General features: G+C 42.3%; 2 protein-coding genes across 7 annotated transcripts; one reads left to right on the top strand and one right to left on the bottom strand.

Annotated features, from left to right (window-relative positions):
• Positions 1-13639: 13639 nt before the first annotated feature.
• On the bottom strand, positions 13640-72900 carry LOC115635535 (ATP-binding cassette sub-family A member 5-like). Of its 2 annotated transcripts, none has more exons than XM_030534442.1 (40): positions 72840-72900; positions 72328-72376; positions 68192-68309; positions 66541-66745; positions 65158-65319; positions 63646-63743; positions 60432-60661; positions 58154-58295; positions 54465-54653; positions 49258-49405; positions 47540-47708; positions 45776-45834; positions 44888-44998; positions 44432-44607; positions 42402-42521; positions 41346-41484; positions 41057-41147; positions 40682-40821; positions 38430-38549; positions 37260-37461; positions 35597-35766; positions 34403-34530; positions 31004-31141; positions 29417-29530; positions 28509-28679; positions 27199-27312; positions 25873-26010; positions 25179-25253; positions 24201-24292; positions 23533-23656; positions 22554-22671; positions 22331-22422; positions 21993-22168; positions 21455-21530; positions 21265-21359; positions 19888-20007; positions 19507-19656; positions 18396-18475; positions 16640-16695; positions 13640-16287 (listed from the first exon to the last, which is right to left on the bottom strand). In XM_030534442.1, exons 3-40 carry the CDS (start codon positions 68294-68296, stop codon positions 16180-16182), a joined length of 4941 nt encoding a protein of 1646 aa, XP_030390302.1. In that variant the 5' UTR covers positions 68297-68309; positions 72328-72376; positions 72840-72900; the 3' UTR covers positions 13640-16179. The 2 variants fall into 2 exon arrangements, with proteins under 2 accessions (XP_030390302.1, XP_030390301.1); XM_030534441.1 differs by having other exon boundaries at positions 72324-72376.
• Positions 72901-96330: 23430 nt separating this feature from the next.
• MAP2K6 (mitogen-activated protein kinase kinase 6) lies at positions 96331-168672 on the top strand. Of its 5 annotated transcripts, none has more exons than XM_030534389.1 (13): positions 96331-96817; positions 136690-136756; positions 140141-140189; positions 145410-145523; positions 146628-146747; positions 147822-147938; positions 148747-148798; positions 151566-151693; positions 153163-153240; positions 157254-157393; positions 158109-158217; positions 161781-161826; positions 168168-168672. In XM_030534389.1, the coding sequence occupies exons 1-13, from the start codon at positions 96802-96804 to the stop codon at positions 168335-168337; spliced, it is 1206 nt and encodes a 401-aa protein (XP_030390249.1). In that variant the 5' UTR covers positions 96331-96801; the 3' UTR covers positions 168338-168672. The 5 variants fall into 5 exon arrangements, with proteins under 5 accessions (XP_030390249.1, XP_030390251.1, XP_030390248.1 ...); XM_030534388.1 differs by lacking the exon at positions 96331-96817 and adding an exon at positions 104040-104177; XM_030534391.1 differs by lacking the exons at positions 96331-96817; positions 168168-168672 and adding an exon at positions 104039-104177 and having other exon boundaries at positions 153163-153245.
• The last annotated feature ends 119686 nt before the right edge of the window (positions 168673-288358 follow it).

Genomic DNA, 288358 nt, shown 5'->3' on the forward strand with positions numbered 1-288358 from the left:
CTTCTAAAAATGTTAAAATGAATTACTGGCACTCGAACCTTTAAATTAGTGAATAAATGAAGACTTGGCACACCACTTCTGAAAGGTTGCCGACCCCTGATGTAGGTAAAAGGGCAGAACTCAGCAGATCAACAATTTTGTTGGCAAAATACTGTATATACCAGAGTTCTGTAAAGTAACTCCAACTGGCTGGAAATCCCTTTCCCCCTTTATCATGTGGAAACGAGGCACATCAAATAACATTAATTTCCCTAACACTATATTTTAAAAGTGAATTCGAATTTCATCTATATAGAATAGAGGTTAAGCTAAAAAGCTGCACTATATCCGATCTCTATATCTTTTTTACAGCCAGAGGCAGATTTCTATGGCACATATTCAATAGTGAAAACTAGGGATGTGTACATCGGTTTCTCACTAAGTTCCCAAGGCCGATGGTAGAAACTCCACAGTCAGAAGTATTCAGAATGACCTGGGATAAAACAAAAGAAAATGTTCTGAAGCTAAGGCTGTATTGGAGGACGGACTAGAGGAGATCAGCAGCACTCAGCCTGCAGGACACTGCCCAGAAGGGGTTTGCTGCAGCCACATCCAGGGTGATTTGTGTACTGTGTAGTTCATGAAAACTCAGGCAAACGTGAGCGATGCACCAAGCATCAGTAGTGAGACTTGGCTCTTAGGCATGGTAAAAAAGAGGCCAAAAATGCTATGGTCGTAGATTAAAAAAGTGTATTATTATTCACTTAACATTAGTGCTTGACAGCCAAGCAAAAGTGGGGCCTGTGACAGGGTATATAAACCAATCTTAGTAGTTAATTTTCCTCCAAGGAGCCTGTCCCAGGGTGCACCTGCATTGCCTTTTAGGCCAGGTGCAGGACTTGAAAAGGGGGAAGGGGAGAAGAGCTGACAGGCTCCTCCCAGGGGCAAGTGGCATGTCTGACCGGAGACATGGGCTCTGAGGAGCTGCAGCCTGCCTGAACCTCTGAGTAACGAATGTGCTAGCCCCAGAGCTGTGAGGTTGATCGAGGCGCATCAGCCTGTGGTTAGGCAGGAGGAAAGACTAGAGTGCCTCAGGTGCATCTGGTGAGGAAGAGGTAGAGTTGTGATGCCACTTTACAGCATCACAACTCTACCTCTTCCTCACCAGATGCACCTGAGGCACTCTAGTCTTCCTTTGGCCTACTACTCTTACGACTGAAGTAGGCCAAAGATGACACTGGGGAAACTGAGGCAGCACTCCATCTGGACATAAGGGAATTTTCTGGAGTTACAGCTTTGCTGCAGGACCCCATTATGTGAGGCACTGTACATAGTACTAAAGAGGTCCTGGCCCAAGTGAAGGACCCGCTCCAGGGGCCCTGAAAAACTCTGAGGGCCCCTGCGGGGCCTGGGGCAAATTGCCCCACTTGCCCCCTCAGCCCCCTTTGGGCAGCCCTGAATCTAGTCCAAACAGTTCCCTGAATGTCCAGGGCTCCAGGGGTTCCTACTTTGGCAGCTTCTGCCCTTATTGTTTGGAGTCTCTGGCTGGCTTCCCTCTGCACCCAGATGGTAGTGGAAGGAATTCATCATAATATCCCAGAATGTGGAGAGGAATGTCATGTCTCAACGCTGCATTAAATTTATGGGGTTGGGGAGGAAGTTTCATGGAACGCAATATTTTTCTTAAAAGAACAACCCTTTAATTTACAAAATTGAAAGATTTGCTGCCATTACATTCCTTTTATTTATTTTTGGAAAAAATGAAGCTCAACAGATGCTAGACAATGGGGTGTCAGGAAGCCTGTTACGGCTCCCGGTTGCACAGGGTAGACCTGCACTGGCTATAGTCATTCTTTAGATCTGACCAGGGGGCAGATTAATTCTATGCCAGCAGGCAACAATCCTCATGGGGCAATGTGTCAGCTGGGGATAATTGGAGTGCAGTGAATTTTGGCCAGGCCCCAGGACGAGGCCAGGTAAGGGGTGGTGCAGAAGCTTAATAGACTGACTCTGAATCAGCTGGAAGTTGTCCTATGATGAGGGAACTGATACTGGGCTAGATCAGCTGTTTTGCATGGTTCTAGTGGTGGCAAGGGGCCCGAGTACATAGAAAAATCTGGCCTTAGATCTTCATTCTTTCCTGGAGCTGTGGAAACAGACCAGTTCTGGAGCCAGCAGTGCAGGCTAAGCTCTGCTCACTGAAGCGTCAGAAAAATCTGAAACCCTTTCCCAGGCAGTCTTCTCAGTCTCACTAACTCAGGGCACAGAATATTTGTTCCAGGAATAAATCACCCACTTATATGGGCAGTAGGATCTACCTGTTCTCCTGTAATCAAAGTGGAGAGAAGGGTGCAGCTGTGCCTGGCGGTTTTCTTTCTCCAGCCTTTGGACATGTGGCCACTAAAGAAAGGCAGGTTGTTTCTGGCTCACAGAGGCTCTCTCTGGGATCTGAAAGGGCTTGTCCAACTCACTTCACACACCACTGCCAGGGGGCTGCTCTAAATAGGCTGTTATCCCATCACTCAGCTGGTAAAGAAGCCAGCATTAGCAAGCTGCTTCCCAGGGTGGTAGCAAATGAGGAAAACATGATGCAGAGCCAGCCACCACCAAGCAAACCTGGGACTGTGGTACTTCCTGGCCTGTAGCCAACATAGAGGCCCATGGTCAGTTACCAGAAGGAACAAATTCCCAAGTATTGGGACCAGTGGTAAGGGTACCAGGGTGGTAGCAAATGAGGAAAACATGATGCAGAGCCAGCCACCACCAAGCAAACCTGGGACTGTGATACTTCCTGGCCTGTAGCCAACATAGAGGCCCATGGTCAGTTACCAGAAAGAACAAATTCCCAAGTAAATAATATTGTAGAGCAACCAATGAACCTGGTGTCACAGGTTCTGCATCCTCAACTTCTTTGGCTAACACTGCACCCCCACTCGATATTCAAGAAATCAGTTTGCAGGACAAATGTCAGCTCAAAATCCAGACTGCATAGCCTATGTTATGTACATACCATCTCCACCAGTGCTGAAATCCCTAATTATCCTATTACACCAGGGAATAAACATAGAAAGGCAATTCTCTGTCTACCTGAAACTTGCTCAGATGTATTAACTAGCAGTGATAACTAACTGCGACAGTGATATGGTAGGTAAAATCCAGGGTAGTTTCTTGAAAAAGCTAAAAAGATTCTAATTGCTCACCTGGCTAGGTTGTTGGTTGTGTTTGAGTTCATCCTCTTGGAACTGAAGGCTAGCTGCATAAAAACACACCAGTAAGGAGACAAACGGTGTATTAATGGCCACATCATAATGTAGACAATTGCTTTTATTAATGTTATACACAATATAGATGAACTTTAAAGGCTGAATTCTACCTGTTTAGCATAGACTAATGCATGTCAATTATTCACTTCATTCTGGAGAAGTGAGACAAACAGGAAGTCAAGAAATTCTGATTTCCATTCCCAGCTGTCCCAATGTGACAGTTGACTCGCAGAGTGAGACTTGGGCAAGTTATTAAACCTTCACAGGCCTCATTTGTAAAATGAGGCTAATGCCAACTTTACAAGGGTATCAGAGAGGTAGCCGTATTAGTCTAGATCTGTAAAAGCAGCAAAAAGTCCTATGGCACCTTATAGACTAACAGACGTTTTGGAGCATGAGTTCCATGCATCTGACGAAGTGGGTATTCACCCACGAAAGCTCATGCTCCAATAAGTCTGTTAGTCTATAAGGTGCCACAGGTCTCTTTGCAACTGTACAAGGGTGCTGTGAGGAAGAGACAAACAAATTTTCCTGTTGTATTTTCCCAACAAACACCAAAGGAAACATTAAATTAAGCAAAAATAACCACAGATGGATGGGTACATGAAGGACTTTAAAGAAACTAAGAACACTTCCATCTATGACTAGAATCCATTCTATAGATTGTTCTGAAATAAAATTTGCTACAGCCAGAATTCATTAGATCAGGCAGTTTTTAATAGCTTTCTTTGTACCTAAGGTAGCTTAAATGACTGTAATTTTGGCATGTCAGAATCAGAATAGTTTCATTTCAGGTAACATGGTTGGAACCACTTAGGAAAGAGAGTTAGTCAGTTCAGAAAAAAAAATAAGAACGGTCTAAAATTTTGCTTGTCCTGGGCAAAATCAGAGCCCTAAGGTCTTTTGCAGGTTCTGCCTCATTTACATATGAGCATTCCTCAGAATTTTCAATGAAGCTAAAATTCAACAGCGCTAATTCTAAGGGCTAAATAGTAACTGTCCTCGCATGGGTGAGTGAAGAGCTTAGGGAGTAGACACAGAGAGCCTTTCTTCCTACCCAACCATCTGGCAGGAGGCAAGATATTGATGTACTGCTCCTTCAAGGGCGAGGCCGTTTGGCTGTCCAATAATTACTGCACTAAAGTGAACGTGGCCAGCTCTGTCAATGGCCTAAAGCTCTAATCTTCTTTGATATTGAATTGACTTGGGCCTTCAGTTAAACAGGCCGCATAGTTAGTTCAGGCATTACTCACCATATATGGCATCGGTCTTTTAGCATCCATCCCCAGCTGATGGTTCATCCAGAAGCAGAACTGTCAGATTACCCAGCATGCTCAGTACAAAACACAATTAAAATGGAGGAAAGTCATTGGGAGCCAAATTCTGCCTTTTGTTCTGCTTAGGCTACTTCACTGGAGCCAGAGGTCTCATCAAAGGGTAAGCGAGGGAAGGATCTGGCCCACTTTTAAAAACACAATCTCTTAATTCAGATCTAAATAATACATGAGCAAGAGACACTCAGAGAAAGTATCCTGTGTGCAACAAAATAAAATACATTGGCTAAAAATAATCCAAAATAGATTTGCAAATAACACCTTCCAGTGCCAACAAATAAATCTCATGCATGCACACACCGATGCTCAGGTTCTGGGATAACTGGCGTCAAGCGACTTAAAGAAATTGATTTAAATACATGAGAAGCATCCTGTGCAATTTTCTGCTCTATATGATCCAGAAGAAATTCCCTTCAAAAATTATAGGAACCAAAATGCACTCCCAGGTCTGTTGGGTCACGGGAAGCAATGAGAATCTTGTCTACATAACTGGGGGCAGGTCCAGACCCATAAAACTTACTAACTTAATTTTTCACAGACTCTGTGAAGCTTGCCATAATATTTTCCTAAATATAATTCACAAGACACAACTTGAGTTTTTGCTCCAAAATAGAGATTTCACCATATTTGTTACAAAAAAATCATGTTAGTGCACAAAAGGCCGTATTCTGCTCTCCTATTTGTTACAAAAAATCATGTTAGTGCACAAAAGGCCGTATTCTGCTCTCCTTTCACACCAGTACAAATGCATGGCTTGAGTGGAGTTATTTCAGATGCAGCACTGGTGTGAATGAGAGCAGAATCTGGCCCAACATTCTATATAAGAACACCTTTCTAGTTATCCTAGCAGATAATTGTCTGGCTGTTTTTTAAAAATACTCCTGAAGCTTCAGATCCTTCATCATTCTGTGGGAAGGAGGAAAGAAAATTCATAAAAGGAACATTTCATGGTCTGATGATGTGTACATCTTGCTTATCTGTGAATAAATACTGTCCCATGAGACAGCACAATCGAAGAAGTAGGTTCTATTTATTCCCCTGTGCTCGTGGGGGAAGCTGGCCCCTACTGAGGGATTCAGAAGCATTCAGGAGAGCTCAATTAAGATGTACCATCTGGTTTTCAGTGAAGTTCTCCTTTGTCACTCCCCCTCTTTTCTGAGATACAAAACCGTAACTGGCATTATTTTGTCTTTGTGCCGACAGCTTCCTCTTTCCTCATCCTTTTCACTGCAGGATAAATCTCCAGATGTTCTTTCACAATAAGGTTTGGCCAGTGAGAGGGTTCGCCTGAGGCCAGTGGCTCAGGAAGTCAGTTGTATCCTCCTCTGGTTAAGAGGCAGCTGCATCTTTCCCCTTCATCAGCACCTGCACAAACAGTTTGTTGCTTGGATTTCCTGGGATCTTGCGATAAACAAAAGTGTCCCTAGAAACGTTTTACTCTTTTCTCTTTTATCTTAAGAAGAAATATTATGGGCCACACAGCCAGAAGAATAATGATTATTCCATCATAATTAGACTGGGGTGGTAATCTGCATCGTTCATAAAATTTCACTCAATAGAATCTCTGGGCACTATCTGGGATTTACACAACTTTACAAACAATTGTGGATACAAGACATCCCCAGGGGATAACATCACCGACACCTGATTGATTATTATTTTGACACTCTCTGCTTCAAACCACTTAGTACCAAATCAATAAGAGCAATAATATTTTTCTCCAAAATTTTTCAGTAGTTATCATGTGTGTAATTAAATGTCAGACTGTAAATGACTCAAAGGAATACGTGAAACAAACCTCATTCACATTTATTTTCAATGTCTTGGCCTTGAAAGATTTTGTGCAAAATGGGGATCCTCTTCTAGGATCAACATTTTAAACCAAAATATGTGAAAATATCAAGCTCTGTTATAATTCCATATTGAAAAACTGGCATGGTTCAAAGAAATCGTAAGGCTTTCTATTAAAAACCCACTTGATTCTGCTTCTACTGAAGTCAATAGGAGCTTTCACTTTGAGTTCAGTGGCAACAGGATTGCACTCGTATCAACATTTATTATTAAAGGGTATTGTGACATAATTCAGTTGGTCAATATGCGAGGCATCTCATTACAAGGGTTTCATATTAAATATGTATGAGAAACACACTCCACCCCGAGATAGACTCTGACCACATGAAGTGGCCTCTTAAGTTTTGGGGGCAGATAATGGAAACTTTTTTTGACCAGAGACAGGTAAATCTATGCACAGGGAATCTTTCTCCCCCATGGATCTATTGAAGAAAGATCTGATACTTAATGTTAATGTAAAATGCCCCTGTGTTAATTACATTGCTCTTGGTTTCACTCAATTTTTTGTCTATCATAAACTCTCGGTTTTTCACTCCTAGCTACATCACTCAGAGGTATGAAAGATTTTGCACCCTGAACACTGTAGTTAGTTGACCTAACCCACAGTGTAGACATAGGTAGGCTGATGGAAGGATTTTTCTGTCAATCCACAGACTGCCTCTCGGAGAGGTGGGTTACCTACACCGAAACCCTTTCCGCTGATACAGGAAGTGTCTACATTAGGGCATGATATGCTCAGGAAGGGTGAGTCTTTCTAAAAATTGATGCATATTTATTCTAGGAGAGCTATTAGGATTACTAGGACCCAATGAAGCTGGTAAAAGCACAATTATCAATGAACTATCCTTAGTCTGTAGCAGTACATAGGATTCTTCTGTCCAAAGTGCAGGATTCTGCACTTGTCCTTGTTGAACCTCATCAGATTTCTTTTGGCCCATCCTCTAATTTATCTAGGTCCCTCTTTATCCTATCCTTACCCTCCAACGTATCTACCACTCCTCCCAGTTTAGTGTCATCTGCAAACTTGCTGAGGGTGCAATCCACGCCATCTTCCAGATCATTAATGAAGATATTGAACAAAACCAGACCTAGGACCGACCCTTGGAGCACTCCCCTTGATACTGGCTGCCAACTAGACATGGAACCATTGATCACTACCCATTGAGCCTGATGATCTAGCCAGCTTTCTATGCATCTTACAGGCCATTCATCCAGGCCACTTTAACTTTCTGGCAGGAATACTGGGGAGACCGTATCAGAAGTTTTGCTAAAGTCAAGGAATAACACTTCCACTGCTCTCCCCTCATCCACAGAGCCAGTTATCTCATCATAGAAGGCAATTAGGTTAGTCAGGCACAACTTGCCCTTGGTGAATCTATGCTGATTGTTCCTGATCACTTTCCTCTCCTCTAAGTGGTTCAGAATTGATTCCTTGATGACCTGCTTCATGATTTTTCCAGGGACTGAGGTGAGGCTGACTGGCCTGTAGTTTCCCTCGAGGCATCAAAGCTTGGTTATCTTCTAGTCTCGAGTCTACGACTCAGGGTCCCTCACAACATTTTGTGAAAGGATACCAAAATGGTGTCCAAAAAGGTTCTGAAGCTTCACTCCTCAGATGACACAAGGCTGAAGCAGTTAGAACCATTAAGCAAGAGATCCTGAGCGAAATTTAGTCAAAAAAGTAATGGCAGTAGCTCTCCAGAGCTCTTGAAGGACCTGTTGTTGGAGAATGCTCAATACAGCAGAGCCCTCAAACTGGCTTACAGCTAACTCGTAGATCCAAAAAGCTAGGGGAGTTTCCCCACACAATTTGCTCTGGAGACATGAGGCCCAAGGCTGAGAAGTCTACCTAGATGACAGTTTCATAAAAATGCTCATCTGTTCCACTTCTAGGTTATTAGTGGCTGAATGCTGACAAGGTGAACTTCATGCATAATTCTTTCATCATCTGGGACCATGTGTGTGGTAAATTGTCAACTCTAATCAGTAGGCATACACATGTACCAGGCAGACGTGAGTGCAATACACCATGAGAGCAAGTAAGGCTATCACGCTCGAGAGGCACTGAGAAAGAATTGCTGTTGCCTCTTCACAGCCTTCCCTGCAAATGCAACTTCTCTGTTTGAAACAGCCAGGAGGAGACTGGGAGAGTGGGGAGCAGCCAGAATGGGAGACAGTTTGGAACTGCCATTATCCACCAGGGAGAAAGAATGGAGCCTTTCCCTACTTGTAGGACCTTAAATGATGGGAAAAAACTAAAACCAGCCAGTGGATCCCCCTGCTCCCTCCATGCATAGCAGTGAGATAAAGGGAAGCTCTCTTTCCAATCCAGGTCAGAAGTAAAGCACTCAGCGGTGCCTGAAATACTTGGGTGCTGGTTTCTTATTTCTGGAAGTTGACAAAAAAACTGGAATGAGAAGGTACTAGATACAACATGGGAATCATGGGTAAAATGTATCCGACTGGTAGGTTACGGGAAGAAAATATTTAAGATCCATGGGACTGGCAGGCCCAATACATGTTTTCCATCTGGAATACCTAGGATTGTCAGTGGGGAGCCCCGTATGGCTGACTCCATGAGCCTCCAGTAGTCTCCTGACTCTCCTATTTCCCTTTGAAAAGTCAATCCCAGAAACAACTACTTTTTTCTCTCCTGATCCTGCTGTCCCCCTTGCCTAAACCTTTCAATACCACCTTGATTCTCCACTGACCAGCCTCACCCTGTAATCTCCCTGCTGGCGCGGTAAGGGCCACGTCATTTAAAAGTTTGGATGTTCTAAAATTAAATGTGGAGCCCAACAGGATTTTCAAAGGCAGAAGAGCCTGATGACTATTGGAGGGTGAGTAGGGTAGGAACTGGGAGAGGCTGGAGAGTCATGCAGAAGGACAGAAAAAGACTACCTACCAGAGCAGAAAGCCAGTTTTGGAGTAATGGAGACTTTTTATACTAAAACCTAAAGGACTAAGTCTATAAGGTGCCACAGGACTCTTTGCTGCTTTTACAGATCCAGACTAACACGGCTACCCCTCTGATACTAACGGACTAAATCATTCAGACTTTGAAGAAAAACACTGAATGAAATATAAACTTTTGCATTTTTTTTGAGAATGGATTTGTATCCTTTCTAATCTGATTTTAAAATAAACTAGTCCACGATCCCTCACTCCTGTCCACGAAAGCTTATGCTCCAAAACATCTTCTAGGTCTATAAGGTGCAACAGGGCTCTTTGTTGCTTTTTACAGATCCAGACTAACATGGCTACCCCTCTGATACTTCACTCCTATCATTATCATTTCACTGTTGCTTTTGCAAATAAAGGTCTCTTTAAAACACACTACAAGCATTTCTCATTTCTTGAAGGGTACTGCCATCCTGTGGCCATTTACATTTCATTTGTTTAAAATAACACCTTTTTAAAATTCACCATTTCCCCCTTTGCAGTTAAATGTAGTTTGATAAGTGGATTATTTACGACGTTTAGTTTTCCTTCTCACATTCAGGGGAGAAAAAAGCTCTCTAATGGTTGGCTTTGTTTTCCTTAAGTCTGAAGTAAAGCTCAGGACATATACCATTTATAGTTACATATTAATGAACAGGTTACTAATAATTTTAGTTGAATTTATTTAGCTTTGTGTTTTTAAGCCCCCTACAGAACCCTCAACTCATCCCCTTCTTATGTGAAAAAACATGACAGGACAAAGGCCCAATTCTTTCATCTTTTCAGCCAGTTTTACACTGATATAACTCCACTGATTTACAGGCAGTATGAAACATCCACCTGAAAAGGTGCAATAACTACAAAAAGTGCAAGGCAGTGGAGATTCAGGCCTTATATCACCACACACCTTTGGGCAACAACCTATCATAGTTATTTAGTAACAACTTGTTTCCCTAATGGTACAGATCCATTCAAATAAAGCCCAAGTTGGCACTGACAGAAGGTTATCATACAAAGGCTGTTTAATGAACTACGTGCTGGTCATAGTCCAGTTCCTAGAGGTCCACATCACAAATCACATCACCATGATTGGAAAGCTTTTTGCAAGTCTCAATAAACTGAACAAGGATTAAATGGACCAGGGCAAATTATCTCCCTTCTCTCAAGGGATGTCTACACAGCACACCCCTTACGGTGGCATGTAGGGTACATACACTGCATGCCCCCTAGCACACATGTAATAGTAGTGTAGACAGAAAGGTGCTGCTTAGGCAAGTCAAAACACATTCGAACCCTGTGGGTATGTACCCTATAGCTGCTCTACAAGCAGTGCATTCCCTCCTCTATAGCTGGTGATCCTTCTAGAATAAAATGTAGGGACACTGGCCAGGAAATATGGAGAAACTTGAAATGCTTCTGCCTTTGTTGTACATGTTCTGTGGCTTGAGGACCTCAGCCTTTAGGCGTGGCTGTCCAGCACTTTTCATAGTTACTAAATAAACAGCAAAAAATGAAAAGTAAGTAAAAGTTGAAAATTCACTTTAGGACATGAAGGCATGAATTTTCCAGCTACTAGAAATAATGGCTGACTGCACCACAGGCAGACACCTGTCATCTATACAACCTCATTGCCATGGCCCTAAGTGACTTAGGAGACTAAGTTCAATTGAAGATGAACAAGATTGATGCTCCTAAGTCATTTTGGCGCTTTTGAATATTCTACCCATTATTCCTTACATTTAGCACAGCAGAAAAACAGATACGTTGTAAAGATGTGAGCATTAGCAATCCAATCCATCTTTATTTCAACAGCACTTTCTATTGGGAAAAACAAAAAGAATTGGTAATTGTTTTACAAATACAGCAAAATGATAAAAGAAAAATAAACATATGTACAAAATTAAACATAAAAGCCCAAGAAAGCATATGATTAATATCAGGATGTGCATTAAAAGAATGCTAACAATGTTTAAATAAAAATTATTCCTACTATAAAATATAGCACATATCATCTAGATAAACTATATGCAACTCGACAATATGTTTTAAATAAGGATTTCTCATGATGTGAGCAAAATCTGAGTTATTAGAACTCCAGTACAAAAATACATCCTTTTAATACTACTAAAGCAATTTTATCTTCAAAGTTTTGTATTCACTTTTACTAACTGATCCTCACAACATCCCTGTGAGATAGGTAAGTATTATACTCATTTTACAGACGGGGAACTAAGTTAATTGCCCAAGGTCACCCAGCATTATCAAGGTCAGTCCTGGAACAAGAATCCACAACTACCTGGCTTCCTGTTATACTGTCATCTGAGGTTGTGTATTATTTCTCTATTATGTACAGTTTGGGTTGAGTTTATTATTTATAGTAAAGTACCAACATAACCCACAGAGCGCAAATGTAACATTTTAGTCCTAAAGTTTTAAGCTGATATCAATTGTCTTTCCTTGTATTTCAATATATTTGATCTTCCATAGAATTTTCTCTGTTTTTGAACTTTATTAGGCACCAGATATGTTGTGGATTTAATTGGGCAAATTCTGCTCTCACTTATATCTGTGTAAATTCAGAGTAATCATCAATGGGGTTACTGCAGTGTAGATGAGAACAATTCTGGGCACATTTCTCCTAGATTTTAATAAAGCCTTTGATAGAAAAGTCAGTGACAAACCTATCAGAAAATCAAACCCTATTAGAAAAGTCAGAACAATGTTACTTGGCTATTCTGATAGAATACAAAACTGTTTGAACGGTTATAGCTCAACAGAGGAATTATTCATGAAAGAGAATCAAACTGGAAAGAGACATCAAGTCTAATAAAGAGCCCTAACCTGGCACAAACAGTATTTTCATACATCAGAAGAAAGAGCAAACTGTACATTAACAATATAGATGACACCATGTGGGAGTAATTGTGAACACAGTGAAAGGCAGAAGTGACCTAAATGACACGAGTTTAGAGACTAGGCAAAATGAGACCAGATGGAGTACTCTACAATTTGGGGCACTTCGTCCCGAAGAATAATATTGTTAAACTCTAGGGAGCATGAAAGTCACGATTAGCATGTATAAGTTTGTAGATAAGGATAAGGGAATTTAACCTGTACCGTCTGGAGAAAATTTGGTTCTGGGAATAAGACAAACGTATTACTTGCCCAAAAGGCAGGAGGATGGAGGATCTCCTGAAGCCTATTATCTATGATCTTTTGGAGAAAGAAAAGATTCATTATTATTTTTAAGTTTTTCAATCCTTTTGGCCAATTGTGTTTTTCTGAAGCTATTATATCTGCTCCTGGCAGTGGATATGTATTGAATTTGCCGGTGTGTGAGAGTTAACTAGATTTATTATTTCAAAATGTATTTGAATGTGAAAAAAGTGAAACGCTACATCAGATTTCTCATATTAACCAAATAAGACTGCAAACACTACCCAATGCTTATACATAAGTAAAGTTAGTCTATATAATAGGTTTACTTTAAGATGATAAAAAGCAACAAAATAATACTATGTTGGCAAGATATAAGGCATAAGCATTACATTTTATTCACATAATGAATGTGTAGTGCAGATTATTACTCATTTACTGAGGATCTAAAGCAAACTGAAGTCAATGGAAAGGCTCCTACTATGTACATTGATTCAATGGGTTTGGGATCAGACCCTAAGAGTTTAAGAATGGGATATGATATCAGTAGATATGAAGTCAGAGGTAATGCGGTATCATGTAGTGATAAAGAAAGTACCAGAGTAAAACAGATATGTAGAACAAATGGGACAAAGACAGCGCATCAACACAAGCTCTCGGTAATGATTATTCTCAGCCTCATCTTTGTTATAGATACAGAGAAACTTTCTTACTAAATTGAACAAATGTCTGCTCTGTCACTGCAATTTAATCGACTGATTTAAGTCAGCAGTAAGCTCATTTACTATACAGTTGTACAGCACCCAGCATAATTGGGCATCAGTCTCTAGATCAGGGGTAGGCAACCTACGGCACGGGTGCTGAAGGCGGCACGTGAGCTGATTTTTAGTGGCACTCACACTGCCTGGGTCCTGGCCACCAGTCTGGAGTGGCTCTGCATTTTAATTTATTTTTAAATGAAGCTTCTTAAACATTTTAAAAAACCGTTATTTACTTTACATACAACAATAGTTTGGTTATATATTATAAACTTATAGAGAGAGACTTTCTAAAAACATTAAAATGTATTACTGACACACGAAACCTTAAATTAGAGTGAATAAATGAAGACTCGGCACACCACTTCTGAAAGGTTGCCGACCCCTGCTCTAGATGCTACTGCAATATAAATGTTAAATAAATACATTACAACAATAGCAATAGGATTCCATCAGTGTAACAGAATTTGGCCCAGTTAGTGCCTTAAAACAATTCAGCAGATAATCATTCTATTTCAATATACATTACGCCACATTTCAGTGCAAGATGGTTCCACTATATGTGGCTTATTAAAGTGGACAGACTGACTGTATACCAGCTCCTGAAAGGCAATGCACCCTCTCCCTTCCCACTCAGCATAGCGGCACCATGCAGGGTATCAAGGTCTAAGTGGGATTCACAGGCTCACGTGCAATATGTAAGAAAACAAGATCCACATAATTCCATGCAATCCTAGATGGACAGAGAAAGAAGCAAAACCTATACACATATTGGGCTCACTCCTGCCCCCTCTGTCAATTATAAGACTTACGTTGAAATAAATGGGAGCCTACACAGACAGAATTAATCAATCAATCAATTTTATATTAATTATTGCCCAATGGGACACAATGTTTGGGAGCATAAAACTTTGATTTACAGCATAGTTTTCCGAGTTTTGAACATTTCAGAAAGGAAGATATAGGAATTTTCTAATCTTAAAGTAAACATATATAACTGATATGTCTTATGTGTCGTGTGTCTTCAGATATACAGAGTATTTGCACAATGCATTTCAATTAATACATTCTACAATGCAATCAATTGTTCAAATACCTTAATTTTGATTCTAAAAAGTTCAGATTAAATAGCCAATTAGATTAATCAATTCTTTCAATTTTAAATCAAAAATATTTTTCTTTGAAACCACAAACAGGATAAATATTTGCTCTCAGATCTGAGGATGTAGAACCACGCATGGGCTCTCTTATTATTTCTTCTCAAAGAACAATTTTGCCAGAAAGCAAACAAAAGTATTGTTAGAGACAAGACAATATCTGCATTTGGAGCTTACTCTTTTTGATTTATAGTGAGAGAAAATGAACATGATAGAAATAAGAAAGCACTGTCAGTGAACTGGACATGTATTGTATTGCCTCATTACTATCACAAAAAAGATATATTAGAGAGTATTGGTGCATAAGCCTGTAAATTCGCTGTCACAAAAAATGAACACATCTAAACAAATGCCTTTTATACATGTGTTAGAACATGTGATCAATGAAACAGGTTGTTTTATCAAAGAATACAATTAAAAATGCTCACATTAAAGCAAATTCCATAAAGATATATTCATTTGGTGTTCATGCTTTTACAAATAGAGACTGAAAGGAACCTATCCATCTTTGCAAACCACATTTAAACGTACAAGTGCATGCATGATACATTTTTATGCAACCTGCAAAGGAAACTTGATTAGAGTTACACCTGCCAATTTACACTAAAAAGGTACATAACGATTAACCACGTGCCATATTATACTAACGTGTAAATACTTTTATGTTGAGTGGATCCCAAGCTAAGTTTATTATATAAGTTAGGAACCTATTTAGTGATGAATGGTGATGGGCCCTATTTAGGGATGAATGGTGATGGAGCAGGATCCATAATAGAGGCACTGTTGTAATATATTGATTATTTTGGATAAGGAGAGTTGACCTGAAATGTACATACCAAACAGGAGTATCAGGATTTTGATCAGCAGGATCCAATGGGAATTTAAAGACAGCCTACAGGTTAACAGAATTTTAGGTATTGGTATTTGGTATCATAAAAACAATTTAGGCTCAACTAACCAGCATCATATTCCATGATGAATCCTGGAATCAGGCAGTTAAGTCTGTAGAGCAACGTATGCTACATGGAATTTTATGCAGAGGATGTGATAATAAAGCTTAGCAGAACACTATCAGACAGTTCAAACTCAAAATTGACCTTCTTTGAACATCTACCTTATAGCTACATGTTTACTCCAATTCAGACAAGTCATTGACTTCTAGCATTGCTATATCCTCATTGCTGACTTCTGCTTTTGTGACTCTTTTCCAGTGCTGTTGTCCTGGTTTTGTGGACCTCTGCCTTTGGTGGAAGCTGCCTCTTGAAAGATAAGCAAGGCAGAAGTTGGATCCTGGAGTTGATCAATTATATACTGACATTACATACTGAATAGCTGAACAAGCTCAAGATTGGAATTTCTAGAAGCACAGAGCACAGACTGACCAAAACAAACAGGAAATTATAAAGAACTAAATTGTTATTTACCATTTCGCTTCCAAACAGGACAGAGTAAGGCGAGTGGATCAGAAATTTTAAAAAACAGACAAATTATATGCTAGCAATGAGAGTCCTCACAAATAAAGGCACTCCCACACTTGCACAATATCGACGGATAAGGCCAGGAAGGAGAAATATGCTCAAAGTTTCGAAATATTATTTTTGTTTTTCCAAGTCAGATATTTTTCTCAATCTCAACTGCTTTCTTAGTACTCAGCACACATTACAAGAAACAAACAAACAAACGAGTCAGACAAACGTGAACTGCAGTGTACATCTATTGACTCCTACAGTATTTAAAGAGCTCAGAAAATGACTCTATCTTCCTGTCTTCTTTCCCACCAAAGCGTGCTGTTTAAGGTTCCAAAACTGTTATCTTCCTCTTCTTGTTCTTTAGCAAGTTCCATAAAAACCTAAAACGGATGAAAATGGCATCAACAGTGTATTCCGTGTAAGAGTATTCAGACTGCAAGGATCGGAGTGCCTACCAATTCAAGAAAATTCATAGAAACGAATCTCAAAAGTGGTACCTATTGCACCAGTATCTGAATAGGTATACTGACCCTTCAGAATGGTGACTTAAGAACATAAATCCCATTGACTTTCAAAGTAGGAGTGTAAGTAAGAGTTCTTAAGTGCTTATGTCAATTTTGGAAATGGCACATCAGGTCTTACTTAGGCACTTTTGAAAATTTTACCCTATAAAGCTATAATCCACAGACTTTTTTTTGTTTATAATTATGAAACAAAATTTGCTTCCTATACCTGTTCCAGGGTTGCTTGAGAAAAGTTGTACTCTTCGATATTAAAGGCATGTTTTGCTGTTAAAAGGATTAGAAAGAATTCACATTTAAAAACAATTAATCATCAATTGCCTCAAAATGACTTTATTTAAATCTATATTTTCAAATATCTACTGTTAAATTCACTAAAAATACAGAGGAGTTTTACAATTAGATGGCCCAGCTGAATGCAATGCCACGTGAGAGCAACTAGTGCAGGTCTTTGGTTGCAGTCTCCCTCTCTCCAGAGTGGCAGGGAATGGGAATAAAGACTGGAAGGTGGCATCCACACAGTCATAGGAATTAGAGGTGCAAAAGAATCACTGGCAGTGCCATCCATCCAGCAGCACCAAAACAACCTCTTAAGACTATGTCTCATGTAAAGGCCTCTAGCTGCATCTTTACGGAACTGTTTTAACATTAAACCTTGGAATATATTTATCAACACTCAACTCGATGGTCCTCAGTCCTTATGGCTTATTTTCTTGGCAAGCCTTAAAGGCATATGGGTATCCCCGTGCCCAGTGACGATCCTCTCCCAAGAACTTCCTCTCCTGTATAGAGTCAGGCTCACCCTTTGAAGGTGTCTTGGGGCTGCATGAGGTGCAGCAAGGTTCTATTCCACAAGTAAAAACTGTTATGGGTTTAGCCTAAACTCCCAAGCCCTACCTTTGTGATGGCTACAACCACCATAAACTTTCTCCATTTCCACTGTGAAACCCAGTGACCCCTCCAAGCAATATTCTGATAGCCTTGTAAAAAAAAAAAAAATAAGAAAAAGAAAAAAAAAAAGGGATACGTTTACCCCCTCAGGTCCGGGCATTTTGAACTGATATGCTAATACAAGGTAGTTCCCAGATTCCTAGGGATGATGTTTAAATTATCTGTACAGTGCCAGGGCTGTGAAAGTGGCTATTCAGACAAATGCAAAAAAGGCTTCTTTCAAAAGGAATATACAATCTGAGTTCAATATTGCAATGATTCACAAAAGTGTGTGCATTTGGTGGTGGGCATATGGGAAAGACAAGGTTACAGTGATACAAAACACGCTTTTGGGGTCTGATCAACACCACTGACTTCACATATTCAGAGACGTTAAGGCGAGAAGGGACCATTATGTTAATCTATTCTGAACTGCATAACACAGGCTATAAAACGCCATCTGGCCATTGATTTACCACAGCGTCTCTTTATGAAATGCATCCAATTTTGACTTCAAAGATTAAACAATGAAAAATCTACCACCTCTCTTGGCAATCTGTTCCAGTGGATAATTACCCTTATGGTTCAACGTTTGCACCTTATATCCAGTTTGATTTTTTCTAGTGTCAATGTCCAGTCATTGAAGCTTGTTGTGTCCTTTGTCTGCTAGATTAAAGAACTCTCTAGAATTAAATATATTCATCCACTGTAGGTATTTATAGACTGAGATGGGAACTGAACCAGTCCTTGCTGAATTCACATCTGTTTAGTTCTTTTTACCTTGAACTGTGTACATAGCTTAAGAGTACAGCAGGGTTATATAAGTTAACGTGTTATGAGGAAAGAAAGTTAAAAGGGCACGAGTCATGGCCTGGAGGTTGGCATTAAAAAACTAACCAAACCAAGTGAATTTTGAGGAAAGATTTGAATAAGAGTAACGCTACATGGTACACAGGATCAGGGGAAATATTTCCAGTGGCATGGTAGGCAAAATGATTACTATTTACCTTGCTTGCTTGGCAAATACTTGGTCTTACCTTCTTCCAGTTTCAAAAAAGACTGAGAGAGCGACTGTACATCTTCCTTAGGAATTTTATATGCCAAAATAGAGGCAAAACTGGAGGAAAAAACAAACAAACAAAATACAGTGTGATATTTTCCCAGGCCAAAATTGCTGAAAACAAAAGGAAAGAAAAAAGTTTCACATGACTGAGCATAAATTTATTTTCTAAAAGAGTAGGCAAAAGCACTGCAAGCTAATCATATAGTAACACAGGGACATAGGAATTACCATTTTGGATCAGATTATTTGGTCCACTAACCTGACAGAGGCCAGAACGAGCCAGGACTCCTTTGAAGACACTATCAAAAGTCTGTGTCACCCGTCTTTGGCACCTGAGACAGAATCATCTGCACTGTCCTCACTAATCAGGTATTCTCTTTGGTGGACAGTTCAAAAATCTCCCAACTACCTGGTTTAGTCCATTTAAAAAGGGAAACTCCGAGGTTTGTTACATCCCAAATTTCTTGGACCAGGGCAGGGGTAAAGATCCAGAATAGAAAATCTGTCACCATATGATCTCCTTTCTGAGACTGACCTCTCCACCAAAACTGCCCCACCTGAAAAAATTCTTTGGGTATTTCTATGATGGCCTTTTCCTGGGTCCTTGTGAACAGTAAACAAAGTAGAATAAGATATTATTGTTAAGAGTTTGCATTTATCCACTGACAGAAATTCAAGTAATTTAGTGTTTCAGAAGATTTATGGAAGAACTCTTGATGACGGGACAAAAAGGATGTGGGCCAAATGCTGAGGCCTCCTAGAAGAGTCTGAACTACCTTCAGCATTTGCAGGACTATGGGGACTATCCAAATTCCTTGGAGTGGGAAAGAGGTCACTCTCAGCAAGGAAATTACCAGTCACAACTGTTACACAAGCATAATTTTGTTCTTGCTATCAATAAAGGTATTTTTCTTTGCTTGCTTTCACATGTTCTCTTTCTTAGACTTATTTATATATTATTTAAAATGTGGCTAACATATCATCACTAATTACTTACTCATAACACACTGACAAAAATGAAGCATGCATTAATGCAAATATATTTTTTCCTTGTAAGGACCGGTCTTCTATTTAATAACTTTTACCTTTCCTGATGAGATGCATTTGGGAAGATGTGCAAAATTTGCCTGCGAAGGAACTCCACCTGTTGTACGTCTGCTGTTTCTTTTAATTTCATTTCCAAGAAATAGCCTCTGCCAAATTTACTTTTTAGATGCTGAACTGAACCAATACACCTACAGATTGTTGAGACAAATATCGTTTGTCATGTAACAAAAAACAAAAAAAAGGCAGAGCTGTTTTCAATAGTTTCCTTTTATGAATTAGATTATTTTATGAGAGGTTTGAGATGAAAACAAATGTGACTGTACTTTTTTAATGCTATAAATGTGTTCAAGCCGAGACATACCATGTTTTCTTTTAAGCAAAAGTTCCAAATATTCATGGACTACTAAAGTCTACAATACCTTAACTGTCCAGACACCATGATTGCAACTCGATCACACACAGCTTCAGCCTCTTCCATATAATGAGTGGTCAAAATAGCTGCTCTCTCTTTGCTTTTAAATGCTGCTCGAATTGCCATCCTGAAAATTAATGAAAAATAATAACTACAGCTACAAATTACCTTTAACATGACATGCCATGTTGGGAAAATAGTTTAGTTATAATTAACCAATCCTTAGCCACATCATCAGCTTTTTTCATTCTAGGGCAAAGAAAAGCAAATGTATCTATTTCTTTTCAGTTATTCTCAATACAAACATATTAATGTAAGTATTTTGCAGGGATTTGGATGCCCACTAGTTTCTTAATCCCAACAGCCTTATTATGAAAAGAAAACGCTAATTTTAAAATGAAAAGTGAATACTGTGTAGGCACAAAGAAGCAGTTACTGATCCTGTATTGATCTTGCCTATGCTGGGCCCTGGAAGGAAATGTCACAATGCGGGGGAAAAGAAGGAAACATTTCTTTGGTAGGTTATTCTTCTTTAAAATGATGAAAGAAACTGCTCAGAAGTTTGGATCGTTAGAGTGGTTGCAATGATCAAATGTGCACGATAAATTCTTTTATCATGTAGTTCTGCAATTTGTCAGCTGGCTCTGGAATTCATCCCATGGATATTACTACGACAAGCATGGTATATCGTGTACCAAACACACAAAATGGTTTGCTACCTGGCTTCCAGAGGCACTGCCTCTTTCTCCATCTTTTGTTACCACAGTGGTGACAAGCAGAGGAATTCAAACTGGAGCTCCTTTGGTTTAACCTCACAGCTGCGCATTACCCAAGAGAGTCCCACAACTCTGAAATGAACTCTCCTTCCCATCACATTACAAAGCCTACCCAGTGTCTTAGGCATTTGGGGAGGGACAGCTGCAGGAAGAGGATGAATTTGAGGAGCTTGGTTTCTTATTCCTCAATGGGGTGATATTATGAAGGATTCTATTATTTTTGTCCATTGTATTCTAATTATGATGAAATTTAAGTTGCTGTGACAGCACGCAGTTATTAATGTATGCTTTTGATTGTTATAAATCAAATGAAAGATTTATCTTCAAAGGGAAATAAGCAATTAATCTGCAAATGATGTGAAGACAACATGCAGATGAAAGCAGCCTGCATAAAGCTAGATTCTCGGCAATGCACAGAGGTAGCCGTCCTTAATGCTAACAACAGTTATGCACATGACTGGAAAGAAGAAAAAATACTTTGCTTATATTAATCTATGACATATTACCACTGTGAGCTTTGGAGTAAGAGTATTACTACCATATTATCCTACAATGTAGTCTCTTTTAAAAAAAAGTCTCTTGTAAGTGTGGCATAATGTTACACTCACCAAATGTGCTGTTTCGCTTTAGGATCCATACCAGTAGATGGTTCGTCTAGCAATGTAATCTGGGGATTACCCAGCATACTTAGCGCAAAACATAACTGACATGAAAGAAAGAAGGTTAAATATGATTATACAATAGGCTTCATGTTATGAAAATACTGAATTCAACTTTTTTTTAAAAAAGTCTTCATACCTTGCGCTTAATTCCGACTGCTAATTTCTTTGTCATTTTCTGTAGATGGGTTTTCAATTCAAGGGCCCTTGCAATGCTGCAAAACACCCAATGCACAATATCTGTCTCATCAATCACTGAGAACATTGTTTAAGAAAGCAGATTATTAACCCTCAAAATATGCTGTGTCATTCCTCTTAGTACAATTGTTAAATAACTGATTACTCTGCTAATTACAAAAATTATTCTAATAATGTTTTTAAAAAAAATCCTTATAACAGTTTTTACTTTACTAGATCTTATGCCTCTCACTTAGAAATTACTGAGTATGCTCTATGTTTTCAAGGTGAAATAAAATATATATAAAAATCAAAGGCAATACATATTGTTGTTTTTTTCCGTTCCAAAACATGATCATCTTGCTCAAACTGCTAAAAGCAGCCTACAATAGTCAGATAAAAACAGAGCACAAGAAACCTATGACATCTATTGTTAGACTATTAAACAGAACCCAGCTATAAAAGGAGTGCAAGCAAAAAATGCTGCAATTAGTTTTTACCGTTTTATGATTTCTTCCACATCAGTTTTACTCATTCCTTTGATAGATCCATATATTTCAAAATGCTCCTGCAATGTAATATCTGGCCATAGTGGATTTATCTGAGGACAATATCCCACAAATTTAGCAGAATTATCCTCACTATTCAATCCTAAAGAATAGTCTCCTATCAGCACCTGTGGAAAAGACAGTCCTTACTCAACAGTATTTTTATGGGGTTTGCATGTCTTTATAAAGACCAAAAAATTATTTATAGATGCTGGTGACCAAAATGGTAAGAAAACAAACAAACAAAATAGATAGAAAATGAATTAGGCTATTAGTTTTCAGTCACATACCTGGCCAGCAGTTGGTTCTACGTCTCCCACCAGCATATTAATCAGGGTGCTTTTCCCAGCTCCATTTGGTCCTAGCAATCCAAGTATTTCTCCTGAATATAAATAAATAAATAAATACAAATGACATACGAAGTGTTACCCATGCGTCCCAAGAACAAAAAGGAACTGGTTTTTTTCCCCTGGAAAAATATAGTAGTTCAATGGTAACTCATTTAATACCAACCTTTTTTTACGCAAAAAGAGACGTGTTTAGTTGCCACTTTCTTTATTTTTCTCCCAAGAAGAAAATCTTTCCTTTCATCATATTCTTTATGCAGACTGTTGACCAGAATTGCTGGTTTCTAAAAAACAGAAGAGAATATATTAATTATTTTTTAAAACATAATGACAAAAACACTCTCGCAAATGGACAAACTGAAAGTTTATCAGCATAAAATAAGGTTCTTTGACATTTACCGAGGTTAGACAGATAGACTTAGATAATCCTGTCTTCTTAGTAAATCATTGCATTTCTGCTTCACCATGATTACACTTCTTTCTTAGGGACAAGTAGGGGTTATCACCATTATCTCCATTCAAGAGGCCCTGTTTTTCACTTCTAAGTCCTCACTGTCTCTATACACTGCAAAACCACGTTAAGGGTCCGATTCTGCACCTGACCCCATGCAGACAACAACTACTGGGAAGCAGCAGCAGAATTATGCTCAAGGCTGCTGTCAGAGCTGCTCATGTACATTACACAGCACATCTCCTCCTCCTCCTCCAGACTTGATCTCAGTGGCATGAGGCACCCAATCCCTACTAGCCTGAAGTGTGAGTACCCATTAGCTTGGAATCTAAAAGTACCAACCCAGGCAGACACAGGCAATAATTCTAGGGCAATAATTCTAGGTTTTACCATGGGTAAGAGGTGGTAAGTGGAATAAATTGACACACACAAGGAAGGCAATGGAAACAAGAGAAAACACGCACTGACATCACGTGAAAATAACAGAACCCTATTCGCTCATCTGAATCTTTTTAATACAAAATAGTTCAAATATAACTAATTCAGAAGACAAAACCAATACCTAGTTTTAATATTTACAATTAAGCATTAGTTTTATTATTTCAGAGCTGGCACATGTTGGTTTATTGACAGCAATTTTATCTGATCTCACCCCGTCCCCTGTGATTCAATCATAATTACACAACACAATTACCTCATCACAGCTCTGGCAGGTTGCCATTTCTTTGACCCACAATCTCTCTGCCTTTACATCTTCATCCTCATTCTCATTATGTGGATCATCTCGAAATTTCCATGTTTTGATCTTTATAGAAGTTCTAAAGAAAGGAACAAATATTAATTGATGTTCAGTCATCTTTAAACAGACAAAGCTCCCTGGGATTTCACTGGAGAGCTGCCCATTTATGGACAGAAAGATCAAAGTCCTTTGTGTTTGTTAGGCAATAAACTCATGCAACTAGCCATATGTGAAGGAGAGAAAAAAAAAATCAGTGGAAAATAAGTCTTTAAAAAAATAAAATTCAGTTGTCACTTAAAAAGAACTGCTATCAAAGAGAATAAGCAAAAAACTGCACTAAAATAGGGCTACTGCAAGTTCACACCATAGAAAATCAGCTCATTTAAATGTAAACAAAGCCATTTCCTGTTGACTCTTAGCTACAGAAACCAGTGAATATTAAAATTTTAAAACAGCAGTATAATGCAATAGGACATATTACTCTGGTGAGAAAGGGATTTTTGTTCGATCTTTGGTGTGCCTTCTGCTGCACATTAGCTACTCCCAGTTAGTGCTACCAATACTGTCTTAAGATGTTTTTTTCCAATATGGAATAACAGGTGACACTATTAACCAACACAGACCTGAAAAATGGGTCTTCTCTTATCGATTTACCTCCATTTTTCACTTCAAGATATCGCAGGAGGAACAGCCACACTACACATTGCAAATAAGGCTAGGACAGAAAAACAATGACAGTTAATCAAAACATTTCTAGCCCCTTGAGGCCAAATGGTTTTCTATGGGATGAATGCTATGAAATGTTGATTTCCTCCCACCATGAAGGTGTTCATGACAGACTCCATGACAGTGAAATCATGTCACTAATAAATTCCATCGGAAGTCAGAGGGGTATATTTCCAAAAACTGTTTCATATGGCATGAGGTATGTGTTGTTATAATTAGAATATACTTCCAGGTATGTATAAGATATAAATGAGTCATTTAAGAGTGAAATATGATTTAAATCAGTACTTCATAATTAATATTTCAGAAATGGTTTTCTGAAGTTTGGCCCAAAAAACAGAATGGAGGGGAGAGGAAAATGTTATTTTAAGTAAACTGGATATGGTAACTTTCTCTTTTAAAGGATCCACTCAAATCTGTCACAGTCCAGACCCTTTATTACTACGCGAAGCCTGTAACTTGGCCTCAGTTAAATGAGCCAGTATGTCTCAGTCCAGTTCCCAGCAGACAAGAGTCTGTGTCTCAAAAACATCATCTCAGCTGGGCACTCGCTGACAGACTCAATAGGGAGGCTAATGACTGAACACAAAAAGATTGAACTCTTCCACGATCCCAACCAGCAGTCTTATCTTCCAAGGGCAGGGCTAAGCCACACTAGGGGAGCAGTAGGTGTTGAGCTGAGGGAGTGGGACAGCCTACGCTGCTGTTGTCTATTCTGTAATCATTTTTTGGCTGCAGGGCAGTAGTTAATCTACTATCTCTTATAAGCATTAAATAAAAATCTTAAACACCTTACAACAGGAATGTCTTTAGGAAGTGGCTTTCCATTCAAAGTTAACATTTCCTAACATTTCTGACAAATAACTGGTACTTACCGCGATAACTGCTACCAAGAGTTTGTCCCAGGGCTCATGGTATTTTTCATTCTTTTGTAGGTGTTTCCGTGATACCTGACAATGTGATGAATATTTACACAAAGAACTTTTCATCAAATGCTACGTTTTACATCTAAATTTAATTGCAGATTATAATGAACTATTTAAGACATTTTTATTTATATACTTTATGAGCCTGATTCAGGTTTGCACTGGCTTTACATCAGTGCAATTCCATTGACTTTTGAGGAGTCGTTCCTTGTTTACATGGAAGAAGAGAGAGATGAAAATCAGTACCAATGTATTTTGTCAATTGCAGACTCCTAGTAATCAAAACAGCTCAACTCTACAGACAGAGGGACATGGAATTTGCCTTTATGTATTTAACAAATGCTCTGTTTCTTCCAGCTTCTGAAACTACAACAACATTTAGCTTACAAGGGGGTAATACAAGCAACTTTTTCAGCAGTTGGTGCTATTTACAATCCATTAAAAGGACATCAGGCATATTACAGATCAATGCAGAAGGCAAACTCCCCATTCACTTACATGTAGATCAACCACATTACCTTGCAATATATATATGTATTCTGCTAGCCCATGTACTAGGGCCCCTGAAGGGAGTTTCAAAGTTCTAAAGTTAAATTCCTCATAAAAAGGAATCAACCAACATCCCAATACCCCAAAAGCTTACCTTTATAAAACTAATCAGGCATCCAATAAGAGGATAGATTGGTATGAAGGCACAGAACACATAATGAAAAATGGTGGTTACCATGAAATATTTCATAAAGAATGCCACTTCAGTGACAACAGTAGAGATCAAAGCAGCCTAAAAACAAAAGAAAAGAAAAAAAAACACGTATTTTTATCCCAGCTTATCTCACAAACTAACATGGTGATAAATTTAATACAAGTTGTGATAAGTTAGAAAACTGTCTGTATTATTTCTTAGGAATGTTATGTATGACTCTGTTTCCTTGTTCAATTTTATATTGCCGTCTGACTCAATGCAGTTAAAGCAGGCTCTAATGGGGGGTTGGTTAAGGTACCTAGGATGAGTAAAACAATGACACAGAAGAGACAGCTTCTCAGGTACCTACTTAGCCTTCAACTGGGGGAAAGAACTTACCTGGCTGGCACCAACCAAATTAGCATGTTTTCCTATTTCAAAGCTAGGGCGGATATGAAAAGACGCTGAGAGATTAAAAAATTGCCCTGGCAGAAAGGGAAGGAAGGAGTGGTCAGTTCAGCTGGAAGCTAACAGGGACACAGTCAGCACGCAGCAAAGCTGACATACAGACACAATAACTTGAGTCCCAGGGTCTGGGAGCAAGTTATGTGTAACTTGGCGCCCAGAGAGAATGGGGGACAGCAACATTGTCGTGCCTACCTAGGGGAATGCCACATGTGAGCAAGACACCATGCATATAGGTCTTTGTTATTTTTAAATCCACTTCTCTCAGCTGTGTGTACCATCTGAGCATCTTTGTTTTGAAGAAACTGCTTCTGCACACTATTACTGACCACTGGCTGCCAAAATAGAACTCTGGCTCAGCTGCACCTACTAGGTAACATGGTTGGCACCCAGAGAAGTGTAACCCAGAGACCTGGTTGGAGAGTGGTTGGACTGCAGTATCCTACACCAAAGAGACGTGGAGGGCCAGGCCTGCTACCAGAAAGGGATGCACTCGAGGGGACTGGAAGATGGTCTCTGAAAGAACAGCCAGCCCAGAGACTGTAACACAAGTAATCCCTCGTCTTACTCCACTCTGAGTATAATTATTCAAAAGCGTCTGTTGCTCTGGCAAGGAAGAAAAGAAACATGTATATTGCCTCATATTTAAACCATTTGTCATTTGCTTAATTTATTTCCTTTTCAGTTGCAAGTTAGAGAAATGTCAAATGGTTTAAATAGGAGGGGATTATTTTCCAAAAATGATAACTGAAAAAAATGTTGATTTGGCTTTACAGGAGAAAATGTTTAAAGTTAAGTAAATACAACAAGAGACTGACTTACCATTGAAAAAATAAACGACCAAAATTCTTTGGCATTTTGCACTTTTTTAAAGGTGAAAGAGAGCACGTAAGTGAACAGCACTACTGATGGTACATAGCCAATAAGGCAGAAGATCTGCAAGGGGGAAAAAAAAAAAGACATTTCTTAGAACAAGGTTTCTCAATCAGGGGTCGCCGCTTGTGCAGGGAAAGCCCCTGGCGGGCCGGGCCAGTTTGTTTACCTGCCCCATCTGCAGGAGCCGCGATCGGACGGACCTGCGGACGGGGCAGGTAAACAAACCGGCCCGGCACACCAGGGGCTTTCCCTGCACAAGCGGTGACCCGTTTGAGAAATCCTGTCTTAGAAAGATTCATCATATACTGTGCTGTCACAATATTCAGCATACCCAGGGGTACAAACCTGTTATTGACATTTATTTTGTAAATGCCTAAATACTTTGAGAGTACATTTTCATCTGCAGTTGACCCTCTGTAAATTAAAAGCTAATTTAATTCTTTTGAGATGCTGTACTCAGCATCATATGTGCTATTAAAACTTTCTGATAAAAAATGCAAGCAGGGCAGCAAGTCCCATCTCTCAGTTAAATTTAAATCTTTTCTTTAAATCATTTCTCAAGTGGCTCTATTGGGACTCACATAAACACTAATGACATGCATATTTTGGTAAGTGTTGCAAGTCTCATCCTCAATTAATTTCACTGACTTTTGCAGAAATTAAAACAAGAGCAGGCAAGTTGGGGGAAGGGATGGAACCACAGTCAAATGATAGCATTCCAAATATTAAAAGCTCAAAAGGAAAACTCAAAGTTTCATAGTTCTCACCTAAGAGAAGAGCTCTGGCTCCAGGGTCCTGAAGCATGGGCCCTGGAAGGCCTGGGATCCTCAGCCCCAGGGCAGGGGACCCTGGCAAGCTTCCCCAGAACAGGGGACTCTGTCAGCCTCAGATGTCAAGGAGTCCCAAGTGTGGGAGCTGGGGCTATTAGCACCCTGTCAATCTGCCAGGCAGGATGCTGTGAAGGTGGCAGCTTGGAAGTTTGTAATCCCCAGTAACCTAGCAGGTGGGTGTGCTGGTAGGAAGCTAGTCAAGTTTCTAACAGAAATCTGCCTGGCAGGCCAGGTTCTATCAGAACTTTGTCAAAACTAAACGGCCTCCATGAAACATTTAGATTTCAGCGATCCAGCAAAGTCCAGTGAAATAACGTTTGGGTGAAATTTTTCCGACCAGCAAACAAAAACGAACAAGTCATATTTCATATACACTTTGATAAAGCACTTTAATGAGAACAGAGAAGTAAATAAAACTAGACTTACAATAGCAAGGAACTTCCAAGTATCAAAATAAACACCACGATGAAATGCAAATAAGCTTCCTATCATCAGAACAACACTAATGAAAAATAAAGGAAAGTCAATGACTGCTTGTCCACTCCAGTAAGCAGATGGATAAAGACCTGAGATCTTAAGTTGAGTGTAAGCTTTGATCTGTTAGAGGAAAAAAAAATTACAACAGGTGTCAAAAATGCAACAAATGGCAGTTATGTTAATGCTTATCAATGCTTAAACAACTTGGGCCTAATTCTGCTCTCAAATATACAGGCTTTACACTAGCATCATTCCAGTGTCTTCACTGGAGTTATTCCCAATTTGCAATTTTTAGGTGCCAGGGGAGGAGGTCTGTGTATCCACATTTTTCCACAAAAGGACCTGTTGGTTTTGAGAAGAAGGGTAGAAGCAAAACACCCAGTAGGAATACGCACTGAGTGCCCTCTATGATCCTACTTTCTTTAGTTTCAGTTGTGCATCCAGCTGGTGGTAGCTTATGAAAAGACTAGAGTGCCCAATTCCATCTCCAAGCTACAACCAGTTCTTCTCTATGCCAAAACCCCTTGTTTCCGCCCACATTCATATTTGATTCATATAATTTGTCTCCGCAACTACTTGTTAGTCTTATATAAAATTTAACTTATGTACATTTATTCTTGGGGTAGGTGCATCCAGTAAACAGTCTGACACATTTAAATTTATTTGAAAATTGAGGATTCCTGACAGACCACTTGGTTCTGAAGTTGTTGTATATTCTACAAATCATCCCACCACTGAGTCCCAGACAACAGCCATTACCAAGTCATCCAGTAATGACCTTAGATGAAGGTTTTACATTTGTTTACATACTGAAGATTTAAAACAACCCAAACGGCATAGTTCAAACTGAAGATTACCTTATGGTTTTCTGCATTTTCCATGGCAAAATATGGTGGTACCCCCGTTACAATGATTCCTAGTAACATCACTTGAAAAAAATCCTCCAGTCTGAAAACTGTGTCATCAATTTGCTGAAAAAGAATTAGACCTCAACACTGGGAAATTAGAATATACTAGAGACAAAAAACAACTCCTCAAACTTTCTTTTTAAAGTTTCTAAACATGATTTCCTGTGCTCTTGTACCTAGACTCCTAACAATGCCACTTTAGTTACAGCTTATTATAAAAGCATACAAAACTTTAAAATATCATTTTTGTATATGCAGCATGTATGGCAATACAGAAGCCTATCCTATCTGATAAGTGACGTTTATGATAGGGACGGGACTGATTACCATTTAGTTCCATTTAGTTTCATAGGTGTTAAGACCTTTTGTATAGCAGCTGAGATAAAAACACTGCAATAAAATTTTGTGTAGATTTCTGTGCAGTTTATAAAATTAATATAGTCAGAAAAGAAAGAAAATGGATAGTTGACTAACTGCAACCTTGCTCCTCTCAAGTCTATTGAGAATTCTGCTGTCAAGATCATCTTGTTGCGCTAATCACATTATCACATATTTTGAGTCTCTCTTCTGGCTCTTTGTTCATCTCCCCATCATATACAAGCTTCTTGAGTGAAATCCTGGTCCAAATTACGGTAAGTCAATGGCATAACTCCCATTAAATTCAACAGGACTAGGATATCACCCTTTGTCCTTATCTTTAAAGCCCTTCAAAACTGAGATCCACCCTACCCAGATGAACTAGTAACCCATCAAAACATTGACCTCCACCTTTGTTCTGCCAACATTCCCAGCCTTTACTGCCCACCAGTTCAACCCTATACAAATGTGTGCTTTCTCCCACACTGTGCCTTATACGCGGGAAAAACACTGATAAAATTCTACCTTATCCTGTTCCAAATCCCTCCTTCCGACTCCCCTCTATCACAGTCTAATCAAAGCTAGGTGGGTGACAAGCTCTGATCACTCCTCTTGCCCGCTCCCTTTCCCACTCCATTTCTTGCTACCCCCAACAACCAATTAAAAAGTCCCAGCCCTACAGTACATAATTAACAAAGTTGTACTAGTTCATCACCATACTAATTTGCTTTTGTGTCATATTTCAACCCCCTACTCATGCTCTATTTGTGTCCTTAGGTTTGGGAACATCTCTTGTCTATGTCTGTAGAGTGCCCTGGATTGGGGCCCTCAGGCATCACCATAATATAAATTATATGTAGTAAATTGTTATATTAAAAAAATCTGAATATGATTTTTGTAATTCAAAGTTGTACTGTGTTATGTGCAATATTTCATTACGTTAGAGGCTTCAAATGGTGAAAAAGATAGCAATAAAATCGGCTTGAATTAAATGGCCACACTTGGAACTTTATTGAATCTTTTTGATTTACAGCTACATTTTTTCACATGCTCCAATATAGGAAGTGCCCAAATATTCAAAGCCACAAAACTGCATACACACCTGCAATTTTGCTATTGTTTCCTTTGTAATTATGCAATTTTAAGCCTATGATACCTCCTGATTTGAAATCCACCTACTTGAATGAATGGATTACTCCAGATTTGAATATTCTCAGTCACATTTAAATTGTGGAGAAACAGGTTGCTAATGATGTTCATCAAAACAGGCAGAGCGTGCACCATAGTACTATTGAATACAGCTGTAAAGATGTAGCTCTACAAAGAAAAATATTTTAAGTGTTAAATTTGCAGCATGAAGGTTAGTACTGAGATATCGTTGGAAGATTAAAAACCCTTTGTAAAATATAGAACTCCCTAAAAGCATAGTGTTACTAACACTTATCCTAATGCAGTAAAAATATTCACAATCTAAAGGACAGAAATTTAACCAAATTAATTCCAATGAAAATAACTTTATGAAAATGTGCCCTTTAGCTACAAGGTTGGTTGTTAGCTAACTTTAATACTTGTTTGGAGTGCTGTTACAGCAGGGTTGGGTCCCATGGTCTTCGAGAGACAAGTGTGTGGAGGGGGAGTAATATCTTTTATTGGACCAGCTTCTGTTGGTGAGAGAGACAAGCTTTCGAGCTACACAGCAATCTTCCTCAGATAACACTTGTGACATATGGGGGCAGATAGTCAGCTGTTATAAACTGTTATAGTCCCACTAAAGTCAGAGATATAACAATTTACACTAGCTGAGGATCCGCCCCTTGTTCTGTAACAATCTGATGTTAACTTTACCAAGAAATGGGAACAAATGGCAGGACTTTAGTGTTCCAAATTGTTTCCTCTTAGTAACATGAGGTACAATCCATGTTTCTTCAAACTTTACCATGTTCTTCCAGTTCAGATCACACGTTGGTCTTGAAAGACAGTGCTCTGATTTACATATTAATACATGCACTCCAATACACACACTTCTCTTTCCATACTAGAGCGTTGTTGCAAGAGCAGTTTGGGTGAGTTGCGAAGGTGAACTGAGAATGAGCTGACAGTCTAATATGAAGAGAGATCATGTTGGGTGCACAGATTTAATGTATTAAACTCTGAGATGTTTTTGATGTTTAATTAAAAAGACCATTTAAGTAAAATATATTTAAAGAAATTCCCTCATTTACAGTATTAATCCATCGTTAGCATATGCTAAAGTCTCTTTTATTTTACTTTTTTTTTTTTTTTTTTTTTTTAAATGAGAGGTGTTTAGAAGGACTGTAAATGTGAGGGTTTGTTTTTTATTTAAATAAAGTCAATGTCAATTACACCAGAGAATGAGCCTTCTATTCAACTAGAAATTTAATCACTTGTGGTACCATTCATGTTTTCACATCCCAGTTACATAGAACCTTAACCCCAGCATTCTGGATAATTTACAAATGAAATAACTGATTTATATGCCATGCGCTTACATACTGGCAGGCAGGTAAAAACAAATTAAATAAGTTCTCGCTTGACTTTTGATTAAAATATGGAAAATGTGCAATGGAAATTTTACTAAGCTAATGTTACTAGTATACTGAAGCTATGTTTACCTTGCTAAAATTTCCAGTCTATTAATAGACAAACTATCTTCTGCCAGGCAAAAAGCAATATTTTCTTCATTGTGTTATTACCCCACATTTGAAAAGCTCTAGAATTAACTTATTCTCAAAAAACCCTAAGTGTCTGGAGAGGCTAGTGGAGGTTCAGGTGCATAGCACAGACTATATTTAACTGTTACTATCACTCTAATTTAAATTAGGGCTGTTGATTAATCGCAGTTAACTCATGCAAACGAACAAAAATTAATCGCGATTACTTGTAGTTTTAATTGTACTGTTGAACAAGAGAGTCCCAATTGAAATGTATTAAATATTTTGGATGTTTTTATACATTTGCAAATATATTTACTTCAATTACAACACAGAATACAAAGTGTACAGTGCTCACTTTAAATTATTATTTTTGATTAAAAATATTTGCACTGTAAAAATTATTCAAAAATAGTGTTTTTTTAATTCACCTCATACAAGTACCATAGTGCAATTTTTTATTGTGAAAGTGCAACTTATAAAAATATCCATATTTGTTACATAACTGCACTCAAAAACAAAACAATGTAAAACTTTAGCAAATGTAAAACAAGCCCACGCAGTCCTACTTCTCGTTCAGCCAACCATTAAGACAAACAAGTCCGTTTACATTTATGGGGAATAATGCTTCCCCCTTCTTGTTTACAATGTCACCTGAAAGTGAGAAAAGGCATTCACAGGCACTTTTGTAGCCAGCATTGCGACGTATTTACATGCCAGATATGCTAAACATTTGTAGGCCCTTTCATGCTTCAGTCACCGTTCCAGAGGGCATGCTTCCATGTTGATGACGGTTGTTAAAAAAAATGATGTGTTAATTACATTTGTGACTGAACTTCTGGGGGAGAACTGTATGCCTCCTGCTCTATTTTACCTGAATTCTGCCATATATTTCATGTTATAGCAGTCTTGGCTGATGACCCAACAAGTTTATTTTTAACAACACTTTCCCTGAAGGTTTGACAAAACGCAAAGAAAGTACCAATGTGAGAGTTTTAAGGATTGCTACAGCACCTGACCCAAGGTTTAAAAAATCTGAGTGGGATGAGGTTTGAAGCATGATTTCAGAAGTCTTAAAAAAGCAACACTCCAATGTGGAAACTACAGAACCCGAACCACCAAAAAGGAAAATCAACCTTCTGCTGGTGGCATCAGACTCAGGTGATGAAAATGAACATGCGTCGGTCTGCACTGCTTTGGATTGTTATCGAGCAGAACCCATCATCAGCGTGGACGCATGTGCCCTGGAATGGTGGCTGAAGCATGAAGGGACATATGAATCTTTAGCACATCTGGCATGTAAATATCTCGTGATGCCAGCTATAACAGTGCCATTAGAATGCCTGTTCTCACATTCAGGTGACATTGTAAACAAGAAGCAGGCAGCATTATCTCCTGCAAATATAAACAAACTTGTTTGTCTGAGCGATTGGCTGAACAAGAGGTAGGACTGAGTGGAGTTGTAGGCTCTAAAGTTTTACTTTTTTTTTAAATGCAGTTGTTTTGGTACATAATTCTACATTTATATGTTCAACTTTCATAATAAAGAGATTGCACTAAGTACTTGTATTAGGTGAATTGAAAAATACAATTTCTTTGTTTTTTACAGAGCAAATATTTGTAATCAGAAATAAATATCAAGTGAGCACTGTATGTTTTGTATTCTGTGTTGTAACTGAAATCAATATATTTGCAAATGTAGAAAAATCCAAAAATATTTAAATAAACAGTATTCTATTATTGTTTAACAGTGCGATTAATTTTTAATCGCTTGACAGCCCTACTTTAAATATGAGCAATAGTATCATCTCCTGAAAACAACTTTCAGACAACAAAGCACCAAAAACTACTTCTGAAGTATGGAGAAAAGGCCAGCAGCACCGCAACACATGCCCATCTTACTTACCTTTTCTGAAAGCGACACATTTAAAGCTGCACTGTGGGGTGCAGCTGACATGTAATCACTTTCATTGAACATCTCAGTCAATATCTGCTGGCTTCTGATAGCACTGATGAGATCATCAATATCTGATCCTAATATAAGGCAATAAAAAAGCACACATGACTATTCATCACAGAAGTATTTAGTTGCATGCAGACTTTACACTGAAATTATGAACGCATTTATATCAAGATAATGAGAGAGTAGTTTCCCCATATAATCTTCCTTATGAGAAGTTACTGTTGTTTCTCTACATGTATAGAGACTCTTCAAATATTTTAATAGTTCTTATGTTTTGAGTTCAGCTCCCTCCACACAAAAAGCTTAGAAAAAAAGTAGTTTTGTTTCCTGTACATCAAATTAAAGTAAATTATAGTTCAGAAATGGTTTCTCAAAATATCATAAGTTTGGATAATCAAAGTTTCAGTGAGAGGGACTCGTTTTAACTGGAGTTATCTATCATGGATAGGATATTACTCTCTTTTGGAAAACAGGATTCAAACAATGGAAGTTGTAAGGTAAACAGATGGCGTGTGTCTAAGATATTGGACCAATGTGTTTCTCTTATTGTCATGACTAGAGGTACACGGACTTTACCCAGCAAAACCTTAAAAAAATAAGGGTGGATGGATATGGAATTGAACTACACTACATTGGCCTAACTCTCCTCCCTCTGACATCCGTGCTGGGAACTTCTGAAAGTCCCACCCTTAAATTGCATGTGTGGGTCATTGAAGAAAGCCATTTTCATTCCCACAGCAGCATATAGAGTCAGAATGCCACCCAATGGAAAGACTGAAAAATTTCTGGATCTTAATCAAACAGCTCCTGACAGCAGTTTTTAATCAAGTTTGGATAGAGGTTCACTCAGGTTTAGTCATCACCCATGAGTGATTAACACTGGAATGTTCCCATTTTAAAGAATATTAGATGCTTTCATGTTCTCTACATTGCAAATTAAAAAAATTCAACCACCAGCCATTCATTATAGTGATCTTTCTTGAAGATCCAGGGTCCATTCCACCTCCCTTCACGTTCTGTATGGTTTATTGTCTCTCACGAATGGGATGTTACATTTAAAAAGACATTATTAAAGCTGGAGTATTAAATACACAATAGTAATCCAGTATAACTGTATTTGCTTTTTTTAATTCTCACCTGTGGAGTTCTGAAGGAGGAGACTTGTTTTGTACTTGTAGTATTTTTCTCCAGGCTTCAGCAAGTACAAATCTGGGGAAAGCTTGATGGGAACCATAGGATTTTTAAAGTAGTGATGTATAAGAAACATTAAAATCTGAATGACAAGGAACACTAAAAAAAGCAACAACCTGAAAGAAATGAAGTGATTTAAGTAAAGTTCAGTGGAAACTGATACTAATTATTTGCACATTATTTAAAACAAGTCGTCCCTCAGGTGTCAGTCTCAGACTCACAATAGATATTTATCATTTTGGTTAATGGAAGTCTAATCACCCACATCCTGATTCTGTTCACAGACTACAATTAACAAAAACTAAACACGTAAAAGGCAAAGCTCATTATTGACTTCTTACCATAATTCAAAATTGCTCTGGAAAAAAGCAAGTGATGTTGGAGGCTACAGCAGGCAACAACGTAACCAAAACAGTACATACATCGTATCATCAGTATTATCTACAAAAGAGGCTCATACCCAGGGAAGCAAATATTTATCATACATACACACACACGTTCATGGCTTGTTCCTCCAATAAACCCAGCCTGATCATGCGCCAGCATATGATGTCACACCATCTAGACAGTGGTCAGCCTCTAGTCAGATTGACTTTGGTTGTGTTTGCATTATTTTCTTTGGCATCCTATTAGCTGTTTGCCTTCTATGGCAGCGGTTCTCAACAGTGGGTCCATGAACCGTTTCATGGGGATGCGGGGCCGCATGGCTAAAATCCACAGCCCAAATCCCTGCCCACCCAAAACAGAAGTCAAACTATACCGATGCCCAAGTCCCTTCTGACCCCACCGGGTCCTGGAGTTTTTATTGTATGTTGTAGGGGGTCTCAGAAAGGAAAAGGCTGAGAACCCCTATTCTACAGCGTCCTCACCATTGCAATCTTTTTTATTGTAATCACTCCCATGCCCTAATTTCACATCCCCCCCCCCGGCCATTTAATATCATGTCTTAAAATCATTCCACATTACACTTGCCATCTTTCAAAAAACTCTCACCACTACTGCCTGCAGCTTTCTGAGGTCTGTTTCATTTAATGCCACTGCTCCCAGATCCCAGAGTAATACTGTTAGTACACTGGTGTGATAAATATTCACCTTGGTACCAAATATAATATTTTGATCAGTCCGTATTTTCATCTGTTTCTGTGCAGCACTCATGGCTAAGCCATATCTTTTAGCCTAATCCTTGATGGAATCGTCAGCACTGATCAAGCTTCGGCAGCACATATAAGATTCCACTTGTTCTATGTCTTCTGCATTTCAACACTTCTTCTACTGTTCCTTTTCCAAGATGCAACCACTATGTCTTCATTGTAAGTTCAAGCCTACTACACTGATTTTCCATGGTAGCAAAGAGACCCATGATTAATTCAAACATGTCTGCCAGTTATAGGACATCATCTCCATAAACTAAAGAGCTAAACTCCAATGTCACACCCTCCAACTCATCATCCAACTCAAAGTTCTTAATGTCCAGTTTAAAAACCATGATGAAAAGCTACATTAAACACCACAGACATAAAACAAACTACTAAAACATATCTAAGCATGTGAACTTCTGACACTCAAATGGATTTTGGTAAATGAAACGGGAAGCCATCTTAATACTTACATAAGTCCCAATGACTTATTTTCACGCCTTAAGTTAAGGAAGTGAACCTTTGCTATAGTAGAGACCTGCTCTTTCCAGAGAGCTGTATCGCTTACTGCAGATGATTTTGTCTCAGAGAGTATCAGTAGGCTTTGTTCCATCTCATCAAGCCGTTTTGTATCCATTTCCTCGCCTGCTGACTGGGAATTAAATATGCTATAATCTGCAGGGAAAGAGAAGGGGATATAAACGAAACATAGGATTTACCTTTCCTGATCAAGTCACAGGACCACATGATGTAGTATCCTGCCTTCAGGAGTAGCCAAACGGTGTTGAAAGTCTATACAATGCATCTAAACCAACTGTGCCATGTTGTACAGAAGCAAAAAACTCCTTTCTGATCCCCTATCCAACCAGCATACACCCAAAAGATGGAGATTTTAATTAGCCTAATTATTTTAGCCTATGCAACTACCAATATTGCTAGATATCATGGAGTATTCAGCTGTTAAACTCTTCCTAAACAACTTTCCGAGTATAGGATAGTTCAATACCCTGTAGTTAATAACAAAGCCTAGAAAGGTGAGGATACTTTAATCTATTAAACATATAACCTAGAAGGGTATTGCTTACTTTTGGAGTAATCTCCTAAAGGACAGTAAGAAACATTTCAAACAGGCCTCTGACTTTACACCAACAATCATATGGCGTGCAACTAACTGTAGGTATAAATGGTTAGATATTTAAATTCTATTTAGAGGTACAAATACATTTTTCAAATCAAGTGGCTGGAAATCTAATTGTATTTCCTGTGTCCACAATTGAGTGCAAGTGCAAAATCCCACAGGGAAATGTATATTTTTGATTCAGCCTTATTAAAAAAAAGAAAAGGACATTCCCTGTATCCCTGTACAGAGGTTCAGCACAAGACCTGTACAGCTCTGGACCTCAGACAGGGATAATTTTCCAACCTCTTTGCCCCCTGTTTGCTGTTCTGGTCAGGTATTTCAAGGAGCCCCACAACAGCATGTGTTCTTAAGTGTCACATACTGTTTGATGTAATATTCTATGATAGCACATTTGTGTTATTATTTCTGCTTTTCATAGTGAAAAGTGCTCAATACTATTTTACAAAAATTAACCACGACTAATCAAGACACAAAGAAAAAGGTTAATATAGTTATTTCTCACCTGCTTGATCAATTTCTGCTTCAATTTCCAGCTTCAGGAACACATCCTCCAATGTTGTCATGGAAACTCCGTAAGTAATAACACCCAAATGTGAATGAGTGTCTAGATCAGAAAACAATCCTGTAGAGGTGAAATAATGTGATTGCTTGGCAACAAAATTACATTTGCCCACCAGAATTGCCTCTCATTTAATAAAAACTCATAGCGTGCCCCACAAGGTGAGACTCTTTAATGAATACACACAACATATGTACAATATGTTAATTATAGAGACCCAGGTCAAGGTGCTATAGTTAATGCTGAGATGAGTTTTGCGTTTAAAGCAGATCTTCAATCAGTATGTTAGGTATGAGAAACACAGCACATTCTCCCCAAAACAACAGCATTTACTCTCCAAGTCCAAAGTCAATCTTTTGAGAACTTACAAGTAAGTCCATTAAATAGTTTATGAGTTAAAATTAATTTAAAAATGAGCCGTTAAAGAAATGCAGCACCTGTCAGACCTATGCTTTGTCCCAAGTGATCTTAGTAATAGAGCTCCGTGAAATTTTCTGAATGGTTTATTCACAAAAAGATGCATACAGTCCCTACCCCCTCCTCACACACCCCTGAAACTGCATGTGTCTGTGTAATTTTTAGCCCAGTGGTTGCTTGGGTTGTAGGAGACCCAAGTTTGAATCCCCACTCTTGAGCAGAGACATGAATTCAGATCTCCCCCTTCTCAGATAAAGGGTCCTAATCACCAGGCTATAGGCATTCCACTACCAATCTCTTCTGTTGAAGCTGCTCTACTTTTTATGACTTAATAAATATTCATTGGGCCATAGAGAGAGACAGAATGACTCTCTAGATTGGAGTTTAAGGGACTCACTGCTTAGGTAGGACTTGTCGATTCAAGTTTTCTTTCCATCCGATTCAGAGGAGGATTGACTCTATATGTCCTACCTACATGCAGAGTATTATGGTATGGAAGTGCAAAGTCAGAGCACCCAAACAACCTTGCAAGATCCCTGCAATGTATTTTACATCTATACTCTCAACCTTAACTCCATTTTAAAGCAGTTTTTGTCTGGGATTTCATTCAATCTATTATATTTGTTCCACAATCCCTCTCTCATAGCAGCAAATTTCCCTGTGATGACACAATGTCCTTTCCAGCTCACAACAGGCTCGGACTCTGTATGGCTAGTATCTCTTTTGCCATCCGTACATTAAAATGGCCCAAGTTATTTTTTATTTCAATTTGATAAAAGCAAAAAGGGCATGCGTAGTATAAGAGCTTTATCCTGGACCAAGAGGAGGGTCCTCTGCATTTCCATTGTTAAAACCCATCCTCCTCTGCTTTACGTATTTCCTGCCAAAGCCTCATCTCGCAGTTAATGTATCAGGCTTCCTGTCGAGGACGGTTAGGCTGCCTTGAGCAGCTACTAGGAGAAAGAAAGAGTTGATGGACCCCCTCTTCTCCAGATGCTGAACACAGTCTGTAAAGCAGTCGTAGGGATTGTCTACACTTGAAACGTTACAGCAGTTGCACCACTGCAGACACTACCTACTCCAATGGTAAAGCGTCTCCCGTTGGCGTAGATAATCCACCTCCCCGAGAGATGGTATCTAAGTTGATGGAAAAATTCTTCAAATCAAACTATTACTGTCTATACCAGGGGTTAGGTTGGTTTATCTATACCATTAAGGGGGTGTGGATTTTTCACACCGCTAAGCAATTTAACTGGATCAACCTAACATTTTAGGGTAGACCAGGGCGAACACTATGTCTACACTACAAGTGCTCCAGCAGCACTGCTATGATGCTGTAGTGTAGACACTTACTATAGTGATGAAAGGGGTTTTTCTGTCATTTTAATATAGCCACCCTCAGGAGATGGTAGCTAGGTTAATCCATCAACCTAGAAGAGTCTATACCGGAGCTTAGGTCAGCTTAACTTTCTCACAAGGGTGTGAATTTTTCACACCCCCTTAGCAAAGTAGCTAGGTTATTTCAGTTTCAGGTGTAGAGTAGGCCTTAGTCCCCACGTGCCCAAGAAATGAATGAGTGACTGGGAATTAAGGCAAAGAACATACTTACAAATTTTCAACATTACTGTCAGTTTTCACTGTCTAATTATAAACATCAGAAAAAGTACATATATAAAGAAAAATGACAACATACTTCTCTGAAGGTGCCATTATGATCAACTGATTTCCCCCTACACACACACACAAAAGCTTAGCACTGAATTACAATATCATCATACCTGAAAACTTGTCCACGTCTTTAAAAGGTAAGGTATACACAAGCTGCTGTTCATTCTGTTGTACCAAGCTGGCTCCAGGGATATGCTGTATGATCAAGGCTGTTGTAGCTTCTGTATTGCAATACCCATCTATATGCATGCTAAAAATACAGAGTATTTTAAAACCTCTTTGTTTCTTCATTGCCATTTTTTGCAAGTGTAGCCAACAGAACAACAAAACAGAGTGAAAGTGATTTCTGACTTTCCCAAATGTAAGAAAAATAAAATCTTTAAAAATTTAGTAGGATATTTTAAAATTATCCTACATCTTAATGGGAAGACAAAGCAAATATAACGTAACACAATGAAGGTGGCTTATAAACTACAAAATAATACCTCAGGCGGTAGCCAATTCCCCATTTGGTTTTGAGGAAGAGAGACGAGCCGACACATTTCAGCGTTCCTTGAGAAATCACAGCTTTTCGATCTAGAAACAAAAACAGGTGTTTTTATTCTGAGGACCCTCAATCTACTCATAAAACAATGGCATGACGAAAGAGAGAAAACTCTGCTGACGACTGACAGTGGAAGGGGCACCTGTTCACCTTATATGCTAAATACAATTCAAATTTACACTCTGCAAGCCCCCAGTAAATATATCCCAAAGGGCCACAGCAAAACTCACCAGCAAGAATATCTGCCTCATCCATGAAATGAGTACTGAATACTGTTACCCGATTGGCTTGTCTGTTTTTCAGGAGATTCCAAACAATGTGCCGAGAACATGGGTCCATACCAGCAGTTGGTTCATCCAAGAGTAAAACCTAAATAATGATTAGGAAAAAGGGCATAAAAAAATCCAAACCCTCCATAGTCACATCTGAGATACCCACATCTACAGAAACCAGGAAGACTATTAATTCAAGGGCAGTTATGCTCTATTGTTTAAAAGGTAGGGTGGGAAAAATTTCTTACTTTACCCAACTAAAAGCTATGCAAACCAGCCATCACCACTACTTTCTTTTAAAAAAAAGTACATCACCTGTTTGTGATAAACAGAAAAATCACACGCTACGTCACAGAAATGCATCTTCACAACTGGATACGTTCAGTTCCCACTATAAATAAATTTAAACTACAATGGTAAAAAGACACATTGGTTCCTTTTACCAATAGTGGGTGAAATTAAATATGTACGTTTTTAAAAAAAGGCAGGAAATCATGAAGGGGATTGTCATATCTGTACACTGCAGCCTTTAAACATGTACCCAGTCTAAACGAGCATCACACCTTACGGGTCACAAATAGCAACCACTGAACTCTGTAATCAGATAGCGCCATATACTCTCTGTCATGTCCCAGGTGCTTGCATGGCTTTTTCAGGCCATGAGCCTGCTCTCTCTGACAACTTGTACTGTACTGTTTTTAGAGGGTGGAATGCGCTACCCTCCATTCCAGATGCAGTGTAACTTTTTATGCTAATTTACCACAGAAAAGCATGATATAATCCAGTTACTACATTCACTAACACAGTTAACTCTTTGCAGCGTAAAGGTTGCATGCTTCAACTTGGCAATTTTAACTGTTTAAGCCAGAGCTGGTATGAAACACAGGAACAGTTGACATATTTTTGCACCTTATTTGCGTTGCTTTAATTGCCAAGTAATATGAGCATAGGTACACTATGCATGCATAGATACGGAACAAGCAGTAACTTAGTACTGTGCTTATGCCTCCTTACCTTTGGGCTCCCAAGAACAGCGATTCCTATCGACAGCTTTCTCTTCTGCCCTCCACTTAATTTTTTAGCTTGGTTATCTCGAATGGGCTGCATATCCAAATCATTCATCACTTTCTGCACCTTTAAAAATATACCAACAAAAGTGTTTCATGTCAATAGAAATGAGATATAGTGATTAAAACATGACTGGCATAATTATCAGCAATCTTATGCTATAGTTTGACAAATTACTGATCATTTTAAATTTTTCTAATTAACATGCATAGATTCTAGGACTGGAAGGGACCTCGAGAGGTCATTGAGTCCAGTCCCCTACCCTCATGGCAGGACCAAATACTGTCTAGACCAGTGTTTCCCAAACTCGGGATGCCACTTGTGTAGGAAAAGCCCCTGGCGGGCCGGGCTGGTGGGAGCCGCAATTGGCCAGACCTGTGGACATGGCAGGTAAACAAACTGGCCCGGCCCGCCAGAGGCTTTCCCTACACAAGCGGCGTCCCAAGTTTGGGAAACACTGATGTAGACCATCCCTGATAGACATTTATCTAACCTACTTTTAAATATCTCCACAGATGGCGATTCCACAACTTTCAGCCTTCCTTCATAGGTCATGTTCTCTAGATCTTTAATCATTTTTGTTGCTCTTCTCTGGACCCTCTCCAATTTCTCCACATCTTTCTTGAAATGCGCTACCCAGAACTGGACACACTATTCCAGTCGAGGCCTAACAAGCGTAGAGTAGAGTGGAAGAATGACTTCTCGTATCTTGCTCTCAACACACCCGTTAATGCATCCCAGAATCAAGTTTGCTTTTTTTTGCAATAGTGTAACACTGTTGACTCATATTTCGCTTGCAGTCCACTATGACCCCTAGATCCCTTTTTCCCGTACTCCTTCCTAGACAGTCTCATCCTATTCTGTGTGTGTGAAACTGATTGTTTCTTCATAAGTGGAGCACTTTGCATTTATCTTTGTTAAACTTCATCCTGTTTACCTCAGACCATTTCTCCAAATTGTCCAGATCATTTTGAATTATGACCCTATCCTCCAAAGCAGCTGCAATCCCTTCCAGTTTGGTATCATCTGCAAACTTAATAAGCATACTTTCTATGCCAATATCTAAGTCGTTGACGAAGATATTGAACAGAGCTGGTCCCAAAACAGACTCGTGCTGAAATAAATTTGTTAGTCTCTAAGGTGTCACAAGTACTCCTGTTGTTTTTGCGGATACAGACTAACAAGGCTGCTACTCTGAAACACCTTCCAAGTGTCTGCAGATGATTTCCTTAATTACTTGCTCCCTTATCTTCCCTGGCACGGAAGTTAAACTAACTGGTCTGTAGTTTCCTAGGTTGTTTTTATTTCCCTTTTTATAGATGAGCACTATATTTGCCCTTTTCCAGTCTTCTGGAATCTCTCCCGTCTCCCATAATTTTCCAAAGCTAATAGCTAGAGGCTCAGATACCTCCTCTATTAGCTCCTTGAGTATTCTAGCAAGCATTTTATCAGGCCTTGGTGACTTGCAGGCATCTAACTTTTCTAAGTGATTTTTAACTTGTTCTTTTTTTATTTTATCTAAACCTACCCCCTTCCCATTAGCATTCACTGTTAGGCATTCCTTCAGACTTCTCGGTGAAGACTGAAACAGAGAAGTCATTAACATTTTTAAGACTCTTTCCTGGAATGAGCTTCTTGGAGGCAAACCCCGGTACCAACTGTCAACACAGTGTCTATTCCAGGATCAAGGCCTTGAAGTTTAACCTATCAAGAATGGATAAATTACAGGAGACCAATGTCTGTAAACACGCATTAGTATTTAGATGTTCCATTAACATTTTATTCTTCTAGAACAAATTCAATAATCTTTATTTAAAGAAAGTATCTTGCTATATTCTCTCTCTTAAATAAAACAGTGTATTTAGGTCTCTTATTGTAAACAAAACTTGCAAAGCGACTTCCATTATGCAATCAATAAAACTATTTTAATAAACAGCGAATACACACTGTATAGAATTTTTACCTGAATGACTTACCTCTTGTATCAGAGCATTGGGAGGTATCCCTTTAATATGAGCAAATATTGATAAATTCTCTTCCACAGTTAATACATCAAAATGTATATCTAATTGTGGACAAAACCCCGTTATCTTTCGTACATTGAGCATTTCATCAATTTCAGAGATTCTGTGTCCATAGACAGATGCAAACCCTAAAGAACAAAAAGTTAAAAAAAAAATAAAAAATTTGAAGTGTTTTTTAAACCCAACCACTACTTTGATTATCAGCATAGACGGGCTAACTCCACCAATTAAAATGTATGTATAATTTAAAATTAACCTATTTCAAAATAGCCTGAGAAAAGGAGTGTAACTTGAAATATCCTCAAACGTCAGTGGCCTCGGGTTTTGAAAGAAGGAAAAAAGGACATTAAAATTAGTAGATTACAGCCACACATTTCCTAATTTTTCCTAAAGCCAGAGAATTCTCACCATCAGAAGGTGGGCAGAGTCCACAAAGAATGTTCATCAGTGTTGTCTTGCCTGTTCCACTATGCCCAAGTAAAGCTGTAATCTGACCCTCATATATGTCAAAGGATAAACCTAACCCAGAAAGACGAAAGGAACAAGTGAAATAAGAGGTTAATGACACCTGTTGTGTTATTCTGCACAGGCTTATAGTCACTGCAGTAAATTAAAATACTGACATATAGGCTATGCATTTACTCTGTATTCCAAGGAACATCTTACCTCAACTTTTTAACACAGCCTGATAAAACTGCAACAACAGCAATAAACAGAAGTGGGGATTAGATTCCCTGCGAGCACTGCCCATGAGGAGACCTGAGCTTAGAAGCAGTTAGTGCAGTGGTTCTCAGCCTATTTACCATTGTGGGCCACATATGCAGCTCTCTTTGTGTTACGTGGGCCACATTCCCCCCGATATATATACACTTCCTGTATGGCCCTGAGGATGTGACACGGGCCACAACTGTGTGCTGACTGGGCCGCAAGCAGCCCGCGGTTTGAGAACCACCAAGTTAGAGGCTCCCATACCACCAGCTCACAGGAGTCAATAAGAGGTTCCTCTGTGCATACTCACTGGAGTTAGGAGACAGAGAAGGGGACTAAGAGAATGAAGGGAAAGACGACCCCCCACAAGGAAAAGGGCTGAAGAGGAGAGAAATCCTATAGAGTCTGTTCCGAGCCCCTTTGTCATACCGTTACAGGCAGACTGGCTAAAGACATGAGGGAGAACACATAACCATATTTAAACACTTCATGCTCCCACCCAAAGAAAAAGCACAAAAGACATTAAGTTCATGGGTTATTTCTCCTTCCATTTTTGATACGAAGCTTAGAAGGTAGAAATTTTCTTACTTCTGAGAGCCTCCACAGTTTCACCCTTTTTTCTAAATGTTTTCTGAACACAGCTGATTCTGAAAGAAGACATGTCATTTTATTAAAGAAGAGCTTAAAAATATCATTTTCTTTTGCAAAAAAAGATCAAGATGAACCACCCTGCAATGCTGATATAGGAAGGTTTTGACACATTTTTCAGCTATGCTGAAATCACACAAAATGTGTTGGAGAAACATGTAAGCAAACCAAGAGAGTGGACATCTTTATGCAATCTTTTGCTTGAATTATTGTATTATTGCCTCTCTGTGCTGGCAATACAGGGCAGGGGGGTGTTTTCTCATTGACTTCAGTATTTTCTATCATGGCAACTGAATAATTCTTTAAATAACCCATATTGTTATTTATTTCTAATAGCACCAACAATGTACTAGGCACTTTCTAAACAGAAAAGAAGGCCCAGTTTATGCCCCAGTCATCTCACAGGAGACAGGCAGATGGCAGACAGAAGAGGTGAAATGTATTATGAGAGTGGACAAAGTGGTGGTAAGTAAGACCAACTTAACTCTGATATGTTTTTCTCTCCTAAGAAGGATATATGAAATCCCTGTCCTCCCCCACAATTACGCCTCAAATGTATTAAGATAAAGGTAGTTCAGCTAGTTTCTCCAAAGGCACCATGACAGAGGAAGATCTTTGAGAACTATCTGAACTCTGAAAGTGTAGTGGACATACAGATGAAGTCAGGAGGTATGATCTATGTGTAGAGAGCAAGGTGGGGGAAAAGGGTATGAAATCTTTGTGTGAGAAGATGACAAATATGGGAGGATGATGCTGACACCAGTGACTCAGGGGAAAGCGTTGGCTGATGTGAAATGAGACAACAAGTAAGAATGATCCATCTTAGAAAGATCTGGGGAAAAAAACTGACCTTCACACTGAAGTGATTTATTCAAAACAATTTTTTGAGACATTAACAAAAAAAAATTAGTCTGATTCTGGCCATTGAACACAAATATTTTTGTTTGAGACTAACGGAACCATGTAAGAAAAATGGAGATTTAGATTATTTCTCAATGTCTATCATGCCACCATAACAGCAAATAACAAGAGCAGTGATTTAATAGCTCAGACTGAGAATAAACGCTGATATTAAAATATTGGGAATATATGAAGGTACAGATGGAAGAGAATTAATGTCATTTTCCACACGGACTGCAAAAGGTGCTGGAAATGGATCACTTTTACTGCTTTCTTTTATGGTGCTGTTGTAGATCATGTCCTGGGAAAGCTAGTCTAGTGGCTCCCCTCTGTGGCTTTGGTGGAATGTGCAATTCTTCATATGAATATCAAAAGGATTTACAAAACCTATCTGAATCCAGTTTGCAAGATTTAACAGAGAAGTATTTTTCTTTTGAACTGTAAACCCACCTGACTTCGGCATCTGAAACCACTTATGGCATCACTGAAACCAAAGAACCTGGATTTCATTTTGCTTCATCCTGCTAGACTAAAACTATTTTCAGGAGGTTTGATTTGATTGACACACAGTAGGTAAACATTTCCTTTTCCAAAACCAACTCTGTCGTCTTTGGAAAACATCCATATAACGGAAAACGTGGCTATATAGAAAATGGACCAGGCTACTTAAATGTGTAAAGAACTAGATGTAATGCATACCATATGCTAATTGGATCAACAGATTGAAAATTACTGTTAATTCCCAGGCACACACGAAACAGGGGAAGTGTGACAATGAATCTGTGCCATAGCAGGAAGTTATACCTGATAGCTTCTTTTCCCTGAAATTCTGAAGATACAGGTTCAACCATCTCACTGAAACTTAAGAGTCCATTAACACTACTCTCATATAACTCCTTGTAATTTCGTCTACGTTTTGACCAAAATGAGGGCTTCATAAAGAAAAATGATGTCCGTCGTAATCCAAACTCACCTAAGCAATAAGGAAGAAAGAAAGGAAGCCTTTTGAATGTTAAACACAAATATGATTCAGTGTTTGAATTTTGGCTACAAAAACTGGGCCTAATCATGCCACAGTCCTTATCTTGGCATTAAACCCACCACTAAGGTTCTGATTAAGGAAAGCATCCCTATTCAGCGAAGTTTATCCTTAAGTGTTTTGCTGAGAAGTGATAGATTTATGCAAGTACTTAAACACTTTCCAGAATCAGGATCTCGAGAAGAGTGATTTAAATACACAGGTCATAAAGAGAAAGATCAGAGGCAATGGAGTTTCTGTTGAAAGATCTCAGGCATGCAGTAGAGAGGAATATGTTCACAGGTATTAATAAATTTGTTCCTAGATGTATCATACTTATTAACACATCAATAACATAACATAACATCTTGGACAGACAATTCCCAAGAACAACAATGGCAAAGACTGTGATAACAACTTGGTCAGTTAGGACAGAAAATTATTCTGGAACAATAATAAGAACATAACATAAGAACGGCCATACTGGGTCAGACCAAATGCCCATCTAGCCCAGTATCCTGTCTTCTCACAGTGGCCAATGCCATGTTCCCCAGAACGAACGAACGAACGAACGAACGAACGAACAGGTAATCATCAAATGATCAATCCCTTGTCGCCCATTCCCATCTTCTGACAAACAGAGGCTAGGGATACCTTCCCTGCCCATCCTGGCTAATAGCCATTGATGGATCTATCCTCCATTAATTTATCTAGTTCTTTTTTGAACAAGGTTATAGTCTTGCCCTTCACAACATCCTCTGGCAAGAAGTTCCACAGCTTGACTGTGTGCTGAGTGAAAAAATACTTCCTTTTGTTTGTTTTACACCTGCTGCTTATTAATTTCATTTGGTGACCCCTAGTTCTTGTGTTATGAGAAGGATTAAGTAACATTTCCTTATTTATTTTCTTTACCTCATTCATGATTTTACAGACCTCTATCGTATCCCCCCTTAATCGTCTTTTTTCCAACCTGAAAATTCCCAGTCTTATTAATCTCTCCTCATGTGGCAGATGCTCCATACCCCTAATCATTTTTGTTGCCCTTTTCTGAACCTTTTCCAATTCAAATATATCTTTTTTGAGATGGGACGACCACAAAATAGATACAACAAGACACAACCAAGCAGAATCAAACCCTAATCTGTGTTTTTTTTCCCACTTCATTAGTACATTTCAGAAAAGTAAAATTTATTTGAATGAAAAACCATATATTTTAAAGTAACATTTAAAACATTTCTAAATATTTAACAGCCACACTTCTCATCTTTTTGCTTGACATGAGTGTTGCTTTACATGAAGTTAAAGAAAAAGAAGAACACAGAAGTGGCATTACTATATACCAAAGTGTCTTGGACATTTTATTTAATTCCCGTATGTTAGCGCCATCAATTAAAGGTCTGGTTTTCAGAAGTTTTTAACACCCAAAGCTGCCAGATTTCAAGTTATGAAATTCAGGATCTATGTGGTTCTCTTCAATATTTATCTCGAATTCTAAACAACATACCTGGAATGACCTGATCAAGATAGACAGCTAGAAGTAGGTAAAACATGCTATCCAGAACCAGTAAAATAAGAGAAATAACTAGTGGACAAGGGCCATGATTTATATTTGAAAATATTGCACCATCTTCATAATCTTCCAGATACATGACCTGCAAACCAACATGAAAAAGTTTAGATGCTACAAACTGCATTTTCACCAACCTGAAATTAAAACATGACAACACAGTACAAAAATAAAATTACAAAGTAATGTTATATAAGAACTAAGGGTGGGCGATTGTCATGGTAACACATGCAAAAAAGATGTAATGCTAGTTTCAAAAGAAAAAAACAACAGCACACAGTATTTTAGTTCATATTAAGATGTTTGTTGCAGGGAATTATAAAAAGTCATGCTTTAGGCCATGAATAAAAAATAAAAAAATTACAAATTTATAGAAAACTATTAAACTACTTAAAATATTTAAAATTGAGGTAAGACAAATATTTGCAGTGTATTAGTAACTTGACCAGTAAAAGCAGCAAAGAATCCTGTGGCAGCTTATAGACTAACAGACGTTTTGGAGCATGAGCTTTCGTGGGTGAATACTCACTTCGTCAGATGCATGTAGTGGAAATTTCCAGGGGCAGGTATATATATGCTAGCAAGCAAGCTAGAGATAATGAGGTTAGTTCAATCAGGGAGGATGAGGCCCTGTTCTAGCAGCTGAGGTGTGAAAACCAAGGGAGGAGAAACTGGTTTTGTAGTTGGCTAGCCATTCACAGTCTTTGTTTAATCCTGAGCTGATGGTGTCAAATTTGCAGATGAACTGAAGCTCAGCAGTTTCTCTTTGAAGTCTGGTCCTGAAGTTTTTTTGCTGCAGGATGGCCACTTTAAGGTTTGCTATAGTGTGGTCAGGGAGGTTGAAGTGTTCTCCTACAGGTTTTTTGTATATTGCCATTCCTAATATCTGACTTGTGTCCATTTATCCTTTTCCATAGAGACTGTCCAGTTTGGCCAATGTACATAGCAGAGGGGCATTGCTGGCATATGATGGCGTATATTACATTGGTGGACGTGCAGGTGAATGAACCGGTGATGGTGTGGCTGATCTGGTTAGGTCCTGTGATGGTGTCGCTGGTGTAGATATGTGGGCAGAGTTGGCATCGAGGTTTGTTGCATGGATTGGTTCCTGAGCTAGAGGTTCCTATGGTGCGGTGTGCAATTACTGGTGAGAATATGTTTCAGGTTAGCAGGTTGTCTGTGGGCGAGGACTGGCTTGCCACCCAAGGCCTGTGAAAGTGTGGGATCATTGTCCAGAATGGGTTGTAGATCCCTGATAATGCGTTGGAGGGGTTTTAGCTGGAGACTATATGTGATGGCCAGTGGAGTCCTGTTGGTTTCTTTCTTGGGTTTGTCTTGCAGTAGGAGACTTCTGGGTACATGTCTGGTTCTGTTGATCTGTTTCCTTATTTCCTCGTGCGGGTATTGTAGTTTTGAGAATGCTTGGTGGAGATTTTGTAGGTGTTGGTCTCTGTCTGAGGGGTTAGAGCAGATGCAGTTGTACCTCAGTGCTTGGCTGTAGACAATGGATCGTGTGATGTGCCCAGGATGGAAGCTGGAGGCATGAAAGTAGGCATAGCAGTCGGTAGGTTTTCGGTATAGAGTGGTGTTAATGTGACCATCACTTATTTGCACCATGGTGTCTAGGAAGTGGACCTCCTGTGTAGATTGGTCCAGGCTGAGGTTGATGGTGGGGTGGAAGCTCTTGAAATCGTTGTGGAATTTTTCCAGAGTCTCCTTCCCATGGGTCCAGATGATTAAGATGTCATCAATGTAGTGTAGGTAGAGAAGGGGCGTGAGTGGACGAGAGCTGAGAAAGCGTTGTTCCAGGTCGGCCATAAAAATATTGGCATATTGTGGGGCCATGCGGGTGCCCATAGCGGTGCCACTGATCTGGAGATACATATTGTCATCAAATTTGAAATAGTTGTGTGTGAGGATAAAGGCAGAGAGCTCAGCAGCCAGTTGTGCTGTGGCATCATCAGGGATACTGTTCCTGACAGCTTGTATTCCATCTGTGTGTGGGATGTTTGTGTAGAGAGCCTCTATATCCATGGTGGCTAGGATGGTGTTTTCTGGAAAGTCACCAATGCATTGTAGTTTCCTCAGGAAATCAGAGGTGTCACGGAGATAGCTGGGAGTGCTGGTGGCATAGGGTCTGAGTAGAGAGTCCACATATCCAGACAGTTCTTCAGTGAGAATGCCAATGTCCAAGATGAAGGGGTGTCCAGGATTTCCAGGTTTGTGGATCATGGGTAGTAGATAGAATAACCCTGGTCAGGGCTCTAAGGGTATGTTGATTTGTTCCAGTGTTAGTGCAGGGAGTGTCCTGAGTAGATGGTGTAGTTTCTTAGTGTATTCCTCAGTGGAATTTGAGGGAAGGCCTGCAGAATTTGGTACTGGAGAGTTGTCTGGCAGCCTCCTTTTGGTAGTCAGACCTGTTCATGATGACAACAGCACCTTCTTTATCAGCCTCTTTGATGATAATGTCAGGGTGGTTTCTGACAGGCCTTGGGTGGCAGGCCAGTCCTCGTCCACAGACAACCTGCTAACCTGAAACATATTCTCACCAGTAATTGCACACCGCACCATAGGAACTCCAGCTCAGGAACCAATCCATGCAACAAACCTCGATGCCAACTCTGCCCACATATCTACACCAGCGACACCATCACAGGACCTAACCAGATCAGCCACACCATCACCGGTTCATTCACCTGCACGTCCACCAATGTAATATACGTCATCATATGCCAGCAATGCCCCTCTGCTATGTACATTGGCCAAACTGGACAGTCTCTATGGAAAAGGATAAATGGACACAAGTCAGATATTAGGAATGGCAATATACAAAAAACCTGTAGGAGAACACTTCAACCTCCCTGACCACACTATAGCAAACCTTAAAGTGGCCATCCTGCAGCAAAAAAAACTTCAGGACCAGACTTCAAAGAGAAACTGCTGAGCTTCAGTTCATCTGCAAATTTGACACCATCAGCTCAGGATTAAACAAAGACTGTGAATGGCTTGCCAACTACAGAACCACTTTCTCCTCTCTTGGTTTTCACATCTCGACTGCTAGAACAGGGCCTCATCCTCCCTGATTGAACTAAACTCATTATCTCTAGCTTGCTTGCATATATATACCTGCCCCTGGAAATTTCCACTACATGCATCTGATGAAGTGGGTATTCACTCACGAAAGCTAATGCTCCAAAACATCTGTTAGTCTATAAGGTGCCACAGGATTCTTTGCTGCTTTTACAGATCCAGACTAACACGGCTACCCCTCTGATACTTGACAAGTAAAGGTTATATCTTAAATAACAGCAGCAACACTGGGTCAGACCAATGGTCCATTTAGCTTAGTATCCTGTCTCTGACAGTGGCCAGTACCTGATGCTTTAACTAGTCAGAGGTTCAGGAACACCCAGAGCACAGGGTTGTGCCCCTGAACATCTTGGCTAATAGCCTTTGATGGACCTATCCTCCATGAATTTATCTAATTCTTTTTTAAACCCAGCTGCACTTCTGGCCTTCACAACATCCCATGGCAACAAATTCCACTGGTTGACTGTGCATTGTGTGACGAAGTCTTCCCTTTTGTTTTAAACCTGTTGCCTGTTAATCTCAGTAGGTAACCCCTAGTTTGTGTGATATGTGAAAGTGCAAACAGCATTTCCCTATTCATTTTCTCCATACCTATCATAATTTAATAGACCTCTACCATATCCTGCCTTAATCATATTTTTTTTTAAGATGAACAGTCCCATTTTTTTAAATCTCTCCATACCCTAATCATTTTCGTTGCCCTTCTCCATACCTTTTCCAATTCCAACATATCTTTTTGAGATGGGGCAACCACAACTGCATGCAGTATTCAAGTTGTGGGTGCACCATGGATTTATATAGCAGCATTATGATACTTCTGTTTTATTATCTATCCCTTTCTTAATAGTTCTTTACATTCTCATAGCTTTTTTGACTGCCATTACACACTGAGCTGAAGTTTTCAGAGAACTATCCACAATGACTCCAAGACCTGTGGCAACAGCTAATTTAAACCCTATCCTTTTGTATGTATAATTGGGATTATTTTTTCCGAAGTGCATTACTTTGCACTTCCCAACACTGAATTTCATTTGCCATTTTGTTGCCCAGTCAAGTTTTGTCAGATCCCTATGTAACTCTTCACAATCTGCTTTGAACTTAACTATCTTGAATAATTTAATATCGCCAGCAAATTCTGCCACTTTACTATTCAAGCCCTTTTCCAGATCATTTGTGAAGATGTTGAATACCACAAGTTCCAGTACTGACCACCAGAGATCACCATTTACTTCTCTCCATTGTGAAAACTTATCCCTACTCTTCGTTTCCTATCTTCTAACCAGTTACAAATCCATGGGAGGACCTTCCCTTTTATCTCATGACAGCTTACTTTGTTGAAGATCCTTTGGTGAGGGACCTTGTCAAAGTCCTTCTGAAAATCCAAGTAAACTATATAGATCAGATCATTCTTGTTCACATGCTTATTGACTCCTTCAAAGAATTCTGATAGATTGGTGAGGCATGATCTCCTTTTACAAAAGCCATGTTGACTCTTCCCCAACACTCTGTGTTTATCTATTTGTCGCTAATTCTGTTGTTGACTATAGTTTCAGCCAACCAATTTGTCTAGTATTAAAGTTAGGTTTACAGGTCTGTAATTGCCAGGATCACCTCTAGATCCTTATTAAAAATAGGCATTACATTGGCTCCCTCCAGTCATCTGTTACAGAAGTTGATTTCAGTGAAATGTTACGTACATTACATACCACCGTTAGTCATTCTTAAATAGGAAAGAAAAGTTACATCTTAAAGAGGAAGTAATTATGGTGCTAGACAGGCACCTGGAAATCCCAAGCTCAATTCCTTACTCTGCAACAGACTTCTTGAGTGACCTTGGCATGTCACTTACCCTCTCTGTGTATCAACTACTCCTCTGTAAAATGGAGAAAAAAACAGTGCTTCCCTATCTCACAGGGGTTGTGAAGCCAAATACATTAAGGCTATGGTGATAGTGATGGAGGTCATATAAGTATCTTAGCTAGATCTTATATCAAGTTACTCTTCATTTGTTTGTGCATGCAAAGGTAGTAAAGAACAACATACAGTTTACCTACCTGTGCAATCCCAATCAAGAACGTACACTGACACGAGGGGCTTAGAATCCATACAAAAGACTTCGGAAAATCATCCAACAGGACAACAGTGAGACCCACAAAACCAAAAGCCAGTGTTGCCAAAAATTCAACTATACCCACATGCTTTGATTTTTTAAATAGAGGAGTCAGCATGAAAGCAAAGAAAACCTAGAATACAAATCGGAACATCATTACAGAGCACAAGAGATCTGGCACAGAAATGCTGCAATTAACATTTTATCTTCAATGAACAAGTTACTTTCCTTCTACAATAATTGTAATGCTTTGCCAATACTTTATCCCTGTTAACATCAATACCTCTTTTGGTAAAAATAGGCCTTTAACAATACAACTGATTTCATAATATTGTTCATGTCATAGAGTGAAGACCTGAAGTATTAAACAATAAATTAAGGGAGACATACTTCAATGTTCTTCACATTATTCAAACTTCTTCAATCATAAATTAAGAACCCATAATAAATAATATTGCAATTGTTTAAAATTCACTAAGTGACTTGTATAGATTCATATAGTAATAAAGTGGAATTTCCAAGCTTCAGTTAGGGTCACAAGGTTATTCAACTGATCCACAATTGTACAGTAAAAGGAACGTAGTACAATATTTTGTAAAGCTTAGAAGAGACAAGATATGGGAAGCTGAGAGTCAGCACAAAACTAACGTAAGGCCCCAGGGGTCTAGAACTGAGTATTGCTGCTGACATCTCCATGCTGCCACTGTAACCAGCTTGCACTCCACAGCCCAGGATCCACTGTGGATACAGATGATGAGAAGTTCCGCCTCAACAGATCTGACAGACAGCAATCCCATGACTCCTGATTGGCTCCCAGCCCTATATAAATCTAAGGACCATGCCAGGAAGTGTCCAGGCAACAATGCAGATTCCCTGGAGCTGCCCCGACCATTCCTTGCTCCTGAACTGGTGGCTTCTATCTCAGCTTCCTTTGAACTTCACCATCTGACTCAGACCCTGAAACCTGACTCGGATTCTGGCCCATTGTATCAACCCTGACTATGTGTTCCTTCACTACTCCCTGCCTCCGATTTGCCCCTGATCTGACCCTTGGTCTTGACTGCCTGTGTTGGGATGCTGCCAACTGGAACTCTTCCTTCATTAGAGGCTCAATCACGCAAGATGCTGAATATTCTGGCCCTGATTCTAGCAAAGCACTCAATCCTGTGCTTAACTTTAAACACATTACTAGTCCCACTAACGTCAATATAACTGCTCACGTACTTGAAGTTAAGAATGTGCTTAACCAGTTCTCTGGATTGAAACCAGAGTACTAGGGAGAGACAAGGTTGGTGGAAGTAATATCTTTTATTGGACCAACTTCTGTTGGTTGAATGGACAAGCTTTAGGGCTTTATATAGTTGTTCTTCAGGTGTGGAGAAGGTAGCCAGTGTCCAGCTAAATACAAGGTGGGACATACTGTTAAGCAGAAGGGGTTCATGCATGTTGTAGTCAATTAACATGAGGTGGGCAATTCGCAACTCTGTAATAGTAGGACCCTGGAGGGTTAGTAGGAAGGAAGGAGTGTGACAAATTGATGTAATGAGCCATAAAACCAGTGTCTCTATTAAGGCCATGATTTTTAGTGCGCTGCAGAGTAATGAATTTAAGTTCCCAGGCTTGTCTTTTGAAGGTATTGTGCAGGTTTCCGTTGAGAACAAGGACTGAGAGGTCAGATACAGAGTGATCATTTTGTGAAAGGTGTTTGCCCATAGGTGAGAGAAAAATGATAAAAGACAAAAACATCCTGTGTGAGTTCATTAGAGAGTATAGTGATTGTCTCATTTCACCCACATAGTAGTTGTTGAGGTATTTGATGCACTGGATGAAGCACACCATATGTTGTGATAGGCATGTGTAGGACGCATGGATCTCGAATGATGAGATGTGAGGACGTTGATCATTGCAGCAGTGGAGATATGGCTGCACATTTTGCATTCGTTGTTCTGGCAGTTTGGCGCCACTTCGAGTTGGTGGGTCCTGGTCTGTTGGGAGCTTACGTCTAATGATGAGTTTAGTGAAGTTGGAGGGTTGTTTGAAGGCCAAAAGAGGGGGTTCAGAAAATAGTTCTTTCAGGATAGGGTTCCCACTGAGAATGGGTTGTACCCGTTCGATGAAGCCAGTAAAGGTTATGATGTAGGGTGGCAGGTGACAAGCAGGGCTGTGCAGCTGGTGTTTGGTTTCTTTTCTGCTGTACTGTAACATGTTCTCCCGGGGGGTATCTGGGTGGCTCATTGTATGATGTGATCTACTTCTCTGGTGGAGTGTCCTTGATTAGTAAAGGTAGTTTAAATATGCTGAGGTGTGTATCCTGTCTCTTTTGGAGCATATTATTTGGGATGTGAGTTCCTGGCTGTAGATAACAGATTTCTTGGCATGTCCCAGAAGCTGATGCTGACATAGGACTGTTCTACAGAGAGAGTGACAGACATGTAATAGCTGTGGAAATTGTGGTGGAAATCCCAGGGAGTCCAGGTCATCTGTCCAGAGGATGAAAATATCATTAATGTATTTCAGGTACACATTTTTGTGGTGCATTTTCCCAGAAATTCTTCTTCAAGGTGGCTCACAAAGAGGTTGGCCTATTGGGGAGTTGTCCTAGTATCCACGGCTGTACTCATGGTATGAACAAAACATTTGTTGTTAAATGTAAACTTCTTATGGGTAAGGATGAAATGGATGAGATTGGTAATGTTGGGGGTGTTGGGGGTGGATTGCTCAGTGTTGTCCATTGTCTTGTAGATATTTGAAGCAGACAGAAGTGGCATAATAGCGAGGGATGTTGGTGTACAGTGATAGTTTCTGTGGTATAGGTTCTGGAGGAAGTCGGTTGTGTCCTGGAGGAAGCTGGCCCTTTGTATGGTCAGTGGTTTGAGGATGGTTTCTATAAATCTTGATATTTGCTCAGTAACAGGGTTGTGGCAAGATATGATGGGTCTGCTTGGGTTCCCTTGTTTGTGTATTTTGCACAGCATGCAGAAGGTCCCTGGGGTGGATTTGTGGAGTATGAAGTTATAGAGCTTCTCCTGAAGTTGTTCGGAGAAAGATTTGATGATATCCTTCAATTCTTGTGTGAAGAAGAGCTCTGTGAAATTTGAGAGTTTTTCCCTTCCACTAACAGAAGTAGGTCTGAAAGATTTTACCACACCTATCTTGTGTCTCTCAAATGTTGGGACCAAGACAGCTACACCACCACCACAAACCAGAGTACTTGGCATTTTGGGAGACTGAGCCATACATGAAGTAGTGGGGTAAAATAAGCAGGAATAATAAACCTTTAAAAAATCCCATGGTATTTGATTTTAATACATTTCTCCATCTGTGGTATTTCCTATTTAAAGCATAGGAGATTTAGTAAATAATTTCTGTACATTCGAATATTGTGGTAAGGTAATGGTTGGAGTTCAAGTAACCAGCTCAGTACATGTGACACGAGAAGCTACATAAAATCTCTCAAAATAATTGTGAGAAGAAAGAGAATGGTGCGATAAAGGCAGCTGTTTACCATTTGAGGTAGGGAAAACTGCATTGGAAACATGTCTAGAATGGGGGAAAAACAGCAGATGGGAAGAAGCACATTGGAGAGAGCGACCTCAATGAACCACAAACAAATTGAATTCACAAAACACTTACTGAGGATATTCCATACAGGAAAAAAAGAAGAAATATCACAAAGGAGCTACTTTGGGGAAATAGTGATGAGGCTGTTGCAATGACTGCCATGAGAATGGACATGACAAAAATCAGAGTTGTGTAGAGCAGAACCCAAGACAGCCTGGAAGAAAAGGAAAAACAAGGAAAATTCCTAGATTAACTAAAGTACTGTACTGGAATAATTCAAAGTTACAATTCTTTAATATTCCAGAATGCTGCAAAAAAGGGAAGCAAAACAACGTGCCAGAATCTCAGAGGAAAGGAGGTTTCTATGTGCAAATATTATTCTAAGCATCATTCCATGTACTTACATGCTAATTGCATCAAAATAAAGCAAAACAGTGTTCTGAAGCTACAATTTTGTAATTTCTATAATCAATTCCCTTGTTTAATTGAAACAGGGTTAGTGAGGAGCAGCTTTCAATAATTAAAGAAAATGCTACTTAAATTTTAATACCCTAGTCAGTCCGGTAATACAATATTCTTCTACACAAAATAAACCTTGTTGAAAAGTCAGAGAAAAATTTCCTTCTTAGGGAACAGATGAAGCCTGTGCAAGGGTAAGAAATGTGACATATTTTACTTAGCTAACAACTCACTAGATTAGCCCTTTTATAGTGCTTCCAATTTTCAAAATGCTGCATTAAGTAACATGTCTGCAGGGATGCATTTTATAGAGGGGCTCCCTAAAGCAGAGAAGGGAAGTGACTTGGCCACGTGTATCAAGAAATAGTGACTGGAGGTAGAGGGGAAGTAGTTTGCTAATATTCTAAATTAAGGGCTTGATCATGCAAACAGCATTTATTATTGAGAACAATACAACTGAATCAATTGAACTATTCACGGTAAAAAAGGATTATATTTTGTGGTAGTTTCTTGCAGGATACAGCTCTAGTATATCAGTGGCCACCATTACTGGGCATGCAAAGATAAACTAAGATCATTTGTTCCCCTACAACCATACTGTATTAAAATGAGCACACCCACGACATGGAAGAATAGACATTACATGGTATAGTTCCAATCATTAAAGAAGATGCACTTTAAAATGTAAATGTCTTCTGCACATATTTCTCTCTCAGATAGGTTACAATACTACAGCAGTATTCATCCAATTTACATACTGAAACTGATGTGAGCGGAAGGGAGACTGTCACTTGTCCAACTCAACATCAGGAAAAAGGAGTTACTGAGCTAAAAGGAGGAAAAAAATATAGCTTATGCACTCAGCATCTTATTTATTCACATCAGGCATTTGGTGTATTTTTAGGGATTTCTTTATATCCACTTAGTCAGGAATGTTCAACCGCACAAATACAGAATGATTGCCAAGAAAGGAGTACTGCGGAAAAGGATCTGGGGTTATAGTGGATCATAAACTAAACACGAGTTAACAATGTAACACTGTTGCAAAAAAAGCAAACATAATTCTGGGATGTATTAGCAGGAATGTTGTAAGCAAGACATGAGAAGCAATTCTTCCACTCTGCTCAGCACTGGTGAGTCCTCAACCGGAGTCTTGTGTCCAGTTCTGGGCACCACCATTCAGGAATTATGTGGAATCTCCAGGTACGTACAGACTACCCGCCGTATCGGTGGGTAGTGATCAATTTTTCAGGGATCAATATATCGCATCTCATCTAGACACGATATATCAATCCCCAAACGTGCTTCCGTCGACTCCAGAACTCCACCGGAGCGAGCGGCAGCAGTGGCATTGACACAGGGAGCCGCGGACGATCCCACATCGTGAGGACTCGAGATAAATCGATCTAAGATACTTTGACTTCAGCTACGCTATTCACGTAGCTGAAGTTGCATATCATAGATCGGTACCCCCCCCCCCCCGAGTGTAGACCAGCCCTCCATCATTGGAGGTTTCTAAGAACAGGTTAGAAAAACATCTCTCAGGGATGGTCTAGATAATACTTAGCCCTGCCTCAGTGCAGGGGACTGGATTAGCTAACCTGTCAAGGTCTCTTCCAGTCCTACATTTCTGCGGTATAAAGCAGAAGAATAATGGAAATAGGTTTTAGATGAAGCATCATCGTGACATTTGCTTTTCAAACAGGCACCAACTACTATGCTATTATAACTGTGTTTAAGCAAGACTTGCCCAACATTCCGATCAATATTACAATAGCCTAAAAAGAAGATTCATCAAATTGGTTACTGTTAATTTTAAAAATTTATTATAAAATAACATGACATTTACTATATTTATCTAGAACGAGAGTTTTGTTGTACATTAACTTACCAAAAGGCGGTGTCATGAAGCCCCATTATCTTTAAAAAGTCCTTCAACTTCTTCTCCTTTTCTGCCACAATATGAATTGCCAAATAGTACCCAAAGGGTGAGAAAGCTATTACCAGGTAAATTAAAATAACTGCTCGAGGAAAATAACTGATTTTCTTAGCAGCAGCCTCTCCCATAATAACAGCTTTAGTCGATTCCAGTTCTTCCCAAACTGAATGATTAGTCTTCAGCTAAGAACAAAGTGAAAGAATATTTTAATCAGTTTGGATTTTACAGCTCCACCAACCAAAAACACAAAAACTCCAAAATACATTAACAGGTAAATTCTTTTTGGGTGTAAGACCCAATCCTGGAGGCATTTACACACATGCCATATTTTACTGACATAAGTAGGCTCACACAATTCCCTGAGACTTTAAATAGGTGCTTGTGTATGTGTAAGTCTTGGGCCTAAATTGTACCAAGTCCCAGAATATCACAGTAGGGAAAACATGACCTTCTATGTGAAGGTGGAGACAGCAAGTGAACAAAACCTTGGGATGTCCATCTCCTAATAAGGAGACTGACCTGTGCACGAATTTGTTAAACAGCGACTAGAACTAGAAAGAAGTAGTTGAAAAGAATTCAAAAACAAACACTGACCAGGAACAAATCAAACCAACCCTCACCACCCTATTATCAGCTGGACAGAGGTTAGGTAGTAAAACAATTAAGAACTTCAGCTCAGCAAGGTAGAAGCTTCACCCACTGCAAGACTGGCATACGCAACTGGATTAACCCCCTTTAGAGAAAGTTGGCATTTGCTAGTAGGACACCACGGTACCCACTGTCCAGATTGGCATGTCTGATTATTACAGAACGGCTCAAAACCTCAACTTGTGACAACTGTGACACACTCCCCAATAAGAATTTTTAGAAAATGCCATTATGTTCAAGCTATTAACCATTGCAATCACCAAAAGTGAAGTTAACAGGGATATAGCAAAGCACTAACTGCATTCAATGCTATTAACATTTGCCCACGGATATTAGCAATGCAATGCGAGTATTTACGGTACATAGTGTAAAGAATCAAAAAGTAAAGCAATGGGATGAGTAACACTGTTTTTCAAAACGTCCATATCTGTCACTTTTGTTCTGTAAAAGCTGTATGCAAGTTAGATACATAGTCCAAAGTTTTCAGATCCTTAGGGTCTGCCATGGGAGCGACCCACTAACTTCAGATTTTTCTAGGAATCTTTTTATTTATATAAGGTGTAAGCTTACTGTATCACCAACACACAGCTCTAAAAGCAGTTCCATTCTGTATAACATAACTACAACTCCTGTTAATAGTTAGGTCTTAAGTCAGACACTGGATACAGTTCATACAATAACAATATCTTTGGAGTAAAAATGTGTTTTGTGAAATGAGAAATATTATCCCCAATTTCTTGGCTACCAAAAATATGTTTCATTTATGCCTTCTCTCCCAAGCCCTTTACAAATCCATCAGTAGGGGGACACATGCCTTCCTATCAATCACCACTCAGACTGGTATTAAGCATGCATCCATTAAAACAATCCATCTGGTTACAGACCAGAGTTGCAGCATTAACAATGTACAAACAGTAGTGCCATTCGTTTAGATGTGAATACTTGTTGGTGCAAAAATATTACAAAAATGCAAGAAAATTGAAGGGGAACACATCTTGAAAGAAATCTTTCCTGAACCCCCTCTTTCAGCCTTCAAACAACATCCCAACCTTTACATGCATCCGACGAAGTGGTTATTCACCCACGAAAGCTCATGCCCCAAAATGTCTGTTAGTCTATAAGGTGCCACGGGACTCTTTGCTGCTTTTACAGATCCAGACTAACACGGCCACCCATCTCATACTTGACACCAACCTTGTCAATCTTATCATCAGAAGCAAGCTCCTCACAGACCAGGAAAACATCAACCTGAAGCGACACCAGACCCTACCATAAGAACAGATGCAAATCCTGCAGCCATATTTCCAGTGCTATAATGATCAATACCTCCACAACACCCCTTTCAAGATCCATGGGTCCTAAACATGGCTATCATATGTGATGTACGTCACTAAATTCCCCAACAACAACAATTACGCTGGTTAAAACAGACAATCACTGCACTCCTGAATGAACTCTTGCAGAAAAATAGAAGATCCATCCTGTGTGCGAACGCTTCTCACAAAACAATTACATCATAGCTGCCCTCTTAGTCCTCATCCTTATAGGACACTGAGCAACACCTTCAAAAGATAAGCCACAGAGCTTACATTCATAACTCTGTTAGACACCAAAAATCACGGATTCAACAGACACTGATTTTATGTCTCATTACAACAATCTGTAACCCATTACCTCTACACTGTCCTGACTGCAGGTGTTAATTGCTCATTTCATTTTGAATGGTTTCTTACAACAGGTGTTACTTCTTATGTTTAACGATCTGTTCAACCTTTTATCTAGCAGTGACACTTTAATTACCTTCTCAGACCTGAAGAAGAGATTGAAAGCTTGTCTCTTTCACCTACGGAAGCTGGTCCAATAAAAGATATTACTCCACCCACCTTATCTCTCAGAAACATTTTGTTAATCAGCTGTAAACCAATTTTAGTACCCTACTTCGTATTAAGACACTAACGTCATGTCTCTACATACAATGTACAGATACATCCTGCCTCTGCAGCGCATCTGGTGAAGATACTCTATGCTGATGGGAGAGCGCTCTCCTGTCGGCATTAAAAAAACCCATCTCAGCAAGTGGCAGAAGCCGTCGGTGGGAGAAGATCTCCAGCTGACATAGCACTATGCACACAAGCGCTTATACTGGTTTAACTCAGGGCTTATCTACACTGAAAAGTTGTTGACAAACTTTTGTCTTTCATGGGTATTTAAAAAGGCCCCCCTGCAAAAGACAAAAGTTTTGCCGACGCAACTGGCAGTGTGAACGCAGCTTTGTCTGCAGGAGCACTAAAAGCTGCGTGGTGTAGACAAGCCCTTATATTGCTTTGGGGTGGGGGTGGGGGGGTGGAATATTCACACTATTGAGCGACATAAGTTTTGCCAACATAGGCTGTAGCATAGACACAGCCTAACAAGACAAAATAAAACCTCATTACAATAGAGATAAGTAATATCTTACTCTCCAAAGCAAAGGCTATTTAAGCAATTTTGCCTATTCATTTTACTTATCTATATTTACCTGTATTATTGCTGCATCAATACAAGCTTGTAGAGCTGCAAATCCTGAGCGCCAGTAGGTAACAGATTCACATCCCTTTGATAAACTGGAACAACTGGCTATGGAAAAATAAAGACATTTTAAAGCAAAAACCTGGAGTTATTTGTTTCTTGTTCATGATGTAAAATACTATATCTAAAGGGAACCCTTTATTAATGGTGGAAATTGGGGGAAAACCAACTTCTTTGGAGTTAAAAATGTAACCAACAAAATCTCATTTAAAGCATTATAATTAGGGGGACCACATGTCCCATTTTTATAGGGACAGTCCCATTTTTGGGGACTTTTTCTTATATAGGCGCCAATTGTCCCCACCCCGTCCTGTTTTTTCACATTTGCTATCTGGTCACCCTAACTATAATAAAAAGACATTTTTCTCTAAGGCAGACATAAAACTTGATAGATATACCATAAAGCCAACGGCAACTTCACAAACTGATGGCTACTATTACAAGGATAATAGGATATGACCAATCATAGGATAATTTTTCAGCCACTTTGTGGGGTGAAGATTGAGAACCACTACTCTATATTATGGACAGGAACTTGCAAAGTTACTTTAATGAAAACCAAACTGTTTTGCAGTTATGACAGTCCAAAAAGGATTCCAAAAAAGAAATTCATACATCGACTGAAAAAGCCAAGGAAACGAATTGGTGAGAATGAAACCGAACTGTGAATTCTACCGTAACACTTTCATGGAAAATTATTAACTTCACAGGTAATCATTCCTAGAATTAAAATGCAACTTTAAGACAATCTTCTAATAGTGAAAAGCTGTGTGTGAAATAGAGATTTTTAAGTTTGGACTGTCTACACTTTACCCTTTGAAGAACATTTTTTCAGATGTTCTTTAAGAAAGGTAAGAGGAAGACAAGCTTATCTGCAAGAACACACCCTCCTGTAGTGGAGGAGTTGGTGAAGATGCTGGGGCTATCACTAGAGCGTCTCATGTTTTAAGCTGTTTTGTACTTTTCAGAGTTTCCCAAAGCAGGGACCTAGGCTGAAATCTTGGTGCTAAAGAACTCCCATCGCCTTACGTTTTCACTGCTTGTTTTTTTCACATGCTTGTTAAGAACCATGTAACATTAAGTCACTCTATAAACACCACCAAATTATTACTGATACATAAAGATGATCACCTAACGCAGATACTCATTTGTGCCTTAACTATCCCTGCAACCATTCCCGGTACAGGAAGGTGACTACTAGTTTTTTTGCAGGAGTTTCCCTATCAATAACGCAGTAAAGCACACCTCCTGTGCCTCAGAATACCCCAAAGAGTGAAAAACCAGCTCCCGCCCCACCCCCTTCCATATTGTACTGATGATAATGCCACCACTTGTCATAGTCTTTCGCTTTCTTGCGATAACACATGAGGTAGCAAAGTTTGCATTTAGCATCATGTGATGACATAATAAAGGTAAGTCAAATTTTCAAGTTCAATGCCTTAAATGTAGCAAGTATATTTACCTCTTGATTCTACATTGATAGAAGACACCGTGACAGCAACAGGAAAGAATCTAAGCTGGTAGGACATCGAATCTTTGAAAACTACACCAACAAAGTTTGAGGGGTTCACAGTACTAGCCTCTTGCAATTCTTTTTCACTGAAAAATTCTTCTGTAATTACAGCTGCAAAATATTAAAAATTAGAATTATAACAGAATGCTTGTGTGAGAAGATCAATCAAAAGTAGACTATGTATTTTAAGCAAAGATTGTGTCATTTCTAAATAGGGCTACTTGTTTTCAGTATTTAGTGCCAAATTCTGGTCCCATTGAAATTTATGAGAATTTTTTCCATTTATTTCAATGGAGCACAGATTTAAGTCTCAGCACTTGACAAGTTTGGTACACCTCTATCTCGATATAATGCTGTCCTCGGGAGCCAAAAAAATCTTACCGCTTTATAGGTGAAACTGCATTATATTGAACTTGCTTTGATCGCAGCCCTGCCCCGTGGAGCACTGCTTTATCGCGTTGCATCCAAATTTGTGTTATATTGGATTGCGTTATATCGAGGTGGAGGTGTATGAGTTTTTAAAGGAAAATACATTTCAAAAATGAAAAGTGAAATTTTGCAGGTACTCAAAAACATTTATTGTTGTGATCAGAAGACACGCATCACTCCCAAATGTGAAACTCATCAGAAAGAACTTGAAACCAGCAGATCAGGATACCCAAAAAAAGAAATAAAAGTTTCAGGTCGTGGTACGTGATTCTTTTCCTCTTGGCAGTCATGTACCATCTAAGCTACAAGGTCATATGAGGTTTTGGGGGTAGAATCAGTTTCAGCTACACAGCTGTGCCAGTTCTATAGAGGAGGCACAACTTAACCGTGTTTTTTAAATCAGTTTCAAAACCAGATATTGACATGGTGCTAAATGAAACATTCATTAAAAACAACTTGTTTTGCAGTACTCACAGGCTCTAAACCTGAAAGCCTTAGTTAAAATAAACTGATATCTTCCTTAATTTACCATACAACCGCTCTCAGTAAATCTCTTGGTGTGAGGTAGAACCTCTTTAGTCTGATGATCCTAAGCCCAATCCTGAAACCCTCATGCAGATGAGTCATCCTGGACTTCAGTAGGATCACTGGTGGTGAGGAAAGGGTACTACTGTGGGTAAGGTTGCAAGATTGAGCACATGACTGGCATCACACAATGCTCATCAGCTGAAGCAGACAATGATGACATCACAGCCCCTTCAAGATCTCAGCAGTAGAGGAGAGAAATACTGTCTAATCTACCTGAAGAGGACAAGTTTGATCAGCCATTCAAAATAATATCGTATTTTCCATCTAAACATAAAAAAGAACATGAGATGTAGAAGAATAAAATTAATACAATACCATCTTCAAAGTATTCAAAAGACACTTTCTGCATGATTTTTCTTGTCATGTTTGTCACTGGTGTGTATCCAAGAATGAAGTCCAAGAGCATGGAGCGATCTAAAGTACCAAGATCAGTGTTGGGCACCTCGTCAAACTTCCTGTTTGGATGCATCATGCTCATTAATATAAGCCAAAATAGAAACAATAGTGGAAAAAGGATTTCCTGTTGAAAAAAAGCCCAAAAAACAAGACAGCAATTAAAATCTCTCCTTTACTTAAATTATAAACGCTTCAAGAAGTGACTGTGTCCTTTTCAAATTATTTGATTGTAAAGCTTCCTGCACATTTATCGAACTACATAAATAAATAATTTCAATCTTGGCTGTTGCTGCGATGCAGCCACAGGATTTTGCTAATCTGCAGTGATAATTTGAGAAGCCATTTTAGGATGCAAGTGCACTATTCCAACTCCTAAGAAGTTATAAACCAAAGAGCAATCTCTGCGCTCAGCTACATTGAAATTGGCGAAGTTACATGGACAAAGCTGATGGCAGAATTTGGCTTAATTTGTTTTGGTGTCTGGTCTCTTATATAGAACATGATTTGGCTTTTGGTATAAACTTAACATTTGCATTATCTGAACATGAAAAAGAACTTGTATATATTTCCAGTCATGGAACAGTTAAGCAAGTCAAGCCAAGCATTGTCTTGCAAAAAAAAATAAGTTAAATGTTCTCTTGTTGACCCTTGTGGATCCCCCTAAAAACCCAGGTATGTCACACAATAGAGGTGTTAAGCAAAATTTTATAATATGTAAATTTTAGAAACGACATCATCACAAATACTTCCAGTACAATATTTTAATCATTGTATTTATTGATTTATTGTTCTGTGGTGAAGTTTGGGGCTCGTGTTATGATTACACAATGGTACCTTTCAGTCCTGACTTCCAGAGTTATGTGTATTTATATAGTTCATATGCTGAAATGGAGGGTTATAGCTGTGAATGCTCTTTCTAGTTCTGCCACTCTCCTGTACCCTGACACTGGGTGAACCACTTAGTCAGCCTACAACTATTTCTCCATTAGCAAAATGGGTATTATAAGGCTTCATTAATGTTTTATAATATGTTTTGACATTCAGGGATGAATGATGAGATAGCACTCTGAAGTTATTATTATGATGTTATTCTCAACATTATATTCTTAATTATCATTTAAACAATTTGTAAACATTTGTTTGGACGGTTCTTACCAGGAATCCCAACAGGCAGTTCTATTACCTAATTGCTCTTATCAGTAACAAGCCATTCTAAACTTAATCTTTTACTTTATCAGTACTATTTTTACTACATGTAATTCTGCCCTAAAATACGTAATGTTATTTTACCCCAATTGGTCAGTTATACACTCTAGAAAGTTAATACAGAAACTTAAATTACCACATTCATACACAGACACACACAGCAAGACTATTTCTATAAACCACTTCTAGCCAAAGGATCACAAGGATGCTTGAAGGAGCCAATATATTTCAGACCTGAGCTCAAACTAATCAGTTACTCCTTCAATATTCAGAGACAATTTAACAAAGCTTAGTTTTGTTTCTAAGTCAATTAATTTTTCAAACCATAATCAGACAGAGGCCAGTAAATGATCACGTAACCTACCTGCACACTACTCTTCTTAGTCCTGCATTTAACAAGGTAGTTCTTGAATAAAAGAGCTTTGGTTTGTCTCCACACCCCTGCCTCCCTTGCAGTTTCTGCGGCCATTTTTCAAGAGTAGCCTTTTTAAAAAACAAACCAAAAAAAAAGAAAAGGCATTTGAAGTGACAACTTTTAGTCGTACCTATTCAGGTTTTTTTAAAGTAAAAAAGAGAGTATTTTTGTGCCAGCTAATTATATTGTTCTATACTGCTGATACACAATGGAAAACAGTCAAAGCCCGATCCCACATTACGTTAAGAAGTTTGCACAGATATACACCCTAGACACATTTTTCAATTACAAGACAGATGTTGCACTGGGCTGCTTTATGGAAGCTTGGCATTCTGATATGTCTTTTTGAGAACACAATCTTCTATTCCAGCAAGTAAGTTTTCATATTAAAGCAATAAATAAACTTCTAGCCTTAATGAAAAAAAACTTCAAACTCAAGGATAAAATAATGCAATGAGCTGTGTGCCTGTGTTTGCCGACAGTCTGAAGCAATACTTCTGGGTGGTGTCAACTACTCCCATTCATCCTAACAGTGCAGTAACTCTGAAACCTAATGATAATATAAAAAGCAGCTTTGTTAACCACTTCACTATGATCACGGCATGCAAGGAAGAAGAGAAAAGCATCAAATTATACAATCTCATATGTGAATTTCTGGAAGACTACCAATTCTTATTTCCTTAATTTGACCCCTGGTTAGGCTGGCTCCATGGGGCATAAAAGAGTGCTCTTCACTGTCCTTTGGAGAAACAGATCTGAACACATTCTTCAAACAAACAGCTTCAGAGAGGTATCTGATCTAGTAGACTACACACAAGACTGGAGATCATTCTTGGATTTTTACTCCCAGTTCTGCCACTGACTTGCTGTCAGGCTTTGAACAATTCACTTAATCTCTGTGTGTCTCCATTTCCTCAGTTGTAAAACAGGAACAACAGTAGTTACCTCTACAACAGAGATGTTATGAGAATTGGTTTATGTTTGCATATCACTTTAAAGACATAAGCCACTCTAGATGATCAGCATTACCATCTTCACTACCTATCTCCTTGAGCTAACTGGTGGCTGACAGCGTAAAGAGATGATACAGCATCCTTAAAAGGAGGGTGAAACATGTATCATGGTTTAACATCCTCCTAGCTACTAACTTGTAAAAATATGTCTATCCTCTAGGAGGAAAAGGGGAGAGGGATACGACAACGTAAGAATGTGGCAACTCAAAAAGACAGATGGATGAAAAATGTACAGTTTCCAATAAACTCTGCACTCTGTTTCCAAAGGAAAGAGAACACTGGTCAAGTACCTTATTTAAAAGTAATAGAGCCCACAGCACTGGGATGCTCTGCCACTAAAAGGGTTGTAAACAGTTATCGACATTGCTCAAATTTGGCACCAGAACATGAATGTTGATAGAGTTATAATAAAACTAAATTATTTAGGTTTATAGTCCATGCTCTATAGTTATGATTGGTATATATACACATATATTTGCCGTACATTCAAAGTGCAAGTAACGAAGTCCATTGACTCTATCCTTTTAGACACCAGGTAGTTTAAGGTTACAGTACTCACTAAACTAAGCTGCTAAACTATGGAAACTTGCTTTTGCGAGCACAGAAATCATCTGACCAAGAGAACAGGCTCAATTAAGCTGAAGCTGACATGATTTATTTTAGCCTGTGGCACCAAAAACATAAAGTAAAACAACCTGTTTGTAGCCAGATGCATATATCAAGTTTGCATGGAGGTTAGAGTGGGGGAACAAGACTACTCCCGGCTTATACAGGCCCTGATGCTGAATTCAAATCCATCTAGGCCGACTCTTGCATTTGTGCAGTATCCCACTGACTTCAACATGAGGCTGTAACAGTCCATCCATGCAGATTTAGTTGCAGCATTTGGGTCATTTTTGCAGGTTCACAGAAAAGCTAATCTCCTGAACGGATTCTATTTAGAATATGTTGCATCACATTTAAAAACAAAATCCACCTTACATTTTAAACTCCACTATTTTTTCCCTTTGTTAACAGAAAAAACAAAAGTTCTCTAAAGGCCAACCTATGTTAATAATTAGATCTGATGGGGAAACGTGTAGAGATTTTCAAATCAACTACTTTAAACTGAATGAAAAACTGTTGCATTCATTTCAAAATACAACTGTTGCTAGTTGTATTTATTTTCACTGTTGTTTTACATTCTGCTCTTGAATTTCAAACATTACAGAAGTCATCAGATTCTGCAAACACTTTTGCTGCCAAGCAACTCTGCTGACTTACTCGTGTGGATTTGCAGACCTGGGGACTAAATCTGCATGCCCTCTTTCATCAGAGACTTTACTCTCTTTTAAGATCAATAAAATGTAGCCTATAAATTTGGCAGTTCCCATTTCACCAGATAGTCATTTAAGACCAATTATAGTAAAAATACTTCCATGCATTCAGTGGGTAATTACTCAAATTACCCAGTTCTAGTTAAAGGACAAAAATAACGTCAAAAGCATTAAATTAATCCTTAACTCTACCTCTTATAAAGTCCTCATGGAGCACTACAAAAGTGCACAAAATAAAACTGCATTTCAGAGAGCTGAGAATATATTAGACTTCCCTGCAACCACTGATAAAGAAAGTGGTTTGAAGTTACTCTACCTGGCCCTGGAGTGTTTCAGTCAAAGCAGTGCCCAGAAAATTACTGTCTTCCTAAGTTATTTTCACATGTGGGATGCGGATGCTTATATCAGTGCAGCACAAGGAGAGTACTAAAAATAGACGATGAGGGGACTGAGAGAGATTATTTTTCTTCACCAAATGGCCTTTCAACATCAACTGCACTGACTTTACTTGAAAAAACAAAAAAATGCTAGACTGTAGAATAGTCATTCACAACTTAGCTTTTGTTTGTTTGTTTAGGCTGCAAGTAATGCACCAATCTAGCCTCACTTGGAAATGTGGTTGAAAAGCAACAACCAAGCCAGCGCCAAATGAAAAATAAAATAAAATCCTGGCACAAGAAGATGACACTATACGTTTGGTTGAAGAGATAAACAGTTCATTGTTCCTGCGGGTCATCCAGTTGTAGGAAGGCACCAGACACTACGACCACAAAGAAGGGAAATGCTCTCATCCTGTCTGCCAGCTTCTAAACATTTTAAGCTAAGTGTTAGATTTAAGCATTTTACAAAAGGAACTAAATTCTTCCTCAGAACTGCATCTCTCTCTCTCATGAATGTCAGCCAGACCTCAGGGCTGGTCGAACACAATACATTTATCTCCAAGATAGAAATGACAATTTAATTGCAGGATAATATCAGTTGAAAATACAATCCACCAAATTGCATTAAGAGAATGGTTTACACAATGGCTTTTTTTTTTCCTCAGGACTCTGAGACTTTCCTATTCCTCTCTGATCTGGCCAAAGGCTCTCACGGCCCAGAGACTTCTAGCATATTCCTAACTGTAAGTTCTCTCTCGGACAGTCTTTGTTTCTTTGCCTGTGAACTTGTGGAAAATGTCCTATCTTGATCCTCTCCATTTTTCATTTCCGTCCCTTGATTCCCTTTTTCTCCACATTCTCTCTTCTACGCAAGCCTATCAGAACTAAAATGCAGGCTTAAACTCCATTTCATAGTGCTCACTGTACAATTATGGGAGACTGTAACAACATATATAGTCGCTAATGCTCTGATGAAATGAAAAGTTTCACTTGCTTGCATCCAGTTAGGATTCTCACCCTTCTTTTCCTATAGCATCAGTCAATACAGTACAGCATGGATGCACTACAATAGATAGTCGACTTGGGTGGGGGGAGTTTAAGAGTCAATAAATATAAAACAAAAACATCCCTGATTTTCCAACATCCAGCATATTAGCCTGCCACTGGCTTTGCAGATCTGGGATTCACTCTTTGGACAATAAAATGTTAAACCAACAGGTATACAGAAAAGGCAACCCCCAATGGGTATGTGGCATCCTACCTGCTAGCTCTGTTTTATAAGTGACGAAAGGCCCATAATTTGAATGACAGCCCATTCCAGACTCTGTGCCTCCATTTCCCCACCTATAAAATGAGGGGTAATGATACTCACCTACCTCATGGGGTGCGTTTGCAGAGCACAGGGAGGTCCTCAGAGGACAGGGTCTACAAAAAAGCATGGAAGTATTACAGACAAGTAACACACACCAATGGCGCCTTGCTGACAGTCAGGATAGCCAGCTGAGAGGATGGGGTGATTTCCACCTCTCTGCTTCTAGACATTACAGATACACACAGCTATCCACCGGCCATGCCTACAGCAGACAGTATGCACCAATGTATGACAGGAGAGAGGTGAGCCAAAGGGATCAATGTATTGTCAATGATCTGTAATCTGCATCACATACACACATCCCCCCCTACACCCTCTAGACCCCCCCCCCCTGCGTTTAAACGCACGGAGGCTCCGCCCGAGGCCACCTGCCGTGGGGTCCCACGGGCCCGCCCGGGGAGGTCGCTGGCTCCGGCCCCCCGGCGCCGCGGGCTTTGCACCCAGCCGGGAAAGGGGGGGGGGGTCCCCGTGTGACCCCGGCGCGGTCCCGCCTTCGCCCCCCGCGGCCCCACTCACCGCCCCGCCGGCTCGCGAGTGCCCGGCCGCAGCGCCCAGCCACCGCCCGGCGCCAGCGGAGGGGCTGGGCCCCGCTCGCCGCTCACCGCCCCCGGGGCGGGGCCGCGCGGCCGCGGCAAGGCCTGAGCGCCTGGCCGGGTGGGGTTCTGCCCACACAACCCGGGGCTGACAGCCCCCATCAGGCTACCGTGTCTCCTGGCTGCTTGGGGGCGGATCCTGCCCCTTCAGCCCCCTCCTCCAGGCTGGGGGGGCGGATCCTGACCAGGCAACCCCCCCCCCCAAACCCCCAGTAGGCTATTATCTGGGCAGGATGCCCCCCACCCCTGTAACTTCCCTGCCTCAGGCACCCCCACTCCAAGCTACTGGGGGACCCCCTGCCTAGGTAACCCCCCCTCCACCTCCCCTCAGGCTAATGCGGGGGCACATTTTGCCCCAACACCTCTTCCTCACCCCCAAGTCATGGCCAGACACATGGGAGAGGTGGGGTGTCCTGCCTACCAGTGCCCCTAAAGCAGGGCCTGGCTGCCTTAAACACCATCACAACATCCCCCCTGCCCAACTTGTATCATTTTAGATAGCTCAACAAACATCTGCATTTGTATGTGCAAAGAAACCTGGATTTCTACCCAGAGAGCTGGGTCTCTACCCAGAGCTCATTAACTGCAGAATCTTTTCCATGACACTGAGCTAATAAACCACTCTGGACTTTGTTACCTCTTTCTAAGCCCACTGAGAGTCTGATACAAGAGTTTCTCATCTAAGCCCCGCTCTACACTACAAACTTACATCAGTATAACTATGTTGCTGCGCAGTTACACCGACCTAAGCCCTGGTGTAGACAGTGCTATGTTAATGGGAGGGCTTCTTCTGTCAACATACCTACCACCTTTCAGGGAGGTGTATTACCTAAGCTCTCCCCTTGGTAAACGTAGACAAGCCCTCAGGAACAAGAAATGCCATTATTACCATCAACATATTGTAAAAATGGTGATCAAATACTAACAGCTTGACCAGAAATTCACCAAAGAAAGAAAGATACCAAAAGACCATGGGTTTTTACTAATTTGCATAATTTTACCTGGGTCAGGGTTGGTTTTAAAAATCATACTGAAGTCAGGGAGAGAGAGAGAAATGCTCAAGCACCCCTGAAATTCATGCAACTTATTTAGGTATCCAAATATAAATTTAGGTGCCTAACTTTAGGCATCCAAGGTCCCAATTCTGCAAACATTATCCACGTGCTTAATTTTAAGCATGTGCATCAGTCCTCTGAAGCATACATGTTTCCAGGACCAAGACCCAAATCTATAAATGTTAGCCTGGACTTTGGTAAGTTTAGGAAAATGGAAGTCAAATCTAACATTTACACACTTGTTCCTTGATCTTTACTGCTGGGGGAATTCTGTGCCAAAAGATTAAAAATTCTGCAATAGAAAATTAAAAATTCTGCTCACAATATTTTCAAATGCTGCAAAATTCTGCATATTTTGTTTGTTAAAGTGACACAATATAATCGTACTAGCTTCAATTATTTTTGGTCATTTATTTCAAAATACCTGTCAGCAAGTATGACTGTAACAATACAGACAACAAAAACAGATTCAGAATATGTTTTTTGACAAATAGATTCCTTACTGGGCATATTAATACAGAACTCAGTAATAATTCAATTAAACTACAATACAGAACCATATTTCCCCCACACCCCTGGAAGTAGTGCAAAGGCTTGGGGGAGTCAGAGGTAATGGAGTAGCAGAGGGAGAGGGAAAGAATTGTTTGGAAGGAGCCTGGGTGTGAACTTGGAGGGTTGTTGAATATGGGTGGGAAAAGCATGGAACAGGGGTTGGGGGGGGTAGGGAGAGAGGAGAGACACAGCCCATGCAGACCCTGGCTGACCCCTAGCCTTTTCCAGTCAGTCAGTCTGTCACATGTGTCCCTCCACCCCCACTCCCCTCATCCCTATGTAGCCATCCGCCCTCCGCCTGTTCCCATGTGTCTCTGTGCCTTCACACCGCCACTTCCTCGTCCCTATGTGGCCCTGCAACCCCTCCCCCTCTGCCCATGTGGTCCTGCACCTCCCTCCACCCATGGCCCTGTGCCTTCACTCCCATTCAGCTCCTGCCCCAGTCTGTCCTCCCCCACTAGCCCTTATGAGCCCCTGTCTGTGATTCCTCTCCCCCCTCGCAGCCCCATACTGTCTATCTCCCGACCTGGCCCTACAGGTGCTGTGAAGTAGGCTCTGCAGGCTCTCTCTCTTCCCCACCTGGCAGGCAGCTGCTGCTTTGGTCCATCGCCACAGTGCCCGTTGGTGGACATAAGGCAGAACTGCAACAACTTTCCAGCAGAAACTCTTTTCTGCACAAAAAATTAGATGTACATAAGAATGGCCATACTGGCAGACCAAATGTTCATCCAGCCCAGTATCTGTCTACCAACAGTGACCAATGCCAGGGGTCCCAGAGGTAGTGAACCTAATAGGTAATGATCAAGTGATCTCTCTGCTGCTACCCATCTCCACCTCTGACAAACAGAGACTAGGGACACCATTCCTTACCCATACTGACTAAGAGCCTTTAATGGACTTAACCTCCATGAATTTATCTAGTTCTCTTTTAAACCCTGTTAGAGTCCCAGCCTTCACAACCTCCTCGGGCAAGGAGTTCCACAAGTTGACTGTGCGCTGTGTGAAGAACTTCCTTCTATTTGTTTTAAACCTGCTGCCCATTAATTTCCCTTGGTGGACCCTAGTTCTTATATTATGGGAACAAGTAAATAACTTTTCCTTATTCACTTTCTCCACCACCCAGGATTTTATATACCTTCTGTCTTCATCTGATGCAGGGTGTCAGAAAACCAAAGAGATTTATGTGGGTGATAGGGAAGAAGGGGCTGTCTGAGAGTCAGCGAGCTAATGATCAGGACTAGCATACATTCATAGTGATTCACCAGAGCTGCAACCCCTCCTGTTGGTGAGCTGCTGCTGCCATTTGGCATAACTTCTGTAATTAACTAGCCATAGCTCAGATTTCAAATATATGATTCAAAATGCACACATGAGCATTTGAGCTCTATTCAATATATGTTGATTTGCTATTAGGAGCAAAATACGTACCACAGACCACACTACATTTGCAGGCTAAGGCCATGTCTACATTACCGGGGAATCGACGCTGCTGCAATCAATTTAGCAGGTGTAGTTAAGACCTGCTAACATAGAATATCAGAGTTGGAAGGAATCTCAGGAGGTCATCTAGTCCAACCCCCTGCTCAAAGCAAAATCTCCAGACAGATTTTTAGCCCAGTTCCCTAAATGGTCCCCTCAGGGACTAAACTCGCAGCCCTGGGTCTAGTAGGCCAATGCTCAAACCACTGAATATCCCTAAATTGACTGCATAAGAATGAGAAGATTAAAGTAAGCATCTCCCATCAACCCAGCACAGCGTAGACACCGCAATAAGTTGACCTAAGCTACGTCGACTCCAGCTTTGTTATTCACATAGCTGGAGTAGCATAACTTAGGTTGACTTATCCCGGTAGTGTAGACAAAGCCTAAGTATTTCTGTGCTGTCCTGGGAATTTTGAAATACAGTGGCACATATGGAATATTCCTTTCCCAGACAAGCTGTTCATGGACATTTCTTTCATTTTCCCATTGTATCAACTCTTGTGTATAACTCTTCATGGAATACTGGGAATTGCTGAAAGTTGCATGCAGCCCTTAAATTATCCCCTGGTTAACTCAATGATGGATATATGGAAATAGTTGTTTTCCAGCTAAAACTAATATGAGGTGTTTTAAAAAGGAAATGTAAAGTAATTGAATTCCCCTTCTTTGGCTCAGCCGTAACATTTTTTATTAGCATATTAAAATAGCAGTGAACCATACTGTGAACTCTTTAATCCCATTGGTGAGCTGTTACACACACACACTAGTCCCATGATTTAAAGTAAATAGGACTGCAATACTGATTGCATTGGGAATACAGGGTTCACAATCTGGCCCAATAGGATTAGGCAATACATACAGAAAATAAGTCCTGCACTTAGAATATCAGTTGATATTACTAAGCAGAAAAACAGAAAATGCTAACAAGACAAAAATGAACATATCAGAACAGACGTTGCTTTCCAAGGCCAAAGAAAGGCATCTCAACATATGGCAGCGTAGTACAACAGAGGATAATCAAGAGCAAATTATGGATCCGTGTTTACTCATACAGAAAGGAAGTATGGCCCAGTGGTTGTGTCACTACCCGAGGACGTCAGAGTCTTCACTTCAAGTCCCCAGTCTGCTACTGGTTTTCAGTGACCTTACACAAATCACTTAGCCTCTCTGTGCCTCATTTTCCCATCTATAAAATGGGGATAATAGCATTGCCCTGCCTCACAGGGGGGCTGTGCAGTACTAAGATACTACAGTGATAGGGCAGTACAATCACTTTGGATAGATACACTCTGAAACTTAAGATAATAAATTAATGAATATAGGCACATGCTATTAGGCTCAGTACAGAAGTCAGACAAGATTATCTGATAGTTTTTTTAAGGCAAAAAGGGACTATAAATATACCATAGGATCATCAAGCAAATCTGATTAATGACCAGGAAAACAGAGGGACATTAAAAATAAATCCATCAAGGGAAAAAATAGGGAATAGATATTTTATAATGCATTCACCAAACAATTCCCAAACTTTACCATTTCTGCAGTGCTGATAGTGGTTTGCAGAATAGTGGATCTAGTATGTTATCCCATATTGGCTGTGAGCCATCCCTTCATACACAGAACTGGAAAGAGGGCCAACTTGTGATATAAATGGAGGGAAACCATTATTTAAAGGGGAGGGGGAACCTACTAATTATTATAGGACTAAAAAAGTAAGCTAAGTCATAATTTGTAAAAGGAAAACTCAAAAAACAAACTAACCCCCCCAAACCAAAGCAAAGGCGACCACTGGAAGCTCCAATTATAGGTGGATAATGCAAAGTCCTATTTCATCATCATGTCCTCCATTCAGCATCTGGAGTTGAGGCCAACAGGATTTCTCAGAAGTGGCTAGGATCAAGCTTGTCATCAAATTTAATAACTGATTCTATCTCTATGCAAGGAAGGCTACAGTTCCTCCTCCCGCACTCCTTCCAAACAAGGTGTGCAACTGTGACATAATGGGCATCTCCCCATCTTTGGCTACTATGATCCTTTGCCCCACTAGGCCATTCTGTTGTTTAATCCTCAATCAGCCTTTGAGTTACAGTCTATGAAGGCTCCTGTCTGACATTCTTACTAAACAAAAGGCTTCATTGGTAGTATCATTGATGGGTATAAGTGTTCCAAAGTTATACAAACTGATGCCATGATTAAGAAATCATTATCTAATTAATTTACCTCTGTGTATTTTTAACTTTGCTGGGAGAGAGCAGGTGCCAGGTTTTCCTGCACTGTGCTAATAGCCCAGATTTTTCACTTTGTGCTGTGTCACTGAAGCATTACCATGAAGTGCCACTTTTTGGTTTCTTTCTATGAAGGATCGTTATGAGAGACTGTGCCAGCCAGGAACAACATTCTTTATGAAAACTGACTTTCCCATTGTGTCCCAATTCCATTTGGAGACAACAATCACTATGCGACCCATCATTTAACAGACCACGGACTTGGCTGAATGAAACTACAGTCATATGCTTTTGCATGTGTGGTGGTGTTCTTAGATTTTGGTCTGCTGAAAATCAATATGGGGTACAGTACAAATTAATAAAAACAGGACTGTTGGGTCCAATGGAAAAAACACATCAAAAAACTGCTGCTGCTTTCCAACTAAATTCCTCCTAATGGAAAAAGCACGAGTGCTTAAAAGTAGATAATTGGGAATGTTTCATGTTGCTACTAAGGTATCCAGTGGTGAACTGGATGCATCCGACAATGAAGATGAAGCTAGAGAACAGTTTCCCCTTGGGTCTCCTCTTCTCCCCCTCCTTACATGGAAAAAAGAATACCAAGCAAACATATTGCATTTTTCAAGCACATTTGATTCATCTCTGCAAACAATTAAACTTAAGAACAAGATCGTAAAACTGCTGGTGCCTTTGAAGAAAAAGACAGCTTTAACCGAGGCATTGAATGCAAACTGAAACCACACTGTACATAGCATGGGGACCAACACTTCTAAAGCATTCGTTATTATTTTAATTGTATAATACCGCAAATACTGCAAAGCTGTCAGCCCTTGGAGCAAACCCAATTTCAAAACTTCATTCAAATAATAAAATACATACACTTCATCCAAAGTACAATTATGACTACAGCTACTCAACAAGGAATTTCCTATCAACACGGACTTCAGCTATAATTCAGAATAGGCTCTGTTCTCTATTGTTTGTTGAGGTGGGAGAATAGCTTAGGGCTTGTCTACATGGGAAAGTTTACACCTTAGTATGTACCAGTGTAATTTAAAATGTGTTTAGTTATTGAGGCTGGTCAATAAGTTTTTCATTCAAAACGGTTTTTTCTAGTAAATTATATTTTGGGAGGCGAGGCATGGGAAGGGGAGTAAAATACCAAAGAACCAAAACACCTGGAAACTGAAAAATGTTCAGCCCCCAAACCAAAAATTTCAATCCAGAAATGCCACTGTGAATTACAACTCCCATGAGGCAACAGTTGCCTCATGTCTCCCATTCTCCTCCGTGGACTAGGCTCTATCTTCTACTTTGAAGTACAGCCTCCCACTCACCAAGAGTGTATCAAGGGAGATACAGCCAGTTAGGGAGCCACACTATAAAGAAGAATGAGAGTGTGAGGCATGTGAACTACACGTCCCAGGAGGCAACACTGTAACATTTCAGTTTTTGACTGAAATATTTTGGTTTTTGATTTATTTATTTATTTTTGCTGAAAAGTTACTTTTCTGTGGAAAATTCTCCATTATGCAGTCAGTTCTACTATTATACAGGTATAATCCCCTCATTCTTCTGTTCTGCAGACTAAATAATCCAAGTTCCCTCAGTCTCTCCTCATAAGTCATGTGCTCCAGTCCCCTAATCATTTTTGTTGTCCTCTGCTGGACTCTTTCCAATTTTTCCACATCCTCCTTGTAGTGTGGGGCCCAAAACTGGACACAGTATTCCAGATGAGGCCTCACTAATGCCGAATAGATATAATACTTCCTATAACTTGAAATTCTCAAACCAACTCCCATGTTATAAACAGAAAGTTCAATCCTAGTGTGACCCCTTGTATAGCAAGTTTCAACCTAAAATAAAAAACTTTTATGGGAAAGTTAAAAATCTCTGAAAAACAAGTTTTAGATATGGAACATCAATGGATCCTAACAACAGGGGCGCCAGAGGCTACCACTATAATATATACATTGCATACAATGCCCATAGTATACTGTAATTATATCCTCATCTACAGACAAACATGCATTCCTACCATGCCCAATACCTTACATTCACAGAGGGAGGGGAGGGGAGAGACTCTATGCGTTTTTTTAAAACCTGCATTGCAGCATAAGCAGAACTCTATTGTATTCTCAACAAGAGAACTCTATAGTCCAAATTGCCTTTCTGTGAGGTGAACAAAGCAAGCAGAAAGTTGATCTCTCTTTGCACAGAGGTGAAGAATGACTGGTGGATCTATGTAGTTGCAGAAACACAGCCCTGACTCTTTGCTGTGTGATCTCTTCCCTCTTTGCTAGGAAGCCTGCCCCTTATGCCCTGCAGCAGGACTCTACCAGATCTGTTGCATCTACAGCCCGTGGGGTCTTGAAGGAGAGAAGGGGATTATCCCCTTCATACAGAATTAATTCACACACATTTGTTTTCAGATAAAACCTTGTTGAGAGGTAGAATTTTTAAAAAGCTTATACAAGCGGGTCCCCAGTATATATTGGGGTTGTGTTCTTGAAAGGGTGACAGATACTGAAACTACGTATACCAGGGACCTGCTGGTACACCAGTGGTGTAGGCAGGAGAGGACACTTGGGTGGGCCCCATGTGGGGGGCATTGCTGGGGGTACAGAATGGTAGGAGCGATCTGGCCGCCTCTCCCTACCTCCATCCAGCCCTGTAAATAGATGTTATGGCCAGGGGCTCCTGGAAAACGGGTGACCTCCACTCGCTTCATTCTCCTGCCTGGTGCTCGGGGCTTGCCCGCTCTGCCCGCCTGGCGCTCCTGCCGGGGAACGGGGTCAGGGTGCAAGGTTTGCCCCACTCTGCCAAGCACTCTTGCCGGGGATTGGAGTCGGGGGCTTTCCCCACTCCACCCACCCAATGCTCCAGCCATGTTCCGATTCACGTCAGTCTGCATATCCGTTGTTTGCAACTTACAGTACAGTACTGCAAACAACGGATATGTGGATCAGAACCGACGTGAATCAGAACACGTTCCCCTACTGATGAGCGACAGATATGCAAAACAGATAGGTGGGAGACTATAACGGGGACCTCCTGTAGAAGTCAAAAAGTGAAGCAGAGAAGGAGTCCCGTACATTTAAAAGGTAGCTTGGCACATTTACAGAAAACAAAGGGCTTTTTTTGTTTGTTTGATTTTTAAAGTGCTGCATGTGGTTTCTTCTAGATTTGTTAAAAATCTAAATTCAGTCATTGTTAGCCCAGTGGTTCTCAAACTTTTGTGCTAGTGATCCCTTTCACATAGCAAGCCTCTGAGTGTGACCTCCCTTATAAATTAAAAATATTTTTTTGGTATATTTAACACCATTATAAACGCTGGAGGCAAAGCAGGGTTTAGGATGGAGGCTGACAGCTCGCGACCCTCCATGTAATAACCTTGCAACCTGAGGGGTTCTGAGCCCCAGTTTGAGAACCCCTTAGCCACTTTACAAACACTTGTATTTTTCGGATAAGAGCAGCTAGATTACTTTTCTTTCCCAATGTGTCTTGCTGTACAGATGATTTTCTTTTTTTAGAAAAGCAAGTGTGAATTTGCTGCTTTTGTATTACACCACATTATTATATACACTCATATTAAAAAAAATGCTACTTCCTGCTGCCAAACAAATAAATGTTCTTGCAGAAAATAGATAGACATCAGTCTCTACTTTATTTAGCACTATTCGTCTGGGAATTTTAGAGTGTTTTCAAATGTTAGGCCTGATTCTTCAATGCCTTGCACCTTATATGGCAGATTACACTTGTGCAAAGCAGATGTAAAATACCACATCAGAATTCCACACTCAGCAGTGGTAGTGAGTTACATGCATTACGTACAAGTATAAATGGTTCCACAAGAGACAAGGGTGTGGCGAATCAGGCCTAGGACACTCATGTGAGAATGGAAAAGTGTGTAACTATTTTAAAGATGGGAAAACTGGAGCTGAAGACCTGAGACAGCAGAGTGCTTAATCATACATTAAGCACGTTCTTAAGTCCAGCCCTGTTCACCCAGGCATTTAATCACATGCTTAACTTTAAGTACATGCTTAAGTGTCATTCAAGTTAATCTTTTATTTATTCATGAACATTAGTATTTTATTATGTAAGAACGTATATTATTCCAGGCTCTTGACAAACTCTTAAAATACATTCATAAAGAAAGGAGGCTCCAGTAATTACCTCCAGATCCCATTACAGTGCCAGCAACATAAACAAGGGTTTCATACACCACCACAGCAAAAGCACCCAAGATGTGCTTGGTGTGGTACACACACAGCAATGGAGACCATCCTTATCCTGAAGAACTTACAGGCTGATATGCCGATGCCACAAAGAGCTGTGAAATGGGAGCATCTACATGGTGCTCGTAAGGGGCTCATTGCAGGATTGGGAGTTTAAGGATCCAACCCTGCTGACTTTTACTACCAAGTACAGCACTTGGTGCAAGTGTCCTTTTGACTTCGTTAGGACCACTGATGAGTAAAGTGTTTGAAAGGTTCTGGAAGACAGGCACAGAAGACCACATACAATGGAAAAGGATTTTTGTTTTTTACATTTTTTTTTGTAAATTGGCACTCATTTTGAGAGTAGCGGGTTGTGATGTGTGTCTGTTGGCCCACTGAAGGGAGGTGGGGAACTACTGCCTCACTGGCTGGCCTGGCTCATGCCTCTGTCACTGGGGAATTGGCGGAGGGAGGAGTGCCAGCAAGGATCGGCAGCACGCCCCTCGGGTAGGGGGGCGCCAGCAAGGGTCGGCAGTGTTGTCGGGGTAGAGGAACGCAGGCCCACCCAACTCTACTGCGTTCCAGCCCAGGACCCTGACAGTGGCGGGGCAAGGGTCCCACCACTGGGTCAGGGGGGTCCTTCCGCGACACGCTGACCAAACAGACTCACCGCACTGTGCAGTTCTGTCCCTTGGCTACTTCCTACCCAGCTGCTTGAGTGTGTCCCTCCAGCTCGTCCGGGTACTCAGCTGCTGGCAGCTCCGGCTCCCTCTCCGTGTCAGGCTCCTCCAGTTCCTCCGGGTACTCAGTGGCGGGCAGTCCTGGTAGCCCCAGTCCTTCCTCCAGGCCAGGTTCCTCCTGGCCCAGGGCTCCCCTGGCGTGGCAGCAGGGTCTGGAGGGAACAGCTGGCGGTCTGCGTCCGCCTCCTTCCCTGGTGCTGCCCTGACTGCGCTAAGGACCTCGCCCTTTGTACTTCTTGTTCCACCCCTCCCCTTCTGGGGGGCGGAGTAAGCTTAGTCTGGCCCCACCCACTCTGGCTGAAAGAGGGGCTCTTTACCCTCATGTCTGGAGGGAAGCCACCCTGGCTCCCTACAGGGGTGTCACAGAAGGAGGTGGAGGGGGGTTGAGTAACAAGGCTTTGCAAATTAGTACCAGGTCTTCATTTTATGTCTGGGATCAGCCTGGGAAAAAAGGCACAGAAGACTCAGTGGTAGAGCAGAGGAGTCAGGGAGACAGAATCAGAAACAAAAGTCCAAGGCGCAGGCCACAACTATGCTTGCTGAAAACAAAGCATAAGCCTGGCAGAATGCTGCTGCTCAGAAGCGATATATGAAGCGGGTGACACTCCACAGCTCCAACATCCCTCAAGCAAGAGGTTACAACTACATCTATCATGTCATACAATAGCATTCAAATCATTGTTACAGAACAGTCTCACAGGATTGAGGTCTCCTGCTATGGAAATAGAAATTTCTGTCTTGTTTCCGCTGCCACCTGGCAGTAGGAGACAGTTACGCTGAAATGAAATGCTATCCAATTTACATGGTCTCTTAATTAAACCAAAAAACACCCTTATCTTAAAGTAACCTTAAGGGATTCATTTAAAACTCTCTCTCCTGGCTCTTAGTTTTGCAAAAGTCCAAACACTATCCAGTGCTTTCCTAATGTGAAGGCAAGGGTGTGATCTTTTTACTCGAAGTAACTATATTACTTGTGTTACAGAACCTCAGTGCAACAGGATGAATTTAAATTAAGGATTGAATTAGTCTGCAGTCTCAACTTTTATCCTAAGGAGGGCTAGGTTTTCCCATAATGGCTAACAAATTACTGTGGATCTAAATATCAAAGTGATAGATGCCCTAAGATTTGCCATATTGGATCAGACTAATGCGCCATCTGGTCCAGCATCCTGTTTGACCCGTATCCAATGCTTCAGATGAACTGGCAAGAAACCCAGTAATGCACAACTATGGAAAGGGAAATTACTTCTTGAATTCACCATCCCCATCAGTCAGTGGCTAGTTAAGGATGTGAAACCATATTTTTAAAAATTGAAGCCTATCCTTATAGGAGTTTATTTGATCCTTGAACCTTATACAAAAGGTTTGCCTCCAATATATCAGGGTAATGAGCATCAGATTAATTATGCACAGTGTAAAACTATTTATCTATTTAAAATGCTGCCTTTCCATTTATTGAATATCCCTTTGTTTTTATTAAGAGAAAGGGTAAAATAGCATCCATTTTACTTTTTCTATTCTATTCACTATTTTACATGCCTCCACCATGTCCCCCTATCTTCTCTACACAGAAGTCCAATCTTTTCAAAAACTCTTCTCGTACAGGAATTTTTTTCATGAATATAAGAAGAAATAAGAGGTGTTATGAGACAGGTGACAAAAAATTTGATCTCCTTTTTGAGAGAAGGTGACGAGAACTGAATAAAGTATGTCAGATGAAAAAGTACAATTGATTTATACAATGACATTGTAAGATTTTATTGTTTTCTGTCCCATTTTTTTAGATGTTTGCTTTTGGTGACCGTTGCTGCACACTGAAAAGTTCACTTAGCATCTAGAGCAATACCTGGGTTTTTAATCTGAGTGGCCACAATGAATTTAGAACCCAGCAATAGGTATTAGCAGCTCAAACTTCCTTCAAACATGCATTACCTTGAATTTGTCCACACTGAATTTCACCTACCATTATGCTGTCCATTTGGCAAACTCTGTTAGGTCCATCTGTAGTCTCTCACAGTCTTCTAATTTTGACTAACTTAAACAAATTTTGCTTTATCTACAAATTATGTCACCCCTTTTCCAGTTCATCCTCCTTTCACACTAGTTTTATATTAGGGCAACTTGTTTGAAATCAGTGGAGTTACTCCTGATTTACACCAACAGAAGTGAGAGGAGAATCAGGATATCTTACAGCCCTTGTACGTTTCACAGTGGTTAGGCCCCAACCTTGCAATTAGACCTACGCAGGTTTACCCCACCATCACCACATCAACATCAATGATATCCCATGAGGGTGTGAAGGTCCTCGCTCATGGATGCAGCTGCAGGATTACAAAACACCTCTTCTTTCATGATCATAGATTTGACCAGACAGACTATTAAATTAGACTATTATTTGGACAAATAGCTATTAGACTATTATTTGGACAAATCTGTTTAGTTAAATTGTCACAGCAAACAAAGAAGTCACTGAACCTTCCAAAGAGCTTGAATGGTTTTGTGAAATCTGTGATAACCATGAAAACAGTGCAGACTGTGCAGAGCAAAAGGCTGTGAAGACTGTGAATGAAGGCTGAGCTCAGTTCCCGAGATGATATATATAGATGTTTTTGTATTATTTAACCAAGTAAAAGGAGAGAAGCCTATTTACTTATACATATGATATACTAAGAGGGAAACCGTCACTGAAAATGAACAGTGAGGGATTAGTGGCTGAACTATAAGCACACCAAAATCCATGTAAACATTCAGAGTAGAAAAATCAAAGATGCAATGCTACCTTTGAACTTGGGAATCTCCCACATTACATCATCATCACACGGTCAGGAACATGCCCTCTCGACAGCACACAAGAAGGAAGCGTGGTTGTGATGAAAGCCGTGCGCTTAACATGCATTCATCCGAATACAGACTTGGGGCTTCTCGCGCATTTACATTTTGTCAATCCATTTTTACGCAGCCTAGAGAATTTCAAGTTTTGTTTTGTTTAACAAACAGAATGTCAGTCATGTTCGTTCTGTCTATCTTGCCAGATTAATAGTCACAGAAAAGGTACCGTGCAATATAGAATATGTCAAAAATAAATACAAGATTTCTAATTTCATAAACCCGCCGTGGTTTGTCTGTTTGGGTGAAATTGGCCATTCATTCTAATAAATCCTTCATTGCTCTTATACCCTGAGTTGGCATAGCTCTGTGTTGTTTGGCAAATCAAGATACATACAGTAGTATATTCTTGCTTACAGCACACTCTTTAGCCTACATGTTTGAGTTATGTTGAAGGAAACAAATATCATCCTCTCTCATTACCAAGCACTCAGTTCTTTATTCTTACCTGCCAATTTTTTCCAGTTCTAAAATTGTATTATTGCTTAGACTACTTAAGTTGTGAATGGGGTTCATTTATTGGGCGCCTGTCACTTTTATGACCTGATCTACTTTAAGACTTTATAGGTGGTTTTATCCCCTACAAGAATTCCTCAGCCATCTGGTTAAAAACCAAATCTCCAGGCTTAACTTCACAGTTTTAGCTTTAGTTTGTCTGGGTGAGGGTGGCAGGTATTAAACTAACAAAGACACCAGGGAAAACGTGCATTAACCGCTAATGGGTGCAAGAGAAAATGTGTAAGACTACGAAAGACAAATAAAGGAAGCTAAAATCAAACGAAAGATATAGCAGCTTATCTCTCAGGAGCTTCATTTATTTGACTTGCAAAGGGCAAAAGCACCAGTAAAAAGCAGATGGCTTCTCCTCCCATAAGCCACCAGTACTCATGATTGTTCGTTGTTTGTCACCGTCTCTGCTGTGTCGTAAGTGTGTTCTTGTTTGCTACTTCGCCCATGTATCCCTTTGGCTTTCCTGAGCAGGCTCTCTTGTGGCATCCTTTCCTCCAGATGGCCAGTTTCTTCTCGACAAACATTCAATAGCTTCTTGAACATCTAAAGCAATGAAGATTTCTTTGTCCACCCCGCCCCACTACAGTTATTCTTAAATTCATTTACTGGTCTTTCAGAGTCCATAGCAGTCATCTTTTGTTGCAACATTTGCTCAACGTTTGAAAGCTAAGCACCCCTCCGCCCCCCCCGTTACCCTTTTCACACATGCTTGTTGTAAAGGACTGTTGTAATGTGAACGGTCACTCAGAGTAGACTATGTAGATCATGAGAATATGACATTTCCACTCATTCCTTCTGGCTGTGAAATATTTAACAATTCTGACATTTAAATAATCCTTGCTGAGTTCACAACCACTGCGATGAATGGGACAGTTCACACATCAGAGCTGTTGTTTCAGGCTCTCTGCAAATTCAGACATCATTGCATCAGTTACACTTAAGTCGGGCCGTATTTTAAGGTTCTTCACAACTAGAACAGCTACAGACTTTCATATAAAAAGAAAAAAAGCTTGAGGCTTAACAATTAAGCAGCCTGCTCATGTCTGCCTGTAGCTGGTGCTTCAGACCCCTTCTAGCTTGGTGGCTCCTCCACTCCCATTTTGGGAAATATTTCTTTGGTGAAAATCTCATTTAGAAAACTCTCCATCTGGTTTTTTTTGGTGGTGGTTGTTGTTTTTAAAGTCCAAATTTACACTCATGCACAGTGATGGGCTAAAGTCGCTCTCCTAAAAACCTACCTTTTTATGCTTGTCCCAAACTATTTTTTCCCTTCCACCCAGTTCTCATTCCCATGAAAGATGATGACAACTGGAAGTGGCATATTCCAATAAAAATGCAAGGAAATGAAGGAAATACAAATAATCATTGACTGCTTTGAGATATTGTTGGAGCACGTCCCATCTGTCTGCTCCACCAAAGCTAGCTGACAGTGCTCCTCCACTTGCTTGACTTCATTTACAATCTGCATTGTTTTTGGACTCTCTCACTTCCCAGGCATCATGACCTTTGTCCTCCCTGCATGTATCAGTCATCCAAAATCCACATTGCCTTTGGACAGTTGCTTTATCGTACTAACTGTAAAGGCAATTCTTCATACTATGTGACAGGGAGGCACATTCACTAAACTGTTTTACTTTGTCATCAAATATCTGACCTCTTATACAGAAGCTCAGGCTGCCTTTCAGATATCAGTTCTGCTTCCATTCTGTGTTTGCCTTCACTGTTGCACTTTACATGTGTATTCCACCTTCCAAACAAAGGATCTCAAAAGTGTTTTACAAACGTTCCTGAATTAAGTTGCAACTCCTGTGTGAGGTAGATAGAGGGAAATATTATCTTTCCTATCTAGATGCAGAAACTGAGCCACACAGACATGAAGAGACTTGTCCAAGTCAAGGATGAAAAAAGCAAGGAGAATATTCAACAAATTGTATTTTTCTCTGTTTTTTCAACTGATCATAGAAGATTTTTTGCAAATAATTATTGGCCTACATTTGTTCACAAGCAGTTGTTAGCAAATTTTCAATACTGAAGATTCTCAGCTGTATTTTGATTGGACAAATACATCACATTGTTTATTTCTATGGCTCTACAAGCTTCCCCGCCTCCCAAAAGAAACCAAGTTTCCAGTGTGACTATTCTAGCTTATAAAGTTGAAGATTTGCTTTCTGCAGTGTTTGCCTTAAAATATTGCCATTTCAGCAAACACTCCTGCCAACAAATTCATTTTTTAGAATATCTGTGGAAAGAGAACTCAGAACAGGTACAAATGGTCAAAAAGTGTAAAAAACTGGAATGACTCTTCGCAGAATATTTCTGAACTATTTGCCCAGCTCTGCTCTCAAAAAATCTCAGAAAAAAAAACAGAAATAGAATCCAGATCTCATGACTCGGTCCTCTGCATTAACCACAAGACCAGTCCTCCTCTCTTATTTCCGAGGGCCTTTTCTCCTTCCATGACCCCTTCCTGCAGTATCTCACTCACTCGCTGGGTTTGTTTATTTGCACTTTCTGCTGTTCAGCTCAAAGATTAGAGACTGAAATAACTAACTGTTCCATGTACTGAGTGAACTTTGCAAGTAACAAATCTTGATCAGAATCAATACTGATACCTGGTTAACTAGAGTATATAGCTAAGAATACATCAAAGGAGCTACCACCATGGGGAATATACAATGAAAGATGTTCTCCAGTGATTTAGGAACAAGGCTGAGAATCAGGAAGTCCTGAGCTCTGGCAGTGATTCCCCTTTAAGACTCTGGCAAATACTCAAATAAGTAAGGCCCTACTAGAATGGCAGGATGACTGTCAAAAATTGTGACTGAGTTGTGGACAGGCCACGAAATATCGTGGAAAAGTAAAAATGGACCTAGTTATTTGTGGTAATAAGGTCCATTAATACTTTTCTGTGATTTTCCACTGTCGGCCGCTGGGGCTCAGAGCTAGGGCTGCCGTTGTCAAACTCAATATTGAGGGATCAGCAATATTACAAATTAAGTAGGGCCTTATAAATAAGACGTTTCTGTTTTGCATCCACATTTATGACTTACTCATTTATACAAAACTTAGAAGTAAAATAACCACTCTTCAGCTGTGTTTGAAAGTTACCCAAGCACCCTGAGGGATGACATAGAATTCAATTGAGCAAGGACTCTGAGGGCAAGGCTGCTGTAACCCTTCAGTGCAAACACTTACTACAGTGACAGGAGGGGCTCCTTTGAGTGAAGACCTGGCCTTAGACAGCCTGCGGAAAAAGATTTAGGATGATGTGGTGGTGAGATGAAACAAATGTTGACCAAAATAAAACAAAGACAGGGTAACACTTGCAAAGGGAATTCTGCTCTTGGCTTTACTGGGAACAGGACCAAATCCTGGAAAATGATAATGATACAACAGCATTATAAATCTGGAATAGTGCCTATATAGAAGTTAGAGTGGAAGTTAAAGATGGGAGGATTTTCAAGTGTCTTCTGCTGCTTTATCCTTGGGAAACTGAATGCAAAGATGTTCAGACAGAGTGGGCATAAAAGCTGGATAATACTTTTGCAAGAGCAATCTTGTTGCCGGTGTCCCTTTATTTTAAAATATAAAGACTGCTAGGTCTTCTGTTTGCTGACGTGTCCAATATTACTACTGAACAGTACCAATTAGCTGGAAAGTTGGCATATTAAACTCATTACGGTAGCATCGGCTTGATCCAACTCCTGTTAAAGTGAATGGGAGTCTATTGACATTAACTGTTGATGCATCAGGTCCTATTTACACATCAACAATTAGGTCCTGCTATTGCAGAGACCTACTCCACAATAGTAAGAGACGGTCTTCTCTTGCAATCTAAGGCCTGGCTTATACTTAAAAACCAGCTCGATCTAGCTATGTCACTCAGGGTGATTAAAAATATTGCACCCTGTGCGACAGTTAGTTTGACTCAACCCTATGTGTAGGTGTAGCTAGACTGATGGACAAATTCTTACACTGACTTAGCTACTGCCTCTTGGGAGGTGGATTAAGTACACAGATGGAAGAAACGCTTCCATTGATGCAGGAAGCAGACATGCCAAACCTGTGAAAAAAAACACAGAAATTGGGCTTGTTTTTGGCTTAATTGGCTTGTGAGTTGCTTGTTGGCTAGTTTTTGGCTTGAAGCTTGTTGGGCTTGTAGTTTCTTTTGTTCTGATCAGCTCCCGGCAAGAAGGGGCAAGCATGGGGCAAGCAGGGCAAGGGGAGGAGAGAGTCAGGGGTGCACAGAGGGCCCACCACAGTCCTAGACTGCACGCTGGGGTGGGGGGAAAAGATCTAGTCACATAGGGTGTTGGTGTTCTTAGAGATCGGCTTGTTTTGGCCTTGTTTTGAAATGGGATTAGCTTGATTTTTGGCTTATTATGAAAGTCGAGGTGCTTATTTACCACATGAAAGTTGGCAATTGTGGCAGGTTGTATGCCACAGCTGTGTGGCTGTAGTGCGGACCTACCCTAGGGCTCTGATCCTGCAAAGACTCGTATATGTACTTAAGTTTATGCATTGCAAGTATTCAAGTGAGTAAACTATGCACAATGAATTCATCACAGCAATAAAATAAATGCAGTCATCATTACCACTCAAAAGTTACACATCATGGGGGAATAAAAGACATTAACCAGCAAAAAGCCCCTCTCTATTTCATTATTCATTGTGTTACAGCAGCGTAAGTTTTGCTCCTCTATTCAGTTTGTGCCTTCCCATCCAAGGTATATAACAGAATGCTGTTGGGATGCATCAACTTTTATGTGCAAGCCTGTGATGAAGGGAGCATGTAGAAAGTGTTGCTAAAACCGTAATGAAAGATAACTCCACCTTCTATAGGAAAAATGCATTACAACAGATCGTCTGGCATGGTCTCACGGTGGATGTTCTTTGAACGGCAGTCCAAAAGCTAAGAATTGAAAAATCAAAAGGAATATCACTTAGTATGCCTCCAAATCTGACCACCTACTTTTAATCCAAGGATTTAAAACAAACTAGAAGAAAAAAAACCCAACTCAATACAGATCTTCAAACTGGCTAGGATTTTAGAATGCTGCCAAGTTGCTACAGCAATGCTTGAAGGCCACACATGCCAATGTTAATTTAGCTACTGTCTTGTAGCACTGCCATTCAGGATGTGTTAGTTAAAGGTCTGTCAGCATTTCCACAATAAACCTCTAATTTCAGGGATTTATTGCTTGGTTGTAAAGATTTTCTCTAATATGAAACTTGGCATGTAAGATCTCCAAGAGGGGCATATTTTAAGCCATTTCCCTGCCCTCCCACACAATCACCCTGGACATTAGAAAGTTATACAAGCATACAGCTAATTGAACGTTGCCATATCCTTTTTATTTTTGCACTCATAACTAAAAATGGCAAAAATACCATTTGCCAAGGGGCTACTGCATAATATGGTTTAAGTCACTAGAGGCATGCTGGAAGGAAAAAGGGGAGAGAGACGAAGTTGTGGTATAGAAATCTGCTACAATACACATTTTCCAATGTATGGAAAAAGCAAATTATAGTAATGACTAGTAGCACTGCTTATAAATTACAGTTATGTTCCTTCTGAACCCTTTATGCGGGACTTTATACCTCCGGTATCACTATATTTTGTGTACAAAAGTTACAGCACACTCTTTTAAGCGTGTACAGCTCTTAGAGCCCCCACAACAAAACTTTAGATTGTTGAAGTAAATTTTTACACTCCTATAATGAAAGGCAGCTTTATTATTTAAAATGGCATGCAGGTAATGGATTTGGGAGGTGGGAACCACTTTAAAAAAGCCCTACTTTTGTTTAAAGCAGACTTTTTTTTATGTGGTCCCCACCTTTCAGTTAGGAAGAGACCATCTGCTGTCCACCACCCCCATTTTCCAGTATGGTGGGGCAAACTGTTCACCACTGTTAAGATTTGCTATGCAGCACAAACAGAAATGGCCTCTGCCTCCTCACTGCATTGGCCTCTGTGTGAATTCTCCATGGGATCATTGGGACAGAGTTGCCTCAGCATGGTGCAAACACTGCCTTGAACTGCCTCTTCCATTTCAAACTCAGAATAAAGCTTGAGCATCTTACCCACCCAAGAGAGAAAATAAGAGCTCATGCCATCTCTGATCTACTTGCACCATGCATTTCCACCTGTGTGCTTCACACTTTGATTGTACTGTGTCCCAATTGAGTGTGTAAGCTCTCCAAACATGGAACTGTATTGATTATAGGCCAAATCCATCCCTGGTATAATTCCAGTAAGTTACACCAGGGATGAATGTGCTCCTATGTGGTTTGCAAAGTTCTATGAAGAATCTGTGGTGCTTTATAAATAATTTCTGGAATGGATTGGTTAGCTAGAAAAGGCAAGATTTACACAGGGATAGATCAAAGTTACATCCTCTAGGATCTCCCATTAATATGCATCCCTAAGACTGATATCTGCATCCAGAATAAGTGCTCCTAGATTGGCTGAAGATGGGTCACTCAACAATATTTATTTTTGAGGACCTGAGTGATAGCAGTGGGCTTATACACTGAGGGGGTGCAATTGCCCCTATGCGTAGGCGCAGCGTAGACATCCCCTTGCTAAAAACAGCAATGTAGCAGTGTCAGCTCTGCGGGTGGCTCAGGCTAGCTAGCTGAGCACAATCTTGCCCAGGCCCCTGGCTACATACTCTGGTGGCTACTCCATGCCAACGTGGCTACACTGCTATGCGTAATAAGTTGGCTCAATTAAAGCTACCTTTGGTACATCTATATGTTCCTCCTGATTGCAGTGTAGACATAGGTCAGTTGTGATTCAGGCTCTCTCTGCTCATCCCAGGTGGACCACGGCTGACCCTCATTGTGGAGAATGATCACTCCAAAGAGAGGCATTTTGCTATCCGTAGCAGCATGCTGTCCACACTACAAGGACACCTTTCATGCAGGCTAACCCAGCTGCCACTGATATAGCATATCGACATACAATATGCAGTTTAAAAAAACCTGTCCAATATGAAGGCTTTGCCTAATAGCCTGGAAGAGAACTATAAGCAGCTGTTTGGGTTTGTCAGTTTTATACTTAGTACAAGATTTTTAAAAAGTCCTACATTTTGATCTGGAAGTTTGGAATTTTGAAATTTTCAAAACAAACCCAAAAGTGAATAATCTGCCAAGAGACAGGAAACTAAAAGCTAAAGTTGACACTTATTCTCTTCCTCGTTATATTGTGCCTTCTGTTCTGCATAACTAAGGGCTCATCTTCACTACAGGGTTAATTTGAGGTATAACTCGAGTGTTGCCCATAGCCCAACTCCTGTCCAGGCACAAAAGTCTCTAGCTTGTGTTAAGTGCGGTTTTAAATTCAAGTTAAGTGGTTCTGCACACCGCACAAAATCGTTCTGTGCTGTTTGAGTGTTTTGCAGTGTGACTGTTCTCACGCAAGCTAGGCTAATTTAAGCCAAAGTATGTTTGGGCTGTAAGTGGCTTGGAGGAGACACGTAGGTCCTGATGCAGCTCTCACAGGTTTTATTCCTGATTTGTGCCCAATCCTACACACACGTGCATGCGCGCACACACACAATTTAAGCACATGAACAGTTCCACTGACCTCAAATTAAGCATGAAGGTAACTCTTTGCAGGATCAGGGCCCTGGTAGAAGCAAGATCACATTCAAAACAGTGTTAAACGTCCATATTCACTTACAGCCCCCTTTAACCTAGAATGTATTAGATTCTTCTTCATTACTATCAAACCTTAACTTTTATACTGGTGTAGTTTTAAAAAGTATTCTAATGTAGCTAATGCTACTGTCTCATTATTACAAACTATTCTATATAAATATACTACTCAGCATATCAGTTATTGAAAACTGCTGGGTTTTTTTGGGGAAAAACAAAACCAAAGCACATGTGATCACTCTGAATAAAACTGCAGCAGAAAAGCAGGTTTGCTGCTCTTCAACAAAATACCGTAACATTGTTTGGCTTTTTTCAGAGTCAGATAAAGACATTAAGAAGAGCACCCCGGCTGCTTAAAGACTGTCTGAGTTCAGAGTCTCTCTCCATAAAATAGTTACTCAAATATAAGAACTTCGTAACTGAAAAATTGTATGTCAGACCTTGACACACCACCTGAAAAAATGAATGGAATAGGACTTTAAACAGAGCCATTCATTCCCATGATATGAAGAGGACTTCACAATAAAATTTGACAACCTGGATACCACATTTTGTATGAAGAAAGAGGTCAAGGAAATGTAAGGAAACAAGGATGATTAGTTTTTATACATCAATAATGCAATAACAGTGACGGGCACTCCTGAATACAGGCCTGAAGAAAGGGAAAACGTTTTTGTACCCTGCCTTTTGCTTCTTTATGATGCATAAAGGGAAGATCTGGACAGTTTTCATTTCTCCTTTTAGAATTATTTTTCTCCATGGTTGATTTTTTTTCAGTAGTCTTATAGATTTCAGTAAATGGCAAGTCTGATCTCCTCTGTATTTGAAGGAGGAATGATTGGAAAACTGGAGTGGGAAATTTTATAGATCTAACTTAGGGGTCGGCAACCTTTCAGAAGTGGTGTGCTGAGTCTTCATTTATTGACTCTAATTTATGGTTTCGCGTGCCAGTAATACATTTTAACCTTTTTAGAAGGTCTCTTTCTATAAGTCTATAATATATAACTAAACTATTGTTGTGTGTAAAGTAAATAAGGTTTCAAAATGTTTAAGAAGATTCATTTAAAATTAAATTAAAATGCAGAGCCCCTGGACTGCTGTCCAGGACCCTGGCAGTGTTAGTGACACTGAAAAATCAGTTCGTGTGCCGCATTCGGCACATATGACATAGGTTGCCTATCCCAAACCTAACTGAAAGAGGAATCGTTGAATCTTTAAACAAAGAGGATTTTTCCCAATTATGTATTAGTTAAATAGGTGGGTTTTTTTTTTAAATGAAGTATTTCTACAGCACTGTCTCCCTGAACTGCCTCCAAATGGCTTTATTGAAAACCTGCAGCGTATACTCTTTCTCTCTCTCTATGCACCAGTGTCTCCCTACCTCTTACATATTTAAAAATTGGAGTAATCCTCTCTTTTTTCCTTCCCATACACAGGAGAAACAGCGTTAACTAGATTGTAATGTGTTTATTTTTGTGGGTGGGAGCAAATCAATGTGCTGTCTGCATGTCAAACACTAACAGAGGGAAGGCCAAACCAAAGAAATTAGTCCGGCACTTAGTTTTGAAAGCAGTAAATTCCATGGACATTTTTATTTCCTGGGGGAGTTAATTCCATAATCAGGCTCCAGCTCAGCAAGCTGCCCCCTACTGACAGTTTCATTGATCCAGTGGGACATGGCTGTCCTTGGAGGCTGCTGGAGGAAGGAGACATGGTTTGTCATTGTCAGGGAGGTAGGACCAAAGCCATGTATAGGGCTTAATATCACTGGACTCTGCTCCTCTGGGAGCCAGTGCCTCACCATTGGTGAACTGTGTACTAGTCAACCTGTGTTGCTAAGCAGAAAGGCTGCTGGATTTTGCAGCAACATGCATAACAAGGAAGGACTATTATTAACTACCATAAACAGAAAAATTCACACAATCGCCAAAGGAATATTGTAACTAGGGAGATAGTGGTTTGCATCTCCGCCAGCTGATCAAAGCCACACTGACTAAAAGGCTGCTGCTGCTGCCGTGACACTCCCTGTAAGCATGAGGACGTGCAATCGTCTGTGGCGAAGCCGATTTCTGCGGTGTGAACGAGACGATTATTCTTGCAGTGCATCCAGATCGACTGCGCTGTGCCGTGCAATTTTTGCAACGCACCACGGCAACGGTCTCCGCCTTAAAGAAGCGTTCCATGGACTTCTCCGGGAAACTACATTACCCAGTGATCACTGCGGTGCTCGTAGGAAGGACGTCTGCGCACTAAGATACTCAGATCCAAGTTTGGAGCTTTTAGCTGCCAGCCCTGGCCCATCATGTAGGTGCAGCAGAGCCTTCCCTTCCATTGCAATTGGGAAAAAAAAATTACTTTGTAATCTGTTTTGCAAGGTGTGCAATTGCACCGCCCCTCTCTGCAAAGAGATCTGCTGCAGCAAGTCAGAAAAACTCCAGTTGCATGAAGATTGAGCGTTTGCAGTTTGCATCTTTGTTGCAAAACTAGCTACAGAAAAGAGGCAAGGCAAAGTCTTTTGTGCTCCCCTCCCCCATCAAAGCAAAGGGGAAAATGTCTCAGCCGAGAGGTAAGGATCCGACTTCTGTTCCTTGCAAAATATGCAAAAAGGCATGCATGCATTTTCAAGTGCATGAATGCAATTTTCGGGATGCAATTGCATATTGAAGTTTGAGGCTTTCCATAGCTTTCAGTTGCATTTCCTGTTTAGTATGTGCTTTTTTTGCAGACACACACACGGGCACACTCATACACAGTTCCTGTAAGGCAGGGCTTGCAGTTCAGCTGTGCATTGACGTTATTTGCATTCTTCTGCTGGGATTACCGAGCTCTTTTTGCCTTTTGCATAGTCAGGACAGATAAAGAATGCTGAGGAGCAGATGCATGCATTACTGTATATATTTGCAAAATAGGCAAACTGCATCCAAACAGCGGATAATTTCAACTGCAGCATTAAACCAAACTTTTTAATATTTTTTTAAAAAAGGTCTCTGCAGGGATGGAAGGTTAAACTTGAGTGGAGTCACTAGGAATTAAATATATACCCATGTTTCCATGAGAAAGTATTGTTCTGGTGCTACTATTGAGATCCTTTTCCACCAACCCCTCCCACCCCCATTTAATATTTGGCAAGTTTTGGTCAAAGGCAGTGAATGTGATATCAGATCGCTGGGAAGCTGCAATGGAAGGATTTTGTTTTATTTCGCCTTTAAAATAGGCTGTGTGGGACTGGGGCAGTACTGATTTTTAGAAGCACTGGGGACTTGGAGAGGGGGCTCTCTCTTGTTAAATCTTTGGTTGTTCAGGACTCATACTGCTTTGTATCTCAAAGGAGGGGAAAGTTGTGGGCGATTTTTTTAAAAATGTAAAAATGCTGGGGGGATGCAATAAACCTCTCAGACAGGTCTGGAATGGAATAAGTAGGCGTCGCTGTGCACGTAGATGCACCTATTTCTCGGCGACGAGGTTCCTGGGTACACAAGATGCAGCTTTGAGCCGGCTGGTTCGGATTTCGTATGGGAGCTGCTTATTCTTGGATTTTGCAGCCATCAGATAGATTCTGGGGGTGGATAAAGAGACATTGCCAGCAGCAGCCACTTGGGATGGTGTTCCTAGAACTTTAGGGCAGTCTGTCCTGCAGCTTTAGTGTCAATCAATACACTTTGACTAAGTGCAGTGGGAAAAGACATGGTGAGAAGGTAAGTTTTTATTCTTTAATTCAAGGGGTTGCTCTCGTATCCCCCCCCCCAGTTTTGCTTTTGTAACAGAGATTCAGGGGTGTTATATAATTTATTCCTAATTTGGATTGGCTGCAGCCATCTTTTCCAGCCATGTGAAGAAATGTAAAAAAAAGTTTCCAACAGAAGGAGCCAAAGAAGTTTGATAATATAAAATAGAACAGGATGATGCTCACAGGACTTGTTGCTAATGAGACCTCAACCTGCTGATCTGTATCTCATAGGGGGGAATCCTGCCTCCTATGCAGTAGGGAATGGAGGGATGGAAGGTGGGTGGGGTAGTGTGTGTGTGTGTTGTTTTTTTTTTTAGTGAGATCTCCCCCAGCCACAGAGTTGGAAAAACTGATCAAGCAGGCCCAGATGCCTAGTAGAAAAAAAAACTTCTAAGCAGGTTTGCCTAGTAAAGGGAAAGAAGCCCATTTCTGGTTTTAACCTAACTTTTTGCATTTTCCAGCCATAGCCCTGTCAGTTCCCTTCAGTACCAATAAAATGGGAGGGGACAAGTAGCCAACCCACAAAACATTATTTCAGTGAATAGGCTCATTCTTGAATCCCTTTTCCATCCATCCCACTCTCAGCTCCATCATACAAGTGCCTTTAAGTTTACATTACTTTTGAACTGAGTCATCAACAGCCTTCCCCTACCTCAAGAAACTTTATTGAAATAGTCATATTCGTTAGCATGAAATAAAGGCATAACATAAGTGAGATCATTTAATATTGGATATGAAGTTACCTTTCCAGGCTTGTCAAAATAAAAAAATTATTGAATAGCTCCTGTCATTCAACTCTGTAATCCCCACTCCTTAAGTCATTTGCAACAACTTATTCAGAAAAATTGACAAAAATTATATTTAATTTGGTTTTGGTGTCTTTCTTCACACCGGAGACAATGCAGTGAAAAGAGGTTGGTCCCTAAGTTGATATATTTGTATACAAGAGCAAGTCTCATCATTGGTTTAAATGAAAGATCAATTTTTTTAGATCCCACGTTTGTACGTAATTGGAAATAAAATATTCCTATTCCATCAAAAATGTGTAGGCAATAGATTTGAGGGTAGAGACCATCCTCGGTAAAGTTGCTTTGTTAATTGAGAAAACAGTCTTATACAGGTTTCTTTTCATTAATGTGTTTATAAACACATTGAGGCTCAGAATTCCAGTGCTAGAATATAAGTTAAGAAGGCTGCTCATGAGAAGATACAGAATTCTAGCAACTCAAACATTAAGCAGATCACTAGGAAGACATGATTTGCTTAGTTTTGTCATTCAAGAACTTAAAACTACATTCCTTTGCATGGAATTATTTCCCATCCTAAAGAAAGTGCAGTAAAAAAAGGGAACAGAAAGTAGTATCATTTCTGTATCCCAGAAGTTAATACCGCCTTGATGTATGCAAAATAGTATAGAAGATTATCTGTTTCAGGAAATTACAGTACAGAAGATTTAGAATCGGTGCCAGATACGGAATATATGGCTGTCACAACTAATAGGATACTACAGAAAAAGAAAGTGAGGAAATCCCTTATTACATAGATTCCTCGCTAAACACACGAAAGTCGGAAGCTACAAGTCTGAATTAATGTGTTATACTTATTGTAACATTATCAATTGCCATTTACTTTTTAAATCCATATTTAAAAAAATCTTGTAGACAGAGTTTTTTTATGTTAGAAGTTCTGATCACAATACTATACTGAGATCAGAGTGTGAGATAGTAAATATACTTACATCCCAGTTCTTCATTTCGGTGATTTAGGATTTAAAAAAAAAAAAACCTAGACAAGTTAAAATGCAATGCTGTGAGAAGCTAGTCACATGTGACTCACTGACATATGTACTTATGGACTTTGACCAAAGGAAGTGCACATGTTGAATGTTACATTTTAATTATATTCCATTGTTCATTTAATTTTTTCTTGCTCTAAATCATAACTGAACAAATAAAACAAAATAGTAGCTCATGTTTTTCATTTTTGTGTATAGCACCCCTACGGGTTGCTGCTGGTATAAAATTAACCTCTTCGAAGCCTTGTAAAGATTCAGGTTGGTTATGTAATCTCCATTTTTCCTTCACAGTGCTGTTTCAGAACTTATTGTATTAACATATTGTCCTTACATAATCACTTGGCCAGGAGAGAATTTGCAAAAGCAGCATAAAGTAATGCTTGGTGTAGTCCAGGACATTTTGAAACTAGCGAGTTTGTCTAGGTGGGCAAGTGTAGGGTTTTTTTTTCCCCCCATTTTTCAAAAGAGGGTTAATTATGGTTCCTTTATTCTCTGTGTTGTATGGAACAGTATAGTACAGGGATCGGCAGCCTTTCAAGTGTGGTGTGCCGAATCTTCATTTATTCACTCTAATTTAAGGTTTTGCGTGCCAGTAATGCATTTTAACATTTTTAGAAGGTCTCTTTCTATAAGTCTGTAATATATAACTAAACTATTGTTGTATGTAAAGTAAATAAGGCTTTAAAAATGTTTAAGAAGGTTCATTTAAAATTACATTAAAATGCTGAGCCCCCTGGACCGGTGGCCAGGACCTGGGCAGCGTGAGTGCCACTGAAAATCAGCTCGCGTGCTGCCTTCGGCACCCATGCCATAGGTTGCCTACCCCTGGTATAGTATATTTTAGTGGTTCTCAAACTTTTGTACTGGTGGCTCCTTTCACATAGCAAGCCTCCGAGTGCGACCCCCCCTTATAAATTAAAAAACACTTTAAATATATTTAAACACCATTATAAATGCAGGAGACAAAGCAGGGTTTGGTGTGGAGGCTGACAGATCGCAACCCCCCATGTAATAACCTTGTGACCTGAGGGGTTCCAGCCCCCAGTTTGAGAACCCCTGATTGGTCCCTCTAGCAGAGCCGTGTTAAAAAAATAAAAAATTAAAAATAAATGTGTTCTCAATCCTTAAATGCAAAGAGTGAATCTCTCACACAACTATCAGAGGAACTTTCCCAGGGCTGAGAAAACAGAATGTGAAACTGAAGATTAAAAGGTGAAGATTGCTGCTAAGCTATTCATCACTTAAACACAGAACTGACCAGTATTTTGAACAGCTGATTAAGTGGGAGTGGTTATAGCTTAGGGTTCCCCCTCTTTTTTGCGAACTTAAGCAGATGCCATTGGTGGTACTATACCCACGCTTTTAATAAAGCGGCTTCCAGCATCACTCTCTGTATTACCTATTGGTAGCCTTGACAGTATTAGATTTTTAATTGGTAAGTGTCGGTAAAAGTTGATTTCACTGCACACGGAAACTGATGAAATTTTTCCTCCTCATGGATGATAATCAAAATGTACAGATAGGCAAAGAAAGAAAAAGCTGCTTGAGAACTTTTTAGAGTTAGATTTAAGGATATTTATTTGGTATGTTTTGACATGTAATGTTTACAATTTCTGCTTTAACTTCTTGAATCAGAAGGTCCCAAAATTGTTGTTTGGTCACCCCCAACTGGAAAATATAAATAGATAAAAAAAAGAAGAAAATGCTTAAAAATAGGGCAGTCAAGAGATTAAAAAAATAATTGCGATTAATTGCACAGTTAAACAATAGAATACCATTTAATTTTTTTTCCAATGTTTTCTACATTTATAGATTTCAGTTACAACAGGATACAAATTGTACAGTGCTCACTTATTTATTTCTGATTAAATATTTGCGCTGTAAAAAACAGTATTTTTTAGTTCACCTAAGTACTGTACTGCAATCCTATCATGAAAGTTGAACTTTCAAATGTAGATTTATGTACAGAAAATAACTGCGTTCAAAAAACAAAACAATGTAAAACTTTAGAGCCTACAAGTCCAGTCAGTCCTATTTCTTATTCAGCCAAATCGTTCAGACAAACAAGTTTGTTTATATTTGCAGGTAGGATGACCAGACAGCAATGTGAAAAATCGGGACAGGGGGTGGGGGGGTAATAGGAGCCTATATAAGAAAAAGACCCAAAAATCGGGACTGTCTCTATAAAATCAGGACATCTGGTCACCCTATTTGCAGGGGATAATACTGCCTGCTTCTTGTTCACAATGTCACCCGAAAGTGAGAACAGGCGTTCTCATGGCACTGTTGTAGCTGGCGTCGCAAGATAGTTAGTTACATGCCAGATGCACTAAAGATACATACGTCTCTTCATACTTCAACCACTGTTCCAGAGGACGTGCGTCCATGCTGATGATAGGTTCTGCTTCATAAAAATCCAAAGCAGTGCGGATGACGCATGTTCATTTTCAGCCTCTGTGTTAGATGCCACTAGCAGAAGGTTGATTTTGTTTTATGGTGGTTCAGATTCTGTAGTTTGCACATCAAGAGTGTTGCTTTCAGAAGTCTTAAAAGAGCATGCTCTGCACCTCGTCCCTCTTAAATTTTGGAAGACACTTTGGATTCTTAAACCTTGGGTGCAGGGCTGTAGCTATTTTTAGAAATCTCACATTGGTACTATCTTTGCATTTTGTCAAAGCTACCGTGAAAGTGTTTTTAAAATGAGCGACGTGTGCAGAATCATCATCCCAGATTACTATAACATGAAATATATGGCAGAATGTGGGTAAAATAGAGCTGGAGACATATAGTTCTCCCCCAAGGAGTTCAGTCACCAATTTAATGAACCCTTTATTTTTTTAAAAAAGCATCATCAGCATGGAAACATGTCCTCCAGAATGGTGGCCGAAGCATGAAGGGGCATATGAATGTTTAGCATATCTGGCACGTAAATAGCTTGCAAAGTCAGCTACAAAAGTCCCATGCAGACACCTGTTCTCACTTTCTGGTGACAATATAAATAAGAAGTGGGCAGTATTATCTCTTGTTTGTCTTTGCATCTGAAGTGGTTTACCCACGAAAGCTTATGCCCAAATAAATCTGTTAGTCTTAAGGTGCCACCAGACTCCTTGTTGTTTTTGTGGATACAGACTAACATGGTTACCCCCGATGCTTGTTTGTCTTAGCAATGGGCTGAATAAGAAGTAGGACTGAGTGGACTTGTAGGCTCTAAAGTTTTGCATTGTTTTGTTTTTGAGTGCAGTAGTTTTTGAGTGCAGTACAAAAATCCACATTTGTAAATTGCACTTTCATGATAAAGAGATTGTCCTACAGTACTTGTATGAGGTGAATTGAAAAATACTCTTATTTTTAGTGGAAATATTTGTAATAAATATAAAGTTAGCAGTGTACACTTTGTATTCTGTCTTGTAATAGAAATCAGTATATTTGAAAATGTAGAAAAAACATCCAAAATATTTAATACATTTCAATTGGTATCCTATTGTTTAACAGTTTAATCACATGAATTAACTGCAATTAATGGACAGCCCTACTTAAAATTTATCAATATTCATATTTTATACATATTTACATAGAACTATAGTGTGTTCTGCCAAGCCTGTCTATCAGGAAAAAGGTGCATACTCTGTGCTCAACCTTTATTACCAGGTCATTTCTGCAGATGTTGCCTCTGGAAGAGGTGCCAGGAGTGTTTGTCCCACATTATGGAGCTGAAAGTGGTTCTGTGAGCACATCTTGTACCGGTGATAAGTGGCGGCTCTGGCAGAAGGTCTCTTGAGGGTGCCCTTGCACTTCTTGTCTGTTTGATGGGAAGTTTTGTTGCCAGCTGGCTCTGGTTTTAGGAATGCAAGAGTGAACAGGGTTTGCAAAATGCTAGCTGGATGCTAAAGCGTATAAGGTATCCTGTCCTTCGATCTGTGAGCCACTTGTCACCCACTACGCTGTAATAGCATGGGTAGAATGGCTGTCGTACTTTCCAGGACACCAGCTTTGCATAGTGCCTTGCAGACCGCTTGCTGGTTTTGAGTATTTGACAAAATGGAAATGTTAAAATAATCTGAGCAATAAAAGTGATAAAGTAGGAAAAAGGGAGAGTAGAGAAGAGACTAGTGCTCTTTTTGGGTCTGAAATGACTTTAAACCTCACAACAACCCTGTGATATAGGGGAGGTATATTTTAAGAAGCATATCACGCACCACTGAAATGCAGCCACCTCTGGGGTGAAACAAGACGACTATTTAGCAGCCTCTTGAAATATCTTAAGCTATTTAGGAGAAGGGAGTGAAGATCATATTCAATTAAGCCTGCTGGAGGGATTTAGAGAAGTAAATATTAATTCTGCCCGAAGACATTGGAATTAAAGGGACCCAGTCAACATGAAAGTTATACTTCTATCAACATTTGGTATGTACTATAGTTACAAGTAACATCTATGATGATTGGGGGGAGGAGGGGAACATTTCTCCCCAGTATTTTCTTTAATCATTCAGTTTCTTCCTTGCTGAAAAGGTCCTTAAGAACTATTTTTTAAAAATTTGTATTAGAAGTATTCTTCTTATAAGAGCCATTTTAAAAAAGGATTTCAAAAACAAACTTCAAAACCATACTATCCGAGAGTGGTTTGTCAGAAACAGAAGTTGTTTTAAAGTAGTTTTTTAAAAGTCGAGTTATAGAGGAACACTTGTAGAAAGTAACATGGGACCTTGAATGATCACAAGGGAGACACAGCTGAGGTCCTGATCACATGTCATTGAAGGCACATAAATATGGTAATTGCACATCACTGTGTCTAACTTTTGTTACCCCTGTTTTCTCATCGCTCTCCTGTCCCTCCTTCCAAATGCCTTACCTGACTGCGTACTGTAGATTTGTTGTAGTAGCCATGTTGGTCCCAAGTTATGAGAGAGAGGCACAATCACCCACCTTGTCTCTCTACTGTAGATTTAGCATTTCCAGCCCCTTACTTCACTGGATTGCGGAAATACAAGAAGAGAGATGTCAAAACTTGTTTATTTTAACTCTCACGCAGAATGAATTGTACTAATTCTGTGCTACAATTTTGCAGAGAAATACACATAAGCATGCATCAGAGTCCGAAAGCATGGAACAGTTCTTACAGGCAGCTAGTCAAAGTGACTCTAGCATTTCTGTTGTCAGCAGGGAGAAAAGTAATTCAGACCACCTGGAAGGGAAAGGATGCGTAATAATGGGTATTGCAGCCTTATTGTTTTCCACGAGCCTTGTCACTGGATGCTGGGGTTAATATCACACATTCTTCTGTGTGTCATTTTAAAGACTAGCCATCTACCCTTATAATACCTAGTAGGCTTACAGGAGCATAAAAGTTATGCAATATGTTGAATCCGTCTAGTGGCTGGGAAATAGAGGGTCTATTCCTTTAATTCCTAAGTATGGCCAGAGCTATAATTAACCAAAAAAAAAAGTTTCATTACCTGTAAAAGTGCTTAGAGGCCTGTCTGGAAATGTTTTGAGATTAGAGTTATTGGCTGCAGTGATGCTAGAAGCAAGTTTAGGACCCAAGACTTATGTAGCTTTAAATACTGTGCTGTACAATAACAGAGCTTATGAAGGTGATTAAGTCTAATTTTCATATTTTCTTAGATATTGCATTCACGGATGTTTTCTTCTGGCCTTTCATCCCTTCCAAATCTACCTTAGTTTGGACATAAAAAAAGTGAGGAGAGGGGGAAATTTGTGATTAGTCATCCTTATTCAATGAGAAGGAGAATTTAAATAGTGACTGTTGGGGGGGGTGGGGGAAGGAATAGTCACTCCTTTTGTAGTTTACCAATGCTTTTTTTTTTTAAAGCCAAATTAAAAGCATAATTATTTTTAAAACTGTAAATCCTGAGCACTTGGCTGGAATTTCATACATTTCATCACACCTGTCCTATTCGCATGTGTTTATTTTAATATGTCCAACCTGCTAAAAACTTTCTCCTCTTTGCCCAGCTACTTCTGCTCTGGATGACTACGCTAACTGATGCTGGAATTTTGATCAAGGATGTCCAGCAAGTTACACTCATGCTTTTGCATATCATTCTTGTTCAGTTAATGACCTACTTACTGGAAATGGAGGCTCCTTGCTGTGCCAATTTCATCAGTTTGGAATCTACATACAGCAGGGGATTGAGCTTGCATAAATGTAAGGCAAAAAGCCATGCAGCTAGAGGCAGGGGGAAAAGCAGCATTTTAGGGGTCTAGTCAGGTTTCATGTGTAAACGTACATAAAGTTAATGTTAGAGTTCCTTTTTTCAAGAGGCTTCAGTGGGAAGAAAGGGCACCACCACTCCTTAGGGCTGCTACCTGGCTTAGAGGGGAAGTGAAGGTAACTATAAAATAAAAAAAAGTAGTAACAAGTAGAATAAAGGAGAAGTTGATAGTAATGAATATAGAGCAGATGCTAGGAATTGTAGAAAATTGATAAGGGAGGAAAAGGGACAAAAGGAGAACTCTATGGCCAGCAAAGTTAAGGACAATAAAAAGATGTTTAAGTACATTAGGAACAAAGAATCCTAATAAGGCCTGTGGTCCATTACTACATGGAAGTGGTAGAACTATTGATAATACAGAAATGTTTGTTTTGTGTTTGAGGAATATAGATGATGTAATCATCTCATATAAAGCTTTCCATTCCACTAGTATCTCAGGAGGATATTAAACAGCAGCTGCTAAGTTAGAGATTAAGGTAGTGAGGCCAGATAACTTGCATCCAAGAGTTCAAAAAAGAAGCACTAGTAGAGGTGTTGGACTATTAATGTTGATTTTCAATATTGGAACATGAGGGAAATTCCAAAAGATTGGAAGAAAACTAATGTTGTGCCAATATTTAAAAAAGGTAGATAGGACAACCCAGTTAATTATAGGCCTCACAGTTGGTCATTGATCCTGGGTAAGATAATGGTGTGCTTAATGGGGACTCAGATAGTAAAGAATTAAAGGAGGTGTGGTGGGGCAATGACTCACCAGTGTGGCACATCCTGCTGGTGGTCCTGGGAATTAGCTCTTCACCTGCCCCAGAGTGCCCTCTGTAGGCTGGTGTCTCACCTGCCGCTGGGCCCTCATGTCCTTCCTAGACCCTGCTGCCCTTTTACATCAGGGTTCTGCCCCCTGCAGTAACCCACAGTCTGGGTTTCCCCTCCCAGGGGAACTCCAAATCCCCTATCCTCCCCTTGCCTCAGTGGCTACTGCCGGTCATCATCTAGCCCCCGCTCGCTGGGGCAAACTACAGTCTATAAACCACTCATCATCGGCAGCTGCCTCTGCCTATCTCTAGGCTGGCCCTCTGCAGCACCTTTTTTAGGCTCTTAACAAGGCCTGCAGCCTGGGGTTTTTCTAGGCTGGTATTTCCCAGCATTGCCCCACCTCAGGTACCCTACCCAGCTCCTAGGCAGCCAGGAGCTTCTCTCATATAAGCTAGAGAGAGTATGTCTGAGCACCTGGCTCACGACTCTTTTATAGGGCCAGCTGTGGTCTGATAGGGGCATGGCCCCAGCTGTGGCTGTTTCCCCAATCAACCTAGCTTTTTTCCTCAGCCCCGGCCCTCTCCCAGGGCTGGCTTTTAACCCCTTCTTAGCCAGAGTGGCGTGACTGCCCTGCTACAGGAGGGAGCATAACTAATGGCAATTAACATGAGTTTATGAAAAACAGATCTTATCAAACTAACTTGATTATTTTTGAGGGGATGGGGGAGGAGTTTGATTGATAAAGGTAATAGTGTTAGACTTCTGTAAGGCATTTGACTTGGTACCAGATGAGATTTTGATTTAAAAAATTAGAAAGATAAAACTAAGTATTATCTGGCTTTTTTGTGGCACACATTAAATGGATTAAAAACTGACTTACTGATAGATCCCAAAATGTAATTGTAAAACAGGCAGTTGTCATTGACTGGATTTGTTTCTTGTGGGTTCCCACAGGGATCAGTTCTTGCCCTATACTATTTATGTAGGAAGTGGAGGGCAAAAAACCAAACCACCAACAACAAAAAAGCCAGATAATGCTTACAGGTGAGAAGTTGGGAGAGTGGGAAATAATTAAGAGGATAGGTCACTGATACAGAGCCATCCGGATACAAGCAAACAACATGTGTTTTGCTATGGCAAACTGTAAACAAACATCTAGGAGCAAATCCTGAAGGCCACACTTACAGGATGGGGGACACTATCCTGGGAAGCAGTGAAAAAGATTTGGGGATCAAGCTGAACATGAGCTCCCCGTGTGACCCTTTGGCCACAGGGCTGATGCAATCCTTGGATGCATAAACAGCGGAGTCTCACGTAGCAGTCGTCAAGGTATTTTACCTCGGCCTTTGGCACTAGTGTGTGCCAGCTACTGCAATCCTGGTGTCCACAGTTCAAGAGGGATGCTGATGAATTGGGGAGGAGTCAAGTAAAGCGCCACAAGAACAATTAAAGGATTAGAAAACCTTCCTTACAGTGAGAGCTCCTAGAATCTGTTTAGTTGAACAAAGAGAAGGTTAAGGGGTGACTTGATCACAGTCTATCTGCCTGTGGAACAAAGATTTAATAGTGGGCTCTTCTGGTATAACACAATCCAATGGCTGGAAGTTGAAGCTAGACAAGTTCGGCCTGGAAATAAGGTGTAAATTTAAACAGCAAGAGTAATTAACCATTGAGATAACTCAGCACTGGTTATGGTGGGTTCTCCATCACGGATTTTTAAAAACAAAAATCCCATCTTGATTTAACATCTGCTCTAGGAATTACTTTTGAGGACGTTCGCTGGCCTGTGCTGCACAGGAGGTCAGGCTAGTTGATCACAGTGGTCCCTTCTGGCTGCGAGAATAGGCTGTCTGAAAATAGAGCTTGAGAAGTGGCACGTGGACAACTAGAGGGAATTGCAAGCTTTTAAAATCAGATAGAGTTTTGTAGCTGTAGGCAAGATTTCACGGAGGGAAAAACATTTTCTTCACTTGAGGAGGAGAAGCTCATCTGACCAGAGCTAATAGACACAGTTTATTGCTTAGCCACACTTCCCTTCCATGCAGTCACTGTTTTGTTGGTCTGTTTAGTTTACATATTTACACTCAAAACGGGCATTTATCAGAACATAATGAGAAATGTAGAAATTTGTTTCTTCCATTAAAACCCCAGGGTGCCATCAGCTCTTAACTTGTTTGTATGGGGCAAGCAAAGAAAAAAAAAAAAAGAAAAAAATCAAAAAAATCAAGAGATGCAGAGAAGGAGCCAAAAATAAAACAAAACTATAGCAAACACTGGCTGCAGGAATCCATACTTTGTACAGTTACTGAAAGTAGGTGCAGTTTATGAAGACAGCATACATTTAGATTTTATAACTCAGTTTGCAGGCAGCGTCTCAGTATAAAAATGTAACTACAGCAAAAGAAACAAGCAGAACATTCATTAGTTGTGTGTGACCTCAGAGTATCGTGAGCATCACAATTGGCTTCGCTCCTCTGTGTTAATTACAAACAATATTTACAGGTGGAAGATGCACTTAAAAGTCAAAGGTGCAGAATCAAATTAATTGTGTCTTGGAGAGGAAAGACCCAACCCTGCAAGTAGTTCTTTCCATGCACACATTCACTCTCTCATATAGTCTCAGTCGGAGTACATGCAGGAGTTACTGTTTGCCTGATCAGATGCTAAAGGAATGATTTCTTTATCAGACTATAAATTAAATCTGTGATTAGTTACCTCTGTCTGAATCGCCCCTCTTAATTGCTTCTCTAGAGAACAATAGATTTAGAAGATCAAGACCAGTTATTGTAGGAGGGGGCTTTGATCCTTTATTGACAAATCTAAAGTTTGATTAAAATAAATGAATTAAAAAAAAAAGTTACCCTGCAGAAAAGAGCAGTTCCCCAGCCCATAAGGGATTTGTGAAAGGGGGAAGTTTTATATATGAATTGTCACATCCTTACAAAAGGAAGAGAGTTTATTTTTTAGCAGGTCAAAATAGTCACATTTCCCTAAACGGTCCACTCATTTATTTTCTCTCTAGAGGCTCTTGATTATTTGATCACATGTGACTTAACACTAGCAAGCATCTCATAATTCCCAATGCACAAGGCAGATGACAGCATAATAGAGTTACTAAATGTTCCACAAATTCCAAGAAAATCAGAATCAACAAGTATCTGTGGCACAAGCACCGAAGAGAGCTGGCCATACCATCCTATGGATGCTCTCCAGCCCTCCAAACGAGAGCAACTTCTCTTTTGTCCCCCCGAGGGAATAACAAATCTAAACCTCACCCAGAGTTCAGGAACTGGACTCAAATTATTAAGAAAATCTTAACAAGGGAGGGGGACAGACAGGGAGGGAAGTGGGTTAAGAGAGAAAGTCAGTGGTATCCTCAAGCATCAGAGGGGTAGCTGTGTTAGTCTGTAGCCACAACAACGAGGAGTGAAAGCTTATGCCCAAATAAATCTGTTAATCTTTAAGGTGTCACCCAACTCCTCACTGTTTTAATTGTATCCTCAGGAAGACAAATGACTGAGGCTGTTGCTTAATGTCTGTTCAAGCTGAGATCCTTAGCGAAGCTTTTAGCAAAAGGGTGTGTGCAAATTACCATTTCCCTAAGGGATTGGATAGCCATCTCTGGTGGCCTTCATCTATGTTCCCCATGCCTTATAATACAGCCCTGCATGCCCAAATAAGAATGCTTGGACATTTTACTAGGCATCTTTTCCTGCAAACGCACACCTTTTGCATCTTCATGTAATCCTTATTGTGAGTTAATACGCGATCCTCCTTGATGCCTCGTGCCCTGCTGGCTACTGTCATTGGGCAGCCAGTTCCCATTGTCCAACATTGTCTGCATCATCTGCCAACACCTATATAGTCACTAGTCCATTGTCTCAAGCCTCTCTTAAGTCCGCTAGCAGATGCCGTACTGTTTATTTAGGGCTTCCGTTAGTCAAGGCTAGGACAAATAGGGGGGCAAGTAACTCAAGCCTTTTTATTTACCATGTGTATTGAAACAGGGTAGCAATGCTGTGCCCCATGAATACATTGTTTGTGGAAGCTGCCGTAGGATTAATAGAGGCCTAAAAACCACCCTGACAGAAATTGTCTCCTCTGTAGTCCACACAGTGGTCAGCTGCATTCCAAATGGCCACCATAGGGTGGCTGTGCAGTTGACTGCTCTAATGTTTAGCAGGCCAGTTGCTGATAGGACCAATACTGATACGTGCAACACGTCCTGTACAAAAGGAACAGTCTGGAATTCACAGCCAAATAGGATCAGCCTTTAGATAATGTTAGAACAGCAACAGAATGAGCTTGCAGGCACCTGACAGAGTGTGGGCTCACTTCCTTGTATGCCTTCAACGCAGCCCTAGCTACCTTGAAAGGAGGCATGTTAAGCAGAGAAGTCAAGCCTTAGACGTGTAAGAGCCATCCCAGATCGAGGGGTTAGTGAGATCTCAGAACCAGGCAACGAGAATATCTGAGAAAAACATCAAAGTCTATGTAGGGTGAAGTGTCCCCTTTCAGATCAGTTTTCTGTGGCTTTTTTTAAGCCTGTAAGCTGTGAGTCAGGGTTTCTGTTTTGTGTTTGTACAACACCTACCATAGTGGGGTCTTGGTCCATTATTGGGGGCTCTTAGCTATTATTTTTATTTATTAATTGCTGCTGCTGCTAACTGGAGAGGAGTAAAGGACCGGTTTTCTCTTTTGAGCAAGGCAAAGTTCTTCCATTTGAATGCAACCTCTGTTCTTGGTGGTTCTTTTTATTGGCTGACAGCTGTGGGATCTCCCATCCTGAAAAAGAATATCTATGAGAAATAAGCAGAGAGTTTGAGCTTTGGAAGGACTGAGACTGATTTTATAACCAGGTGATGTTACAGGCTTCTTCCTTTCTAAAAGGGGAGGGGTTTAGTGTAATCCATCTCCCTTGAAACTGGTGCAGAGGTGGGTGGGGGGAAGAAAGGACTTTACAAACCCTGCTGAGTAAAGATTAAAACCTCCAAATACACCATGTAAGAAAGCAAACAATGTTTTAAATTGTAGGGTTATGCAGGAAGCTGGAATGAAGCCATTAAAGTTCCCAGATCTGGAAATCTCCTGCAAGTGTATCATAAGAGAATGTATATTCTGAGAGGAGCAGCCACAATCACACCTTCATGAGTAAAGATAGCCACTGGCAATAGCTATATCTTAGAATATAGATTTAAAATACAGTTCTCCTCCAAGGAGTGTCTGGTGTTGTTTGTTTTTTTTTTAAATAAAGTCTTCTGTTGCACAAATCCTCCTTGTGTTTATATGCAAAGTCATAAATCACCGACTTTGGTGACACGTTTTTATTGCTCTTTGGTCCTGTTAGCCCTGCAGCAGGAAAGAGCTAGCGTGAGCTCGGATTCCGGTCCTTCTGCAGCATCAAGATCACTTCCTACAATTCAGTCAGTGGCACCTGTGCAATCCCACTGCCTCCAGAGGCATAATTTGAAAGTGATGGATTCCACAGGTCTCGAGTGAGGACAAGATCTGGTCTGCATGAACCTCTGCTACTGGTGGACTGCGCATGTAGGAAAAAAACCTAGTCAGACTTACACAATCCAGGCTGAGTTTTTAGGGCTGGCAGCTGGGAAGAGGGACCCCTCCCCCCAGTTTGATAGTAAAATTGAGCTGTCATAAACAGATAGCTAAGGCTTAATGTTCTTTTACCTGTAAAGGGTTAACACAGGGAACCAAACACCTGACCAGAGGACCAATCAGGAAACAAGACTTTTTCAAATCTGGGTGGAGGGAAGTTTTTGGGTGCGAGTCTTTTGTTCTTGGTCTGTTCCTTTTCTTGTCTCTGAGAGTGATCTTTCTATCTCCTGGCTTTCTAATCTTCTGTTTCCAAGTTGTAAGTACAAGGATAGTAAGACAATAGGTTTATATTGTTTTCTTTTGTATTTACATGTGTGTAGTTGCTGGAATGTGTTAAATAGTATTCTTTTGGAATAAGGCTGTTTATTCACTTTTTTTCTTAAGAAATTGACCCTGTATATTGTCACCGTTATACAGAGACTATATTTTATGTCCTTTTTCATTCTTTTTATATAAAGCTTTCTTTTTAAGACCCGTTGGAGTTTTTCTTTAGTGGGGACTCCAGGGAATTGAGTCTGCAGCTCACCAGGGAATTGGTGGGAGCAAGAAGTGAGGGGGAAAATCTCTTTGTGTTAGATTTACTAAGCCTGACTTTGCATACCTCTGGGTGAGGGGGAAGAGAGATTAGCTCTCTTGGTACTTGTGTTTCCAGGACTTGAAACAGGGAGGGTAGAATCCCTTTGTTTAGATTCACGGAACTTGCTTCTGTATATCTCTCCAGGAACCCAGGGAGGGAACACCTGGAGGGGAGGAGGTGGAAGGGAAATGGTTTATTTCCCTTGGTTGTGAGAAACTCAAGGAATCTGAGTCTTGGGGCCCCCCAGGGAAGGTTTTGGGGAGACCACAGTGAGCTAGGCACTGTATAATTCCTAGCTGGTGGCAGCAATTACCAGGTCCAAGCTGGTAACTAAGCTTGGAGGTTTTCATGCTAACACCCATATTTTGGACGCTAAGGTCCAGATCTGGGAAGAAATGTTATGACATGAGCACACTTGATGTTGCAGACAGAGAGAAGTTTAGACACCCCACAGCGCAGAGTCACTTTTCAGAATAGCACCACACTGATCCATGCACTGGAATTAGAATTCCAAACAGACCTTAATGCTTAGCCATACCAATTCATGTTTTCAAAGCCCAGAAGACTGACCCTCACAGCATACCTGCAACAGGGATATCATTTGTTATGTGGCAAGGGTGCTAGCTGCCCCCTGCAAACCTTGGTTTGCCCCCCAGATTCTTCACAGGTCTATGCACTCCCTTTTGCCCCTTCTTCCGGCCCTTGCAGGATAATATAGAATTTTCTTTGTACTGACACAACTCCCCCACACCCCACATATTTCCCTCCGTTATCTAAAACGCATAAAGGTTGACAGAGTAGCACATCAACTGCAAAGAAATTAAATGCAAACCAGTGGTTCAGAACATTTTCCTCACTGGGAATCCTCTCCCATTTATCAGCATGAGACTGTCCAAGTGTTTGTAATCCCCTAATACCTAACCTGCTCCTGTCTGCATCAGGGGTTTGGAAGCTAAGATTTGGGATCAATTACTACCTGATAAATCTCAACACACGAATCTCTCATTTACTCAGACAGCTATAAAGAAAGCTGATATGAGCAGTTATATACACTGGAACTGTGGAAATAGAGCTAACCCAAGTGTTACAGAGCTGTCCTTTGAGATATTTCTTCCTGGAAGGAGAAAGGAGAATCAGAGCAGACTGACCTCCTTGCTGTTCTGAAGGACCATATATTAGACATCAGTGACATGCCCAAAACATACACACACAATTTCTACTGACATTTTGAGTTATTGCCGAGTCCAGGTTGATAAATGCGCTAGAGAACAGAAATATCAGGCACAAGACATGGAACAAAGTGACCTCACACTTTTTACAATTTACAAAGTAACATTTCAGCTGAAAGAAGACACAGAAAGAGACACTCCCGAGGTCTGTAGGATTAAGCCTGGGGTTATGGGTACATACAGCTAGATCATCAGATGCCACTGTCTTGTTTTTGTGACATGACAGAGACTAAAAACCTAGGTGGTATCTTTTAGCCAGGACAGATAGAAAAACTGTTCTGAACCTGCAGCCCTTTGAACGGGGAGGCGGGGCACATACCCCTTACGATACAAATGCATTTACTCCTGCTAATACCAGAATACCTTTCTTCCTTATAGTGTGAATGGAGTTTTAGTCCTGTTATTAGGCTGCATCCTTTGAAAGCTAGAATGGGATCTCTCTAACACCCGTTCAGACTGCCCTTCCCAAGAAGCAAGAGCTGGAAGAGCTTTCTGCATTAGGAGAACCCTGCTACCCCCACGTGCATTTTAAAACAAGGCTATTTTTTCTCAACTTTAGAAAAGTATTTATGCTGTGTGCATATTTGTGAAGATACTCACCAGTTTGGGCCCACTGTCAGACAGTTGCTTCACTATCAGCATTTTTTCTTCCTCCAAGGCAGGTTTCCTTTCAGAGCAGCTTGTTTGAAAGAGACCACTTGATAGCTGATTGGGAGAGCTTTAATCACAGGGCATCGTGGGAAATTTAACTCTAACCTCATAACTCAGTCTTGGGGGGAAGAGGGGAACCACCCAGATTTTGTGGGTTCTGGGAATCATTTTCTTTATGAGGCATAATGGTGGGTATTGATCTTTGAGGTTCTGATTTTACAAATTCTTACGTATGTGTTCAACAGTTAGCATGTGAATAGATCTTCAAGTTAAGCACATGTTAAGCATTTGCAGCATTAGAGATCAATCTTTTCTTGATTGCTAAGTGGAGCAGTTATAGGATGGGCTGCAGTGTGTAAACGTTATGTGCGTACCTGGCTGTACTTGTTTTTCTGTCAAATACTGTCTGCATATGCTGTTGGTTCTAGCGACTTATAAATACAAAAATCACTTAATACCCCCCATGGTCTCAAAATACCAGTCTTGCACAGAGAGCTCCAGAGAGAGAGTGGCAGGAATACTGCGATGGGGGAGTACACCGGAAGCTCCTGAATGAGAGAGCCTATTCCTAATTCAAGGGCTGGAACTTTCCCAGGGGGCATTTGTTGCACCTGGTCTCACTTGGCCTGGAAGGGTCATAAGGAGAATAGAACTGAGGTACTCAGGCAGATATGAGTGTGGACACACTATTGAAAACAAAAAAAGCACTATAGTCTCGTGTGTTATTGCTATGCTGTAGGACGCTCATTCAGCCTGCTTCCCAAACTGAAGATAAAGCTGCACACTGGGTAAACAGATGTTTCTGTTTTGTACACTGTGTACTTTGTCATGAGATACAAACCCACTTAGCAGATGTCTAAAATGATAGCTAGAAATTTACGCCTGTTGCTTCAATTTGGTTGAAGAGGGTTCATCTTTTGGCCAAGATTCACTGTAATTATCAGTGGATATGGGATTAATTGGAAGGCTCAGGAAATCTTATTTCTGTGAATCCAGTCCTGCAAACATATAAACTTATGCTTTGTGGGACTACCTGTATGTGTAAAGTTATGCATATATTTTAAGTGTTTGCAAAATGAGGCCTATAGTTGTTGCATGAGAAATTCATTGCTCTAAAAGGGCTTCCCTCTAACACCTATGAGCTTTTTACTTGCTGCTAATCTCTGTTCCTTGTTTTTAACAGCTATTGGTTTTGCTAAAAATGTTAAGATTGCAAAAATGGAAGAGCCATTATTCTTTTAGCATCTTCCTTTTCCTTCTCTGAGTTCAGTAGTTGATACCCAAGTTTTGGAAATCTGAGGATTGTGTTCTGGCTTTCAGGTGTTTTGAATTTAAATTCATCGGCCTGCTCGTGAGACATTAAAATACCTACCTGTGTAGGTAGGACCTATGCATGTATTTTGTTCTGCTACATTGCCAGCAGAGGGCGTAAGAGTTAGCTCTCAGTGTGTGCACCCTGAGCAGTTTGAGATCAATGATGCTAATACTAAAAAAAAACCGAAACAGGCCTTATCAAAGGCAATGGAGGGATGCTTAAAGGGACAGCACCAGGGTAATTTAGTCCAAAAAAAAAAAAAAAAAAAAAAAAGCTTTTACAGACCCTAAGACTAATAGAAATATTTGCTTGAAACTAACAACCAGAATGTTGTTAAAACAAACAAGTATTCCCCTGCAGTGTTATGCTAATATATGAAGACCCTGAAAGTGAAATTGATTAGGGGTGTCCCCTGGGAGTGAAGTGCACAATGTAAATAGTATAAATGGCACAAAGTAAATTAGGGCCTTATAACTCACAAGTGCTGTTTGAAACACAGGAAAAGAAAGTTCAAACAATTACTTTGACTGTCCCTAAAAGAAAAAAGAAACTAACTGCCAAATTCAGCTAAATGACAGTAGAAGGGGTCCCTAAAGAACCACTTAAGGCTTTGGTGATATTAACCTGTAGGGAAAGAAAATTAAAAAGTCCCATGCTAAAATGTACTACAATCTGCACATTGCGATTCTGCTTTCAGTGAAACCTCTGAAAGTGAAGTTACTTGGAAAAAGAAAAAATTGCACTACAAAAATGAATACTTATTCCAAAGTAAAAGTTAAAAACAAACATACATTCTAATTATAGCCACTAACAAAAAAAAAAAATAATAATGCCCTTGATGGCATTTAGGACTTAAATTTTTCTCAGAGATCTTTAAATATAGGCTATAAGAGTGCTAAGGAAATGTAAATGTTTGGGGTTTATATGTAATATTTAATTAGCAAAAGATGGTTGTAGTATCAGCCGTTTATACCATGTTTACAACATCTGTAACATGCGGAACCAGTTAAATCTATTCTTGGTAAAAGGAGATGCCTGTGGCTAGTTAGGTAAGGCCCACGGTAACAAATGAAACTATAGCTCTGATTAGCTGTGCAATACCACTCGTGTTTTATCCCACTGAAAGAGTGGTGATGCCACAAGTAATAATTACTTGGTGAAATTTTATTCAGTGATACTGCTTCTTTACTGGGGTGCGATATACCAATTTAACATCACTTGGGTGGATTGAAAATTATAGGGAAGATAGAAAAAAGCAGTTTGAGTTTATTGTGGTTTTTAAGCTATGATTCTGCGAAGATTTCTGCACATGCTCAATGAGTCCCATTAAATTTTGGTGGGGCTTCTCCTGAGTGTAAAATAACTCATTGCAGGATTGAAGCCTGAGCAAGAGATGCAGACTGTACGCTCTCTCCACAGCAGAGGTAGGCAACCTATGGCATGTGTGCCAAAAGTGGCACACAAGCTGATTTTCAGTGGCACTCACACTGCCTGGGTCCTGGCCACCGGTCCAGAGGGCTCTGCTTTTTGATTTAATATTAAATTAAACTTCTTAAACATTTTAAAAACCTTATTTACTTTACATACAACAATAGTTTAGTTATATATTATAGACTTATAGAAAGAGATCTTCTAAAAATGTATTACCGGCACGTAAAACCTTAAATTAGAGTGAATAAATGAAGACTCAGCACACCATTTCTGAAAGGTTGCCGACCCCTGCTCCACAGATATTCCAGGCAGGAAGGCTGCAATTAAGCACTTGCTGAAGTGCTTTGCAGAGGTCCACTCCTGTTCTCTGCAGCCCTTGAATATATCCGTAGAGTGCAGTGTGTGATTAAGTGCCTTGCTGAATAGGGGAATGCTTTTCTGAATCAGGGCCTAAGGGCAGACTTCATTTTGAAAACGAAGGCTTTGAACAACTCTGAAGGACTGAGGTTGTAAGCAGAGAAAAGCGGGACAGAGGTGGTGATTTGAAAATAGTTTTATGGAAATACTGTAGTTTAACAGAGAATTAGAGTGTGCTAGGATTGAAATATTCACGCTATCAACTAAACTGGATGAACATCGATGGCCTAGATTCCTCCCTCCTTCCCCCCAGTGCTAAAAAGCCTCTTAACCTGGAGACGTGTCAGGAACATAACAGGCAGTATTCTAACAATCTGGATTCCCTTTGTTTGAGCAGAATGGAAGGCAAAGCAGCCAATGGACCTTGGCAGAATGAAAATACAAGTGTGATTGATGTTTCACTGGGGACTTAGCAGTGCTACTCCCCCCCACCACTCAGGTCATTGGATTTTTATTAGTGCTGTTACTTCCAGAGATAAAAGTGAGATTATGAGAGGCTGTGGGGGCTTGCAAAACTGTTACTCGACCAGATGCCTCATAAGCTTCTTGAAATATAGATTGTCTTTTTTTTTTCGGTGATACATATGGTGAAGTCGGTGCCATGCCTGTGAGTTATCCAGATCACTTACTTGAAGGGGCAGGGTCTCTGCCAACTGTTTCCCCTGCTGCCCATGCTCTGCCAGTTTATCTCAATCTTCTTCAGTGCTGGACCCCGCATGAGATGGGGGGGGGTGGTCATGTACATCACAAACTCACCACGAGAATGAAGGCAGATGGAGACAACAAAACTTGTCTTGGTTGGACTTGACTGATTATGTCGAGAGACCGAAAAGCTAATGGAATAAGCCATCACCCCATCTTGCTTATAACTAGTCTTTATTTGTTTTACAGCAGCACCTGGAGGTTCCCAGTTGAGATCAGGGCTCAGTGCTATACAAACATAGTGAGAGAGTCCCTGCTGTGAAGAGCTCCCCTGTTCAGACCAGGCAAAGTGACAGAGGGGAAACTGAGGCAGAGATAGATGAAGTGACTTGCACAGTCACACTCAGCAGATCATTGGAAGAGCTAATAGCTAAGAAAACAAAGAAAGAAATAATCTGTAGCCTCCATTTGCATGCCTGTGAGTCTTCCGGAAATCATTAGTGCCATTGCAGGCAGAGAGATTTTGAAGGAAAAAAATATCTCCCTCCTCACCCTTTGTCATCTCTTTCCTCACCCTGGTATGCGTGTGTACTAATGTCAGCGTGGGGGCAGCAGGTGCATGTCTTGAGTGACTTTGTCTTAGGGAATGCCATTGGGGGCAGTCAATGACATCATTTTAGCTCTTGGAGCACCTCAGTCCTTGCTGCAGAGACCTGAGGCGGCAGCTAAAGGGTGTTTGCTATTTCATTTCCAAACTCCGTGCCACGTTAGCTTCCCCTCGCTCATCTGGATGTGTCCAGCAGTGACACAGGGACAAGATTCTACAAGGTTCTGCCAGCCAGCGGCACCAGTCTGGCTCTGAACAAGCTGTGAAGAGCTAAATGGGTTAACAGCTAGTTGTGAAAAGCAAGTAATTCTTCAGATCTTATTTTGGCCTTGCTTTTGGGGAAAAGCTTGCAAGTGAAAATGACCCTGTTAGGCCCTAATTGATCTCTGGCGTAATTTCAGTGAAGGCAACAAAGTAACTCTGGGGATGAACTTGGCTCTTACACTATAATAGATCATCAGCTAGATCTATTATACTGAACATTAGCTAGATCTGAGGGGGACTTGTGGATATAAGCAAGAGATTTGAAGCCATCTTTGTTTCTGCATAAAGAGAAAAGCCCAAGTTGCTTGCACGGACACTTTATTGCACCTGTACAGTGAGGCTGGGATGAAAGGCTGAGCACTGAAAAAATGCCTGTTAAACTAATGAGTAAAAATAACCATGTAAGGAGAGGAAAATGTTTGGAAAGAGGAACAAGACGCATGAGTGTCGCAGTCCTCGAGCTGATCTTCCTGCTTTTGCCCAGACAGTATTTCTATCAGCTGGCAGAACGTGTGGCACGTTTATTTAAGTCACAGAAATTTGCATTTCATGTTTTTTTTTAATGCTGCTAACTAGGAGCTTCACAAGCTTCCACAAACCTTGGCTTGTGGTCCAGCACGTCGTAGCACAACATGTCCTTCAGCACAGACAGCTGTCCCTGTCTGGTTTGGAAAAGCAGGTGTATTCTTGTCTTATGCCAGGGTCACAGCACACCTGTGAGCTAGGCACATAGATAAATGAGGGACACCGAGAGGTTAAGTAACTTGCCCAAGGTCATGTAGGGAGTCAGTGGTAGAGCTGGGACTGGAACACACTCATCTTCCTTATTTGATATATTTCAAAGCAGGATTTCAGTTTAAAGAGCATCATCCCTTTGACAGATCCTCAGCTGGTAGAAGTTGTCAGAGTGCCATTGAAGTCAGTGGCCGTGTGTGGCACAAATCCCCAGCTGGCACCAAGCACAAGTCTTTGAAATCAGTGGGGCCCCATTCAGGTGCCAGGGTCTGCCTGTGGGGATAAACATGCAGGATCCAAGCCAATATTTGTGCCGTCAGTTCACCCACAGGAGCCGATCTCACCACCTTCCGCTCTGTGTGCGAGGCCCATTTCTTGCCTTCCCTAGCAAGCCTCTAGCAGGGTGTGTGTCTATACATACACAATGTACATCTGCATAAAAATATTCAGAAGAAACCATTCCACTGCACACATTTCTCCCCCGGGGCAACAAGGAGAGCAGAAACACAGGACAGATGTTAGTCATATTCCTTAATGTATTACTGGAAGGCGCTCAGATATTACAGTACTGAGTGGGATGTAGGAACCGATACAGAACAGTCAGAGCACTGGGATTAGTACCTATCCAATGAAAGTAATAGATAATATCTAGCATATGAGTGGAGATGAGCATCATCAGCCCCATTTTACAGAGAGGGAAACCAAGGTAGAGAGGTGAAGTGACTTGCCCAGGGTCACTCATTAGGCCAGTGGCAGAGCTGGGACTAGAACCCAGGTCTCCTGAGGCCCAGTCCTGTACTCTGATAGGCCACACCGCTTCCTTTGGAAGGCAAGCATGATGCGGGATAGTGATAAAGCCATTCATGTCCCCAGCCTGTTGAGGTGCTTGAGTAGCTGCACAATTAAAATGGTGGCAAAAAGGTGATAAGTGTTATGAAAACAAGTTAAGACACTAGCACATAATGGAAGTTATTAATGTCCAATCTCCATCCTTAGAGATTTTGAAGGCCCGGCTTGACAAAGCCCTGGCTGGGATGATTTAGTTGGGCTTGGTCCTGTTTCGAGCAGTGGGTTGGACTAGATGACCTCCTGAGGTCTCTTTTAACCCTAATCTTCTGTAATTCCAATCCTGCAGTCTTTATGCAGGCACAACTCTTGTCATTATTTCACTTTTATGTTGCATCATCTACCGGTGCACAGCAGGGTCGGGCCCCTTTGTGTAAGTCACTGGCTAAATAAGGACTTTTGCTGATGAGAGACTGAGTAAAGGTCGCAGGATTTTCCCCTGGCCACAGAAACTGACAGCGCTGCTGCATCTTGGCTGCAAATATCAGCCCATTCCTGGCACCAGCACAACTGAACAGCAGGCGTATCTCTCCCACCTCCAGCAGCACTTTTCCGGATCTGAGCTATCTGCTTAGAATTCTATTGCTTTGGCATTTTCTTGTTGCACTTCTTGCTCCTCTGGGTACTGTTCAGATAGGCAGCATCTTCTGGGCCAGGAAACGGGGAGAGCTGAACAAGGCACCGATTTCCTCAGGACTGTGGTAAATTAGAGGGCAGTATGTGGAAGGCAGAGAGTTTCTTTTCCTGGTCATTGTCCTGTGTCCTCTCCTGCATGCTCCTAGGACAATCCAATGAGTAGGCACATAGCCGTGCGGACTGAAACAGGAGGGAAAAATATACACAGACCTCCTGGATCCAGAGCTACTCACTCTGTTTTTACCCAGTTAACTGTTAGTCATGGCATGAAAACCTCATTATATGAAGGGTTCTGTATAAAATGCAGCTGGCTTCACTAAAGAGAGAGGTGGAAATCTTGGCCCTACTGAAGTCAGACAAAGAAACAGCCAATAAAATCAGCAGTGCTGGAAAGCCTTGCAGATGGCAAATGCACAGGAGTGGTCGCAGCTTGGAAAGAAAGGGAGTGGGCTCAAGCAGGAACCTGGGGTGAGATCCCCAGCTGTGCTCTGGCTCCTTTATGTTGAGTAAGTAGATCCGAGCAGCATACGCTGGCTGGGGTAGGATTCCCCTAGTGCAGGCACCAGGGGGACAGCCATAAGCTCTGGTGTAGGGAGTGGATCAGGTGCGTGGCTGGAGTAGGAGGGAAGATTCTAGGCCACTAAGATTCAGATCTGCACTGTACCTCATAGGGCCAGCCCCAGGAGGCTGCCCTAATGTAGGCCCCAGAGCATCTAAAATATGCTGTGGGCCGCAGAAAGGCATCTTAACCCACTTTAGCATCCGCTCGTCCTGACCTGCCAGTTCTATGCTGCACCTCTTAGAGGCACAGCTGCACAGAATCTCACCTCTATCCTCTTTCCCCTTTAAATCTCTATTCAGTTTAACACCCAGATGTTTCCAGCTTTTATTAGCTACCTATACGTTCCAAGGAGCAGTCATAGCAGAGTGACAGACTCTCAGAACGCTTTGCATGTGTGTTATGTTTTTTAAAGCTGAACCCACAATAAGAAGTGTAGGGTGAAGACAAAAAGGAAATCCAGAGTCCTGTTTCAGAGTAGATGAGTGGAACCTTGGATACTGGAGTCTGGGTCTGCTGGAATATAGGTTTTAGGACAAATTTGACAACCAGTGTGAGACCTGACTGAATCAGGAAATTCACTTTTAAAAATTGAATTACCAGCATCTCAAGTCTATTGAAAGGACTGGTAAATGCATGCTGGTCTTTGCACAGTGTAGGGACATTTCAGTGTGCTTCACTCACTGCAGAGCATGCTAAGAGAGTCATTAGCTTACAGGCATTTTTTGTGCTTGATGCTTCTGAAGAAGGCAGAAAATTCCCCTATTTGTGCAGCATTGTACAGGGAAAGGGGGATTTTGTATTAGATACCGGAGCATTTCCTGAGTTCACTGCCAATAAACCTATACAGTGCACTGCTCTAAAGATAATTCATCCATTATCTCTATGTTGTCTTAACATTGGAATTTCATTAAGAAAGGTATAACTGCATTACTAATGTTGTAATAGCATATTCAGGCCCCTTTTCTTCTCCCAGCTACACCAGTGTAAATCCAGAGTCATTCGTTCAAAGTAAATGGTGTGACTCTGGATTTACATGGCTCTAAAGGAGAGTAGGTCCAATGATGTTGGGAGTAATATAAATGTTTACAGCACATGCACGTGAAGTTTGTCTACATTGACAAAGGTCATCAGGCTCAGGTTGCCTGTGCTTTCCTGCAGCTTTTTATACTCCTGTTCGTATCAGTGACCTGACGACAGCAATGAGAGCAACAAGATTTCTAGGCTCACCCTGCTCATGTTAAATTGGAAGGTACAGGAAATAATTAGAAACGAGGCACCCAGTAAGAAGATAGGTCATTAGTTAATGTAACTTGTTGGCCGAGGGACGTACTGGCCACCGCTTCCAGCGGCTCCTATTGGCCTGGAACGGCGATCTGCGGCCAGTGGGAGCCATGATCAGCCAGACCTGCGGACACGGCAGGTAAACAAACCGGCCTGGCCCACCAAGGGCTTTCCCTACACAAGCGGTGTCCCAAGTTTGGGAAACATTGCAATGGAGGATGACGTAGCCTGACATTTTGAGGCCTACACAGCCTGGCAGTCTCAGAATAGCTGACCTGCTGCATAGGCCTTTGTATATACGAGTATCCCCATGATATAGCCCATAGAGCTGGCCTGTCCGCTTGTTTTATTACATCTTGTCTTTATTTACTGGGTTGCTGGTTGGTTTATTAGAGTTGGCTTATATTTTGTATTGAATTACTTCATTTGACATAACTCCAAGTTAAGTGGATCTGATCATTTTATCTAATTTTTGTATGTTTGACTGTGGGCCAACTAGCTTGCCAGGAGGCTCAGCAGTCGGACCCTCTGAGGAATGCAGTCCACGTGGAACTGGCTTGATCAGAGCAGAGACTGCATGAGCTTCCCCCCCGTTCACCTCAATCCTTCTTTTGCAACACTCCTGTTATTTTAGTTTGGGGGCTCTCCTGTGCAGAGTTTATTACAGGTTGTAAGATTGAGTCATGGAGGGGGTAGAACATTGTGACAATTGAACCCCTGAGAGGTGACTTGCAGCACGGCGAGATTGACAGGTCCCGGAGTAAGCAGCAACAGGTTTGCTCAACCTTTGGTGTTACAGCGTAGTTACTAACTGTGTCACCAAACAGTTTAGGAACTATTCATACAGTCCCTGAAAGAATCACTCCCCAGACCAATTGACTCTGCCTTACTTTGAATTCCCGAGGTGAGGAGCTTGCTGAAATCGAGTCACCGCAGAATGAAACGTAGGCCTGGATCTGTACTAAAGTTAAGTCAACGTAAGTAGCCTTGCGTCAACTAACTATGTAAGTGTCTACACTTAAATTTCACTCCTGCCGGTGTAACTGCCTTGCTATGCCGACTCTACGCTGCTTGTGGAAGTGGAGTTGAGTCAAGGTCAATGTAGCCAGGTCAGCTCAGTATCAGCAACACTAGGTTGCTAATCTCAGTTATTGGCTTTCAAGAATTGGCCCACAATGCCCCACACTGACAGGAGAATTGACACAAGTGCTCCTAGCGCGGAGGTGTACCGCTGACTGAAGAAGCAAAGTGTAGACATGCATAAATGAAGTAATTACTACAGTGGATGTATGCCGACGTAAATTAGGTCAAATTTATTTGTAACGTGGGCTTGTCCTAGTTCATCCGCATGATGTACCACTGCTTTGCTGTTTTTCCTGGTGTGAAGGTCCCCATGTAGAGAATCCTTTGTCTACTCTGTCTGGACTAAGGCCAAGTGGAAAATAAAAATCTTCTAAACTCTGGATCTGATGCCACTTTCTTCTCATTAAGTATTTGAGAGTGAGACCCTGGCCTCACTGAATTCAGCATGAGTTTTGCCATTGACTTCAGCATGGCCTGGATTTCACTACCTGGTGTTAGAGAGGGATGCATAAGGGACAGATCCTGAGCTGGTGTAAAGCATCTCTGGTAAAGTCTGTGGAGCTCTATTGTAGTCAGTTGAGCTACACAAACTGACACCAGATGAGGACTAGAAATAGAGCAAATGCAGCTGTTCCCTAGACATGTCTGAGCACCAAGGCCTGGCATGTCACCACCCCTTTGATTTCTTATATATTGGCAAAGTCTATGACATTCTTAAAGCTCTCTCCCCTCCCCTGCTTCCCGCCACTCAAGTGTTTTAATGCTGTTTCCTGTAAGGAAACTAAGAGATGATAAGCTGGTGTTTGTAACCCAGCACTCAAGAGCAAAACTACAATTCTAAGCCAGTGCGTGCAGTCCAGCACGCAAGAGCAATCCTACAATAGAACCAGCTTGTGCAGGCAAGCACGTGCCAGCTGCCCTCCAATAAGCCAATGTGCACAGGCCAGCAACCCTGTGATAACAGAGGAAACTAGTACAAGGAAGCCCAGCATTTGCAAGTAGCCCTGCAATAACACTATGTGCAATGTCCCCTACTCCTCTGAGCAGCCCTGCAACGATGAGTGAGTTGTTAAGGAAACTGATTTCAGTTTGCAGCTTCCAAGGTGTTACTGCAGACAGTGAGGAGAGACATTAATAAAAAAGCAGCAGCAGGAAATCCTTTGAATCCCACAAATGAGTCTGAGTCTATTCTGTGTAGGTTCATCACTGTATTATCTGAGCACCTCCCTCTGATCCATCTCTGGCTTTTTTCCCCTTGTAAAATCCTCCAGGCAGTGAAGGGCTGTGTCACTTGCTGTTACAATCCAACTCCTTGGGAGTCTTTTGCACTATACAGACGCTCCCTGGGTTACGCAAGGTTGCCAATCGCTGCAGTACAGCTTTACTCCCATGGGTGCAGCTATACTGGTATAAAACGCTTCTACTGGTAGTTTATTCCTGCACAGGAAGGGGAATAAGCTGTACCAGTGTAAGATGGCTTTATAACAGTATAGCTGCATCCACATTAGGGGTAGTACTGGTATAACTGTTGTTAACCTTGCCCCTTCTCCTCCTCCTCCTCCTGCCGCCATAGTCATAGCAATGTAAGAGAGTCTGTAGACCAGGTTTAGGGGACAGACCTTTCCGAACTGCACTGAGTCAAACATGGTCCGCTCACTCCTAGGTGAAGTTAGGAAGTTACCCGTTCTGGCAGAGGTGCCAGTATGCACTTAAGATCTTAGGTGACTCAGGCCATGGCTACACTGGCACTTTACAGCGCTGCAACTTTCTCAGGGGTGAAAAAAACACCTCGCTGAGTGCTGCAAGATACAGCGCTGTAAAGCGCCAGTGTAAACAGTGCAAGCTAAACCCCATGAGGATGTGGAGTACGTGCAGCGCTGGGAGAGCTCTCCCCCAGCACTGGTGCTGCCACCCCACTCACACTTCAAAGCGCTGCCGTGGCAGCGCTCCCGCGGCAGCACTTTGAAGTTTCGAGTGTAGCCATACCCTGAGCCCATGTCAGTTTGTTCACCGCAAGGTTGCAAAAGACTTCTAATGCTGTTATGGAGCCCTCCTGTCTTTATCCCAATCTGGGTTTCAGTAATGAGCTTTCTGGCTCATCATTAGCCCACTGGAGTGTTTTTCATTCCAACTCTTAATACAGAGACAGCCAGGCACTAACACTTGGCAGCTTGTATTTATTGACAGGACTAAGGAGAGAGCTTCTTAGCTATATTTCAGTGATACAAATAAAATCTAGCTCTCTTTGGCTCTTCTCTTGACTGAAGCTTTAATTGTGCTTAGAATGTTCTTGCATTCTGACTGCTTTGGCTGTATCTTACTGAGGCTGTGGCTACACTATGTACGTTGTAGTGACGCAGCTGTGCCGCTACAGCCATACCACTGAAACGCACATCTTGTAGCTGGGTTTATCAGGTGCTATTGAAACACAAAATCCTGATAGTTCTAGCCCTCAAGAGCTTAGAGGTCAGTGGTGCTTAAAAAATGGTTCTCCTAGATCTACAAGGCCCTGGTCATCAACTTGTCTAAATGGTGGTTGTTCACTTGAAGTAGTTGGAGCTATAAATTTACGCCAGCTGAAATTTTAAAGCCAGAAGGAACCACCTAGTCTAGCCTTCTGTGTAACACAGGCCAGAGATTATCACCCAGCCAAAGTCTGAGTGAAGGAGAGCTGAAGAAGGAAATGCTGACGCATGAGAAAGCAGGGCAGATGTGGGAGAGAAGGCACTGGTGGTATGATGCTGCCCTGTAGCCGCACCAGAAAGACCTGAACAAACGGCAGGGGGAAATCACAGCCTGGAAACAAGACCTGTGCTAGGGAAGTGACCAGAAGTCAGTAGTTTGCCTCTATCTCTGTTCTTGTTGATTGGGGGCATAGCTTGCATTTCAGTCGAAATGCAGCAAGCTTGTGAAAATTCACATGGAGGAGCCAAGCCATCAGGAGCCCAGGAAGTTACATTCCTCTCTGAGAAGGTGCATTTAATATGTACTTTGCTTAGTTTAAATCTTTAAATCCAAAGACTTGGCTGGGAAGCAGAAAGGGTCTTTACTCAGTGACTCTTTAGTCTAAGGGGGGTAAAAGTTTGAATTCAAGCAACATAACATGCCTTCCCACTCCTCTTAGACTTGGAATGAATGTCCTCAGTTGGGGGGAATTCCTGGGGGAGAGACCTGGGATGAATTAAATGCTTTTCACCCTTTTAGTTGACAAGTGGCTGATGTGCAGCTGCTTGAGTTAAATGTATGTGGATGTACGGAACAGACAAGTACAGCACCTGCCAAATAACAGCTGAATTCTTGTATGTGCACAAAGAAGCTGTTGTCTGTTACCTTGTGTGTGTTAACCTGCAATCATTTGTTTGCATCAGTGGTAAACCTGCCAGATGATCTGTAATCATTTTCCTTAATTAAAAGTGATACTCATTGCTTCCTGGACCATTCTAAAAGGACAGCCAGGATATTAATAATGCAACATATGCTTCTGTGTTAGGTGACCTGAGAGCGCAGCTAGGGAGCGATGGTTCTTTGCCGCGGTGCCACTGCTCTCCTGCTCAGCTTAATGGGCAGTGCTACCAAAATATGCAAGTCTCCTAATCTGGGAAGTGCCAGGAGAGCAGGATTTCTGCCTGCTCACCAGTTCAGCACGGGCCACATATACAGCCACGATCTAAAGAGAGGTGGGAGTCTAGGTTTTGGCCTCAATAAAGCTGCTTTTGTTAATGGGAGCTTTGCCTGTGTAAGGACTGTGGGAACAGTCCTCTGGAAGTGCATGGTTTGCAGCCTTGGCTGGACACGGTTGCTCTGAAGCTGTCAGATAGAATTAAACAGGGCATTGCACTGCTATCTGCTCAGCTCCCATAGGTGATGCTGGGTCAAGCTTGTTTGCAAAGTATTCAGGGTTGAAGGGGTACTGGAGACATGTGAGCTGGTTATTAAAAGCCTCTGTGGGTGTGCACTCAGGCACCAGATGTCCAGATTAGCTGCCAGCTTGCTGGGTTTTTGAGGGGTAGGTCTATGGTGGGAGCTGACCCAGCAAACTCACTCGCCTCCTCCCCAGGAATCCTTTATTGCACGATTTACTGAAATGGGTCCAGTGAAATAGGCCACGTACAGCACACAATTCAAATACCCAAGGGAATGAATGATTCATTATGTGAAGACATGCCCTATTCAGTTGCTTAACTCAAAATTAGGAGTCCACCTCCTGCTTCCGCCCCCAGGCTGTTCAGACACCCAGTTGGGTCTGTTGTCGTTAAATTAATCTCTGTGTCTATGCAGCTCTCTTCCCTGCCACAGCTAGATCCTATTCCCTTTTAAGTCAGTGGAAACACTCCCATTGACGTGATTGGTGCAGGATCAATCCTGCAGGGCACAGGGTTGGGAGGAAGGAGACCTGGTTCTGTTCCTGGCTTTGCCACTGTCTTGCTCTGAGACCATGGGCAAGTCGCTGCACCTCTGTTTCCCTTCTTGCTCTCTGTCTGTCCTACCTATTTAGGCTGTAAGCTCTTTGGGGCAGGGACAGCCTCTCACTGGGTGTTTATACAGCACTTAACGCAAAGGGGCCCAGATCTCAGCTGGGGCCTCCTGGCTCTATTGCATTGGTTTTCAAACAGTGGGGTGTGATGAGCTTATCGGGGCACCTGGTAGGTGTAGGGTTGTGGCTGACCTGGTCAAAGCAGGGTAGCAGCAGGGAAAGCATGCAGGGAGTCCCCAGCTGCCCAGCCCCATCCCAGCAGCAGCCTGGCCACTGGGGATTTCCTATGCGTGCTCCTGGGTGCTGCCCTGCACTGGCCCAGATGCCCAGTCAGCCACAGCCCTGCATATGTTAAACCCTCCAGAGCTTACAGGAGCCTGCTGCTGCCCCGGGCATGTTACCGAAGAGAGAGGGTAAGTCACTTTCTGCCCCCGATGGGTGGGAGTTTTGTGGGGGCTGTTATGTTACTCCCATGGAGAAGGGAAGGCACAGTAAAAAGTTCAGGAGCCTCTGCTCTGTTGTAATACAATTAATAATGAAGGTTATCTTGGGTCTGTTCTTAGCTCTGCCACTCCCCTAAGCACACACTGAGATGGTATATTACCCCTTCCAAACCTCAGTTCGCCTTCTGTGAAACAAGAAGAACAATAATACATCCCTGCCTCCTGGGAGCCCTACGTAAGCAACGTTGGTGAAGTGCTTTCAGAGTCTTGGGTTGAAGACCCCGGACCAGTGCCAAGTATTTATTCTTCTATCTGAAGTTTGCCATTGGCCTGATGTCAGCAGAACTCTTTGCACAGGAAGATATTATTGATCACAGGAAAAGAATTTGTCCCTGAGTACTTTGAATAAAATCAGAAGCAGAGCCACATATAGAAACCAGCAGGTCTCTTTGCTCCTAGTTATTAGATAACCCTCCCTCCAGTCCTAGTAGAGAGGGAGGAGTAAAAACAGACCTTCCTCTTCCTGTGACCTTTTACCAGTGACCCTTATGCTAAATAGCAGAACATTGTCACGTCTATTGAATTTGGCTTTAATAATAAATTGTGGCAGAGACAGAACTGGCTAATATCCTCTGAAGGAAACAGGAGCATTTTGGAGCAAGAAACCATTTACTTTGGATTAGATCAGAAAGAGCTTTTGGTCACAATGAAGTGCCTGGAGGTGGCATACAGGATTTCTCTTTAGGAGCAATTGTTTATTTTCTATCTCAGTGTCTGTGGGTAACAAACTCCTCTGTTCTTCCATTCTACACAACTGTATTGTTCTCTGTTAGGTTTCCTTTATTTTTCTGTGAAACAGTAAAGTTAGGTGAATATTAGAAAAAAAAACAAACAAAAAAAACCCAACCCACCACTTGAAAGGGCAGGCAGCAGTCATCTCCACCAGTCAGCCTACAGCAAATTGCTGGACTCTGGAACCAGATTACCAAGACTATTGAATGAATGAGATTGTATTTTTCTTCCCCCTGGGAATGGCGCTCAAGACTTTCAAAGGGAAGCATTCAATCTGTTTGTTTTTTTTAAATCCTAGAGGAAAAATACTAATAATTTTGGTTTTAGCTCTTACTTCATTCCCACCCCCAGTTTGTGGTTTACTCAATGCCCCTGATTTAAAAGAAAGACAAAAGCCCAAAGAAGAAGCACTAGCGGTTCATACACTCATAGCCCTAACAACTAAACAACTTTGCAGCATCTTGGCCTATTACTGTCCACACACCTGGATTTCTCTGGTAAAACACCACATTTTTAAGGCAGTGATTTCTCTGCCTCTAGGCTCCAACCACTTCAAAGTACTTAAGCACTATCTGAAGTGCATTACAGGATGAAGATAATTTAAGCACATGCTTAAAGTTAAGCATTTCATGAAGTACATTGTTAAGTAAAAGCCTCAGTTCTCTTTATCCCATTGTCTTCCCAGCCTTGGCAGGGCTAACACAAAACCCTGAAAAAAATTCTGTTCAGGCCCTTCCTACAAGACACAAGCCAGTCTTACTGAATGCTCGGAAACCAGAAGGGTAAGAAAAGGACACGCCCTTTCTTATTTATTGATATATTTGTTTGAAATCTGATTATTTTAAAGCCAATTTTATGCCTTTTGGCTGCTTGGAGCTGACAATACTCTTGCCCTTAACCAAGGATGCAAGCAGTTTGGGGCAGGGACCACGTCTGCACTCCATCTTTGTACAGTGCTCCCACAGTGCACTCCAGTCCCTGATTCTAGTTACTACTGTACTGGAAATAATATTGGTTCATAAGAGTATGCTGCAGAACAATTCTTTTTCTTTTGGTGTGTACCAGGCTGCATCAAACTTCATGTTTTTAAAATTGCCTAAAAGCCAGATAGCCCTAGATCTTTATCTCCTGTGCATATTACTCTTCCCTGCAAACTGTAAGTACAGTAGAATACCTCCTTCCTATCGAGTTGCTCTTTTAGCTGTCTATAAGCAGGAGTCTCATCCTGGCTGTGATCAGCTAACAGAGAGAGGTGATCGCAAGCACAGAGTTAGTGAATTGCACTCAAGTGGAACGGACACCAACCACTAACTCTGTAGCTTTGCGTCTTTTACTTCTTTTCATCTAAAGTGCATTTAGTGCTGGGAAAAGGACAGTGTGGTTTTTATCATGGTGTGTGTGTGTATCTGGGCAAGGTACCTTTTCCTGCTCGCTGAAGAAAGCGCCTCAGGGGGTTAGTCAGTCAGTTTCCCTGGCTCACTCACTCCATAACCGCTCTCTTGAGACTGATAAAAAGATGCCAGCTAATGTAAGATGGGTTCTGTCCAGGAGGGACTGGGCTGAGAGCCACCCAACTCCTCCCACACATTTGTTGGAAACAACTATTGGTGGCTGATTGATAACCTGGGCTAGATTCAAACCCGTGGCCTAAAGGCCTTTTATCCTGGGTCTGATCTAAAACCCCTTTAGCATAATGAAAACAACATGGTCTTGTAGACTGGGCCCCAGGAAACCTAGTTTATATTCCCAGTACCACTCATCTGCTGTTGGATTTCGGGCAAATCTCTTCATCCTTCTGTTTTCCTTCCCACCCCTGGTATATTTAGGTTACAAGCTCGTTGGGCAGGGACTGTCTCTTGCTATGTGTCTGTACAGTGCTCACGTCAATCTTGGCTGAGGGCCTTAGATGCTTCTATAATACAAATAATAATAAAAATCAATGTATGGTTTTCCACTGACTTCCCTGGGCATTGGATCAGGCTCCTTGTTAGCAATCTCTGTGCTATCCAGTTTCTCCCTGCATTGCTGAACCGTTTTGTTTGGTGGTAGCTACTGGGATAAATCAAGCATGACACTTCGTATCCATATAAAAATAGTGACTCCTGGGTGCGTCAGAATGAAACGTCATCTGATTCAAGTGAGTGTTTCCAAAGGCTGGAAGGCAGATTGCTCATACTGCACTCTAGACACCCTGTTGCGGGCACAGCGCTCCAGAATGCTCCAGAGATCAAGCACTTTGCATGTTGTAACAAAAGGAGCGAAGAAACTTTGTCTGATTCAGCTGAGAGGCATAAAATTGCCGGATTACGGCCAGAGACTTTCATTAAATAACCATGAGGTGAAATGTGGGGTGTGATGTATTTGTTGTTGTTTTGTTTCACATACTAATACTATGGGGAATTTGGTGCTATGAGGGTGAATTGCTGCTGGTTTAATTCCACCCTGCAGTTCCACCTCTCCCAATGCCACCGTGAGATCCATATTTTCTTTTTGATAATTGTTGATGCTTTAATGTTAAACTAGGTCCACGTCTTGGCAGCTTTGTTAAGGGAACAGATTGTGCTTCAAAAAATGGCAGAGTTTCAAGATGTTGTATTCTCTTAAGAAAGACAAGGAAAATAAACTCAAAACATGCAGAATATATTTCAGCAGAAGGCGGAAAGGCTTTTCATATTCATTTTGGTTTGGTATTTTGCTACTTTGTTCTTCCTTTGACACCACTGGTGAACCAAGATAAGATTAAATTCTGTACAGTCTGTTATCGTTCATGCTCAAATCAGGTTAATTTCCATTGGGTTAATTTCCATCCTCTCAGAACTGCTTGACATCTACTATGCTGAGATATTGGTACAACATGTGTGATTCTGCAAGTAAATTAATGCAGGATACAAAACAAAAATGGGTAAGAATCTGTGCTTGTTTTCACTTTTAAGTAGACCATTTGTGAGTGTTTTTGCAGCAGCAGAGCCCACGTCCAGACTACCCCGCCGTATTGGCGGGTTAAAATCGATTGCTCGGGGATCGATATATCGCATCTAATCTAAACGAGATATATTGATCCCCGAGCGCGCTTATATCGATTCCGGAACTCCATCAACCCCAACGGAGTTCCGGAATCGACACGGAGAGCCGCGGACATCGATCCCGCGCCGTCTGGACAGGTGAGTAATTCGATCTTAGATATTCGACTTCAGCTACGTTATTCACGTAGCTGAAGTTGCGTATCTAAGATCGATTTTCCTCCCCTAGTCTGGACGAGCCCAGAGGATAGGATAGAGTGTTTCTCGATGCCCTGTCTGTGAACCGGTGCCTGTCCCTGAGATTTCCCTGACGCAGTTCAGGAAGGAAGCAAGCCGGTCCCTAGTATCAGAAAGGTTGAGAAACACTGGGGTAGATGATCAAGATGAAGACAAAGAAGCAAACCAGAAGAAGGCAGATGGTTTTAAGGTTAGGGCCCTACCAAATTCACGGACAATTTTATGGTCAATTTCATGGTCATCAGATTTAAAAACTGGTAAATTTCATTATTTCAACTATTTAAATCTGACATTTCATGGTGGTGTAATTATAGAGGTCCTAACAGAGCTGGGCAGCTGGAGAGTGGCAGTAGCAGCACAGAAGTAAGGTTAGCATGGTATGGTATTGCTACCCTTACTTCTGCGCTGCTGCTGGCTGGGATTTGCCTTCGGAACTGGGCACCCAGCCAGCAGTCGCCACCCTCCAGCCGCCGAATGCAGAAGCAAGGGTAGCAATACCACAACCCCCCTAAAATAACTTTATGACCCTCCTGCAACTCCTTTTTGGACCCTCAATTTGAGAAACGCTGGTCTCCCCTGTGAAATCTGTATAGTATGGGGTAAAAGCACACACGAGACCAGATTTCACAGGGGCAGACCAGATTTCATGGTCTGTGACACGTTTTTCATGGCCATGAATTTGGTAGGGCCCTGCTTATGGTTAAGAGGCTGAGATGTGACTGTGGAATACTGGGTCCAATTCCTTACTGTCCCATAGACTCCTTCTATCACCTGGGGCAAATCATCTCGTTTCAGTTCCCTATCTGTAATACAGGACTGGGAAGCTGGGATTCTTACACTCTGTCTTTGGAATCAAGCTTCCCCTTCCCCCACCATTAGCACCTTTCACAACAACAATATTAAGAGGGAATCCCTGCCCCAAAGAGCTTCCAATCTAAATGGAGACCATAGGCAGTCACAGACCCATCAAAGTCAATGGGTGTTCCAAGCCCCAGGCATGAAGTCACATGGCAGAACTCATGGAGTTTCCCTGATTGCATGCTCAGGGGCTAGGATAGAGGTTGCAGGCTGTGTCAAAAAGCCCGTAAGTGGAATTGTGAGGATGACCTAAGAGGAGGCAGAGAGACAGGGGCTTTTTGGGCACTGAACTTGCTGGAGTGGCAGGCTTGGAGATTTCTGATGAAGGAAACTGCTGATTGCTGTTTATATCTACTGTGTTCAAGGAAACAGGACTGTATATATATATTTTGTAAATAAACAAGATTACACCAAGAGTATACCTGACTCCTGTTACTGATTTATCAGCCTAATGGAAACAACTCTGCAAGAGCCTGGATTTTTGGCTAACCACTCAGGCTGTCGTGGCAACAATATGTACAGTACCTAGCACAGCCCCAATCTTAGATGGACCCTCTAGCTGCTATTATAATACTACTAAGAAAGTAACAAGACTAGAGATGTAATGGCTAGGGGTACTCTGCTAATCTAATTACAGAAGCTTCTGCATTTGTTTTTACCATTTTCCCTCTTCCTTATAGACCAACTGATGTCCCTTGGGAAACGTTTGAAAACTATTCATCATTATTCTCAGTAATCTCTCTCTCTTAAGCTGTTCTGCTGGGTCTTATCTTCTGTTTGCCTTTTTATATTTAGACTGGAAGCTCTGTGGAGCAGAGAACATGTCTTTTTCCAATGCAAGTTTGTAGTATTGTTTGTAATAAATAATCAGAATTAATAATATAAAGCAAGATATGTGCAGTAGTTTCCAAATAAATGTTTTATCCATGAAGCTGCATTGCAACCATCTGCTACATGCTGGAATGGCCTGTGGCAAACTGAGCAGGCTTGATCTTGTGTGTTAGAGCTGAGACGAAAAAGATCTACAGTTAAAAAGTTGACTAATTGCTTTAAAAGGGTCATTTTCAGTTCTGTGAGCATGCATCTTAACCCAGTGGCCCCTGCAGCCCTGGAATTCACAGGTATTTATAGGCCTGCGTGTCAGAGCACGATGGCAGAATGTGTCATAGGAAAATAAACCGAAACACTTATATGTAAAAGGTTGAAGGAGAGTGTCGCGAACAGGGAGAGAAACAGAGGTTTGAAGAAAGACAGTAATTGATGTAAATTGTTAGGTTAAAAAAATCTAAATTAGGTGGCTGTGCTTTTTTGGGACCAAGTGTTTTATAACACACCCAAACTGCAGCTGTATGTTTATCCTGGGGATTTGGTGACATGACTTATGTTCTCAGGTTATTTTGTCGCTGGATTAAGAACCTCGCTCTGAAATGCGACTATATGTTTAGCAATAAAAAGGTTCTTATATTTCCCTAGTCCATCCGACTCTGTCACCCTCTGGTTTGGAACTCAATTACTCTTGGGCCCTAGGATTGTTTAAATTGCTTTAGAACTTGTTTTTAATCCTATTCATGTTAACTCACTTTAAGGAAGGTTTAGCTGGCCAATGTGAACAAATTCTGTTGTATATTTGGAGCCTAATTCTACTCTCATTTGTGCTGATTTTACATAGCTACATTGACTTCAGTGCTTAATCCTGGTTGACACTAGTGTAAATAGCCCAGACCCTCAAAGGTGTTTAGGCGCCTAAGTCCTATTAATTTCAAGGATCTGGGCCTATAAGATCAGAATCTGGCCCTGTGTTGTCAAACTCTGTTTAAAAAGATTCTATCCCTGCTTGCACAGGGTAAATAGGTATTTATACCTGGTATATTGGAATAGGTTTCAGTCTGAATTGAATTAGTTCAGGAGACATGGGAGCCAGTGTAGATAAGGCTTTAAAAGGTGAGATGCCTTTCCCGTTGCCTACGCTGTCACCTGCATTCTGTGCCAGTGTGGGAGCTCGAACTGCAGGCCTGATCACAGCTTGCTGAACAAAGGAACTTTCTATTTTGAACTCTGTGCCCTGAATCTGCACCACCAGACTGAGCTGGTGTTTCTGTTAAATAAGGTCGACTGTGGGAGACAAGCCCTGTTTTACAATTATAACCACAGAGGTTAACACCTCCCTCCCCCATAGCAAACTGTCTTTACTTTTGCCTCTTTCTTGTTTCATAGGCAAGAAGAGAAACCCTGGGCTGAAAATTCCTAAAGAAGCATTTGAACAACCACAGACAAGCTCTACGTAAGTCTCAAAAAACGTAGGGGCTAGAACCCTCCCATTTAATTTGCTCTTTCATGGACTGCTTTATCGCGTGTCTCAGTCAAAAGCACACAAGGGGGTCTTATTTTAGCTGATGGTGTCACTTCTTTTACGTGAATGAGTACATAGATTCAGAAGGGACCATTGTGTCCTGCTGCGTAACGTGAGTCAGAGAACTTCCCTGAGATGGTTAAGAACAAGCTTTGAAAATAACTCCCCAAATAACACACTCAGAAGAGAGCGCCCAGTATTATTAGGGTGCCATTTGCTGTACAGGGCAAGCTCTACAGCTCAGGGTTGCTTGGCTTTCTCAGCCTCCTTGAAGGTTAAGAGTGATTATTAAAGCAGCAGCACCCACCATCCTGTGTGACTTGGGTATCTGTTTGCATTGGCAGGTCTGCTCAGCTGATAGGCATAAATGGAAACACACTAGGTGATCTGATCCCATCCATCAGCCCCTTCCTCATGCTCATTCTGCTGATCCTCTGAAGGGGGAGCCCCTTGCTTTTTGAAGTCAGAGACACCGATGTTTGGGAAACTGCTGGCTGCATGGGGGAGAGAGCTCTGGGCTATGATGTGGCCAACAGCTGAAGTAGGGTGACCAGATGTCCCCATTTTATTGGGACAGTCCCGATTTTGGGGTCTTTTTCTTATACAGGCTCCTATAACCCCCCACCCCCTGCTGTCTGGTTGCCCTAAGCTGAAGGGATGTCACGTCTCCCCCAGGAATATGAAAATTGAGGCTGATGCTCTTGTGGTCATCGGGAAAGTAATTTAGGTATAAGTTTCTCTTAAGAAACCCTGTATTTTCTACTTGCTTGGAACAGTTGCTACTATAATATCCCTGGAACTCATCCCTGGATGGTTTATATTCGATACATTTGCTGGTATAGTAATGTTGCTTAGAAATATATGTGTGAGATAGTTTATTTTGTTTGGGGAACTGGTAAAAGATAGCCCAGCAAAAGTACTCTTTTACTGATACACCTCTCCCTCGATACAACGCTGTCCTCGGGAGCCAAAAATTCTTACCACGTTATAGGTGAAACCGCATTATATTGAACTTGTTTTGATCCACCAGAGTGTGCAGCCCCCCCCCCCACCCGAGCACTGCTTTACCACGTTCTGTCCGAATTCGTGTTATATCTGGTGGTGTTATATCAAGGTAGAGGTGTATAAGCTGTGTCTGCACTAGAAGAGGTTGGCTAGTGCACATCTAGACTGGTATAGCTATAGTGGCAAAGCTTTTCTAGTGTAGCCAAAGCCCCAGTTAACTCAGTAGACATCAGATACTGTGACTATTTGCTCTCGTATGGGAATTTGACATTGATGAGATTCCAGAAACAAATTAGTTAAAAAAAAAAACAACAACAAAAAACCCAACTGGCTTTTTATTAAGAGCATTCAACTGCCTGATCAAAGGAGCAGCCCCGGTATCCCCAGCCTACTCAGCCAATTAGCAGGTCACAGAGGCCACAATGTAAAGAGATGGCAAGAAGGCCTTGATTTTCCAGGGCAATTCTACTTGGGTTCCCCAGGCTTATGTACAAGCAGGAAGCCTGACTTTTCAAAGTGTGCTCGCCGTGGTTTTTAATACATTAAATCAGTTAGGCAGCATCAGAAAGGAGAAATCTGAGAAATCTCTCTCTAGTCAGATAGACCCGATGCCTTACCTCCTGTTGGAGTAGGAGCCTTTTCTGAGAAGGAGAACTGTCCCCCACCTTGTCTTAACTATTCCTGGAAAGGGTTGGTGTAAGATAAATGAAGGCAGCTTCGGGTTCTCTGTAAATCGGATGGGGTAGCTGTTACTGCAGAGACTGTGGAGGAATCAGAGCTGGGATTCCCATTCTAGATGCCTTTATTTGTATTCTTGTTGCCTTGTAGAATCATAGATGGAGCAGGTTTCCCTTAGCAGGACTGTTGGGAGATGTAGTTTTGTGTAATGATCATTTTAGGGGAAGTGGGACCATGCTAATTGACGTGCATGGGGTCTTGGCATTAGTGGACGGCTGCTTTGTACGGCGTTGGTTGTAAGCATTGGGGAGAGGGATAGCTCAGTGGTTTGAGCATTGGCCTGCTAAATCCAGGGTTGTGAGTTCAGTCCTTAAGGGTGCCACTTAGGGATCTGGGGCAAAAATCAGTACTTGGTCCTGCTAGTGAAGGCAGGGGGCTGGACTCAATGACCTTTCAAGGTCTCTTCCAGTTCTAGGAGATGGGGATAACAAGATGTTAACCTTTTTGCCTGGAGTCAGGTAATAAGCAGTTAGATGGGCTATCAGTCCTTATGCTTTAGGACACAGAGTACATCTACACTCCAGAAAAAGCCCCTTGTTGCAGCAAGTCTCAGATCCTGGAGCAGCTAACTCAGGCTCATGGGACTTGCTGTATGGGGCTGAAATTCACGGTGTAGACGGTTTCCACATGGGCTGGATCCTGGTCTCTGAAACCAGAAAGGAGGTTGGTCTCAGATCCCAGGCTCCAGCCCGAGCATCAGCATCTACACTGCTATTTTTAACCCCGTGAGCCTGAGCGAGTTGACCCAGCTTCAAACACTCACTGCCGCTGGGTGTTTTTTGCAGTTTAGACGTACCCACACTTAACCACAACTCCGAGGCCAGGGGTATTTCACAGTTTGGTGCATTAGGGCTTAACGCTTGCTTCTGGTTTTTGTTTAAAAGCTCTGCTGGGGATGTTCCTTCATCAGGGGAAGGGGAGGAAGAAAACAACATGCCAATAAAAATCAGCCATGTCCTATTGAAAAATATTTTCCCTCTCTAAATGGAGACAGGCCTGAACCAGAGCATAGAGTCCCCAACCCTTTTTAGCCCCAGGTGCATTCGGGGCCAAACTCTACTTCCGAGACAGAAGTGAAACTGGACTTGCGTTTTTCCTCTCTGCCTGTTCAATCTGTCCTGTAAACTGGCTAAGGCGGATTTGCTTCTCTTTGCCTCTCTTGTGTTTCCCAGGAATTGGTTCCAGTCCCAGCCTCTCAAAGGGAGTCTCTCTTTGAATTCCTTAGCACTGGAATTGGACGCAGGCTTGTGAAATTCCAACTCCAGCAGCTTTCTTCCTGGCACCTTTTGGGGTGACTTTGGGAACCGTGGCAACATCTAATAGCAGCGAAAGGCTAGGAAACCAGCTTGGCTACTCAGGGTGACACTGCTGCATACGCTGCACGGGGCTGCTGTCCTATCAGTTTGAGGGGAACTTATCCCCAGACCTCCCATTACTGAGAGTCCCGTATCCACAGGGCAATAGTCTCTGCACTAGGGGCTCTGAAAGGCTTTGTCTCTTTGGAATATTATCTGTGTAACATCTCTGTGACTGGTACTTTCTGCCTACTGTTTTTTTCTTTCTCTTCCACAGGCCCCCTAGAGATTTAGACTCCAAAGCCTGCATCTCTATTGGCGAGAAGGTACAGTTACAAGCTATGGCAACCAAAGAGTTCATATGTGTTTGCGTACACAAGGTCAGGAACTAAGTTACGAGAACATGTTTAGAAAAATAATTCCTGGTTCTTGTGTGGGAGGGATGCTGCAATCCGAACGTGAAGAAGGATTGAAATCAGGTTTAAGGCAGGGCTTCCTGGCCATTTTAAACCATAAAACCACTGACATTTGCTGTCAGTGCTCCCTAAGCCGCATGTTTCTCCATTTCCTACCATCTTTTGTGCTTTAGCAGCTAATTCCCCTCCCCCTCCAAAAAAGAGAGACTGTTCTGGCATATGAGGCCTTTATCATCTTATCTTCACTGTGCCACTATATTAAAAGTTTATGTTCAGTGCATAGGAATGGGATCATTACACATTTTAAAAGCAATATCCAGAAAGTATTGTTTGTTTATCCATTCGGACTGAACGTTCATGGATTACATACTCTCTAGTGCCATATCTTCAGTAAAATTGTTAATTGGAGAAATAGGTAGAAATGCATGTTATGTACCTGTTTATACGTGTGTGACAGAAAATAGCTCAGACCATTCAGTGTATAGAAAGTGTAGCACCAGGGATTATATGTGTGTGTGTGTGAAGGGGGATACATGTTTTCTGGGGTCTGTAAAATTTTCTACAGAATCTAAACTTTCATTATATATCGCACTTGTTTAGAAGATGGAGGTAGGTTCATGGTGGTTTCCTTACAGGTGTGTGTTTGGCAAAACAAGAGTAAAATTGTAAAGTCTTTGGGTCAGGGGCAGTCTCTTTGTTCTGTGTTTTGTACAGCACCTTGCACAATGGGGTCCTGATTCATGACTTGGGCTCCTTGGCATTATCACAAATTCACAGTGCAAATCATTATAGTTATTATTGTTATACAAACCAGGCTGTGCAGTTACAGTGGGTATCAGCATGCATCTAAAGTTTCTGAAGCGGAAGGCCATAAGCCAAGCACCCTCAAGCACCTGTACGATTGGTGTCCCCTTTAGCACTGCAGCCTCTTAGCCGGTTTTAGTTCTGGCCTAAGGTTATTCCCCTCCCCGCCCTGCCTGGTAGGTTTTGGTGAAACAGCCCTGCCCCATGGATGCACAGGGATGAGAAGTGTGATGTCATGCTCATAGCCTGGCTGCTTTAGCCAGGCTGTAGCCAGCAAGCGCTTGGTCCCAATGCAGATAGAGCTAAACTAGCTAGTGAGTCGTCTTGACCCAGTGCTGTTCTACCAGATTCCCACCAATCAGAACCCAGCCTATGCCCCGTGGCCAGTGTCAGCCTCTCAGCTGAAACGTTTACGTATCATTTAGAGAGGCATTAGCCGCAGCTCATCGAACCTGCCTCGGTCTTTATTAGCCTAATCCGAAAGTGAGATCAAGTTGCATGTGAGGGGTCTTTTGTGTCAGCATGTCTGTTAAAAAGCAGCCAGGCTCAGAGCTCACATATGAGGCTGTCTGGCTGCTCCTGTGAGCAAAGCAGCTCTGCAAAGCCAGCCCAGGGGAATGGCCGAGCAAGAGGCCATCCATAAGAGCAAATCCTTCCGTGGAGAAGGCCTCAGAGGTGACTTCCATTTGGTCTTCCAGCGAATTACCTAGCTTAATGAGCATGGCCTCATTTCCCTTTGCAACACCCTTTAACCCTTGCCCCCAACACCACACGCTTACTAGGATTAATAGTGACGTAGTCAGGGGCAAGATGCCAACTGCTAAACCCTGGGTAATGTTAGTAGTTTTCTTCTTCTTCATTCTCCCACCACCAGGATCAATACAAGTGAAGAGGATGCAGCCTGAGAAGTTTACTTTTTAAATGGTCTGTGTGAGCCTTGGTGACCACTTCTAATAACTGGAGTATCCGCCCTGGTTTAATCACACCCACCTGCCTGGCCTTGCACCATTGTTTGGCGTCCTTGCTACGAAAGCAAAGCCCTCCTTCAGTTGCAGAGTTAACACTTGTATCCTCAGCTGCTGGACTTAGCACACAGGGCGCTGCCCAACTCATCCAGAGACGGACGTGGAGTTGAGGCAGGGTTTTAAAATTCTCTTGAATTGGATGCAGGCTGAGAGTTTCCCAGAAGGGTGCTGGATGAGTTTTCTGGAGCTCCAGCCGCTAGCAGTAATGCATGATCTTAACTCTGGTAATCCCAAAGACTCCAGAGAGTTCCCTGACAATCTCCTTGTGACTGGAGTCAATGACACTAAATGGCTAGGATCACCTGCTGGTCCTGATGTGGGATACTGAGTGAGGGCATTATGCAGACCTCCTGGAGGGACTCTGCCTAGAATGGTGGCAAAGAACTAGATTCGCTGCTAGGACTCTCCATGTGCCTATTAAGTGTGACTGGCCTGTTCATTAGCCTTTCGTCTGGGGGCGAGAGGGGTTCCTCCATATTGGCATCAGATTCCGAGGATGCTCCCATTTCTCTTACCTACTCTGATCGTCAAAGCAGCCCTCCCTGCATCACACCAGTGAAAACCAAATGGGCTCTTGCTTCTTCAGTGGCCAGAAGCTGATTGCTCCTCTGTAAAGTGTAATCGCCTCAAAACAGCCCTAGATATCGTTGACCCACAAGGTGGGACATAGGGGAGCAGTGATCAAGTATGTACGTGTGCAGGCACTATGAAGACCTCAAAACTGAGCTGAGTCACAACTTGACCTGGGGCTCTTGGAAGCAGCCTGATCACCTTGCATATGGCCATTTTCTCCTAGCCCCAGCTGGAGCAGAAAATAGGGCTTGTTTTCTTTCCCGTTTTTCCTGCCTCCCCTTGGATACTGACTCATTCCCCAGGAACAATGTCCCTAGCTCCAGCTGAGGTGTGAACTTCCACTGTTGTTTGCTGGACTGTTAACTTCAAAGCCTAGTTCCTTCCCTCTCCCCAGATGCTGTTAAACAGTTTCCCCAAGTGCTCAGCCTTGGCATTTCAGTGAGGGACACCTCTTCTGGCTTTCACTCTGAAGACACTTGACTGGGAGGCCTAATGGATGAGTGGGGAGAGAGCCCACTCTCCCCTCCTGAAATATAATCCAAGCCAACTCAGTCATCCCCGACAGCTTGCAGGGCTATAGCATGGATTGTCAACCCTGGCTGTAAGGAGGATCCAAAATCTTTTTTTTGCTGTCAGAACATGGGATCGCTGAAATATTGCATTAAAAGTATGCTGGGTGGGTGTACCTCTACCAGCAGGAGATCAGAATCAGTCTGATCTACTGCTGACTTAACCTGCCCCCTAAAGTTTTTGACTCCTTTCTTACACGGGAGGCTTTTCTTCATCTGTGCTACTACAATGAATGTATATGTCCAAGATTCTGACCTGCACAGGTCAGCCTGTCTCAGAATCAGATTCTGAGGAAAGCAGGCATAGAGTCCAGTTTCATTTGACATTGTAAATTTTTCCATGAAAACAAGAATATGCAACAGCTATTTTTATTAGCGTAAATGTCCCAGGAGCATTAATAAATCCAGGCAGTAAATCGGTTAGGACTATCTCTTGCCACTGAACATCAGCCAGTGAATTTATTAGGTGCTCTATTAGTTCATTAGCATTTTACGATATCTGTCATTGGGCATTTGTCTTTCTTTTCTTTTTAAGTTTGAATGTTTATTTTCCCTGGCATAGCACTGGGGCTGGGAGATGGAACGGGGATGAGGGATTTGCAGCTCAATGGCCCAGCATCAAGTCAAAGAAATACCTGCTGCTAAAGTGATCCCTTGTGCCAAGAAAAGCCGTTCACACCCACAGTCCCAAGAAAGTGGGAGAGAATTCCAAAAGGATCTCTGCATGGAGGCAACAAGATTGTGCTGGAGCATGCAAAGAGGCATGCCTTCATACAATACAGAGCTCGAACTTTTTATTTAATATGGCTTCCCATGGATTGGCTAGCATTCAGTACCCTGGTAGGAGTTAGCTATCTCTCTCCCAGAATGCATTTGTCCTGCAAGGTTCCTTTAGGACATGATTTCATCATGCCCCTCTTCCACAGGCTGTGTTGTGTTCCCTAGAGTATGCTATTTGTTCCTTTCCCTTTAACTTGGCTGCTAAATTTAAGAACACTACCTGAAAAAGAGGCGAAGTGCTTGTTTCAGAAGAGTTTGCATTAAACAGCGGGCACAGTGTTGGACAGAAAAAGATGCCTGGATCCATGTTGACACAAAAAAAGCTAGTGAGGGCTATTTTTACAGTAAATGTAATTGTGACCGAACAGCCCGCGTCCAAGCTGTACAGTAACGCAGTGTGTGCGCCCAAGCTCTCGGAATCCTCTCCAGACAGCACTTTTCAGGCGGCAGTTTTTCTGCTGCTCAGGCAGAAAGTGGTGTGGGATTATGTGCTGTGAATCAGTTCATTATAACCAGTCGCTTTCAGCAGGATGATTGACTTCTGCGGTGGGGCGTTCAGCTGGTTTGAGTAGCAAAGACATATTGCAAAATCCAAAAATAATAAGAAGCAAAAATACAGCTCGTGCACAATATTGCGTCAGAGAGAAGAAGGGGCAGGGTAGAATGCAGAGCTCGAAACAAAGTTGTCCTTTAGGCAAAGCCAAGAGAAAGCAATCTGTAACGCTAGACAAAATAAATCTACCAAGGTTTAAAGTGTCACTCTCAGCTCCGATCTCACCCCAATACAGGTTTGTAGACACAAGCTTTTCAAACCCTAAGACCATTTGGAAATGCTTCCTTGGATTATTTTTTTAAAGACATTCCCATGGGAAGAGTTGTTTCAGCATTTTTCGGCAGCATTTTCAACGACCGTTGCAGCACCAAGAACCTGAAAGTGAAACTGACTAAATGCAGTGGGAACTGGCTTGATTTTCCTTGCCATGAGATTTAGGAAATATAACTGAAAAGGTTGGATAGTCCGTTCTTAAAGCTCTTTCAGTTCCATGTGAGGTGCAGTTAGTCACACAGGTAAGTGCTGCACCACTGTAGTGATATACCTCTTCCGGGGCCTGTGTTAATTATCATTAACTAGCTAATCCTCACAGCACTCCTTGGGAGTTAGGGTCAGTGTTCTTATCCTCATTTTGCATATAGGGAGATAGAGAGGAGAGGTCATCTGCCCAGCACCACCAGTGGGAACTGGTGTTCAAGCAAGGCCTAGATCTTAGGAGTTCCAGACTTCCGTTATCACACTGACCACGCTGCCTTCGGTGAGGAAAACTGTTGCACCTGTTCTGTTGCCTTTGGCCTTTTTCACTGTGGCTCTTTTCCTCCCACAGAACTTTGAAGTGAAGGCCGATGACCTGGAGCCAATCTCTGAACTGGGCCGAGGTGCGTACGGGGTGGTGGAGAAGATGCGCCACATGCCTAGCGCACAGATCATGGCGGTGAAGGTAGAGTGAGACTCCTAAGGTGTTTTCTGTGTGTGCTGACCCTTCAGGCTGTCCTCAACATAAGCTTCCACTCTTACCTTCACTCAAGTAGGCCCAGTCTGACAAGGGACTTACTCTTTCCATATGGAACAACTCAGGTGCTGAGATGGACAGGACATTAAGCCTAATTCAAGCCCAGATTTACACTTGGAAAAAAGGTGTGTTTTTCAAAAGTGACAGCTGACGTGTTTAAAAATCCTAGTGTAGGCAGGGCAAGTTATTCATCTGCACACCTAGGACTTTAAAATGCCTTAGCTCACGTGTTTTGAAAGCACACTTCTTTTCTTAGTGGAGTACACTCCGGCTTAGTTGGAAAACCAACTACAGCAGGTGTGAATTTGTCCCATTAAGTCAGGAGGGTCCATGTTTTGCACTGTAGGCCACTTAACAGGAGCCTAAGGGTCACATACAGTTAAGAGTACCCACTTTTAATATGCATGTGCAGACCATGGAGATCCCAGAAGACTTGTGGGTGGATGAAGAAGCACCGCAGCATACGAAGAGATGAATTCTCCACAGGCTGTACCTTCCTATTAAGTGTAAGGACTGTTCCTTTGGCCTCTGCCTCCCTCCTGCATTAGAACTTTAGAAAGAGATGAATGTCTCTTACTGTGAACAGAACAAAAAGATGAAAGGCGTGTCTGTGTGCACCGCTTATATATCCCATCTCCAATTTAACATGACATTTTTGGGGGGCAAATAGGGCAATCTTTGTTGTAGTCCCTCTGACTGAGGCAAGTAATTGCAATACACTCTGATCTGAGTCCTGGACCAAATTCTCTGCCAGCGTAAATTCCTGCAGCTCTGGAGTGGTGGCAGTTTACACCAGCCTAGAATTTGGCCCCTCAGTTCGCTGCTCTCCATATGACCACAGTGCCTCTCAGCTGTAAAAAGAGCCAGGAAATGGGGAAATGATTTCGAATCTGGAGTAAATGCCAGGTCTTTAGTGTGTTGCGTTGTGTGGAGTTTTCCCCTCATGTAGCTGCTGTGAGTGCACATATGTGAGTGAAACACAGTATGCAGCTAGGAGACTCTTAGCCAGTGCTAAAACGCTCTCTCTTCCAGCGGATCCGAGCCACAGTGAATAGCCAGGAGCAGAAGAGGTTACTGATGGACTTGGACATCTCCATGAGGACGGTAGACTGCCACTTCACAGTCACTTTCTATGGTGCACTCTTTCGAGAGGTACAGCATTCTGGATTCCTGCCTACATCTTTCCCCTACTTGGCACTTACACTTACTTGGCTGGGAGACCACTGTGATGTGATGGGCCATCTGTTAAAAAAATATAACAGAAGATAGAAGATTAGACTATATTGTGAGTCTTTTCTCCCAGCCATCTAGACACTTAGGCTATGTCCCTGGCTGGGGTGTCTGTTTTAATACACCACCATTGGTGTGCACTCTGCTATGCAGATAGGTATAAAGACCTGATCCCTCCCTTGAGGAACTTACAATCTGAGTCACAAAGGTTCCCTTGATCAGAGAAGACAAAACCCCCATGGATCCTGGGTGCGGTGGTTAAAGCATTGTCTATGGCGCTACTATTTCCGATGGCGTTTGTTTAGACTCGGACAGTTGTGTGCTGAGAACATCAGCTCATGGCACATTGAGGTGCAAAGAGCTTAAAGCCAGAAAGACCATTTGGTTCTCTCATCTGACCTCTCATTTATCACAGCCAGTAAATCTTACCCAGGCACCCCTAACACATGGTTCTCTGAAACATCCCTCCCACTGTAAATACTGATCTAGACTTGAATTGAGCCAAGGAACTAGAGAAGAAAATCACCACCGGGGAATTTTTCAAAAGCACCTCAGCCCTATTTTCAGAAGTGATTTAGGCCAAAGTGACTAGTGATTTTGGGTACCTCAGCTTCTGGGTGCTGAACCTGGGACACCTTAGAGGGGCCTGATTGTTAGAAAGTGCTGAGCACCCATCCTCTGAAAATCTTCCCCCTTTGAGAATCTCTAGTCACTTGTGAAAATCTTGGGGCCGAAGGCACTTAGGAGCTTAAATCCCATTGACTTTCAGTGTGGCTTAGGCTCCTAAGTCATTTAGGTGCTTTGGAAAATTGTACCCAGTATCTGATTTTTAAACCCTTGCAGCACCATATATAAATCGGAGACATTGTGTGCTTGGAGGAGAATGGAAAGCCCAGTGCAATCTTCTACGAGACGTTAAAAAAGCCAGCAAAAGCAAGCCAAGGGCGAGTGCTGTAGGAGAGACTGGGCAGACATTTGCTTTCTCTTTCCTCCCAGGGAGATGTGTGGATTTGCATGGAGCTGATGGATACCTCATTGGACAAATTCTACAAACACGTCATTGACAAAGGCCTGACGATTCCTGAAGACATCTTAGGGAAAATAGCCGTCTCTGTGAGTACAGGCGGGGGTGATGTTTCTGTGAGGATCTAGCATCCCTGCCATCTGAGCTCTGGGATGAACTTGGCCCACAACTCAGCCCGCATACTAATTCTTATTTGGCTTCCAGTATTTGGTCCACGATTATGTGTCTGCATCTCTGAGCCATAAATACTCTCAAATCTGCCGATCTGCTTTTCAGTTATGAAGCAGAAAAACCGATTGATGTGGAGAGGGCATAGCAGCTGCTTTTCCTTTGCATCAATGTCATTCCCAGGAGATCTCTGAGCATGCACTTTCCTTTAGAGCGGCATGGATCAGAGGAAGGTTAGCTGGTGGTTGCAGGGAGGGGACCAGCCTGCCAGGGAAGGAGGAAAGCTAGCGAGAGAGTCAAGTGGAATTCAGGGAGGTGTCCTTACCAGTGCGGGAACACATTTTGCATGTCACATACCTCACAACCATTGCCATGAATAGTAGATCCAGGGCTGGAGGAGGGCAGCAGCCCCCAGGAATTCCTTCTTTAAAGATCTGTGTAGCAAGAAAAGCTGAAGGTGGCTTGCCTGGGTGAGCTGCATTCTCAGCTCTCCACTTGGAGTCGCTAACAGGCGCACTAGCCCACTCCTGCTGCGGAGCACGCTGCCTCCCTAGCACACACAGCTGTGTGCTACCAAAATGAAAAACCAAGATTCTTCCCCCAAGCGGGGCCGATGGGGGCGAGTGTGGGGCAGTCGCTGTCGAGGCAGGAGAGGCGAGCTAGCAAGGTTTGATCAGCCACGTCATGCTGCTGCCAGCTGTGGTTCACTGTAGATTTGTTATGTTTCAGATTGTAAAAGCACTAGAACATCTACATAGTAAGCTCTCCGTAATTCACAGAGGTAAGTGTGACCCGCGCAGCCTCTGGCACTGCTTGTTTCTCACTGACCCCTGTGCCATGCTCTTAGTCCAGCAGGGCTTATGCTCAGAGCCTGGCCTGGTGCACTGAAGATAGCCCAAATAATTGAGGTTGGGGCGGCAGGGGAAATCCTGTGGTCCAGCAACCCAGGATAACCCAAAGCCTGCTCAGGATGAGTGATGGGTTGGGGTTGTTGAGCTGCTCTTAAAACTGCATATGACTTGCCAACACGTCTCCCCTGAAGCTGGACACAGAAAACAGCCTCCACCTTCACTTGGCTAGCAGAAGAAATGGATCATTTGCCTGCTTGCTTCACTGGATTCCTCCTCTGCTTCTGCTTCCCCATTGCATGCTGGGAAGGGCACAGATAGCTAATTATGGGACTGACTCAGAGCTCTTTGAAGTCCATTGACTGGGATGGGCTTGGGATCAGGTTCTGCATATGCAAACTCCTCTCTGGGTGCAGAATGGGGCAGAACCACCGTTTGGTGGCATTTACACTAAGGCAGGAAGGAAGTCTCAGATTGTTCACCCTCTCATGCAGGCCAGATCAACAGCTTGGCCTGTGGGAGAGGCATGCAACGTTCGTTATAAGCCTGACATAGATACTAAAAAATAAAAATTGGGGCCTACCATATTTTCCTTTTCGGCAACCACATTTGACCTCCAGATCTGTGATCAAACCTTCAGTGTTTGGTAATATTAGAGACACTGGCAGGGTATGTTTCAACCCCCCTCAGATTTCCTGACCAGTGTCCAGAGTCCAAAATTATTAAAGCTGAAAAAATGTTGTGTGTTTTGTACAGCACCCTGCACGGCGGGGTTTGGTTCCTAACTGGGGCTCTCAGATGCTACAGCCACTTACAATAGCAATAATAATTCATTTCCCCATTTGTTCTGGGTTTTTTTGCACTCCATTTTAGTGTCAGATCAGTTTCAGGATCCGACTCTAATGCGGTCTCGCAGCACAGCAGGGTTTGAGTTGCAAAAGCTGAAGGGGTGTGATTTGAGAGGCTTTGTTTGTTTGTTTTGGTTTTAGCGGAACCTAAATTTGAGGTTTAAAATGACAATGTCCCCTTTAAAGCAATAACCTCCATTCAGGCGGATGCCAAGAACCTACATGACAGGAAACTGGCTAACTTGCCGTTTTACCAGTTGGCGCGTTTATGTAAAGGATTGGTTTCCATTTGTTGTCATGGAAAAAAAAAGCCCATATCTGCAGTATGGCTGCTGGAGATAGAGCTGTTTGAAATGACACGCGTTCAGACCTAACGGGATTGTGTCTTGTACATAATGTGTGTGCTTGAGTTTGAGCTCCTGCCTTCTGGATATTTTATGCTGGGTGGGAAATGCCATTTTGCTTCTGGATTTTTGTTTGTGTGATTGATTTCAATTGAAATGTCCTTGTTCCGACATAATAAATGAGGGGGGAAGAGCTCAGATGCCAGAGGCTTTGATTGCAAAGCCCTGATTAGATGCTAAATACCATGAACCTCCAGGTTCTGATTAGCAGGCACAAGGGGATGGTGGCACCGCTAGCATCCCTCAGATGCCCTTACAGCTTTGTATTATTCTATAATATGTGTATTTAGAGCAAATGGTTCAGAAATAAGGGTGGGTGCCTCCAGCGTGAGGGATGAGCCCATGGTTAGGTGAGGGCACTACCCAAGGATATAAACAACCTGGGTTCAAATCCCTGCTCTGCCAATGGCTCCTTTGTGTGACCTTGGGCAAATTTCTTAGGAAACAGAGACACTATCTGAATAATGGGGTTAATAGCGCCGGCCTGCCTCACACATTCATGAGTGTGGAGTGCTCACATACTATGGCGTTGGAGGCTAGATATGTATGATAGAACGATAGAATTTCTGACACCTTGGGCCTCATATCCAGGAAGGCTGGGTGCTTCCAACTCTGGCTGAAGTCAGTAGGAGCTGTAGGTGCACCCATGGGTGCTGGCTTGAAGTGGTTTCCGTCATAGATAGGTTTTACAGTTTGGTTCAATTCCTCTCAGCGCCTCTGTCATACAAATTGTTCCAGCACCCCTGGGTGCATCTCTGATTCTGGCCCAAGGTGACTCAAGTTGGACACTAAAACTAGAGGCCACTCTTGAAACTTTGGCCTCTATATCTCCTTTCCCCAGCTCCCTTCCCTCCTTCTCCCACCTCTTCTCTCGCCTCCGGTCTTTCCAGAGTCCCACCCTTCTTCCCCGTCTCCTATCTTTCCAGAGTCCCACCCTTCTTCCCCGTCTCCTGTCCCCTTCTTATCTTATCTCTCGGGTTTCCCTTCCTGCTGCTGGGAAAGCGTCTTCAGTTAACGCATCCTCACCACCCCCATCCCGCGGTGGATTATCACTGGGGAGATTTTTGTTATCTGTGCGGCCGATGGTGTGCTCAAGGGGTGGCTTTGGGGTGCTGCCGCTCTTGTCTGTGACATCATGATGCTGCACCCTACCCAAAGTAACAATAACAGGGAAATCTCTTAGTTTCCCTGGGAGCAATGCTTGTAAGACATGGGAGGGGTTCGTGTAAACAGGGACAGCCCTCTGCATTTGCAATGGCTCCCAATCTTCCTGCAGTGGCTTAAAAGCCCCGCGGATGACGTGCCCCGTGGATGGACGCAGTCGATATTGTTTTGGTGCCCGCTGGTGGTAGGAAGCTAAGACGCCCTGTTCGCTCCCAGGGATGCTTTAAAACGATGGGGCAAGGCTCAGCTGTGAGAGTGACGATGGTGTGTGTTCCTTCTTGCAGATGTAAAGCCCTCTAATGTGTTGATCAATACACAGGGGCAGGTGAAAATGTGCGATTTTGGAATTAGCGGTTACCTCGTTGACTCTGTTGCTAAAACCATGGATGCAGGATGCAAGCCCTACATGGCTGTAAGTTGAGAAGATGTGTGGGAGATTGACTGCCTTACTGTGGAGAGGAATGTGGCAGTAGACGGTCTTAAAACAGAGCAACTTCCAGCATGTCTCTCAATGGTTCGCTTAGTGAAACATGCCTCTGTAGTTATTCAGTGTCTGGGGATAGTTCAGTGGTTTGAGCATTGGCCTGCTAAACCCAGGGTTGTGAGTTCAATCCTTGAGGGGGCCACCCAGGGATCTGGGGCAAAAATCTGTCTGGGGATTGGTCCTGCTTTGAGCAGGGGGTGGAACTAGAACCTCCTGAGGTCCCTGGTATTCTGTGGTTCTATTTGTAAACATAAAGAAGAGGCGCTTAAGGCTGGGAATCAGGACTCCTGGGGTCTGTTCCCAGCTGATACTGAGTCCCCTGTGTGAGTGTAAGGAAGCCCTGGTGACCTCACTTGGCTTTAGTTTCCCAGTTTGCAAAGTGGGGACATTAACACTTTCAGCAACGTCCAGGCTCCTCCTCAAAAAGTCAGCAAGAAGCACCTGTGGCACCACGGAGGAGTCAATTTAGAAGGGTCGGGTACATTAGGGCCTGTGAGGTTTGGTATCCTGGGGACCCTGGGACAGCTGCTGTTTCGGATTCACTTAGCAGCTAATTCACGCAGCCTCTTTTGGCTCTTTAAAGAGATTGTTTGCATTAACCCTTTCAGTGCCATTGCCTGGGGGGGAGAAGGTTCACGATGCTACGCTATTCACGGGTGCTGTCAACTCCGCCTTTTGGCCCATGGTCCCCCGCCATGTTTGATCTGTCTGTGTAGCAGCAGCTTTGTTTATAGCTTCTAAGGATGGATCTCCCCTGCCTTGCACTTTTCTATGCCTGTGCGAGAGTAGGTGTAAAACCCTACCAGGGGAGAGGAGGGGAATCCTTTGCCCACAGCCCCTGGTGGAGCATTTTACTTTGCCGAGGGGCAAATACCTACATGAGGCTTAAGGCACTAGTAAATTGTGGCCTCCAGTCTCCTGGATAAATCCGGGCCAGACCGTGTTTCAAATTGGGAACTGGGGAAACAGGAATTCAGCTTCTACTATCTAGACCTCAGAATGCAAATGCCATCCACTTCCGGTCCCCAGTCTTGTTGCCTGTCCCTGCAGGGAGACTAACAGAGACCCTAGGCTGGATCCAGCCAAGAGATAATAGGGGAGTGGAGTTTGAATAAAGAAATGGGTTTCCTCTCAAAGACTCCTCTGGGGGTTGGGGGTTGGTCCTGTGCATTCAGTATAGTTAGTGCTGCAACGGGGACTGCCTGCTGGAAGATGTTCCACTCTGGTGATGGTGCAGACCTGCTCTGGGGACATTTGCTGAAACATAGGGGATAGTTGCGCAGTTTGGGGCGCTCACATCAGTGTTAGCAGGCACTCCAAGGGGGTGGAGAGGGGCGGAGCGATGTAGGGATTGAGCCTGTATGTCTATTTCAAACTGTCCTTGTCTCTCTTTCCAGCCTGAAAGAATCAACCCCGAGCTAAACCAGAAGGGATACAGCGTCAAATCGGATATCTGGAGTCTGGGAATCACCATGGTAGAGTATGGAGCCCTGAAAGGGCATCTGTGAAAGTGATTGAGGTTTAAGGGAACACTCAGCAGGGCTGGAAGTGCTCTCTGGTTCTGTTTCCTCTTGGACCTCTCCCTCAGATCCCTGACACAGTTCCAAAGCCGGGGGATATTCAGCTGTCCCTGCACCAGGAGCCCATAACATGTTGCAGTTTAAAGGGGAAGAAGCCTAGTGTTAATTCACTAAGCCAGGTGATCTGAGATCCTAGTGATTGTCACTAATCATACTGGGCAGTCAGCACCTAGAAACTACGGCAATTAACACTGCTGCAAAACAGTCATAGCAGACCCAGCACACGGGCAGACTCCTGAGTCCAACTCGCACGTCATTGAACAGAAACCAAGAGTGGACTCCTCTGAACGCCCAAGACAATGTGTACCAAGCGAACCACTAAGCAGGAGAGGACTTTGATTTCTCTAACATCCAAAGATCTCCTTCAGTCTCCCCTCTGAACACCCTGCAACTCAGCTGTCCACATCCAAGTGATGTACTTAGAGACCTCAGGCCTTATATCTACAGCAGTCAACCCAGAATGCTTTTATCCTTTAATGCACAGTGTTGTATTCTCACATTGAGCGCCTGAGATTCTCCCATCTAGGTTAACAGGAGGGTTGTCTTTCACTGTGCAGGAAAAAAAATAGGAGGAAGGGGGTTGGCCGCCAGTAAAGAAAAGAACATCGACTTGTTCATGCCTGGTGCATCCTTGGGCAATGCAAGTCATCCACATGGAGGAAAAGACCCACTCGGACCCTCAAATAAAAACCCAGTGGCTTTCACTCCTGCCATGAATGTGGTAGTTCTCAGCCCAAAGATCTCCATCTAAGGCTGCCCCCCCACCCCGAGTATTTTCTGTCTTAATTTTTGGGTAGATGTGGTGAGGGGAAGGATCAGGTAAGAGAAATTACCTCCATGTAATTTCACTTTCTTTTCCGATGCCAAATGGTTTTCAAAAGTGACCCTTCTCTAGACCAGTGGTTCTCAACCTTTTTGGGCTCAGGACCCGTTTGTAAATGTTTATGGCCTGTCACGACCCAGTAAATAGTCTGGGGGTGGAGGCCCTGGGGTGGTTTAGGTCGGATCCTGCCCTCCATAGGGGTTGGGTCCTGCCCGGCACTTACCCCGTAGTGGTGGCTCCTGTGCTGTGGGGCTGGCTGGACGTGGCTCTCTGCTCCGGGGGTTGCTACACTACTCAGGTTTGGCCTCGGTCCTCCTCACTTATCAAATTTGCATGAGTGGAATTGTGACCTGGCTTGTGCGGTTGCAGTTCCACTCATTCAGATCTGGCCTACCCAGACTCCCATCATCATGATGGAAAGGCCAAACCTGACTGGTGCAGGGACCCCAGAGGCTGCAGTGTCTGGAGTGGGGAGGCAAGCCCAGTCAGCCACATGGGACAGGAGCCACAGGAGCTGCCTTGCGACCCTTTGAAATGTTCTAGTGACCCAATTTTGGATCCTGACCCACGGGTTTAGAAACACTGCTCCAGAGCAAGTGCAGCCCATCTCTTTAATATCTCCTGAACTCCATGGTGAATTCCATTGAATCAAGTGAAAAACGACTGACACTCCTTCCGGGCAGGGTGGGAGGAATTTTAAAGGGCAAGAACTGTCTGTGGAACCTCCCTCAGCCAATTCCTGTCTTTTGGATCCCTGCAGTCGCACTGTGTGCCTTCATCATCCTCTCTAGAGAGGCAGGAGGGTCTGGTGATTAGGGTGTGAACTTGAGAGAGACAAGTTCAATCATCCTGTTCTGTGTGACCTGAGGTAAGTCACGAGGAGACATTTTCAAAAGTGCTGAAATGTCTTAGGCTGTGAGAGTGAAGCTCCTAAGTTACTTCCAAAAATGGGACTTAGGAGCTGAAGTCATGTAGAGATTTTTGAAAAATTTACCCTTAGTCCCTGTGCCTCAGTTTCCCATCTGTACAATGAAGTTAATAGCACTGCTGTACCTCCCAGGAGTGCTGTAAGGAATAATACATTAATGATTGTGAGGCGCTCAGACATGAAGGTAATGAACATCTTAGCTAGGGAGTGGCATAGACACTAACCAATACAATCCCTTCCAAAGTCCTAGGAATGTACTTGATTAGGCCATGCCACCGCATGCGCTGTTGCTGCTATTTTTAGCACACAGGCTTGATCAAAGCTAGTATGTCCACCTCCAGCTGTGGCATAGATGTACCCTGTGTGTTGGCTTTCCACAAGAATAGCTGGCTGGAGTGATGTGAACTGGGAGGAACCCACTGACCTAGCAGGATAATTCCACCCATGCTCTGCCGGTGGGGCAGTGAGTGTAGGATGTGACCCTAGGTTGCTGCAGACCTGTCCTTGGATAACTTGTGTGCTCAGGGTGTGCACAGTCTAGTTCTTGTGTTGGCACTGCACTCCCCTGGGGGGGACATCGCCCTGCCTAGCTCAGCACAAACCAGCAGAGCTGGCCCCTTCTGTTGCACTCTGCACTTCCCCTGAGGCACAGAGAGTCCTGGGACTCTCCTGTTTGGTGCCTTAAAGACACAACTAAGCCCAGCGTTCCTGAAGTAAATTTCTTTAGGGTTCGACTGTACTGCTTAAAACTGAAAAGCAACTCTACTGTAACTTCAGCTGGCCAGCTGATGGCAGTACAAGCCAACGCTAGCGAAGGGCCTGAAATGCTGATCACGCAGTGTCCATCCCTACTTGGAGATTCTGTCATTTCGGAGCTTCTTTGATTTCAAAGATAAAAATAAACTCGGTGCTTATTAGCTACCAAAATCTCTTTTTAAACTCAGAATTGGAAGTCCTGCCCCAAAGGCCAGGAAAACTGGAGTGGCTGTGACAAGTTAACACCTGAGAGTAGGGTAATGGAGAGAGATAAGAGAGGGAAAAGGTTTTATCTCAGATTTGTTCACTATGTGCATTTAACTTATTTGCTACATAGTCAGTTTCCCCTGTAGTTTGAGTGGGTCTTTCACACTGAATATTACTTATGAAGAGAAAATTAGGAAATTTTCATTGTACTTAGATTGTAAGATCTTTGTAGCATAGAACTGAACTTTCTGATCAGTGTGTACAGTACCTAGCACCTTGGTACAAAGAAGACAAAGAATAGTAAAGCTATGAGCTGACAGCGTGGATGCAGTACAGACACCGTGAGTCAGAATCCACCACTCTTCTTCCTGGTGGTGGTGATACACACTTGCATTGCATGGGTGTGAATGACGGCATAGGGCAGGGATCGACAACCTTTGGCACGCAGCTCACCAGGGTAAGCACCCTGGCGGGCCAGGCCGGTTTGTTTGCCCTCCATGTCTGCAGGTTTGTCCGATTGCAGCTCCCACTGGCCACAGTTTGCCGCTCCAGGCCAATGGGGGCTGTGAGAAGCGGCGGCCAGCACCTCCCTCGGCCCACGTCCTTCCCGCAGCCCCCATTGGCCTGGAGAGGTGAACCGCGGCCAGTGAGAGCCGCGATCAGCCGAACCTGCAGACGGGGCAGGTAAACAAACTGGCCTGGCCCGCCAGGGGCTTTCCCTGGCAAACTGCGTGCCAAAGGTTGCCGATCCCTGGCATACGGGGTAGGGCAGTGGGGATTGTGTCCTGGAAGAGAGGGGAAAAAGGTCATTCACTGATGTATCTGTTACGGGGAAAGGAAAATCAGTGTTCCCTCTTGACTGTATTTTAATACCGGTCCCACTGGTGTCCCTTGCAGAGCAAGAACCCGCTCCTGTGTTCTGTTCTGGCAGGGGAGGAATTAAGCCTAAGTAATGGGGTACATCTTGATCTCTCCCATCCCCAGCCGCCGCAGAGAGCAGTGCTGAGGGAAAGAATGCACACTGTGTGCACACTTTGGAAATCGACAGAGCCAGTGATCGAACCCCACCCCAGTCCCACCCTTCATTGCTGCAGGTGTCACTTGAGCTCTTCATGGGGCTTTAAAGCCAAGAAGCTGCAGGGGGGAAGTCTTCCCTGCTGACATGCTGATGCCTGCCTTTCTCTCTCCCCCCAGATCGAGCTGGCGATCCTGCGGTTTCCGTATGACTCCTGGGGGACGCCGTTCCAGCAGCTCAAACAGGTGGTGGAGGAGCCATCGCCGCAGCTTCCGGCGGACAAGTTCTCAGCAGAGTTTGTTGATTTTACCTCACAGTGGTAAGTGGGTCCCTCCTGAGCTCTGGCCAGGCACCTCCCACACTGGCAGGAAGCTCAGTCCAAGGCCGAGCCCTGTCTGCATGGAGTCTATAGCTCTGACATGTTTTCCTTGCATTCAGTAAAGAGCAAGAGGCTCTAATGCTGGCTCTGTCACCAAGAACAAAGTAAAACGGAAGCCTCCTGCCCCAGCATGCCCCGGGCCTGGAACCAGAATTGTCTGTCACTGGTCGGGTCTGGAAGGACATTGTGCTATCAGAGCCAATCTTAAGCCTAGTGTGCTGGTATAAACTCCCCGCTGAGTGTGTGTGATGGCTCCCATCTTGGCTGACACGAGGGATTGAACTGGGCACCACCAGAATGTCTCTTTACAAGTCACAGCCCCAGCTTGCGAGCCAGGCTTTTTAGCCTAAGACTCCAGTATTCATATAACACGCACCGTCCAGAGGCTCTCACACGTCTTAGACATAAGGGAGAAATGCGAGAGAAAACAATGGCAAATCATTTCATCTTTAAAGGGGACACTAGCTAAGTCTGGGTCCCCAGCAGTTGTGCTGCCCTGGGGGATGTTTCCCAAGAGAGGAGATGGAGGAAGAGAATTTTTCAAGCCACTGTGTTCTTTGCTGAATAATTAAACAACCCAAGTCACTCCTGGTGCCGCTGTCGACGGGGAGCCGTGACCCAGGCCCTGGAATTGGCTCCGCTCTTTCCACAACAGGTGGCTTCCGGCAAGAGAAGATTCAGAAATGCACGTACCCCAGGCCCTGCATATCAGCAGCTCGCACTGTTTTCCTGTGCACGGACACGTGAGCCTGAGTGAACCTTCCGTAAGGCATCCAGGGTGGAACGTGTTTGGGCCTGAGAATGGCTGTTTCCTGTGGCTTTCAGGAAATGTAACGCTGACCCCGAATGACACCCCCTCCCCCCGGAGCCCCTGGGAAGCTGTGCCACAGAGAGACTAGCTGAGGACAGTGGAAGTTCAGAGTTTACTCAGAGATCGGTCACATCTTCCTTTCGATCAGTGTAGGGGGCAGGCTGTCCTCTGGCTTGCAGCAGGGCATCTGCGTTGATTTCAGTGGGGCAGGGTGGGCCAGGAGGTGAGCACAGAGAGAGGTAAAGGATCTGTGTTACAGACTCAGGAAGACTAGCACTGTCAGCAGGTTCAGAAGGCTGCATAAAGGAACGGATCCTTCCTGCCCCCTAAAATAGACTGGCATTTGTCCTTGTCCTGTGGTGCACTGTTTAGTAGCTTCTGGCAACAGCCCCATAGTATTTGAATGCTCCTCCCTTTCAGCCTCCCTGGAAACTACTCTGGAGCCCCCCCTTCCTTTTTTCCAGACACTGCAATGCCACATGCTCTTTGCCAAGTTGGCAGGTGGATGGCTGTTTGCATGGTAGCCAGGGAAGTGCTACAGGCTGACAAATGCAGAAATGTGAGACTATTCCTGATCTCCTCTGCTGGTGCCCCAGGAAGGGATTTATCAGACCAGCCCAGTACACCTTAAGAAACAGCACTTTGGATTCTGCTTTGGGGTCCTATTTACACCGGCCACATGTTCACGTGTCCTGGAATGTATTTCCTCCTCTTACTATGCAGAATCAATCCCGTTTTCCTTACCTCACACACACACACACGCATACACACACACACACACACACACCGGATTGATTCCACCAGTAGGGGGCAGTGACACCCACCCCTTGTGGAAGCTAAACACTGAAATTCTCTTTTCTACACAAACTTCCTTTCCTCCATCTTGCCTGCTTGCTGCTTTGTTATTGCGAGCTGGACAGCTTGTTGTCTTCCAAAGAATGCTGAGCTATTTGCTTTTGCAAGCCCCGTTTCTTGTTGCAGGTCACATGGACTTTACCAGCAGGTTTAAGAACAGGAAATCCAGATTGTTTGGTTATAATGATAATATCCTATCGTTTAGGACTTGCAGGCAAGTATGTGTGCATCTCAGAGGGCCTGATTTAGCATCCACAATCTCACTTGACTTCTGTGGGAGCTGCTGATTCTCAGTACCTCTGAAAACCAGGCTCTTAGTGCTTTGGCCTGTTTCAACATCACTGAACTCAATGGAAGAAGATTTGGACCCTTAATTTCTGGCCAGGATCAAATCTGGGGGTGTTAGGACACTGATCTTAAGCAAGAAATGTAGGAGGTGTTAAAGCAGCTCAGGGAACTGAAAAGAGAATTTGGCAGAACCAGAGGTTCCATATTGCTGTGAACTCTATTGTCAGTGATGATCAGTAATAGGTTTTGAAAGGTTTATTAAAGATTAACGTTAAATTCCTTCAGTAATAACCTGCCACTGTATGCCGTGAAATTGGTCATCCAAAAACGAGTCTTTTCCATGAAGGCTAAGTTAACAAGAGCACAGACCAAATCCTGGATGAAAACACACCCAAGCTTTGAAGTTCACCTTTGTATCTCAGCTTGAAGGTACCTCCTCTCTAGGCTTGAAGGATATGATGCATCTCTTCCCAGCCACTGGACACAGTTAGCAGTTTTGACATGCATCATACCAGTGCACCATGGTTACAGTAAACATGAGCTAACCATGTGCAGCAAGAGACAGGAAATATCAACTCAGCGGGCATCCATCACTTCCCTTGGGCCCGGCAAATCCCACAGTGGAGTGGCTTATCATAGCTGAGGATCACACTTCTGTTTTGCTCAGCGTGACACCTTTCCCCATGGACGTGTCAACATCTTTTTTAAAATCACTCCAAGCTTCTTCCCATAAATACACCATCAGGAAGTGAGTAGCGATTACGTCCTGTGATTATAAGCTATTTTCTGCTGGAGGGAAACAAAAATAACCTCTCAGCCACCAGCCTCCCGGGCCGTTTGTTGTAGGGGAGGAGACTGAAGGATGTTCTGTGTAACTGTCCCCGGGCCATAACTGAGATAAATAATAGCCAGGCCTGGGTTTCCAAGCCATTCAGTTCTGCACTCCCTTGCTGGAGTTGTGAGGAGTTGTGAACTTCTGCAAGCCCTGATTTTAGCCCTGAATCTATTCAGAGGGTCCCTTCAGAGCTCACCAGATGTGCAATGTGTTGGCTAGCGTGTATGCTTTCTAGGGATGTGCCTGTAGGAGTCAGAGCTCCTGGGTTCCTTTTCTGCCACTGACTTGCAGTTTGACTTTGGGTAAATCCCTTCACTGCTCTGCGCCTGGTACTTACGTACCTCTCAGGGGTTATGGGAAGGCTCACTGGAGAATGCCTGTTGCAATGAGCTCATATGAACAGTGCTGTAGACGAACTAATTATCATCATGACGGTGCGTGTATCACTCTCCCTTCATGACTGGCCTTCCAGGAGATAATCGTCCTGTTGCCACCACTAGAGCTGGGGCAACTGTTTGTTTTTGCAGTTGATGGCCCTGGCATTAGTCAGTGGCTCCATGGGCCACAAGTGAGTGGTGCAGCTTGTCACCTTTGTCTGTATGTTTGTTGACCATCAGAGTCCATATCTAGCTCGAGGGGATTTTATCGAAACACAAAGTGCAGTAATTTCCCCTGCCGCCATGCAATTCTTGCCCTGGAGCTGAGGGACTGAGAAACCAAGACTCAAAAGCATAGTGGCACAGTGAGGGTACAGGCCACTGGGCTGTCGTTGGGTCATGAACTGAGCATACTGAGCCTGCAAGTTCTCGGGGCTCTGGGGCTTGCCACTTGGGGAATGAACCTTGGCAGACAGAGCCACAAATAACGAATAGATCATTGAAAAGGAAGTAGCAGAGGGGGATAAATTCAGAGAGGCCCATGGCTGCAGATGGATGTTATCATGAAAGTTTTAAAATGCAAGGGATCTGATGGGTGAGATGTGATCGCTAGAAGGCACAGGCTGCCAGATTTCTCCCAGGATGTCGGTGGGACTGCGAACAGAGCACGGCCCTAAATTTGTAGCATGTCTTTTTCTAGACAGAGTTTTGAATAAACCTGGACTTGTGAAGTGAGAACATAAATGGGGAAAACAAGACTGCCTGGGAGGTCTGATCCAAAGCCCATTTGCAGTCAATAGAAAGACTGACTTCAAAGAGCTGTAGGCCAGCTCATTATTTAGTTCCTGATGAGACTGAATGAATCAGAGGAAGGATCTCAATGCTTCAGAGATGTGCAGTGAAACATGGTCTTCAGGAGATGGCTTCAGCTGTTCAGAGTCCTATAAAGGCCAGGGTCACAGTGACACAAAACACGCTAACTGCTAGGAAATCTAGTGTTCATATTCCAGTCACTGGAAGGTCCTGACATCTGAGGGCTGTTGATCTAGAATATGGATGCAGGACTTAAATCTTTGGGTATTTGAGTGGTGTATTTTTATGGCTTTGCTTAAATTACATACAAGATATAATTCTCTTTTTCTTTCCTTTTCTTTCTTAAAGCTTGAAGAAGAATTCCAAAGAACGGCCGACGTACCCAGAGCTTATGGTGAGTATGGCAAGGCTAAAGGTGCATGATAACCAGAGCTTAAAGCTTAGGTTTTCAAAAGTGACTAGTGATTCTGGATACCCAACTTTTGAAAAAACCTTGAAGGGGCCTGATCGTCAGAGAGCAGATGCTCAGCATTTTCCAAGGATCCAGGCCCCTTTCGTATGTCTGGAGTTGAGCACCCAAAATGTGAGGCACCCCCAAATCACTACTTGTTCTAGGAAATCTTGGTGTTAGTACCAATTCGGTTCTTTATTACTTAGGTGCATTTCGCACTCAGATAAAAGGAAAGTGTACATGTATAACTAAGAGCAATATGTTTCCCTAAAGGCGTAATGGACCAAGAGTTTCTGGGGAGTACTGCTAGAATGGCTGAGGATGGGTTGGCAAAAGGCAAAACTCTCCGCTAGGGTCTGCATGATGTCTTTCTATGCCCATCCTGAGCAGAGTTTTCATTGCTGTTCCAGTTGGGCAGCAGGAGAAGAACGTGCAACAGAGATTCATTGCCATGGCAACTTGGAGAGGAGGCCTTTGAACTGAATGATTTCCAGATGTTATTGGCCGGGATCAGCATGTGACCAAAACAATAATTCACTTACTGAATTTCTTCTGCTGCTTAGAATATATTTGCTTTGGGCAGGGCTGGGGGAAGCAGCTGCGGAAGAAGATTAATGACGGGAGGGCAATGCGAGGTAATTGGTGTGCAGTGCTGAACGAGCTCAGAGGTCAAGTGTGCTTAGCTGCAGATGAACTCCCAGTGGTTAGGATACTGCTCTAAACTCAGCCAGAGCTGTAGGAACTGATTTGGCAAGAACAGGCTTTGCAGTGAGGTGTCCTGTACCTCCAGACTGGAGTTTGGTCAGAACCTCTCTCCTGATCTTCTGGAGCTACTTCTGCTCCTATTTCTGGTTAGAATCTGGAATTTCTGAGACCCGATGAAAACATGAGAAATAACAGAACTGAATAGCTGCTTGTGAAGTTAACATCTCTTTCTCCCCTAGACATTCTGCTCGGTTTCTGTTTTAGCCGAGTGCTTTGTCCATCCCCAGGTGCATGTCCCACTCCCTCCCTGCCATTTCCAGCACCTCTTGCATTTTCTGGGATGCGGGAAGGAAGTTATTCAGAAATGGAAGTATCCTCACTCATCACTTCCTCCAGCTCAGTTTACGGGTCTTTGCGATACCAGCTGATAGAGAGCTCTGAGGTTCCTAACTCTCGATAGGTATTAGCTGTGCTGGAAGGTCATGCGCCTTTTAAAAATCAATTGTAAGCAGTGAGTAATTCCTAGGGCATTTTTGACTTTACACGCAGCTTTGCTTGCACACCGACTTTCTAACAAAGGGAGGATCAAATGTTTTTATTTTTTATGATTGAATAAATAAATATAGAGAGAGCAAATCTCAGACCTTTGCCAAATGGCCTTTTATCAAAAAGGTTCACCAGAGCAGATTTTTCTGTTGCAGCATAAAACCCATTGGCAGCTGGGCTCATGTCTATTGAATTAGGCTCTTGGATCACCTTTCCAACATATCTCAACACTGTGGTATTTTACGGCAGACGTTAATGTTGTGAGGTTCTGTGGTTTTGGGGTGTTTTGTTTCTCTCCTGTTCTTTTATGGCATTACGAGTTGCGGTACTGGAATGGACTTGTCTTTTTAGAACAAGACTGCTCTTTGCTTTCCTGTGGAATTGAGGTTTCTCATGGAAAATGTGACTCTGTGTTCTCTGACTTGAGTGGCGGGAAAACAGATACTGATGGTCTGTGCTTAATTCTGTTTTCAAACCTGCTTCCCCAGGTGAAATGGAGCATGAAACAATGAAAGGAATCCCCCTCCCGCAGCTTGCAGGCTGTCAAATACATCCTAGGTCACGTGGAGGTGGCTTTGGGCCATTAGCTTTTGGCACCGTTCTCTTCCAGCCAGTGGCTGAGGTTGAGATCCTGCAGGGATCAGCATGTGACCAAAACAATCATGGGAACTGTTGCAAGAATTGTTCACAGGGCACTTACGAAAAGTGACTAGGTCACTTGGTGCATCTCTCCCTAGTCCCTGCTCATATAATGGCACAGTTTGAGTCAAGTGACTATCTCAGATCAGCCGAAATGATCTCTGGGCTCTTATCTCCTGTCTCATGGCTGCTTGAGTCCTGTTCTCTGCTTAAAATCTATGCCTCTCTCAAATGTTCCTCCTCCTCCTTACAGTTATGCCCCTGAACCTTTTTAATGCTGCTCCCTATGCTTGGCGTAGCCTCTAGTGCATCAAGCTACATCACTCTCCTCTTTCAAATCCACCCTAAGACAGCTCACTTCTCCCCTCTTCCAACCACCCTCTCCTGTCTCCACTCAGTCAATGCAGTAGATTAAAAATAACTTTGATCTGCATTAACAAACAAATCTTATAATGCAGGTGCCAAGCCTAAACAATCATAGCTCCCATGGCATCCTCACATGCATTGTCCATCCATTGTCTGATTTAGGTTGTAAGCGTGTTGACGAAGGGACTTTACTGACAGATGCAAGACAACAAAGTCAAATAAAACAAATACAAACTAGATTAGCAACAGTGCTTTCGGATCTGGATTGAGATGCATTGGCAGGATGGTACTTGGAACCTGAACTGGAATAGAGGGTGTTGCAGGGCTGGGTGGAGAGGCATCCAGAGAGCTGCAGCGAAGCCCTGAACTGGAGTATGGGTGTTGCAGGGTTGGACTGGCAGAGTCGGGCAGAGGCCTGGGGTTACAGCAGGTGTTGCAGGTCAGGATTAAGGTTCTTTGGCGGAGCTGGGTACACTTTAGACATTGTCATGTAGTCAGGCTGCGATCCATGCTCTTTGTCCCTCCTTTTTATGAGCTGAACATTAGTGTTTTAAAGCAAGCCAAGCAAAGAGCCATTTTCTCTCCCAAGAGGTGAGCTGCACATTTTGACACATCTGCTGTTTCCCCCATGGCTTGCCAGGGCATTTCTGCAGCATGTGCCAGAGAAACAAAAAGCAAAACCACACCCATGCTGTGTCTCAAGCGAGTGTGGGGAGGGACTTCCCCACCCAACAGCTCACTGTCGCGTGCATCAGAAGCTGAAGGGAATAGCAGGGACCCCTGTGCCAGGAAGCATCAGTGTAGCCAACTCCAGTTAAATTGGTCCCATATCATCAGTGAGACGTTTTGAATGATTTTGACAAAGTCTTTAAATGCCAGACAAATTCAGATTTGGGGGTGGGGTGCGGGGTTCTTGGAATGCAATTAGCAGCTAAGATTGCCCAGCAGGAGTTTTGTAGGATTGTTTACACAGAATGAGTGGGTACGATCCTTGCATTTCTGTCAGGGTGCTGTAGGAAGCTTTTATTTTTGCAGAGTAAGGGTGAAGGAAATGATCTGAAAAATAGATTCTTCCAAATCCTCAGCCTAGCATCCAGTGCCAGTAGCTCAGATAAGCACTAGGGAGATGGGTAAGGGCCAGATCTCCTCCCCCTGAACTCAAGCAGTGATTGCCATGCCCTGCTGTTTTGTGTAGGGGGACTGAGGGATCTGTGCAGTGGCATATCTCTCCCATGCTGGCTTTGCCTATTCCGGTTTCATATAACTCCCACTGCATGCAGATGGTTGGGGGAGGGAGGGAAAAGGGGCTGTCACTACCTGCATGCAACAGCAAGGAATATTCAGCAAAAACTTGGTAACACATGACGGGGACTGGAAGGTCCAGTGCAGGTCACTGAGCACAGGGAATCGTGGCTTCTTGCTCCGAAACTGACACCCACTGGAATGGGTGTAATGCAGGACAGCATGTAGTGATTAAACAAGCAAACAGGGCTTGTGAGAAAGTCACTGCCTCCCAAAATAGCCTTTGCTCATTCATTATGAAGGTGGGGGGAGGGAGGGCAGGAGGGGAACAGGAGATAGAGGGAAGAGTGGAGGGTGGGTATTATAAAACAGCAAAATGTCCAGGAAAACATTCTAAAATGGACGAAAACTTAGAAATATGAAGCCTCATTGCAGCCCTGGCCTCTCAGATCTGCTGAGGTGTCAGGGATTTTATTGCTCCTTGCAATAGCAAGTCTAATACATTGCACCTTAAGCCAGATTTATTAGCTGTAGTCCCTGCTGTGCCCCTGCATTTGGACGGGCGCACACCTGGGTGCCTAACTAGCCACATGTATGTGAACTCACCTGGCTTCACCGCAGCAATTTCATGTGCAAATTACTGGCACAAAGAGTGACTCAAGTGTGTAGCCGTTATGCAAGTGGACCTCTGTCCATAGTCTTTTAAAAATCTGGCTGTTTCCCACTGGACTGCCAGATGCTGGGACTGGACAACAGGGGCTGGATCACTTGATGATTGTCATGTTCTGTTTGTTCCCTCTGGGGCACCTAACATTGGCCGCTGTCAGCAGACAGGATACTGGGCTAGATGGACCTTTGGTCTGACCCAGTGTGACCATTCTTATGTTCTGATGAACCAATAGTAAACCAACCTGGATGTATGTTAGAGATACCTGCAATGTTGTCTATGAGACCCCAGTGTGCAGTCCCTCTCATTCTCAATATTGCTGTGCCATACAGGCAAGAGTAGGCAATGGACATCCTTGTTTTTAGGTCTGTGCAGGATGAACCAACACAAGTCATGGTGGAGTATTGCATGCCGGGACTTTTGGTCTCCACGGGTCACACCTTTTATCTTAAGGTGGAGATTGCCTGCTGGAACCTGGGTCATGCACCCATATTGACCTGTCTGTGAGGGGTACTTACATGGTTTCCATCAGAGTAGTGTCTGAGCACCTCAATTTATCTTCCCAACACCCCTGTGAGGTTGGGGAGTTATATGATCTCCACGTTACGCCCAAGGAGTTGAGAGACAGAGAGATTGGCCCAAGCCAGACTTTGTCAGAATTGAGGATTGAATCCAGCACCCCGATGCATTAACCACAGCTCCATCCAGCACGGAAGATGAGGTCAATGGCAGTCTGCTTGATTTTATGCACATTTGTGTTTGGACTATAAGCTCTTTGGTGCAAGGATTGTCTTTTGGATTCTATGCATTGTGGGGTCATGGGCCCTGACTGGACGCATAGGCTCTCCTTTCAGTGCAAATAAATAACTGGTCGTTAGATAAGCCTCATTCAGCTTCTGGCAAATTGCAGTGATGGTGCTGCTGCGTTGCCCAAAGCCTTGCTGATTTCTGGCTTCAGTGAATTGATCTCACCCACTGAGATGCAGCCCTCAGTAGCAAACATTTGTTTCTGGTCAAAGCAGGGTTTGGGATTGTTTTGTTTCGTGTTTTGCTTTTTGCACATATTTTTCCATTGACAGAATTGTAGACAGAGCCTCCGGCAGGATGCCTTAATATGTTAGTTACAATTAAGTGTTTAAACAGATAGCTGTTTATCATTTTCCAGCCAGCATGGCTTTCCTCTTTGCTGAGTGGTTAAGAATGAAGTAGCCTTCTCCTGCTGGGAGACTTAACAGTTGCCGATAGGAAGGAATAAGACCCAGAACTGAGCAGAGGGAAAAGATTAAATAAATAAAATTGGAAGCTTGGTAAATATTCACTGCAGATAGACTTTTCCCTGCGAACATTTACACATTTGTAGAACTGTACTCATGCTATTAGTCCCGTTTCTGTGAATTCAGCGGGAGCATGCTCTTCGAATGAACACCCCTAGCGAACGCATGAATATCTTCCCTGACAATGGAAAAGCAATTCAACTGAGAGATGTCTGGGCCTACTAAAATAAGGGATAACATCTTTCTTTCTTTCTTTTTCAAACCGTTCAGTGATCCAATGCCTTTGATTTATAATATAGTCCGTTATTTGAAAGAGACAAATTCAAGGCTAATGGGCCCAGCTTTTTTCTGACCTTCCTTGTTTTTCCTTGGGCCCAAAGCATCCTTCTAAACCTGTATCTCCTGTGATCTTCTATTGTGCCATGTTGTTTACGCATTGCACCATTTTGTTCCCTTTGTTGTGGGCTTGTCGGGACGTTGCCATCTATTCCTACCCACATGGGGTTCACGTGCTCTAATGGTCACTTTGTAATTCTTAGATGAAAGGTGAGCAAGCAGTCCATTCCAATACTGCTAGTCTCTGCCAGGACTGAGGGACAGTAGACAGCAGAGGATACTGGAGCTAGAGAGCCAGAGAAAACTGCATTTTCCGGCCCAGGCACAATATCTACTTACCCACCTGAATGACACCACTGTGGTGCTAGTAGGGGAAACAGTGTTGTTTAACTAGAAAGACTTTTCCCCAACTGAGTAGAATTATGCCAAGCTGACACTGAGGGTGTCAGCTCGGTGGTTTTGATTTGAATAGTACATTTTAATACGTTCTCTTTTCTTTTCTTTCTCAGCAACTCCCTTTCTTCACCCAGCACGAATCCAAAGAGACAGACGTGGCTTCTTTTGTAAAACTCATCCTGGGAGACTGAGAAATGGACTTGTACATGATTTGCCCTTCTGTGGACTGGTGCGTTTAGGGGAAGAGATGTGTGGCGGGGCTTGGTCACGAAAGCACCAATAGAAAGTCGCCTTTTTAAAAAAAATTTAAAATCCTCGCCTCTCCAGTGTTTTAAAGGGTTCTTTGGTATCCATAGTGACATAGAGAGAACTGGTTAGTGAAATGAATTTTAATAAGGTTGGCACTCTTCAAACAAATGAAATAATTTTTAACAAGGGTGATTGAAATATTTAATGACAGTCAAGATTCCTCCTGCCCCAACTTTCTCCTCAACCCCCTTCCCTTGTTTCTGTCAAATTGCTTTTGTCATGGTAATAGGTGCTATGGTAGTCATGAAGTTGTATGTAGATTTATATTTTGTCCCTTCCATTATTTTAATATTTATGTTAAGTGCTTGATTGAATAGATTTCTGTTTTATATGAGAATGAACGTGTGATGATAATGATGAAAATGAGGCTACAGCAAGCAATATTTATAGGGCTTTGCTGTGAAAAGGGTTAAAAGGAGAAAAGGAAAGAAAAAAAAAAGAAGCCTGTATGTTGTGGGAAACTATTTAATGTGCATCGTTCAAGAATTTTTAACAAGGATCTTGGGTCAAAAGCCGGGGCTACCTTGGAAAACATGCTGAGGGGATTGATAGGATCTCTCATGATTCTCATGGCGTTTGTGGTGCATTCCCAGCGCACTGCGTTGCTAAATCCTCAGGTTCCAGCTATTTATGCAAGTGTCTGAAAGACAGCGATGTCCTGAGGAAGAAGCGTAGTGACTGGAACTAATGCAGGGAGGAAAGATTTTGTTTTAAAGTGCATGGCAATGTGTAGAGGCATTTGCTGATCCCTCACCTGGCTATGAATTTGAGAGTGTTCCGTAGAGAACCTTGTGCTGACATTAGAGTTTAGGTTTTGTGGTGGTTTCGGCCTCACAAGGGAGTTTTCCTGTCCTCCCTGAACAGAAAGGAACATTATGAATGGCTGGATATCTGCAAAAGGGGGAAGCAAAGACAGAGGATTACGTCCCAGGATGGGTTTCCAAAGTTCCTAGCACTACATAGACAGAAATCCCCTGAACTTACCCACAGTCATTTGAAACGCTAGCGAGCTCCGCAGGAACTCCTGCTGGAGTGCGGTTTGATCCTCGTCCAGGGCTGGTCAGGATGATCAATGCAGCTGTGCATGTTGGGCTATAGCACACGCTGCAGGTGCCCCTAGCAGGGTTTCAGTCTGGGAAAACCCACAAGGAAACCACAGCTACACTGATACCAGAAGCAAACAAAACTGCTAGCCAAGGGGGAAGAGCATTGGGGATGTCAGGATGGGAGGGGAAGACAGCACACAAACGCTGCTCTCGTGTTAACCCGGTAACAGGTGCTCTGTAGGGTGAGCAGATGGATCCTAGTTCTGCTCTCTGTGACTCCACTGACTCCGGATTCACACTGATGTCACCAAGCAGAACGTGGCCTGAGAGCTTTCCTGACTTGGCTCTTTCACTGCAATCCGGTCTCTGCGCCTTGTCCCCCTTGATCTCTTCCCTCTCACCCTCCCAGCTAGGCAGAATGCGTGTGTGTGAGATGTCGTCTCCCTGTTCTGTCTTTTAAAAGCCTCCATCGCAGCACTATGCCTCTCTGCTGGGAGGGTCACAGACAGAAGCTCCAGATTTGCCGATTTGGAAGCCGAATCCCATGTTGCTCCGGAAGAGCCGGGAAAATTGGTGCTATGCCAGTCAAGAGAGCTCCTCTCCCCCCAGCTTATGTGCTGAAGGCAGCCTTTTCTATTGCATCATGGAAAACAGAAGGCTCCCGCTGTGACCCAGTCATAGGCCTTCCCTGCGTTCGTTTCCCTTTCTCGCCCGTATTAGGGGAAGGAAGATCCATTCAGGCAGAGCTGGGGTTGGGAGAGGGAAAGTAATATGAAAACCCACAGCAGCCCTAGCTGAAATCCCTCGAAATCCATTCAGGCCCAGAAAGAAACTGCACAAAGAGTAGTCTCACTGCAGCACAAGACTCGGCCAAGTTCTGCCTCGTTTCACCCTCTCCCTCAGATGTGTAAATGGGCGTAACTCGGTGGACGAGCCCAAAGCGTCCGTTTGTGAAGTGATCCCACTCCCCAAGGCTGCCTTGTTCCTTTGCAAAGTCGGAGGGGGAGGATGGTAACTTGCATTGCATCTGTCTGGGGGGGTCATTAGTCATTGGAGACAGCACTGCACTGTTTATGGGAGTTCTAACGTCTCGTTCATCAGGATCCCATCATTCTGCACCACGTACTTGCTACGTCCATCGTTTGAGGAGGCTCTGGAGGGTTCAAAGGCTGGATTGCGGGATAGTTCCCCAGGGGGCACAGTGTTCTGAAGAATTAAATTGGTTGCAAAGATTTTGGATATGTCTGTGCTATAATCGCAGGGCGGGGCTGCCATTTGAGCTTGAGTCCCGGAGATGTGAAGCTGCAGCAGTGTGAGCTGCAGATTGGGCTAGCTCAATGAATAATTACCCAGTGTTCCAGGCAGGCTTGCACAGCCTGCTCTGAAAGTCATGCTGCCTCGGTTTCCCTGTTCTAGGAGCTATGCTAGCTAAATTAGAGCTAGCTTCGGTCTGTCTGCTCGAGCTGCAGGCATGCCCCGTGAGTACAGTATCTCAATACCCTTTTTGTGAAGAGGTTCCTTGCTCTCCAGCCCTCGTTTTCCAGCCTAAGCACCCCTTTGTAAGTATAATCTCCCTCTCGCATGATTCCGGGGGAGCTTTGTTGCAGATGAAACACAGGGTTCGTTTACATTTCAGTGTCATTTTAAAGGCCACAGGGGGCTCATAATCTGCACCCTGGTTTTCAGCTTTGTGTGCGTGTCTTTTCTCTCTCTCACTTTCGCATAGACTCCGAGCTGTTTTGATTGATTGTCTTCAGCTGCAGTGAAAGTCCAGCCAGCCAGCTTATAGAGCTGGTTCCAGCGTCAGTTCTCACTTGAAAAACATGACATTTAAAACCAGCCTTTGGTTTTCCTGCATATGGATCTGATGCTTTCGTTAAAGATCGGTTTTGCCTCGTTTCTCTTGGATATAAGTCTCATTTGGACACCACATTCCCTTGACCTGAGAGCACCTTTATTCCAGTGCCATGGTAACTGACGGGCTGAATTTATGGGATACCGTCAAAGATCAGTATTAACAGCAGATACTAATATCCTCAGCGTTTTCCAACAGAAAACTAATGTCAGTGTTGTATGCAGTTAGTAATCCTATGTGAATTGTGCATGGCTCTACACTACAGGTTGAGTGTTTTCTTTTATGCTTTTTACTCTTGTGATGTTTGGTTCATCCAAACTCTTCTTAGTTTAATGACATTAAAACAAGAAAGAAGGCATATTGAAAAGAAACAGTCACCCCATTCCTCTATCTGATGTTCAAAAGCCTGAGTCTCTGCTGCCTTTCACCTTGGGTAGATGATTCACTTGAATCATTGCAGAGTAAGTGTAAACTACTACTGGTGGTGTGAGTGGGAAATTCTGGTTGAGCAGCATTACACACCTAGTTTGCCCAGTACAAATGACTGTGCTAGGTGCGGGTCAGTGGAGAAATTTGAGATTTGCTCTGTATCTCCACATCCATCTTGGGCAACTATCAAAACAAAGCTTGTAACATGTGAGGATCATTTGACACCTGCTGTAAGTATTGTGCCACAGGTAGCCTTGGGGGAAGCATGACCTAGTGGTGTGAGCACAAGGCTGGGAGCCAGGATTCCTTAAGCGCTTGATTACCATTGTGGTGGCTCTTCTGCTAACACTGTGGTAGTGGGCAAGTGTGTAATCTCTGCCTCGGTTTCCCCATCTGTAAAAATAGAGATAACACCACCTACCAAGATGAGTGTGTTGAGGGTTAATTGTGTGGCTCATGCAGTGAAAGTGAAAAGGTTTCTGTCAGCGGCTTCCCAACACTCTATTTCTGGATATTACAAGAGGTCCCTCACTCCATCACACACACTGAGCGGGAAGGCTGGGGCTGCGGTGCGTTGGTTGCTGTTGTTTGTATGGTAGGATTTTGTTGGAGCTGAGGACAAATCGCTGTTGGTTCTGGAGATTTTCCCAGGCAGCACACGAGACTTCACACAGAGATCCGCATGGTGTTTGTCCTTCCTTTTACCGCGTTTGCTGGCTGTTGGAGTCGTTCCTAACTCACGCCCACCGGGCTGGGTTTGTGATGGTGGAGTGGCAGTGTCTGGGTGCAGCCTGCCCACATGGTGTGGAGGCAGGGGGCTCTAGAGAGGGCATTGCTCAAAAGTAGCACGTTAAGTAGGGAAGCATGCGCTCCCCCACGTGCCCTGTGGCACATCGGCAGGTGAGAAAGTGGGGCGTAGCAATACCAGTCCGCCGAGTCGTGCTCTCTGTGGAGTGTACAGTGCTGCTGCCCTACACCTTTTGCTCAAGAAGCCCTGGCTCAGCTAGCTGGCGGCCTTCTGCATGTGGGCACTGATAACGAAGGAGCTCCCTGCACCGCTTTCCCTGCCCACCTCGCACAGCCACAATATGGCCCAGGGCTCTTTGCCGCAGGAGCAAGCCAAGGAGGCCCTTGTGCGAATACAAAGGCGTCATGCCAACACCACCCTTGTTCCCTTCAGCACCAAATGATATGTGGTGTGAAGTGAGGATTGTGTCTACACTATAGATTCCAGCAGAAAGAGGCAGTGGGTGGAGCGGGAGGATCTCCTTGATATAGTGCAGAGGGAGCCCAAAGGCATTTATGCACACAAGAGGGGAGGGATAGCTCAGTGGTTTGAACATTGGCCTGCCAAACCTAGGGTTGTGAGTTCAATCCTTGAGAGGGCCATTTAGGGAACTGGGGTAAAAATCTGTCTGGGGATTGGTCCTGCTTTGAGCAGGGGGTTGGACTAGATGACCTTCTGAGGTCCCTTCTAACCCTGATATTCTATGAAACATGGCCAGTATTTCTTGCTGTTTGCTTCAATAGAAGAGTCTGCCTCAAACCTTTCATAGAAATTATCAATGGGAAAGATCTGCTAGGCCATCTTACCCATTCCCCTACCAATGCAGCATGGATTCTTGCAGCCCATTCACTAGTGTTTGGTCCAGTGTAGTTGTAAAAGTCTCAAGCAGAACCACTTCTTGTCCCTGCTGCAAAAAAACACGTCAAAATGCTCCTTGGCCCCTCTTCCATCTCACTGATGTCCATCCCCCGTGGACCATCCTTGGTGATTGCAGATGGAGATCATCACATCCCTCCTAGGTTAGCGTGCCCCCAAACCTGCCAAAAAAATCACCCCCTTCCAGCCTCTTACATATTTTTGCTTTTCATTGAATTTCCTCCAATTTATTGACATCTTCCAGTTACCAGGCAGTGAGTTATATTCAGTTTTGTTACTGGGAGCGGGATCAAGACAAACAGTGGTCTGCATGGGGGGAATATTGCAGAATATTTACTGGTATTAATGGAGTAAAATCTCCTGTCCCTAAAAATGGGAAGGAGACTGGGCTATAGATTCTCAGCTGGCATAAATTGGCATCACTCCATTGATTTAGCTGGAGTGATGCTGATTTACTCCAGTTGAGACTCTGGCCCCCTTTGTATAAACAGCTGTTCTACAATAATAAAGATTAATGGATGGAAATCTCCCCTGGATTCACGTAAAGTAGCAAGTTCCACTCGTTAATCTTTATTGCTGTGTTATGGCTGTTTATGTCTAAGGAATCTTGTCTCTCTGTTGTGCATATATATTTATATAGTGGGAGGGCTGGGGTGAGAAGTGCATATAAAAGAGACATAACTGACCTGATGTCCACATGTTTTATAGTCTGTACCTTCCTCCCGTACTTGATTGTTTCCTTGAAAGCTGTTAACTAGCAGCAAAGGAGATGTTACAGAGCTTTGTCTGCACAGTTGGCCTTTTGCTCTGCTAAGAAATCCAGATTGTTTCTTGTGAAAAAAGATCAGATCTCCCAGTTAATATTTCAGCTCAGCCTTTAGTGGAGCAGGTGGATAATAGGGAATTTGAGGAGTTCTGGCAGGCCAGCGCTCTGCGGAAGAACTGATGCAGTCGGACTTACTCCCCTACACCTCGAGGGGAAGAAACGGCTGCCGTTGAGGTCTCCCCAGTAGACAGATGTTTCTCTAGTTGAAAGAGCACTTACCAACCCCTGCAATGCCACGCAATAAAGCCAGTTGATTTCACTTAGGAGAATGTCTGCCCCTTCCCAGTGCGTTTTTTTTGATTCCCCAAACCGTTGCCTTTGCAAGTTGTTGACTGAGTTTTTATTGTGGACATGGCCAGGACACCATTGTATTGGAACTGTGGGCAGATGGCTGCTGTGCAATGCTTGGTCGCACAAACCCTCTCTAGTAAAAAATGTTTCCAGTAGTGGTACCGAAGAAAGAAACCTTCCCGGAAAGCCAAGCAGCAGAATGACTGTCAGCACTGGCAGTCAGTTGTGGTCCCGATACCTTCCCTTTGCCCATCTCAAATGCTGATGTTGATGCTTTCCTTGAACATCGTCGAGAAGAGGCAAAGTGGTGTTGCGACATGTGAGCAGTAGCGAAGATGTTTAGCAAAGGATTGTTCCTTAGTAGATTTCCCTTGGACCTCTGCCTTCTGTGCTGCATAAATGGAATGCAATTGAACAATGGAAGATGTGTGGGGAGGAGCACAGTCCCTGCATGGCAGCAGGCAGAGGAAGTACCAAGGAACTGGCCACAGTGCTGATCCTCCTATTTCCCTTCTGCTCCTGGTGGGAAGCAGAACATAAGAGCTCTCCGAGTATGCCCATGGGGTACATCCCATGTACCATAGGCTGCTTCAGCCACTAAGCAGCCCAAGAGAGAAGATAACTCGTTTCCCGTGTCCGGTGCACATGGCCCAACTACACAAGTCCTCCCTTTGATAAAAAACATTTTGATGCTGCAAATACTGATTCCTACTGTACCCCCCTCTCATCGCCCCAAAGCTGTCCCGGTGCAGGCCTTAGAGCAGAGAGCAGCAGAACCCCAAATAAAATCCAGAGGGAAAACTCTGCCAGCTAATTTATCCATCCCAGCTAATACACGTTCCTGTGCATAATGACTCCCTAGCCACGTTTGTCAGTGTGTTTCTGGGACATGACTTTGGCAGCAGTACAAAGACAAGAGAGCCAAGGGAAGTTCTACAAAGCCAAGAAGTGAGAGGAGCCACCTTTTAGGGCTGGCTTTGAATATCCTATTACGAGGAATAGATGACTTATGGTCTATTAGGGGAAGTTTTATTCCTCATTGAAGCCAGTGGCAGTCCACCAGGGATGAATCTGACCGTGTGTTATTTTACATCTAGCTGTTAAACCTTTAAAGTTCTCATCCCAAGGCTGCAGGGATGAGAACTATTGGTTACCTGTGTCCTCATCTCATTTTGTGGCCATCCTTTAAGGCTTGCACTGTGTTCCTGGGATTTCCACAGCTTTTTGGGAGGCAGGGGCATTGCCTGCAATTGTTTTTGGGATCCTTTTTATTGATCGATTTTTTTTGTTTTTGTCCAGTGACTCATGTTACAGCAGCAAGCCACATTAAATCATCCATGGGTGCACACCTCTGATGGGAATCTACCACCAGCTGAGAGGGTGTACCTGTGGCCCACTAATCCATGCCCCGGCTTGGCTTCTTGCTCTCAGAGTGTTGCTCAATAAAATCCTTTCCAGAAATGGAGCGAGTCTGGATTTACACCAACAGAACGGAGATCTGAATCTGTCTCATCCACAGCTACACTGCAATGTGGACTGTGTTTAAGTCCCAGAAGGATTTACGGGTTCCCTAAAGCAATGTGGCAAAACTCCAGGGGTTGAGTGGTTCTATGAGGATAAGCAGGCAGAACCTCAGAAGCTTCTTAAGTCCTCTGGAAGTAGTGATGGAAATCTCACAAGATCAGACGTCATTTGAAGATTTCCAATACATCGTGGGTTTGACTGGAGCAGAAAAACCTTCTTATAGCTTCTCTGATTATATTTTGATATGTTACTTCCACTTCTGGGCCCAGCCAAACCCAGTAAGGACAAAATTGTGCAATTTTTAAATAGAAGGGGGAAAAAAGTGAACCAAGTTTTTTTGAAAAATGTCTCTTTGGTGAGCACTATAGGAAGGATTCAGGCCAGTTCTGATTATATCTCCTCCCTAATTGTTCACCTTCAGAAGGTGGTAGTGGCCTTGAGTCTGACTTACACTAAGGTGCCTTCACTGTGCCAGAACAGTGTAAAGGAGCTTTAATGTAAGTGCGATTTGGGTGTTCAATCCTTTTGAAACTGAGTGGCCCCTGATATAGTTCAATCTCAGTGCTAGATTCTGTGATATGACTGTCAAGGTGTATTCTCTGCTTGCATGTATGCGGAAATGACACGCACCAATTTGTGCCAGAAGACAACGTGAGATAAGGAACAGAGTACATCTTGTGGCCACAATGTGGTGGTGAGAGCAGCCATCTTAGAATTAGGCTGGGAAGTTCTTTGACTTGTCCTATGCAGATGATCAGACTAAATGATCACAGTGGTCCCTTCTGGCCTAGTGATCTATGAGCAACTGGAACCTGCAGCCTCAGGGTGAAATGGCTTGTGCCATCCCACTGGAAATAGAGATGATCTCTTCATACAGAAACCATGAGGAAAAGCCCAAGTTTCTGCCGGGGGCGTCGCTCCTTCTGATAACTGAGAGAGGAACAGGAGAATTGACGGCACTTTTGAAGTACAGATGTGCCATATATCTAACACTTGGCCCGTCCCTTGTATCGCACATAATATTAATGAAGGATAAGCTGCTACAGATTCAGATTGTTGTACATACAGATATATTTGTGAGGGAAGAGGGGGAGGAATTAGTCCTGACTGAAGGGAAGAGGGTTTGAAACAGATGACAACCCATCTGCCCGCTGTTCTGAAAGTCTAAGGCTCAGAACCTCAGCTGATATACATCACCGTTGCTCTGTTGATTTCAATGAAGCTACAATGACTGAGGTCAGCTGAAGATCTGGGCACTGGACTGTTGTTTGGTTTTTGTGCTGGTAGAATGCATTTTCCCTGACTTAGCCAGTCCAGCCTTTCACTTACACATTTGTCTGTTACACTGGCAGGTGGATTTTGAAGTACTGTAAATACCAAAGGATGGGAACATTACATTTCTTCAGAGAACATTCAGCCATCCCTGAATTTGCAGGAACAGTCTCTTAAAGTTTTTAATCCTTCTCAGTCCAGTCATGTATTTTGTTTAAGAAGAATACTGTGAAAAGATAGGAAATACTAGATTAAGGATCTACTGTGAGCTGGCAGAGGGCAGCAGGAGAGTTAAAAAGTTACCTGTCGCTCACGGGGTAAACTTTGAAATAAACAGCAGTCAGAATCTCAGCTATTCAATCAGTTTCTAATTCTGCTTTCATGTACTCTGGTGTAAATGCAGAACTTTGCATCCAACACAGAGCACTCACTCCAGATTTAGACCCTAATTCTATCAGAGGACATTAATGTCAATGGCAGTAGAATTTGGCTCAAATTGTTGTAGATATATCTTAGCAAATGAATTTTCAAAGCTATGTCACCCTTTCATTGTCTCTGAAGCTGTCAATCATGTGAATGGTGTTTTTAGTGACAACTGCCATTTTACTGATCAAGGTTGGCTGAAATATTCACGGCATCATCTTGGAAATCTTGAAACTTTGCATTTCACTTCCATTTGGTGAAATTAAATTAACTTTGAAAAATAGCTGCTAAATTTTGTTTCTTGTGAGTTAGGAATAAACATGAACCCTTGCCAAGGGAAAAAAAATCTAGAAATGACTGAAACTTTGAAATCAAGTGATTTAAAAAAATTGGCCAAGATTGATTTTTGTTTTGTTTTTTGTTTTTTTTGCATCGAAACAAATGAAATTTCAAAATTTCTAGCATTACAATCTGCTCTTTCCTGGGGTTGTGGGAAGTTTTGTGATGAAGTTTCTAGAATCAGGTAGAATTCAGGTGGAAACTACTCTCTCGTTATTATTTATTCGGTTGTGGTAGCACCCAAAATGTACTAAAGAAAGCCATCGTCCCTGCCCCAAAATGCTTACCTATGTCTTTCTCTGTTAGCCTCTGACTGTTGAAATGGAAAATGTCTATTGCTGGCGCTAATTAGTATTTTAAATTATATTCATTACAATTTGAAATTTAACTTGTTCTGCCCTGTAATTAGCTGTGGGAATAAGGATCTTTTTTTTTTTTACACCATTTAATTGAAGGTCCTGGAAGTTTCTAAATAGATCTGGCAGCCAAAATAAAAACAATAGTAACACTGGATGAGGGAGAGTTCCAATTTGGGTGAAACAGTGACTTCAGAAACAGATTGTCTGAGTTTAAGGCTCATGGAATCAGTAAATTCTGCGAGTATCACAGTGTGATTCACCAAAAGGGCCACTGGCAATTATAAGGAAAGACCTTTTTAAACATTTTTTTAAATGCCTGTAATTCTCCACCTGAAAAATAAAATCACTGATTTGCCATAGATTAAAGATGTTTGGTTGTCTAAGTCTTTGCTTGACTTGGTTGCTCCATGCCTTTATATGTCAAATTTGCACGGAGCATTTCAATCTTTCTTTTTAACTCTTGGCCAATGAGAGAGTCACTCGATGTCAATCAAACGTTATGATTATTGTGTTATGAGGTCATAGGCCACCCAGGGACTCGGAGGGCCAAATTCTGCCTGCATTATACAACTTCCATTGATGTCAGCAGACATAGCGCACACATTCCAAAGGCAGGATATTCCAAAGGCAGGATATAGCCACCAAACACCTTGCACCGTGTCCTTGGGATATTCCATGGCAAGGATGGGCTGTCAGAATTAGGCTGTGATAGTTAATCCTATTCTGAATTGAGAGATAGTGGGTGACTTCTTAGGGCTTGATTCTGCAAGCCATGCCAGGAGTAGACCCACTGCAATCAGCAGCTATTAAATCAGTAAGCCCTGTGGCCTGGTAGGGTGAAACATGCACCCGCTTGCATTCCTGATGTGTTATATAGAGGACAGAACTGGTGTGCGGTCTTTGGATGATGAAACGGTAGAGTAACCAACTGAGTGCTCATTCCCGCTCTTCAACAAAATTTCCTGTGAAGTCGGGGCAAATCTTGTTCTTTATATTTCCCTCCTGCCATTTGTAAAGGTGCCTTTCTCCTTTGCTGGTATGAAAACCTCACTGGCCCTTCTGCCAAGAGAAGTCTCTGCGTCTCTCTCTTAATTTCTTGCATTGGTTTTTCTGTGAGCAAATGCTGGGAAGTGGGTTGCAGAATATGGAACTCCTTAGAAGTAAGGATCTCAGAAGGACATGGATATAAATGTTTTCATGCATCTGAAGTGAACTTTAAGCAAACATCTGGCCCCAGTTTAATTTCTGCTTTTCCAGTACCGTTTGGAAGAAAATGGAGTTATCAAGCCAGGTAATAAACTTTGCATCTTTCTGCTTCAAAATGCACAAGTAACCTGTCTTAAAGTGAATACAATAGCTGTACTAAGCCAGAAGTAAGTGTGTGTGTGTGTGTGTGTGTGTGTGTGTGTGTGTGTGTGTGTGTGTGTGTACGGGATGTTATATCTGCCATTTAGGAGATTTTAAAATAGTACGAGAGATTTAAAAAAATGTAAAATATTTATTTATCGTCGAAAGTACATCAAACTGCATTTTCATCCATCTTTTCATTGCTTTAAATTGTTTTATTTAAAGAGTCTTTGCCTGCCTGTTTCCCCTGCGGTGTGTTTTCCCACTGCTGCTTACCAGCTCCTAACCTTAGATGCCCCTATAAGAGTACATGAGCTGGTAACATAGGCTATGTGATGAAGATATAAAATCCGTGGCTGATCCAAAGCTCTTATGTCAAGATAGATGAAAATGGTTGAAAAGGACATAGAAATATATTGAAAGGCCGGGCAATTTGGCTAGAAAGCTTAATTTTCACTTCCTTGCTTGGTTAGATAGCTCTTCCCTACTGAAAAGCAAAACAACCCAAACCATAATGTAGGCCCCGATCCAATTCCTGTTGTCTTTTGTGGGAGTTGGAGTAGGCTGAGATATTTCAAGTGTTTTCCAGGCAATCTGTACATCTTCATGCCATATTGTATTTCTCTTCAGTGTATGATCTGCCACAGCCAGTTACTGTGAACAAGTGTTAGGGATATGGTTTGCAAAAAACAAAAATAAAAATGCTGCCAGATTTGGGCCATATGCCTGTTAATGAGAATTCACCATTAGAAAGATTCCTCCAAACTTCTGCATTAAGAGTATTTTAAAGTAAAAGTCCTCCTAGCGCGCGCATGTTTGTTTCATCCCAAACTGCGGGGTTTCTAGAATTAGGAGGATGATCAACAGTCAGAAGCTGACATTAGAACCAGCTGTGTGACTGTATGTGTGCTTTAATTTAATATTGTTGGATTTTTTTTATTAAACAATTTATGGATCAGCGTTCTGTTGGATTGAGGACATGGGTGAAACATTGGAGCAGTTGTTCTTTAAATCACTACTGTCTGTCTCCCCGCCCCCCTGCCATCCCTATCCCCAACACTTCAACAAATTAAAATGGGAGAATATATTTTTACTTGAAAAAAACTGCTAACACGAGAGGAACTCTACTACACTCTGGTCTTATTTCTCAGGATATTCATAGGTTTAACACTGCTGCTGAGAGAAGAGGGGAATAATACCTTTTTGAAAGTTCAACCACTGTAACCATTTTCCAGATGTGTGTGTTAAACTTGGCACGGTGTGTGTTTACAGCTCAATGTCGTGTTCAACCATCAAATGATTCAGACAACTGCTTGGAAGGAAAAAAACAAAACAACAAGAACCTCTTTGCTGAGACTTTTTATAACCACACGTGAACTGGTGGTATGGGATTAAATATTCAAAGAGGTGGGCTTCTTTCTAACAATGGTATGTCAGTCAAGTTCAGAAAATGTACAAAAGAATAAAGAAAATTTTTAAAACGTGCTGTCTCTATGTATTAATCGAGGGAAATACCTGTAGGGGATACGTACAGTAGCTACTGTGGACATTTTCAGTATTGCTTTTGTCAGATTGTGAAAGGATCCACTTGGGTCAAAAATCATGTTACAATTTACTCCTAATAATGTGTTATCGATTATTAAAATCCCCAGAAGAACGTTAACGCTCTAATATATGTTTTCACTGATTCTGCTGTTTGTTTTCACTGTTCAAGCTGAGTGAAGTGCAGAAAGGAAAGGGACAACTCGGATTCCCTTCCGATTCAAGGTTGTTTGCAGTCAGCCTCACTTTCTGACTCTCACATGCTACCCCACCGTTGCAATGTTTAATTGAGAGGCTTTGGGGTTAGCAGACGGGGGCACTGGATTAGCAGTCAGGAGACCTGTAGTAACAAAACTGGCCTCTTTGACATTAATGGGGGTCAGAATTTTACACTTGGGTTCCATTCATGGCTCCACCAGTGATTCTCAGGGTGACCTTGAACAAGTCACTTCACTTCTCTGTGCTTCTGTTTGCCCAAAAACCGAACCCCCCCTAAATATAGTGCCTAAACTACATGACATTGTCCCGAGTGAGCTTGATTTCACTGGGAGTTAAGGGCCTTGGGGTATATCTATATTATGCATCAAGCCCAGACTGGTCTGATTCAGGTTGGAACCCAAGCCATGCTTCTGTCCACAAACAAATCAGTCTGACTCAACTCAACAACCACTCAGGACCTGGGTCCTAGATTCCACTGCAGAAGGGGGTCAAGGCCCAAATCCCACTGTGAGTTGGGTCCATCCCCTGTCATTTTTCAGTGTGGATACAGGTCAAGCCTCATACATGAGTCAGATGGTCTGTGTAGTGCTGTATGGATGCGTTAACACAGCTGATGTTGTGATGGCCAAGACTATAACGGTTCAAAAAAGAACTAGATAAATTCAGGGAGAAGAGGTCCATCAATGGCTATTAGCCAGGATGGGCAGGAATGGTGTCCCTAGCCTCTATTTGCCGGAAGCTAGGAATGGGCGATGGGATGGATCACTTGATGATAACCTGTTCATTCCCTCTGGGGCACCTGGCATTGGCCACTGTTGGAAGACAGGCTACTGGGCTAGATGGACCTTTGCTGTGACCCAGTGTGGCTGTTTTTATGGCTGAGACATCCAGGTCCAGCACTTGTAAACCCAGGTTTCCAATTCAGTGTGGATGCCCAGGCACAGGCTTGGAAACAATGAGTCCACAAATCCAGGTGCCACAGACCTGGGTTTACAGTGCACTGTAGACATTCCCTACATTCTTTTGAGGATCTCGGCCACAAGGCTTCAAAATGAAAACAAAAAGAGGCACCCTAAAGTGTTTTCTATTTAACAGTGGCATTTGCAGCAATGGAAATGCAATGGGCATATTCCCGATCTAGTATGACTGAGCTCTTGCGGTAGTGCTGGCTCAAACTAGGCAGATTTTGTTAAGTGTTAATTATTATTTTTTGTGTTTCTGATTTTAAACTGTAAATCCCAAATTTTTGTCAAAGCCGATTTTCATTTCTATTTTCTTAGGATATGTCAAGCAGCATTTTGCTTGAATAAGGAGTGCAGGGTTGGATCCTAAAGAAACATGCAATAGCACCCATCCTTGTGAAAATAAAAGAACCCTTTCTATTCATGTTAGACTCACAGAAAACGATATACAAACTCCACCAGCTGACTCTGCAGTCCCCATTACCTAACAAGCACTGACTCCAGAGCTCTGCTGCTGATGCTTTAAAGAAAGAACTCAACAAAAATAGCCAGGTTCATTTACCAACCTGTAGACAGACAGGAAAGGAATCAACATTCATAGCATGGAAAAGGATGCAACTGGCAAGGAATGAACATTTTCAGATTGCAATGAGAATATTATGATATACAGATCCCACTCTAGATGCCTGGGAAAGGAGATGTAAGATATACAGTTGTTTGTGGGACTCCTAAGCACAACAGCTGCTGTTTCTATATCTGTTTTGCTCGGTGTGTGTATATGTCTATCTATTTAAAGGGTGACATTTATTCTAGGATTTGATCAACTCTAGCTATACTAAGTATAAGATCATTTATACATCAATGCATTTCTTTTTATGTAAGCTTTATCTCATATAATCAGTTTCTAACAAACTTATTTTTATCACTGAAGTGTACCAATACTTTATAAGATGGAGCTAGAACACACTCGAGATGCCAAAAGCAAGTTTACAGAGCCTCTTCGTCATCAGTTACAATACATCACTTCTTGCTGTGTGCTTGCTATCAATTTTAAAAGCTCCAAGATGGAAAAATAAGTAAATAAATAAATAGCAAGGAGTAAGAGTAAAGACTAGCTGCTAACTCTTTGAAAGACTCTAGATGCATATCCACCTTCAGGATAGCACTGGAATATAGACAAGGGACAATAGTACAAGTCAGACTGGGTTTTTTTAAGCTAATTATTTTAGTTGGCAAAGTGACAGTCATTCTCTCTGTCTCATCATCTATATAATATAGAGTATTTCATCGGGAGGGGGGAATTGTATGCACAACAACCCCCTACACTATAACAGCTAAGATTGCAGTTTTAAGTAAAATAAAGAATGGCAAAAGCTAAAATACCTAATAGCAAAAGCTGGGACTCAGGAAATCACTGAAGCATATGCTGAAATCCATCCTTGCTCAGGAGAACAGCACTTAAACATGTGCCTAACTTAAATTATGTGCCCAGGCAATAGGCCTGCTTTCCTGAATATGGGCTGAAATCAACTCACTCCTACTGCACATAAGTAGAATGGCCAAGCACTGGTTAGATTGCTAGGGACTGGGTTTTTTAAAGTGCTAGGTGCTGCATTAACTCTACTCCCGTGAACATCAATGGCCACAAAGTTAAGCGGGAATGGAATTAGGCCAATACTTAGTGCTTTGTAAATCCCACTCCCAACGCAGCTGCATAGCACCACTGAATTTCCTAGGGTTTAGAAAAAGAAAGAAGAAATAGCTGCTTCCTAGAGGCATGGGATTTTGTAAGTTATTTGGGAGGACTGTCATTTTGTTAAGTGTCTCTACTGCACCTAGCACTATGGGACATTGGTTCATGACTGGAGCTTTTAGGTGTTACTACACTTATATTTACTATTAGTATTGTAGTTATCACAGGGCATGGCTACACTTGCAGATGTACAGTGCTGTGAGTTAAACCAGCCTTCGAAGAGTGCAGTAGGGAAAGTGCTGCAGTCGGTCCACACTGACAGCTGCTTGTGCACTAGCGTGGCCACATTTGTGGCACTTGCAGCAGCACTGGGAGCAGTGCATTATGGGCAGCTATCCCAGCATGCAAGTGACTGCAGCATGCTTTTCAAATAGGGTGGGGGGGGTGGAGTGTGACAGGGAGTGTGTTGTGTGTATGTAGGGGGGAGAGAGAGGGTTTTTGGGAGGCTGAGAGCACATCAGCATTCTGTCTTGCAAGTTCAGACAGCAGCACACCCCCCACACCACCGCTTCTCTCTTTCACACACAGCATTCCACAGTAATGGCTTGCATGCCGGCTGTCAGAAACGGAGCTTTGAAAGGGCATTTCCGCATTCCTACAGTTCAAAACATTGACAAGAGAGGTCACTTGCCTTAAGGGGATTACGGGACATTTCCAGAGGCAGATCAGAGCGCAGTAATGCAACACCTTGTCCACACTGACACCTGTGCGTTGTAGCCAAGGCGCAGCAAACATTATTCCTCTCACCGAGGTGGAGTACCAACAGCGCTGTAGCCGCGGAGACAGAGTGCTCTACGTGCCTTGCCAGTGTGGATGGGGAGTGAGCTAGGGCGCCTGGAGCTCCTTTATTGCACTGTAACTCGCAAGCGTAACCAAGCCCCCAGTGTCTGCAATGCACTCCCTCTAGAAAAGGCTGGAGAGTGGGACTTCTAGTTGGTGTGTGTGTGTGTGTGTGTGTGTGTGTGTGTGTGTGTGTGTATATTACACAGGGTCACCAAGAGACATTTAAATTACTTTGCTCCACACCCTCATGATCTGTTGCTGAGAACTTTCAGGATCCAAAATGTCCTTCCTATTGTGAGGTGGGTCAAGCTGTCACAGGCTGTTTGGAGACTGATGAGACTTGAATGAGGTGATTGTCATAACAGTAATAAAAGGCCTCTCTGTTGTAAAGGAGTCAAGAAACAAACACATTGGTAATGAGTAGAAGTTATTAAAATGAATGGAGAGATGTACTGGGAATGTTTTTTCACTAGATTACACTGCTCTACTGTCAAAATGCTTCTGAAATAAATGTAGTCCAACTTTACTAATTCTGGGTCACTGAGAATGAAAATGATGCTTAAAATTGTTGATTGGCTCTAGTTTTCAAGATATGCTATTGGGTCAGTATATACGACCCTTGACTTGGGAAAGACAGAGGATAAGTGAGTTATAAAGGGAAGGGATCTCAATTTAAACCAGAAATGACTAAAATACATCTTTGACTGGATCTATGAATAAATCTATGACTGGGTTTGGACAGTACTTGCTTTTTAGGCAAAACAATGAATGATGCAATCTGAAGCTGGTATTGTGTCATACATGATATGAATTGCATCTTGTTATTCCTAGAAGTCATGGATGATGCAATCATAACGAAGCTTACATGACTCTGCTGAACAAACTGCCCTATATCAGCTCTAGAAATCATACAGTGTCGTGCTCTCTTATTTGTCAGTGTTTGATTTTGCAAAGGGACACATTTCTGTTTAGCCAAAGTGAGCAGAGATGCCTTGTACTTGTGTGAACAGTGCAGATAACTTCTGCTATGTTTGTGGTGAAGTGACTTTTGCATCACAAAAGCACAGTATAACCACTATGGTTAAGAAAGCCTATCACCTTTATTTTGGCTGCAAAATTGGAGATCAGGACAAGAGGTGGGCCCCACACATATGCTGCAACACTTGTGCAACAAATCTTCGCCAGTGGTTGAACAGGAAAAGGAAATCATGCCTTTTTCAGTGCCAATGATTTGGAGAGAGCCAACAGATCATACCAGCAATTGTTACTTCTGCATGGTGCCTCCAGTTGGGAAAGGTGTGTCAAAGAAGAAAAAGTGGACTGTGCATTATCCAAACATTCCATCAGCTCTACGCCCAGTACCCCACGGAGAAGGACTGCCGGTTCCTGATGCACCAGAATCATTCTCACTTGAGTCAGACGAGGAAGAGGAAGAGGATGAAACTTCTGGTCCTGAACCATCAATGTCACAGGACCCACATTTTCTCCCACCCTCCTCCTCTGAACCACACCTCGTAACACAAGGTGAACTGAATGACCTTGTCAGGGATTTGGAACTACCCAGGAGTAAGGCAGAGCTGTTGGGCTCCAGACTACAGCAGTGGAATCTCCTGGCAGGCTATCAGGGCAAATGGAGCCCATCAATGCTTGCAGACTATTGCTGGACAGTGACAAGAGATGCTCCATTTAATGAATACAAGAGACAAGCCAAGAAGCGCCAAGTAGACACTGAATTGGACTAAACTATGTACATAATAGTTTTTTGCCTTTTGTTTCATAACAAATTTTATTTATATAACCCTTTTGCTGATTTTTAAAGTGTTACATAAATAGGACAGGTGAAATATTATCATGTAAAGCAACCATAAACACATGAAAAGACCTAGATTTACAATTTATGATTAAAACTCTACTATCTACACAATATACATAGACATAAAATGTAAAATCTTAAATATCTTAGAAACAGTAGCCAATCAGTTGTTTTAATTGTCATATTTGAATTCAGCACATCAAAATACATAATAAATATCACATTTTATCTCTGAAGCAGACGACTTCTCAAAAATTGTAGACCAATGTTACCGAGTGCTGTCTCACAAAACTAGAAAACTTCTTCAAATTTCAGTATTCAGAAGGACACCACTCTTTGACGAATGGTATTTTCCATTGCCCATATCACAAAGAGGTCCCGCACTGTTGCAGAATTCATAGCAGGATGTAACTTCCATTCATCTTTGAATGCTGGCCCTTATGTGTATTCCACCTGTGGCTATGCACCCACACCATGCACCTGAGTTCAGAGATATCTGGCAAGTAATGTCCATTAGTCCACACATGCTCAGGTCTCCTCATGCTCCGAACGGAGGGCATAAGGGGTGGGGGGGACTGACGCCGCTCCAGTTCCATCTTACCCCTGCATGGCACCAGGTATTTTCCATATTTAAATGGGGATTGCATTCACCTTTTTAACTCTCTATATAATTTTAACTATATTTCCTCCATGAATGGAGCCCTGGCCATTTACATAAGATGAGGATCTGGTTCTATGGATTTATAATACGGGGTAACAGGACCACACTTCTTTCTTGGAGCCCTAAGGTATTCTTCCCATCTTCTCTCCAAAAAGACTTCTCAAGCAAAATCATACCACAGTTAGCCCCAGCTCCAGGAGCTTCTAATCCCTGTTAGCAGTTTTTCTTTTCTTTTCCTATTTAGGTTTACTAATCATGGGATGAGAGTAATATTTTCCTTCAAAATGCAAACATTCCAAATCAAACGTCCAACAATTCCTGTTTCACTGCACCATGCCACAGGATGTGCTACAGGCTAACTTTGCTTCTTCCAACAATCCGTCAGTGTCCTTTGGAAAATTTAGCAATGACAACTTGAATTTGTGAACTAATTTATATTGATTCATTTGCATGTTTCTCCCTACATTGCCAAAAAAAGACCCTCTCAAATTTGGCTCCAGTTGTTTCTGCTCCCTATAATTACCTCTTAACATTTTCAGTAATAAAGCTGAAACTGTTATTTTTTTAAAACAAATTCACCACACATTTGGGTTAAATTCATGCTTGCTAGTTTTTGATATTCGTGGCTCTCATTCTAAGTTATGCAGCTCTAAGTGCTATGTTTCACAGAAACACATTGCAGTCTCTATCGATTGTATTTGTTCATTTCACGAACTGCAGAGATCTGTTTTTGGTTTGATATGCATGCAAAATTCTCACCAGTGTTAGGAGAGTAGACGGACTCTATTTTCTTTCATATGGATCATGCATGGCTACAGTTTGTTTTAAACACAAATTATTACTTTTAGTATGCTTCTGATACTTGCACCTTTTTTTAAAAAATCAAACAAAATAAGCCTTATAAAATTACCACGTGTTAACAAATTATTAACAAGAAGCAGTTTCAAAAGAGCTTTCTGATTGTTTAAATACAGCTATACACATCAAAGTGTTATCGTGAACTCAGGAAAAAAAAAACCTCTTGAAGGAATCATTACTAAAGCATTTCGTATACAGATTACTTCAGACTTCATCATTCTGATTCTCAGCTAAGGTTATGAGATGAAAGCCAAGATTCCTTGATTAAGATCAGATGGCTTGTGGTGAGAAGGAATCTAGATGACTTAACTGGAAGGATTAAACCCAAGTCTTTTGGCTTCCATTTGGCTGTTTTATAAATTGAACTAGTAGGCCATCTAGTTGGGCTGTGTTTCCCCTGGTCATGAGTGTGTGATGTTAGAGTCTTGGTTTTGCAATATCAGACAGGTGATCAGTATTAACAAGCCAGAGGCCCTCGGTGAGAAGAATAACGACAGTATTACTATAGGCTCCTCTTAATGGACCTACCTGCTTAGGGACAACCGACTGCTTGGCCTCTCTTGAGTGTGGTTAAGCCGGGGGGTGTGTTTACTAGTACATCTATGTCTCTGCAGGGTTTGGCTTTTTTTAAACTGACTGAAAACGTTGCCATCAGGCAGACATGCTGTGTCTCTGCCTATGGAAGCTCAAGTACAGTCTGCCCTTCCAAAAAAGCTCAGCCCATTTTCGAATGATGGCTGTCCAAGAAAGTCTGCAAATTCAGAGCGAGTCAGGGCTTTTCATCATCTCAAGATCATGAGTGCTTTGACCCAGCGCCATCAAATCTGGACTTTTCACATACCAAACTCAACTTTATTGTGTTCCCTTCTTGGCTTGCTGGGAGGTGTGGACCCTAATGTTGATCGTGGTATTTTCTCTCTCTTTACACTTTAGTTCCAGAGAGATGAGCAATTTAGAAACACAAGGGTAAGGATTGTGTGACTGGCATTTTATATTTAAAGCCACACCCTTTAAACACACTCACACAGGCACAGCTAAAGGATTGATCTTTTATTACCCTGACATTTAATTTTATAACCTCAGTTGAAATCGGGCATGAAAATAAAAGTCACAGGTTTAGCCTGCCTGCCTTTTTTTTTATTTTTTGGCACAGCCATTATCATCTTATTTTTTCCCCTTCCATCCCCATTTTAGTTCTTTCTCCCTCATTTTTCCTTACTTTATTCTTCCTCTCAGATTGTATTCTCTTTATCATATATACATTTGTTCAGCCTGCCCATATTCCTTCTTTACATGAACATTACTTGACTCTTGCCTTTTAAGATGTCCTCACTTCCCTTTCCAAACTCATCTCTTCCACCCATGCATCCAACGAAGTGGGTATTCACCCACGAAAGCTCATGCTCCAAAACGTCTGTTAGTCTATAAGGTGCCACAGGATTCTTTGCTGCTCTTCTACCCATGTTACCCTGCAAGAGCTAAGATGTGGTATGTGTATGTGTAGTAATGGTAAGTATGATCTCATAATCCGAGCAGGATGCTCGGGTTCTAGTCACAGCTCTGCTGCCACTGACTCACTCTGGAAACCTAGTCAGGTCATTTTAGCTCTCTGCCTCAGTGTGCCCATCTGTAAAACGGGGATAAAAATCCTTCTCTCTTCCTTTGTGAAACTTCGGTAATGAACATTTGCAAAATGCTCTCTGAGTCTCAGATGAAAAGCTCTACTAGAGTGCAACTTATTATTAGAGACCAGGGAATGTTACTGGACTGCTATCAAGTCATTGTCGACAACTTCTCTGCAGGGAAAAACTTAGACACAGCCAACAAGAACATGCAGTGTATTTTGAAATTGTGCATTTGATTATTTTGGCTTTCATCTTCCGGTAAGTGGATCCACTGCCGTGTTAACTGCGTGGTCTCAGAAAGCATAAATCATCCAGTCAGCTTGGATGGAAATAAATCTCCAAAGACAAACAATAAAATAGCCACCTGAGATCACCAGGGGATTGGCGATGAAAATGATTTCCTATCCCTTGCTATTTCACCCATCAAACACTGGCCTTTTCCCAGGGGAGAGCAAAATGAGTGCTTAGAAGAAACATGTGATGTGTAAATTACATAGGTATCATCATACGTGGATTTCTAAGGGTTCCACGTATTGCAGAGAACAGTGAGGGTCTGCCTAGAAGAAATAAGCCTAATAAAAATATATAACTATTGGACAATGAAATTAGTGCCACGCAAAGGGGATGTACTGACAACCCAAGGGATACTGCTTATCACTTTCTCCATCTGTAAGGTGGGGATAATGACATCAACCTCCTTTGTAAAGTGCTTTGAGCTCTGCTGATGAAGTGTGCTGTATCAGAGCTAGGCTTTAGTGTTATTATTCTTGGGTAACATACAGCATAGAAAGCTGAAAGGCAGGCTTCCACCATGCTCCTTTGCCAATGTATCCCAGCCTGACCAACCTGGAGGAGTCACCTCTAAGGAAGTGCCATCTCCATGCCCGTTGAGGGTCTTATACAAAGCCCATTGGTTTCTTTGCCCTTTCATACGTTGGCCCTGCTGGCATGCACACACTTCTAACATAGTCTGCCAAAAGCTTTTTCACATGGTCATGATATCATCAAGCTCAACACAGAGCAAAGGTGACACAGAATTAGTGGCCTAGAAGCTCTGTATCGTACTATCTCCTCATGGGCCATCCAGTCCCCAGAGTGCACAACGGGATATCCGCAACCAGTGTACTTGGACGCTGTGGCCTTGTCTACCTGGTGCAGCAAGACGCATTAGAAGGGTGGGATTTCTAATGCCCATCAATGTGCTGCATGCTAACTGGCCTGTGTAGACCCTGCTGGTGTGCACTGAAGGTTTCCTAGTGCATGTTGCCTGGTGCTAGCAAGTAGAAGGGAAGATCGCTGGAGGCTGGACTGCATTAGTGAGTATATAAAGACAACACTGCCAGTTTGAACACACAAGCGGAATATGTTCTGCAAACAGGATTATTCTCATAAGGCCTAAGTTTCGTGCAACAGTGACGTGTCATTAACGATTGCTTTGTTTTACTTTTGCGAGCTCTTTAACACCCACAATGCTACTCAGTGAAAGAAAGTTTTTCACTTTCAAAAACTTCCCAGAGTTGTTGGCTTAACATTGCACTTACTACTTCCCCACTGATAATATTTCAGGATGGTTCTGTTAACGTAGCATTTTGTTTATAACTTGAACAAATTGTTTCAATAATGCTCTTTAATAACAACCAACATTAATGGTGCTGCATGAAAAACTACAACAGCATATTGTTGCTATAGAAGAAATAAGCTAATGCAGATTTAATTTTTGGAATCTGCAAAATTAATATAAACAACAGTGATATGAAAAATGGTGCTAGATAGAAAATTCCTCAGATCACGGACTTGGTTCTCCTGCGTGTTTGTACAGTGCAATGCAGAGCTGTGGTTTGGTGCTATATAAATAATCTAAAGTATATTAAAATCTGTGAAAAATACCTAAGTAGGTTTTATTTTTAAAAAGGAATTGCTATTTTTGTTAAACTAACCTCCCACAAAATCCTTGTGAGTTCAAAACAAAACGCAAAGATATACTTCTAAAATAATATATAATTTTGGCCAAATCTCACATTGAAGGTACCATGAAATATTCCAAATTAACATTTGTAACCATGAAATTGGAAAGTTTTGCATTTTATTTTGAATTTGGGAACATGGTCAGATTTTGGCACACTTCCCCCCCTCCCCCAAAACAAAACAAAACCCATTACCTATGAAATTTCCTGGTGGTTTGAAAATGGGAATACTTCTGAGTGAAACAGTCATAATTTTTTGTGAAAACCTCCACCTTCACAAATTTAAAATTTTCTTCAGTCAAGGATCAATATAGGAAGAATATTTTTTGCATCTACACTACGGATATCCGCAACCAGTGTACAAGTATGCCTATGTTTTGGTTTAAGCATCCTCCGCTAAATAGATTCCCAATGTGACTACATCTGAATCAAAGGAGTTGCACTAGGGCTGCTGCTGGCCCTCTATTTCTTACTGAGTGTGTCATTTCAAATATAATATAGTCATGTTCCTAATTTCCACTGAATTTGACTTATGTAATCCGTAGCAATCTTGTATGAGTCAGAATTTTGCTGAATGGGTGTTACATGAATAACACAATTCTCGAACTCGTATGTCTTGTTAGCACGTGTGTGTTAAATGAACAAAAAACTCTGCCTAAATTATTCCTGATTGACACCTGTCCACTTCCTTTTGCAAACTGGAGCTCCTGCGCACTTAGCACACTACACTTTACTGCAGATCTTTCTCCTAATGCGCTGCATGCCTCTATCTATATTCCACAAAACCACTGATTTCCTTAGCTCTTCCCCCTCTCTGTACATTTTTCATGGAGCCCCTATGAGAGGAATCCCCTTTATAGCCCCACATTCCTCATTCATAGCCATGCATAATTCCATCAAGCAGCGAATGTGTCATATATGAGTATATAATATTTATTTTCATTTATACATTCATTTAAAATACTAAACTCTCTCTGCATTCCCTAGCAGGTGTGTATATTGTCAAGATGCATACTTTTGAAGGTAAGATAAAGAAGCATCTCAGTAGAGTTAAAAGTTCTTTCAGCAACTATCATGGGTTCTTTCTCCACTGAAAGAAGTCAAATTATTTCCTGCAACACCCCACCTGGGGCTAAATAGCCCATGCCATGTGCTTGGTGTCAGTCTCTAAATGGCTGACAATGCCTAAACTCAAAAGCTCTCTATCTGCGCCTTTAAACTAACTAAAAAACCCAAACAGTAATTGCTTAATGGCACTGTTTAAGCAAAAGTCCTCATCTGGCCTTATAGTTCCAGGCTAGTAACAAGGAGTACCTCCCCTACCTTAGCCTCACCCAGCACTGTCTCCAGAGCCCACAAGCAAGCCTTCTTAAATGGCCTGCTGGCTCTCTATTGGTCAGTGTCACTTCCTAGCCCTTCTAGGCCTCTGGAGGACTAAGTCTCATTGGTAGCCTGACACATACAGATTTTCCTTAAGCAGGGGGTGTCAATGCAGAGGTGGCCTGGGAGACCCTGTCACTGTTCCATTCTTTCTTTCCTTTCCTTTACAAACAGAAGACCCTTCTGTTTCCGTTAATAATGGCATAAGAGTCACATTTTTTATTGTTCAGCAATGAAAGGGCCCTGGGTTATAACTGAGAAGTGAGGTTTCTGTGTTAAAAGGCAAGGGTGCAAAGCAGCTCTTAGTATCTTTATTATGTGTATTGCAGGAGTGCCTAAAAGGCCCCAATCAGATATTGGGAAACTATTGTACTAGGAGCTCAAAGGGTTTACATCAGGAGTGGGTAAACTTTTTGGCCTGAGGGCCGCATTGGGTTTCATAAATTGTATGGAGGGCTGGTTAGGGGAGGGGGTCATGGCCCAGCCCCTACCTCCTATCTGGCTCCCTGGGACTCCTGCGCCATCCAACACCCCCTGTTCTCTGACGGCCCGTCTGGGACTCCTGCCCCATTCACACACCCCCACTCCTTGTCCCCTGACTGCCCCCAGGCCCCTGATCCTCCATCCAACCCCTCCTCTCATTCCTGATGCTCCCCCTGGGATCCCTGCCCCATCCAACCACCCCTTCTCCCTGTCGCCTGACTGACCTCTGCCACCCCATCCAACCCCCCCTCCTTCCTGACTGCCCCCTGGGACCCCAACCTCATTCAACCCCTTGTTTCCCCCCCAACCACCATCCACACCCTGGCCCCCTGACCACCACTCCGAACTCCACTGCCCTCTATCCAACCTCCCCTGCTCCCTGACGCCATACTGCGCTGCCTGGAGCACTGGTGGCTGGTGGTGCTACAGCTGCCGCCGCTGTCACCATGCAGCACGAAGCACCGGGTCAGGCCAGGCTCTGCAGCTGCACTGCCCCAGAAGCTCACAGCCCCGCCACCCAGAGCACTGCATCGGCAGTGGAACAAGCGAGCTGAGGCTGCAGGGGGAGAGGGGACAGCAGGGGAGGGGTGGGGGTGAGCCTCCCAGGCCAAGAGCTAGGGGGCCGGGCAGGATGAGACCGTGGGCCGGATGTGGCCCACAGGCCATAGTTTGCCCATCTCTAGTTTACATAGATGCTTTAAAGGTAAACTATGCAGAGGAAAAGACATCTAGATTTGAAGCCATTCACCTTTAGATTGCAGGTTCAAATAAAACCTGGATTGAAAGTGGCTTAAAGCTGTTATCAGATAGGTAGCTGGTAGGCTTAGCCTACAAAAAAATCACCACTGCAGGTAGCAGAAATTCAAACCATATTTTGGGCAGTTGCAGCGCAAAGGTCCAGGAAGAAGTGGCATGGAGAATTAATTACCCTCTCACCACTAGACATAGTCCTACTGGCTCATAGATGGAGGACATTGATTTGAGAGTGGAGAAGTTCTCACCTGACTGTACTGCACCTCTTGGATGGATAAAAAGAGAACACCTGCAGAATTATAATGCACTGCATCAGCCCCATGTCCATACCCAGTCTCCACCGTGATTGCCAAGGTGTGAGAGAGCTAATGAAAAGAGAAGCAGAGCAAAGACTGAAGGTTGCAGGATGGGTGGCTACGAAGAAAAATATTTACCATCACAAGGAAAAGTGACGCCTGCACAGGGGCAGCTGGAGAGAGCAATATGACTGGGTATGGTCCACATTTAATCCCAATTTTGTGTGATGTTACTTGTGATGACACACAGTGTCAATACCTTTGTCTTATCAATAACAGACTAAACTGATACCAAACATTTAAGCTGGTGGGGGAAAGTCTCTCCATCCAAAGAATCTAAATTTACCATTGTGTTAACAATTCTGTAAGACTTTTTGGCAGCTCCTAATGGAAATTTCAGAAGCAGATGGAAAAATTTGGAGACATATAGGACACATGAGCCTGTAACATCCATATTTATTTTCTCAGTAGGAGGGGGGGGCTGTGGTTTCGTGATGCCTTTCATTTTGTTTCCCCCTTTCTTTTAGATTCTAGGAAAAGCAAGAGAGAAAACGGACAAATTATATACACAGGCATTTTCAGTGGATATTGCCCTCATGTGGTCTGTCTGTCTGGACTCTCCATAGACTTCAACAGAAAGCTCCATCCAAGGCAAGGAAGGTGTGTTCTGTGATGGCTAGATCAGGGGAACAGCAAGAATTGTAGGACATTTCCTTGACTCTGGCTCTGTAACGTTGTGGAATGGGCAGTGGCTTGAGCTCGCCACTTGAGCTTGGCCCCAGGGTATTGTGCAGGTTTGGACTCAGGTGGCTAGCCTGAGCCGCTGACCTGCCATTAGCGTTTTGTAGCCTGCTAGCTCTGAGCTAGCAGGTATGTCTGCCCACGTTGAGAGGCACGCTGCCAGTTGCAGTGTAAAGGCACACTCAATGGCCCAGTCAAAGCCTTTTAAGTATAATGGACATTCCTGGGCCTGCTGGTGGCAACGGCTATCCTGGCTGGTGGGCGGGGGGGAAAGGCATCTTTTATTATGGCACCAGTGAGTGAGTCTAGTGCGAAAAGCAATTACAGTTCAGAATTCCTTTCACTGTAGGAGCTCCCAGAATGCTGCCCTGGGAAAAATGGGTATTGCTTTCCCTTAAAGCACATGCAAGCTGCAGGAAGAAGATTTGAGTGAACGGAACATCTTGCCCCCCTCCACTATCAGATTAGCTGATGGGAAAAAGTAGGCCATGACTCACTCATTGTCTCCATAGATTGGCAACAGCGTAAGAATCCTTTGTATTGCATGACAGCAGGTCAAATATGGCCCAGTTTAAACATAGCCACTATTCGTGATGGCTACTGTCACCAGTTCACGAAAAGCAATGGCTTTTAGTTATTGGATCATGGAAGCTATATGTATCATGGAAATTCTAAACTTCCTGATGGCCCAGGTGTTAGCCTACGTTTACTCAGTCAAGTCACATTTTCTCATACATCCTTTTATGGCTCTGTAAGAGGTGATGTTCCGGTGCTGAATGGACAGCTCCAGATAACCTTTGGACCCGCATTTTCCAATTTTGCATTGCAATGCAAATAAATAGCCGGAAGTGTAATAGAGTCATTTTTTAGCTATGTGAATTGTGTCTATTCTTGCTACTGAAAAACACTATGGAACAGATGTCTTCCCCCTTAATGAGGTTAGTACCAGGGGATCACATTACTTTTTTCCAATGTTGTCCCAGCAGCTGGGGCATACAGGCTCAGATTCAGCAAAGTACATATGTACACACCTAACATTAAGCACATGAATAGTCTCGCTGAAATTACAGCACCTGGTGTTAAAACAAAGAATAAAGGGCTTGGTCCTGAGAAGCAGTGTACCTGCAACCCATAGCAAAGCCCTTCACTACATGGTTACTGGTTTTCCTCTTTATCTTTTGGTAAGTGGATCATGTCCTAGGAGGAGCCATATGCAGTTGAGGGGCAAAAGCCCATATTGTTAAACATACTGATCAATTGTTTGGAACGAGAACCATCATGCATCATTGCACAAACAGGACATCTCAATGCAAGCAAAAGCTCGTCACACTGCATTCATGAAATGTCTGTACGGAATCAGTAGCCAGTGGTAGTCTACCCCTTGAACATCTGTATGGAACAAGAAGCCCACAGCATTACATCCACTGTATACAACTGAAATGCTTAATTTAGTAACATTTTTCTCAGAATCCTCTAGAGTGTTAGTAGTAATGTAGATACAGAAACATGTTTGTCTATAGCTTGTGAATCATATGTTGACAAAACCCCTTGCCTTTCAGTCACACTAATGTTTCAGGGAATGAGTTTTTGCCCCAGGCCCATACAGTCCTGGAGTTCCATACTAAGAGCATTCTCATTATATCAACACAGGGGCTACAAAGTCAAGGATATGAGGTTGGGTTCTTCTGTGTTCCCTCCACACTTTATAAAAGCTCTGGTGCATTTACACTATGGTTGCAGAGACGATGAATTATTTTTCAAGGGATTCACACAGGGCTCTATCCTCTGCCATGTGCTGAACTCCCATTGATGTCAGTGGGAGCTGTACACTTGGATGGTCATAGGGATCAAAAAACCCATTCAAACATGCTCACCATAAGGGTAAAGCTCCCACTGACTTCAATAGGGACAGAATTTCACCTCAGAAAGGGAAGATCCCAACAGTTCTAACAGTGAAATTCCAGCACTGGATGGCAATATGGCCCATCTAGGCTCACCCACCTTTCTAATAGCCATGCCTTAGGTTGTTGTTTTCTTGTGCGCTAACCCTTTTTCAAAATATACTCAGAGTAGCAGGGTCTATTGCTGCCTTTGAAAGCTCATTTCATGCCACACCTATATTATTGTACTTCTTCAGCCTTGCATATAACCCTTGTAGATATAGCCCCTTGTCCCTTTGTATAAATTTCCATATAATTATAACCCTTCAGCCCTTTCTCATCTTGGTTCTACTCTTCTCTGTCCCTTTTCCAAACCTTCAGTGCCCTCTTTGTAGTCCAGTAAAGGGCAATCCAACGACTACGCTAAATCTAACATTACATCCAGTAGGGAAGGATCAACCAAGTGTGAGTTTTTTAAAGCATGCAATCAAGGAACCTATTGTTTCCCTCCACTACACAGTGTGGAGGGGAACATGGACGTGGACGGGGAGCTCAGGAGAAAGATGGAGTAGCGATGTGGCACACTCTATCCTGTCCCCAGGGTTGTGGCACTGCCTATGGATAAGCAATATGTATTAGGGGCTCTGTGGGGTGATGAAGTTTGGGCTCTCTGGCTGCAGATAGCATGTTCCTCTAAGAAGCTCACAAAGTGTGAAATCCTGGCCCCTGCAAAGGATGAAATAATGGCAAAACTCCCAATGGCTTCCAAGATTTTGCCCAATGTTTCCAGTGGAAATCCCAGAACAGAGCTAAAGACATCTAGCATCTTGTTTCAACTCCTCTTTCTCCTACTTCAGAGGAAGACCTATTGTGTATCCATGGAAATAAATGGCAACCTAGCCACCAACTAGCCATGTGGCTAGACAGAGGGACAAGTTGGGTCCCCCAAAATCCATGGCTCTCCCAAAATCCCAATTCTTCACAGGTCTCCAGAGTTCACAGGTCCACGCCTCATCACTGCAACCGATCCCAGTCGGCAAGAGGATGAGAATCCCGTTGTTTTTCGTGGGTGAGGATTTTACATTTTTTCCCCCTTTTCTGCATTTCGGCTCAAACAGGAATGCTCTGACCTAACGCGTGAAGCTACCGATAGTTTGATGTTACAAAATGCATTCTGCCTGGGGACTGTTGACCTGCACATGGGTGCTGGTGGCAGTAGTTCAGAGTTTTGCTTCCAGAAAAGTTGTCAACTGACCTTTGCAAAGTGCTACTGAAAACCAGGCTAAAGGAATAGAACAGAAGGAATGGTGCCAAAAAGTCATGATTTTCAAGTGCCCACATGGGGGCAGCATAGACATATGTCCGCAGCATGTGCTGCAAGGTAACGAGGCAAAAGGATTCTTTTAAAGAGCACTTTATAGGCATAGACATGTCCCATCAAAGTCCCTCTAGGACATAAAGCAACATGAGCCTCCCAACACTTGGAAAAAGGGTAGGTTGGGTGCTCAGTGCCTGACAAGAGGCTGGTTTGAGTTACACCAAATTAGTACCTCTTCATCATTCAAAACCACCCTTCCCCTCTGCTCCGGAAACACGAGGAGATATAAGGAAACCAGGGAGAGGACAAAGACAGTTTGGACGGGCAGTGGATTCTCTTGAGTGGAGTACTGACGGCTTCCTCACCTCCTCAAGACAGGCTAAGGAACATAATGCTCAGTAATCTGCTGTCTGCTTGTCTTTGCTAACTAGCCCGGTTGTAAGGAAGAAACGCAACAGGGACTTGTGAATCCATCCCCCTGCAGCTACAACTCTGTGAATGCCCTTCTAATCACCTGACCTCCAGCTGCACCCACTGGGCCTTTCTACCCAATTCTGGAAGGTGGAAGGGAGATAAAAATCAGAGACAAGCTCATTCGGTGAGAAACTCCTTTGCACCAAACTCAAATCTGTCTTTAGCAACCCCAAGCAAAGCTGTGGTGACTAAATAGGCCTCCTTCAACTAACTAAGCTCTACAGGGGACATCTAACCTTAAAGGCATCTGCCTACGAGAGGCTTTCTGAAGTGCAGGTTTCATAATTCAATGGCACATGTTCAGTTTTACGCAACTATAGACTTGCTGGTGCTAATGTTAAGACAACTAACCTTACAGCATTCGAGTCCAGTCTATACTGCACCTGTTCCAAGTTTCATGAAACCCAGGCTTTCCTACAAAGATTTGTTAGACTATTTATGGAAGAGCTTTTATGACACCTGATTTCTATGTTCCCCCTGTCCCAGCAGGAAACATTCAATTTTCTAACCAAGGATGAGATAAACACCCAAGATTAAAATCATTCTGGCTTCTTGGCTCCTCTAGAATATTTTCCCTTCAACCTGAGATTTAGAATCATTCGGATTAAAGCCTTAAATAATGGAGGCTTAGGTAGCAATGCGGCACAATGCTCCCAAATACACTCTGAAGAGCCCTTTAGGCAAAACTATTTGGGAAATGCTGTGCGTTAATACCTCGCTGAATATCGGCGTAGATGACTGAAAGTTCAGTGCGCTTTCTTTCCGCCAGCAAAAAGTGCCTTGTCTGAAACAAAAGAAAAAAGTTATAATTGTTTTATAGAATTGTTTAATGCTCCTATGGAATTTAATAATCATTAATAATTTACCATCACAGTAGTGTCCCCAGGCCCCAGTCTGGGATCAGGGCCTCAGTTTACTTGGCACTGCACAGACATGTAACAAAAATAAAAGACAGTCTCTATCCCAAAGAATTTACAATCCAAATCGAGAATTATATCCCAGTCATAGCATTCCAGAGGATATTAAAAAAACAAAACAAAACAGAGAGAGGATCTCATCCTTTAATAGATTCCATAGGTTTTTTAGAGTCATTCCTATAGAAACCTATGACATTTGTATAGAGGCGTACAGGATTCGTGCAAATTAAATTCTACAGCCATTTCCATGAGGGCAGGAAGTGAGGTACCCCAAATCACCAGTCACTTTTGAAAATCTTGGCCTTATTGGAAAGGTGCCTTGCAAGCATCACAACACTCCTGAGAGGGAGGAAATGTCATTACCCCCCATTATTACCTCCCCTTTTAAAGATGAGGCAGATAGGCCCTGGAAAAAATGTCAGAGCTGGGAGTAACCATTAGTCCACCCCCCCTCTTCTCTAGTGAAGGAATTTTAGAATTTGTTGTCTGGCATCATGGGATGTTGGGGTTGGAGTCAACCACCTGTCACCAATGCTCCCCTCTATAGAGACTGTTGCTTAATCTGTTTTAAGACTAAAAATCTAACAGTGTAGAGCTTGATCCAAAGGTTGTTGAAATTCCTGGGACTCTTTCCATTGGCTTCTCTGGAGCAGGCCTTTAAAGCATTCTGAGGTAACTTTGGAAACACCTGTATGAGGAAGGGACTCACTCCCATCCTGCCTCAGGACCTGTCAGCAATGAAAATAGTCCTGCCTAGAGCAAGGAATGTCAGGGCTGGTAGCACAGGAGTGCATCCCAGATTTCAGAGAATGCCAGAGCCAATGATGGGAAAGTTTGTATGTGCTGCACAAGAGAGGGGCACATTCTCCTTTGCACAACATGACAGTCCCAGCTCCAATGACTGCTTGTTCCTGGAGACATTGCTTCACTAGCCATTGTCTCTTCGGGGAGACACTTCCTATAGCCAGAGGATGTCCGTTTAACCAGATGCCCTTGTGTGCTTGTCATGGTTTTTTCCCTAGTCTGAACTTTAGGGTACAGATGTGGGGGACCTGCATGGACCCTTCTAAGCTTAATTACTAGCTTAGATCTGGTAACACTGCCACCACCCAGAATTTCAGTATCTGGAGCACTTTCCCCTCCCTGGGTTGCCTTGAGAGGCTTCACCACTTCCCTGGTGAACACAGATCCAAACCCCGTGGATCTTAAAACAAGGAGAAATTAACCATCCCCCCTCCTTTCCCCCCACCAATCCCTGGTGAGTCCAGATCCAATCCCCTTGGATCTTAAAACAAGGAAAAATCAGATTCCTAAAAAAAGAAAGCTTTTAATTAAAGAAAGAAAGATAAAAATCATCTCTGTAAAATCAGGATGGAAAATGCTTTACAGGGTAATCAGATTCCTATAGACCAGAGGGATCCCCCCTAACCTTAGGTTCAGAGTTACAGCAAACAGAGGTAAAATCCTTCCAGCAAAAAGAAATATTTACAAGTTGAGAAAACAAACATAAGACTAACACACCTTGCCTGGCTAATTACTTACAAGTTTGAAACATGAGAGGCTGATTCAGAAAGATTTGGAGAGCCTGGATGTACGTCTGGTCCCTCTTAGTCCCAAGAGTGAAGAACGAACAAAAAAAACACAACCACAAACAAAGACTTCTCTCCACCAAGATTTGAAGGTATCTTGTCCCCCTATTGGTCCTCTGGTCAGGTGTCAGCCAGATTCACTGAGCTTCTTAACCCTTTACAGGTAAAAGAGGCATTAACCCTTAACTATCTGTTTATGACAGTGCTGTTGGGGGTTGATGTTGTTTTAAAGGAACGACCTCTCAGCTCTACATGGCTCTAAATCTGTAGCTCAGAACATCCCCGTTTTTGTTCTTACCATAATCAGACATTTTAATGTTCTCCAGATTTCTAGATTTCATAGAAACTTCCAAATAGCACCCAAATCATCACGCCAGGAAGGATGGTGTGACGAAGTGGGAATGTTCTTAATGTTTTCTCTGAATAATGTGTGAGTGCCTCAGTTTCGCCTTTGCATTTCTGAAGTATCTAGGTGGTGGGATAAGGGGGTGTGATTGTTGCAGAGACTGACAGGGCCAGTGTGATGCTGTCTGCATAGAGAATGGCCAACACCCTGTCTCCTGGCAACTGATGGCCTGGGCCCCTCCCCTGCAAAGGTGCCAACTGAAGGTTTTGGAGAACAAAGATCTTTCCCAGACTTACTGGTCTGGGAAAGAGACCAAGGCCAGAGGAGGGGCTGGAGAGTTTCAGTTTGGAGCTGGCTGGGGAAATAGAGGGAGCCCCAGGGCTGGGCTCTAAGCTCCCTGCCCCCCAAGATGGACCTGACTGAGGGGGTCCTGTTGCCTGTACCTACAAGCTCTGTTTTGGACTGTGTTCCTCTTGTCTAATAAACCTCTGTTTTACTGGCTGGCTGAGAGTCACCGTGAATTGCAAGAAGTGGAGGGTGCAGGGCCCTGACTCCCCCACACTCTGTGACAGTAGTCCTGTAGCTCAACCCCTGGCCTGTGACTCAACAGTTCAATTTCCTGCTTTGCCGTGAGCTCCCAGTGTAACTTTGGCAAGTCACCCCATCTGTAAAATAGGCTCATAATACTCTCCAGGTCTGTTGTGTCTAATTAGACTATAATCTCTTTGGAGTAAGGGCTGTCTTTTACCGTGTTCATACAGCACCTAGCACAATGGGGCACTAAGGTTGCCTGGGGACTCTAGACGCTGCTACAATCTTTAAAATAAAGCATATTTTCCAGGGTCTGTAGTGTCTATGTATATATGCTGTAGGTGGAGATTTAAAACATCTCTGTTTCTGTCTAGCTCCTGCCAGGCAACTTGAATGGAATACAATGGAATATGCTGAGTAGATTTTCCATTGTCCAGAATAATTCAAGCTGGCATGAAGGAATTCTTTCAGAAAACACAGGCAATCAGCTCTAAGCAAACATGTAAGCCCTTGTAGGTGGTGAATTGGCAGAGTTCATGCCAGCAAAACAAAACTGATCTAGTCAGCTTCTTAGCTGTGAGTTATTAAAAATGACATAACTTAAAACACTGTCTGGAAAGGTTTGTAACCAATACTGATCTCCCTGGCTTGGAATGATCTTCAAGAAGGATAAAAAAAAAGTAAGGTGCGCCACAGCAAGAAATAGTTTGGGCTTTTGCAACCCAGTATCCCCAGCAGAAGGATTAAAGCTAAAAACATGGAAAAGGAGAATTCCAGGAGGAATAATAGCATGAAAGCCTTCACTCAGATTGCTTGCTCTGGGGAAATGTTTGCGGCTGGTTTAAAAAGGATGTGACAGGCAGTATAATAGTTGCCAGATTGTGATGGAATGCACCCCTGTATTCACACCGTACACACTGTTGCAATAATCTTTGTACAAGGCATGCCAGGTGAGGTGTCATTTGAAAACTCATAACTCCTTGATCAGTAATATCATGGTAGAATGCATGGGGCAACATTATGTGTAAAGTTACGAACACAAACGAAAATCGTGTCTGAAATGTGTTTCCCGATAAGTCTGGGGAGTGGCTAAATCAGTTACTCAAATTAAAAAGGGTAAGCTGATGCCCCAGCCAGGTGTCAACAAAGCTGATGGGCCATCACCTATCACGTTTGGTAAGAAAGCGGGGCAGGGACAAAGAGATCAGTATCTTAGCAAAGGAACGGCATGAGGTCTTCTTCCTCCACCAGAACCCATGTCTCTGGGTTCTCAGCTGGAAATACTTTTCAAACAGGGACAGAAACTATAAAAAGGAAGAGCAACCCCTGCAAGACACCCCACCCCTCCTGTCTCTCCCTATCCATCTTACTCTTTGCACCCGAGAAGACAAAAGAAGCAGCTGCTGGACTTTAGGGGAGGGGTCCTGATCTGAAGAGTTTGGTCAGCAATTCTGTTGGAAGCATGTGGTGAGAAACTTTGCTTTAAATCTAATATAGTTTGTTAAAGTAGGCATTAGAAAGCATTTTCTCTTTATTTTTCTTGTAACCATTTCTGACCCGTATGCCTCATTGCTAGAACTCACTTAAAAATCAATCTCTTTGTAGTTAATAAACTTGTTTTATTTTTGTATCCAATCCAATGTGTTTAAGTTAAAGTGTCTGGGTAACACCATTTAAAGTGGTGAGCTAGTGTGTTTTATTTCCTTAAAGGAATAACAGAGTTAATGTCCAGGAGAGAGCTGGGCAGTACAGGACATACATTTCTGGGAGAAAATCTGAGACTGGGGTTGTTTTGGGGTCACCCTGCAGTACAGCCAAGTCTGGTGAGAGCCAAAGTGTAACACAAGTGTGGCTGGCAGGCTGCAGTTACACACGGACACTCGGGGTGTGAGTTGCATGCCAGAAGGCTGCTTGTGAGCAGCTCAGAAGGAGTTATTACCAGCAAGGTGTTGTACGGCATCCAAGGTTGCAGGGCAGGGGTGACAGCCCCTCCCTGGTCTGCATTACACCCTGGCATGTTACACAGATCAATTGACAATAGAAAGCCGTCTGTTAAACTACAGGGAGCTGCTGTTCCTGCCACCTGACAGTCACACGCTACGTTGGTTCAAACAGCAGAGTCTCCTGTCCAGTGCTTGGCCATTACTTGCATTCTGTGCATTGTCTGCAGCTGGGAGTCCAAGCAGGACTTCCATGGTTCCAAGCAGCAGATCTAATGAGGGCTCCCATCCTGTTCTCACAGTGGAAATTGTGTTAAGCTTGGAAGTTGCTCTTTTCAAATCTTAAGAGGAATCAGCTTATAAAGTTTGGGCCCAATCCTGCAAGCTTTTACTCCACTAAGATGATTTCAACAGGCTTCAGAGCTAATGTGTAGATGATTTTTTAAAACATGGTTGTTTGCATACACATACAAACATGTGTTTGTCCCTCATAGAATCAGAGAGAGAATATATCAGCCATATAAGCAGAACCAACCAAATAACTCACAAGGGCCTTAAAGTCAAATGCTCAGCTCATGTAAGCTGACACAGCTACTTTGACTTCAGTGGCGCGATACAGATTCACACCATTAATGAGCTGACCTGATAGCCCCTTTTCTATTTGCAGATTATTCAAGAGCAGATCACAGTTTCTTTGAATTTTCTGGATTGTTTGACAAATACATTGGTTTAACTCTATCGACTGATTGCAACTATTCAAAATGTCAGGCAGGGATCTTAAGAGTGATTGATCAGATAAACTCCATGGTATTTTTTTCATCTGGGCCCTGAATGGATGAATGTGAAAGCACCTATCATAAATGTTTGTTGGCATGAAATTAAAATTCTTTCTGCCAAAGACAGAACACAAAAGAAGTATGAACATGGAGGTAGCAAGTTCGGTTAAAGGTCTGAATGAATAACTACGGAAAATGTTTTGTATTATTCACTCAGCTCCAGCTATACATGATGAAATATGTCTGCCAATTATGTGCAGCCTAAAAATATCTTCCCCAAAATATCTCTCATACCAATCACAGCTGGTAAGTCTTAATTTAGGGCTCTCATCGGCCTTGGACAGTGTCCCCTTCGATCTGTGTTATTATTTGAAGGGACCTGGTAGCAAATTATACATTAAGGTAAATATTCCATAGTGAGATAGTACAAAGACACACACGCACGCCCACATGGAAACGTGTCCCACTGAATTTGATGAGAGAGACCACAGGGAATTTAGAAAAGTGCACTGTCAGAATTGAAACATACAAGTGCAACAATGTGGCTACTGGATCCGGCCTGGATCACCCTGAAGTGAAGGATGAGAATAAGACGGAAACAGGAGAAATCCTGGATGAATGCCCCACACATACTGTGCAAAAAGCAATACCTCTGTTGTGCCTGGCATATAGCTGGAAAAAGGTAGCTTTATAGTGGAAAAACTGATCCCTTTAACTACAGATATAAACTCTAGTAGGTCGACGCAGCCTTAAGTCCATAAATCTTTCCGATGCAAGAGATCTGAGCACCATGCAGTACTCAGTGTGTGTGTCTTTTGTGAAATAGCTGAAAAAAACTAGCCTGCACTGTGGGGATGTTAAAGATCCCATAGCATTTTTGGTAAGAATAGGGGGTTTGCACTAGTGCCTTAGCTAGATTTGCTCCCACATTGTGGTCCGGGGGGATATGCACTGACTGGTTGCACCCTTCACCAGAGAAGCAGCTAAATTACAATGGCCCTGTCTGTCAATACTTTGCAAAGCACTTTGGGATCCCTCAGGATGAAGGGTTCTGTGCAGGGATCTGTGTTTCATAAGTAGCTCATGTAAGTGGCTCAGGCTGCTACAAGGACAATTGAATGGCGTAGCCTTCTTCAGTCCCCAATTTTCATGCAATCTTGCCTATCAGGGAGTCTTGAATTTGGTGAATAGAGTAATTACAGAAGTGTCAGATGAAGTGAGTGACTTGCCCATTTTGCCTCAGTCAGGGTCACACCCACACAGATATCCCACCCTGTCATCCCACACTGCAGACAAGATGAACTTTTAGCATCTCTTGGAATGGACAGTGACGCTCTCATTAGTCACCACCAGCTTGGATGCTTGTATATTTCCCATTAAGGCAGCTTCTCCTTTCTATGACCTCGCAGTGTCTCTTTCTGCTCCAAGCATGCAGTATCCATGTCATCCTACCCCTAATACTCCACTCACAACTGCAATTGTCTCCCACTTTCCAAGGAGTCAGTATTTATGCTTTAAATGAAACTGTGCTCCACACATTTTTCATGGTTCAGGAGCTGCCTATGAGCCAGAGGAACTGAGAGAGCAGCTGCTTATAGTTTTCTATGGGATCCTGTTGGATTCAATAAGCGTAAAGCAATAGTTTTAGTTCATCTGCAAATTGCTTTGGCTCTGCTTACAGTTGTATAAGCCTTGCTTTGGGAGCTAAGGAGATGGGGATGGGGGCATTCTGCAGAAGCATTTTTCCCAGAAGCATCTTATTATTATTTTTATTACTGTAGCACTTAGGAGCCCTAGTCATGCCCAAGGACTGCATTGCGCTAGGAGCTGTACAAACACAGAACAAAAAGATGGTTTGTCCCTGGAGGACTCCCTCTTTCCAGGAAAGTTGTCAGAAGATCCGTTGACTTATAGAACCATGAAAATATAGGGCTGGAAAGCATCTAGAGAAGTCATCAGGTCAAACCATCAGCGCTGAGGCTGGACCACGTAATTCTAGACCATCCCCTGACAGGTTCCAACCTGTACTTAAAAACATCCAAAGATGGGGATTCCACAACTTCCCTTGGAAGCCTACTCCAGAGCTTACCCTAAAAGTTAGAAAGTTTTCTCTAATATCTAACCCAAATCTCCCTGCTGCAGATTAAACCATTACTTCTTGTCCCACCTTCAATGGATATGGAGAACAATTGATGACTGTGCTCTTTAAAACAATCCTTAACACATTTAAAGACTATTATCAGTCTTCTTTTGGTGAGACTAGACATGCCTTTTTTTAATTAACCTTTCCTCCTGAGTCAGATTTTTCTAAACCTTTGACCATTTTTGTTGCTTTTGTTTGGACTCTCTCCAATTTGTCCCCATCTTGTCTAACGTGCGGCTCCCACAACTGGACACAGGACTCCAGCTGTGGCTTCACCAGTGCCTATCAGAGCAGGACAATCACCTTCCATGTTTTACATATGACATTCCAGTTAATACACCCCAGAATGATATTAGGCTTTTTTTTTTGCAACTGCTTCACATTGTTGCACAATAAACCCCTCTCGGGAATGCCTCTCCAGGCAGAGCAAGGGGAAAATACTTCTGAGGGATGAAGGCTGCAATGTGATTTTTATTATTATTAATCATGTTGATTGCAGTAGGGCCTAAGGGCCGGCTAAGAGTAGGGCCCCATTGGGATAGGCACCGGCAAAACACCTAGTAGTTTGCAATCTCTGCCCGTAAGTGCTTACAGGCTACGCTGTGTTAATGATCTATTCCATTTTTATATGATTTCTGACACATTTTGTACAAAACAAGCCCTAGAATGGCCCTAAGCACAGGACTGCCTGAATCAGAAATAGACACTTTTGAAGTTGTGTCAGGATTTGCCCCTCCCCTTCCGCTACAATTGAAAGATACTCTCAATTTGAACCGCGCTGGGAAATCACTCCCCTACTCGCAAAATCCCTTAGAACTAAAAGCAAAGCTGACTCACAACATATGCCCCGTGTCTATTTTGAAGCTGCCAAAGCATAAAAAGAAGTTGTCAAGGCCCCTGTGCTATTTGGCACCTGGAGAGGGAATGCTTGACCCTCCCACATACTTGTGAACTCACATGCAGCATGCTGTGAAAAAAAGTTTGACTGAGACCCAGTCTTGTTTATACTTCTCTTTCTGTTCTGCCTGGGTTTCTTCAAGCACCTGCTTCCAGATCTCACGTGTCCTATTGTCAATAAACGGTGCTGGGGGACACCTGTTCAGGATGACGCAGATTGGCCTCTACGCACATCCTTGTTGCAGTCTTCTGGCATCAATGTCTATCTTGCTACGCCCAAAAAATAGAAAGGTATTTTTAGCTTTTATCTCCCAGTGTTGTTGTGGTTTTCTCTCCTCACCACCTCTTGACCTGGGAGCTGGAAATAAAGTCCGACTTCTATAAAGCTGAGAAAGTTCTCAGCATCTTCCTTCCTTCCTGCTGACATGAAAGGCTAAGTGTAGGCTCGAATGTGAAGAAGTGACATTTTACATCACTCTAGCTTTTGATCCTTTAAGCTTATTAGATACAAGTCCTCTTCCTCTCAATCTCTCTTTCTGCTTGGGTGTCAATTCTTCCCAGTGCTGTAAAGTTTCTCAGCAAAGAATGTCATGTATAAATGGATAGTCTGTCTACAATTTTTCAGCCGTTATTTATTTATTTTTATAACACACCCGCCAACATTTAGAGAAGAAAAGATTCGCTATGCTAAAGGGGAATGAGAGAGAGAAATCTATACGTAACAACTCACCAAAGAACAGAGCTCATTTATGGGCTGTAGAAATGTCAGAGCTACAGTGCCCTGGGACAGGAAGGGCTTTCAGCACTTCGCTTCAGCCTGGCACTCCAGGTAAAGCCTCTATGGCAACCTGCCATCATTACCACGCAGTCGCAGCCACCAAGTTGCAAGACCTTCCTGTTGTGAGTGGGCACTGGATGGCGTATGTCGCATTCCGCCCTGGTGGAATTTTTCTCTTGTCAAATATTGATGTGCCTTTTTTAAAAATTTATTTATTTACTTACAAAAAAAATAGTTTTAGGAAAAGTTTCTTCTTTTCAAAATTATTCTGGTCAAAGAGGGCCAGCCTGAGAGCCCTGCAAGGTAAAATTCCCTGTTCGTCCCCCATTACCATGGTTTCTAAGCACCTCACCATTTGTTATTTATTCTCAGATCATCCCTCTGAGGCAGGGAAGAGCTCTCATCATATTTTACAGAGGGGCACCTGAGGCAGAGAGGGTTTGTCTACACAGCAGTTGCGAGGGGTGATTCCCAGTGTGGGTAGACAGACTCGTGCTAGCTCTGCTCAAGTTAGCATGGGTCTGAATTTGTGTCCCTAGCCCATGGTGTTGTCTGTGCCACAACATGCAGACTATTTTCAACATGCTAGCTCGAGCTGAGCCGACACAAGTCCATCTACCTGCACTGGGAACCACACCTCCCAGCTGCAATGTAGACATACCCAGAGAGACTAAAGTGACCTGCCCAAGGCCACACAGGAGCAAAGACTTGATCCTGAGGTTCCTAAGTCCCTGGCTAGATCCCTAGCAACTGGATGATACATCTACCTTCTAGCTACAAAACAAGTGCAATACAGGTTAATCCTTTCAATGCACCTCAACTCTAGCACAGATGGGAGGACGATGACACATAAGTCACTGAAATGGTGGCATCTTCTGAGATGGCCAATAAAAAGTTAATAAGTTCAAATTACAATAGCTGTTTTGATGGTGTGGATACCTGCCCACTAGTCAGTGGAATGGGTCACATTGGCCACCAAACAAACTTCACATAGTGATGACTTTTGGTCACTTGCTACTGTAGCAGTGCAAGACTCACCACCATGGCACCCCTTGCTGACCGTTCTGGAATTAGCTCAAGTCCTTCTGTAGGGCATCCTCCTCCAGTGGTGTCTCGCTCGCACTTACTCCTGCTTTGCTGTCTCTACCACTCTGGGACTCGTGTTGCTCCCCGGACCATGGCATCCTCTTCCAGGTACAGTCTTCCAGTGGTGCCCTGCTCTGATGTCTCCCCGCCTCTTGGTGGAACTGGCAGCCTATAGTCCCGTCATGGTGCTCCTAGGGAGCCAGTCCTTCTCCCTAGCAAGCCAGGGAGAGACCACTCTGCTCTGTTGAGCAGCCCTTTATATATGGCCGCTGCTGGCCCTGATTGGCTGCTGCAATAAGCCACCTCCCAATTGGCTCGCTTAGTGAGCCCTCTTCTAATTGGAGGGTTCTGTGCAGGCTCCCTCTGGCCTGCTTTAACCCTTCCTCTTCCTGGAGTAGGGCAACTGGCCCAATACACTACCGACCTGGGCTGGATAGAAACTGGGATTGCAGCTCCATATCCAAGCACAGTGCAAATTCTGTCTTCAGTTACTCGTCTGCAAGCCTGTTGACTTTACAAGACTTGTTCCCCTTGTCTTTAATTTAGTGCTGTCTGGTACTTTGGCCCATGGAAAGTTTTACTACTGTGTTTTGGCAGGAACCACTTCCTCTTGACTTTCTATTGGCTAAATTGCAGGCACACCATTTTAAGTGTTATACTTTGAATGAAGGGGCCTTGCCTATGTTGCTTTCCTGCTCCTTATCCACAGCGATTGATTCCTGGTGGAGAAAAAACAAACCAACCTCTGTTTCTGCAGTCTCTAGCTGTGTTGCAAGTCAATTTCTCAACAGATAAAAACACCCTGGGTGTATCAACAGCAGCAGAAAAAAAATGTAGAAATATATGGTGTGTTATCCTGACCTTTCCAAACTTTATTACTACTCCCTTTCTCTGCTACTATCAATCATTCTGTTCAAGTGTTAGCCAGTTAGCCAATGCAGAGCAATTACAGCCTGAACCCTTTGAGATGTTTCCAAAGAAGGCAAATGTGCTGGAAAGATAATACATTAAGATCAGTGCAAGCCCAACTGGAGAACTCTATGTGCAAACATCAACTTTTTCCATTTCAGGATTGTCTGAAATGTCAAAATTCTTGCCATCTGCTTCTGATCTCACTTGCCCTGACTACCTCCACTCTGGTCAGTGGATTGCTAAGGTGTAAAACTATGTACGTGAGCGCAGAATCTGGCACATAGCACTCAATACATGTCTCTCTAAACATTACAACTCCCAGCAACATTACAATGTGTTGGGCCACTTCATATAGTGAATACTGAGTTTGACACAACGTCTGGCTGGATGATATGTTAGAAATGGCAGCTTCTGGCTCTCCTTCTCTTCTTGCAGTTGGGTAAATTAGGGGAAGCGTGGGCCACAGATTTTCATACTGTGTATATGTGTGCATCACCTTGGCCAGCAGGGCCCTAATCTTGGTGGGGGCTTGTAGAATCTCTTGTAAAAGATAAGAAATCACAGGATTTAGACCAGTGTAAAACCAGTATGTGTTAAAGGACAACTATGCCCGATGTTACCAGCAAAGGGAGATAGAGTCTGAGTAGGGAGCCAAGGAATGTGTTAGGCATAGATTAAAAGATTTTAAGACAATTTTGATCATCTGATCTGACCATTTACATAACACAGGTCAGTGAAACCTTACCCAGTAACTCCTGCATCAAAACCTCTTCAAAGGAAGTTTGTTTCTGAAGATGAGGGATAAAGGACTCAGCGCTCACTGTAGGGAGGTAGGAAGAGAGATAAAGTCTAGTAATTGAGGGCAATAAGGTCTGGAATGCAGCATAGATGCTCAGATATTTTCATAGCATGGTTCACATCTCTTGGGATGTCAGGTAGGCCACCTCCTGCTCCATTTGTGATCATGCTTTTTCATGATAGGTAGAATCACAGAATACCAAGGTTGGAAGGGATCTCAGGAGGTCGTCTAGTCCAACCCCTAGCTCAAAGCAGGATCAATCCCCAGACAGATTTAGTCTCCAGATCCCTAAATTGCCCCCTCAAGGGCTGAACTCACAATTCTGGATTTAGGAGGCTAATGCTCAAACCACTGAGCTATCACTCACCCCCAACTGGTGGTAGAGTCAGGAATCAAATCCATGTCTCCTGAGTGCCAGTGCAATGAACTACCCACTAAGCCACACTGCTGACCACTTCCCCTTTCATGTGCTCTTCTCTGACATCCTTGGGGCAATTGCAGCACTTGCTCACACAGCAAAGTAATATTAGGAAAGTGTTTATATTCTTAGCTGCCTTTTAATGTACTTTAGCAGCAGGAACCAGGAGAACCTGCACTATGTGACTAGCCAGCTCTTCACAGATCAACAAGTGCTCCACAGACTGGCAAAGGTCCCTGCACCCCATCTCAGAACCTCTGGCCTAGCAAACAGAAAGTGATATGATCAGAAATGAGGATGACAGGTCCTGAAGAAAAGGTGGGGGAATTTCTGCTAGACTGGAAGCTATTGAAGACTGGTTACAGCAGCTGGCATTGGAATTACCTGGTAGGCATTGTTTGCAAACGCATGTGCACTCAAATTTGGTTCATGGCAGTGTGACAAGCTACTCACGGGCTTGAGCAATAATAATAATAATAATAATTAATACACAGTGCATTTCTGTAATGTCTTTCATGCAGACACTTTACAAAGCTCTGTTAAACCTCATCACATAACATGGCACACTAGCAGGCTGCCTTGGCTGGGGAAGGATGGCATTGCACCTCCTAAGCTGGCATGATGGCAACAGCCTAGCCTAACTTTTCTGAAGTTCAGGCACTCATTTGAATGCTGAAGATTTCAGTCATCTACCACCAGGAGCATGAACAAAAGGAGGGGGAGTGTGCAGGCCATTCCAGTGTCTTCCTGCTTGTACCCAGTGGATACAGGATATTATTTAAAGACAGCCTTTAAATTTAATGTATTTTTAAGTCACTGATATCTTTCTAAGTGACCTTGCTTTACATAAACATCAGCCAAAAAGCTGTTATTTTCCGGTCCTTGGACGTCAGATTGCTTCCTTTGACACCTCTGAGAGACCAAGAAAAAAGAAAAAAATTGGAGGCATTCTCTTCCCAAGGTGACTTTATTTCTCCCCGCTACCCCTCAGTGATATTACTATGAGGTTGCAATCAGATTCTGTATATTGTAATTTTAGACTTAAAGGTCAGTTTTTCAAACTCATTTACAACCGAACACAATGAAATAAACACGACTGTGGCGTAGCAAATGCTGAGGGTCCAGAAGAGAATGTTCAGATTGGGGCTAACGGGCTCTCAAAATTCAGAAGAACTTTAAGTTAGATAAGTATCCCCAGAGTTCAGGTGCTAATGGTTACAGGGAGAGACTGTGAGGCAAGGCCCAAAATTTCTACCCCTGAGATGCTGAGCTTTTAGGTGACTTGCTTTGGACACTCCATAACTGAAGACTTTGATCAGGATTCTTGGGTTCTGTTCCCAGCTCTGCCTCATGGAGTTACCGTGAAGAAGTCAGTTGCCTCTTCTGTGCCTCAATTTACCCATCTTCAAAATGAGTTAATTACTCACACGGGGGTTGTCAGGCTTCATTAATGTTCACAAAGAACTTTGCACTTGTGTAACAACTTTCAGCTGAGGAGCTCGTGTCATTATTGTCATCTGAACCTCTCAGCTTTGGGAATTTGGCTGCATATTGTGCCAAAATAAGCACTTTCCTGAGACTTTAAGGTGATGGATGAATTGAAAACACCACAGCAATAGCCTGAATGTGGATATGTTTCAAGTTAACGCTATTGAGTTGAGACACAATGTTTGTTCTTTAATATTTTATTTTAATGATTTCGCCTTGAGGCTTAGGTAAAAACCCAGGTTGAGTCTGGTTTTATCTAAATTCCTTTACCAGGCCCTATAGGCCTACTCCAGAATCCACTGAAGTCAATGAAAAGAGTCAGATTGCATTCTATGGGCTCTGGAGCAGGTCCTATGTACGTAACTAGACGGATTCCTGCTCACATGCACTGGATTAATTTGACTGTTGAGCTTGGGGTCCAGTCTGTCTCCCATGGCACTTTGGGAGGTCATTTTTGGGGAAGAGTGGTTTGCCCTCGTCTCTGGAAACGAATAGGGATCACATCTCAAGATCCATGGGTCATATCTCATCTGAACAATTCCCCAGGATGGTTGTGGGAGTGCATAAAGGAAAAATTAGAGGCAATGGAAGACACTTACTCCTTACACCTTCTTTTCCTTTGTTTCTATGCTTCACGCAGCACTTCAAAGAAACCAATAATCATTCCAAGGAGGTGTAACCCTCCAGCCAGTTCTTCCTGCATCACTCATTATCAGGGGCCACTGGATCAAGAGGACAATGTAACATGGATCTCTAGGCAGCTCTAGAATGTCAGGGGAAGCAAAGGTCTTTGGAGGAAATTCTTGCGACGGTCTAGGAGGAAATGAGAGATGCTAAAATACACGATGTATTTTCCGCCTCTGAGTCACGTGCTCTGTTTTTATGATCATGAACCTGTACCCAGAGGATGTCAGCTTATTTATTTATTTGTTTAAATGAGGCTCCTAACGTTCGACATTCTCACGTTGGCAGATAGTTCGGTTTTGCAGATGTTCCTGCTCCCATCCGCCTCAGCCGCAGGGGGCTGCTGACCAGGGGATGCTTCCTAGGCAGTTCCTTTTTCTTTCTCTAAAAGAGGAGAGGTAGAAGGTGTGTGGGAAAATGCAGTGTCTGTTGGGGAGCATAGTGGGGAATATTTACCTTGGGGTAGGGGCGGGAACTTGATCAGAGAGGTGGCAATATGTGGACTGGCTTTTAAGCACAAAGTCAGAGTTGGTCCCTGTGATGGGGTGCATTCACCCTTAGAGCACCCCCTTGCATCAGTGCATAATGTCAATAGTACACTTGGCTCCAGTGCCCCCTGCGGGTCGTCCGAGGCTTGGTCTCCAGCTAAGTCACAAAGTTCAAAACCCGTCCAAGATAGCAAAAAGGTCCAAATAAAAGTCAACTCTTTTACCCATCTCAGGCCCTACTGAAGTGCTGTTACTGCCCCTAGCTCAGGGCTTCCCCCTCTCCACAGGACCTAACCTGCTCCTGCAAGACTCCTCCTCTGTTGTTTCTTGTGTAATGGGTTTTCTCCCAGTGCCTCCTCTCCCTGGGGACTCTGGAAGCTTCTCTTAGGGATCTCCCTGTTCCCTCTAGGCCCTGTCTCAGGGCTCTTCCCTCCCTCCTGCGGCGTCCATCCTGGAGGATACGCCTGCCTAAGCTCCCTCACTCTGCTTATAAGGCCCAGGTGACTAATAACTCATCACCTACCTCCGCCCCTGGTGGCCAGGGGGCAATTCACGAGTCACTCCAGAGGTGTGGAACACGTCATTAACTGGTACTTTTTCCTTCTCCAGCAGGTGGTGGGAATTCACCCCATCCCAGGCCCTCTCCACAGCTAACAAATCCCCTCATCACCTATATCTAGCCATCCACAATGTCTATCCTAAACCACACTGACCTGAGTCTCCTGCCTCTCCACTCCTGGGTGGCTCTGACTCCTCTCTTTACTCCACTCTGGTCCCTGCTGACTCTGACATTCGATTTCCCTCTGTGCTCAAGTCTCTGTCGCTCTCCCATCTTTTCCTCATTTGCACTGGTTGGTGGCAAACGAGGATGTTGCTCACGTCTATTACTTCCTAGAGTGTGTGGCCGCCTTCCCACCAGAACTGCCTCTGTGATCAGCTGCCCCAGGGCTGCTGCAGGAGAAGAGAAGGAAGCAGGTAGATCAAAGGCAAGATGAACAGTTTCAAAGGTTCTGTGAGCCACTTTTGCTGCTCCTCAGCAGCAATGGAAGGACCTTAAGGTAACAGCAGGAATTTAGCTGGCTTCTCCATCCTGAGTGGTCCTTTGCTTTCCCCCCAACATTTATGCCCAGGAGATTAAAGTAAATTTAATTTCCAGGAGGAAAATGGGTGAGACCCCCATTTTCAGGGGTTTGTAGATTTGCAACATCAAACACTAAAGAGCTTTGTTTTTCTGCTGCATTGCTTTCCTCCAAACCAGACCTCGGTAGGCAGGTAGCACTGAAGATAGAGAGCAGTACAACCTCACAGAAGAATCCTTAGAGTCCCTTTTCACTGACTGTTTTGAAGTATCCATAAGTTCCTGTAGCAGACTCCATAACACATCCATTCTAATGAACAGATGTTTTCAAAATGTCCCAGTAGATGAAGCCATCGGTTGGACATACCAGACAGAGAGGCAACACGAATCAGTGACACAATTACTAGACATTAACCCACTGTCATTAATTCACGCTAGGGTCACCATCATTTCACATGAAAAAATGGTTTGGCAATCAATGCAATGTCAGCTGAGGTCTTGTCTACATCTGAGCGAGACCCTAGAATTCACAAGTGGTTACTGACTACTCTGAAATTTGCATTATGCTCAGGGATGCAGTTAATGATCTGTATGTGGGTTTTCTAGCAGTAGTTCCTAGGGAATCAGCTCATGCTGGATTAGAAACTTCCAGTGTGAAGTACAGGCGGCGGCTAGCTTGCACAGATGGAGAGTGCAATGAAACCACCAGTTCTGAACCTGTAGGAACCTCTGAGGCACAGAAGATTCTAGCTAGGATGAACTTTAGTTTTTCTGTTGTCTAAACCAAGTCTTGCACTGTGAACTCATCCCAACCAAAGTGAGGCAAAGTTTACTCTAACTGTGATTTCAGCCAGCCCTAATCATTTGTCCAGGGTTCCCTTCAAAATCAGTGTTTATTCTCCTCAGAGTGCTGCTTCAACAGCAGGAGCATGTCTCTGCCTATGTGATCTAAGCCACATAGACTCAGTAATGACCTCAGCAGACAACAGTGACTCTCATTATGACCCAGGTGGGAGATAAACTTTGACAGGCATGCTTCATTCCTGCCTACTATCTAATAGTTCCGTTTTCACACAGAGGCCACAGGAAGCTGCTTTCTCAAAGGAGGGGTGATAACCAAGGCAGAAGCACCTGGTAAAAGAAGCTGTTTGCTTAAGGAAGAAAACAGGATCTAATACATAAACAACATCCTCACTGGCTCAGCGAGTGAGTCGCTCTTTCCAGAGTTTGTTTTTGAGCTATTGTTGCAAGTTCCCCTGTTTGCCCCCCCTCCCCCACCAAGAAACTTAATTGAAACAAGATTAGAGTAGAAGACTCAAGATTTTGAGACTCCTGAAACCTAGTATCAAAAGCTTATTGTCCATGTGCTGAGGGACAGCAGTATTCTGCAGTTCGTTATTGAAAATTCTTTCCATTGCACGAATCTGAAAACACCTCAGGGTAAAATAAAGCCCGTAACAGAAAGATTGATGGAAACCTGTCCAGAGATATCACCGTCCAGACTTTTTCAAGGTGAGGACCTTTTTTGTGGCCATACTCTCATGGATATCTGTTTTGTCTCATGGATATGTGGAAGAAGCTTCTGTGTGTTTATGAAACAGAAGATCCTGAGTTCTCACCCACTAAGTGGGTATGGGATTGTTAGAGAGTCTTGAGTATGGCTCCATTTCCTCTTCTTTTCAACTATAGAAAATGTCTTTTTTTATCAGTATTATTTTTCAGATCTTCCCAGCTGTAGAGCAAAGATGGCTGCATATCTATCATCTCTGATAGGAAAATGAGCCCATCTGCACAGGCCTCAAAATGGCCTCAAAATGAGTCCATCTGTACAGGCCTCAAAAAGCCAATAAAAGTGAATGGAGGCTAGATAGTTATTGGTGGGCACATTTGTGGTTATTGCCAGTTATGCAATTCCCTACATTCTGATTGGTTGTGTTTCCCAATCTGCCAGGGGCATGGGTGATGTAACCTGAAGACAGCTGCCCCCAGGGTGTTATTAATGCCCAATTGTTATGAAAAGATATGTTCCCAGATTCATTTCCCAGTTTGTTTATGGGGAAAGCCAAGTGCTTTCTTAACCTTTTGAACTTTCACATTTACTGGGTTGAATCCCACCAGCTCTTTGTTTATTCAGAGACAGAGGTCAACACAGATCTTCTCCTCTTTTGAGGGGAGGAGATTTATACCCCTGAGTTTGATGCTGATTGGATATTGATAGGATCCTAGCTGTATTTTTCAAAGTTTCCTATGCTAGACCTTGGAACCCCTTCCCAAATGAGATATGAAAGAGATTTCACTGATAGGTATGTGGAACATACCTATCGAAGGGTTAAACCAAGGCATGCTTTTACTTGGTGCCGGAAATCTGCAGCTGAAGCCAGATCCCAGAATGGAAACATTAAGTGTATTGTGTGAGAAAAGGAAAGCGAAGTGTTAAAGTTATTACCGTGACCAGAAGAACTGGCATATCCTGCAGCAGCAATCTTCCTGTTTAACCTACAAACGAGAAAACAACAACCAAATGAAAACACAGTAAAATCCCAGCTTCGCTGTCTATAGTGTGAACGTTTATTGTTATACTTTAATTGCTTTGGACCCACTTTCTTACTGATGCTCATAATTTTCCAAGATTTCAGCACAGCCACAGAGCAAGTAACATGATCGAAATCAGCCCCTTCTGCGCTGTATGTATATATATATATATATAAAATATATATATCTATTGGTTGGTTATATTTTTATGCCTAAACATCCTGGATTGGACTTGGGTGTGTGTGTGACGGGCATTCAGCTCCTGATGTTTCAGGCTTTCGAAACCGTTCTTTACAGGATACAGTAGATGCTGCTGTTGTTCAGTTGCTGAACAAAACCTGCTTCTTGGCAGCAGATGGGAGGAAGAGGAGAGGCTGTAGACTGATACGATGCGTCCGAAAGCAGGCTACTGTGAAACCACCAGTCAACATGGGGAAATTAATCAGAGCTTTGCCATTGTCGTTGTTTCTTCTTCCTTTTATATCCATGGAAACTGAACATAGCAGCAGGGCGGTGGGGCTCTATATTACTTCTGCAGTGATTTGAGCTATTTGGTGAAAGTGTGGGGGAGCCCAGTCTAGTGGGTGGAGCCTGGGACTTGGTGTCAGAGCTGTAGTAATTTGGGGCCTCTGAAGAGAGGTGTTATAAATACAGGGAATATCTGAGGTGTTTCTTGTGCAAAATCATTTTTATTACATGGGGCTTTCTGAGATGAGATGAGACCTTAAAAAAAACCCAAACCCAACGTTCACTATCAAATGTAAGAGTGCACTCAGTGTTGGCCCTGGCTGTGCTCTCACTGAAGTCAGCATTAAAACTCCTATTGACTTCAGTGGGGGCAACCTTAGGCAAAAGGCTTATCTACACGAACAATTAGTGGCAAGCTGGGATGGGAATCTACCCTGCACTAGCCTGCTGAGGACTAACTGTCCGTGTGCACCCAACTAATGTGCCTTAACAGTTTGTTAGGGTGCTTTGAATGACTAGCTCCAAATGCTCCAACAAACTGTTCATCTGTGTCAGCAGGATGTCCACAGAGAGTTAGACTGTGGCAGGCTTGTGTAGGGCAGATTTGCAGCCCCACTCGTTGTCTAATTGTTTGTGTAGACAAGTCCACAGTACATCACTTTTGAAAATCCCACCCTATAGAACCTATGGCCTTTTTGGTTAAAGAGATTTGTCTTGGTATCCTTGGGCCAAAATTGGGCCCTTCTCTTGCTGCTGTGCTGGCTGGTTGCCCATCTTCACTGCACACCTTACCTAAGTTTGTAAAGCCCAAAGATCCCACTGTTTTGAGGAAGCCTTTTCTTCTTAAAGAGGACTAAGGAGACTTCTTCAATCTCCCTAGCTGCTGATGCCACTTTTAAGGTGCTCAGGTTGCCTGATGTTTTGAGTATATTGCTAGACTTCAATGTAATTGGTTTTCTAAAGTGCCTGATGCAAGCCTCGTTGTATGGGTCACAGATGTCCAGATTCCCCTGTACAGTTTTTATTTTTCCACCAAGAGTTTGAAATGACAGAGAATAGGCCACCGTATTCCTTTGCAGTGTGAATTTGCAGAAAGTCATGGCTCTAAATGAGCGCAATTGATGCAGTGATTAGCTAGGCTAAATTGAAATCTTATGAACTACGGTGCGGTTACATAAAAAGCTAATTAGCGTGTGGTCTACATTGTTGCACATAAATGTTTTTCATTATATTTTACTGTCAGCAAAGGCTGGTGTGAAACCAGTTTCCACCCCTCATATGGCCACCATAAGGCATTTCAGGAAACTGACTAGCATGTCTGAAATCTTTCTGCCGATATGTGCTCTTCTCTCAGTGAGTTCAACTTCTCCATTCAGTGCAATGGGAATGGAAGTTTTGATCATGGAAGGGAACAACGTGAAATGTGAGATTTGTTAGCTTTGATTCTGCTGCACTATGCAACCCACTCCTTTGAGAATGGAACAGAGCTCTGCTACCGTGTGAGTCTGATGCTGGAGCTTTGGCCATTGGCCATGATGCAAGTCCACTGTCCACAAACTCCTGTTTGTGGCTACTGCTGCTGTTGTTTGGAATCCTATTTTAGATAACGTTGCTTTGGCAATAAAGTGCTGAGTCATGGAATCCGAGAAATATTGTAACAATAACCTCAGGGAACTCATAGCTATTAAGCCATCAAGGATGCTTCCTATTAAATAATAATAAAAAATGCTAGAGAGGCATGGTGGGTGAGATAATATCTTTTATTGGACCAGCTGCTGTTAGTGAGAGAGACAAGCTTTCGAGCGTACACAAAGCTCTTCTTCAGAAGTAATTGGAGCCACCGCAAGAGAAGTAGGTAGTGCTCATCCCTGCAAATTAACACCAAACCAATGGTCCACAACAGAGTTAAAGGGATTCTTCTTCTGCTGAAGGTGCTGTCTATTGACATTCCCTGAGACTATTAGAAAGAATCAAACTTTTAGCCCCAGTGTCCTGGCTGCCTTCCAGTTTTGGCAATGACATTCTGCCTACCAAAAATTACAAACCTCATTTCAGTTGGATACAGCATTTGCCTTCACTCGCTGTCTGAAAGTGTTATGTACTTTTGCTGTGCAGCATTAGACAGCTGCTGAGCACCACCCTCAAAGTAACTGGCCTTCTGTTGCAAGAGACCTGGTTGGTATGTGCTCACCTATGTGCTATTGTCCCTTAACATCTGCATAAACAGTGAGTAAAGAGGGTAACATTCTTTTGAATCCCCCTAAATGAAAAGTACTCTACGTATAAGATCTATTACCGTATTACATCTATCCATTCTGTTCATCTTTGCATTACCATTTCATCATCATGCTTACAACATTTTTGCCCAAAAATCATTTTAACTTGTTTTGCAGCAGGATTTACTTTTCTTAACTTCCATCATTGCTGAAACATTAGTTGTCAAATCCTCCCCTGACTTAACTGCCCGTGTAACTCCATTGCTTTAAGTACTTTTCATGCTTGTAACTGAGAACATAATGTGGCTTCACTGTCTGCTAACAAAATATGGACTACAGAGCTCTCTCGTTTTATCAGCAATTTCTGAGCTAGGTGGCGCCAGCTAACTCAGGTTCGGTTATAATCCAATGCATGTCAGGACATGCCCTCCACAAATCTTTACAGCTGGGAAACATTTCCAAGGAGCCCACATTTTTGTTTGCTGAATTCAGGACTATGGAGGATGAAACAGATGAAAGAACAAATATACTGTAGCGATTCCAGTATGTGGTTTTCATGATGCAAAATATCATCCAGCATTTTTTTTATTGTTTTGTATGAATTATTATTCAGCTTTGTATGCCTTCCAAGTGAGCTGATATTATTACAGTTACACTCAAGCTCATGTTATTTGGGGCATTTTTCTATTGTATCACTTGAGCCTTTCGAAATTCACTGTGATAAGTACAAGATCCTCATTTTCACCTTTAAAACTCTGCCTAACTCCATCCTCGTATTAATTCCTGCATTAATTTCTCCTTAATTCTTTTTTGCTCCTTTTGGTCCTCTGCAGCCTCTCGCCCCCAAAGCAGGAAAAATATTTGTGTCCTGCACCTCCTTCTCCACCCCTCCACTGGCAAAATTCCAGCCTCATTGAAGTCAGGGCAAACTTTGCCATTGGTTTCCATGGGGCTAGGATTTCACTTTGTGTATCTAACTAGTTTCCAGTTTTCAGTGCTGAGCTGACATAAATCCAACACATAAACTTGAACTGGTTGTCTGCTTTTAAAAGAAACTAGGAATTATTAATTTGTGGAACTCATGGCCACTAGATGTCTTCATTAGCAGGATTCAAGTTATTATGCTTTTATAAGCAAGATCCTCAGCTAATATAAGATGGCATAGCTCTTTTGATTTCCAGGGAGCTATGCCAATTTACACCAGCTTAGGATCTCTCTGTTTCGAATTTTCAAAAGTGTTTCGCATTGGCCTAACTCTACTTGCATTGAAGTCAGTGGGAATTTTACCCCATCCTTGATGCCTTCACTGTGCCTGGCTCCAGACATGTTTTAAAGAGCCTTACATTCACTCACCCACTGTAAAAAGAACACACACAAACACACCTGTGTCTCCACCTTAGTGAGTAAATTATAAATTAAAAATATGTTACCGATGGAAGATGGGCCAATAAAAGATGTTACCTCACCCATCTTGTTTCTCTCTTTCTCATTACAGTCAGGAACAAACCTTCCCCTTTTTACTCCAAACCAATGTTGCTGCAGTGGTAACTGTTTTGTGCTTCACCCAGACTGGTAAGGGGTTGTATCACTGCCTGCCCTGTAACTGTGGGTGCCTTTATGCTGTGCAGCTCTGTTTCAGACCCCTGATGCCAGGAACCTGCCCACAAGCACAAGGTTTCACCTTGGTTTCCATCAGTCTAGTTACTCCATGCAGGGTGACACCAACAGTCTTCCAGTCCTGAGTCCCCCCCCAAATCCATCCTTCCTGAGTTCTAAATTAACAGGCACTCACAGTTTTCCTCTCTGCTTAGTCGCCACCAAAGGGGTGGGTATTTGAAGCTGGCTTTGTGTAAAAATCTGATTTGTGAAAACACCAGCCCTGCCTGATTCCTTCACCACCCTACTGCACCACAGTTAAGGTTCTCTCTCTCTCTCTATATATATACAGACATACATTCATAAGCATGGCCTGTGTATGTATCTCATAATGACCATCGAGTTCAGATCATTACAAGCTTTCATGAAAAACCGTTATCCGATATAGTCTTATTACACAATTACAATGTGCACAATCAGCCGATTTAACTGCATATATCTGAGGTTTAACAGCCCTGTTCTTGCATTAGGGTGTTTGCCCCCACTACCTGATGCTAGAGTTCTGGCCACGACTGCCCCTGCTTTTCTGCAGTGCCGCTGGCTACTTTGTTCTTCAATGGCTCAGTACGTTTAATTATCTCTGAAATGACTCAGAGCTTGAGTATTGACACTTCCTTGACACCTACGCTTCCTCCAGCAGTTGTGTCACACCGCGCTGGGCTTTTCCTACCCTTTACCAGGTAACATGAATTTATCAGCACTTTTACTACCTGGAGTCTCTCTCATTCCAGGGGAGATCAGACAGATGTCATCTTACGGCTGTGCCTAGTTTCCCTGCTCTCAGCAGCATTCTGGCCCACTGCATTTCCTGGCTGGGCAGGGGCCTCACGGCACCTACCAGTCTTCCCTGCTCCTGATGGTGTTCTGGCTCCCAAGCAGGTCTGGTTGTGCAAACTACAGAGTCTGTGCACCAAAGTAATCTGGTGTCTGGGGGCTAGTTTCATGCCTTCAGGGATGATGAACCGCAGGGGAAAAGTCTGAGAGTCTCTAGTAGTTAAGAACTTGGGGAGGACAGATTTGGGGAGACTAGGGCTCTTGGTGTGACCCTGCGTAGAGTAACTAGGCTGGTGGAAGCAGGAGTAAGAGCCTGTGCTTGTGGGCAGGGACCGGTGCCAGGGTCTAACCAAAGTTGCACAACACAAAGGCATCCAGGGTTACAGGGAAGCCAGTAGGGAAGAGGGATAGCTCAGTGGTTTGAGCATTGGCCTGCTAAACTCTGGGTTGTGAGTTCAACCCTCAAGGGGGCCATTTAGAGATGTGGGGCAAAAATCTGCCTGGGGATTAGTCCTGCTTTGAGAAGGGGGTTGGACTGGTTGATTGCTCTATGAGAACATATGCCTGGTCTAGGTGATCTTCCAAACATCTCAGTATCCTCATGTTTGTCATTTTCATGTGGCTGGGATGTCTGATTTCCAGTTGCTCTTGCAGGTCATCCCCAGTGGATGGGAGCTCAGGGATCACTAGGCCTCAGTGGGTGACTGAGATGTCAAAGGTTCATGAGCCTTCGGTGACCCATGCTGACTGCACACTCCAGGAAGCAACAAAGGGAAGGTCAGGCAGAGCAAGCCCCTTTACTATGTTTGTTTTCTCCTTTAGCCCATAACCGTGTAAGCATTTCCTGAGCACAAGGCATCCTGTTTTCTGTCAGCGGGAAAGACGGAGCAATAAATCTGTAATAAAACAGAGAAATCTCCAAGAAACATGCTGCCAGCACAGACTGAAAAGAATAGTGCAAAACGGCATGGAGTGCTGAGTTACAAAACCAAAGCAACTCCTCTTCCTAAGAAAACAAAGGCCTTAGGTATCACTAATTTTACTCCCAAATAGACGTGAACTGCTCAGACTTCTGAAGGTGAAGATTGTTTCAGCGAGTCCCTACAGGTTCATCAAGTGACTTGGCCAAGCGGCTGTATCCTTTGAAATACCACCCTTGATGTTGGCTTAAGTTACGCTCCAGCAAAGTCTCCTGTGGTGACACGTGGTTGTGAAAATGGACCGTGAGAAGTGAGGGGTATGCATCAGTACAAGTAAACGTTGCTCGTTGCTCGTGATTGTTGAATAACAGTGGTGTGAGAAGTCTGAGACCAACATCTTAGGTGCTCATCAGAGGCAGAGCTGAGATGATGCTTCCTGCTGCTGGGTGTGTGTGCATATGTATGTGTGTGTACAGACCTCGGAGCAGAAATATATTTGCTGATTGAGATTTATATGAATATATGACAAAGGTGCCCATCCAGGACACTAGAAGCCCCTGCCATATATTACAAAAACAAACATAATTACACTACATGCAGATCACCAATCTACCCTGTCACCCACAAATCTGATTTCCTGCCATAGCTCAGTCTTGCAGCAGCCAGCCTAAATAGATGTACATTGAGTTATGTCCCATAGGTCAACATACTCAGTCATTTCAGACCAAGACACTAATAATAAATAATAATCATATATTATCAAGTTAATGGTAAGCTCGGTGACAGATGAAAAGTTCTGTTGATAAAGTCTTTAAACAGCACACTTTTCTTTCTTAGCTCTCTCCAGGCGCGCAAAGAAAGGGACTCTTTTGTTGTGAGACTTTCCCAGTGATCTTTGGATCATGCTTTTTTGAAAACAAACTAAGCAACCAACCAGATTGGTCTGGTAGATAGACTCATAGACTCATAGACTCATAGGTCAGAAGGGACCAATCTGATCATCTAGTCTGACCTCCTGCACAAGGCAGGCCACAGAACCCCACCCATCCAATTTTATAACAACCCCTATCCCAGGACCGAGTTATTGAAATCCTCAAAATTGATTTGAAGATGTGGCAGTGTTAAGCAGTGATTTATCATGAGTTCTGATATTTCACTGGACTAGTTTTTTATTTGGTTTTGTGCACATTCCTGTTGCTTTCACATTCCGCGGGAGGAGAATCCTTTTTTCTGTGTACTCAGGAACCCAATGGTGCTCAGCGAAATCCCTAGTCAGAACAAGCAATCCCAAGCAAAGGCAGGATGTGTCATGTTAGCATCATGGCCAGGTAGATGACAAAAAGTTAAATAGTGATACATCATGGACCATAAACAGTACGAATGCTATCATTTCTTTATGGACAATCTATTCAGCCATCTCTAACGAGCTCTCCAATAGTCTGAAAATTGCTGCTTCTGCAGGTATACTTATCACTGATTTAACAAGGTTTTGGGGGAAGTTTGAGAGTATTTTCCTGGGTTGGAATTAAGGAGGCTATTTTACAGCTTTGATTTATTGGCTTGCTGAGTTAATTCATGATATGAAGATAAACATTTTTTGCTGCTGGGTGGTTATCATTTGTGAGTGTGAATCTAATTGTTAAGGCACCCAAGAACTTTTTTGTTTGGGTTGGTTATTTAAATCTAATATATATATATATATATATATATATATATATAGTTCATAATGTGCTTAGCTTATATTGAGAGAAAAATATTCTATCACTGCAAAATAATTTATTATTGCCATTGTTGATGTTATCATTCAGAATATTTTAGAAATTAATCCAACTCAGAGTTCTTTTTTGGTACATTGATACAATTCTAGTAATTCCATACAACAATTGTACTTCTGTTTTCTAGTATACTACCCATGTAGAGATCATCAGTATTTTGTGACACCAAATTCATGGGTTAAATCTGAGGCCTTCTTTCAGGATTATAGGGAAAATGTTTCTAAAGACAGCAATACATAGATAGATAGTGTGATCTTCTATTCCTGACAATCTATGGGTGAAATCCTGATGCCATGGAAATCAATGGGAGTTTGCTATTGACTTCAGTGGGACTAGGATTTTACCCCAGGAGTTCATATCTTACTGTTCATGCTATCAGAAGGCTCAGCTTGTGTGCTCCAATTCAGGAAAGCATGTACTAAGTCCATTGCTATGCAGGACAGCACTTAAATGTATGCTTTGCTTTGTCTTCAACGATACTTCTGCAGGTGCTTATATAGTTAAGCATGGGAGTAACTTTTTCCTGAATCAGAGCATTTATGTGTAATTAAGTAAATCTGTCACTGCCATCATGTATTTTGTATACTTATTTTTAACATGAAATAAATTCCAGCATGAACCAAAGAGGTATAAAACGCTCTTCCAAGTTTTATTTATTGCTCTATGCTGGTATTCAGATACATGCAAAGAGCCTAATATAAGACACTGCATTTTCCAGAAGACATATTGGTTGCAACCTCACTTCAGCACCAAAGGTAATTTATAGGCAGGGATTCAGTATATTGCAACAGCTGCTTATGCATAATGTAGTCAAATAGCTCATTAAAACAGAAGGATTGCAAGGATCCTTGCAGATATATTGCTTCCTATGGGTCCAATTCTGGGAGGTGCTGAGCCCCCAGGACTCAGAAAGGGTTCCTCTTTGCAGATTTTCTTTTCAAATGTCATGCTCGTTTTCCAGAAAATATGTTTGAAAAACAGCCCTGCTGTGACTCTGACAGTATGTTGCATTACTTTATGAGCACTGCTACCTGTGGTCCAAAACCTAGGCTTATTCAGAATGGCCAGTCATGTGGGATATGGTGATTACTAACCGCTCCCATTGCATCCACTGGTAATTACAGACTAAGCCCTAAATAACAATGTCAGAAGCAATAGAAATCAGACCTGTAGGTCTTAATTCAGGAGACAGAGAAACAACAATAGCCCCTGTATATTAGTCAATGAAATAAAACCAAGGAAGAGGGGAAAAAATCAGACGTCTCTAAATAAAAGCCTAATCCGGCTTCCTTCTCAAAAGTGCAGAGAGCTCTATACACAGGGGACACGGAACAGTTCCTCTGTGTCCATTTGCAGGCAGGACAGCGAGTAGAATCTCCAGGAGTGTAGGCATTATTGCTATGGGGGAATGGCCCCCTAGGTGATCAAACAAACGGGGTGGGAGGGAGCAGTCAAGGAGCGGTGGTGATTTAATTAGGCCAGTAGATTCACTGCTATGCTGGTCACTGCCCTTGTGGAGTGGTGCATAATAAGCAGTTAGAGTTGGGGGGAAAGAGGTCGGCATTAAAGATGGTGAGAAGCCAGACTTCCATGTGAGAGCTCTAGAATTCAGGAGGTAGCTGCCTCATTCCACACCTGGTGTCACACAAAACTAAGTCCTTCCTGAAACCTGAACATTTTTCACTCATAGTATTGACAGTACGGGGATGTAAAATAATGGGGGAGGCTAAGACCTTGCATAGGAATGCAGGGCTCTTCCAGGCTCAAAAGCTCTACATTAAAATTTAAGGTAATTACTGCTGGGGAATGAAACAAACTTCATCTATGATACAATGGGAAATCCTAGGAATGACCAAGTTCAGGACTGTTTGCCTGGAGGCTGATGGTGGAGTTTCAGTAACTCAGAAACAGTAATACAACAGACGTTGGGTTAGGACACCTAGCTCAGAACCTCTGGGCTCTGTTGAGGATATGGTAGGAAGTCGGCCTCTGAGAGTGCATCATCAGCTTCTATGCTACCACCAGCTTCAGTGAGAAGGGATGACGCTCCGCCCCGGCAGTGGAATGCCCATAATTCACTCTGCCAAGGGGCTGTGCAGACAGCACTGATGGTGCCAGTGTAGTCCATTGGTGAGTGTGTGTTACAGGTCCCCCACTGATCAATCCAGAGAGGTCATGAGTCTGTTAAAGCCTCTAACTACAGAGCTGTAGCTCAAGCTGTACCAGCTCATCCTTTTAACTCTGGATGTCACCAGTTCAGTCCTCGGTGTATCTGCCAAGAAGACACCCATCCCACCACATGCAAAGTGATGAGACAGGATCTCCACTGAAAATTAAGCCGTTTAAATAAACAACAACACAGAACAACAACCTCCCCCCAACTCAGATAATTTTAGCTGTGTTCAAAACACCAGGGGAGACATGAGCAGTATTTGCCAAATACAATCTCCCATTCTGTGTATTAGTCAGAAACTCCCCTAAGAATGAAACAAAACCCAAAGTAAAATGAGAAAACAATGAGTTGAGATTATTGTCATATTTTCTTCAGAGTACCGTAGCTTACTGCCCCCACAACCCCCGTGTGAAAATAGACAGAGCAATGTATACACACAAGTTAAAGTGAACTATGTGCAATCCTAGCCAATTTGGTGAGGTGTGTGTGTCTGAGGACGCCTGGAGAGAGAGTCACAGTGCTGTGGGAGTGCCGCTGTTTGTGTCACTTCTCCAAGGGCACGCATCTCACTCTGATGTTTGGAGATCAGGGATGACTCATCTCTGGCGTGTGGTGGATTCTAGGCTGAGCAGCACTGCATCTGAACATAAAAATGCATTTGGATTGGAGAAGCTCTTGATGGTTAATCAGGAGGCTGTTGCTCCTACCTACATGCCAAACCTTGCCCATTCTTCCATAACTGTATCCACAGGTCCACCAGCTAATACGATTGTTTCTCATTCCTCCATAAGCCCCTCAAGCACATGTCACCCCAAAGAAAGTGGGGAGTGTGAAATTATTATACGGGAGTGAGGGATGTGGCTGCAATTGCCAGCGGGTACCCTCCTTCTTGGAAGGTGGGGCTGTGGACTGAATCACATGCACTGCAGGTTGTAATGAACAGCATGCTGTAGTTTCTGTTGTGTTAGAGTTTCATAATTTTTCAGTCAAATTAGTGTAGTTGTTGAACACCACTACGGGGAGGAAAGCAAGTCCATGATCTCACGCATCTTCTTGCAGAGCAGACTGTGTGCAAAGAAAGGAACCAACTGCACTCTTGAAAGTTTTGTTGCGCTGCCTTCTCCTTGTTGCCAGGTATTCTGGGGAGAGACTGTCTGTCTCAAGCTCCTCAAAGATGGTGCAGTTCCGCACTGTGTCCTATATTAGAAGTGTGGCTAAATGGATCCAATCCAGCTCTCTAAACTTTTGGGGATCTTTCAGATGTGAATCTAGAGCAATAAGGGTGTCTTTTCACTCTGATGGGCACCGCTGGAGATGTTTGCAAAAAGCCCCATAAACCAGAACTGTTGAGCTGTGTACAGTTCTAACAAGGCAGATGACAGATGATTAGACACCATGCACACAATTCTAAAGGTCAACAGAACCTTTGCTGACTTAAGCGCTGGAGGGTCAAGCGCAACAGAAGCTGTCCCCCGGGAAACCATCTTAAAATGGAACACAGGGCTTCAATGCTGTTTGCAGGCTGAGGGGCAGAACCTCAAGGGACATCGTTGCCTTCTTGTTCGAAACTAGATGGTTCCATGAAAACAATTTTTCATTGCGGTGCAAATCTGGAGCGGTAATAGGGCCACATGGTCTATTTTTTCAAGCATATGTAAAGCTCTTCTCCTTGATTCCTAATGCATCATTGTGGTGCAACAGAGAGCTCCATAACATCAATACAATTGTGCGGGGGGTGGGGAGGACACATGAAACCACTTCACATTGTTTCTTGGAACACATTACTCATGGTATAAGTTTCACTTCATTTCCATTTCAAAGACCTTGTTCTTGAGAGCAGAGATTTTATGGCCTTCCACTTGTTGTTTTATATATTTTGGCATGGGCCTACCAGTCTTACAATAGAGGAGCTCTTTGTGCCTCTATATGCATATTTGGTGGGTGCAACTTAGGCAAAACCTTTGAAATGTTGGCCTTAGAGGTCATCCAAAGGAATGTCAGTGTTTGTCATCCATTTACAGGCCAAATCCTAAATACCTTCCCGGCAAGTAATCTCTTTGAAGTAAATAGAAACACACATGTGAGCATAAGGCCATTAAGACTAGTGGGTGGAACAGAAAGGTAAGTTTTAAGCTATGACCTATATTCTGTCTTGATCTTTTTCTCTTCCTCCCCCTCCCATAATTCAACACCAATAATAGACAAATAAAAAGGCAGACACCCAAGAAACAACCGGAAACTTGCTTGATAAAATCCACAGAGCCAGCAAAATGTAATTCCCTTGTCCCAGCACTTTCCCCGAGTTCTGATCATGGTTATGTATGACTACATTAGTAGGCTAGCAGGTCAGGTGCAAAACACAGTAACTACCAAAAGTGTTTTCAGGGATAGAATTAAAAGGGGGGTGGGGAAGAGAGAAAAAACTTCCTCAGGAAAGCTGGCAGAATGTTTGCAGAGACAGTAACAGCAGATGCCCCCAAAGAGGAAATTACAACATATGGCAGCTGGGGGTTTGGTTAGGCAACTTTTGTAAAGTTCAGAGCAGCTGGGATTAGTAACTGGTAACAGAGTGAGACAGATTTATAGGGCCCACACAAGGCAATATTTTTGTAGAAAATTAGTAAAAACCATTATACCTCTAGGATGAAGAGATTAATACGAACAAGTTTGCATTTTTTCAAGAGCAATCATATTTAGTCTCAGTAAACTGGAAGAATTGAGTAATTTCTTGGATTAACTGATCACAGGAGCTGTAATCCATAATAAAAATCTGAAGAGGACTGCCAAACTTTGTTTCTCAGAGGATTAGAGTAATGAGTTGATTTGACATTAGTAGAATTCATACCAGACTGCAACCGTATTATCTATTAGTCCTGAATTTAAGGGGTTGATTTGCAAAGACCAGGCAATTAAACAAAGAACTCAACAGATTTTTCTTTTGAAATTTAGTGTTTGTGCAAATTGCTGGACTGACGTCTTTGGAAACCGAAGTGTTATATTTATTCACAGGACAAGTACAGCATAGTCTTCCCAGCCAATCCATTCTGATCTAGAGGCATCCTTCAGTTCTGTTTTCAAGCCTCATGCAGACTTGGGCCATCCTGCTGTGGTTTACCAATAGATGTGTCAATTTAGTGCCAGCTGGGTGGGGGAATGATCATGTGGATGTTTGCCCACTGAGAATGGGGCTCAGAGCACCAAAGTCATTTCACACAGGCCACTAAGTAGCCATCAGAAATAGGCACTGACTAATCATTACAAGCACTGACCATGGCTTGGTTTGAAGAGGTGATAAAAAACTGTTTCAGAGCCTATTATCAACCGTTGGTAATCTCCATCTTCTTTACCAACCTCTGATACCTTATTACCGATATCCTGTTACCCTATATTCCATTACCAACCACTGTCTTCTTGGTCATCCCCCTAACATCTTGATCATTCAGATACCCATATGTTACAGATTTTTAAAAAAAGTCTAAAGTACATTACTATTCAAGAACTGCTAATATTTTGCCAGTGCCTTGAGTATTCCTAAGCCTTTCTTAGATTGTAATCTCTTCCAATCAGAAACAGTGTTTTCAGTTTCTGTTTTAACACCACCTAGCGTGACGGAGTACTTGTCTGTGACTGGGCCTCCTAGGGACTGCACAACACAAACATTAATAAAATCCCTTGCCTAATGGTGAAAGCAAGCTAGGCAGTAGAGATCCTGCCAAGTGAAAGATCTGAGTCTCAAAGCAGCCTTTGTGGCTATCTCCCCAGCCTTTAGCGTGTCTGTCCATTCTAGGTACTCCAAAAGGCTTACTCCATTCTGTGTCTGGTGACTAGTGGGGTTACATTAGGCTCCAGTTTGTGCTGGGTGTAGAAGTCAGAATTTAAGTTCATTCTTCAGTTAATGCACTACAAAAGCTAACATGCTGCAGTGGTCATTTACTTTAAGAAAAAGGTGTTCAGAATTAGTGTGTGTGCGAGGAAGAATTTAAGGGCTGGATTCTCCTCTCACATCTGTTTTTACCTTCACTGTCTGCAAGAATTACTCCTGATAAGTGCTTTTACCTGTGAGATATGTTTCACTTCAAGTGTGTTGAGATCAGGAAAGCTGGAGCCGAGAACACACTGGATAGCAGAAGTTACCTTTTCATTCTAAACTGATTATTATTTTTATGGTCCTGTACATTCATACAGCACTTTGCTTACATAAAAAGGAAGGGTTCTGCCCTGGAAAGCAGACACACATGATGCAAGAGATCAGCTCAAGCAGGAGGAGGTGTGCAGGCACTGCTGGGGAAGAGGTAGTACCAGGCAGCTTTGGCAGAGAGGTGGGTTTGAAGAAGGGAACGAGTGCTTTGCACGTAGGAAGTGGGAGGCAGCTCCCAGCACAGACGTTATCAGAAAAGGAGCTCCACAGTGGAAAGAGGGAGTGAGAGGCAAAGGGAGAAAACTGGAAATGGGGGTGCCTAGGGACTGCAATGGGGTTACAGAGGTTTGGCACAAGATGTGCAATTTCACTTCAACGGAGAATAAATGAGTGACAGTTGTTTTAGCACATGGTTAATCAATTGTTACCTAGTCCCGTGAGTCAATAGGTTACTTTTAACACCTTCAAGCTGATTTGCTTATCACCCTCTCAGCCACGTCTTTAACAGGCATATAGCAGCTATTAATCATTCATTGACACTTTGTGAATCATTTATATATATGAAACCTGAATTCAAAATGTGACCAAATAGAGTGATTTAGAGCAGTGTTTCTTAACGACCGGTCTGTGGACCAGTGCCAGTGCCTGAGATCTCCCTGTCGTAGTTCAGGAAGGCAGAAAGCCAGTCCCTGGTATCAAAAATGGTGAGAAACACTGATTTAGAGGATGTTGGATTAATTTAGTCCAGATTTTCCCCTTCGCCCTCCCTCCCCAAAGACAGAACTCCTAAAGCTACAAAGACATTGTTTTTGAATTGTCTGAAAAATGTAGGCACTACCACAGAGGGTCCTGTCCTGTTCTATGCAACACATTTTCAGTTCTGGGCTTCCTCACTTACAGCAATTTGTATGTGATGGCACTGCTCTCTAAAGGGCCTTGCACATTCATGACGCTGTCCTGGTATACCAACAAACAAATAATAAAGATACAATACATTGCATGATGTATCAACCACACCAGCCCTGTTCCAGTCCAGTGGGGGCCACGTGGCTTTGCACAGCCCTTTGGGACAAGGATTGTCCTTTTTTAATTTGAATGTACAGTGCCTGGCATAATCAGGTCCTGATCCTAGACTGACTCTACTTCAATGATCATATTCATTAATAATAACGTGCCTGAAAGCTGTATTGTCACATTATCCAGGTGAGTGGCTCAGTGGAGAATATTCAGCTCATTACATCTACTTCATACCTTCTTTTATAAGGTTTCATATCTCCACACACACTTCTCACATGCCTTTAACTTGCTACAATTTATGACTCTCCTCCCTTGCCCCTCCCCCCCACCTGTGAGGTCTGAATGGATTAACTATGAGCTCTGCAGTCTGCAAACGTTTAAAAACTCCAGCCTGTATCTCTCTGGCATAGAAAGGAGACATGAAATGATACATAATGTTTTTCCATCAACCTCCCTTCCCCCGACCTCTCTCAGGTCCCATGGGCCCCAGTGGAGCCAACCCCTGCCCTTTGGGAGGGATCTAATTTTGGGTCACCATATGAAAATGTCAGAACACTCTGAAAGGCCTCTTGGCAGGTCACTGGGTCAGTAAACCTGAGACGGGCTGTGTGCAGGTGTCCCCAGCATAGAGAGGTCTTTACAGAAGGCCAAAAAGGCCTTGTGGAAGCCAGAGTCACGCGAGCTGCATGTGGTTTATCAAACAAGGGCCAGCATCTCTCACTCTCACTGTCTCAGCACTGCTCCAAGGGCAATCTGATCTGCCTTTAATCTACTCTAACCACAGGACAAGTGGTTTAAATAAAACCCTGCATGACTGAGTCACTCCACTTCTGGCTTTTATATGACATGCTGAGAAGCAATTGTTTATTTTGCCTGAGTAACAAAATTAATAGAAGAGAAACGTTTTCATTATGTGGTGACTGGAGTGGAGTGGGGGCGGGCCTCGGAGAAATTTGGGTGGGAAGGGCTGCACGTGACAAAAGGGAAATTATGAAAAAAAAGAAAGTTGTGAGTTTTCCTGGCACATCTGGTTAAAAAGAACACCACCAGAACAAACAGCTTTGACAGACAAATCGAGAGACTTTCTTTTAGCAACTGGCTACTATAAGAGCCCAGAGCTGAAGCCCTGCTGGCTTTAAAGCAGCTGCATTGCACGCTTTTATTAACAAGAGCTCCTTAAAGTCTGAAATTCTCAAGGTGCAGGTCTGAGGAACGGGCTTGGCGAGTATTAGATTACAAGGAAGAGAAGAACCAGCTGAAATGCCTTGGGGCCTTTGGGGGAATCTGTCTGCAGTGTTCTATTTCCATTTCATGCAAGCGAGAAAGAAGTGTGTGTGTGTGTGTGTGTGTGTGTGTGTGTGTGTGTGTGTGTGTGTGTGTGTGTGTGAGAGAGAGAGTTCTTTGCCTCATTATAATCAGAGAGAGAGAGAGAGAATGTGTCATATATTATTATTATTATTAATATTAACGATCATGTTTATTACTATAATGCCTAGGGGTCCCGTTGTGCTAGGCACAGGACAGTAGGCGGTCCCTACCCTGAAGAGTTTACAGATGGATACAGGTGGGGCAAAGGGTAGATCGCAGGCAGAATGAACAATGTGATGGCAGTAAACATCACATTAGTTCCACATTTCTGGTGGGGTAGGAGGGTTTGGTAGGCTTAGGAAGGGCTGGAGAATGGGGAGAACAGGGCAAGGGAAAAGAGGGTCTGAAGGGCAGGCATGGAGTAAAGCTGAAGGGATGAGCCTTTGAAGGAGCGGGAAGAAAGGTGTTGGAGTAACCAGCTCACCAGTGCTGGGCAGAGAAAGTTCAGTCAAAACTGTGGCAAGTTCTCTAAAGATTTGAAGGTCCCTGCTTTGGCACTTCTGCTCCTACTGGCTGGAGTGTCTGGCTGGCTCCTCTGCAGTTTTTCCCCAAGGTCACATGGTGGTGGGAAGGGAGGGACCGCCTGGGTTTTAGTTTCGGGGTAAGGTGTCCCCTGCACAGTTCTGGGCTCAAAGAGATCCAGGGGAGACAGATAGCCCCAGTTAGATCCCATTTTAAAACCTCCCATCCAGAGCAGCAGTCACTTCTTTGGCTGCTTCTACCATCTGGGAACAGGAATTGGTCTCTTGGGTCACTATCAATTAGATCTACTGTTTTCATTTTAGTTAAAGGTTATTTGCAACAGAGGAAGCGAATTGTCACAGACCGTTCTCTCAGATGCACCTATCTACTGTAACCTTTGTAACCCCTCAGTCACAGGCTTCATATCCAAGGCTTTCATTGCCACTAAGAAAAGTGGGAGGGACACTATTAAACACACTCTTGACTGTGAAGCTGAAGATTCTTAAAACTCTCCCTTATCCTGAGCCTTTTAGGAATATCTGGATATGAGCTGGATATTATCTTCCCTGGCATATCAAACATAAGCTGCTTTCAAGGCCTTTCACTTTCAAGGCCTTCCTGACCTAAAGCTAAATATGAGTCAACAGTGTGATGCCATTGCAAAAAAAGCAAACGTGATTCTGGGATGCATTAACAGGTGTATTGAGAGCAAGATATGAGAAGTCATTCTTCTGCTCTACTCTGTGCTGGTCAGGCCTCAGCTGGAATATTGTGTCCAGTTCTGGGCACCACATTTCAAGAAAGATGTGGAGAAATTGGAGAGGGTCCAGAGAAGAGCAACAAGAATGATTAAAGGTCTTGAGAACATGACCTGTGAAGGAAGGCTGAAAGAAATGTGTTTGTCTAGTTTGGAAAAAAGAAGACTGAGAGGGGACATGATAGCACTTTTCAGGTATCTAAAAGGGTGTCATAAGAAGGAGGGAGAAAACTTGTTCACCTTAGCCTCTAAGGATAGAACAAGAAGCAACAGGCTTAAACTGCAGCAAGGGAGATTTAGGTTGGACATTAGGAAAAAGTTCCTAACTGTCAGGGTAGTTAAACACTGGAATAGATTGCCTAGGGAAGTTGTGGAATCTCCATCTCTGGAGATATTTAAGAGTAGGTTAGATAAATGTCTATCGGGGTGGTCTAGACAGTGTTTGGTCCTGTCATGAGGGCAGGGGACTGGACTCGATGAGCTCTTGACGTCCCTTCCAGCCCTAGAATCTATGAATAACCTATCCCCAGTCTACCTATCATCTCTCATTCGGTATCGAATGATTGATTCCTGTCTATTGGCCAATGATGTCAGCTTCTGTTGCCCACCTTTGTGCTTTCACCCATGCTGATCCTCACAGCTGGGGAAACTCCCCGTAAACATCTGCAAAACTAACTCGTTAGCCATCTTCAAATCCCTTCTTAAAATCCTCTTTTGCTATAATGTCTACAAAACCTCAACAACGGTTCGGCTGTGGGTGTGATAAGACCACGGCTATCATGCTGATCAATATTGTTGCTCGTGTGTATCCATTTATTGTCTCTTGTCTTATATTTAGATTGTAAGCTCCTTGAGGCAAGAACATGATAACACAGGGCTTTTTGATATTGGAGAAAATATAGCCATGAGGCCTGAACAGTCAGGGCATGTATAACTCTCCCCCTGCAATGATATGGAGGATCCAGGTCACACAAGCTATTTACACCCTTAACTTACATTGTGCTTTTGCTACCATTGGTGACCAATTTTGATTTGAATAAATATATCTCTCAAGTGTTCCCTCAGACTGAGCAGGTGACATAACCTTATTCCCAGATTCTGGACCTTAGCGTCCAAAATTTGGGGGTTAGCATGAAAACCTCCAAGCTTAGTTACCAGCTTGGACCTGGTACTGCTGCCACCACCCAAAAAATTAGAGTGTTTTGGGGCACTCTGGTCCCACTGAAAAACCTTCCCTGGGGACCCAAGACCCAAATCCCTTGAGTCTCACAACAAAAGGAAATAATCCTTTGTCCCTTCCCCCCTCCAGATGCTCCTGGAGAGATACCCAGACACAAGCTCTGTGAAACTACGCAGAGTGATTCCCCCTCTCCGTTCCCAATCCTGGAACAAAAGCACTTTCCTCTTCACCCAGAGGAAATGCCAAATCAGGCTAGCAATCCAACACACAGCTCTCCCCTTGATTTCTTCCTCCCACCAATTCCCTGGTGAGTACAGACTTAATTTCCCTGAAGTAAAGAAAAACTCCAACAGGTCTTAAAAGAAAACTTTATATAAAAAAGAAAGAAAAAATACAAATGTTCTCTCTGTATTAAGATGATACAACACAGGGTCAATTGCTTAAAAGAATATTGAATAAACAGCCTTATTCAAAAAGAATACAAATCAAAGCATTCCAGCACTTATATTCATGCAAATACCAAAGAAAAGAAACCATATAACTTACTATCTGATCTCTTTGTCCTTACTCTTAGAAACAGAAGACTAGAAAGTAGAAAGTACTTCTCCAAAGCTCAGAGAAGCAGGCAGGCAGACAAAAGACTCAGAGACACACTTCCCTCCACCCAAAGTTGAAAAAATCCGGTTTCCTGATTGGTTCTCTGGTCAGGTGTTTCAGGTGAAAGAGACATTAACCCTTAGCTATCTGTTTATGACAGCAGGAATCTGCACAATACAACACACACTCTCAAGAGGTGCAGGGGGGAAGCAGGGCAGATTGCCAAACAAAGGAAAGGGGGAGAGATGTCACAGGGACGCTCTCATAAATAATTTGCCTGGCTACTAGATTACAGTGTACAGGCTCACTGAAGGGGTTAGTGAGTGAGCAAAGGGAGGCTCTGAAGAGAATTTAACCGGAGAGAGAATAAATATTGCAGAGGGGTCTTGCATGTTCTATGGGAAAGAGGTAATTATTACATTTAGCTTCCTATTGCAGTTTCAAGTGGACCCATTGTCCTTCTTCACTTCCTAAATGATAGTGAAATGTTGCAGTGTGCTGTTGAATAGTGGCTATGCTTCACCCCCTGAGATGGTTGCACTTCAGTGATGGTACTTTCCTGAACTGGTGGCCTTTGGCCGCTTCTGTATGTCATATAGAACATCGCGAGCTACTGAACAAGGAAGAACCCGTGGAGTACCAGAAAAAGCCTCTGAACAAACATAACTGAGCATAGAGAAAAACTCATGTTTTGGTTGGACTGGATTTACTGAACGATACATCAAAGTTGCACATAAATGATGGCACTCTGTACCAGAGATCAGCCACAATTTCCACATGCAGACTCCATACAGCTTTACTGGGCACTGCATTGGCCCAGTCAAGTCACTACAATTACTGTACTTTGGTTTTGTTTAAAATGGGCATGGATGGATGGATAGATAGATAGATAGATAGATAGATAGAGGGGGTGTATAGGTATAGATAGATAGATAGATAGATAGATAGATAGATAGATAGATAGATAGATAGATAGAAGTCTATACAAATAAAACAGGTGTTTAATCTTGAATTCCTTGTCATGTGTGCTTTGCAGCTAGTGAAGGGGCATGCAACTCAAACATGTTCCACGTTACCCGATGGTAATGCTCTTACTTAGATAAGATAATGCTTGGCTTACTTTAAAAGGCACAGCCCAAGGATAACAAAGGAAGGTATAAAGTATCTTAGGGCATTTTGCTGAACTTGCTTCCTGCCTCCAAAAGAAACATCCATAAGCAGCCTGTCCATAAAACCATGGGGTATGTTGCTTTGACTACCACTGAATTGAAAAATCAAACACAGTCTTTGTGTACCAGCACAGAGAACCCCAACGTCATAGTCTATTAGATAGCAGAGCCTAGTGGCTTCAAGTTCACAAATGTGCAATAGATTTGCCTGTCCCTTAACTTCTCCAAGGGAATGAAAAAGTCCCATATTGTTCTCATTTGTCTTCCCCAACCTCCCCACGGCCCCAAGGGTTGTATTTCATAAGGTTGGAAATGTCAGTACGTACATTTCCGATTCTTCAAGGGAATGCATCATGATTGAAATGAGTTCCAGAAGAGGCCAGAAATGCTTGTGATTAATAAACATCAAGGAGCTAGAATTTTAACTATACCACCCTACTGAGACATCTCAGCAGAGCAGCAAAATTACTGCTTGCAGTGTATTTGTCCTCGTGCAGTAGGTAGTATACTAAGGAAAGGGATACACATGATGGATGAGCTTTTTGATGAAACATAATAGGGACCAGGGTAGACCCTAAAACTGTGCAATGATGCATGGCAAAATGCATGGATCATTGATCTAATCCAGTATGGCCATTCTTATGGTCTTATGTTATATTGTTAAGATAAGGGTAATCAAATCTCAGGCTTCGTGCCCTGAGCTGTTCTGCAGAAGAATGCACAACATTGCACAAATGGCTAGGTCCATTAGATAACCATATGGTATTGGCTACTGATAGACACAGAATACCCATCTGGATGTAGGGTGACCAGATGTTCTAATTTTATAGGGACAGTCCTGATATTTGGGGCTTTTTCTTATATAGACATCTATTACTCCCCACCCCCGTCCCGATTTTTCACCCTTGATATCTGGTCACCCTATCTGGAAGGATCTATGTTTTGACCTGGTATAGCAAAACCTAAATTCCAGAGGTATTACAGCGAGGCCAATCCTGCTCCCATAGAAATGGAGATGGACATAGGAGACGGAAGTGTGGAGAGTCTCTGGGTTAGGCTAAAAGGGGTAAAAAACACAGGTGATGTCATGCTGGGAGTCTACTACAGGCCACCTAATCAGGTGGAAGAGGTGGATGAGGCTTTTTTCAAACAACTAACAAAATCATCCAAAGCCCAAGATTTGGTGGTGATGGGGGACTTCAACTATCCAGATGTATGTTGGGAAAATAACACCGCGGGGCACAGACTATCCAATAAGTTCCTGGACTGCATAGCAGACAACTTTTTATTTCAGAAAGTTGAAAAAGCTACTGGGGAGAAGCTGTTCTAGACTTGATTTTAACAAATAGGGAGGAACTTGTTGAGAATTTGAAAGTAGAAGGAAGCTTGGGTGAAAGTAATCATGAAATCATAGAATTTGCAATTCTAAGGAAGGGTAGAAGGGAGTACAGCAGAATAGAGACAATGGATTTCAGGAAGGCGGATTTTGGTAAGCTCAGAGAGCTGATAGGTAAGGTCCCAGGGGAATTAAGACTGAGGAGAAAAACAACTGAGGAAAGTTGGCAGTTTTTCAAAGGGACGCTATTAAGGGCCCAAAAGCAAGTTATTCCGATGGTTAGGAAAGATAGAAAATGTGGCAAAAGACCACCTTGGCTTACCCTTGAGATCTTGCGTGACCTACAAAATAAAAAGGCGTCATATAAAAAATGGAAACTAGGTCAGATCACGAAGGATGAATATAGGCAAATAACACAGGAATGCAGAGGCAAGATTAGAAAAGCAAAGGCACAGAATGAACTCAAACTAGCTATGGGAATAAAGGGAAACAAGAAGACTTTTTATCAATTAGAAGCAAGAGGAAGACTAAGGACAGGGTAGGCCCACTGCTCAATGAGGAGGGGGAAACAGTAACGGGAGACTTGGAAATGGCAGAGATGCTTAATGACTTCTTTGTTTCGGTCTTCACTGAGAAGTCTGAAGGAATGTCTAGTATAGTGAATGCTTATGGGAAGAGGGTAGGTTTAGAAGATAAAATAAAAAAAGAGCAAGTAAAAATCACTTAGAAAAGTTAGATGCCTGCAAGTCACCAGGGCCTGATGAAATGCATCCTAGAATACTCAAGGAGTTAATAGAAGAGGTATCTGAGCCTCTAGCTATTATCTTTGGGAAATCATGGGAGACGGGGGAGATTCCAGAAGACTGGAAGGGGGCAAATATAGTGCCCATCTATAAAAAGGGAAATAAAAACAACCCAGGAAAGCTACAGACCAGTTAGTTTAACTTCTGTGCTAGGGAAGATAATGGAACAGGTAATCAAAGAAATCATCTGCAAACACTTGGAAGGTGGTAAGGTGATAGGGAATAGCCAGCATGAATTTGTAAAGAACAAATCGTGTCAAACTAATCTGATAGCGTTCTTTGATAGGATAACGAGCCTTGTGGATAAGGGAGAAGCGGTGGATGTGATATACCTAGACTTTAGTAAGGCATTTGATATGGTCTCGCATGATATTCTTATAGATAAACTAGGAAAATACAATTTAGATGGGGCTACTATAAGGTGGGTGCATAACAGGCTGGATAACCGTACTCAGAGAGTAGTTGTTAATGGCTCCCAATCCTGCTGGAAAGGTATAACAAGTGGGGTTCCGCAGAGGTCTGTTTTGGGACCGGTTCTGTTCAATATCTTCATCAATGATTTAGATGTTGGCATAGAAAGTACACTTATTAAGTTTGCGGACGATACCAAACTGGAAGGGATTGCAACTGCTTTGGAGGACAGGGTCAAAATTCAAAATGATCTGGACAAATTGGAGAAATGGTCTGAGGTAAACAGGATGAAGATAAAGATAAAGATAAAGGCAAAGTGCTCCACCTAGGAAGGAACAATCAGTTTCACACATACAGAATGGGAAGAGACTGTCTAGGAAGGAGTATGGCAGAAAGAGATCTAGGGGTCATAGCGGACCACAAGCTTAATATGAGTCAACAGTGTGATACTGTTGCAAAAAAAGCAAACGTGATTCTGGGATGCATTAACAGGTGTGTTGTAAACAAGACACGAGAAGTCATTCTTCCGCTTTACTCTGCGCTGGTTAGGCCTCAACTGGAGTATTGTGTCCAGTTCTTGGCACCACATTTCAAGAAAGATGTGGAGAAATTGGAGAGGGTCCAGAGAAGAGCAATGAGAATGATTAAAGGTCTTGAGAATATGACCTATGAAGGAAGGCTGAAGGAATTGGGTTTGTTTAGTTTGGAAAAGAGAAGACTGAGAGGGGACATGATAGCAGTTTTCAGGTATCTAAAAGGGTGTCATCAGGAGGAGGGAGAAAACTTATTCACCTTAGCCTCCAATGATAGAACAAGAAGCAATGGGCTTAAACTGCAGCAAGGGAGATTTAGGTTGGACATTAGGAAAAAGTTCCTAACTGTCAGGGTAGTTAAACACTGGAATAGATTGCCTAGGGAAGTTGTGGAATCTCCATCTCTGGAGATATTTAAGAGTAGGTTAGATAAATGTCTATTAGGGATGGTCTAGACAGTATTTGGTCCTGCCATGAGGGCAGGGGACTGGACTCGATGACCTCTCGAGGTCCCTTCCAGTCCTAGAGTCTATGAAAACTCCCAGTGTCCTTAACAGGAGCAGGATTGTATCATTCATATAGAGCTGGTAAAAAGTTTTCTAATTATAACATTTTTTTGAAGGGACACATTTTTCAGCCAGCTATAATATATGCATTAGGTCATGGTCTGTGAAGCTCATATTATCAGGATATAAATGTAATATAATTATTTGCAGCTGTTGTTATTATTTATTATTTGTCTTATCATCGTATGTAGGGGCTCAAGTCATAGACTACGACCCCATCACGCTAGTCATTGTACAAAGAAAAAAACCTACCAAGGGATGTGGCGGATTCTTCATTACCTGAAATCTTTAAATTAAGATTAGATGTCTTTCTGAAAGAGATGCCTTGATCTTAATGTTGGGACTAAGGAGTGAAGTTCTATAGCCAGTGCTAAGCAGGAGGCCGGAGCTGATGACTATAATGATCCTTTCTGGATTTAATGTCTATGAACCAATGGAAAAACAAATTCCTCTGTTGATCTCTTTCTCTTGCTATTTCCATTCCTATCTGCTGCTTGGCAGATAAATAGAAAACAATAGACAGAAAACATATACCTTATAATTGATAACCTGTCCTTACATTCAAATATTCCATGGACCAGTTTTAAATATACACAGTATCTAACCAGAAAACAATAAACTTTTCAGCGCTTGCTAGAAGCGAATAATCTATAAAGGAAAAAGGAGAAAGAGAACATAATACACTTCCCATTACAGAATCTCTGCATGTCTCCCACTGGTAGATAAGAGGTTCTTAACTTGATTTGGCATCATCTACCAACCAAAGTATTGTGACATGATAACACAGGGCTTTTTGATATTGGAGAAAATACAGCCATGAGGCCTGAACACAGCCAGGGCATGTATAACTCTCTCATGTCAATGATATAAATAGACGGGTTTAGCAGCCCTACCTTTACTCTCATGTGTTTATGTGGAATTTGTCCAATGTTAAGACATATGTCACCATATTCTGAACCTCTAGGGATGTAAAATTTGGAGGCAAAATCATCCCGTCAAATCTGCAAGGCAGACCTGATATTAGTGGCACAATTGATAGTTTGTCTGTATTACAATGACTTCTCCAGCTACATCCCTTATCTATGGGTGTAACTTCCATTACCTACACCTCAGGTCCCCACTGGTTCCAATGGAGCTCTGAACGTTATCTAAGTCAGCCAAGAAGATCTGTGCGGGAAGATTGAAAACCCTGGGTTTGTTTAGTCTGGAGAAGAGAAGACTGAGAGGGGACATGATAACAATTTTCAAGTACATAAAAGGTTGTTACAAGGAGGAGGGAGAAGAATTGTTCTCCTTAACCTCTGAGGACAGGACAAGAAGCAATGGGCTTAAACAGCAGGAAGGGTGATTTAAGTTAGACTTTATGAAAAACCATCCTGTCAGGATGGTTAAGCATTGGAATAAATTGCCAAAGGAGGTTGTAAAATCTCCATCATTGGACATTTTTAAGAGCAGGTTAGACAAACACCTGCAGGGATGGTCTAGACAATACTTAGTCCTGCCATGAATGCAGGGGACTGGACTAGATGGCCTCATGAGGACACTTCCAGCCCTCTGACTCTCGGATACTATGATCCTGCTGATTGCTGAGGCCCTTCTGTAACGTGCTTACTATGCTCAGCATGGATATTTGTGGGATCTCAGCACCTTTAAGGATTAGGCCCCATCCACGATGAAGTCTACAGACTAAAGTTTTGTTGAAAGTGAAGAGCATGTCAGGTGGAAAAGCTATCTCACTGTTTGCTGGAGTTATAGCAGATGCGAGAACCTTGAACTGAATACATCTTTATACATCTACATTTGCTCAAGAAAAGGTCACAGAGCAGCCATTAGAAATTCAGAGTATCACGTTCATTCATTCTTGTGGAACACACATTTTCTTTGATCTTATGAAATCTGATGGCCAGTGCGGGAAAGCTGTTGGGATCTTGGCTACACATATCTCATACGAAAGCCTGCCATTGCACTTATTTCCCACAAAAATGTCCAGGAATGACCTGTCAGCAGGAAAAAAAAGGCAGAGACACAATCAAATGACTTGCCAATGTCTCTTTCCAAAGGCAGACCACAGCAAGGAGCTACATGGAAAGAGTTGTCTGTTAATCATTGTCATCCCTTGTCTGTGAGTGATCATCACAAACACTGTCACAGATTCTGTCTCAAAGACCAAAAGTTTCCTGCCATGCTTTTTAGTAACTGTAGTATTTGGTATTTTTAGGGCCAAATTTCCAACCCCAGCATGCAAAGTTGCCTGCTTACTTTTGTACTTGAAATTGACATAATATGTGGAAAAAGGACATGTACAAACAGCCATGTGCATGTGCACTCAAGCTTGTTCCTGGTAGGTGCATGCCCACTTTTGCAGATATGAAGGTGAACAGGTAAATCTGGATGCAGGTAAAGCCCATCTGAAATTCTGGTCTGGAAACACTTGCTCATGGAAGATTTTTGAAGAAAATTCTACAGTTTTACATCTTTATCATTTGATTTTTCATCCTCTCTTTCTTTTCATTATCAGGTTCATTTGTCTGAACACAGGGACATTTTCTTTATTAAGTTTTCATTGGCTTTTGTTATATATTTCCTACCTGAAATCACAATCCTGTGATTGTGGCATCACATTTTGTTGCTGTGAATTATGACCATGATGTCACAAACAGAAGCTGATGACTTCAGGTGGGGAATATGAGGAAGGGGGAGATTTTAGCTTAAGCAATAGTGATCCTATTTTCATGGAAATACTTCTAGTTTTAATAAAAAACTGAAAATATGTGACATACTGGCAGAATAATCCCTAAACAGAATGTTTTTGAAAGTTTCCATGAGGCGTCAGCTGCTATTTAACTAGAAACTCAAGGGATATTGAGGAAAGTTACTAATTATAAGCATCATAAAAGAATAAACACTGTGTTCCCATTTTATAATAGCAACACCTTTGGTTTACTCTAGATGCAACATTAAGCCCTGATTGGTAACTGAATGGAAAATCATGTGATTTTCTTGAACTGCAGAGAAGGAGGCATCTGCAGTTATAAAATCAACTATTTCCTTTGGAAAAGGAAGGAAAATATTTGACAAAGATTGTTAAATACCTTTTTTGGGTTATTATTTTTTTAAGTACACACCAGCAATAATCAAAATTCTCAGGTTTTGGAAAAGAAAACATAGATCAGGATGGCTTCATTGGAAACCATTGGTGTTTTCCACATTTTATGATGTCTGAAGTTTTATACCTCAACATCCTTTGTTCATTCTTTCTTTCTTTTAAATCTACACTGAAAGAGAATAATGGAGTAAGCTAAGTAGTTAACTTTTATATGCTACAGTGAAAAACTGATACGAATAAAATACTTTTCTTTCTAACAACTATCTTGTCAAGGTAGGTGAGGTCATATCTTTTAATGGACCAACTTCCTTTGTTCCTCTAACCAAAAATTAGTCTGTGTAAGCTCGAAAGATTGTCCCTTTTACCAACAGAAGTTGGTCCACTGAAAGATATTACCTTCCCCACTTTATCTCTCTAATATCCTGGGATCAACATGGCTACAACAACTCAGCAAACAAGATAGTTGTTAGGCATTTGATTATTAGATTCAGGGACTCCATTTGGAGTGTTGGATTTTTTTGTTGTACTAACAGATTCTGGAATATGGACTCTTCTATACCAACCTCTTGCCTAGCATTGTCTTCCTCACTGCATGTTGTACCGGGAGACTGAGGATTCATCAGTACCTATTCTTCTTTTTCTTTGGTTACCACCTTCCCATCCCGTGACCCTATTTCTGTGCAGCTCAATTTCTGCCCCTTATAGAAATTTGAAATTCATGCTCAGGGTTTGGAGACTGGAAGTGGAACAGATGACTGAGTAAAGAGTCAAGGGAAGCATTTATGGCTAACATGTTCCAAAGTGGCCATTGATTTGAAGTATATCAAACTTGGAAAACCCTAAGTTGACACACTTGGTACCTGATTTTCAGACAATGTTGAGCAACCGTAGAACTTTATCAGAAATCAATGGGAGCTACAGGTACTTAGCAACCTTGAAAAAATCAGGACAAAGGGGTCTCTCGCTGGGCATCTAAAATCATTTTTGAATTTTTTTACCAAACAGAACAAATAAAGTTTTTGACCTTCTTTTTGTATTAAATTATTGTGAGAGTTGCAGTTTTCCTGTGAGAGGTCTATGAAATAGTTTGGGATGCAGAGAATGAGTCTTCAAAAGTTTTCTTTCTTTACCGTTAGTCTTTATAAGAAGGCTGACACCTTGTAGTCAAATTTCTCAAGCTGACTAAAACATACTGGAGTGGGTCAAATACCACCAGCATTTCTCTCTTAAATCCATTTACAAAGATGAAGAGATATCAACATTTTGCTATATAGTGGGGCTTTTGTTTTACTCAAACTGTTCACCATCATTCAAATTTTGGATTTATCTAGCAATGATTGTGACCAAATATGTTATTCCCAGTGTTCAATACCATCATTGTGTGCTGATTTATGGTAAATCCTTTGGTGGATTGCAGAGCATTGGAGAGGGTTCAGAGAAGAGCCATGAGAATGATTAAAGGATTAGAAAATATGCCTTAGAGCAGGGGTTGGCAATCTATGGCACATGTGCTGAAGGTGGTACGTGAGCTGATTTTCAGTGGCACTCACACTGCCTGAGTCCTGGCCACCAGTCTGGAGGGCTCTGCATTTTAATTTAATTTTAAATGAAGATTCTTAAACATTTTAAAAACCTTATTTACCTTATATACAAAAATAATTTAATTATATATTATAGACTTATAGAAAGAGACCTTCTAAAAACGTCAAAATGTATTACTGGTGCATAAAGCCTTAAATTAGAGTGAATAAATGAAGACTCATCACACCCCTTCTGAAAGGGGAGAAGAGAAGAGAAGGTTAAGGGGTGACTTGATTACACTTTATAAGTATCTATTCTTGAGTGTACAGCTAGTTATTCTAAAGACGGAAGCGTACCCAAATTCAAATTATACACTAGAAATAACAGTGTCCCCAGAAGTGAATATGCCTCTATAAAGGGACTGACTTGTTAAATGAATACCTTGCAGTTAAATAAATACATTGTGGTGCTAACTTGGTTGCATTTGATAGGTTTCAAGACTGTGATCTTCTGCCACCCTGATCATCTTCCCTCCCCCCACAAGTTCATAAATCACCCAAGAATAATGGAAACTGATCCTCTCGTGGGAGGGGAAAAAGAGAAAGGGCAGGGCTCTGCTCCGTCCCTGGATAGTCTTGAGTTGCCCCTCTGTAGTGCATAATGAAACAGAGACACGAAGCCAGTGTTGTGACTGATCACAAATGCACAGTTTAGACACATTTTCATCTGAGAATACAGCATACTATAAAGGGGAATGTTTTAAAGTGTAACCAAGTATGCTGAAAATTAGAGTCCCATGATAAGCTTTCCAGTCAATAAGTTAAAGGCAAGAGTTAGATTCATCCCACAGTGGCAATATCAGAGTTACTGTGCTGACTAGATTTCCAATAAGCGGGCATTGTACTGTAGGTAACTGTAGTTCCTATTGTCCAATCTCAGCATTGGGCTTGGTTATGGTTTCTAGGTGCTCTACCACAAAGCCAAACACTATGAAGTACCATTTGGAAACCAGAAAGGAAGGCTCAGTGCTCAGACATCAGATATCTTGAGAAAAATGGGATTTTATTTGCATTCTCGAAAACCGCCAGCCTGAGGTGGGGAATCTGGGACCCATTTTTCCTTTCTGCATTCCTCCGGCCTCATCCATATTGAGAATTAAACAAAAGAGCAAGCAATCTGCTTCAAAGCAAACGAGGCCCTTAATTTACCATAAAAAGAAGACGGCTGGCTGTTAATGCTTTATTGGATTACAATAAAGGCTCTTTGCACTCAGGGGACTGTGGTTTGATTCCCGGCATTGCTGGCAGAGCTGGAATTCATAACCTCAGATTATAGCAATGAGCTTCCAAATTTCCATGTTCCAGCCAAGGATGCTTCTCTCTGGAGTGGCTACTGACCTACGATATGCCTTGCACTTGCATGATAAGTGCCTGAAAGGTCCTTGTATAAGCAGAACTGTGGGAAGGATCTTTATCCAGGCCTCAGTTTTCCAAACACCTTTCAGGGTCTGATCCTGCACCAAGGAAGTCAATGAGATCTTTACTATTGATGTTAATGGGAACAGGATCATATTATGCTATTTGTTTCACTGTAAAAAGAGACATTAAAGACAATGCCTTTTCCCCCATATGTGGGATGTTTTTAACTTATGACTTGACATACTCTAAGATATTTCTCATATTTTTCCCTATACATATTTCAACTGGCAGGGCAATAGGCAAAGTAATAGGATGGGGTAGGAGAAACAATTACAATGCATCCAATTCCTTCCCTGCCAGTCAATCCCCTTAACTTGCTTTTCATTAGCAAACAACTTTATAAACTCGACAAGTTTAATTTCTTTGTAGGAGCTGTAAATGTTTTGTCAGTTAACAGATGGAGTCATTGTGCAACAGGCATGCGGAAAGAAAGATAGACATCAGTTCAATGCATTTTTCTTCTTGGGAGACATGTCTCTATTTGGGCTCATAAAAGAAAATCTCTCACTCTTTTTCTGTGCACAGACGCAGTAGTGCACATAAATACATGCTCTTCGATGTGAACAGGAAACGTCAAATGTGATTGATAGTGCACTCTCACCACAAAGCCAGATTATGTTTTAAACTGTCTCCTTAAGTCTGTGCTGCTTCACCAGTCCTCATTATAATCTTTGCCTTTAACCTCTGGTAAACCGTTTTTTCTCTTACCTTAAGCCTCCTGAGGAGTGACTTCCTTCCTCAGCTATACCAGGTGGCTGAATTTGGGTGTCCAGTTTGGAAAGGGATAGCGCTCACACCTGCATGTGCTCAGCATTGCTACATGGGGAAATGGAACTTACATTTATAGCTCCATAAAACTGGGTAACCCTCGATTTTGATTTTTTAAATGGCTCAATTTTATAATGGGCATTTTAAAAAAAGACTCTAAAACACTTTTATCCAGAAAGTCTAATTGAAATAACATTCTTGGTTCCTTCCTACAACTCATCGGGCCAGATCCTCAACTGGTCTAAATTGGCAGACTCCATTGAGTGGAGTTATTCTGATTTACACCAGATGAGGATTTGGGCCATAGCTCTCAAACCTGCATCTCCCAAGCACGGACCAAAGACCTAAAATGATGAAAACCAATGAAACACAAGAGCAAAAAACTTAAAAAAGACTTAGGCCTTTTCTCGCCCCAAAATTGTATTACTTTGACTATACTGGAATATATAAACATCCCCCTAGTGAGGATGCAGCTATACCAGTATATATGTGCTTATACTGATGTAGTCCTCGTATGGGAAGGGGAATAAGTGGCACTGGTCTAAAGCATCTTCCTTCTGGTATAACTGTGTCCACACCAGTATTCCTTTATCAGTAAAATAAGAACAACCCTCAACTGTAATGGAATAATTATACTGGTACTGTGCATAGACCAGGCCATAGATATCTTGAACTTATAGTTTTCTAACATTGTTGGATGCCAATAATTTATAGGTGCCTAAGAAGTAAAATAACAGGTTTGCAAAGAATGGAGTTAAACAGGAGTCTAAAGCTGTGACATGCAGTTTAAACTGCGAAACCCAGCATGAGAATTCACAAGGACCAGGGCTGTCTCTGTTTGCATGAGGTTTGTGCACCCTCCTGCTCTTTGACATCCACAACGAATTTCAGTCCCAAGTAAAACTCCACTGAAACTGCTGAATTTCACCTCAAGCTGAAATCCTGCTAAAAGAAATGGCATCTGTGTCAATATTTATGTGAAACCATCAATTAGGAGGTTTGGAAGCTATTGACAGGCATCTGCCAGGGTCCTGCTGGAAGGACTGAGGAGCAATTCCTTCTGACTTGTTTCTCTCCACTACATCTGTGTAGGCTAGACCAGGCCAGGCCATAATTTAGTCCTTAAATATTGTAATCTGAAGACCTCATGCAGCTCAGCTATACCAGGAAACTGAAAAGCAACACATTAAAAACTGCTAAGGGGAAATACTCTTAAAAAAACCAAACACATCACATAAGGAATCTGCAGAAATTATTGTCACAAAACACCTCCCAGGGATGGTCTATGTATACTTGGTATAGTGATAGTCTAGGTGTACTTCGTCCTACCTCAGCGCAGGGAGCTGAACTAATTGATCTCTCAAGGTTCCTTCCAGCCCTATATTTCTATGATGTCACTGAAGTCAAGAATTTAACAGGATTCAGAGAAGGATTAGATATTTATATGGACAATGAAAGCATCCATGTTAGATACAAATATATATCTATATTAAGGCTGTGTGAAGGATGGAAGTTCCATTTCCTGTAGGGTTTTGAGATTTTGAAATAGGGCTTTGTTCCAAATTGGAACAAAATTCAAAAATTTCCTAATTCTCCATGAAGCAAAATTCTGAATTTTCGATTTTGACTTTTTTAGTTTGTAATCTACTGTATATAAATTGGAAAATGTCATTTCAAAAAGAAAAATTAAAATGTTTCGTTCCAAAAATGTAGAAATAGAATGTCTCCACATTGTCAGAACTTCGCCCCCACCGCCTGCCCAGATTTTTTCTGAAGGAAAATTCTGGCAAAATTGACCTGATTTTGTGAAGCATGTTGATTTTGACAGAACAGCATATTCTGATGAAATATGGTTCCACTGAAATATCTCCAACCAGTTCTAATATTTATAATGCATATGTATGTATAAGTTGATAGAATATAAATTCCGATACTTTTGGACACAAATGAGACAGTAACTAATGAGAGTTAGGAAGAAGCTTCTCTATGGTCAAGTCATTCTATAATTGATCATTATGACATTCTTTGTACTTTCTTCTTAAGTATCTGGTTTTGACCACTGTGAAAGGCAGGACACCAGACTAGATGCACCACTGACCATATTAGTACTCTTCAGTGTAACTATTCTTATGTTTCTAAAGTCTGGGCCACATTCTGAGCTCAGTTACACCTATATAAATCCACTGATATCTATGAAGTAGGTCCAAAGTTACGCTAGGCAATGAGGATGGACAGAAGACTCTAAGGGCAGAATTTGGTCCAGAAACAGTTTAAAAAAGATGAATAAGAAAGAATGTTTAAGCTACAGTGCTGAATATCAGCATAAGATTTATTTTCAAGAGGAACAAGTCTTGGTAATCCAACTAAGTATATAGATTTCACTGAAGAAAGTTCCCAAAGGATTGGCAAGTGTGCAAAAGTTTTCCAGGTGTGACTGCGTATACTGTCTTTTGTTATTGCACATGGTAGGGCTGAAAAAGGACTCTTGCCAGTAGCAAACTCACAATATTGCACAAAAGTCCACCCAATGAATGGCAAGCTATGAGGAAAACAATACTGATGTATTTTCCTCTATTTGTGGTTTCTTTTGTCTGCAGAGTGCTTTTGCTTGTCAATGACATCAAAGCAAAATTCCCTCGCAAAATGACAAGTGGAAAATAACTCTGAGAATATATTGGATTTCCTAACTAGCAATTAAATAACTAGTTTAATGGAATGTATTATGTATTTTATTAACTCTACAAAAGGGCAGAAGAAAAATAAAGACCCACCATCACTTCAGAAAATGTAATATTTTCTTTTGATTTGATAGTGACGCTCAAGGCAAATACAATTTTATACCGACGTAATTTTTTTAAATTGGATTTTATGCCTTTACGTTTACCAGATGAGTTGTTTCCCCATTCAGAAATGTCATGGCATCCTTAATGAAACAGTACAATTCACACATTATTTGTCTCTCTTTGAAATCATTACGTGAAGAGCACTGGAAACTGAAGCTTATTCCAAAGGTTAGTTTTTAGGACAGATTTTCAAAGCCAGAAATGGGAGTAAAGTACTTGGTGATTTTCAGTGGGAGCTGGGTGCCTTTGAAAAATATCCCCTTCAGATTTAACTTATTATTGTAGCCAGGTTTAACTAAACAGTCGTGCTGTTACTAAAATTACTCTCTCCTGACCAAATGTGCTATGAATCTGTCATGTCCAAATCACAAAACTTGCACCCTAGCTAGTGATCTTTCAGGAAGGCCAAAGACTGAATGGGTGAAGGATAAACTATGGCAATGATCTTTCAAGTTCAGGGTTGAAACACCTTTTTTTGGATGGGATGGAGTGACCTTGTACTGCCTGTTCTGGACCAGATAAGTCTTCAGTGATGTAAATTGATGATGTCCCAGGAGCACAATAAGTCATGGGATAGAATAAGTGACAGGAATTATCATAAGATCTGTAGTTGCTACCTACATAAGTTGCGAGTCACCATTCAAACATTTTTGTGTCTGGCACTATGCTTTCTCCAAAGCATTCAGGGGAAGCCTGAATAGAGTAAAAGCATAATATATTCTTTGAGTAGAATCAGAAAGAGATGCTATCAACTCATTAGAAGGTAACTTTAAAAAGAACAAGGTGCTTTGTGCCACCCCAGAGATGTGCAGCAGCTGAATACCCAACTCAACTGACCATTTAGGTCAGGTTTATGGCTGCTTTGTGTAACTGGGATGGGGCAAAGCATCCAGAGTATACTGGTGAATCTAGCCCAAAATAGACACAGTCATCATCGGTAATCCCTTGATCTGAGGATGATCTCTACCGCAGATTTACATATGGGTCGTGAGATGACTCAGAAGTCCTATCCTGGAACCACTGATCCCCCCGCAGTAGGTACAGACATTTCCTGGTGGGTCAGCTGCCTGCTGGGAGAAAAGTTCATTCTTTTTCTTTCCTTCTCTCTCTCTTTTCAGCTTCGAGGGCAAGGCCCTTCTCCTCGAAGCAACCCGCTGCCTCATGGAGGATGTGACGCCATTGAGGTCGGTTGGTGGCTTGCTCCTCCCAGCATGTGATGTCCACATCAGTTGTCTTAAGATATGCTTTCAGTGTGTCTTTGTAGCATTTCCGCTGGCCACCATGGGTGAGCTGAGAGTAGAAGACTTGTTTTGGGAGGCGAGAATCCGGCATTCGCACACAATGTCCAACACGGTGAAGTTGGTGCATGAGGATCGTTGCTTCAGTGCTGACACTGGCTTCAGTGTGCATGCTGGCATTAGTGCAGCAATCTTCCCACTTGATGTGAAGGATCTTCTGGAGGGATCACTGGTGGTACCTCTCCAGATTCTTGAGGTGCTGTTGATAGGTATCCAAGTTTCACATCCATAAAGGAATTAAGGGATAATAATTGTCTTATTTATATGTATATATAGAGTCCATGCCACTGAAAGTAATGTATTAGAGTAAAATATACACCCTATACATTTATCTTATGTAAATATTACACATTCTGAATATAGGAACAAAAGTCAATACTGCTATATGGCATTTACTTATTTTTAATGATGTTGACAACAGGTGATTTGTTTTAGAATAAAATGCAGACTTAGACATTGATAATCTTGTGGTATAATCAGTATTATGTAGCATGTAGGAATGGGTTTTGGGGAACTAACCACACCCTTTTTCTTAGTGGTGGCTATATAATTTCAGATCAAATTTTTATTTTTTCTCCTGGTGCAACTTAAGGTTCTCTATCACTGGAAGTCTTTTTACATCTGGTTGCCCTTTGTCACTTTCCAAAGAAAGAAGGGTAAGGTGGAGTCACTTGGTTTTGTGAAGAGCCTGCTCTGTATTTAAGACTGTCTTGCAGAAAGAAAATAAGAATTTAGAAATATGCTTAGCTGCATATTATAAGAAGGAGGCTGTTCTTATTGGGATTGCCTAGGACATGCCTGAACAACAATGGATGCTTTTGTTTTCTCTATAAAATAGCTTTCCAGTTACTTTAAACAATTAAATGCCTTGCAGGGTTTAAAAAAAAAAAAAAGCAATGGAGGAAAATGAGATCTGAGGCCTAATTCTAAAGTACTCTGACATGGCTCATTTCTTTCAGTCCAATCTACTGTTGCTAAGAGGATTCTGCCTTATATAATATTCACCAATTAAAAAACTTAATCACATTACATCATTGCTCATTAAGCTCACATGCAGTAAACACTCAGCAGTGGCATCTTGCCAAGCCTGTGTGTGAAGAGTGAGTGAAGAAACCCATTAGGGAAGTCAGCATTGTTAAAAACTTTATTAATTGCAGAGTAACTTAAATTCCATTAATTCATTGTTTCAGTTAGACAGTTTGTTTCTAATTATAGATTGACAGCCATTGTTAAAGCGGTTCCTCGGCTGGAGGTCTTTCAACAATGTGTTGCAGGAACCAGGAAAATATTCTTCTGTATTTATACCTTGCTTGGCACTTGGTCTTTGATATGAAATATCCATATGTATAAAATTGAGGAGGGCAGGGGATTAGGTGAGGCAGAGACAGAGGGGTCATGCCATAGATTAAGGCACTAGTTTTTACATCTGATATCCTATGCTTTTCAGATCCTATTTTAGGCCTTGATCCAGGAAAGTGCTTAGGTGTGCGTGTAATCCACACACTTCCTGGATGTGGTGCTCTGTCTCTTGCTAGTGGCACTGAGACCACTTGAGGTATGTTTATACTACCCGCTGGATCAGCAGGCAGCGATTGATCCAGTCTAGACGCGATAAATTGATCCCTGAGCTCTCTCCCATCGACTCTCGTACTCCATTGGAGTGAGAGGCGCAGACGGAGTCTACGGGGTTGCGTCAGCAGTCAACTCACTCCAGTGAAGACACCGCTGTGAGTAGATGTATATCGACTTCAGCTACGTTATTCACATAGCTGAAGATGCGTAACTTAGATCGATTCCCCCCGCCCCCCCCCAGTGTAGACCAGGCCTTACAGATTAATGAGTCTGAGCCTCAGCTAAAAGCCATGTGCCTTTTAGCTTATGCATTTAGCTCCAGAAGTCCCAGGTTCAATCCCACCCGCTGTGCTTACATGTGCTTAACTCCAAACTCATGGGTAGTCCTATTGATTGCCGTGGGGCTACTTGCATGCTTAAAGTGAACACATGCTTAAGTGCTTTGATGAATCAGGACCTTAGCAGTGCTGGATGGTGTTGGTCTCATAGTAGTTCATAGATTTGTAGAGTTTAAGACCAGAGGAGAATATTAAATCTTGTGACTTTTGTATATTAAATTTCACTAATTTACTCCTGTATTGAGCCTGTATTAAACCCTAGAGGACATTGGCGTAGATTACCAATGTGCCACACATGGCAATCTCTGATCAAGAAAAGACCCAGATTGGAAGAACAAACTTGCTGCCAATCAAGTCTGAGGAACATTGTGCTGTTGCATTTAGGAACTTCCCCATATATCTCTACCAATTAAAAACTAAGCTGTAGCTGAAAGCAAACTGGAATAGCATGGCTGATCTTGCAGTATATTGGTAGTCCTGTGCAGGGAACCTTGCATAGCTCTTCTCTGCCCTATGCCTTCTGGCTAGAGATCAGTGAAACACACTGCCTATGTGCCACTCAAAAAAAGGACCTACGTGGGACTCAAGCGTTGCATGGGACGTGTGCTGGCTCCCTCTGTATTGGGGTGAATTTCAGCCCATAGGAATATTTAATTTTGTGTTGCTATGAGGTCAGTTCCCACTTCCTGCGTTTGACTTGGAGTTTTGGAATTCAGTCAAAACCATTGAGTTTGACCTGGCTTTGTGACAAATCCCTCCATTAGACCAGCTTTGCTTGAAAGTCTCGTTGATCTCAGCAAACCTATCAATGAATCTGGTCTTAGTTTGGAGCTTGTAACAAAATCCAGAGGCAGGAGAACATTTGGACATTACTGTCATGCCCCAGCCAAGAAGGAGAAGCACATTGGATCTGGAATTAAGGAAACCAGGTTTTTAATACCATATTCAAAAGAAGGAATGCATTTAACAGGACTGTTTGTCTACAGAATGTGTTTTATGTTTTATACATCAAGTGCAAAACACTGTCCTGAATACTCCAATATGAGTCTTACATGAATACTTTGCATTCATTCGCTAGGAAGAACTCCCATTGGTAACAATGGCAATTATTCTCCATGTGGAGAAACAAGGGCAAAATACACACTACAGAGCTGGACTGTGCTGCAGGAGGGAGAGGTGAATTTTGCTCTAAACCTTCAGTGTGCTGAATGTTTTTAACAGCCAACAGTTAGGAATTCAATTCAGTCATTAGAAATGACTTATGGACAAGTCATCTGGGCCCAGGAAATGGAAAGGCAGTTAAAACAGAAAACAGAACATGGTAAATCTCAGCCTGCAAACTAATGTATTGTCTAGATACGAAGTCAACATTAATGCACAAGCCCTCCAACCTTGGATTTGTAGTAGCTACTTTGCTTGTTGTTCATCACTGACGTCTGCAGGTATGACAGGCTGTAGAGCAGATGGCGAAGGTCACAATTCATGAATTAAAGGAGCACACTGGAATGCATGGATATAGGTAATGCAAAACCACAGGGCTAGAGGGAAGGAGCATTACAGAAATGAACTTGAACAAAGCAAGAAAATGTCCTTCATCAGAAGGCTCCCCTGGAGACAAGAATCCTTCTAAGCCAAGTGGTGAAAGACATTAAGCAGCCGTCTCCTAGCCTGTGAGCTTATCCAGAATTTTCAGGTACTCTAACAATGGGAACTGCTTGTACTGTGTAAAACAATATCAGTGACCATCATGTGTGCTGTCTCTGTGTAACTGCATCTGGAAGAGGGAGGCTCCTCTCTCTTCAAATGTTAAGTGATATCTTACAACCTGTTTCTTTCCAGTCCAAGTGGAAAATATAAGATAGGGTTTCAAGGCAGAGGAAATATAAGGTATTTTTTCATCAAATTTGGCATTATCTGTTTAACAGACCTGCCTCTCTCCCAGTGTATGGCCTTATTCAGTTTGACAATTCTAAAAATAAGAATGTGATTTGCATAGTGTGCCCGTTTGTGTGATTCATCTCATCGATACAGTTGACTGGAATGTTTTATAACCTCAAAGTTTCAAATTCATTTGCCTTTTTAGCCCAATAGAGATAATTTTGTTTTTCCCACTGGGATAAAAGGGGACAAGAAAGGAGCTGGATCATGTCCAGGTGCACAGCACTTTTTTTCTACAGATAAGAGAGTGCAAATAAGAGAAAGTAATGGCGTGAGCTAGATCTCATTAAATATGGAGTCAGAATGATAGGTTCCTCCAATCCTTAACTTCCTCTCCAAGTCAACTGGCTGTTTCAATCACAGCATCCACGGGTCACGTGGGATGAGCAGACATTCGAAAAAAGTAATACAATTATTTTTATTTTGCTAAAAAGTTAATGCAAATCATAATGCAAGGGGGGGAGGGATAGCTTAGTGGTTTGAGCATTAGCCTGCTAAACCCAGGGTTGTGAGCTCAATCCTTGAGGGGGCCATTTGGGGATTTAGTTGGGAATTGGTCTTGCTTTGAGCAAGGGGTTGGACTAGATGATCTTCTGAGGTCCCTTCCAACCCTAATAATCTATCTATCTATAAAAAAGATAAGGAGGTCAGATATAAATTGAAGTAATTGTAGTTCCTGAGTTAAGAAAAAAAAATCCTTGGCATAAAGAGTCAGAGAATGAACTGGTAAGTGCCAAAGATTTAAGAAAGACAACTATCTTCTGAAGCCTAGAAGGCAAACTAGCAATTTTCAGAGGGTCTGTCTGCATACCTGAAGAAGAGTTCTGTGTAGCTTGAAAGCTTGAAACGTTGGTGCAATCAAAGATATTACCTCACCCTCCTTGTCCCTCTAATATCCTGGGACCAGCACAGCTACAACAACACTACATATGTACCTCTTTTTCATATTTGTATATATATTCTCCCAAGAAGAACAGAAATGGGTCTATGGCTGCTTGAAAATTTTCTATTGAAATTTTTTTTCTGAAGGAGAACTGTTTTTTTCAACCAAATGAAAATTTTTGCAAAGAATGTCTGGCTTTCTTCGAAAATGTTTGATTTTGTTTTATCAGAAAACTCATGAGCTAAAAAAAATTTTTTTGGGGGGGAGAGGGAGGATTGATTTTTTTTCATATTTGTCAAAAATTTCTGTGGAAAAAAAATGTTTTCTGACAAGTTATAGATGATTCAAACACATTTTGGCCAAAATGTTGGATATTGAATGTTAGGTTTCCTAAAACCATCTCTGGCCACCAAATAAAAATAACTTGATTTTCAGAGAGGTCTCAGCAAGGATTGTGGGTGAAGAGATCTTTTAAAAAACAAGGCACTTATGTTTAGGTACTTAAATGTGGGTATAGTTACTTGACTTTAGGCCTTTGTATTCAGCTGATATAGTAAGGGATATGTCTCTTGGATTGCTAACATGCTCAACTCTCAGTGTTTCTTCCCGCAGGCGACATTTAGCACTTCAAGTGCAAAATTCCTGTCTGCAACAGCCAACTCTGTCTCTTTTGAGGTTTCCTCCACCATCTTTGTCTAATTATTTCTGGAAGCTCGCCCATCATTTCTCATAAGCATCTCTCTTCAAAAGATGAAGGAGGGAGTTTGTGGGAAGGAAGGAATAGAAACCTTGACTTTTCTTAGAAAAAGTGAAAATAATTCTTTTGACTGTATTGGTTTTATTAATTACGTAACATGGTTTGAGAGGATAATGTGCAAGTCAGCTGTGAACTTACATAAAGGAAAACAAAGCTATCTCTGCTGTCGAGGGAAAAAAAAACAAGCAGATTTTTCTTCTTCTTCTGATATTGTTTATGCAGCAGTTGGAAAATTATACCCAAATTAGCAGGAAAAACATCCAAGGAACTTATAAAGGACTTAAATATTAATAATCAGTGTGACTAAGACTAATTATTTGTATGATGGTAGCACCTAGGAATCTCAATCAATGATCAGGGTCTTTTGGTAGGTGTTGTACAGAAAAATATCAGCATAGACAGTCCTAGCCCCAGAGAGCTAACAATTCCATGTCAGACAAGAAGCCACAGGTGAACCAAACAGACCATGGCAGGGGAGGTTGGGAAGATGAGAGAACCATAAAGCAACAAAGTTTAGCACAAAAGCAGAAGTGAGCTCACCATTTGTTTACCAGGAACACATTGGATGTGATATTTCTCTCCTCTGAAAATGGCTTGTCACCATCAGAAAGCTGAAGATGGTTGAATTTATTTGTCCGAGGGAGTTGTGGAACACTTGTTAAGCATCTGTTCAGATCTCAGATCCCTTGCTTTTCAATCTAAACGCCAGTCCAGCTAAATAGATTTAGCTCTTCCCTAACTCTGAGGTTCATGCACCCTGTTATCTAATAAACTGGCAGAAGGCTGTGGGAGTGCTGATGATCAACTCGATTGCTTGTGTTTTTCTGCATGTTTCACCCCTCGCCTCCAGCATTTTATATTTTTGTGTGCCGTCCTAAATTGATCTTTTTTCTTACAGTTAACAGAAGTGTTAGTAGAAGCTTTTATTAATCACAACAAACTCTGAAGGTAAAAGTCACGTCAAGGTGATAGCCCTGTGCTGAAGGGCTGCAGTATGCATCACTAAAGTCCCATTTAAGACCTACTTTGAAGATTTAAGTGGGGCTGAAGTGGCCTTGTACTGACTCGCTGCAGGGGAGTGAAATGCCCGTCCATCAATGGAAAAAGGTTTCCACAAAATCCTAGGTTTCAGAGCAGCAGCCGTGTTAGTCTGTATCCGCAACAAGAACAGGAGTACTTGTGGCACCTTAGAGACTAACAAATGCCAACTCTGTCCACATATCTATTCAAGTGACATCATCATAGGACCTAATCACATCAGCCACTCCATCAGGGGCTCATTCACCTGCACATCTACCAATGTGATATATGACATCATGTGCCAGCAATACCCCTCTGTCATGTATATTGGCCAAACTGGACAGTCTCTGTGCAAAAGAATTAATGGACACAAGTCTGACATCAGGAATCATAACACTCAAAAACCCGTAGGAGAACACTTTAACCTGTCTGGTCATTCAATGACAGACCTGCGGGTAGCAATTTTGCCACAGAAAAGCTTCAAAAACAGACTCCAATGAGAAACTGCTGAGCTGGAATTGATATGCAAGCTAGATACAATCAACTTAGGCTTAAATAGGGAGTGGGAATGGCTGAGCCATTACAAACATTGAATCTATCTTCCCTTGTAAGTATTCTCACACTTCTTATCAAACTATCTGTACTGGGCTGTCTTGATTATCACGTCAAAAGTTTTTTTCTCTTACTTAATTGGCCTCTCAGAGTTGGTAAGACAACTCCCACCTTTTTATGCTCTCTGTATGTGTATCTATATTTCCTCAATATATGTTCCATTCTATGCATCTGAAAAAGTGGGCTGTAGCCCACGAAAGCTTATGCTCAAATAAATTTGTTAGTCTCTAAGGTGCCACAAGTGCTCCTGTTCTTTTCACAATATTCTATGCACAGTGTAAACCCCTATTCATTCCTTGATAGAAGCTCTTGTGATTAGACCTCTGCTTTAGAGATGAAATTCAGTACTGTGTAGAGGCCCAGCTCAATGCCTACGAACCTCTTAAAAGCCAGTTAAACCCTAGCCTGAAGTCTTCAGGAGGACTTTAATGTTGCACAGGCCTTTGGGGGTGAATTTGACTCTGGAATGAAATTGCAGACATAAATAATACACAGAGTTTTTGCTGAGAACAGCAAAAACAACAACAACAACAACAAAAGGCAAATAAAAAAATTAAAAAAATCTAAAGGCAGTGGAAATATGGAGATCGGCTGAGCTGCTCCTGTCAGGAGCCTGAGCTGCAGGTTATGTGAATAGACTATTGTCATTTTTCAGCAGGTGAATTCCTAAGCCATCTGTAGAAAATTTCCCCTCTCTGGCCAAGAACACATGGCCCAAGGGTGCAGGGGAAAAGTAATTTTAGTTTGCCCCCCCAGGCTGAACAAAGCTCTTGATTGAGTGATGGGATCTGGGCTTTGTGAGGCAAGGGAACTTGGGTTTTCTCTTTCTTTTTTTTCTTCCTCTTTCTTTCCACCATACTAATGAAATTTGCAGACATGGAGAGGAAACGGAGAGTTATTTATAGGAGTGGGAGGAATGTGAGGCCTAATTGTGCTTAGTCTATTGCTAAGTACGTAATCTGTTTGCTATTAAATTTTACAATCTTTCAGCAATATACACAGGTCCTATTTTTTTTTCTCAACAAGACTACATAAATCTGACAAAGAAAAGTTGGAATTCAGCGTTTAGAGGGTTTCAGACCTACTAATAAAAGTTAGCATTTTACAAAGGGAGGAAAATGCATTTTTAGGGATAATCAGGTTTGGATCTGATTTTTAGCCCCTTCCTTTTTGTCTGTTTTTGAATTTCCTTTGAAGAGCTGTAAGGTTTGCTATGTTTACATTCTTATGCTGTCTAATTTACCCTAAGCAATCAGTTGTCAGTGTGGGAGGTAGTGTGGCCCAGAGGATAGATCACTGGACCAGAACTCAGGATATTTAGATTCTATTTCCTGGCTCTGCCATGGGCCTGCTGGGTGATCTTGGGCAAATTACTTTACCTCACTGTGCCTCAGTTTACACATCTGTAAATGAGGATAATGATACTGACCTTGGTTATGCACTTTGAGATCTAATGAGAAGCGCTAAATAAAAGCTAGGTTTGATTAGTATTATTAGTGTGTGTATGTCATGTGCATCTCTCTAAAATACAGTTAAACTCCAGCCATGCTACAGCGTTGTCATTGATAACAATTACTTCATAGCTGCAGGTCTAATTCTGCCACCTTCACTTACATTGGGTCAGATCTCGGTCAGGTCTGGCTGATCTGCCCCTAACGCTCATGCATGTGTCAGCTTCACCTCTGTCTCCTGCTGGGATTGGTGCACTTCTGCACAGGACAACTTCCTGCATACTGTATTAGAGCAGCCTAAAGGCTGCAGTCACTTATGCCAGTTACAGATGACCACAGGACTTGAAAACACTGCTGAGGATTGAGGTGGTGAAGGCATGTCACAGCCACGATGGCACAGGGAAAGAAAATGGTGTATACCACCAGAGAATCACTTCTGAACCAGGATGATCCTGCCCAGGGAGGTTATGCTGGATTTAGAGCCAATTTATACTGCCAGTGCCAATGCAAAAGGGACTGTGTTGGAAAATCAAGCCCATTCAGTGTTAGAATAGAATATGAGGGTTGGAAGGGACCTCAGGAGGTCATCTAGTCCCACCCCTGGCTCAAAGAAGGATCAATCCCCAGACAGATATCTGCCCCAGATTCCTAAATGGCCCCCTCAAGGATTGAATTTACAAACCTGGGTTTAGCAGGCCAATGCTCAAACCACTGAGCTATCCCTCCTCCTATGTATAGGTCCAGTGAACCTGGCACTGAAGTTCAGACTTGCCCCACTAATATCAATGGGCATCTTGCCATTAGCTTCAATGGTAACAATACAGAGCCCTCTATTAATAATTTGTTCATCTTCCCTGGCCCATTCAAGCTGTGACCCCTCTGCTGAGTCTACCAACAAGGCACACACTTGACTCTCAGGTGTTCGCACCTGTCAACAGCTTCAGTGCCCTGCTCTCTCTACATGTGGACGATACCAACTCCTATCACTGGGAAATAGACACAAGTGGTGGGAACAGAATACCTAGGAAGTGTTCCCTGATTTGGATCCGAGCGGAGGATTTTGCGCCAGACTGCCGACTGTACGTCCAAGCATGTGTGGCAGTGTGAGGGGTGAGTGCTCTATACACCTGCCGATTTGGAAGAAAGTCATGTTGTGTTTATGTGGGTATATGCTCGGGTGACCATCACCACTTCCTGCTGCTTAAACCAGGAGAAGACAGGGTGTGTCTGAGGGGTGGAGAAAGCAGTGAGGAAGGGGTGCATCATGGAAGGACAGAGGGAGTTTGGTGGAGTGAAATGGCCTTCCTGAGGGACCTTCTGCCAGTAGCTGAGTTAAAGCCATCTCCTTGCAGCTTTAACTCATGACAGGGCCGGGTGGAGGAGAAGAAGGGAGTGGTTATTTGTTTCCCAGCGGAGAATCAAGCCCATGTATGGACTCAGAGCCACCTAGGTGTCTGAGGGTCTCGGCAGAGAGGGGGCAGCTGGCTTCCATCTGGGCAGTTGCATCCTGGTAGTTTCTACTGCCGCTGCTATGGCAGTACCTTGTGGTACTGTGCCCTGGTCACTGACATCTCTTTGTCCCTGATGCCCTACCTGGAGGCTGGAGCTCTGTCCATCCCCCACTCCACCACGGTGGCTGGTACCCTATGTGCCCCCTATCTCCAGCCCAGGTGCTGGCACTCTGTCATCTCCTCCACTGCACCCTAGCAGCTGGTGCATGTGCCCCTGCACCTCCCCCAGACAGGGTATCTCTGCTGGGACCCACAGTGGCTGGAAGGTGGGACTGGGCAGTGCACAGGAGTCCTAATGGCTGCCCAGCAGCTGGTCTGATCTCGTGCACTGCAGGCCAGTGGCCTCTCCAGCCCCTGCTCTGGGTCCCCCTCTCATCTCTGTGCCCCGCACATAGGAAACATAGCTGGGTCTCCCTCTGCTCTTGCCTCCACAAGAGGTTGGGTGGGTGGAAAATGGGTGAGGGTGGAAACATGCATCATCACCCCCAATATTTCCCCTGACTTGGGCCCCGCTGCCCCTGTGTGTATACTGGGAACCGCAGTGCCTTGTGTGGAGGAGGGTCCTGATGAGTTTGGATCTAGGCCACAGTGAATCTTAGTCCACCGCGGGCCTTAACCTCTCTGCCTCTGATTCGTCATCTGCGAAATGAGGATAATGCTTAACTCTTTCTCAGGCATGTGGTGGGGATTAATTGACGCTTGTGTAATACTTTGTGATGCTGGGATGAAAGGCTTTAGAGAAGTCCAAACATTTTACCCTCTAGTTCTTTGTGCCTGTGTAAGCCGTTCTGTTTCATGCCCTCTCTAACTTCCCCTCGGGAGCATACCTAAGCCCACAGATTGGCAGCACTTTACAGCTCTTCTACTTGTATGACAAAGCAGGTTGCATGTCCTTCGGCAAGAAGATGATCTTCTGTTTAAAGCAAGGATTGCTTTGAGAGGATTTTTACATTATATGGCATAGTTTTTTTACATTATGCAGTTTCTCCTTTGTTCTCCAAGAAGAATGAATGTTAATGATGTGCCACAGTTGGCCACTCTGGTAGTGTGCTGAGGCTTTGAAACAAAGACACCAGCCAGATCCTCATCTGGTATAAATTGGCCTAGCTCCATTGACTTTAGCTGAGGATTTGGTCCACTGTTTTCAAGTAGATGCTGCAGTTAAAACCAGCATTTTTCTGGGGTGAGGCAAGAAGCGGACAAAAATGCTGGAAGAGAAAATGTGGATTTAAACAAATGTACCTGAGTGGGTGATACATCATTCTCTTTGGTGGTCTTGGCGCTAGCTGCCGTAACCAAGATTTATCTTCTTGAGTTTGCTGAGTGTTGTCCCTAGTGGGAAACCCCCAGTATGCAATGTGATACAACTGTCAGTCTCAGCCAGGCAAAAGCTGAGCTCCTGAGCAGGCCTCTTTCGGGCTGCTTTAGATCTATTGTCAGATCATTAGGCTTGGTCCAGCCTCAAAAGTCAGGTGGACCCAGCTAAATTGTTCAGGGTTGTGAAATATCCAACCCCTGAGCAACGTAGTTAAGCTGACCTAACCCCCCGGTGTAGACAGCACTAAGTAGCAAGCCATTGCCTCCCATGGAGGTGGATTATCTACGCCAATGAGAGAACCTCCTGTTGGTGTAGGTAGTGTCTACACTAAATCGTTACAATGCTGCAGCTGTGCTGCTCTAGTGTTTCAAGGGTAGACAAGCCTTTACTTTGCTGAAAGTTCAATTCATCTTTTGCAAAAGAAGGTACCTCTCACATCCACAAGACCCCAGTGTTAGTTTTACAGCTCAGATAGGTCCCCTTGGAAAATGTCCTGAGAGTTCACTAGCCCATTCACTAATGTTTCTTATTCCTCTTTATCATGATGACATTAAGGAACCATCTGACTATGTTCGCTCACCTATCAAAAAATTACTTTACCAAGCTGAACAGAGTTTGCCAAGATTAGCGTAGAGAATGTTGTGGACAGACTATTGTTATTATCTGTTTGTATTATGGGAGTGCCCTGTGGAGATTCCCTAATCTAACCTGTGCTCAGTGCTGTATAGGAAGAGACTGTCCCTGCCTTGAATCATAGATTATTAGGGTTTGAAAGGACCTCATCTAGTCCAACCCCCTGCTCAAAGCAGGACCAATCCCCAAAGTGCCCCCTCCAGAATTGAATGCACAACCCTGGGTTTAGTGGGCAACGCTCAAACAACTGAGATATCCCTCCCCCCAAGAGTTTACAGGAACTGAGGTACAGAGTGACTCACCCAAGACAACACAGATAATCAGTTGCAGAGCTGGGAACTGAGGCCAGATATCATGAGTCCCAATCCAGAGTCTTAATCACAAGCCCATCCTTCACCTCCAGGTGTAACTAGTGCTACTTTACTTCCTAAAACCGACTGGCTGCCTCAGCTCAAACCCTATATCCCCAAACTTTCCTCTGTCATCCCCGCACACAAACATCCAGGAATAAAGGGATCAAAGGATCACTGATGTCAGTCAGTGTTTGGGCCTGAGTCATCATCTAATTGCCCATTGGGTGTTTTCATGGAAGTGAGAGACACCCCCCCCCGCCCCATTTTGCTTATTTACCTTATAGCTTCTTCTCTTCGCCCCCCAAATAAATTAACTGTTGCTGCAAAAACCCCATTCCCCACACAACCCAATAGCTAATGCTTTGGCAGTGGAAGGGAGGTGGAACTGTACATTGTCAGTTATCAGGGTTCTGTTAGACCATAAGGGAAACAATGGTTTATGCCGTGGCATTTTGGGCATTCATAGGGTAAACAGGAGAAAATGCAAGAGAGGTATCTGTAGTGAGATGCTTAAATTCTAGTCCAGAGTGAATATCAAACTGGCTGCCAGTTGGTGACTGGCCATTCAGATGCACAGGCCAACTTGCAGCTGGCTCACACTCATCCCTCCCAGACTTTGTTGCTGGACAGTGAGGGAACGGTGTTTTACAGCAGCAATTAATTTATTCTTGGGGTAAACAGTAGACATTGAAGGGTAATTACGGCAAGAAGTTTGCTTTCTATTTCAGTTTGAATAACTCTCTAGCAGCCAGTTGGCTGCTAGCCTTTTAAATCTGTAAGGCCAGTTGGCAACTGGCCCATGCTTGTCGCTCCGAGGCTTTGCAGATGTGAGAAAAGGGTAGGAATGGTGATTTAAAAACAAACAAACAAACAAACAACCACCAGTCAATCTATCATCTAATCTAGCCAGTTGAATGCCTGAACTTGTATCTATTGAAAATGGGGCATGGAGGATGAGAGTTCACTGGCTGAAGCTTAGTGTGAAAAACAGTGAGGTTATGTTGGTAGGATGGGAAAGCAATCGGAGACTATGGTGAGGACAATACCTACCCCTTTTATTGAGTATATGAGCTCACCATTTGTTAGTAGTGTTCATAGTCTGAAGGATACTGTTTGGTTATCATCTGTTAGTTGATAATATGACAGTGGAATCAAGTGAGGTCTTTTTTCCATCTTCATCTGACCAAGAGGTTGTGACTATTGAATGTCAGTATGTTGCTACCATGACTGATGCCTTTGTCACCCCAAGACTATACTTCTACAATAGATGGTAGATGGGGCTTTGCCTTCAGGGTGGACTTCTGCCTGAAAAAATAATCAATGGGATATTATAGCCCTCTGACCTCAGCCAGCCTAGAATGTGTCCCCAGCGTGACTGTAGAAGTTAGTGCTGTTATTCTGGATTTGTCCAACCTAACTTTGTCAATACGTAACCTAAATTGCACATACTTAGCTTTTCTAACCTTTCTTCATGAGTCACTCATTACAGGCCTCTTACTGTTCTCTGAACTATCGATGAATACATTTAGGCTGGAAGTTAGAAGAAGGTACTAACCATCAGAAAAACAAGATTCTGCAACAGTCTTCCAATATGATGTGTGTAGGGCGGCAAACAATCTAACTGGTTTTAAGATGGAGCTTGATACGTTTATGAATCAGTTTATATGACGAGGTTGCCTTTGATAGCCAGGGAATGGACTCAGTGATCCAGGAGGTTCCTTTCAGTCCTATGTTCCTATGAACTCCCACCAGTTTGTAGCATCCTTCTTTTAATGTGCTGTCCAGAGTTGAATGCCATATACTAGGTGACGTCTGACAGAAATGTCTAGAGAAGGAAAATTATCTCCCTCTTGTATTACATGATACAACCCACAACTGAATTGGTCTTTATCTTGTAACAGGATCACAGTACGGATTCATGGCTAAGTGTACTGCTCACTGACACCCATGAATCTCTTCTTTTTTCACTGCTTTCTGTTGCTTGCATTTTTCCAAATGATGTTAGTTTCTGTCAAGATTCTCTTATGTCATTTCACTGTCCTCATTGGTATTTGCAACTCCTTTCAATTCGTATCATCTGCAAGTTTCATTTAGCATGCTCCGTCTTTCAGATGATTTGTGATATTAAGTAAAACCAAGAGATAAATAAAACACCTAAAGCTCAGCATATTGCTTTAGTCCACTTGATAACATTTCTAATCAAGCTAATTTGAATTAATTTTTCAATAAGATAGTGTAGCAACTGTTTTGTTAAAACCCAAATATATAATGACATGTACTATGCTTCCTTTGTCCACTAACATTGTGAATCTACCAAAAAATGTAATCATATCTTTGTGCAAGATTTAATCTTTACAAACCTATGGGATCTGGGCGAGGGTACCTTCATGTAGGGAGGAGTTTGTGATCAAGAAATTCTTTAAACCAGCCTATTGCTCTGTTTGGTGGAGGCTGCTATAGCTTTGCGGTTAAGAGCACCTGCGCCACCATGGGGTGGAGAACTGGGGAACAATGTAGGATTAGTTCCTTTGGCTCACCTCCAGCCTGTCTAGACCCCATCCCCACACACCCTTTTCACAATGCTATGTGAGTAGCATCCTGTGAAGTGCTATAAAATCCTGTTCTGTTTTATGGCTTGTTATTTAGGTGATGGCTTGCTTTTACTCCCACTGACTTTAATATGAGCATGATTGTACATTAGCTGAATTGTTTTTTATATACTGGCTAATTATTAGCTCTTCCAAAAGGCCTTTCACCTCTGCTGTCTTGAGCAATGGATATCATAACATCTCTATAACACATCTGCCAAGGTCTTATGCACACACCAACTGAGATTCTATTTGTTACAATAAATAGCTTCCCAATGGGGGAGGCACTATTGTAGGATTATTATAGGAACTTTATTCCAGCCCTTTCTGAAAGTAGAGTTCTTAGAGAGAACAGGATATATGGAGAACTGCTTTAAGCCTGAATGTTGCATTGTTTTGGTTCTCTCTTTTTATGCTCAAAGACTGACCGCTGTTTTATATTGATTCTTATAGCACTCTCCTCACGGTGGTAGCTGACCACCCTCTAGCAATTCATTAGGTGATATGACTAACATCTCTCATGAATGGTTTGTCCTCTCTCTCATACTCTCCCCAGAGAGAAAATTGTATGTGCATCGGGTTTTGTTTTGGGCGTTTTAAGGGTCCATGCGGCTCTGTGTTTATCTTAGACAGGACATGGTGAAGAAATGCACCTTGCACTTGGATGGTCCGTAGTACCTTTGAGAGTTTGTTCCACAATCTTGGGCCATCCCTTGAGAGCACAAGCTTTACCCTCATGCTACAAAGTTCTATTGTACCTGAGGAGAGGAGATGCCCACAGTTTTCACCCCACAATTTAAGATGATCTTTTAGATGTATTAAGCCCAAGGACCAAGACCCTTGAACTTAACTCGCTGTTCTGTGGGATCCAGTGTAAAGAGCAGAGGACAGGTTTGATGTGCTCATGGTAGCTCATGTTGCTCAGGAGACGTGCTACAGCATTCTGCACTAGCTGGCATTTCCTAAGCTTCGTTGGGTTCCTGGCCAGTATATTGCACTGCTGTAGTCCAGCCAGGAGGTGATAAAGGCATGGAAGCCAAAAGAGGGATCACTTTGCTAGCATTTCATCCAGCCTGTTCTTGCACTCCTCTAGTAGTAGAGGCTCAAAGACGGGGCAAGATTATGCTCTCAGTTAAGGGTGTGAAACCCTGAGTCATTCCTTGAAGCACTGTCGCAGTCACATCAGAGATGTGAGCCCAGACCATAGGATCTTTTGTGTCAGATCTGGCTACTGAGATTTGGAATATAGGGGAAGGACTTGCCAACGTGTATGGAAGTCAGTTTCAGATACAAACTAAATCAGGAGCAGAAGGGTGCCTGATATAACAGAATTCACTAGCTTGCCGTATTTTTGCATGGGACATGCAAAATCTAGAAAAAGATGGCAGCTGAATAGCAATTCATTGCATACGAACACATATAGCATACAGCTATCTTATAAAGTGATATGCAGTGAAGTGGATTATTTTCATGAAAGTGTTGCTGTAAATCTCAAACATGCCTCTCAAGGTAAAGACCCCTTAGATATGTTCTGTCAATTGGGCATCACTTTGTGAAATTTATTATTTTTGAAGAATTCAGGACATATTTTAGGCTGTTCCAGACTTTTCTGGCTGTCTGGATTTCCTCAATTTAATGTCTCCCTCCGCCCCCCCTTTTTTTTGCACTTGTTTAACCTCTTACATGGATGCAATTTAAACATATAAACAAACAAACTGGAACAAATCTAGCAAAGAAAATGCCAAAAGAAAAAAGTTTCTCTCACAGTTATTAACACATACTCTATCAAATGCGTTTGTCCTTCAAAAATAAGCAGCTGGGTAAACCATTAGGAGGCTGCTACGGACTCAGCCTAGCCAAAATATGTTATTTTACTGGCTTAAATTTCCTTGATGTAAAATAAATGTAAGTTAAACTGCTATTATTGCAGATACTACCATTGCTTATATAGGAGCTAATCTTGATCTAGGCAGATTACATTCCTTCCTAAATCTATCTGATACCAGAGCATGAGCTGAGCATGTTAACACACGATACGGCACATCTTTCTAGAAACAGACATTACGGATAGGATAGAACTCATAGGTCATCCAGTTTATCTACCATCCAGAAAGACTTTTTCCCTACAGTATATTTATTTTCTAGTGTACATTTTACTGTCTAGTCTAATTGAAAAGGTCCCAAATAAAGGGATTTTTATCATTTTCCTTATAAGACTGCTTGATTGATTAGTGTAGTTTCACTGATATTAATGCTAAGTTTCCCCTAACTTAATTCATTTCAGAACTTCTGCTTTCCCCCACTTTTAGCACCCTGAGCAATTTGTCTCCTTCCCCAGTTATTATTCACCTACAGTCTCACAGGGTGTGAAAGTCGGTTTACAAGGGAATTCAAGAAGGCAAAGTCCCCATCCTGATTTTCAGAGGTGCTGAACACTCTCATCCCCTAGTAACGTCAAAGGAAGTTGGGGACACTAGGTATCTTGCAGGATCAGGCCCAAAGCTAGACAAAGAGGTGGGCAATGGAGGTAACATAATGTCGTTTGAAGATGCATCGCTGAGGTTCAGACATGTATCTTATAGCTTCACAATTCCTTTTAGTATGTCATAAAATAATGTTAATTTAATCATTATCCCCCCGTACTCCATACTCAACTATTAGCCATGCTACTCAACACTGAGCTCCTACAATCTTTCCTTTAAGTCATGTCCTGCTTAGTCATTCTATTGCTCCTCTCTGGACTCCTTCCATCAATCTTGGATATTTCTGTCTTGGGCCCTTGGTGTTTCTCTGTCCTCAACAGCATTTGCTGCTCCTCTCTTGTTTTAATCATCAGTGACTTTCAGTCACCTGCCGCTTGCTCCAGATCATCAATAAAGATGGGAATTAAGAACACACCCAATACTGATCTCCCTCCTCACTCCAGTTTGACACCAACTCTTTTAAACTCTTGAGAACTAGTAGACTCATGTTAACTGGCTTATTTCAAATACCTCCCTGTCTGGTTGTCACACACAGTGTGTGTCATTTTTGTCACTTTCTTCCCCCATGCTCATCATTACATTTTGCGGTGATGTAAACATTGGTCTTGTTGTCCTTAACTCTGAGGAGATGTCAGATAGCTGACCTTATTCAGAATGGGTGAAATTCACATCCCAGTGTAGGCAGTCTGTACAAGTCTGAAGGCATCACTTAACTTCTTACAATGTGACTTGAGCAGGTGTGGAAGCGGACCTTATGAGGCCCCTTTGCCTAGGGATGAATTTCACTCGATCACAGCCCTGAAAACTAAATCGGAGTGAATCTGTGTGATGAAGTAGACTGCAATCTCAGGAAATTACTCTCTTTTACAAATCTGATTCCTTTCAGGGATCCTGAGAATTAGTTGGCTGGGATACAGGGCTATTCAGTATCCTGTATAAAATACATTGTTGGTCTAGGTCTGCCTATCTCTCCATCCATCCTAAGCCCATCAACATCCCATACATCAAACAACCACTACCATTGTACATGGCACCCTGTGGAAAATCTCAATGCAGGGTTACCAAGAAACAACAGGGACGGCAAGTTTGCTTCCACCTGCTCAAATGAACCCTTTTAGTCAATTTTGAGGTATACAACCCTATCTCGATATAACGCCACCTGATATAACAAGAATTCAGATATAACAAGGTAAAGCAGTGCTCTGGGGGCAGCGGGGGCGTGGGGCTGCGCACTCTGGTGGATCAAAGCAAGTTCAATATAACATGGTTTCACCTATAACGTGGTAAGGTTTTTTGGCTCCCAAACACAGCATTATATCGAGGTAGAGGTGTATTACTCCCTCTGGATGCCATCCTCAGTTGCTGATGCCTTCTAGCCCTGCAGCTAACTGATGAGTGGAACCACAGCCAGCAGAACCAGAGAGATTGGCTTCAACAGCATGAGCTGAGCAGCAAAAGTGAATAGCATGCTTCCAACATATGCTGTTTTGCAATCTCATTGTTTTTGGACTTCCCTTTCAAAAGGAGGCATGGCAGTGACCAATTACTCATCATTTCAACAGATGAGACAATTAAGCCATCTTTGCCTTTTAAAAATAACCACATTTTATTTAGGTTTTAATTATAAAGGTCAAGAGTAGTGTAAGTTTAGAAAACCAGAAACATAATCTGGGTCAGCGTTGGCCAGTCTGCTTTGTATCATGTGTTAAATTGGCTAAATTGAGAAGAACAGATGGCTATAGGCATTTGTTTTATTTTTTGTAAATAATCAATTATAAAACAAATGATTTCAATTGCCTCCTTTAGTCTTGTTCGTGGAGGATCTGTGCATCCAAGCTAGCACGCTATTTATTATCATCATTTTAGGGGCTTGTTCATACATGCATAAAATGCCAAATATTAGCTGGGCTGCAGAAAGAAAGGGCCAGGTGACAGTTTTTCATATCTGCACATGTTTGTGGTTTGAATATGCTAGTGCAGAATTTTCCAATGCTCCTGCAATTAATTATATTGCAGGAATTATTTATTCAGTATGTTTTCAACTTTCTCTCTGCTAAAACATTTTGAGGATAGGGAGTTTCTTAAATTGGAGCTAGTGGCTCATTGTGCTCATAGTTAGTTTAGCTTTCTCATTCCTTCTCAACAAGGCAGACACATTTACCAGCCAGCTTTCATCTTTGCTAGCTTCTGCTTTAAGGTCCCAACCCTGCAAAGACTAGTGAGTGTGCTTAACTTTATCATAAAGTGAAGTCAATGGGGCTTCTCACAGTAAAGTTAAGCATATGCCTAGGCCTTTGCATGGTTGGGGCCTATGTTCATGTTCCTCTCATAGCACATCCTTCTGGTACTCCGAGACTCATGAGACATTAGTTTGATGTCTGATGTCTGCATTACAATGACATCATCTCTCAAACATACTGTGTTCCTGCAACTGATACCCTTCATTCCCAAGCCAGAAGAGAAGGGTGAGATAGAGACTTATTTTAGATCCTAAATGGGCTTCTGTAAATGGATAAAATATCTTTTAAAATAAAGACAATCTAGCAGATAATGGAGAAACAGGTTTAGTAATCGGAGCACAGATTTTAGATCCCGGAACCACTATTTCTCCATTACTAATTTCTCCCTATTGTTACTCACACCTTCTTGTCAACTGTCTGTAATTGGCCACTCTCTTATCACTTCAAAAGTGATTTTTCCTCCCTTGGTGTTCTACTGTTAATTGATTTATCTCATTAGACTGACCTCATACTTGGTAAAGCAAACCCCATCCTTTCATGTATTTATACCTGCTCCTGTATCTTTTACTTCATACATCTGATGAAGTGGGTTCTAGCCCACGAGAGCTTATGCCCAAATAAATCTGTTAGTCTCTAAGGTGCCACAAGGACTGCTTGTTTTTTTTGCACTGCAGCATAGTTATAATATGCTATACCAGACAGGGGCAATGATATGCAGCGGGCCAGATTCTGATACTTACCCACAAATCACAATCAAAATCAATGAAAATCACAGTCAAAATCAATTACTCATGAAGTAAGGTGTTAGTCAGCATGAGAAAGGGAATCAAAATCTGGCCCTATGTGATTGATTTCAAACACGGTGGGTTAGTTAATCAGAGAGACCTACCAAAATCCTTAATGAAAATCCTGTTGAGGAACAACAAGACCTCAGCCAGGGCATAAAAGGAAATGCTGTTCCATGACAACTGAAAATTCTGTGCCATGGCATGTGCTCCAGCTACTAATCTAGACTCAGCTCTAGGAAGCATGTGTATTACAAAAACAGAAGGCCAGGCTAATGCCCTTGACATGGGCACTACCCCAGGATATTTTGTTAGAATATTTCTGGCCTATCCCTGTATCAACTCACTGTGAAGCTTAGAAAGCCCTTTTGGTTTGATCACTAACTGTCTCTGGAGCAATATGCCATTTATTTTGTTTTTCCCCTTTGTAGGCAAATACAAAATGTTAAGTTTCTATGTGTGACTTTAGAGCATTAAATATGCCTTCCATTTTCAGTGAGAGGTATTAATATTTATAATGCATTGGCAACTGAGAAGAAAGATACATCTCCGCTAGCTGGAACAACAAAGGTAGCAAAGCAAATAATGCCTTCTTTTTGAAGAAGAGATACCCAAACTGTAATAGACAAGTTTACTTTTCTTTACTAGGAAAGCATGAATCACCACATAAAATCGCTTATGAAAATCTGATCAAATTTAAGATTAGTTTCTCATGGTTTTGCTGAGGAATCTGAGATATTTCCATTCGGAAAAGAATTATTTCTTTAACCTTCTCAATGTTAGTTTGTTCAGGATTATTTTTTTGTTGTATAATGAAGGTTAACCAAAGGTAAGGCATGCAAATATATGAAAAGGAAGTGAAATGGGGAAAGAACAGAAAGCAAAGACAGGTGGATGGATAAATCAGGCATTGTGAACTAGGCAGACATCTTATGGAAACTGGTGTTCAAAACTGATTAGCTTTCTGATTACTGTGTAAAAATATTTCATATCATAGTAAATGGAATGATTCTCCATCCTATCAACTGGATTTCAACTACAGCTATAAAGAGAAAGTTATTTGGACATAGGTTTCAATAGTTATCTATTAAAATGTGATAGTGTCTCACCTATACAGTATATGAAATATGAATCAAAACATTAATAGAACAATAATTATGACTCTAGTACGATAGTGATCATTGCTGTGTTTTACATACATGATACTAGAGCACCTTTCAACCCAAAATACTTTACAAATCAAGAGTCATATTGTACTACCCCTTTTTTGGGAATTCTGGTCCCTCTATGCCTCATACCATCTCCTGCTTATGGGGCCACAGTCCAACAAGAAAAGAAAGGACAGATGTTTTGAAAAGAAGGTTGCTCTGCGCGGAAGTATGGTCTATTAGTTAAGGTACGGGGAGGGATTTAGGAGACCTGGGTTTGATTTCCAGCTCAGTTACAGACTTCCTGTGTGACCTTGGGCAAGTCCTTTCATCTCTCCATTCCTCTGTTCCATACTTGTACAATGGGAATGATCGTTCTTCCTTTCTCCCATATTTTGTCTGTTTAGGTCTCTATGATCTTCAGGGTGGGGGCTGTGTCTTACTGTGTGTACATACACTGCCTAGCACAGTGGGCCTGACCTTGGTGGAGTCCTCTTGCCACAATAAGAATTCCATCTACCCTCAGTCTAGGATTGGAGCTTGGGAAGGCAGAAGCTTCAGACAAAGAACTTCAGGCCAAATTCATCTCTCAGTGAGGCCTGTATAAATCAGGCACAAATAAGAGGAAAATTCAGCCCCGGTTTGGAGGAAGGGGAACCATGTTTTTTACTGGACAGTCTCTAAATTCCAGCAATTTTATTCCTGCTTTGGGATTTCTAAGGGCTTGTCTACAGTAACAATTAGTTCATGGCAAGCTGGGATGTGAATCTACCCTTCACTAGCCTGTCACAGACTAGTTGTCTGTGTGGACCCTGAGGACGTGCATTGAGATTCCGTTAATACACTTTTTATCTAGTCCTCTTTGAAACAAGACTAGAGCAGAGCACAGTCCGTGGCAGGCTAGTGTGGGGTAGGATTCACGCTCTGTCTTGCTGCAAACTAAACGTTCATGTAGACAAGCCCTAAGTCTTTGGTGATTTTGTTTCTTGGTTTGGGTTTCTCTTGCTCATCTTTTAAGATTTCCCCCCCATGACTGTCCTTCTATGTATAAACTCTTGTCTTTGGGCAAAGTATCAACAAGCACCAGCTGGATTGCAACAATGCTGTTGCACAGTGCCACAAAACCAATCTGTCCGTGTAGAGGAGGACTATGATGTTAAGTACCCTTTTCATTTCAGGCCCATAAAAGGCAACACCCATCTGTCTTCATTTGAAATATACTTCCAGATGCTAGAGCACTAAGCCAAACCTCACCTATCCCTGATATGGCGGTGGTCATTTACTAAAGCTTCTTTTGGATAAACAGAGCATTTAGCCAGCCACATCTAATCAATTGTGCTGAGCAATCACATCAGAAATGAAGAGGAAGCTGCATATGTGGAATATTTGATGCAGAGGGTGAATAATAATTCCATGTGAAAAGTAACGTGCTGTTTTCAGATCCTGATTTTCAAAGGACACGAAGAAGAGAAAGACAAAAAATAAAATGAAGCTACATTTTTAAGAATATGGATTTTCCTCCCACCCCATCCCCCACTCACATAGTGAGAAGCACACAGGAGCTGCCAATGGCACAAAAACAGTCTGACCATTTTCAGAATTTCAGTCACCTCTTAAACACTTAGATGCTGTATTGAGTGAAAACCCATTTTCAGAAGAGTTTCCAAGGAAGCAGAAAGTTTCCACACCCTAAATCTTACATTCAAACAAATGGAAACTAGGTTATTGCTGCCAAAAAGTTTGAATTGTTGTATCACAGCCTGTTGAATGTTATATTCTCTAATAAAAATGTGAACATGCTATATTAAAATATGCAAATACACATTTCTTTCTTTTTTTCTTTCTGTGGCCTGTGTTATGAAGGAGATCAGGCTACATGACCATAATGGTCTCTTCTGGCCTTAAAATGTATGAAAACCCAGGAAGGAACATGACCAACATCAAAAATGGCCTGGATAAGATGCTTGGTACACCCAACTCCTCATAAGCAACTAGTGGTGTGTGTGTAGGTCGGTGGGGGGGATATTGTATAATTTTTTATTGTATTCTTGGTTTTAAATGCCACCTGTGGGCTAGATTTTGCACAGTACCATGCAGTGTAAGTGTGAGGTGATGAATGGGACACAGAATTCTGATCCTGAAGTGAAGATCATGATAATCCACTGCTACATGGCCAGCCAGCTACTCTTCTCTGGTAGCAAGAGTAGGCCTAAAGTGGGAAGGTACAGCCAGGCACCTTCTTGGCAAGATGAGGATGGCACTCATGATCATGGATGTGGCTTTTCACCATATGCCATGCAGCATAGTGGATTGACCTACATCAGTTTTTAGCCATTAGGCAAAGGTGTACATGACAATGATAGCTGCTAACCAGTAGGGAACTGGCCACCAAAGTGTCTCAAACACCTCCACCCTCTCCTTTTTTACCATGTGATTTTATGGGTGAATGGATGCACAAAGGAGTTGAAATTTGTTACTGAAATTCAGTGTGGAGGACAATGCTTAAGTTCAACTTTCCTCATGCCCTCTTGTAGCCTTCACTTGTGTCAGGGCACCTCAACCTTGCACATCTTGCACTGCTCCATGCTGCTCAAGAATTTGCAGGAACAGTGTCGCAATCTGCCAAGATGGTTAGGAAGGGTGAGTTTAATTGCCAGATCAGTGCCTCGAGTTGGCCAGGTATGGGGCTTGACAAGTTCCAAAGCATGACAAAAAACGTGTGCAAGATATGAAAGTTTTTGTAGTGAGCAAATAAAGCTTGAGAACAAAACCAATTTCCCTATAAACTGACTCAACTGATTTTCCCTTTCCAGCCCCCAAATTAAAAAAAAAATCTTTGTCATTCTGTTACCTTTTCCTGTTGATAAATTTTCAGGAGCAAAATGCCAACCCATGGGTGGGTTAGGAAAATCTTCATATTTATATACAAAAGCTTGGCCATCTTCTGATCTTGTTGCATTTTAAATATACACAAAGTTGGCATTTCGATATAAAGACATTGTTTTAATTCAGGCTTAGTCAAGTAAACTGCTGAGTCGTGTTGTTCCAAAAAAATAAGTTTTTTTTAAAATAAAAAGAACCATCATGATAATTATTTGCTGCTAAGAACATACTCTCACTCATGATGGGTGTCAGTAGGAAATGCAAACATGACTAGCGCCCTGACGTAGTGCAGCATGAAAGCACATGCTCAAGTGTTGTGCTGGATCAGGGCCTATATCCTTGGAGGAACTGTGCACTATTTCTGCTTCTTTGTCAGCTCAACTATTACTGCCTGCTATAAAGCTGATATAGTTTTTTGCCATGAAGATCAATTCATTAATACATTTTTACCTATTATAGTGACAATCACAAAATATGAGAGTCACCTTGCGTGCTCAAGTTATATTTCCATTGTCGGATCATCTTGTGTATTAATTAAGCTTCACAGCAGCCCTGTGAGAAGAATGAATACTGTTATCATGTTATCCTCATTTTACAACATAGCAAACAGAACCATCTAGGGAGTAAGGGCCAGAGTCTTGCACTCTTACTCACATTGAATAGCACCTCGTTAAATTACACTTATTCACATCAAGCAGTGCCTTTCAGGGCAATAGCACCTCATTACGTTGAGGTGCTATTGCCATGGAAGGCACTGCTTGATGTGAATAAGTGTAAATGACTTACTAACTGGATATGTGACTTTGGGCAACAGAGCTGGGAACAGAACTCAGAATTCTGGACACTGACTTTGCTCTAATCAATAGGTTCCATTCCCTTCCACCACTTGCTAGCATCTCTTGCTCCTATCTAGCCCGTGTTCTGGACCCAGCGGCAGTGACAGAAGTGGAAACCTCACCAAAGTGCTGCCCCCTACTTGATGTGTTGTGCTGGCATTCAGGCCAGTTGTCTTGACGAGCACAGAAGCAACATTTGTGCTGAGCAAACCCAAAAGGTGCTGGGTTCATAATGTGCCCATCATCAGATCTTGGGTGATCTCTTGTAAGACGTTCTTCTGTGGTAAGTATCTCAAAGGGCTGTGTTTAGTCTATTTTCATTTAAAATATTGTATATCATACACGTCACAGCAGAAAGACTGGTGGACGGAAGATCTTCCTGAGGCATAAGTCAATTGAAATGGGGGGAAGAGGGGTGGATCTTGTGGACTCATCAGGGTATACCATGATGATGAGTGTGGGATACAAATGTAGACAGAAAAGAAAGAACCATAACTTTTGGACGTGTCTTGGTTTGCTATACATTCAACATGGAGATGGCAATACTTGCCTGTGTCACTAGATCTGCAGTTCTCAAACTTTGAGTCAGGACCCCCAAGTGGTCACAAACCTGTTTTTAATGGTCTCATCTGGGCTGATGTTAGATTTGCTGGGGCCTGGGGCCACAGCCAAAGCCTGAGCCCCACCACTGGGGGCTAAAGCCCAAGAGTTTCGGCCCCTGAACAGCGGGATCAGGCTTTGGCTTTGGCCCCAGGAGGTGGGGCTCTGGCTATAGGTCCCTGTCCAAGACTGAAGCCCTTGGGCTTTGGCTTCGGCCTCACTGCCTGGGATGGCAGAGCTTTGGCTTCAGTCCTGGGCAGCGTGGCCTGGGCTACAGACCCCCTGTCCAAGGCTGAAACACTCGGGCTTCAGCTTTAGCCTCCCAGCCTGGGGTGGTGGGGCTCGCCCGGCCTCAGGCTTCAGTGCCCCTTCCTGGGGTCGTGTAGTAATTTTTGTTGTGAAAAGGGGGCTGTGTTGTGATAATTGTTTGCTCTGAAGATGTAGAAGTGCTGCATATAATTAATAATAATCACACCTCCATTATCTTCACTCCAGTACAGGCCAAATTCCAACTTCCTATCTAACTTTTTCCAGCAGTGAACTGGATATAATATTCTTCACTTCTGTTACACAATCTGCTGTCAGTGTGGAAAATATTATTATTACACAAATAGCCATAAATAACCGGATTTGTATAAAACTACAAAGCAAAATACATTGGGATGATTAATTGCATATCACACAGAGATGGATGTAATGTTGATCATTTGGAAGAACAGATGTGTACATGTATCTTAAGAATCTGTAGTTTTGCTCTGCTGAAAAATTTTCTGTAAGGGAAAAAAACTGATCTTGATTACTGGTACTGTACAAAAAGTTCATTGGGAAATGAAAGCAGTCACTGCTGTTGCAATTAATTTTATTTTATGTTAACTTGGCTTTTATTGTAGAGAGTAAAAACTCTTGGGTTTTATTTCATACCCAGTCCCATATGTGAGCAAAGCTGACAAGTTCGTCCCAGACGTAACCTCACGCATGCTGTGGTAACAAGCTCCTCAGCGGCAGGAGCCCAGATGTGATTTTCTCACTTTATTCAAATTTATTGAGCCTTAATTAGAAACGGGACACTTTGGGGGAGGCTTTTTTTAGAAACATGGCTAAGGAGATCATTTTTTAATTTTGTTTTTTTGTGGGCAATGTTATTTTTGTGTATGTGAGAGACTTAATCTTTTTTCCGTTCTCTCATATTGCAAGAATTTCATGCAGGGACTGAGTAAACGGTATTGAGTTAATGCAATCTAAATAACAACACACTATATTGATGTGTCTGACTTTGCTCTTACAGTGTGTATATGAATCAATGCCGAGGTTGTCACCCTCTAGTGGCCAAATACTGCCATCCAAGCTATTGCCCTGACACTTCTCAGCTATGGCTTCTAGTGGTTGCATACTACAGAGGTTATGAACCTCCCACATCTTAATGAAAAAGCCAACGCAATTTGACAGAACCGAAACCAATAATGTTCTATAGAAATTCAAGAGGAAGCCATAGAAATTTTTGGTAAAATTTATAGAATTTAACAGAGAATGTGATCCTTATAGGATTTTAAAACAATTCCGTAGAATTTTATAGCAGAGGTCTAATTCTCAGTGTAACCCCCATTTGGAGTTTACCTGCTCCTGGAATGCTGTGCTGAGCTTCTAGTGGGTACTACCATTTTGGACTACAACAACAGTGGCTGTGAGATACCTCTGACATCATTTCCCCACAGGCTTGGAATGAGGGGTGGGGACATAATGTACTAACCCCTCCCTGCTGAGACCAATATGGAGGCTTGTGCTTGGGGTGATATGGAAAAGCAGTTTGTTGGGTTAATGAGCAGCATGGGTTGCTCAGACCCTCAGTGGGAGGAGACAGCCTGACTCAGAGACAAAGAGACTAGTTTTCATTTCAGTTTTGATTTTGAGGAGCTGAGAAAGTAGCACCACTGCTCAGGGTGGGACTCGCTGATTAACTCCCACTCTCCACAAAGGGAGTCTTTCAACTGCTGTGCCACCTTGGGCATGGGTCAGGCAGCTCCAGCCCTGAGGAAACCACAGTGGCAGAAATCCAACCTGGCACCAGCTTCCAAATAACCGAGACCTCCACAGGATGCCAGTCCAGGGAAACAGGGTAGGACCCTGACCAGCCATGGCTGAAGACACTGTACAAGGACCTCCTCTTTTGCTTAAGCTGGCTAATATTCACAGCAGTGCAGCACTTGTCCCCGGACTCATCCCCAACTTATGATCTGCCTAGGAAGGTACTGAGGAGGGAGCTGGAGGTTGGGAAAAGTTCTGAGTGATGGGAGGTGGGAATCTGTTTATTTATGACTGTTTAACACATATTAGTTAACCTTAGCCCTTTCCTTCCCCACATCTTATTTACCTGTTCTCAGTAAAGTCCTCCTTTGTTACACTGTTAGTTTGGATGCATCATTTCTTTGCTGGGGTTTGTGTGGATGTACTTTACTGTGCTGAATTTTAGACTTGTTACCAGTAGTGGTAGCATTATGCAGTTTCCCCAAAGGATATCACCCTTCCTGTGTCAGCCACAATGAGGAGTTACCTTGTGTGGAGACACCAGGCATCACAAAAAAGAACCCAGGACCCAACTCATGCACAGAGAGCTTGAGGAGAAGCTACTGAGCACCAGGGGGGAGGTTTGAGTCACATCTATGAAAATTTAGAGGATATTTAAAAAAACCCTATATCCTTTTTGTAACAGATCTTGAAGGTCTGATCCATAAGGGACTACTGTGAAGACACAGGGACACCACAAGCATGCATGCAAGCGCACACACTCATACACATAGCTTGCCATTAAAATGTCAGCTTCTACCAATAAAACCCAAACAGATCTAAGATCTCTCCGTTATTTTCTGTTGTATGTATAAGGAACAAGAGTAGCATCTCAGCTGTCTACTTCCTCCAAGATGTAGGCTGCTGCAGTCACATCAAGTGGGCGCTCAAGTTCCTCCACTTGCAGCCAGTAATTTTCAGATGCTAATTTAAGGCTTTGGTCCTAATCTTTGAAGCAATTTATAGCTCAAGCTCCAGCTAAATTAAAGACCAATTCACGGTGTATAAAACTGCTGAGATAGCTCCACTCCTCTGTGACAATGCAGAGCTCAAAGTGCATGAGAGGTGGGGACTAGAAAACTAGGGTGGTTTTCCCATCCCACCAAATTGGTGAAATTAAAAAGAAAAAATCTGTCACAAATAAGAGGGAAAATTTGAAATCTCAATTTTTTTCATGAACCAAAAATCTAAAAAAATCAATTAAACTCAAAGTTTGTTTGATTTGTTTGTTTGTTTTGATGATTTTGAACTGTTTAATTCTGATTTCTACCACTATTTAAAACATTTTTACTATAGTTTCAATTTCAAAATGAAACGTCATTTTGAACCACAGAAATTGAATTTTTATTTTGAAAATGTTGACATGGAATGTTCTGACAATCTTGAAACTTTTTTCAAAAATATTTTGAGTTGAGAAATATATTGAAGAGGACCCTTTCCTATGAAAAGTTTCAGTTTCTACAGATCAACACTTTCCAATGAAAAGATGTTTCTTAGAAAAATTCCCAACCAACTCTACCGTGGACAAAGTATTCTCAGCTGTGAGGATCTGGTTAGGGCTCCTCAGTGCTACAATACTGCAAATAATAAATAATAACAATAGTAATGACCTTCCGAGAAGATCCGTTGACTCCACCTTAATCCGACCAGTGTCAGGAAATGCTGCAAAATCTTCCTCTTTGAAAAAGCCTTACTGCTGTAGCAAGAACAACACCTACAATTTGACATTTCTTCTACCTACCATCAGTATTTAGTTTTTTACTCTCAAAAGATGGAAGAGCCAGAGACTCTATAAATTCCACTAGTAACCTCACTACGGCTCTTGATTTTAAAGGGAAGGTCCTCAGATACTATGGTGACAGACAGCAGGATAAAACCCTAAGGTAGAAAGAGAGATAAAATGCCACTGTGCAATAACAGTTATTATTACCATCATTAGTTAGCCATTATTTTTATAGCACTCAAAAGTTTGCGGCATACTTGCCACTGTTAGAAGCGTCGACTTTTTAATGGCAACCGCTGCGTGTGAAAACTTTCTGAGATGGAACAATATTTTGAAGGCAGACATTCCCCCATGGAGCCAGCTGCCACTCCCTTTCATTGCTGAAATATTGAGGTTAATTGGGGGAAGTCTAGAGCCTGGAATTACCACTGTAGTATAATGAGGTCTGCATGCTTATTTTAATGTTTTATTTCAGATCCTTGTAAAAATACCAATGCAAGTTTTAACTATTACTAATCACATTAAACGAGTGGACACATTTTATTATTTGGCAGTAAGTTTCTCCTGCATACTGTAACTCTGTCTCTAACAGGATTCCCACTTTATTTTGTTTGTTTGCTTGGTAGTGTGGCTAGAAATGGGAGGATGCTGAAAATTAGTACTTTACTTAGGCAATGTAATCTCCATTAACTTCACAGACATTGGGTAAGGTCCACTTGGGGACCTGTTATAGGAAACACATCTGCTCTGTTCCTAATCATGAAACAGTTGATGCAGTAGTGATTAATTGCTGTAAATGGAAGCAGGCCCCATTCCGTGCAATCAAATGCATGGCACATTTGGATGTGCATAGCTATGAGACGAATAATTCATAACCCTTTGATGAATGTCATTGTATCTACGTTTTATAGGTCATATGGCAAGGACAACAATGAGGGTTGGCTGTAGGGTGACTAGATGTCCCGATTTTATAGGGACAATCTCGATTTTTGGGTCTTTTTCTTACATAGGCTCCTATTACCCCCCACCCCATCCCAATTTTTCACACTTGACGTCTGGTCACTCTAGTTGGCTGTGCCATGTAGAGGTCAAATGGAGCCATCTTGAATGGGATGGTAAGCAGTTTCAGGTAGATCTTTTTCAAGGTAACAGTTAACTTATGGGAAAGGCATCAGACTTTTTGATTCTAACATTATTATTATTTATATTACAGTAGCCACAAGAGAGCTCAGTCTAGTGCTTATCCACTGGACCAGGCTGCCTCTCATGATGAGTTGATAATAATGGGCCAGATCCTTAGCTGCAGTAAATTAGTATAGTTCTGTTGGCTTCAGTACAGCTATGTCAGTTTACACCAGCTGAGGATCTGGGCCAGTATAAATCGGGCAGACACATTTAAAGAACAAAACAAACCAGAAGCCAATTGCACTGGAAGATTCTCAGTATGTCTGAGTAGAGACATTAGAAAGTATTCCAATTTACAGAAGCTTTATAAGAAGGTATGTCAGACCTTGATATTTTCACCCAGAATGGCTTGAAAGTATTTATTTCCAAGCTACGCTCTGGCATATTGAGTAAGAGCCACATGAAACCAAGAGAACTAAAGTTCTAGTGAACACAGCCAGAATTGTGTGTTTCTATAGAAAACCTTATAAATGTGTGTTGTCAGATCAAATGCATTAAACCCAGAAACCTGGTGGTTTCTTTTCTCTTTTTTCTCTCTTTGGAAGCACTTTGAGCAAATACATTGAATGAGACACTTGTAAGCATGTGTATTAACAACATGAGCTGAATACAATGATCCAGTCTCCTTCATGTTGACGTTGGGAGCCAAGAAAATTAAACTCCTATTTTTTGTTTTGTTTTCTGCACAGGGGAATTTAGACCCTAACTCTGGATATTTGGGAAGGAGCTGATTAGAGACAGGTGAAATACAAGTTTGTTCAAAAGCTTTAGCATTCTGATTTTGATAGCCCTTGGATTTTCATAATATGTTTTGTAGATATCATAGACAACAACATTCGGGGATGAGCTGCCAATTTTGAACTCTGTCTTAAACTGGGGTCCCTTTCAAGTGCCCAAAGTGGAGAGTTAGTAAAATCACCTGAAGTGGTTCTTAAATGTAAAGATGCCATGACACAACCTGGGCTTCTGTAAATTTCTTCATGTTGAAGTGCGAAACATGCTAAGTCAAAAGTCAACAAACTGATGGTGATTGAATTAAGATGGCTTCCCCACTCACCTTTTATTTGCTGTAATTACCAGGGGAGACTGCCAGCAAAGCAAGGGAAATTTGTGTTCAAATTATAATAATAATCATAAAAAACTAGTGGGAGAACTTTCATGAAACTACGCTAGAGCTGGAGTAGTTCTATATTTGCTCATATATAGTACATATTATTTGCTTACAAATGTGTATTTACACCATATACACATACTTATATATTATACATTATAAACACATATACACACGGTTACTAGCAGAGCAGTTTTCAATAATAGTCTGTTTTTTCCAGGCAACAATGGTGGATCAGGACACTTAACTGGATGTCAAGTGAATATAGTCCTCAAGTCAATTCCTTAGTAAGGCTAGTCTTGCTTATACTCTTTTTACTGCTGACTGTACAACCCTCCGCTGATGGCAGCTCTTCATAATACATTGATTATAAGAACAGGAAAGTGAACAAAATGTACTCATTCTGTTTACAGACTGAGGTATAATTTGACTTCCCTCCTTAGCAGAAGAATCAGATGCACTTTATCCATGGTTGGCAACATGTCCATGTTTGGATGAGCTCTTCCTCCACGTTTACTCAGCATTTATGGCTTGTACTTGCCTGCATACACAAACTGGATTTCTTAGGACGTGTGGGGGAATAGGATTCCTAGTGTAATTTTATAGGAATGGAGTGAAGCTTTCATTAAATAGACACTTTCCTTGTGCAGAACTACTGGCCATGAGGAAAAGGTACATATCAGGCCTGTATGTACCAGAAGGTATTGTTGCTGACATATCTGTGCAAAGAGATGGCCTGAGCCCTTAAGTAGCTTTATCTCAAAAGATTATGTTGAGTAATTGTTCTTCTGCCCCGATGGCACTTTTGGTGTTTGACTGAGATTTGGGCATGGGACAGAGCATGGCTGAACCTCAGTCTGGAAAAAACTGAGGCGAATATGGTCGGTTGGCTGAACTACTCACAGGAGATGGCAGAGACCATAATGGGTTTCCAGGTGTTTGCCTAACACTTCTCATTAAGATAATTGAGGAATAGGTTAGCTTCTTAGCTGGATTTAGATGACATATAAAGCTTGAATGGCTTAGGATCATCCTGCATGAGATAATGTCTCATGCCAATTTACAGCGATAACAAGTAATGGTAAATGTGAGATCTTGGCAAGCAAAGTCTGTGAGGTGCCCTTAACTTTTGAGTCCACTCACCTGCTTGGACTGAAACAACCTGAATCTGTTTAGCCTTCCACACAGGTTATAAAGCTCATCTTTTTGATTAGGCATTGTAAAAGATTGAGTGGTAAGGGATGGTGGGAAAGGAGTCTCCTTATTCCTTGGTAAGAAAATCAGAGGTTTGAGGCAAATACCTTCTTGTTTTGGTGTCAGGTGGTCTGTTCAATGGTAAATGACTTGAGATTAAAGTAGCCTGATTAGATTAGGAGTTCAATGTACAGTGAGCCTGAATTATTAAAAAAACAAAACAGAGAAAGGGAAATGTATGCATTCCGCTCTTCTTCAGTTCTTGGAATACCTAGGAAAACTGAGTTTGACTGGTTAAAATTATCTTTATCTGCTTTAGAACTCAGCGCCTGAAGTGGTAGCTCTTTCGCTCAATAAGTCAATAAGGAAAACCCTTGCACATTATACCGTTAGAAACTTTATGTTGTTAACACAGAGGATTCCTGTCCTATTCAGTGACCAACAGAGTGATACAGGCAGAGAACCTCTGCTTTAAGGAAGCATCGAGAATGGAGGCCTGTGCAAATTTAGCAGTGACATTTCCTGTTCTTCAGTTCAGTTTAAAGCAGACAGATTGTTATGGGCCCAGTAACATGACCAAGGCATGAGAACAAAAAGATCACCCTGGTTCTTTTAATGTACTACTTTGGAAACTGAGCACTGATGCATACATGGGAATATGAATCTCCCCTGGGAGTCCACTAACATCTAATTTGTGTAAATGGTTAGGCTGAAAAGGATAATTTGATTCAGTTCTCCTTTCATCTAATTTCCTCAGTTTCCACATTTCCTAAATTACAACAATCAAAACACCATGTTGCTAATTCTGTTTGTATTTCTTTCCATCTTCTTCAGTGGCTGAGTTTTCCCTCTAAGGGATTTCATAGCATTTTTTCCATGCCCAGGAATTATTAAATTGATGCAGTGGCCCACTGACCACTTCTTCCATGTGCTTTAGCAAAGTGCATGACATCCTAAACAGGCTGACTTTCCATCCATTGCATTTCATCGTTTCCTCCTTGTTACCTTGGATCTTTTAAAAATATAAACATTTCTGGTTCTGCCTCATGTGTTCATTAGCTTCAGTGCCTTATTCAATGAAAACACGAAGGTGTCACAAGGGTAAGCCCCTTTCTAACAATAAACACTTAGTTCTCTACGCTTCTTATCCACAGACCT

Source organism: Gopherus evgoodei, chromosome 15, assembly GCF_007399415.2.
Source record: "Gopherus evgoodei ecotype Sinaloan lineage chromosome 15, rGopEvg1_v1.p, whole genome shotgun sequence".
NCBI lineage: Eukaryota > Metazoa > Chordata > Testudines > Testudinidae > Gopherus > Gopherus evgoodei.

Excerpts from the sequence above, each read along its gene's own strand:
- LOC115635535 (XM_030534442.1), bottom strand. The coding sequence starts at position 68,296 with ATGGCCGCAGAAACTGCAAGGGAGGCAGGGGTGTGGAGACAAACCAAA. Across the intron at positions 21,531-21,992 it reads GTGGAAGAAATCATAAAACG|CATTGCAAGGGCCCTTGAAT; the intron begins GTAAAAACTAAT and ends GGTGTTTTGCAG. Across the intron at positions 18,476-19,506 it reads AATGCATCTCATCAGGAAAG|TTTTGCCTCTATTTTGGCAT; the intron begins GTAAAAGTTATT and ends TTTTTCCTCCAG.
- MAP2K6 (XM_030534388.1), top strand. The coding sequence starts at position 104,150 with ATGAAAGTTATACTTCTATCAACATTTG. Across the intron at positions 136,757-140,140 it reads CAACCACAGACAAGCTCTAC|GCCCCCTAGAGATTTAGACT; the intron begins GTAAGTCTCAAA and ends TCTCTTCCACAG. Across the intron at positions 145,524-146,627 it reads CACAGATCATGGCGGTGAAG|CGGATCCGAGCCACAGTGAA; the intron begins GTAGAGTGAGAC and ends TCTCTCTTCCAG.